At 44.3% G+C, this 230,707-nt stretch overlaps 9 protein-coding genes and 1 long non-coding RNA gene across 23 annotated transcripts; 6 read left to right on the forward strand and 4 right to left on the reverse strand.

Moving 5' to 3' along the window:
- The first annotated feature begins 12,294 nt into the window (after positions 1-12,294).
- PRKAR2A (protein kinase cAMP-dependent type II regulatory subunit alpha) lies at positions 12,295-80,756 on the forward strand. Its single transcript, XM_076346507.1, has 11 exons — positions 12,295-12,641; positions 37,706-37,741; positions 55,784-55,836; positions 57,451-57,534; positions 61,774-61,880; positions 67,124-67,277; positions 70,086-70,187; positions 72,028-72,102; positions 75,192-75,257; positions 75,943-76,081; positions 76,618-80,756. Exons 1-11 carry the CDS (start codon positions 12,389-12,391, stop codon positions 76,749-76,751), a joined length of 1,203 nt encoding a protein of 400 aa, XP_076202622.1. The 5' UTR covers positions 12,295-12,388; the 3' UTR covers positions 76,752-80,756.
- Positions 80,757-83,351: 2,595 nt separating this feature from the next.
- Positions 83,352-85,880, forward strand: RPP14 (ribonuclease P/MRP subunit p14). Its single transcript, XM_076346509.1, has 5 exons — positions 83,352-83,437; positions 83,556-83,640; positions 84,378-84,454; positions 85,065-85,143; positions 85,801-85,880. Exons 1-5 carry the CDS (start codon positions 83,352-83,354, stop codon positions 85,855-85,857), a joined length of 384 nt encoding a protein of 127 aa, XP_076202624.1. The 3' UTR covers positions 85,858-85,880.
- Positions 85,808-86,451, forward strand: HTD2 (hydroxyacyl-thioester dehydratase type 2). The gene has a single exon (XM_076346508.1). The coding sequence runs from the start codon at positions 85,901-85,903 to the stop codon at positions 86,405-86,407; it is 507 nt and encodes a 168-aa protein (XP_076202623.1). The 5' UTR covers positions 85,808-85,900; the 3' UTR covers positions 86,408-86,451.
- Positions 86,452-88,908: 2,457 nt separating this feature from the next.
- PXK (PX domain containing serine/threonine kinase like) lies at positions 88,909-126,185 on the forward strand. Of its 7 annotated transcripts, XM_076346512.1 has the most exons (21): positions 88,909-89,079; positions 99,620-99,670; positions 100,349-100,396; positions 105,046-105,232; positions 107,175-107,252; positions 107,422-107,495; positions 108,395-108,469; positions 109,720-109,824; positions 109,988-110,089; positions 110,733-110,894; positions 112,251-112,368; positions 112,817-112,895; positions 115,132-115,180; positions 115,940-116,017; positions 116,448-116,534; positions 117,155-117,224; positions 118,177-118,239; positions 121,050-121,125; positions 121,592-121,626; positions 121,898-121,980; positions 125,086-125,154. In XM_076346512.1, exons 1-20 carry the CDS (start codon positions 88,978-88,980, stop codon positions 121,951-121,953), a joined length of 1,695 nt encoding a protein of 564 aa, XP_076202627.1. In that variant the 5' UTR covers positions 88,909-88,977; the 3' UTR covers positions 121,954-121,980; positions 125,086-125,154. The 7 variants fall into 7 exon arrangements, with proteins under 7 accessions (XP_076202627.1, XP_076202629.1, XP_076202632.1 ...); XM_076346514.1 differs by lacking the exons at positions 121,050-121,125; positions 121,592-121,626; XM_076346517.1 differs by lacking the exons at positions 121,050-121,125; positions 125,086-125,154 and having other exon boundaries at positions 121,898-121,913.
- A 531-nt stretch (positions 126,186-126,716) lies between these two features.
- On the reverse strand, positions 126,717-131,188 carry PDHB (pyruvate dehydrogenase E1 subunit beta). The gene is made up of 9 exons (XM_076346518.1): positions 131,042-131,188; positions 130,699-130,806; positions 130,565-130,627; positions 130,445-130,480; positions 130,071-130,356; positions 129,253-129,363; positions 128,526-128,617; positions 127,933-128,074; positions 126,717-127,559 (listed from the first exon to the last, which is right to left on the reverse strand). Exons 1-9 carry the CDS (start codon positions 131,186-131,188, stop codon positions 127,414-127,416), a joined length of 1,131 nt encoding a protein of 376 aa, XP_076202633.1. The 3' UTR covers positions 126,717-127,413.
- A 254-nt stretch (positions 131,189-131,442) lies between these two features.
- Positions 131,443-139,822, forward strand: KCTD6 (potassium channel tetramerization domain containing 6). 4 transcript variants are annotated; one of them, XM_076346526.1, is made up of 3 exons: positions 131,443-131,610; positions 137,090-137,198; positions 138,425-139,822. In XM_076346526.1, exons 2-3 carry the CDS (start codon positions 137,172-137,174, stop codon positions 139,109-139,111), a joined length of 714 nt encoding a protein of 237 aa, XP_076202641.1. In that variant the 5' UTR covers positions 131,443-131,610; positions 137,090-137,171; the 3' UTR covers positions 139,112-139,822. The 4 variants fall into 4 exon arrangements, with proteins under 4 accessions (XP_076202641.1, XP_076202637.1, XP_076202638.1 ...); XM_076346522.1 differs by lacking the exon at positions 131,443-131,610 and adding an exon at positions 131,639-131,791 and having other exon boundaries at positions 135,748-137,198; XM_076346523.1 differs by lacking the exon at positions 131,443-131,610 and adding an exon at positions 131,639-131,791.
- Positions 139,823-140,852: 1,030 nt separating this feature from the next.
- ACOX2 (acyl-CoA oxidase 2) lies at positions 140,853-159,957 on the reverse strand. 3 transcript variants are annotated; one of them, XM_076346520.1, is made up of 16 exons: positions 159,876-159,892; positions 159,694-159,771; positions 158,618-158,790; positions 157,239-157,401; positions 154,809-154,960; positions 154,178-154,285; positions 153,306-153,425; positions 152,710-152,825; positions 152,131-152,303; positions 150,845-151,007; positions 149,951-150,141; positions 148,632-148,793; positions 147,515-147,620; positions 144,408-144,625; positions 142,532-142,664; positions 140,853-141,596 (listed from the first exon to the last, which is right to left on the reverse strand). In XM_076346520.1, exons 3-16 carry the CDS (start codon positions 158,775-158,777, stop codon positions 141,534-141,536), a joined length of 2,028 nt encoding a protein of 675 aa, XP_076202635.1. In that variant the 5' UTR covers positions 158,778-158,790; positions 159,694-159,771; positions 159,876-159,892; the 3' UTR covers positions 140,853-141,533. The 3 variants fall into 3 exon arrangements, with proteins under 3 accessions (XP_076202635.1, XP_076202636.1, XP_076202634.1); XM_076346521.1 differs by lacking the exon at positions 159,694-159,771 and having other exon boundaries at positions 158,618-158,795; positions 159,832-159,957; XM_076346519.1 differs by lacking the exon at positions 159,694-159,771 and having other exon boundaries at positions 159,832-159,899.
- Positions 159,958-167,084: 7,127 nt separating this feature from the next.
- LOC143164222 (uncharacterized) lies at positions 167,085-170,025 on the forward strand. Its single transcript, XR_012996035.1, has 3 exons — positions 167,085-167,170; positions 169,180-169,242; positions 169,698-170,025. It is a non-coding gene; the product is annotated as an uncharacterized LOC143164222 (long non-coding RNA).
- Positions 167,483-198,163, reverse strand: FAM107A (family with sequence similarity 107 member A). Of its 2 annotated transcripts, XM_076346527.1 has the most exons (5): positions 197,972-198,163; positions 184,801-184,864; positions 174,611-174,785; positions 170,664-170,820; positions 167,483-169,461 (listed from the first exon to the last, which is right to left on the reverse strand). In XM_076346527.1, exons 1-5 carry the CDS (start codon positions 197,993-197,995, stop codon positions 169,354-169,356), a joined length of 528 nt encoding a protein of 175 aa, XP_076202642.1. In that variant the 5' UTR covers positions 197,996-198,163; the 3' UTR covers positions 167,483-169,353. The 2 variants fall into 2 exon arrangements, with proteins under 2 accessions (XP_076202642.1, XP_076202643.1); XM_076346528.1 differs by lacking the exons at positions 184,801-184,864; positions 197,972-198,163 and adding an exon at positions 183,335-183,886.
- A 1,362-nt stretch (positions 198,164-199,525) lies between these two features.
- FAM3D (FAM3 metabolism regulating signaling molecule D) lies at positions 199,526-210,607 on the reverse strand. Of its 2 annotated transcripts, XM_076345871.1 has the most exons (12): positions 210,545-210,607; positions 206,645-206,702; positions 205,803-205,869; positions 204,936-205,043; positions 204,596-204,616; positions 203,800-203,923; positions 203,539-203,597; positions 203,112-203,162; positions 201,756-201,840; positions 201,494-201,620; positions 201,169-201,283; positions 199,526-199,766 (listed from the first exon to the last, which is right to left on the reverse strand). In XM_076345871.1, the coding sequence occupies exons 3-11, from the start codon at positions 205,813-205,815 to the stop codon at positions 201,194-201,196; spliced, it is 678 nt and encodes a 225-aa protein (XP_076201986.1). In that variant the 5' UTR covers positions 205,816-205,869; positions 206,645-206,702; positions 210,545-210,607; the 3' UTR covers positions 199,526-199,766; positions 201,169-201,193. The 2 variants fall into 2 exon arrangements, with proteins under 2 accessions (XP_076201986.1, XP_076201987.1); XM_076345872.1 differs by lacking the exon at positions 206,645-206,702 and having other exon boundaries at positions 210,545-210,599.
- Positions 210,608-230,707: the final 20,100 nt, after the last annotated feature.

Consider the following 230,707-nt stretch of genomic DNA (forward strand, 5'->3'; position numbering starts at 1 on the left):
TGAAAGAAGATTTACATCAGCATTCTTTCTGTAACAGATTTCTCTCCTTTTAAGCACTGCTTGGATTTCCACAGCGTTTCTTTTAAAGTTCAGCAGCAAGGTCTTGAGAAAATAGCAGTTTACTGCTTTTGAGATAAAGTCTTATCTTTTTTATAAGTTAATATCCCTGCCTCTAAGTGGAAAATTTCCCCATCAGTCTCTGTGCCTGTTACGTAGCCTAGGCAGCAGCAGTAACACTTACCCTGTCAGCTCTGGGACAGCTCAGATTAAACAACTTTGCAATTAAAGTGTTTACATATTACAGCCTTTTTCCTCCTTCCTCATTTTGGGCAATTTCATCAATCAATCAACTGTCTTCTCATTGACTGGTTTTTCTGTAGCCCTCCAGCAATGCCACACCGCTCAGGCTCGGGAGGTTTCTCCTTGGTCAGGTCAAACACCATCCCTCACCGTCAGCACCCGGAACTGCCTCCCACGACGCCACCCGAGCCCTCGTCCTGGGAGTCGGGTGGGTTGGCTCATCCTTCTTTGCCTCTTCCAGTCCTTTCTTGTCTTTGCTGTTACGGTTTCATTTCAGCCCGAGGCCAACTAAAATTGCAAGCTTGAAACACCCTTTTCAATAAGACGTTTTCAATTTTCAGAATTCTTTGGCAGCAAATCTTTCGTAACCCTGTGCTGAGCTTTAAAGGGGTTGATAGGTTTAGAGTGTCAATGAAGTGAGTTTACCTTGCGGTACAAAGCTAAACAGAAAATAAACAGCTAAAATAGCTAAATAAAAAAAAAAAAGGTCCATTTCTGAGCCAAGCCCCATTTTGATGCTGCATCCTCAAACGCAGTAACTGCATAAGGGTGTTTTCAGATACGGAGGAATCAGCCAGCTAGTGGGGGGAAAAGCGAAGCAAGCACCGTCTGACTGGGCTGTCAAACGTACAAAGAAAACCGAGAGGAAACACCGTGCTCCTGACTTTGATCAGGTTTCGGTACTTGCAGTGCTGTTTGTAAGGCCCGTGTTCCTTCAGGCAGGAGACGGCTCAGCGGGAAGCCGTTGTCAAATGGAAACTGCAGAATGACGGGGGCAGAATCGCTTCTGATCTGCTTCTGGGATGCACTCCGCTGTCGGAAAATGCTACGTTCCCACTTGCCTTTATCTCAAAGAGTTCAAATAGTCAGAGGCAGGGAGGAGATTGAGGGAGACAGGCCATAATTACATTCTTCTTTCTCGTATCATTAAATATGAACAAAGGAACAACTGCAATGCATATCCCCTGCACCGAGATCCTCCTGCAAACGCACAGAGCCGAGCTTCACCAGCAATCATCCCGTTTCATCGGCAAACCGATGTTCTGCACATTAAAGATTGCTCAGGATGACAAGAGAAATAAACTCCACAAAATCTGAAGAAGGACCTGACTGAGCTCAGCCAGACAGGGGGCTTGATTAATAATTCAAAACAACACTTTGAACACTAAATGGTCTTTTATGTTCTTCTAAGCCACGGTATAAATCTAGGCTGAATCTTTTTCAACAGCTTTGCGTTAGCTGTGGCTCAGAAAAACCAGTCACCTTTAAAGGGTGTGAGGAAAGAGAGGAAACAGTTTTTTTTCTGTATGGTGCCTCTAGTTTCTTGCTGACTGCAAACTAAACCTCAAGGAAGTGACATTGCTGCTGTGCGTTTGAAAGGGAACCTCCCCACACACGACTGCAGATAACGTGGAGCATCAGTGTGGGGACTAAGCGGCTTTGAGGTGACATTAGAGTCATAAATGTGTGGGTTTGGGATGCATTCCTGGCTGGTTTTTTTCGATTTCTCAGCGTGCTGAAGCAAACAAAAGACAAGCCCCTTCCCCGAGGCAGTCTGAATTTAAGAATAAGGTGAAACACGGCAGATGAATACCTCCAAAAGGAGGGAGCACGCGGTACCATGCTGGTCTCCATGCCCCAGCCCCCCTTGCAGATGTTTCTGGAGAGCACTGCCCAGCGGTGGTGGGGAGGTGTGGAAAACCACTGACACGCCTGTTTGAAATGGTGACAGGGGACAACGCCGGCAGAACGGCTGCTGACAGACTCAACTGAAGACGGCTTGTAAGGGTGTTGATGGAGAAGATAAGAAATGTGTCTGATGCAGGGGAGGAGAAGAAAGACTGAGAAGTTCATAGAAAAGTAGAGTGGTGGAAATCATGAGCCAGGACAGCGGCAGAGTTTATTCTGGACAAGAGCGAAACAAGATTGCATCCACAGAAGCCAGAAAAAGAGCTGGTGTGGTTGAGCCACAGCATAAAGGAGGGACTGGATATGTGATTCAGCTGGGAGAGGGTAAGGAAAGGTTGGATCTTTCCTAGATGTGAAAGGAAAATGTGACTCCCAAGGCTACTGATGCAATTACCAGCGTCATTGAGAAAAGCCAGCAAGAGGTCAGGGAAAGCAGCATCCTTTCAAGGCTAAATGATGCAAACCCGCACATTCTGAGAAACATTTCTCACAGTTCAGGAATCCTTTGTAAACACAATTAACCATAGGTTTGATTGCGAGAAGAAAGACAGCTAACGTCTTGCAGAAAATGCACAAAGAATGGCTCAGAGAGAGTAAGGCCAATAGCAGAAATACAAGGGTAAATCAAACAGTAGGGCTGTAGCTGTAAGTACAGGCAATGTTTACCTAAAACCAGATATGTTAACATCATTGAGACATAGCACTGCAGCATATGGTAACGTCTCCAGAGGCGAAAAGTAACACTAGACCCCCTGAAGCAGGCTCTGCTCTTCTGCAAGAATCAGTGTGAGGCTTAAAAAAAAGCAAAGCACTGCTAGCACACAAAAACAGGACACACAGGCTTGTGTTCAAGAGATGTTATTTATTCAAGGGCTAATTACAGTAGGCAAGAGCCTTCTTAATCCAACAGTGTAAAGGGAGAAAAGATTCCTACAAGAAGAACAGACAAATGGCAAGGAAATTACCTGTCGTCTTGTGTAAATTCTTCTGTCCTTTACCATCTTCCTGCTTCTCAAATTGCCTTTCAAGTGCTGTGGATAACTGGTGTCCATGCATCAAACTTTGAACCTCCCCATCTTACTAGCAGTTACGCAGATGGCTCTAGTGAAGTCCACAGAACGCGTTTAGTGCTGATCTCCGTGAACGCAGTTGTGACAAAGGGTCCACGGGCTCTTGAAAGCTTGTCAGCATTTTCCCATGGGTTGGGTCTGGTTGCCGGACCGCCTGCAGGCACACAAGTGGAGGCTCCGTGCTTCACAGCATTAACACTGGTATTTGCCTATGTAAATTGATCTTTAATCCTCTGCCTACACGATGCTGTGTACTGTGCGTGACACAGCATCATGCAGCACTGGACTACCCTAAAATGAACCTACAGGATTACCTCCATTCATAGACGCATCGTAGAACAAGAGACAATTATTTCTGATGTTGCAGTATGTTTGCAGGTCCCGATTATACAAACCAAAAACAGTGGCCTCAGCACTTGCTCCCTTCAGCTAATCCCCTCCTGCTGACATTGTCTCTCCTGCCATCTTATTTTAACACACCAAATGGTAAGCTGCTTTTGGCAGTAACCTTGTCTCACTACCTGCGAAGAACCACGCACACCGGTCACCCTCTCCTCATCCAGACCCAGGCTGCGAGCGCGTGGTCCTACACTCATCAGGTCATCTACCTCTGCGCATTCACGTCGCCTGAAGGCCAGGGCTGCCCCGTTTTTTGGGGGGCTGCTGCTTTGAGGCAATTTGATCTGCCGGAGTCTGCCCGCCCGATGTCGCCGAGGCAACACGGTCCCCGGGGAAGTGGGATGTGTTGCCGCAGCAACGCGATGCTCTCGGCTGCAGCCGCTGCCTCCTTCCATTGACACCAATGAAGGTGGTTGGGAGAAGCGCTGAGAAGCACTGGAAGCACCGAGTCCTACTGGGGATGAAAAGTTGGGGTGGCTGAAGGATCATGGCAAGGACGGATACAAACGTGTATTTGTAACTCTCACTGTAAAGCAGTTCCATGTTAAAGGCTTTGGCTGCTGCTGCAGCAGCTTTGCCAGTGCCCGCACTAGCGCGCTGCTCTGAATGAAATTAGTTATGTCACATTCCTTTATTGCTCATGATCACATGTTTTGCTTTATAGTTAAATTATGAATAATCTAAGCAGGAGACATTTTAATGATGCTTTCACTCCTGTTCTGGATGTATTGATTCAGCAGGTTCTTTCAATACAGATTCTCTGACAGTTGGGCTAATGTAACGAGTATTTTCAAAGAACAGAACAGTGAAAGGAGAAAGAGGGAAAATATTTGACCGTCCGTAGAAACTGATGACAGCTCCTTTTCCAGAAATTGTGGGACATATTGGATCACCCTCCTCTGACCTTCACAGAAAAAGCTCAAGGCTGTTCTAGCTCTTTTTCAGCAGAAGTTTCCTATTGCTCCAAGGCAAAGATTTACTATTTGCACATTAGTAGTTTCCATTAGCCAGCAAGGACAGGATCCCGCTATGTCAGGTATCACCAAACCAAGAGAGAGCTCTTCTGGAGCTTATGAGATACTGAGGAAAGGCTGGAAAGGGATGGATTAGAAAAGCACTGTCAAGAAACGATGGAGTCCACGAGCCCCTTGGAGCCGCAGAGTCAGTCCTGGACAGGAGCCGTGCCCAGTGTGCATCCTTGGACCTGTCCTACTCTTCTCCTGAGGCTGCAACACACAAGTATTAGGGCAACAAATCTTGTTAAGCTTTCATAACATAATTTATTTGCAATAATTGCCTTTGAAAACAGATTCTAACAATGGAAATGCTCAAAATATGAACCTACAGGGAGTTTTCAGAGTAGGGAAGGACTTTTCCACACCAGTCTAGGACCAAGCATGGCAGGGCTGTGGTTCTAGCGTAGCTCCTGTGTGCACTGCCCCAGCATAAGCACTTCAGGCTGACTGAAGGAGCAGGAGGAAGTACTGTAAAGGTGGAGCTGCTTACAGAGCAAAGTGTGTAGTAACAACATGATTAATTGCTCACTGCCACCGTTCAAGATTTTGCAAAAGCAAAATAGCAAATCCTTTTGTAAAAAATTGGAATTTCTACAATATAAATAAATCAGTATGAAAATAACTCTTGTCATCATTGTAAAAATAGATAAAGATTAAATAGCTTTATTGAATAGCTTTTAGTGATATAATGGAGTGTAATAAAGAGGTTTCTATCATTGAAAGAGATTCTTGCTTAATTAAAGAAAATTAGAATAATGCCCGACTACCGAGGTACAATACTTCATAAAATCTGTCTTGGATATTTATTGGTTCACAGTTTCTTGTATGCTCTGAGGAAAGAGATAGAGATTGAAAGTATTTTGCAGGTATTTACAGGATAACTTAAAAAAAGATAATATTTTTGAACTACGAGGCATTGAAAAGGTTTCTTGAGCCGTTCAGAACATAGACACCTACGGATGTCACTGATACCACAAAGTGTTATGTGTAGGGAGATTCCTGTGTTTTCACCATCAGTCTCACCTACTGGCTGACCTGGTATTATCAGTAAGAGGTCTTAATAACTACGCACGGAAAAAATCTTTAAAGATTTAGAGATAAATATTGCCAGCACGGCTGTGAGGAATCTAAAGATCTTTCTGTATGGACACTAGATGTCAATGGAGAGGCACTTCAAACCAGCTGCAACAAAAGGCTGTGCCACTGCATTCTCTAAAACCAGATTCTTCTTTCCTTCTTTTCCTGATACTACTCTTTTGGGCTGATAGACTCAGGAATTAAAGTCACAAAAAAAACCTCAGGAAAGGCACTGTACACGGAACACCCATCCAATTAGTTTCTGATACGGACATGATTTAAGTCGCAGTTGAAGGCAGCAAGTGTTTTTCAGCCTTACAAACCAATCGGGTTTTTTGCCGAGACTGACAATGAGGGATCTAACCATGGTGAAGTGGCCTTGTAATCCTCCGTCCTGGGGGCCCCCTTGTTTCCTTTAATGCAGACATCCAAGCTGCAGTCAAACACCAAATACTTTTATAGAACTTGAGAACCTAAACTAAGTTGGAAAAAATAGCCTAGAAGTAAGAAGTTTCATGTCCCCATTATCCTGCCCTGAGATATATAATCCTCTATCAACGTTTTTATAATGTATGCTAAAGCACAGTGTGTGAAGAATGACAGCAAAATACACTCGGAACTGCTTACTGATTTTCTCTGAAAACTGAAAACTGGTTAACTGAGCTGCATGCTGTGCTGTAAGTTTAATTAAAACAAGTGTTAACAGCTGTAATAGAGCTCATAAAAGGGTTTTCAGAGTAAAATATAAAATGTCGGGGATTTGGTGGATAAAGCTCATTTATTACTGTTGTAATTTACATTTAATACTGCAATTTTACTACTGGGAATTAGTCAACACACTGTGCTGAGCTGGAAGGACTGGTAAAAGGTATCCCTCGCATACCATCCATCGTAGTACTGCCCCGTGTTTGTGTACGGCAGTTCTGTGCCTGGGGTGGGTCTGTGGGCACCAAAGGGCAGGGGCAGGGACATAAACACCGGGAACAGTGAAATGTGTTAATGGCTTGCTTCTTGCAGCTACCATAAAACGAGGCCAAAGAGCAAAGACGCCGTGATGCCTGGCTCGGCTAGGGATCAAGCGCTGCAGGAGGAAGGAGGGAGACAGGCTCAGTCTGGAAGGAGGCTCAGAGTGCCCCACCGGGGGAGATAAGGGAGATGGGGCAAGGGATAGATTATGCATTTGGGGTAAACCTCAGGGGTGAAAGTTTTGGGAAGGGCAAAGGTTATTTGATGAAAAGCTAGTGAAGTTATATGATGAATGGGAAAATGCCAAGGTGTGAGAAATGGCTAATAACATTCAACGGACAAAGGTGACAACGGAAGATGTGAAAACGGGAGCTGTAGCAATAGTGATAGAGCAATACGTGTCTGAAGTGCTCCATGGGACGGGTAGTGGCAGGTCGGGACCGCACATGGAAATGCTGATAACCTGAACTACGTCAGGCCGCAATGTGAGAAGATAGGGAGGGAAGGGACAAGTATGTACATACGGTGAAAGAAAATTGCAGATTTGCAAGCAAAGGCTCAAGGAAGAAACGAATTTCAGGGCTCTTTGTGGGACACCCCCCTTAACTCCAGCAAACTTTTGTTTGAACAGGGTCTGCTGGAAAACGCGGATAGAAATTGATACTTCGGATTCAGATTAGTCTTTGAACAACACACAGGCAGGTTAATTTGCTGTCTTCTCTTGAAAGAAAACAATCTAAAAAAGCTTTTACCTTTATTTAGTAGCACTGCCCGTGTATTGTAACCCCGACACAGTCATTCCAGCAGGGTCAGGGCTATCCGGTGAGTGACTGGCTACCACGGGACATGCACAAAGGTCTATTCCCACCAGCTCCCTCTGCCCAGAATTCATACCAACCTCACTGGAGAAGTTCTTCATGTAATGTTTTCAGTGCTGGGGACAGAAACTAAAGTATAGACAAAGCGGGTATGGTTTTCACGTTGTAATCAAGAGAACTAAGTGATTAGCTAAGTTCTTATTTGAATAGCCACTGCTTACACATCAGAGTGCCGTTGCTTAGGGCTTCTCTGATGTGGAAACCATAAACTTTACATCTGCTACGTAGTGTTGCTCAGGGCAGTTTAAACAACATGGTCATCCCACGTCTTACGTAGCAGAGACTACTTTTATCTAGAGTCATACATGTGCCATTTTACGTCATAAGTATGACACGACTGATATTCAGAGATATCTTTACAGTTGAGAAGGTACAGAAAAGAGCATTTAACATGATCCTGGGGATGAAGCAGCTGCCTTTGGAGGAGAGACCGGTAAGACCGTGAGGCCTTAATTTGGAGAAAGCTGAAGCAAGGTAAGATCAAGGTTTATGAAATCACAAAGTATCAAATAAAACACATGCAGAGCCATCTGCACCAAATCCTGCAATACCAGGAGTAGCGGGCATTTGGTAAATCTGGGAAGAGTGTTTCAAAACTGAGGAAAGAGAAGTGCTGCTTTATCTAAGGGATTTGACTTCTGGAACTTGCTGCCGTAAGACACCGTGGAAGCGCACTGCACTTGTAGGTTCAAAACAAGATGAGTGAGTCATAAGCAGCAGTCCTCGAACTGGAAACGGAAAGAAATAGCCAGGGATGTACCCTCTGACATCCCTAACAGAACAAGCGGAGATGCCAGAGGACTACATGGGGACCAGGCTGCAGACAGTAGCCAGGCTTACGTGCCCCCCAAGCAGAATCTCCTCCTGTCCTGCCTGAGACGGGAGACGGGGACAAACCCTGGTCACTGGCTTCAGCACACAGGGGGATGCGGGAAACGTGATGTCCTGAGGTTTACAACATTTTGCATAAGACTATCAAACAGTTCTGTTTGTCCTCAACTCTATGGCTCCATGATGTTAGATGGAGGGGCTTTAAAAATCTGCAGTGAACTGAAGTAGTTACCAGGCAGGAAACACAGGAAAATGGCTAGAACTGACAAATAATTCAAAACTAAAGCAACCGTTGAATTTCAAAGCCACCACTGAATCTACTCCTCATCAGTCCATGCTTTTTGTGCCAGAAGCATCCCACCCCACTGAACTCCACAACTCAGCAGGGCAAGGGCGGGATTTTGCTTTGTTTGCAGAAGGCCCTGAACCTGGCTTGTAGGGAGGACCGCTTTGGGCCATGCCCGACTTGAGAGGGCTTGCTAGTGTGGCACCCGCAACAACATGCAAAAGCGATACTCGTGGTAATTAACCTAACTTCCCTTAAACAAGAGATTGTGTTTTCTAACACCAACCATCAGAATACTTAGAGTTTTCTTGCATTATCCTTGGACTGAATTACTTGCAGTGAATTTGAAGGCAAGTGTAATTAATGCAAGATGTACGTATGTTTATATAGTGTCTGAGCTCTGGCTGGTGCCGACAGGTTTACGAGAAGTAAATTATTACTTGTTATAAAAGGATTTATTTTACTTTTTAAAGAGCCAGTCTGGAGGTTTAACCTGATTCTTTTTCCCCAGTGCAAGACTACACAGACTATTTTACTTTTTTGCTTGGAACTTCACTGCTCCTGCTAGTAGGACAAGCATTGACGCTCCATCATAGTTTCACTAAGGGTGTATCCGAGTCACATGGCACTGGGTAGGACAGGCAGAGTGAAGGGAAGAGATCTCAACATTTGGGAGCACAGACACAGGATAAATATGGGAATAGCTTTTGGATACTAAGAAAGTATTAGGAGAAAATATGATTCTGAAAAATACGTATATTTTGATAGGAATACTGTGGGGATCAGCTTCATCAGTTACACTTACGCAAGTCTTATCTAATTCCATACTGGGTGCTGAATACGCCATGAAGCCAGAGGAAAGAAATGGCATTGGTCATGCTGCATGAATTAAAAATGTTATTATAAAGGGGATCAAATTAAGGCTGCAAGTGCATTTCCTAATTTATTTTCTACCATTCTTTTAACGTGGATGCTTGTTATAGCAATAATTTAAGAAGTTATGCAAATTCAGGGTGAAAGTAAGTGCATGATGAGCTATACATATGCACAGCAGGCAGTATTACAATTAACTTGACCACAGACAAGTCTCTTGCATATATGTGCCATCGGTTCTGATGCTCACAAAATAAAAAGGTATATAAAGAAATGGGATAAACTGTGGCGTAAACCAGCTTGAAAATGTGCTTCATGTGACCTTGGATGCTTTTTATTTTGTCCGTTGACCTTCAGAAAGAGGCTAGCCAGACCTCTGCTGTTTACTTTCCTCTGAAGCTGATTAGTTATGAGTGGACATATAAATATCAGAAGGCTAACACAACGTAGTTCTTCAGAGATTTAACAATATTTACGGGTAACACATTTTTTCATATAAATAACCAGATTTATATCCACAGGCACAAATGAGAGAAAATTGTCAACAAATGTTAAAAGCTAATGCAAGAGCTGACTAATGCCAAAAGCAGGCAATTGTGAGGTGGCTGGCTGTTGTGCAAGAGAGTGGGAAAGAAAAATAAGTGTGTTCCCTTGGAATTAGACTTTCCCTTTCTTCCTCTGACCCTACTTGCCAACGCTTTTTATTCTTTATTTTGTTTTTTCATTTTTACAGTGTTTTTTAAATTTCATTTTTACCTCTTCACCACCAGTAGTATCTTCAGCACCCAAGTGGCAAAGGAAAGATCTCATCAGAAATCTTACTTAATTTTGTGGGGGACTAACCAAGTATGGTTTTCTCATTGATCAAAACCATTTCCTTGTAGCAGTTCTATCAGTAGTTAAAGTACATACATTGAGCAGTGAAATATGCTCTTGTATTGTTTGGCCCATCAGAAACATAATAGGTAGGTAGGAGTGGTAAATGAAAAAGGACTATCAATTATCTTGCGAGAAAAGGGATACTGCAATTGTTGTGCCTGCTGTAAAAAAGAATAAAAATGAAGAGAAACGGCTTTATACGAAATCTCCAGGTAAACTGATGAGATGTGGCAAATCTACCTCCTGTGCTTGTTTTTAGTTTGTTCATTTCCTAAGGACACAAGATGTAACCCTACCCCGCATAAAAATATGGGTGCCATATTACAAAGAATCTCTTTTACCGGAGGGAGTGGGTGCTGTAGTAAATGCCACGAGATTTCCAACTGGCCTCCCTCACCGAGAATAAAGTCAGTAAAAGCGCTGAATGGGGTGTTCTGGGATCCGCAGTTGTGCCCTCCGTGCAATGGCGATGAACAGACTATCTTTGTACGGGAGCGTGGCGAGAACCATCTGGGTAAGCGATGGGACCCTTCGGCACACGAGCAAAGAAAAACAAAACACACAGTAAATTGCCTCAGTCAATTCCGGGCTTCTAAGTGAAATTTTGTATTTTGAGTACAAGTTGACTTCTGCCCTTTTATTGTTGAAACAAAAGAATTAAATAAAAATATTTACACTGACAACACGCAGCGGCCCCACTAAGCCAACACCCCTATTCCCCTTGACTCATGTCTGCACAGGCCCATCTTCTTCCAAGGCTAGCTTTCCAGCAATGCCAAACCTTAGGGGCCGAGGGCTCCACACCACGCAGCCGGTCGCCCACCCCGGGCATCCGCCAAGCCTCCCCGGTACATATAAACAGGTGACAGCACTACACGTGTAGGTCTCGTACAAGGAATGCAAACAAAAACCTGAATAAAACACGCTTTAACAACATACAAATAGGTATCTCCAGAGCTCACACGTATAAGCAATTAATGAGATGTTTCACTTTGCCGAAATTCTTCACCTTTAATGCTCTCAGGCATTCAGTATTAAGCAGGTCAAGGCTATTGCCACCATTTCACAGATGATGGCACTATGGCTTTACACGGCTTTTACCGAGAGGCGCGAAGCCCTGCACGCAGAAGCCTGTTGTGCTCACTAGTTTTAAGAATATTTATTTAATGACTTAATTCTGACAAGAAGCCAGAGGGGTTCCAGGGCCTAAATCTAATTCCAACCAAGAATTAGGTCAAGATTTAGGTTAGACCCAATCAAGATCAAAGACGACCTCCTTCTCCCACTGCTGGGGGAGCTCTGAAACACCCTCACGGACACCGCGAGGAAAGAGAAGAAATTAGCATACGGGGTCACTGATGTGAAATAAAATAAAAAAACCAAAGCAGCTGCGACGGCCTCCCGCCGGCTGCGCGCACCCACCGCTGACAGCCCCGCCGCTGGCCGACGAGAGGCCAGGCTGCGCGCCAGCGCCCGCGCTTGACCTTCACCCCGCCTCGCACCACCACGGTCCGCTTCGGTCCGCAGGTTCGCAAACGCCACGCCGGCCCGCTCCGAATCTCCGCCACCGGTGTTCCATGATGTCGCCCCGTTCCGCCCGGGCAGAAGCGCAGGCCCCGACCAGTCTTCCCACGAGCTCAACCATCTGCACAAGCACCTCCCCGCCCCGGCGGTTCCGCGGAGCCGGTCCCGGGATCCCGTCTCCTGCTGGGCCCCCTACGGCTTTGCCCCCGGCTTGCTGGGGGGCGCCCGGTGCCCCCGCCCGCCGCTGCCCCGTACCGCCGCGCGCGCGCGCCCCCCCCCCGCGCCGCCGCCGCCGCCGCCGCCGCCGCCGCCCTCGTGCCCGGCTCCCCCGCTCGCGCCGCGCCTCGCAGTGACGCACGCGCCTCCCCGCTCAGCGCGTGCGCGGGCATTGGCCCCGCGCCCGCTCCCGCGCCTGCGCAGCCGGGGCCGCTCCTGTCCGTCCGTCCGCCCGCCCCCCCTCCCCCCCCCGCGCCGGCGCGGCTCGCGTGACCGGAGCGGCGGGAGTCAGTCAGCGCCCGCGGAGGGAGGCCCCCGAGCCCGCCACCGCCACAGCCGGCTGCGGAGGGGGGGGAGGCGGCGGCCTCCTCGGTTCCCGCCACCATGAGCATCGAGATCCCGCCGGGCCTCACCGAGCTGCTGCAGGGCTACACGGTGGAGGTGCTGCGGCACCGGCCGCCTGACCTGCTGGGCTTCGCCGCCGACTACTTCGCCCGCCTGCGGGATGCCCGCGACCAGGAGGCGGCCGGCGGCGGCCGCAGGGTGGTCAGCTTCGACGGGGAGCCCATGCAGACCGAGTCCAACGGCGAAGAGGAGCCCGACCGCGGCGACGAGGACTCCGACTCCGACTTCGAGCGTAAGTGCAGGCGGCGAGGGGCGGCGGTGAGGGGCTGCCCGTGGCGGCGAGGGGAGGCGGTGAGGGGCTGCCCGTGGCGGCGAGGGGAGGCGGCGAGGGGCTGCCCGTGGCGGCGAGGGGAGGCGGTGAGGGGCTGCCCGTGGCGGTGAGGGGCGGCGGCGAGGGGCCGCCCGTGGCGGCGAGGAAGGGCCGGGAGCGGCGGGGTCCTGCCCCCGGGGGAGGAAGCAGCCTGGAAGGCCGGCCGGGCGCCTCCGCCACCCCGTGCTCGGTGCCGCTGCCCCGGCCGCTGCTGCTCGGGGCTGCACGGCGAGAGCGGGCGGGAGGGATTGAATGGGGGAGAGGCTCCGGCTGCGTCCTCTTGCAGCACCGCTGTAGCGTGGCGGGTGCTGCTGGGCGCCTGCAGCGGGATCCTTCCCTCCGTGGCTCTGTGCAGGGTGTCAGCCGTGCCGTGGGGAAGCTGTACGCTGGCAGGACTGTCCTCTCGGGGGGAACCCTTGCTCGCCCTAACATCAGGCCCGTAGACTCCAGTAAGAGACTCTGTCCCTGGGTGGGGTGTCAGAAAGCTGATGTACAGAGCTGCCGTATAACGGCCCAAACTGCGCCTGGGGTCTGACCGGAGTTACCACGGTGAATTGAGCGTACTGCCAAGCATGTGATACGAAAGATCATGTGTTATTGTGCAATCTCTTCTATACTTATCTTTACGTTTCTGTCTTTAAATCATTGTGGACAAGTGTGTTTTTCACTGAAGCTGAGGATGTTTATTGCCACCGTTGTGTGTTTAAAGTGGTTATTACAAAGCACTGCAGTAACTTTTTAATACGTTACTAAATGGCAAAAATGCAAACCCACCTGTATACTCCTGTTTATACTGTAGGTCTCTAAGATAGAAAAGATACTCACCTGATCTGGACAATGAAACGCCACTTGTGATACTTCCATTTTTATTCTGTCAAAACGTACTGTGTGTGTTGTGCAATGCGCAGTGTTTATAATTTGGACTGTAATTGAGCTGCAATGCAAAAAGTTATTTAAAATCTTTGTGAATGGTACTTCTTGGCACACCCAGGATTTTGGACCTGAAATTACTGAATACTCTCTCATTATTAGAAGGTAACTTAAGAGGAGAGAGGAAAGGCGAGAAAAGGCATGCTTCCCCTAAACTTTTGGTGCCCTCATTTGGAGGTCTTGTGCCCTTGACCTATAACATGAGTAAAGGTTTCTGACTTTTATTGATTGAGGATCCTTTTTGAGGTCAATTACTATATGTCACCTTGTGAATGCGGTGTGTTCTTACATCTGTGCTCTGGTTAACAGTTTTAAAGAAACAAGAAGAAATTAAACTGTGGAACAAATAGTTGTTTTTATTAAGGAAGCATTGAGAGACCAGCTATTGTTGCAGCCCTTTTAGACTGGGAACTTTACAAAGTAAAACACAGCTTCTGCTCTTGAAAATATACAACCTAACCAGGACATGCAAGTATGCGAGAGGACAAGAATAAAATGTACAGTCAGAATGAATTAAAAAGCAGTTTGCAATTACTGTCTAGATTTGAATGTTTATTTTCTCTAATGAGAGAGAGGTTCTGTTTAGAGCCTAAAGAAGAAAAGATGAAAGGTGAAGGGTAAAGAGGTGGACACTGGTAGTGACTGGATTGAAGTTAAGGGGATGTGCAAGCGTGAGCACAGCTTTATGACAATAATTACAAGTGACTTTGTCCTGCAGCCCAAGTCAGCAATATTTTCAAGCATCTCTAATTATACAAGACGCTATAGTTTCTTGTAAAATGTATTATCTTAAAATAAAGTTTTATATTGGAAAAATTGCAGTAAATAGTTGGATGTAATTTTTTAAACGTGCAATATCTCTGTATAGAGCGTTTTCTTTTTTTAAAAAACAAAAAACATAAAAAAACACCCCAATCCACCAGAGCTTTTAATGTCATTGAAAACAACTTTTCTATTTCTTGATCAGTTTATCGTGTTTTAGGGTTTGAAAAGCCTTTTCCAGGGAAGTAAGTCTAAAGTTTTCCTGGTGAATGTTGGCAATTACAGCTGAAAGGATCGTCTGAAGTTAAATGTTTTTGGATAAAAATCTAAAAACTTGATGGTGGCAAACAACTTTTCAAACACAGCTTTATGTGGTGAGGCTGTCCAAAGCAGAAAGGTGGTTCCTTTGCTTCAAGTGTCTGCTCATCATCTTTCTGTCTTAGTCAGAGAGAAAATTAATGTAATGAGGCTGGTCAGCGTCACTTGTGCTAGTCAGAGCCCTTTAGGCAAGTGGCACTGTCAGTAATGCTGTCTTGCTTCTTATCTCAAAACCCATGCTGTTCCCTCCTTACAGTTTCAAAGACCTGGAGGGGGAAGACTGCCATATGTTCAGCTTAACAGCAGGCGAGGGTCTCTATAGGGTCGGGGAAACTATTCTTTCTTATGTTGTTTAACATTGTGGGGGGCAATCAACCATGGCTATGTGTGTTTCAGATTTCCGTTGTAACTGTTGTCATAGAAGGCTTCATTAATGAGAAAATGTTAAGTTAGAGGTTCTGATATCTCTGTCTTCTGTGAATTTTATAGATAGGACAATACTTCTACCCTGTTGTGAGAGACCAGATCCTGTGTGCTTATAGACTGCTCAGCATTTAAAGGACATGTAAAGATAGAGAAAACACACAAAATGAAAAAGTCTCAGATAATCTCACTGGACAGGCCCTAGTACTGTTTACTAAGATTACATTTTTTCATCTTGGACGATTTAGGAAAGACTACAATTAATTTCGCTTTGTTTTCCTAGGTTAGCACTTGTTTACCTTCGAGTTGCAAAGACAGATCAAATGGATGTTTTAAAAATGTTTCCATGGCTGTTTTTAAATATAAAGATGAAATTGAGCAGTGGTAGTTTTGTAAAGTATTATGTACAGACAATTTAAAGCTAGTTTAAATAATTAACCTGGTTTTATATGTTAAGAGTATGAAAGATGTCTGCACAAATAATGTGCTTGTCTTCATATTTCTGCTTCTGGCACAGTATTAAATTTGTGTATCTCACTAGGCTGCATGTGCATGCTATGAGTTAGAGAACACTTCAGATAAGTTATCTGTTTTTTTTTGTATGCTTTGAGGGTATGGTAATAGAAGCGAGAAATAACTTAAAATCAGAATAAGCTCTTGGTCTTTGGTGTAAGCCATGTGGCAAATGTCTTCATGTAGTCATAGTGACACCAGTGGTTCCTTTTCTGCCATAATGGCACTCCATCAACGTGGTAAAAGTCACTGAAACTAACTAGACTACAAAAAAGACCTCTGTTTTCTTGTGACACTTAAACATAAACCTGGAAGTAATTTATTATTCTCTGAACCCCCTGGAGTTTCATCCCTGATTTTAATAATTTTTGTATATGTGATCAAAGGATGTCAGGATGTGGCTGTTCAGCAGAGAGTGGAGTGTAAGGAATGTGTGGAAAGAAAATGATGATAGTGGCGGGGGGGAACCTCCAGAAACATTTATCCAGTGGGCTGTGGCAGAGAATTTATACATGCAAAGCTTTCCTCAGAGCCTTTATTTGATTGGTATAACTGCAAAATTGACAAGTTGATATAGTTGGGGAAAGATGCAAAGGGACAACTTCAAAAATCAGGCTGAGGACGTAACCAAGGATGGATATGTATTCTTAAAATGTGACCTTGACCATGACACTTGTAATTTTAACAAGGAAGCTCTGAACGGATGTGCTGAGGCTGTGAAATTAAAGCCACAGAAATGGTCTGTCCACTGTTTGAGACTGAGTCATGGCTTTGGAAAACCTTCTGTTGTGAGTAGCACATCCAAAGGAAGGCAGGCAGCTTTCCTTCGCTGTCAGTTGAGGCAATTGCACAAAGGTGCAAGGTGCTGCACTGTTAACTTTCCATTTTATGTCTTCTTGTTTGTAATAGTAATCAGTTAATTAAAAAAGCACCCATGTTTATTCTTGGAGATATTTAATATAACTAACAGTGGAACTAAAATATCTTTGGGATTATATACTAACTTGAGCAACTCAGATGTTTTAACTAATGACAAGTATTTTAGTGCAAATCAAATTTTTCCTTCCCAGGGTTTCACCTTGATATTGAAGGAAAGATTGTGCACTTTTCAGCTATTCCCTGAGCAAAAGAGAACACTTCTTAATATATTGCTTTTGAAATAATCCTCTTCAGTATGCTCTATTCTTATGAAGGAAAATGGTGCATATGAATCTGGATGAACAGGTGAAAAGTTCCTGTTTAGTTCTGCACTGAGCTTCTCAATTAAAATTCAAGGATTTGCTAAATGTCATTAAAACATCAATAGGATATCTGAGCAGAAGGGGTGCAGAAGGGAGTAGGGAAATACACTTTTACATCATTGGATCTTGGATGTGATACAGAATAAGAGTTCAGTCCATCTTTGAAATCTTTATCTTTTTAATTGTTAACAGAAGTGCTTAATATTAAATTAAAACTGTTTCAGATTACTTCTTACTCTTAAGCATTATTTGCTTATGCTTTTTTATTCTGTATTTGGCTGATATGTCCTGTGGAATTCCTTGGGAATTACTGTGTTACATTAATCACAAAGCGTTTATGCTCTGCTTACATCAATTTACAGGTCAGGCATAACTCCTTGCTGTTTTCCTGAAATAATTCAAGGAAGTTTATTGAATGACAGAAGTCAGATGATGATAAGACTGATGATGTTAAAGGATAGAAAAAGGAGAGTAGTGGTCCTTTGGAAGAGTAGTGCTCAAGTTTTCAGATGTAATTCAGGTTCACGGGTTATTGCAAGTGTTTCTGTGAGATACTGTCACCTTTAAAATGAAAGTACTTTTAACTTTTTAGTAGTACTTTCACCTACCTACTTCCTCCATAATTGTTAATTTACTGGGAATAAAGCACAGTAGATTTCTCCTCACTCTGTTTTTTTTTTGTCCTTAACATTAAAAGAGCCTCTCTTTGCAGAACATCTTTTTTACAGTATTATTGCATTGTATGATGCAAATTCAGTCCAAAGAATAGCTACTCTATTTAAAATCCTGGTTGCACAGTGGGCACTTTCACAATCTGATAATTAATAGTGCTACATCTTTTTTTTTTCCTTTGAAATTTGTTTGCCTGGCTCACATGGCTTAATAGTAATTATAACAAAGGTGTTTTGTGCTCTGCTTAAGCAGTCTCTAGACTTTTAGGGAGGTGTGGGAAGAAGCTCTAGATTATGATCTAACTGTATTAAGTCTTTGAGTTTAGTATACAAAGAAAAAAATACACATGCTTGCTTTATAATATGTTTAAAAAGAGTGTATGTGTAAGCAAGCCTAGCAACCTGAAGGTGTAGAAGAAGCTTTAGTTTTATTTATTCTTTGTTCTCTGTCATGGTTTAACCTCAGCCAGCAACTAAGCCCCTCCCAGCTGCTCGCTCACTCCCCCCTGGTGGGATGGGGGAGAGAATCGGAAGAGTAAAAGTGAGAAAACTCATGGGTAGAGATAAGAACAGTTTAATAGGTAAAGCAAAAGCCACGCACCCAAGCAAAGCAGAACAAGGAATTCATTCGCTGCTTCCCATCGGCAGGCAGGTGTTCAGCCATCCCCAGGAAAGCAGGGCTCCATCACGCCTAACGGTAACTTGGGAAGACAAACGCCATAACCCTGAACATCCCCCCCTTCCTTCTTCCCCCAGCTTTATATGCTGAGCATGACGTCATATGGTGTGGAATATCCCTTTGGCCAGTTGGGGTCAGCTGTCCCGGCTGTGTCCCCTCCCAGCTCCTTGTGCCCCCCCCAGCCTGCTCGCTGGTGGGGTGGGGTGAGAGGCAGAAAAGGCCTTGACTCTGTGTCAGCACTGCTCAGCAGGAATGAAAACAAAACAGAGCCCCATACTAGCAACTGTGAAGAAAATTAACTCTATCCCAGCCAAAACCAGCACATTCTCCATCAATAACACGAAATCAATTATAAAGCAAACTATTAACAATGCATCCATGTTGATAATGTTTTAAGAGGAATATATTTCTATATTTAGTTTTCTGATTTTAGTAGGTCTTGGCAGCATAGTATCTTGAACGTGTTTAACATAAAAAATGCCAAGTGAAAAACTACCATTGTGCAGCTGCTATACTTGCGCATGTCTTTGCTTTTGCAGAGACAGTTCTCACTGACTTAAATCTGAAGGATTAAATAGAGTAACTGCTGTTAGTACTAATGGAACTTCACTCCCTATATTTATCTTGTTCACACAGGGGAACTTTGAAGATAGACTAAATGTTAAGGAAGACTGATTTCACTTCTTTTTAGATATTTTGTCCGAGTAACTAATGCTTTTTTCTGGAGGGCTTTTTGTTTCTGTGTTTGCTTATCACAAAAGACTTGCTTTTCAGCGTTTGTTCTTAAGATTGTACTTACTTTATTACAAGATTAGACTAGGACTTTTTTTAATTAAGTGATGTTGTTCTAAGGAAGTCACTATTTGTATCTCAATGGAGCCTGAAGGAAGATTTCATCAGTAATCTTCAATACAAATGAAAATTTAGTTAAAATACAGGTGTAATACATCATTCTTACCTGAGATAGTAAAAGAACTGAAAGTATGAAGTGAAGGGATAAAAGCTGCTGGCTGGCTGAGAAACAGAATTGTAGTTGAGTTGACTGAAATTTGCAAACATCACTGGATATTGCTAAATGTATATTGATTTATATCAGGGAGGAGGAACTTCTGTGTTAGTTTTAAAAGATAAGTTTCTTGCCGTTTTGACATAGTATACTTACAGTGTTATTTGTAACATCCTGTCATCAGCACTCTTGCTATTCCTATAGCATCTACTAGACAGTCCTTAAAATCTCTTGAGAAAGATATCCTCTGATTCCAGTTTGCTCTCAGTGGCTTGACATAATCATTCTGCTTTCCTTAAGTAATCTGTACATCCCAGAATGTGAGGAAGCAAGCAGTACTTTTTAAAATTTCTTTTAAATTCATATTTGTGATCTGTTGCATGCTCGTAACTTTTCACTTAACTGTTAAGCTTGATATTTCCCGAAAGAGCTTTAGATACTAGCTATAACTGAATAGATAAATTAAATTCTAGACTCAGTTTCTGCTCTTTTAGTATCCTGCTGTTACTTTGGGCAAATAGAAACTGCATTACTCTGCGTGCTAGCCTCTAAAAAGAGTGTAACTAACTATTAGTGGATAGCTAATAGTAGTGGAAGTGGATAACTAGCCTTTGTAAATTATTGCTGAATTCTTAAAAGCTTGTTTTTCCACGTTGAAAAAGTTTATTGTAAAAAAAATTGTATGAAACTTCTAAAATTGGATTCTTCTAGCTGGTTCTAATATTAAGCTAAAGGAAATTACGGTATTGCAATACTAGATATTGTGCTGAATACTAGCTCCTTTTTAACTATGCTATTTTTTTTCATTTAATAAACTAGTATTAAAGTGCTAAGACAATTCCCCTTTTGCTAATACTGAAGTTTAGTTGTACCCTCTTATCTAAAATAGAACAGTGGAGATCTCAGGGGAGAGGAGGAGACAACAGAGAACAAGATCACTTCAAATTATTCACCAGTCAGTCGTTAAAAAGCATTAATGTTTAACAAAGAGCAGTTGCTCGTTATTCAAATGAAGACTGGAAGTATAGCCAAGCCAAGATGAGCTGTGAATGTTTCTCACTGGCTTTAGTAACATTTTCAACTTCATGAATGATCATTCATATTTTTTTGTGAAAGAAGAGGGAGACAATGACAAATACAACTCTAACAAATGTACTGGTTCCTCTTTTAGAGGGATATTATTCTTGTCTCTGTAACATTCCTTTAGATATGCACTTGTGTCTTTGTGATCCATGTCTGACTTTACATCAGTACTTCTTTGGTATGTAACAATTGTTTGGTGTTTTTTGATACATCAAGTTTCTTTGATTCACATAGGTACAGGTTTTTTTCCTGAGGTGCCATTAGTTGCACGGCAAATGATGTGTACTCATCTGCACTCTGCATTTTTGGTATCTTTATGCATCACTGTAATACGAAACAGACAAGGTAAATCAAAAATCGTGAGAACATTGGTTAGAAAAGTAACTAGTGGGGAATTTGAGAAATCTGAGTGTGGACAAAACACTGATACATGAAAGACTCTTGCACCAAGATACTAATTGTACTAAGGGGTGTGTGCTTATGAGATCCTTTAATGCAAAAAGATGCTTTTCTTTTGAAAGTACAGGTCTGAAAAAGGGACTATCAGGAGGAAACTCCAGAAATCTGTTACACAGAACAAGCAGCTGCTTTGTGGTCATTTGTGTTTTGTCTGTGAGGTGGTGAAAATTGTGGTGATCACGGCAGTGTTCTCTGTGTGCTTTAATGGATAGGATACCTAGAAGAGAGAGGAGATCTAGAAGAAAGCAAGCCTGACTTACAGTTATTACACTGCTAGGATTTGGCCTCTGTTTCATAAATATACAGTAAGTTGTATCTAATAAAGCCCATCATTGTATTAGTAGCAGTTTTGCTACTAGCCCTTTCCATACTGGGGCATTTATTTTCTATGTAGAAGTTGCAAACGATGAGTAGTGGCAATTCTGCTCTGAGTATAGACTTGGAAATTCCCTTTAGGGGAGAAGACATCTCTAGGAACAGCCTGCCTTCAAGGCATGTGGGAGAGACTGCAGGTATTCCTTCTGTAGCACTGCTTTTATGATAATTTAAAAACAACAACAACAAAACCAAATAAACTTGTTTTTTATTTTTCTAAAAAATATTAAGCCACTCTGTTCCCTCCTTTTACTTCCTGTTAACTTTCTGAGGGTGGCTTGAAGAACAGCTTTGCTTCTTCTCAGAAATGGTATACAGCCTGCAGGAACTCAATTTCCAGCTGTCATGATGTCCGGTTTTGTTCCGAGGTCATCTTGCAAAAGTCTGGAACCCTGTACTCCTTTTTGGGTGTTGGTGAAGTCCAAACCAAGATGGTCAATGATCAAGGGCCTTACCAGCAAAATTGAGGAAGTTGTCACAAAATCTCTCTCTAAACTGTTGTGTGAAGAAGGATTAGGATTGCAAGTTGGAGATGAAGTCGTGGTTTTGGTAAAAAGATGTTCTTCCATTGGTAACTGTTTCTGTCCTCTCAATCTGAGTGGTATGCAGTGAAGGATTGCAAAGCTTTAAGTACTGCTTCTCTTGTTGCAGAGCATTCTAAAAACATGTATGGAGTCTGTGTGGGGAGTGAACTGTGTGTTTCTTAGATGAGGGTTCGGAAACTACTCTGTAGTTTTCCTATGTATTTTTGAATAAATTGTAGTGCCAAGTTCCTTGTTCTTGGTGATTGTATATTGACAGACTGTTATAAAGCAGGATGTCACAATGGCCCTTCATTTCCATTTTGCTTCTTCCTCCCTTGGGATAGCATATTGTTTTCTGCTTCCTATTGAGAAAACTGTATTCCATAGAAGAGATTTTAAGAAAAGAAAAATATAAATATTTGTGTGGTTTTTTTTTCCTGTTGGGGCTCCGATAAACACTGCCATTTCTGTGGCAACACTTGTGCTAATCCTGATCATTCAGGAAGAATCACTTCCTCAAGGACGTGCTGTAGTGTAAGGAGCTGGTCCATCTCGGGTTGTCATGGACATGGGGAGTATCTCTCTATGAAAGATAGACATGGACATGGACAGCCCTGGAATGAAAATTCAAAGGTGATGGAGTTTCCTCTCTTTTTTTTTTTTTTTTTTTTTTTTTGGAAAGTAATTGTTCTGAAACAGTTACGGTTTTTAACATGTAATGTTATCAATGTTTCTGATTATAATTCATAAGTATTTGTAAGACTCAAAGCTTTCTCAGGGGTAAGTTATGAAAGATGGCTCTTTAAAATAGATTAATTTTCAGTCCTCTGTCTTTGACACCTTTGGGGAAGGATGCGGGAAGATTCCACAAGTATTCTTGTTCTAAAATGGCTAAAACTTAATACTATTCAGAGTGGTGATGTTACTTTGAATACTCTAGTTTCTCAAGCGTATAGAAATTATACAAATTACATTCAGTGATGTTTAATGATTTTAATTCTAATCTTGAGGTTGTGTACCTTTATGATAAACAGCCATAAAACTGGGCTTCAGTTTCTCTTGTGTTCTGTATGAGCATCTCTTATGTCCCTGTGAAGTAATTTTAGTTTCTTGCTGCTGAAAACATTTAATTATTAAGTGTTGTGCCTTGTGTCATTTTTTCATAGCACTATGAAACAATATAACTTTGTATGATGTGTGCTGTTTTTGCTAGTGTATTTTTTTTTTTTAATTTTCATAGCTTTTACATGCAGACACTGTTAACTTTTCGTATCCAAAAGATTTGCAATGTGTACCATTTGTTTTGAAGTAGTATGTAACAGTGACTGTGGGGAGCTTTATACTAGAAGTTCTGCTACTGGGAATCAGTTCATCTGGAAACTGAACCATGTAGTACTTGCCAGCTGCTGCAGCTCATTTTGGTCAGGGGATTTGTTTTTATTGTTACTGGCATATTTATGTTAGGATAAATGCTAACTTGTGCCCTCTTGCAGGGTTTTCAAACATTCATGAGCATAAAAGAGGATTTTCCCTGGTCTGGGGGGAACACACTGATTTTTACTATTATCCCTTCTTAGGAAACAGGACAAATCTGTCTGTCTTCACCCTTCCTCTTTTCCCCAAAATCCTCTTCCTGTGAAAGTGCGCAGGATGCAATTACTGGAAGAGTGTGTGTGTGTGGGGCTGTCTGTCAAAATACTTTTTTTACATGGAGATTATTCTTTTTACAGCTGTATGTTTTTAAGTAAGCTTTGCTGAATGTTGACTTAATATTGTTAGAAGCGTCAATCTGAAGGAAGAAAAGCCGTAAATACATTATTTTGAGATGTGGTACAGGAGTTATTTTTGCTCAGAATTTGGTTGTATATCACAACCTGAAGATTGTCCAGTTTAGAAGTTTTAACTTTTTAAAATTTTAAAACATATATATTTAGAATCTACTCAAATTTATTTATACTTTGTTTACTAAAAGAAACTGTTACCAAATTATATCTGAATGGAACAAGATCCACTTGTGAATTATTGATGAATATAATTGCACTGGTAATGAAGTAGTATTTCATGTTGTGTATACATAGAATCACAGAGTTGCCAGAGATGTTGGTAATATTTATGTAGAGTCCATGATACTCTTCTGTACCTTCTATCTCATCACTTTGTGCCACCCCTCAGTCCGCTGGCTGTCATCCTCCCTCAGAGCTGAGGCTGTGCTACCTGCTGCGGTGGTGTGCAAGGGCTGGGTGTGATTCATGTCGTGTTGTCTCCCTAGTAAAGCACCAGACAAGAAAATTAACATGAATTGTAGAGTCAGTTGTGCTCATACAGGGGATCCTGCACCCTAGAGATGAGGGGAAGCAAGGCAGAAAACCCGGTGTCCAGCACTGTGATTCTGAAGCTACCACTACAGGATAAAATCCTGTAAATCCTGTGCACCTCTTCTGCCACTACTGTAGATAAATCTGTATATAGGACACAAGTTGTGGGTTGGTGTGGGGTTTTTTTTTTGTGTGTGTGTTTTGCCTTTTTTTTAAACTGGAAAACCAATAACTTCAGTTGCAAGTATATCTAGAACTTTTTATGAACAACTGACCAAGGTTTTCTGGCTTTGGTTATTAAAAAATGTGATACAATGCAAGCATGTGGATGCTTGTTGACTTTTATGTGGCATTAGTAGAATAAGAATTTGTTTAGTATGTTGCAGTAGGATCATCATTGAAAATTTTTTAAAATGCCCAAGAAAGTGCTCGATTTGTAAATATGGAGAATGTGCCTCTGGTAAGAAATTGTAGAAGCCCAGGCTTTTTCTCAGCCTCTGCTCTTCCCACCTTTCTTCCCTTCCCCCTTTAAAAAAACAGCCAAACAAATTAAACCCCAAAGCCCAAAACCTACAGTGGCTCTGTCAAAATTTATAGTTACCTGCCTGGAAAAAGGATGTCTGAAACTAGAGGGTCCCTTAATGCATCTATCTGCAAATGAAGTTCACTTCTGTTTGCCTTCTTGCCATTGGAATTTAAGTTGGAAGCAAAGTGTGAGTTTTAATGACCTGTTAAGAGTATCTTTACAGAATCAGAGAATGGTTGAGGTTGGAAGGGACCTCTGGAGGTTATCTTGTCCAATCCCCTGCTCAAGCAGGGCCACCTAGAGTGGATGGAGGCTCTAGAACTTCTCTGGGCAACCTGCACCAGTGCTTGGTCACCCTCACAGTAAAAAAGTGTTTCCTGATGTTCAGACAGTCCCTTCTGTGTTTCTGTTTGTGCCGATTGACTCTTGTCCTGTCACTGGACACAGCTGAGAAGAGCCTGGCTCCGTTGTCTTTGCAACCTCCCTTAAGGTATTTATGCACATTGATAAGAGCTCCCCTGAGCCTTATCTTCTCTAGGCTAAACAGTCCCAGCTCTTTTAGCTTGTCCTTGACTCTTTCCAGTATGTCCATGTCTCTCTTGTACTGGGGAGCCCGGATCTGGTCCCATTACTCCTCGAGCTGTGGCCTTACCAGGGCTGAGTAGAGGGGAAGGACTACCTCCCTCAACCTGCTGGCAACGCTGCTCCTAATGCAGCCCAGGATACCATTAACCAAGGGTGTCTGCCTGGCATATGCAAGTGTACTTATGCCCTGATTTAAATGATGTGTGAGATTAGGCTCTGAATCAGCTTGAAGTGACACTTGATGCTGGTGTTTCTAATTGAAAATCCTCTTACTCTTTTATACAGACCAAATCAGATAACAGCACAACCCATTCCAGCTTTGTCTTATGTAAAAAACATGCTATGTTTCATCATCCAAACCAGTAATGACAGTAGGAATTGCTAATGAAATTAAAGTGACCCAACCAAAGAACTATGGGCTTTTATGTGCCTCCTGTTTTAGCTGTAGGATGCTATTCTTAAATCCTACCTATGTTCCTATAATTATACAGCCTGAGCTCAGGTTGACCTGGCAAGTATAGCTGTGTAACATCCATGCTGGGCATCTAAAACAATATGCCCTGTCAGTGTTGCTGGTTGTTTCTGCTGAGCTTCAGATCTTCTCTTCTTCCATCTTTTTCTTCTAAATTGCTCTCTTTTGTAGAACTAGTTCAGTTTATAGTTGTTTCTTACTGTCTGTCACAGGAGATACAGTACCTGACTCTGACAGTGACTCCCATCTGTTTTATCTGAGACTGTAAATAGCTAAGAGGCAAAAGGAAAAGCTTCTTATACTGCATCTCATCCATAACTGCCCACGTTAATTCCTCTTTTCGGTTCTAGTACAGACTTGAGCAGACCAGCTGTGTATCACTGGTGAAAAAGCTAAGACCAACCCTTTTTTCTTTTGCATTGAAACAGATTGGAAGTGCTGTGACAATCGGTGATCATTGATCGGCTGGTTGTGTGCTCAGGTTTGGGACTGAAACCTTGCTCTGTCCTCTGATTTTTTTTCTTTGTTGCCCTTCCACCATAATGTGTTCTAAAATGGTGGATGTGTAAGTACAGGCTTGACACTGACCATGTATGTATGCCCTGAGTGCAAACAATTGCATCTTCCCCTTCTGTGTAATTCACTTATTGGTGTTGGAAGCCACAGTGAAGCTAAGCAGTATCCCTTAAGCCAATTAGTCTATCAGAGAAGGGCACTAGAGTTAGAACAGTTGGATTGTGATGACTTTCTGTTCTTACGTTGCCTCTACTTGTGTAGTTATTTTTGTGGCAACGTATCTATATCTTAACAAGCTATGGTCTTGAAGTTTTGTTAGATTTGTGAAAAAGTGTTTGTTATGATACTATGGCAAAGATAGTGGAAGACAAATTCCCCAAGAAAAATATGTATTTCATGAAAAGCAAGTGTTGCTGTTCTTAGAGTTCCTATGTCCCTTTTACCTACTGATAAGATTTAAATAACTTGCAACATGTATAAGATCAGTTTGATGGTGTAACAACTAGTTGCTTGTATTGGAGAGAGAACTTTAGTTTGTGTGTGTGTATATATATATAGATACATACATACACAGACTTTTCTCCATATAGGTTGCTGATCACAGCCCCATTTGTCAGAAACTTAGAGAAAAGTACAAGCTGAAAATACGTAGATGATTGGGAAAATGTAATTTTATATTACCATCGTTTGGCAAGGATTTGAAGCAAATGATGATGCTATTAACTTAGTGTTGTTTTAATCTTAAAAAATAGGTAACAATATTGTTCTTTCTAGAATAACTAGTCTGACATTGTAGAAAAGTGTCTTAAATCACTGAGCACACCTGTTAATTGAATTCTTTTATTCAGGTGCTCTTACATGCTTAGCAATGCTCGAGTTTTAGATTTTTATAAATGCTTCAAGCTTCACTACACAATTTCAGTTGCACTGAAGTTCAGTTTTCTTTGTCCTCTTTTGTGTACAAGTTAGATTTGCTTAAATATCATAATGAAGGACGTGAGTGTTCAGTTGTATCAATTTGTTGAGTCTTTTTGAAAATTATGGCTGAATATAAACAATATTTTGCTTATAAGTAGTTTAAGGTGCTAGTAAACTGTATTAGGTATGGATGACATTGTAAAACTGTTTCATGATAGCAAATATTTGATTTTTCAAGATACCTTTTTTGTCCTGATGCCGCATTATTTAAAGACATTATCGGTCTCAGTAGGACTTTATAATAAGCCTGCCAAGCAGCTGCCAAGTGCAGATAGCCAACATTTACATTCAGTGTTGTGTGATGGTAGCTGTGACATGATTCCAATTAAAAGCTTGGTCTGCACACTGCAGATGTCTTCTGAATATTAATGTGTACTACAGACAGAGCAGATGGAATCTCTTTAAAATACAATGCAGTGAATGTAAAATTAAGGTTGGGTTTCTGGTGGAAACCGAGAGGCAGTCAAAATTATTTTTTTTTTCTTTGTTTTTCAGTGCTAAAGCACAAGAATATCTGTGAATTGTCATCATCTTTCTTTACATAGGGGAGGAAATCAACTCTTTATTATGCATCCAAATAAAAATACAGCAGTATGCCTTATTGAAGTTGTCTTAAATGCCAAATGTACCTAGAAAAATATTGGGAATGCATGCGACATTTGCTGTGCCTTAAAATATGCCTCTGCCTAAAGGACAGATATGAGGCAATAGATAATAGTTGAAATGTAGGATGTCTATGAGTTATTTGAGGAGTTGTTCATTGACAAAGGCTGTGTAAAAGTATATATATAGGTGTGTGTATTTAATTGGGATTTGAAGATGTTATGTGAGGTGTATTAGGAAGAGTTCATCCTGGGTAGGAGAGGTAGCATAAAACCGGGAAATGAAGAGAGCAACAAGAACATCGGTGGTGCACTGCAAGGTAGCGTGTTGCAAACCCAAAGTTAGCTTTCAGAAAACAGCAGCAACCCAGCTGTGAAAGTGTGTGGATTAACTTAAGTATTTACCATGCTTCTATGGCAGTCCTTGAGATACGGAGTAAAGCCTTGGTAGTAGGAATGTATTAAAAGTCTTGCAAGTAACAGGCTAAGTGTGGTGTTGAAACAGAAAGTAGAAGGGTTTCTATGTGAGTGGGAACTGTAACTTTCCTCTTTGCTGCTGCAGTTGTCATATCCTCTCGGGCAGAATGCAGGCATGTGCGAAGGGAGTGAGCGATTTTGTACAGGGGGAAGAGGTTACAGAAGAGGCAGTGACAGGAGGTGTGAAATATGTAAATCCAGTACACTGTTTTAACTCGCTAGTGTTATTACCATAGCTGTGACATGCTGGTCTCTCAACCTTTTCATACTTAATTTTACAATAGCTTATACCTGAGGCTGTGTAAACACTAAAGCCAGTGCCATTTGCCACTTCATCCATATTTAATGAAGACTTTCCCCCAGATCTACATTTGCATTGTGTTTGGGTATTGCATTTATATTGCCTGGCTAATGTTTCTCTCAAAGTCACTGGCCTGTTATAAAAGAGGTTCCTGGCTTCAAGCGGTGGTTCCATACTTCAGCGGTGTATGCATACTTTCAGAGAAGTTGGCTGTGTGCTATTCCTGAGGATAATACTGATTTGATAAGAGTGTTTTTAAAATCTAGACCACAGTGAGACTTAGAATCTGACTTCCCTGTCAGGAGAGGCCTTCAGTGGGTTGTTGCTCTCATTACAGGTTTCATGATAATGTGTAATGCTTTCAGTTGCTCAGGATAATAGTGGGACTTTTAATTGGGTTTCTGAAAATGGAAAAATAAGTGATCTTGGCTGATTTCAGTAGCAGATCAGAAGTAGTGACTAAGGCTATGCTCTTTGGGGCAGTGACTTATGTACCTTAGTCTTAGCAGTGTCTCTGTGCTGTGATAGAATGTGAGTATTTAATGATAGTGAAATGTATACAAATTTGGCTCAGGCTTATATGTTTTGAGTTTTTGTTTGTTTGTTTTAGCTTTATTCACATTGCATTCACCTGTATGTGGTTCATTAATCTGTGGAAGGAGATTTATGAAAGAGGCACAGTTGGAAATAATCAAAATGGAGTAGCTTACTGAGTATAGTTAAATGACATTTTTGTGACTCATTTAGAAATTATCTCCAGGGTTTCCAAGTATGTTTGGTGAAACTCAGCTTTCCAAGTAAGCCAAAAGAGGTTTAAGTGTTGTTAATTTGTAATACAGAGCAATGACTTTGCACCTTATAACCAATCAAAGGATAAAAATCTGGTCAAAAGTCTTTAGGGTTTGACACTTTAAGAGATACAAAGAGGTGAAGTTAAGTCTTCTAAGTGTCTTAGAAATCAAAGGCATAGTAGAAAATCAGTTGAAATCTGAAAGTGTTGCTTTAAAAGAACTGTGCTTATCAGAGTCAAATGTTGCTTTAAACAGCACATCTGAAGTTTCTACCAAAAAGATGTCAGCCAAAATTTGTCTTCATTACATTTCAAAGATCTTAAATATCCTGAAGTATTAATCCTCCCGCATAATATATCCATAATTTCTCGTGGGGCAGGAGTCTGGTAAATAAAGAGGTGAAGTTTGAAAGCAGGACTGGTAAGATAGAAGGGAAGAGTCAAGAGACTTGGAAAAGGAAGAGGCTGTCCTTCCTTTGCCACTGCATGTAGACATGAGGGTGAGTTGCTCATGTTTCTTTCTGATTGGGAAATGCCTCATGGTTCCCTAGAGAAGATGCAACTATCTTTTCCTGTATGAAGCATTTATTTTAAGGAAAGTTGCAGTTATTTCTCCTTGATGTGATGTTTCTGTTACTCTGGTCTCAGTCATCTTTGACCCTTTCTGGCTTTTTCATTGCCAGAAATGTCACTTCCAGATATGTTCAGGATCTTTACTTTTTAATCATCTACTTAATGTTGCGTTTGTAAGTCTAATGTCATTCTGGCTCTTAAAACTTCTGTGATCCTACTAATGTGGCTCCTTTGCTTCCCTATCTCTGAAATGCCTTCCTCTTTAAGCTTGCTCCTAAAGCCCAAGCAAATTTCCCTTTTTCACTTATTGTGGCTTGCCTTGCTGTACCCTCCAGTGTCTTGCCTTTTCTGACAATACTTTGAAGATTTGTCTGTTACTTCTTAACTCTCCTAGTTCTTTGCAGCATCCTTCCTTTTCAGTGCAGTGTATAATTTTGTCTTTCTAATCCTTGAAAAAATTCCCAAGTCTTTCATTTCAGTCCCTGACAATCTCTGTTGTAGTATCAGCATGCGGTTATATCTTTAATCACTGTGGAATGTGTCCTTTCAGCTAGATTGTACCTTAGCACTGGGAATTTGTCCAATTTCATGTCTGTAAAGCAAATGCACGCTTTATTGCTGTCTATTTGATCTTCATAATATAGATTGCACTCATAAAAATCAATGCAAAAAAAAGTGCTGTGTTTGGCTCTGAGACATGTCAGCAAGAAATAGGAGAGGGCTGTGTGGGTCATGCCATTGCAATGTCAGATAATACGGAGTGCTGCTTGATAGGTATTCATTCTCCTGTACTTAGGCTTCAATCAGGCTGTATTAACTCCTGAATTCTGAGAGCGGGGTTCATTGCATAACAGGGTCATGGTCCTTTTTGGTATTGAATTAATATCTGCTGAGAAACATAATCGAAATAGTACCATGCACGACTGTTCAAATTCAGTCATGGAATGAGAATATTGAAATAGTGATACATTTTCCTAAAGTGTCTTTAATTTAAAACCAAACAAACAAAACTCAACATTTTAGTAAAGAAGTGCTATTATAACCAGAGGTTCCCCCAAATTTCTTTCAGAGAGTCAAGTAAGGATTTATCTTTCTTGACTTTATCAGCTGTTTAAAGTCCGTCCATTCCAGAGTGCATATTAATTTTTCTTCTGTCTTTAAAAAAAAAAAGAGCCAACCCAAAAGAGCACAACAGCTTTAATAATTTCGTAAAATATCTTTTTTTAACTGACATAGATGCCTTGCTTGTTGACTCAACTTTTTCCTTCAGAAGTAGTTATTACGTTCTATCAGAGGGGTTCTAAAATCTCTGAAGGCAAGGATCGGGGCTCCTTTAAGATGAGGCTTCCAGACAGTGTTCTTCCATTTTGTGTCAGTAATTTTAAAATCCAAATAAAAAAATCAATTAAATTGGAGACCAGGATGTGTTGCTACTTTGTTTTTATATTTTATTATCTCTTGCTACTGATGAGAGCTATTTTTAAATGCTGGGAATGAAAAGGTATCTATCTATACCTTTATTACTTCTCCTGTAGCAGAGAGGAAAACAGTGTTTAATATTCATGTAATTTTTGTTACTGTTTTCCAACTTAGTAGATGTAACTTAATAGATGTCTCTTACAGAAAAGTAAAGTGTGTGTGTGTGTGTACACAGACAATCCTGGACCACGGTTTCCAATTTTCTGCCTTTTTTTTTACGTTCTGCGCTCCCTCTGTTTGTCCTCTGAAAGAACTCGCTTCCTCCCTGGTGTTCCCTGACCTTTTGTCTTCCTCAGAATATCTGGCATGCTTCAGTTGACACCATCAGAATCTCTCCTGCCTGTGTAAGCAGGTTCTGAGTTTCCATCCTCTTCTGGGGGGGGGAATAGAAGTAAAAAAAAAAAAAAAAAAAAAAAAAAAATTGGTACCTGTAAAACTCTTGACCATTTCTGTTTGTTTTGCTTTTCTGAAAGAAATGTTGACATGTGGACCCTTAGGTTCCAGAACTGCCTCTGAAAAAATTGTAGTAGTTTGTAGCCCCACTCACACCCCCCACCTCATCAAGCAGAGATCTGGAAGGGTAAGTGGAATTTGCCACTGTCCAGCAGGGACATCCTGAGGGAAATCATGGATACGTAACTACTATGTTAGTAATAGTCACAGGGAACCCCATTATTTTACTTATTTGTTGAAAAACAAGTTCAGATTTGCATTTATTAAGATATGATTGCATATCTGGTGATGCAAGTCTTGTTTCTGCTAGTATTACTTTTTAATTACTAGAAATCCTAAAAAGTTGATACTTGAATCTTTAAATTTTCTCACAGTTGCAATGGCTCATATTCATGTAAGTCCGTTAACATCTTGGTGTGTAGAAAAATGGTTTGACAGCTGTAGTCTAGCACTTCCTTATCATAACTTGATATAACATTCCGTAGAGACAGTCATGCCTCAGATTTATACTCCACTCTGCTTCTGGTCTTTCAGCTTTAATAGTTTATAGCGTCAACTCACATGTTGTCTGGATAATCTTAATTGACTTGTTAAATAAGAACAGTTTACATTCTGTTTCTCGTTTTGTCTCTGTTCACATAGGATGACTTTGTGCCATGATTCGATGGGAAAGTACTCTGGAAATCACTGATTTCTGCTAATTTGTTTGAATAAAGCTGATATTTTATGCCTATGCTCTATGAACTCTGAGTACTATACTACTGAATTTATGCAACCTATTATAAATTTTGCTCCATCTTTCATCAGGAAACCTTCAAAAAATTGTTGAGTTGATTAGAGTGTTACACGGAAGAGCTGTATTAAATTTTTGTGTGCACAATAGCTTAACTTAGTCTGCTGCTAGAAATTGTAGCCAGTATTGGAAACAATCAGCATGTGGGGATTTTTTTCCCCCAATTGTAATTGGAAGTGTTCACAGGTCCTAGTAAAAAGCAAAGTGCTTGTGGAGGAAGAGAAATAAAGTTTTCAAGGTATCTAGTACAGAGTGGTAACATCTATACTCTAAGCTCATGCCTGGAATGCCAGTTCTTCATTTGCCCCTGAATTTTTTTCCTGTGACTCTGAACTGATCTTTTGAGTTTTTATTTATCCTTTCTGTAAGAATTTAATGGTCTTAGTATGTGTAAGAAGAGGATAGCAATAGCTGGGAGAATAATTGTATTAATTTTTCTGTTCATTTCAAGCTTTAGCATCTTCTGTAACTGCACAATGCTTATGAGTAGTATAGAGAAATAACTTATACTATTATGGTAGTAGTGCAACTTCTAAAAAGCTGGCTGGTGGTGTTTACCAGTCACTTTTCAGTACACTGACAAAGAAGGGATCCCACGCACTGTAGGAAAAGCATTCTTTTAGATCTGATTTGTAAAGTTGGAGAATGATTTTACTGTCACTTGTTTGGCTTAAATACTTTAATTGGTATTTAGTTGGTTTGGTTTTGAAAGCAGGGGAAAAAAGGTAATATCTGTGTCCTTTTTCTTTTATATACTTTTTCACCTATGGGGCTGAGTTTTAACATCTGCCTATAACCATAGTCAGAACTCTTGTAAGTTAAGTGTGGTGAGCCAAAACCCAGCATCAGATATTTCAAAGAAAATGTCAATGCCAAAGCAAACTGAAGAATATTGGAGAAATTCCTGTTTTTTTCGCTTTTGGAAAGTATTTAAAAAAAAAAAAAAAATCTATATTTGAGGTCAGTGGTTCCCAGCATTATCACATAGCAGTCTCTGTTTCTGAAATTTATATCCTTAATTTTTCAAGTGAGAAAATGAAATGGAATGGAGCCACTAACAAGTGTTCGGATGACTGCATGGCAGTAGTGCTGTTTGCTGTTTGCTATAAGGTACATTTGTGAATTTAACTAACAATGTATAGTATTGATTTACTTATGCAAATGATTCAAATAATTTTTATTAAATAAATGGAATGACATACCTTTACTTTGAGGAAGAAAGGTTGTGCAGTCTTTTATTAGCAAATATGTACGTGGCTAATTTTTGCAGTTAGCTGATTGACAGTAGTATAAAATGTTTTTGAAATTGGGAAGCTGAGCACCTTTATAGCATTGTTTCTTCTTTGAGTGTTTATGATATGTATGTGGCATTCATATAGATATGAATGAATGCCCACTATTTTGTTGTGTGGGTATTTTTTTCCTTTTCCCCAGTGCAGGAAAAGGAGAATGATGAGTGAGGTTAAGTGATACTGACATAAAGTTGATAACTACTTATTAAATAAGTATTTGATTTAACCTGGAGAACTGACTGGTTCTAGAAATTGCAATTGTAAATTAAAAAAAATCCTACAGCCAGAAACCTGTAATTTTTTTTCTTTCTGAAACAGCCCCTGTTAAGTGTTCCTGTCTAGTGCTTAATTCAGTCTGTGCCTCAGGACAGTATGGAAAATATGCACATGAAAATACACTGTCCTGAGTCAGTTCTGGCAAAACTGTGGAATGCACAACTTGATCTGCCTTTCCACTGCCGGTGTCCCTTGCCTTTGGCTGCCAGGGAGGAAACTGGGCTGTTTTGGTCTCTTCTGGTACAATGGTTTAATTTACCTCAGTTTCTGTTGTGTTTACCCAATTCCTGGCTCTTGGCTCTCATGAGCCAAGTGAAAGCAGGGACTGTGCCAAAGGCATGAGACATTTTGAACTTGCATATTGCTGCACCTGAGATTTTTACATAATGGAAAGTTTGCAATATAATCATCTCGCAGCAAAATCTTCTAATCTCATTATAATTTCTGCAATTAATGTGTAACTGACCTGAGACATGGCCCATTGGTGTGCAGGAGGGAAATTCTAAATGTGGGTACAAAAAAAAGAAATTGCTGCTTTGAAACAGGAAACAATTCATATGTATTGTTGAAGATACCAGCTCTCCTGAGTGGTACCAGGTTGGTGTGCTGGATTCACTGTGTTCTTGTTAAAGTGTAGGCAGAAGTGTGCTCTAAGGGCTGTGCTGGTGTAAGAGCACCAATAGTAGTGTATCTATCACTATTGCTTTAAATGAGACGCCCTTTAGTCTAGGAAATAGGCTGGGTTAACCGTAAATGTATTATTCCCTTCTGCCCCATCTAATTTTTTGGAATCTGTCCAAGGACTGATGTAGGTAATCTAGGTATGTGGGACCTTCATGAGCTGTTCTCTCAGTAGTCCTTGATGCCAGGCTTTTCTCTGTGTACTTCTAATGACAAAACAGAAGGATGCCATAGGAGTGGCTATACTGTCTGTGCAATACTGAAAATAGTCATAAACAAAGAGAGCTTTTCATTGGTAAGCCAGAACAAAAGATTTTATCTTTTTAGCATAAAAATAGTCATCTTCTGACAACGTATAAAAGCGAACCTGAGATTTTATACATGTTAAAACTCACTGGTGTAAGAAAAGCGAACTATCATTTTAATCTTAAAAGCTTTGTGGAGGCAGAATGATAATGCTCTCTTAACTGTCCTTAAAAGGTTAATGTGTTTTACTCGTTTTTAACACCGTGGAAAACTTGTTGCTGTTTTGATGATGCTGAACCCTGCTATGGGATAAAATAATCAAGATTCTAAAAGAAGCCATAGTCTTTGAAAACTGGATTTTTGTATGGTACCCAAAGTATGTCAGTTTTCTGTAGTATATTAGTTCTGTTCAAAGACGTTAAAACATTATTCTTAAACATGAGTAAGGAATGGGTGTAGTTGTCAAAAGTGGAGAAGAAAGACTGCACGTGCAAGACAGTGCCTGAAATAAAAGAATGTATTTACTTATGAACGGTGTTGATTAAAAGTATCCGAATCCGTATGAGACTAGTTAATCATTTAATTGAAACTGTTATGACCTAGATAAGGTGCTTTTACTGCAGACTTATCAAATTATGTTTCGAATTTAGTATTTATCTTGTAATAAATCGCTTTGTAGCAGAAACTGAACTAATTGGTTTTGGTCCTCGTGTTGTTCAGTGTCTTAGAACTGGTAGGCATTTGTCTGTGTCTCTAGGTAAGAAGTGAGTTTTCCTATTTCTTAAGGTCCAAATTTGCTTGCCAACTTTGAGCAGTTACTGAGTTAAACTAGCTCAATAAACTAGAGATAAGAATGAACGTACTGTTGCAGGGCGGATGAATGTCTAGAGCAGTGCTCTGTCACAACTGGTGGCCACAGGCAGGCCCATCTGGAAAAGTTAAGAACAGGGCAAAATGTATGAACATTTTCAGTTCAGGGAGTTACATGAGTTTGTTGTTTGTTTAATAAACCAGAATGGATCTCTGTTCCAAATGCTTGTCTCCCCTTAAGGTGATATAAACTTCTTGCATCCATGGTGTCCTTTGACAAGTGAAATATATGCTGCCCTTATTTGCAGGAGGGGTTGCTGCTGTCAAAAATTGCTTAAAGATTTGAAAATAAAGTTTCTTGAATTCCCAGGTTTATCATCCAGTGTCTTGAACCTCTTCAAGCTTGATGTATGAAACTCTGTGTCAATGTTATTTTTATAAGGATTATGCCATGTTATAGACGTTTAGGTCTTGACCTAAATTGTAAAATTCAAAATAATCTTGCTTTTAATCCTTAGCTTCTTGTTAAGCTGAGCATTTTCTCCTTGTTGATAGATTTGGCTGAAAACTCTATGGAGTTAGCCTGATTATTTCCCCCCCCCAACCTCTTCTTTCTTCTGATTTCCTTTATCAAAAGGAAAGAATACACAATAATGATTTTGATCTTTTTTTTTCTGGTATTATTCTCAGTTATGTGTTTTAATATAGACACAGGGTGGCTGTAATGCTCAAAAGAAGCTGAATTCTCATGTATTTGCTTAAGAAAGCATTGTTCTTCATATTCTGGTGGTGCTGAGATACTCAAAAGTTTCTAACTTCTAAGAAATGACGGGATCATTAAGATTTTGGTAGCATGTGTTTAAATCTGTCTCTGATGCACATGCTTTGATGTGATATAAAGGCTCATCTAATTCTTAAATGTTTAAAGAATGGAATAGAAAGGTCACTGGTTGTATCAGGAAAAATGCAATTATCAGTTGAGGGGAAGAGGAATGGGAAAGCACGGAGCATTCAGAATAAAATTACTTTGGTTGTTAGTGGTGAAGGGGAGCATGGTGTTTTGGTTTTGTTCTGGGTGAAGTTTTACAGGTTGATTGTTTTTTGTGTTGAGACTGATGCAACTCACAAAGTAACTTGGTTACAGTGAAAGGGGGGAAGCATACTGTTTAGTTACTAAAGATTGGCTTAATGTCGAAAAGTATGTGAATAGTGAAAGTCAGGAAGTTCATCCCAAATTAGAGATAAAGTTTAAATGCCTTGTATACCTAACAGCATGAACAAAGAAGCAATGAAACAATGGATCCTCCATCTCAGAATTTTTCAATTTAAATGTGTGCCTTTATGGAAGATAGGCTTGGCCAAGGATAGATGACGAATTAGTACAGGAGCACTGCCTGAACAGTTACAGGGCTTGTGTTGTGTTGGAGTAGAATGGTTTAGCTAATAAGTTCCATCAGCTTTTGATCTGTGTTAAGTAGGTATAGCTAACTTAAAGTACTTGAATGTTTTATAATAATGCTAAATAAAGTGGGCTGGGAATTGATGATAGGTTAAGAGTGGGTAACCTCTGTAGAGGTATATTTTTTCAGAATTGGGTAAAAAACCCCAAAACTGCTTACCTTCCATCTTAGCGTGTAACGGCCTTCTGGAATATCAAGTTTTAACTTTGAATAAACACTTATTGGCTGGCAAGTAAGCAGATGAAAGCTGCTTTTTTTTTTTTAGAGAGATTTGTATGGGATTTGTGTAGTAAAAATATATCATGATTATTCAAGATGATGACTTTGAATTTGTAATAATAAATAGCATTTGTAATTTTGATTTGTTTGTTTTGCAGCTCCAGTTGTTAACCGATACAACAGAAGAGTATCAGGTATGATTTCATTTTAAGAATTTAATGTTTCTGAAAAAGTTTTGAAATGTGTATTTGACTAAAGGAATTACATTAAAAATGATCTTACTCTTCATCACTGCCTTATTTCTCATACTTCTTGCAGTATTTTTATTTGAAATAATGAGAATTGTTTCTTAATTCACTGTAGAAACCAATGGGTGACACTGAGAGTAGTCTAGAAAACAGTTCTGTGGGTGATCACAGACTATTGAAGCAACTTCAGCAGTAGTAATGATTCTGTCCAGAAAAACTTCCCAGAACTTCTATGCAACATAATAATTATGGCAAAGGCTTGCTTTACAGTGAATTGAAAAAGTGGCAGCTTCTTTCTGCTGGAACACATCTCCTAATCTTCCATGTTGCTAAGAATTTTATCTCTGGTTAGAATGCAGAAATATGGGGGGTTGGGGAGTGTTCCCTCTTTGTGTTGTTTTAGCCCCTTCCTTGTGCAACTGATATTTAAAGTTGTTCGATTTGTGGCTGTTCACTTGTTCTGGAGAAGCAGATTATACTTTTTTGTTTGTTTGTTTTCTGTCTTAACCAATATTAAATGCTTTAATGAGTAGCTGTTATTACCAACAAATTCTTTTTAAAGTTGTTTTTGAACAGTATCACGTGAACAAAATGTTATGTGTCGATGAGAAAGTATTGTATTATATTTTCATTCGAGGTGCAGTGTGGATTGCTTTGCATATGTTACTTTTTTTTCTTCAAATACTTAATTGTAACATTTAGCTGGTCTAGAAAGTCGTTATGGTTCTGATTTGAAAAATGTCTTTATAAAAATGCCAACGTGTTCAGTGTTTTCTCTCTAGTTTTCAGTTCAAGTCTACACAGTTTGTAACTTGTGTATATGATCTGACACATTCTTTGGTGTGATAGTTATGGTGGGGCATTGTTGATAATATATATATGGTATATAAATATATATGAGATAAATACGTGTTTAATTTTATGTGCAAAATGTCCTTATACCCGTGCAGTTCAGTTGCTTTACTACTAGTTGCTTGGGTATGATTAAGGGTATGACTGTGTATTTATGCCACCAGATATAAGTAATTGTGAGTATAATGAGAACTCATAACTCTTAAAAATTGACAGTGCTGGTAGTTTTGGTATATTATTACATGAGGAGTTTAGGCAAGACAAAACTGTATCTTGAATGATGGAGTTTGATGCTCTGATAGTAAATATTGGAAGTCTTACATTGTAGAGTACCTTAATCTGGAGAGTCCCAAGACATTTTCATTTCTCTGCTAATTAAACGAATCCATCCTGGAACCTGCTGATGGGGTAAAATCTTGCAAATGAGAAGTGAATACATCTCAGATTTAAATTTAAATAAAGGCTGAATTATTCCCGAAGTTAAAAAGTTGAGCCTTAATCACAGGGTAGTTGTAATCTTTTTGAACCTTCAATACTGAAACATAATATTGGTGCTCTCATAGTACTGAGCTACTCTTAGTTAAAAAACAGGTCCCTTCATTGAAGGGGTCTAAAGGTTAATGCGAACAACTAAACAGCAACTGTAAAATTGAATTGCTAACTTATGCAATTAGATTAAGGAGGACTGTTTAGAAGCTTAATAGCACTGCTGCTCCAAGAAGAGCTAGAATAATTCAGAATTTATGGTACATGTTAGAATTCTCACGGAGACAAACATTAACAGAATATGTATATTTTACTACTGTGTGTTAAATACTTTTCACAATTAAAAAAATATTTTTTTCCTCCACTTTCTATATATACGCTGTACAGGCCATGATCAGTGTGGGATTTGTTAAAATGCAGAAGAGATGTAAATGGCATCCATGCACATACAAGGAGACCCCATTTTCCTTCTCTTCGCAGGAAAAGTACAGAAACCTACTGGTTTGGGGTGGGGGGGAGTTGTTTGGGGGGTTTTTTTGGTTTGTGGGTGTCCCCTTCCCCCCCTGCCCTCCATACCTGCTGCTTCTGTTAAGAAGTTACCCAAATAGGAACGAGACTGGCAGGGTTCTCCTACGTTATTGAACTCAGCCCCTTGTTATCATAGGCAACCACATTTTGTAATCCTTTGCATAAAATGAATGACTGATTTGTTGATTTTGGTGCTCTGAATTCGGTTTGATTTCCTTGTTAGATGTTTTAGGTTTTAAAAAACTTTTCGTTCTGCAATTTTTATAAGATTTTTTCTTCATAAACCAACAAATAACAACAAATAACAAACCAACACTGCATTATGGATTACTCAGCATAGTATCTAAATGTATCTGTTTTTAACTAATTAAGTAAAGCAGAACAAACCATGGAGAAGAAAAGCTGACACACAATTTTTTTGTAATTGCATTTAGTGTATTCTTTTCTGGTCTTCTATTCAGAAGAACTTTCTGCTAGTCCGTGTTGAACCTTGTCAGTCCTACCAGCTGTTGTCATGTTTCCAGTGCAGTGTCCATTTGTAAGGGGAGTAAAGAGCAGAGCTAAATTGTTTGCTGGTATCAAGATTTACATGCACAAAATTGTAGATTTACAGTACTCTGGAAGAACAAAATAGGAGAAGAATTTAAAAACTAACATTTTGAAGAAAAGACTTAAAATTCAAGCAAGAATTTTTCTTTTCTTTTAAGCATTTGGCTGTCCAGGGAATTATGGCATTGCTCTCATTGTTCAGTAGGTCAAGAATGAAAGTTAGAAAAAATATAATTCTAATTAAAGAAAAAGATGATAAAGTAATTGTCTACATTATACATACAGTTTAGGATAGGCTAATAATCGTACTGGTAAATGATTCAACTAGCTATATGTTCTTGGAGACTAACAATTGTGTGTGACCCTCTCCTACACATAGCAGTTACAGAATCTCTTTTAAACTGCTTTATTAACGTCCTCAATATTAAATTTGGAGCATTTACTCCTGCTTAGCTGGGATTAGCTGCCTAAAGATAACAGGATGGTCATGATTCCCTTGGTGCACTAACGCAAATTCTAAGGATACATAAACCCAAAGAAAAAACCTGTTGTAATGATTACTGAATTTTCATTTAGGTGTTTATTTTTAGTTATGAAACATCTAAACCAGGGGCTTTTGACTGTACTGGCAAATATTGCTTTAATGATTGTAAATATTTAGCGGTCATTCTTTAAGATTTACTCAAAATGTGAGTTTTCTGACACACGTCAAGAATTGGTCAGGAAGTTTATTTTTGCACTTTTTGAAAACTTTGAGCAAATCAGTTTACCTCTAGCTTATGTAATACCTCAGTAAAATACTTCAAGAAATCAGGATTTAAGGAAGCTGCTTGACAAATGGTAATCTATTAAAAAGGTCAAGCTGACCTTGCACATTAAAACATACCTTGTTTATATTCTTTTTGTCCAAAAGAAGAATGAATTTTATTTCTACGTTTCTCAAGTCATTGACCAAAAGTGATGATACTGCTTTCATATCCCGTAAGTGATAGTAGCACAGTCTCACATACTACTTCTTCTTTCTTACCCTGTAGTGCTGAGAACACGGGGATTCATTCTGCTCACTTATGCTTCCCATTTCTGCAACATTTGCTACTTATTCCTCTCCGAGGCTGATGTGTTCCCTGAGGGGGAGGGATAGTGTTGGCTTGCTTGGCATTAAACTCTTCCAAACAGTTCGACAGCTGTAAAGGCTCTGCAGGGAAGCCCATTTGCTGCTTGGCCAGAGAAACATGGCTTTGTGCGCTGGTCAGAGATTCAGCCAGCAAAGCAGGGGTCCATGGGTGCGATAGTGGGAAACTCCACAGGCTGTGCAGGAGGGTCATCCTGGAAAAGGGGGACTTATCTAATCATGTTCACAGAATTATTTATAGAAGTGCAGAGTGGTAAAGTAGTGTTCTCATGAAGAGAAACAGCCTTTTCCAGGAAACGCTAGGAGGGAGAAAGAGAAATGAGAGCTTGATGTTCCCCTAGAAATTTATCTAATGAATAGATTACTTGTGTATAGCATGTTTGGCCATGTAACATGTTGAAGTTCCATGGCGTGTGCACAAACCCCAAGCACTGTGTTGGTCAGTTCTAACTTGTATACAAGCTGGTGGCTGACTTGATTAAAATAATCCTCTGTTTGCAAAATCATAAGCTATCCCTACGTAGAAACTAAAAAGGAAAAAAAAACCCAAGCCACTAATTTTAAAATCTGCTAGCTATAGGATGCCATAGACTGGTGCCATGGGCAATTTCAGCGCTAATTACCCAGTAGAACAGTCGTCTTGCTGCTGCTCTAAGTGAATTAGCAATGTTTGAGCCTTCTGCTAGTGTGAGTAACTCATGTTACACGGCTTGCTGACTAACTCAGTCTGCCCAGGCTTGGTTTGGATGGCCTGAAAACCATACAGGTTCCTTCCTCCCAAGGGTTGGACTGTGTTGAAATTCATACTTGCTTGATTACGTTTCTTGATCTTCCTCCAAGCATAGGGGCTCCTGACAAGCTTTACTTTGTTAGTCACTTCCTTTTCTGTAGTGAAAGAGACTGCAGAGAATACCAGTGAGTATCTCAGCCCTTGGTTAGTGACTACAGGGTGCAGGGAGGTGGGAGAAATCAGTGATACCTCCTTTCTCAAGTAATAATATCAAAGCTATTTCAAAACTAGAGGGAAGAGAGCATTGGTATTTGTCCCACTATAACAACTGGTTTGTAACATTGAGGAGAATTTTGCTCCTGGCAGTATATGAATGAAAGCTAATTGTGATTTTGGAATGAAGAGTGTGACGCCTACTACAGTCTCACTTGGGCATAGTTTCTCCTCTTTTAGTTTTAGCATGTTTCAGAAAAGTAAAGTTTTTTGCTGATTTCTGTATTGCCCTTTCTAGACACCTTTGATTCATTCCACAGAACACCCACTCTCCAGCAGACTTGCTGACTTCTTCATGGGATAGAAAAAAATCTGACAAAGTATGACACCCATACCATACACATGTGACAGAAGGTTTTCATCTGTGTTCTCCAATTATTTCTGTTTATCTGAGTGACCTGGTATAATTTCTCTCTTGCATACGCCTGTACTCCCTCCTCAATCTTCTTCTGGCCTCTCTGGGATAGGAATGAGATTACAGTTTTCATGTTCAATAACTATATAAGTAGAATAATTGAATTCTATAATCTAGGGAAGCAATATATGATAGCTATTTCCCTAATATTTTTATACCAGCGAAGTAACATGACTGTCAGGATCTGTGACTATTTTCATGTTAATACAAAAAGTAATGAAATGAACAAGACTTCCTTCACTTAGTCCCTTTAGTAGGGCAGCTTTCAGCAGAGACTCAGTGAAGTGAGAAGGATCAAATCTGCTGTCCTTGGAATCAGGTGATAAGCCCTCTCCTAAGATATGATTGCTCAATAAATGTTTACATATGTAGAGGATAATTTTGTTTGAATGTTACTGAATCCTGTTTTCCTGTGTATAGCGAACATTAACATTGTTGGGGACACTGACATTTAACATTGTCAGTGTCCCCAAAAAATGTTGGGTTTGGAATCAGTATTTTTGACGTTTCTCTTCTCTCTAGCAATCTGATATGACAGTATGTTTTTGGTTCCCGCTCCCCCCCCGCCCCAATCTTCATGTAACATTTTAACATGCTATTTTTAGAGGGTGTAGGTATAAAACTTTGTATTTGAATAATGTGTAAATTGATGTTCCCTACCAGTTTCTGGCTTTTTCTTTCCTCATAAGATAAACTTCCATAGGAGGCCATTGGTTCTTCAAACTCACTGGTTCTTCTCCATTTTGACAATGGGGACTCTACCTTGAATTCTTCATTCTTCTGGCTCCTACCAAAGATGAGCAATCATCTCATAAAGTATATATGTTGTTAAAGTCTGATATCTCTCTGGGTTTTTTTAGTGAGATAGAGCATTTTCTTCACACCCTGGCAAGTTGAGATGTCAGGATATGATAATATTACACATAGTAAAATCTTTTTAGTAGCTTTTAGCCTTTTAAAATGACAGCTTTTAAAAAAATCATTTCCTAAGAAAGCTTTTATGTTAAATATTGCCATGCAGCATGTTAGTATTTGGTAAAGAATACCATTTTGGGATCCTGTTAAATTAGGACATCTAAATAGCAGCAATGAGGCAAGAGGCAACACTTCTTTTGGGAGGTTGTTTTGAGTATTTTCTCTTGCAGAATACTATCTACTACTTCAGTGATTAAATCTCATCACTCCAAATCATCAAGGGAGGAAGACTGAGTAACTAACTTTCTCTGTGCCATTCTCTTTGCTTTTTACTTACTAGACTAGGATTATCAGCAAATGACTTGAAAATCATGATCTGGTTTCTTCTCTTGCAGCTCTTTAATGAATTTCTATATTGATTATGCACTATTTTACAAAACTGATGGCATAATAACTTCTGCTGAAAGGTTTTCAGGTAGATGATAAATTGTAAGTGACTTTTGAGTTCAAAAATTCACATTTTTACAAATAGCACAAACAGCTTTCCTATTTCAACAACCTGATGCTTCTATCATTTTTTGCTAGCCCTAATGATAGCAAAACTGATATCATAACTAGAGTGAAAATAATTCATTTTGAAAAATGTTGATATGAGCAAAAGCCAAGTGTGTGGGATGACAGATGAAAGTGGTGATAAATTGTGTGGGTGCTCTCCTGTAAGAAAGTGCCTGAATCATTATTCATTAAAAAAAAAAAAGCTTGTTTTCTCTGTTTGCAGTATGGGGACTTATTTAAAAATTCTTGGCATGTAATTGGCATTCAGTGAATAATGAAAAGCTTATTTTTGGAAATTAACAGTCGTGACTTCACAATTACTTGGATTTCACACTGTTGTGAATAATTCTGCTTGTAATTGCTAGATTTTTTTATGACATAAAGAGAAATACAACACTCAATGAGCATCCTTATTTAAAACTTAAGTCAGTGCAATACCTGGTCAGATGAAATCTGATCCAATCTACTCAATGCAAATATAAGTGAATGTAAGTGCTACAGTGAAGTAGAATTCATTGAGGTTTCCTCTTTTTTTATTTATTCTTTCTAAATAATTGTTCATGCTTATAGTGTTACATAATGATTAGAAGTTGTTCATCTGAAGTCACATATTTTAACTCAAATTAGTCCTTATTAATCGGGAGAATAAGGTATAGCTATGCACATTTATTAAGCAATTAATGCAGTAAGGAACAGTTTTTCAAAAGTATTCAGGTGGCAGAAGGTGCAGGTGGTTAACTTTCAGTAAGACATTTATTGTAAAAGAATTAAAGAAGCCTACATAAATGCTAGTCCATATCTTTAGATACATAAATACTTTTGAAAATATCAGCCTTCAGCTGATTTTTTTTTAATAAAATTTCATTCTCTCACTTTTTGATGGGTTGGAATTTAATTTTCTTTTTTTGAGGTGAGATGGAAAAGAGGAGAATTGCCTTTTTTTTTCCTTTTGTTTTGAACCCAACCTGTTTTTTAACACGTAAATTAAAGCCCAAATGAAAATATTCCCACATGGTTTGTTGTGCACAAGAAACTGGAAGCAAACACACTGGAGGAAGGCTCAAAATGCATGTTATGATGCAGGCTAAAAAAGCAGTTTTATATGTAGTGCAAAGCATGGTGCTGTGATGTATATATCTGGAGTGACCTCGGGATTTAGGTGTGCTTTGCATTTTTCTTGTGAATAAATAAGGCAGCACTTTATCCCTTTTGTAATATAAAGTTTTAGACAAAGTCATAGATGTAATGCTCTTATACCAATTAATACACTCCTGGCAAGTTTAGGTTGCTGTAACTTCAGATTAAACGTGAAATGGATTGAATAGTCCATGTAGAGCAGAAAAGTTTAAACATACCTGATTTGAATATGAAAGGATATCCGCTGTGTTTTCAGAAACTTCACTCAGTCAATTTTAACACCAGAACACCTTGATGAGACTGTGCGTACTCCAAATAATGCAAAGCTTTAGTCAGCATGCTAAAAAACTAGCTACAGGGAGTATAATGGGTTTAAACCCATCTCAGTTAGAAATTGCTGTGAGCTCTTTTATAGTGCTCTCATTTAAAGAGAGCCTTAAATCAAGGCTTGACTTTGGGAGATGGCTTGTGCATGGGTTCTTGGCTGCCTGAAACACTCACCTGATTCAAATTAGCGTACCTGAATGTATGTTTTTCCCATGTCTCCAAAATTTGGGATAGGAAGGAGTGTAATCTTCTTAAACTCACTAATCTTCTGTAACAGAAAAACACAGAACTAAGAGGTTGTAAATAAAGCACGCTACTTCTAACTGATGAAGTTCTGCTTAATACTAGTCTTTTGCCAGACTACTTCAACTGTGTAGTTCCTGTAAATGAAATCCATTTGTTCAGTGAGACACTGAAGTCAGGAGTTGAAGTCAAATAGTTACGCCTTCCCCATTACTAGCAATCACCAGGGCATCTGAGTTGCTCAGCAGCTGCACAGAAATGGGGGTAGCTGGTGGGTTTTTCATCAAGGGATCGGACAGTAGGTTTCCACATTCCCTGCTTTGCCTGCCTGCCAGGACAGGAAGCGCTCGTTTCAAAGCACAGGGACCTGGGGGCTTCCACATCACCACTCTGCACACAGCCCTCTTGTGTCAAAGCCATCCTACTTTTATATTGTTCACTGTTGCTACAGGTAAATAGGCAATAGTTGTTCCATTAGGGGTAATGCGATTTTTTTAATCTATTTGGACATTCTCTGGAAATCTTTAAATATCATATCTAAGTTGCTGAACCATTAATTTCAGAAATGCCTTCTAACACTCTGACATCCTTCAATTCTCTGTCACGATAGATGTCAGAAAGATGTGGGTAATTTTCATTGCTAAGTATCTGCTCTGCTCTAACGCACAAGTGCTTTAGCATACTTTTCGCAAGATGCTGGTGGTTCTTTTAAAATATTATGTGCTTTATTGCAGGTTTAGCAATTCACATATCAGAATTGCAAGTATAAAACCAAAAAATGCCTTCGTCTGGAAACTGAAAGAGAATTTCTCATTTCTAGACTGGAAAAACACTTTTTCTGTTTTATTCCTCAGCTAGATTATCTTTTTTATCTACTGTTTTCAACTAAAAGCCTGTAAGATTCATGCCCTTTTGTTGGAAGGTATATATTTGAGCCATTTCTTGGAACTTGTGGTGTTTTGATGTGAACTGAATGTAAAATGAACATTCTCCATGCTGTTTTTAAACACAGTGATAACTTTATCTCAGTTATCAGGCACGTAAACATTTTTGGTGCTTAATTTCTGGTTTTATCTGCCTTGCTTACGTAACCATTTAGAAATGTGGTAAGATTTATGTGATGGGCTAAACCAGAAGATCAGTAAAGCAGAAGGCTTACTTCTACAATTGTGAATCTGGGTGCTCTGAAATAGTAGTAGCATCATGTTTTCCAGGAAACCTTTTTTTATGGATGACTATCTCATCGGTAAGGCTCTCTTAGAAGGCTTGAACAAGGTCAGCAGCATGTTTATCCATTTCAGTCTTCTGATTTCTGAACTTGCAATAATAAAGCTTGCTTCATTTGAATTTCTCAGGCTGCACCACACGGAATAATAATGTGTAACTCTAAAATACCCTGCTGCCATTTCAAGACTTTTGTTTAGACGTGGTAAAGGGAGTTGGAAACAGAAGTAGCAAATTTTAAACTACTGTTTAAGATCAAAGGGGCAATATTTTTGGGTTTGGTTGTTACCATGTCAGAGCTGTGAACTCCTTTGATACTGCCACGTGGAAAGCTTTCATATTTTTAATTAGTCCTCTACCACGACGGAAAGCTTTTTGTTATTTTTATTTTTCATGCAGACTCAACTCTTACTGCAAGGTCCAGAACACACCAGTGTCTGATGGGATACTGGGCTCTACTGTTATGAATAGAGATATGGAAGCCAAAAGTGCAGGAGCCCTAGCTGTGGCTTAGTTCGCAGATGATGTCTATGAAATCAGGTAGTCTTGTCCCTAGGCTTCTCCAGCTGTACAGGAGAGAGACTACTTGCAGAGTGCTACGTTTTATCTACAGAGTGCTTTCACGATAAGGCCTCTGTAAATTGTAGGCTTTCAAATTATCAAAAATTACAGTCTAGGAATTATGTAGAATTATTGGAATGTATGCACAAATGTGTATTTAGATGATCTAGAAGCATTTTATTCAGTTATTTTTGCCAGTGTTTTATTCTATGAAACAAAGTAGCCTCATGACTATTATTCTCCAGCACCTGGCTTCTGTGAGGTGGGGGGGTATGACCCTTTAACCACTTGTGAGCACGTAAATTGGAAGGATAAGCTAAAGCACTTTGCATAACTCATACATAAAGGCATTAAGTGAAAGTTGTGCCTCTATATAATTAAACAGGCAACTACTTAAAGCAAATACAATGATAAACAGCTGTTGGTTTAATTTAAAAAAAAAGAAAAAGTCAATTGTCATGTTTATCTGGTTATACCAAAGAGGTAGGAGAAGAGCCTGAGAGAATTCTATCCCCAGTCCTGCATTGGCACAAGTTTTTTAATTGCTCCTGAGTAGGAGGATTTAAATAAAGATACACAGGCTGAGGATTGTCTTCTGAAGTTTCCTTGCAGTTCAGTAGGATGCCTTACTCCCCCAGTTTGCCTCTTTGACAGGAAATGTCTTTCCGTAATAGATCCCAGGAGCAGGTTCTCAATAAGGAGCCTTTGGTCTATTATTGTCTAGTGCTGTATGCCCCTGTGATGAGTGGGATGGCCGTGGCAAAGCCAGGCCTGTCAGTTAACTTGGGGCGGTTTCCATGCTAGATACTGTATGTTGCAGAAGGAGTTAAGCAAAACAAAATAAAAAAAACAAACCCTGAACAAAGCCTACCTAGAAATAATAACTAAGTAGGAATGCATTGTGTTGTAAGTTAAAAGTGCTTTATGTTTGTCTTTAAAATCTAGTTGAAGCAGTATTGTCTGTATGTAATGCTTTCATTGTATGTATGTAAAGATATAAATCTAAAAGAGACTGTGATTATTTACTTTCCGTTTATTATTCTAGGTCTTTCATCATGAAAGTTCTTGTTTGGCCCTAGGGAGATGTAATTTTAAATACTTTGCCAAATCTTCCTGTAGTGGAAGAAAAAATTTAATTTGTGGCTGTAATTTAATTTGTGGCTGTATTATTTTAACGGCTGTTTTGCTGTAATGCATTGTCTAAATTGTTTTACTCTATATCTGATGATAAAGCCTTTTAAATAAACATTGTAAACCGGATTTTTATTAATCTATATCAATTTAGTAAAAATATTTGAAAAATGCATTCAGAATATATAAAACAAATGTATATATGGAAATAGTTGTCAACCAATTGTCATAATGTTAAAGGGCTTATTATATTGCCTGTACTTACACATCTTGGGGGAAAAGATGTCTGTGTGTGTAGAGTTGGATTTCCTACAAAGAAAAAAAATACATTATCATAAAAGGTGGCATTTATAATTGATTATGCAGTCTGTTCTGAACTCATGACTGAAATGCAGTATGAAGTAGGAGTGTGTGACACTGGCATTACAGTTTTGTCACAAGCCATTGTCACTGGCACTGTGGCATTTCTGTCTTGATGGAGAGAAAACAAGCTGGAGAAGTCTGATTTAGATAATACTACTGGAAAGTACATAATCTTACTGAGGGAACAGTTGTCAAAGGTTTCTAAAGGCAAGGATAGCAAGCACTGTAATACATCATCCAGTTCTCTTAAATGCCTCAACCTCCCTGGGGAAAAAACATCTATCCAGAATTGTGCCTTGGGGTAGCTTTGAACTGGAGTGCGTCCTTTCAAGCTCTGCCTGTGACCTCAGTTTTACGATTCTGTAACAAACTAGCGGGCCTTGAGAAATATCAATAACATCCACATCAGAGATGGGCATTTTCGAGTGGAATTAGGGGTAAGCCAGGTGAACATTGTCACCTGTTTCTGTGTATGTACAATAGTACAGAGAGGCAATGCTGGCTTTTCGCAGAGCTGGGTGAAACAGTGCAGGATTTTAGGGCCTTACAGGCTTATCAGTGTCTCATCGGCTAACAAAATGATCTGTGCAGCTTTCCAACCTGAGCAGGCTTTGGGACCACGTGCAGAGCTGCGCCTGAACCTGTAATCCTTGTTGGGCTGATCTGGTTTGGCACAGCCATGCTGAGTGACTTTGTATCTTAGTAATTAATCTGTAACGCAGAACAACTCTGCCTGTGAAGAACCGAGTTGATTTTATTTTAACTTCCTTTTAACTTTAAATGAAACTTGAAGCTGTTTCCAGAACTGAAAACCCATTCTTTTCCTTTACCACCTAAATTCATTGTTTCTAAATACTTCTCAACTGAAAAATCTTACACTTGATTTGACATATATGGTCATGCAAGTGGTTGTGTGTTTGAATATTCTGTGTTTGTATTTGATAAAGATTTGAGGGGGTGTTGTTTGCTCAAGTCCCAGTCATTGTAAGTCGTGTCTTAGTTATGCATCTTTGAGAATTAAGAATGAAGTCAGGAGGTGGTACTGCTGTGGGTACTCCTGCATCTGGGGATTTTCGTATGGCACGTAAACTGGAAGAGAAATACCAGTCTTGTAAGACCTGAGATCCGAGTTTTGGGCTGGTGCAATGACATTCTTTTTAACTAAAAATTTACACTTGATTTCAGTCAGTTCTCATTAGTGAATTGAAGGCTGAAACAGCTGATTTTCCTGCAGATGGCTTAACTGTTTCTCGGGTTTCAGTGTTGCTTTTCATTCTAACTGTCATAAATGTGAAAATTGTTCAGGTAGTGCAAATGGATGCAGGTTCTGTTTCCCACTTGCTGGATCGGGGTATGAATCTGTCATCTGCTTTGACACGGTGAGATCTTTAACTCGGGAAACAAAGTGCAATTTCTAAACCAGAAAGTTCTGAGCTATCCAGCAACAGAAGTGAGAGGAAACTTGAAGTTGTTTCCCAAGTGCAGAATATCATGTTGAGCTGTGTATAAGCTCTTTTTAAGCTTCCGAAGTTCATCTCGACTACATAGTTTTGGAAGTGCCTGCTTTAGCAACTCAGCTGTCAAAGAGGGAATGACAAGCCACTGGAAGTGGTCACCTTTCCAGCTGGCATAGTGCTCCCAGAAGAGGCTATGCATCTGTCCCTTGGGAGACAGACTTACAAAATGTTTGAAGCTTTGGCAAACTCAAATGCAAAGAACGTCGCCTTAAAAATGGTGCAAGATTACTGCTCTGAATAAATAACTGGCAAAGTTGTTCTGCATGTACTGCTCCGGGTGGATTTTCATTAATGGGTCTCATAGGATCAGTTGGAGGTAATGCATCCTCAGAAGTAAAGACGAGTGAATAGGATTTCACTCTGAAGCACAGAAGGTGCCATCCAAAATTGCAAAGAGAATATGACAGAGCATGTCTTTGCTACTTCTTCCAATAGCAGAAATATTAACAATGCATTCACCTTGCATAAAACGTAGAATTTTCATGTCCAATATGAAAATTTTTCCTCCTCTTGTGTGTGTCCGAAGGTCTTCAGGCCTCAGCCTCTTGGCTACTAATTTGAAAAAAAAGGAACAGTGATCTCTCAACTACCGGGATGGTATGCATTTCTCACAAAGGCTTTATTTGCTTATGGGAGCTAAATGCTGAGCTATTATGCAGATTTGCATAGAGTGCAAGGACTTTGATCTTGACAAAACACATATTTTGCAGGACAATATTATCTTGGGAGCAATTAAAACTTGCATAAACAAAGGTGGTGTTTGTACTAGCAAACTTTTCTTGCTACTTCTCATTCTCTCCCCACTCCGTGCTTCCCCCTCACCCATCCACTGCTGATGTCATTGCTGCAGCTAGAAAGATCTTTGTTGCTTTCAGATGCTGTCACCTGCATAACAAAGCAGCGCTCGAGTTGTATAATTTCTGAGCCTTCAGAAGTGTTAACAGATGTGCCTGTTCTTGAAAGCCAAAGGAGGTGCCATATGAGGAGAAAGCTAAACTAGCTGTAGAAGCTGCAGAAGCTAAGTGAGACTAAATGTAGATAGTAGGATAAAAGCCTGACTTTCTTTTTATCTTACAGCTTCTTAAAACTGAAAACTGTTTTTTATGTCCCAAAGCTATTTGAACTATGTGGATAGATCTGGAAGGAAGCTTGGTCTGCATGATATATGCTGATACAGCTGTAGTATTGGAAATACGTAATTGGGGTGTGTGTCACACTTGTATATAACTTTCACTGATGTATTCATGCTTAGCGTTTGCTCACGGGCAGAGTTGTGCTTAAAATCTCACATAGGAAACGTGTGATTTCAGAAGTCACTTCAAATTATATCATGATATTTGTGAGCTTTAGGTTGCACATTAAGAAAAACTTCTTCCCCAGGAGGGCAGTGGAGCAGGTTAGCCAGAGAGATGTGCACTCTTCGCTCAGAGAGGTTTCCAGGTCAGCCCCAATCTAGCATTGCAGATAGCTCCCCTTTAAGGGGTAGGTTGGACTGGATGACCTTCAGAGAGAGATCCCTTCCAACTGCTGTTTCAATGAGTCTGAAAAGATGCTACCAACACATCTCTTCGGGATAATCTTGTGGGAATAAGCTTGCCTTGGAGTACCTGTTTTATTGGGACACTGAAATAGTTAATATGTGAATTCAGTCATGTGTAAAATAGTGAGGCAGGTATGTTTTCACTCTGTCAAGATGAAAGATCAAATGGTTTTTCATTGGGACTGGCTGTACTGTAACCTGCAAATGACTAACCTTCAGGAGTCCTGAAATTAACTTCCATAGATTTCTGACAGGGGTTGGCAGAGTTTAGGGTACTTACGAGGGTTCTTTTCAGTCGGAAGAATAGAGAAGCAACACTGAGCACAGATAACATGAAACATTGAAGGTAAAACTGACACATAGATCTTGACAGGTAATATGTTCACTAGTGCAGACTTCCACAAGTTATTTACCAATTAAAAATAGTGGAAAGAAAAACTGGACGTATTGCGACATAAACCACAGGATGGTGTTGACGTAATGTTTGCCTTTTCCTTGCATTAGTCATGTTTTAAAATATTTGGAAAATGCTGTTGGTTGTTAGGTATTAATATGAGTAGGCTGAAGAGCTTTCTGTGGGCTTTCCAGCATATCGCAATATTAATTTAAGCTTGAGGTCAGAATTAATCATTTTTGTCTTTCTCCCCTTTTTTTTAACCATCCCACAACAGATATGTTACATTGTGTTACAGCTCTGCCTGCAAGTAAATAAAGTCCTGTCAATCAGAGCTGTCAGTTGAAGTCTAAAATGTCTGCCCTACCGCTTCTACATGAAAAAAGAAATCCCAGCAGGAGGTTGAAGAACGAAAAGTATAATGGGAAGGCTTTCTACGTGACAGCATGGGAAGAAGTAGTATTTTTGCCACATTTTTGTTGTGTTTCTGTGGTGCCCATTCATGGGCACTACAGAAGTGATTTCCATATGTAAGGGAAGGGCACTAAGTTCTAGTCTGTATCCTTAACGGGCTTTATGAAGCTATTTTTGCCCTTACTGGGTAAGATGAAATAGGGGAGACTTACATGCACAAATCCCAACCAAAGCTGTTTGATACTAAAGTTGCAGAGAACTCTGTTGTTTTGATCGCTGCGTGTTTTAAGATAAGGTTTTACTCTAATGTTGCAGTCTTAGCCGTGGTAATTAAACTTGTTTTCCCAAGGAAATCTCTCTTGCAGAGAATTTCCTCAGTTCCAAAGCATATTCTTAGCAATAGCTTCCCTGCAGTTGAGGTGGGAACAAAATCTAATTTGCAGCTTAATATTGAGAATTTAAATGATAGAATGATACAGTAAAGTACAGCGATCTCTGAATTCATAGATACACAGATTGAATGTGCTTATATGCCAGGTGTACTTTCAGAAACGTACGGAAGTGCATTTATAGTACGTACAATAGTGCATAATAAAGAATTGAACTCTAGTTACTGGTAAGATGTGCTGGTTGTAAAGAATAAAGATACTTTTTATCTCCAGTTTCACCATACTGTTTAAAGCAAGGAGCCTTTCTTCTAAGAAAATGTTCCTTATTAGAAAATCCAAAGCTTTCACAACAGACTTTGATCCTTACTGTAAAATGAAAGGAGGAGGAAAGCTTTCACACCAAAATGCTAATAATGTTCTCTTTGTCAGTGCCTTTGTATTGCATATTAAGTGGATCTTTGCCTATCAGTCCAAGTTCTGCAGCTTTGTAGGCATCTACCTTCCCATGATACAGCCATCTTTGGACTGTGTGGTGGACTATACTTTTTTTCAGCTGGGGAAGAATGCTGTTTATCCTTTGTAAAGTATCTGTTCTAAATGTGGATGGAACACTGTTAAACTAAAAGCATGTGTTTGTTGTAGGTGCACTGTTAATATACCTTTTCTATATTGTTAAATGGTGCAAACCAGAAGAGGCAGTGCAACACTGGGTTTATTGTATGAGCAATAACTACTCTTTAAACGCCTAATGATTAAATGATTCTATTGATAAATTGAATGCTTGTGTTGTATTCCAGTCTCTTCAACCTCTCCAGGAAAAAAAGGAATTAAAATCTAATTTGCTGGAAAAACCTTTTAGGCAGGGAAGAGAAAGGAAAAAAAAAAAGGCAAGTTTTTCCTAGCAAATTATGCTGGACTTGTGCATTTTTATAGTCCTTTTGAAGGCGTGATGACAAGGTCAATAGTCCTGTATGCATTTTCAAATTATTTGCAAGTTGCTGAGTGCTAGGCCTTCTAGGTTTTATTAATTTTTTTTTTTTAAATCTGCTTATTTTTATTTATACTTTCTAAGTCCGTTCAGTGGTTAGATGTCACTGCAGTGAGCTTCTGGGCATTCTGCCAAGTCAGTATTGTCAGGGTGCTGGATAAAGTACGAAGAAAAATACTTGTCTGTGTTTCCTTGCAAAATTTTACAAGTAGTGTATAGCCTCAGAAGTAAGACCACCCTTATTAAAGTAAGAGCAGAACTAGATGAAAACAGGACCGACTCTCACTTTCTCTGACTATCTGTACACCTAGATAGAATGTAGAGTTCACTTTGACATGTAAGAACTGCAAATGTCCACAAATTAATAAGAAAGAGCTAGAGCTGTAGGCTTTTGGCAGCCAAAGGTGTCTGTGTGTAATATTGTAAAATTGTGTAACAGCGTAACTGTTAAGATAAGTGAAGATAAGCCTTTTCTGAAGTATTAAAACTGAACAAAAATGGCTTGAAATTTTAGAAGCTCACCATTATCATTGCCTCTCTTACAATTGATCCTGTAGTTATGACGACACGTTTGGCACAGCCTTGTTCCTATGCACTACAGCATAGGGTTTCCACAAATGTTCTCATCCTGTTTAAATAATCACTTTGTGTATTTTTTAAAGTTGTTTTTATATCACAACTTGACATTCATTTGATTCAAATGTAGTAAGATATAGGAGCATATGGGGGAGGGGACTAAACATTTTTTTTATCGTAGAATATACTATGGTCAAGCTGATTGGTCATTTCCCAGGTTAATTTCTGTGTAAACGTGATTTTTCTGTATTGAAAAAAACCCCAAAATGTAGATACTCGCTTGCAAGTGGAGTGAGTGCCACATGCCTCCTTGTACTCTTTTTTTTTTTTTTTTTTTTTTTAGTGCGTTTTGCTATATACATTGCTTTGCTCTTTACAGTGCAATCTAGCTGCAGTGTTTCTCCCCCATGTTTTGGAGATGTTTGTAAATGAATCTGAATGGAGATTGTTATGCTTTGATAAAAATTGAAAGGAGATCTGTGTGCATGCTTTGGAGTACTCGCTAGGCAAGATTATTTTCTATTGTAAGTTACAGACTTTTTACATGAGAGTTTGAGAACAGCCATGCTGTGCCTGCTCAGAGAATAGATAGAATTTAAGCCTCTGACACTATAATGACATAAAAACAAAAGCGATTTTGTTTTTCCTGTAGGAAAACAAAATATAGAAGAAAGGAATTTAAACTTGATTTGTTTGATGTTCTCATGTAATCGCTTCTTTTTACTGATTCCTTCTCTTTTCCTTCCAAGTTTGTGCTGAGGCTTTCAATCCAGATGAAGAGGAAGAAGATACAGAACAAAGGGTAAGAATGAGTGAATTGCATCATGCGTGGTTCTCTGCAGCTTGACAGGCAGATGTCTGTATGTCACCTTTTCCTACCACTTGCGCATTTTGTTCTGAGAGGCTGTGTGGTATGCTGACATTGACAAAGTGACATTGCTCTGAAATTTAGGGCCACTTTCTCTCATGCACTTTTTTAGTCACTGTAGCTTTAATATAATTTTACTTCAAAGGACTCGAGAGCTGTGCTTAAGTCTACCATCTTTAAAATTTTGGATATTTTCCTTTCTTAATTATCTTAAAGGCTTGTTGAGGCAATTCCTAGAGCATCGATGCTGTTGTGAAGAATTAGTTAAGCTTTAACACAGCTGTTTCTTCATGGGTGCTTAAAATTCCTTACATGCTTTTTACTGCCTTTCTTGTCAAAGTAGTTCTGCCTGGGTAGGAGAAATACTTTGTGGAAATATTTTGAGACTGTGGCCACCTGTTGTTCTATTGTTTTTGAAAGTTGAGAATTTCTAGGAATTGCAAGTCCAGATACTGTAATTGTATTTCTTTAGAGATGCTTTTATGTGAGCAAATCCTATAGCCTGCTTGGTGAGGGTCAATGTTTTCTCTCTGGACTTCAGGTGTTCCTTTTCTAGATTCCATCTCAAGGATGCTTACACTCCTGCAATGAAAATCTAAGTCTAATTTAATTTCTCTTAAAAAAGATGATACTTCATAAATAAGATGCTATAAAAAGAAAAAAAGACCATGAGTGTGTCTGATCAGCCAAATGTTTGTAAACCTGGATACATTTATTTCATCAAAAGTCTTAATTTTCCTGACTGCTGATTCAATATTCAATTTTCTTTTAAAACAAGGATCTGAGATCTGCTCAACTTTGCATAATGAATTTTTAGAAATGCCTACTAATGTAACTGTTTTTTGGAATCCTTGTTATTCCAGAAATATAGTTAATGTGGTAAATGTGAGGTAATTAATATTTTTATATATGTTTTCATAATTAGCCCCCAGCAAGCACATATATAAAAATTTTTATGACACAGTGAGTGTTGGTTCCTTTAACCTGATGAGATGTTTATAATTGGAAAGACGTAACAAAAAAAAAATCTCTCAAACAGCAAAGCTTTTATTTAAGTAATTTGGGGGGGGACGGGACACACCAAACCCGCTTCTTGGACAACTTCTGTTATTAGATGGGCTGAGGTACATATGTATCATAAATCTTATAACCTACCTGTATACCAGCAATAAGTACATTGGGACTAATATAGCCAGAGTTTAGAAGGAAAGCTGTTCACTTCTTCCTCTGTTCCAAATGCTCAAGCCTTGACTGTATCTGTGGCTGGGTTAGAAGGGAAGGGGAAGGAAAAGGCATCCTCGTCTTTCTTGTCTCTCTTGACTGTTATTTTGCATGTGTTAATTGTCAGCATAATATTTCTTCTGTCTCTTTCTTTCATTCTGTCTTGAATTGTATGTTTAAATACTGTTTATGCAAACAACAGAAGAGAACTGTATACTTTGACACTCTTAAATTGCATTCTGCTTTTTCACTCTGAAGTGAAGGTTCAGTCTGTATTCATATTTCTTTGTTGTCATGATGACGGTTTTGTTTTACTTTGTTTTAAAGGTAGTTCATCCAAAAACTGATGAACAGCGATGCAGACTGCAGGAAGCATGTAAAGATATCCTGCTCTTCAAAAACCTAGATCAGGTAATATCATTTTAAGGAAATCTTAACTGGAGTTGATAGTTTGTAGGTACTGATAATAGCATGATCTAACAGTCCAGATGCTTGTTTGCCTTGTGATAGTCATGAATTATTAATTATATGCAGGCTGGATTGGGACGTGTTTGGAGATCAACAATCAATGAACAATATAAACAAACATGTCAAATTGTCAGTTACCATGATTGTCAGATCCCTCTCCCTACAAATTCAATTTTTTTTCTGTTAGAGAGAAGTTTGGGGTTTTTTTAATTCTTTTGCTTATTTTTCAATATTTGCTGTTGGGTACCATTGCACCTGATTTCCTTTTCCCTAGTGGTGTGGTTTAACCACAGTTGGCAACTAAGCACCACACAGCCGCTCGCTCACCCTCCCCCCTGCCCTGGTGGGATGGGGGAGAGAATTGGAAGAGTAAAAGTAAGAAAACTCGTGGGTTGAGATAAGAACAGTTTAATACTTGAAATTATAATGATGATAATGATATTAATATTACAACGGAAAGTAAAACAACAAGAGAGAGAAAAACAAAAAACCCAGGGAAAGGAGAGAAAAAAAAAAAAATGCAACCACTCACCACCTGCCGACTGACGCTCAGTCAGTCCCCGAGCAGCAGCCGCTGCCCCCCGGCCAACTCCCTCCAGCTTATATACTTAGCATGACGTCATATGGTATGGAATAGCCCTTTGGCCAGTTGGGGTCAGCTGTCCTGGCTGTGCTCCCTCCCAGCTTCTTGTGCACCTCCTCGCTGGCAGAGCATGGGAAGCTGAAAAGTCCTTCACTTAGTATAAACACTGCTTAGCAACAACTAAAACATCAGTGTGTTATCACATTATTCTCATGCTAAATCCAAAACACAGCACTGTACCAGCTACTAGGAAGAAAATTAACTCTATTCCAGCTGAAACCAGGACACCTAGGAAACAGCTCATAATTTTATGGGCAATTTAAAAAGGAAATTACTTACGCAATTGTGATATTGAACACTATCCACATTTGCATGATTTCAGATTGCTGCACGTTTTTCTTAAATGCCAATGTGTCAGTAAATTTTCTGTAAATGAATGTAAAGTAATGTTTTTAGATTGTTCCTATTCTTACTCGTCTTATTTTTATTGCTGAAGTTATTAATTACTCATTGCCTCAGCATTGAGTTTTAATGATGAGTGGTGTCTCCATTGCTTGTACTTAATCTTAATTGGTATGAGCTTTTTTTAATGAGGATCATAGGATAGTTCAGGAACAGACCTTTGGAGATCCTCTAATCCAGCCTCTGAGAGGCCATAGAATAAATGCATCTCATCTCTGATCTGGTGTTTCCAGGAAAATGGAACTGACATCTCTACTACAGCTTGGGGAAGAATGAAAGCTGTAACACCAGCGATGGTCCCTGCAGCTTCCTGGTTTGAATCATTGAGCTTTGCCTGATATATGAAAGGATGGATGTGATAGCTTACGGTTTCAGAAATGCTGCTCAGCTTTCCTTGAAAACCAGGAAGTTCTCCCAGTTCTTGATTGCTGTACAAACCCCAAGAGTCATTGAACTGCATTCTCAAAATAATTGTTGAAAACTTTTGATTGCAGCAGGCTTCAGGAATTGACATTCTGTCAGAAAGTTTCCTTGAAAGCTGTCCTTTCCAAGACTGGTCTTTCACTGTTCTGGGATTCCTGTTGTCATTAAGCCTATTTACTTAAGACGTTTTAAAGGTTCCTTTTGCAAGTAACCTGATTATGTACAGTAAAAAATGAAACATATTTAAGAACATTCAGCAGCTCAAGGGGTATGTACAAAACGTGATCACCATTCAATTGAGTAGGCCAATCTTTTAGCTTCCAGCAAAATCACCCAGAAGCAAAAATTAATAACCAGTTTATATTCAAAGATGACTTTGAAAAACAAATTTGAGCTGATAAAGTGGGCTTGGAAAAATACTGCTTCCTGGGAAAAGCTTTCTAAGCAGCTGAGGAGAGAAGGAATGGAAATGATCTTAACTGCAACTGTTAAAGACTCAGACTTTAAGATAGCACATGGCTGAAAAAGATGACTGCAGTCCATACATTGATTATAGTATGACAAAGGGCACTTAGCAGAGAGGGGAGAGCTTTCCTAGTAGTGGGTATAAAGGGAGTATGGAACTTGGATCCTTTCACCCCTCCTCCCAGTAACTTCTTTTTAACTCCCTCTGTATAACATGACTGGTTTGGAAGGTTGGGTGTAGAATACCCACTGAAAGGCAGAATGCATGGCTGCTACTTTTGCTCAGTGTATATTGTCCTTCAATAATTGTGAGGAACACTTTCAAATTAAGGCTAAAAATATGTTCTTTTGCTTCTTAACCTCTAAAGAGTGTCATGTAAAACTGTTAAATACAAACAAACAAACCCAACAACAACAAAACTGCATAAAACCCCTTTAGGAGTAAATACTACTGACTGTGACTCAAACGTCCTGGCCAAATTCATCCCTTTTCCACTGGTTGCATTTAGGTGAACTGTGCTGAATTTAGGCCCAGTGCCTCATCAGCCCTTTTAAATGTCTTTGCTTGCATGAATAGTTGCTGTAATACTTGGTATCAAACACAAGGGAGCCAGCATCCAGTGGATCACTTCTAGCAACATTCACATTGAACTTTGGACTAAAATCAATTCTGATTGTCATAGAGTTTAACGCTGAGATTTTGAGCATCCCCAATGATAAACCTGATTTATGTTTCAATATAAAGTTCTGGGGGAGTAGGTAACCTCGCCTGTTAAAAGCTCTGTATGATGTATCATCCGTAGGCTCCACAGTGTCTTATAAATGAGTTTGTAGAATCCTAGTTACAACTGATTTTTGTACTGGGTGAGAGCAATGACTGTTATCCTTACCAGCAAGGCCTCTGAGCATGCTCAGTACCCATATTTAAAACGAGGGTTTTTTACAGTTCAGAAATCTGACGAAGCTTGTCCTTTTATTGACAGAAGAGTTTAGTGTTTTATTTACTTAAAATAAGTCTTTGCCTGTCTGTCCTCCCAATAAAGCATTATTCAGTTACAGTATTTTTGAAAAGCTTTTTTAAATCTGCATTGCTTGTTTTCTGACAACTGTTACTTAAATGCATGCTGTGAAATATGTGGTTAAAATAAATGGCTTTCATGCAATGATTGTTTATTTAGTTTAAATATCAGGAGAATTTTTAAAGAAAAGAAAATAGGATTCTAGTGAAAAGATAGGCAGTATTTTCAATATATTGGTGCCTACAGATACTGCAATGATTATTCCCAACTTAAGGAGCACAGTAAATATTTCAAGTGTATCTAGCAGCATAAAGACTAGTTTGTGTGTACATGCAGTATATTTTTAGAAACTCAGCTGTGTTCTACATCTTCAACTTCAAATATCTGGTCATTGAAAATGGAATTAAAGTCTGCTGTTAATGGACTTTGGAATAGCAAAGATGGTAAAGCAGCTCAGCATTGAGGCAAGGCATTTATATGGCATCGTCTCTCTTGGCTTTCACAGCTTCCCTGGCTGCGCTGCCTACAAAAAAAGTTTAGTCACGGCTCATCAGAGAAACCTAGCTTGAGTCTGCTGTGCAGACCAGCATTATCGCATTTTCTGTATGTGCTCCCCAGCTGTACCTATCTGATCTCGTCTTGTGCTGGAATTGCAGGTTCTCTAAAGCACAGACTGTCTAGGGAAATAACTCTGTTTGTATAGAGTCTTGTTCAGTACAGTCCTGATCATCACTGGGGCTCTTGGATGATGACAGTACAAATAAGTTACTAATAAGTTGTGATGTCGTTTCTAGATGTATATACATATAATGAAATGTATGTACTGTTGACATAAATCAACATGTATCCATTGCAGTGAAGCTGTGTCAGATTATACCAAGTGAGAGCTTGCTGTACATGTGCGCTTTGACACTGAAATGGTATGCATAAGTTAAGCCATTTGGACATAAATTTGAGATAATAGCTCTTCTGTAATGGAAGTGTCTATGTTTGTCTGCATTATTGAACTTCCATTAATAAGCTGGAAACAAGTGAGGTACTAGTGGAAATCAACGTTTAATATCAGTATTATTTGTATTTGCATACAGTAAAAATAATGCAATGCATGTTGTACTCACTATCCAGATCAAGTCAAATGAACTTGCCCTTGTCCAGCAATAATGCTAAGGTGTATCTTCTGAGAGTTTGTGGTTTTTTAAATTTTTTTTTCTCCTATTATTCATTTTATAGGAGCAGCTGTCTCAGGTCCTTGATGCCATGTTTGAGAGGAAGGTGAAACCTCAGGAACATGTGATTGACCAAGGTGACGATGGAGACAACTTCTATGTCATCGAGCGGTAAGCATCTGTGCCTTTGAAATGTAGAGTATGTTTCTTTTCAGTTTCTTAGAAATGGCAGGGAATGCTTACTGCAGGACAGTTTCTGAAGGAAACTTACTTTTTGCAGTCATTGCCTCTTCCTTTGATCTTTCCATTTTCCCCTTTAGGCCCCCATTGACTTTTGGATCATTTGCCTAGGGGCAATCAAATTTGACAGAGATGGACATTTCAAACCTGCTGGGTTTTAACACATTCTGTGTGACTGTGTAAAAATGCAAATACCACTTTCTCTGAGGGAAGGGCTGCAGCATGAGCTTGCCTATGATTTGTTCAGTTTAGCTTTTGTGCCCATCAGCGTATGCATAGCTTAAAACCAGCCTTGTTACATGCTGTCTCTAGACCAGGATGTGTTTTTTTCTGAAGAAAGGAGGGGGAAAAGCAGCAAAAGAAACCATATGGTAAGGGAAGGGATAGGAGATTATTTTGGGGAAGGAGAATACAGGAAATAAAAATCCATGGTAGTGGCTTACCTGGAACAACCTGGACTTTGTCCAGTTAGTTTTGATCACTGACTTCAGAGAGGCTTGTGGTTACTTTGCTTCTGTTGGTCATGTGATTTGTATTTGCAGAGTTTAAGGTGCCATCTTGCAATTTCTTCCATCAAGCAAATTCACATGATAATTTTGTGGATCATATGTATGTGCAACAGGCATATAATAGATATGTGTGTGCATGCACGTTTTGAGTATCTTTTACCCTTTTGGAAGGAGTTCTGACTAATGTCACTTTTAATCACCATATTTGAAGAAGAATTAAGGACACAGATTTATTTCCTCCTGTATAGCTGTAATATTAAACAGAATATTACTGACCAATTTATAAATGTCTGTTGGAACGCGATCTTAGCAAACTACTTTTTTGACTCACTGTTACCTTCCTTATCACTGAAATAATGGCACCATTAATACTGCATTAAGTGCTTTCAAAGGAGTTCTTCAAAACAACGTGTTGCCTTTTGAATTGTCATTTATACTGCTTTTAGGGAATTTGCAAAAGAATTTCTAGGTTAGAAATTGTTCATTTTAAATGATTTAAAGGACATTTCCCTTTCTCATTAGTGGAATTACAGAACATAAAACTACCTCAAATATATTCTGACCATATATGCGTTCCCCTGTCCTCTACCATACCATCCCATTAGCCTAAACCAATGCTCCATTTCTACCTCAGTTATCTCCCTCAACCTCCCTGCCTCAGACCAGTCCCATGTCTTTGGCTAGACAGGACAAGTTCCTTCTCTTGCCATTTTCACTGAGGAGATCAGGCTGTCCCAGATATGAGAAAGGTACTGCAGATCAGAACTCATGGGAGCCAGAGCCACCAGCTCTGCAAAGATGAGATGTATGCAGAGCAGTGGTTCCTAATCTTGAGGAAACTTTAAACCCAGTTTGGGAGCCTCTCAAAAATGTTAGATACCATCAGCCTATTTTAATTGGGTTCTGTGTAAGGCTCTTAACCTGTTGGTTACTAAAAAGCTCTTCCTGCTATGAGTTTTAATATAAAATAAAGAAGTGAAATGGAACCTTATCTTTGATATTCATGTAAATGTTTTTATGGTCTCTGTTCTACAGATGTAATGCTATTCCACAATGTTTTTTTCTATCAAGAGATAGTTGGGTTGAAGGATTTCAGGTATAATACCCCAGTAATACAAATATGTTGCCAAAAGTATGTGGCAGAAAGGCTATACAGCGAGGGAAATTAAACTCGGTGTTGTCTAGCAATAGAGCATACCAGCTTTTGCTGTAAACACCAGCTCGGCTGCAACTCTTATGTCGGCTATTCAGTTATTAGAAGGAATTCTACAGTTATGAATTTTCTGTCCCCCTCTCTCCCTTTCCAGTCCTCCTCCACCTCCCACCCCTTATTTTTTCATGGAAAAGAATAGCAGGATACAGGTGCTTGTGGAAAGCTATAATATTTCCACTTGCCTGCAAGTGCAAATTCAGAGGACTCTGGCTCTTTCAAAACATCAGTAGGCATGTCTTGTTACTCTAAGATAAAGTCATTAGTGCCTAAACATCCCTGAGGATTAGTTTCTTCCTGTCTGAATGAACAGTGACTTTGTGTTGTAGGTGTAACTCTTCAGCTTCTTGTCTGCATAGAAGAATAGGCTTTCTGGCACAGGCCTTTTTTTTTTTTTTTCCCCCAAAGTCTTCTGGTTGTAATACTTCCTCACCAGATCACTTTTGTCTGAGTGTCTTTTACCATGTGCAGAGGGACAGCAGGCAGGACAGATGCAATTTGAGGATGCAGTAGCTATTTAGTGCTTACTGCATGGAAGGGAGAGCTAGGACGAATGTGTTGCATGGCTAAACATTAGTATGCTCATTACTGCTGAGGAGGCACCTGATGAGTCTCTGCTGATTGAGCAGTCATCAGTCAGGAGGGGCAGCATTGGCCTGTCTTGCCTCTTGGAACAGACTTATCCACAATCTTGCTGAGTTGCCCTCTTCTGCTTTTCTGCCTTTTTTTTTTTTTTTTTTCCCCTTGGGGTTTTATATTTTTTCATGTCAGTATTTTTCTTTTGAGTCCTTGAGCTCCTAATGATTACCATCTCAGCAATTACACTTTGGTCTGTGTTTTTATTCTTCTTATCTTGCAGGGCTTTAGCTCACGGACTGTCTCAGCTCAGCAACAGTTTTCTCAATAAAGCTGAGCCAAGGTCACCCAGTGGTGCCTCACCAATTTAGTCCTTGGGCCACAGACAGCTGAATGCTTGGCTGAAGGTTATGTGGCTATCGTTATTTGGAAATAAATGGCACTAGTAAGTGACTTTCAGGCTGAGGGATGGGAAGAAGTTGTTGTGTTTGCTTACTGTTAGCAAGCTATTGGTTTCTTTCTCTGTCTTCTAGGTGTGAGTAAGCAGTAGAGTGTAAAAAGTGTCTAGTAAGGATGTTATGCAGTCTTCATGTGCCTAGCTTCCTCCTTTAGCTTTCTGGGTGACAAAGAGAGACTAAATTTCTTGAATCTTCTGACATGTCTGAATCTAGCCCATCTACTATTGATCCAGTAGCCAAACTTTTCTCTGGGTCTGAAAAGCTTTAATACAGTAGACCCTCAAGTCATTGTGCAAAGCTTCCTCACTTTGATGTACTTTAATTTTTGTTTGCATGTAATGTCCACTTTGTGGAATCTCCTACAAATGAAGCTGGCATAAAGCTGTCCTGTAGTACTTTTTTTTTTTTTTTTTTTTTTTAAAGATGCAGCAGTGTTCAAAGATAGCTAACAAACCCAGGGCTGTCCATCAGCAATCCTGAAAGACCCTCTGCTGTTAAAACTAGGCAGGGCTCACCAATGAGTCTGTTCCCATACTTGTTTACCATGAGAAGTTTCACCTACTGCCATTTCTGGTGATTCTTTTTTTTTCTTACGTGCCTAATGATGTTCTGGGAGATAATACCATTCCTGCTGACAAAGATCTAAACTCCTGAGGAAAACTATATGCATGTTCACCTGCTTAAAGCCAGGAAAGTGTTCCCTACCTGCTTTTCTCCAGGGCATGATATATTTTGTAAAGACTCTTAGGCCAGTGGCTAGTCCCTGAATGATCTCTGGTGCCATAGCCAAGAATTAATCAAGCCTAGTCAAGCTATATTTTTAAATTAGTTTTTTAAAGCCCCGAGCATAAGACAGTCGTGAGGGTGTTACAAAGACTTGTTTGGCTTTTAAAGGGCTACCTTTCTGTGCACAGCCTGTTTCTTCATATGCAGTTGCTGTGGTGCAGTTTGATCCAGATTTGTGTCTTGAGCTTTGACTCGCTGGACTTGTACCTGCATCTTCATCAGAGTAGTCTTTTGATTCTTAGTAAATTCTGGGATACTGTTCCCAGTAAATTCTGGGATACTGTTCCCTTAACTTCATTATAATGTAGAAAGTGTGCCTCTTGGAGAACAAGGTGAGGAGGCCTTTCCAATTTAAATAGGTTACAGCTCCCTATGAACAAAGTGCAGGGAGGCTTCTGGTACTTGAACACATTCCTCTTGATCTGTTGAGAGATCCTGGCTAGATGTCAGCAGTTTTAGAGAGCTTTCCTATTTCTAGAAGTGAGCTATAACAAAAAAAAAAAAGGAATTAAAAACCTTTTAGCTTGGCCACTTTAATTTGAAGCCAGTGTGACTAGAGTGGAACCTGTAATGTTCTGCAAAACTTCTGGAAGTTACTTACCCCTGCTTCCTAAGCTTGTGCATCCTACAGTGTCACCTCAGCACACAGAGCTTTGTGAGAGTCAAACAGATGCTCTTCAAGTTCGAACACTGTATGCTGTAACCTGTGTTCTCCAGTAGCCACACCTCCATGAAAATGGTGATAAAATTGGTTGGTTCAACTGTCAGCGTGCTCAGAGTTGCAGCATGGTGTGCAGTTGAACTGAGTGATAAAAGTTTTGGTCATAAGGGAGCTATTAGACAAATACCAGGTGAGAAATGATTGCCTCTGGAGATCTCTGTGCTACAGTGTAAAGATGTGGCATGTATGACATTCCTGAACTAGCTTTAAATCCTCCAGCTTGAGGATCAGTATGTGCTGCTCATAAGACGACTGGTCAGTTTACACTGCAAAACTCAAATCAGTATCTCAGGTACGTAAAGAAAGGCCCTTTCTGTAATCTTTGTGCTTCTATGGCATCACTGCTGTCCATACAAGAGCTGGATAGTTTCAAACTAGCACGGGCACATGCAGATACAAGCTGCAGTTGCATCTTGGGGTTATGATATAGACATACCCTTAAGCTGGAGTTGAGGCAAAACCATACGAGCAGGTGAGCAGTTGGACTGAGCGTATCCCAAAGGTACTGCAGCAATGCTGTCACTGAGAAAACTGGTACAGATGGATCCAAGTCACTCTAAAGGGGCCTCACGGGATAACACACATGCTGTGAAAAGACAAATACTGTTAAAGACGATGAAACTACCTATTACACTGGCCAGAACACTTACAATAGCAATGTCAAAATATTACGCAGAGGAAACCAAGTAGATCCTGCCCAGATCTGTCAGGAGTGAAATGCTTTATTAAGAGAGAATTACTGTGAAAATAGCGTAGATAGAAGCAGCTTAGTATCAGGCAATTGGAAAGCTCAACAAAGCATGTTCCATCTCACCCAGCAATAAGAGGACTATTTGTGTAACAGCAAAAAGCTGTTTTTATGATTTGTACCAGAATGTTGTCTAATAAAAAGCATCTATTCCATTGTTTTCCAGGGGATTGTATGATATCGTTGTAGCAAAAGACAACCAGTCACGCTGTGTGGGCCGCTATGATAATCATGGCAGTTTTGGGGAACTGGCATTGATGTACAACACTCCTAGAGCTGCCACCATCGTTGCCACAACAGAAGGAGCCCTTTGGGGACTGGTAAGGAAAGGAGGTTGCTCTCATATGCATAATATTTTAAACACTAACTCACCATGTCCAGTGCTTCTCTTGGTATGGCTCCTTGTGCTAATAGCTATTTTATCATGGTCTGTTATCTCACCTCCTGCCTTAAGAGTTCCATTGTACAAATCTTTTTGGCCACCTTTCTAGAACGACTTGTCTGTAAAAACTATATCACTAGTTTTATCTGTCCCTTTATTATTTTGCATTTGCTGTAGTTGTGGCTTTTGTTAGGGGAAAAAACCCCTGGTTTTGTTTTCATCCTGCAGAGGACAGTGGAGGCATTAATGCATGTATTTTATGGGAGGGGGAAACAATATCTAAATGACATTCTTTATTTTCAACTCACCTTCCTACCATTTTGTCTGCTTTAAGGGGAATGGGATGGTGTTAAATATCTTCTTGAGGATGTCAGTAATTTGAAGAGCTAGGAAAACTGCCCAAAGCTTTGTTTTCCTTCAAAATAAACTGTCATGTTGTTTCTGGTCCCTTTGTGTTACCCTGGAAGAGGTTCTCAGGTCAGCATGACCTGTGAGATACCAAGCTAAATGATGGTGTTGCTTTGTGTCTAGCCCAGCAGTGTCGAATGTGAAGCTGTAGACATTAGTTTCCTTTTTTAGTTCTTTTCTCTGTACTATTTGGGTAGGGTTATTTTCACAGTGCTCTTTTACTCATCTGTGAGGGCTCACATAAGAAGCGAATTGTGCGATCAGCGAAGCCTTTGAAGCCAGAAGTGCTGGATGCTTTCTGTGCGCTGGGCTCCTCAGCAACTATCGCTGGGGGTTGACCACGTGTTGTGACCTTGATTATAGGACTGATAAGCTGCTACACGGCATGCTTATGCAATCTCAGTGCTTGCTGAGAGATCCGACTTCCCTTCTCTTTGTGAGCTGAAAGAAAAGATTTTGGTAAATCAACCAGGGAGTAATGTCAGAATCTAATTTCTTGAACAAGACAGAACAAAGCAGGTACCTACAAACTGAGCTCATTCATAAAAGAAAGAAAATGAGAAGATGATTCTTCATTCCAGTTTGCCTTTGAAAAGAACTGCACAAATTGGGTTAATTTTGGGTTTGTTTTTTCTGTGACTACATTAATTTAATTAGCAAGGTGTAGTTGAAGGGGGACCTCTTGCTAGTTATCTGTCCTGTGGATATTTTATTAACTAAGGCTGCATTTTCCTGCCTAAAACTTCGGTTATTTCTTCCAGTTATTCTGTCGTTGCCATGTTTTATTGTACTATTTTGTGCCTGATGTAATTTAAACATTATATTTTTATTATTCTGCAGAAGTCATTGCTAAAGCTCATGGGTTATCTGCTGTTTAGGAAATGTGGATTACTCCTGCTGCATTGCAGACTTAGGCCAACAAAAGCTTGGAAGGCTCAGGCATAAAGCAGTTAACAAATGTGGGTCTCTTCTGGAGCAGAGAAATGTCCTCAGTCTTTGCTACTGAACATGTCTGGGGAAAACCTCACGATCACACATGCTTCCTTCACTGCTCTGCCTTTTTTGTTCAAATACTGCTGCTTCTCCTTCCTCACTGATACTCTCAAACAAATGAATTCTGAATTTTTTATGCTTTTGCAATTCCCCTGACCGTTTCTGTACCTTTCTGCTTCTCCAAACACGTACGTTTGAAGAGACTTCTACCACTGAAGACTTTCTTTAAAAAAATAAAAATAAAGCAGTCCCTCTTGCTTTATCATGTCTTGTTCTCCTTTAGATAACAGTATTACCATTCTTCCCTTCATCTTTCACCTCCTTCAACTTTTATATTCCACTAGTGTCACCTCTATCAGTTATTGTTTCAAGTTACAAGTATTTGCAACCTGCATCCCATAAAACTGCTCTCGTACTTGAAAATACCTCTTCACCTCAGAATGTCTCTGCTAAGGCATCAGTTGATGTTTTCAGAAAATGAGATCCAGAGGAATGGCTCTCTGGACTTTGGAAGTTTCTGCTAATTGTGGTATATGTAAACTTAAAGGATTTTTTTGGGGGTACCATTTTCCTAACCAAGTTTCTACACCTTTCCTCTGACTTTTTGTTTTTGATTTTTACACTTATGGCCTCAAGTTGCGTGAGGTAAACTTTGCAGCTCTCGCTCTGTTCATAATTTAGTGCTGATCCTAACAGGGACTGTGGGCATTATTGTAATGCAAACACTTAACAAAAATACCTGGTGAGCAAGTGCCCTTCCCCTTAGCCTGGACGTGCTCTCTTGTGGCCTTTCTCATTGGTGTTTGCCAGTAGTTGAGCCCTGCCTTTTCTGTGTGGAAATAAAAAGCATTTCGTTAATATCTCTGACAATAAACTCTCAAATATGTCTGCCGTCGCAGGTACTGAGACAGGAGCTGTGGTTAGCTGGGCGAGCTTGCCTTCACTCGGGCACGTAGTGCCGCCCAGTGGCCACGGAGCCTGCACATCACTAGCTGCTGCCTGGGGAAAAGATCAGAGCAGGAGGGGTGGCAGGGGGTGGGTGGGAATCTTGCCCGATATTTGGGCTTCAAAACCAAACCAAACAATTTTGCCATCAGGAAGGTGCTTATGGTACACGTGGACAGCTGGCAGTTAGGAAGTAGTCCTTGCAAAAAGCCGCCTCTCGGATCCTAGAAGGTGGAAGAGCGAATCAAGCCTGCTGCTGTTTGACAGCAGATAAGATTTTAACAGCTGGCTTCTCAAACCCAGCCTTTGTTGCAAATACTAGTTCATGTTTGTCAGTTCTTTAAACAGGGAACGTTTTAGTCAAGGGGAATAATGTATTTCTCTCTGCTGTTTCTTGCAGGATCGAGTGACATTCAGAAGAATTATATTGAAAAACAACGCAAAGAAGAGGAAGACATATGAATTATTTATTGAGTCTGTGCCACTTCTTAAATCCTTGGAGGTAAAGCCTTTCAGAGACATCTGCATCAAATTCTTGCATTAGCATTAGCTCCGCAGTCAGTGTTTCTGTGACTCAGAAATCTGTGTCATTTTTGTTTAGAACAAAATTTTAAGAGCTGCTTTGGTATCACGTTTACTGTACAACTTAATTTGCATTGTTGAAGTCGTACACGTTTTGTTTTTTTTTTCCATACCCATTGTTCAGAGTAAGCGATTCGCTGATTTTTATCTCGGTCTGTGTAAAGATTTAAAAAAAAGCACAAACACCACAAAACAAAAAACATCTATCAATATGTCAGAGAACAGGTATTAAAGTGAAAATTGGAACTCAGGGCTGTGGTTCCCTTTGAGGGTGTGATATTGAAGTAATGATACAATTACTGGGATATTTGGCCTTTATCAGCCATGAATGATTTTAAATTTGAGACAAAGATGTGGGCTGTAGTAGGTCTTGCTTTAACCTTAACTGATATTCAGGAGGTAAACTAAGAATAGGCTAAAGGGAAGCACTGCTACCTGGGAACAAAATGACCAGGCAGAGCAGGCAGATGTCATGTTGATGTGTGTGGTGCATGACTTTAGGAACAATGTGTAAATTGTCACTTCTAAGCTATTGATTCAGCCTGTATCTTCAGAGGGCTTTTACCAAACTGCTTGGAAATTAGTATGTGTCTGTCTTTGCCTTACACCATAACTTAGCTTTTCTTTGTTTTCTCATCATAAGAATATTTTTCAGCATTAATCTTTAGTATTTGAGAAGAGCTTTTAATCCCTTTGAGAGAAGATCACAAAATTGTATCAGGTGTGAATAGCAATCTCTAATATATATTGGACATACGTTGGTAGCTGTGGAATGGGTAAATTGCACAGCACCTTCTCTCTCAGTGCCTGGCTTAAACTAGTTCCATCAATGTGACTTCCTTTGAGCACAAAAATGACTCATAAATATTTAAAGTTTTAGAAAAATAACTCATTAGCACTGGATGGCTTTTTGCATGACACACTGCAGTTGAATCATGTGTGGATCAGAATTAAGTTTCTCGAACACGGGCTAGATTGAGGTGCATTTGTGGAATGAATGGATTTCAACTGACTCATCTGTTGAGATATTAATTTTAATTGTAGGATTTTCTTCCTTCCTTAACATGTTTTTTTACACTGCTCTGAACCAATAAAATTGTTTTGTGGTGTTCTAGGTGGGCAGTGGGGCACACTGGAGATAAATTTAACTGTTCTTTCTCCCTTCCTGTTTATGAAGACTCAGGCATGTTTCACTGCATGTCAGATTAGTAGCTCTTGCCCTTGCTGCTGGGCATCCTGTTGCAGTGCCTGCTTACAATTTAGAGCCAGTATCCTTTTCATATCCCCTTCCTCTCTCCACTCTAGGAATGAGTTCTGGGACACAAGAAAACCCCACATATTCAAGTATATGGTGATTAAAATATTTTGAAAATGTGTTCTGGTGTTTCTCATTGGCGTTTGTTCTTTGCAAGTTTATGACATTTTTCTGAGTGTTTTCTTCAAATTTCCAACTGAATCTTAGAGGAGGTGATTTTGTTTTTTTTCCCTTTGGTCTAAACCAGCCAAATCAGTTATTTGTTATCTTTGGGGGTAAGAAAAGCGCATGAATGGGACACTAGACAATTTTATTTCCCTATTGATTATGGTAGTCTTGAAAGCTGCGGTGCAGTACGACAATGTCATTGTAGGGGCTGTATTTTTCAGTACCCAGATGCTGCGTGTTTGTGTGTCTAGTGAATGCCTCTTCATTTCAGGGCTACAAAGTTTACTGGAGGTTTACTATATTAGATGATTATGTTTATTTTTCCTCTTTGTTCCAGGCATCAGAGCGAATGAAGATAGTGGATGTTATAGGGGAGAAAGTGTATCAAGATGGGGAGCGTATCATTTCTCAGGTACTTGAAGTCTAAATTTCTCTTTATCATTCTTCTTTCTCTGCCTCTTTTCCCTGTTTGGAATTGACTTATAGAATCTTGTTACTTGGACCAACTTGGCATCACTTTTTCTTTCAATACTTCCAATTTATTTAGCCACTTCTTGAACGTTTGGGGAATGGCCAGTACGTCTTTTGCTACAAATTTATTCTACTACTTTAGCCTCTGGGTTTTTCTTCTTTCATCTCTTTGTTTTTTATAAATGGTCTCTGCAAGGATTCAAGAGGAGTATGCCTTAAGAAGCTGAAATTAAATGTCTGTCTGTGCAGTTTTCCATGAAAGCCCCCAGCTAGGCTTTTCATAGGCACCTATGACCAGATTAAACCAGGAGTCACAAGCATGTAGTAAAGGCATCTCTAATTCCTAGGTCTGACTAAACAACAAAAACAAACAATTCAACAGGAGTATGATGTGGATTAAACTAAATGAAGTCATTGGGAATATTTTACTAGTTGGACCTAACTCAGTTAACTATTCTAAGAAACTAACAGTGGTTAATTAAAACCACTGTTTTTCCCCAGTGCTCTTAAAAAGACTGTTTCAGTGGTGGAGTAGTCTAGCTTCAATTGACAGCCTTTGGTTGTTAGTATATGTTTTGTCTGCTGTAATAGATCAAGGCCAGAGTGGTGGAACATGAAGCTGGACAAACTCAAGCTAAAGCTGTGGGATTTTTTTGGCTGTGACACAAATAACTTTTTGGAACACTGTTACTGATGAAACACTGGAATTTTGCATCAAGTTTAGCTTGGGGTTGCTTGCTTTGTTGCAAAAGTGCTCTAGTTCAAGTAGAAGTTAATGCAAGAAAGTCCTTGGCTTACCTGAAGTTGCAGGCTTTTGATCATAACTGTCGTCTTGTTTTATAAACAGAATATGACTCTTTGATAATGTCTTGAATAATTAATCTTAATTGCCTTGAATGTCAGATAACTCTGAATGCAGGAAACCTTTAGTTTGCTGATAACCAAATACTGTCAAATTACTTCTCTCCAAAAATACCCTCAATTTTGTAAGTTAAATGTTGTTCCTTAAGACCCTGAGAAAACTGAACTCTCAGCAAAATCAAAGCTTATAAATTAGTCTCAAAACTGGGAACCCATGCAATCAGTGATCCAATTACACAGTTGATTTTAATCTTTTTGTAATAACTGAATTAAGGACAAGGATGCAATTACCCTTCAAAAGGAGGATTAATAGTCTGGGTAGGTCTGGGTAATGGTAATACACTGCTAAAGAAGTTGAAATTTTATGTTTGTAAAAGATGCGATAGCTCTGCCATTACAGCAGTTATATCAGTACCATGAACCCCTTTTCTCTCGTGGATAATTTTACATTTTAATGATCTTTCTGGAATTTGACTCTTCAGTTAAGGGCAGTATGCTTTAAAGCACTTGAAAATTGTTGGTACCTGCCGGTGTTATGAGGATGTCTCCCACTCAGTTTGTTTTCATTCTTTTAAAAAAATAAGTACTCTTTCAGTACTTACTCTTTCAGAAGTCTGAGTGTATGAGCTCATGTTGTGATAGCTGGCAACAGTGAATGAAAAGCTTTGTGCTGGGTGGTTTACGACCATCCTCAGGAAGCTTAGCTAAGGGCCTAATTTCTTGTGTAACTCCATGTTTAAATCTTGCATCATCTTCCCCCAGCCCATGCTTCATACTCAAGTTGTAATCATCTCTCCATCCTTCCCATCACATTCATAGTCTCCTTGCCCACTTGACTTAATGTCAGATTTATCTCTCTCCTCACATTTTCACAGTTTTTTTTTTTTTTTTTGCTGAGCTGCTCCCATTCCCTTATCAGTTCCTTATGCAGCCTCTGTCTCTGTGAAGCCTTTAGTCCCTTTGCTTCTGATTCATAGCAGGAGGCATGTGCTGGCTCTCCACTCTGACTTCCAGTCCTATACCAAGCCCACAGGGGTTGGTATAAAGAAGGAAAGTCCTCTCTGTCACAGCTAAAACTCTCAAAATATTAAGTCCTGGCGAAGCTCTCCGGAGCAGATGTAAACTACGATCTGTTGAAGGTCTGCAATCGGATGCGGTTTAGATAGATGTGAAAAAGGGTCTAGAAACTCTCACAGAATCAGAGAATGGTTGAGGTTGGAAGGGACCTCTGGAGGTCATCTTGTCCAATCCCCTGCTCAAGCAGGGCCACCTAGAGCCAGTTGCCCAGGACCACGTGCTTTTGAATATCCCAAAGGATGGAGACTTCAGAACCTCTCTGGGCAACCTGCACCAGTGCTTGGTCACCCTCACAGTGACTTTTTCATAGAAACAGCTGAATTTGACTAAAGCAAATTTTTTTATTTCACACTCAGTTATTCAATAACACCTTGTGGTATCTTTCTAGAACTTGATATAAAATGGCTATCAATTTTTATTTTCTCCCACTTGCCCTATGTGACTTATTTTCCTTTAATGGCATGATGCTATTGAGTGCTTTATTCCTTACCATTCTCACTACCTTTACACAGCCGTTGCATCATTCCTCATGTAGATGGTTTGCATTGTGGACTTGGTTTTCTGTAAACTATCCTCCTCTTACTTTCTAAGTTCATGCTCCTCAAATACAGCTATTCTGGGTTCTGCTGATCTCCCACTATTTTACCCTGGATTGACTGAGCTCATACTTGGTTTAATGGAACCTTCTTCCTACTGACATCTAGAAATGCGGTTGCTAAATCGGTGTTTTGTTGAAACTTGCTTCTGGAAATTCCAGGCCCTGCTTAGTTTCACGAACTATTGGATACTTCCATCAGGATCAGAAGATTTGCGCTTAAGCGATTTTGCTATATATCGTCAATCTCCTTTGCTTTTTCCTTTCCACCTGCCCTCTCACTGAATGATGTGTACTAATAGTTCCTTCTCCTGTGAGTTTGTCTAGGATATTACCTAACCAGTCATCTTTTAATGTTAAGAATTTGAATGTCAATTCTAGCAGATTTCTGCACAAGGCCTAGTTCAGAGTGAATGCTTTAATACCATTTATACATACTTTTATACACACTTTTACAGTAAACTAAAAAATAATTTTTTACCTTTTCCTCTTCACAGGGCGATAAAGCAGATTGTTTTTACATTGTAGAATCTGGTGAAGTAAAAATCTTGATTAAAAGCAAGGTGAGTTCAAATTGGTGACTAGGCTTTAGGTCAATCCCTGATTTGATTGATTAATACAAGTGGTGTGAAAAAGCCTACCCTGACTTATTTTAAGATATTATTTTATGATATTTATCATCATCACTCAAGTGATGTAGGTTGTAAATCCCTATACGTGTTCTGAAGTGGCCAGAAGTCACTTTATTAAAGTTGGAAAGTCTTTTGCTTGTATCTGCTCCTCTGCAAACTAACCTGATGTACTCTCTGTGGCCTTAAGAGTGGAGATGAAACTTTTCCTCTAGGATCATAGAAAACTGCAACTTACAAAACCTGGGGTCTGTTATCTCTAGTGACATACTAGACATTGGCATCTGAATGGATCTCTGTACAGTCTGAAGCAGCCTTAGGGAACAACGTGTTGTGCATGATAAAACTTGTTAGGCTAATGTAATAGCAGTTCCCAAAGCTGTAACAGTAAATATCTGCCAATCTCAAAACTTGTGGGCCGGCATACACTTTTCTTATCAAACTTCTAACTGAACATGCTGTTAAGGTCTTCTGCCAGTACAGAGCATGACTTGGGACTTGCTAGTTTACAAGCCCTAAACCAATGAGCTATTGCACATCTGTAGGATATCTGGGATTAACTGCAGCCTTGTACAAAGACACAACTGTGTGCAAATAATTAAAATGTACTGTTTAACAGACTATGACGAGTAAAGAAGCTAACCAAGAAGTGGAGATTGCCCGGTGTCACAGAGGGCAGTATTTTGGAGAGCTTGCACTTGTTACCAACAAACCCAGAGCAGCCTCTGCCTATGCTGTTGGGGAGGTCAAATGTTTAGGTAAGCAGATGTTCTGTGTTTCTAGTTACCCTTTTCTGGTCTTTGCTTGTTTTGTGGACCATGCCCGAGTGAGCAGCTATTCAAAACCTAGCAGCCTTTTGGTAACTGGCGGTCAGACACGAGAAGCTAGGAGCATGGGCTGGAGCGGATCTCCAGTTTGAGAAGCACTGCTGCTTCCTTCCAGCAGATTCTGTTTTTTCTGCTTGTGTGGCCTGTACTCTTTGAAGGGGTAAGTAGCATCAGCTTCTTGTCTATAGCTTGTTTGTCACACACAGCTTTCAGGTGATCTTTTAATGCCAGTGTGGTGTGTATTTGGCTTCTGTATTTATTCTTGAGGTCAGGTGTGTATTTCATTAATCTTGTTTCTCCAAATAACAGTACAAAGGGAAATAAGAAATATGATTTCTGTGGCTTCTATTGAAGCCTCAAACCCAAATGGGTTGGACTGGAGGTCTGTGTTCCGAGTTCAAAAAACAGGTTGGTGTGTGGTGTCCTTTTTGACAAATGATCTTGTTTTCACTTCTGTTCCTTTGCAGTCATGGATGTGCAAGCATTTGAGAGGTTGCTTGGACCCTGCATGGACATTATGAAGAGGAATATAACACATTACGAGGAGCAGCTGGTGGCAATGTTTGGCTCTAGCATGGACCTGTTGGATCCAGGGAATTAGGCACAGGGTACCTCAATGCCTTCTTAGTTCAAGACACAGAAAAGCCTCCTATCAGCAACACAATTCACAAGGAAAATGGACACTACGGAACAGTTACTGCTGCTGTCTTCTTGGGCATTTTAGAAACCATAAACAAGTCTCAGCACAGATGGATTGCTCACTCCCTGCCTCCACTTTGCTGCTGATACTTCATTATTAGACCTAGATTAAAGATGATTCTAACCCTATGTTCACTTACTTGGTTCAGAATGGCATCTGTCCAACAGCTCAAGTGCCTGATATGAAACCCAAAGTGTGCAAGATACAGAAGCCTCCTTCCTTCTGGTGTTACTGGTGGGATGAATCTTCAGATCAGTTTCTGGAGTGGGAGGTTGCCTGTTCTGCAGAGGCAACCTGTGGATTACGAGCCTTTTACAGGCTTATTACCTTCATCTGATGCTTTCCTTACACAATGTCAAATTTGCTTTTGATTGTAGCATCTGGGTTTGAAGTTAAAATATCAATGGAGCCAATTAATAAGGTGGCACTGAAGTTTTCGTCCACCTGCTGAAAGCAGCAGGTACTACAGCTCTTTAAACCAAGTAAACCGAGCTGGGGACATGGGAGAGTCTGCTTAGCAACGAAATGCAGAAAATGAATCATTACTATATTTTAAGTGTTTCTGAGCAGCAAAGAAAATTGTTTTTACTCTATGCTGCCCAAAAAAGTGCAGTGGTTCAGATCAAATGGCCTGAAGGTGTCATAATTGTCATCTCCCCAAATTTGCTCCTTGTTCCTGACACTGAGTACATTTTATTGTGGTGAGATCACAATATATGACCTTCTCTTGCTTACAGAGATCCTTTATACTGCTAGATTTCCCAGGGCACTGTTGTTGACTGGGTCAGTTTTAAAACTTTTTAAGGAGGTGAACTTTTTGTAATTTAAATGAAGACTACTTCTGTACTTGTTTACAGGAGCTCCCCCCAGTCCTAACATTTCACAGTATTCTAACTTCATTAGATACTTGGATGCTTCCAAATACCACGTTGATTTGCTAAACTTTCAAAAGTTGGCAACGTTTGACTTTGTAAAGCAAATGTCTTTGCTAACTACGCAGTTGGTGTGTTTGAGGAGTCTTTTTGGTTTAGGTGGTAACTACGCTAATGATGTTTATTTAAAATACCTGTTAAATTTGCAACATTTATTAGGTAGATTCTATTTCTATAGCTTTAATGACCTTAATTGGCATACTGCTGAGATTTTATCAGAGTATTATCTAAATAAGAATCAGACCATAAGAAGGACGTTTTTATGGTGTACAAACAGAATATTTATATTAAGACATTGAATTTGTAGGTAGTAAATCTAGTGACCCTTTGAATTTGCATTCTTCTGCAGCTCATGCAAAACTTACTGGTGTTTTATGGGGTTATAAAATTTTAATTGCGGATGCTAGTGTAACAGAACCTGCTCTTTTTATTCATGGCCACGTGAGCAAGAATAGAAGGATGCTAATGTTGAATTCCTGCTTCTAGTTATCACAGTGGACCTTTCTCTAAGGCACGAGATGCTTAGCTGCAACTCTAAGTTGATTTCTGGAGAATTTTTTCCCTAAATGGATGAGCTCCTCCCAGTTCCTGCAATATGAGTAAGATGGAAACTTTAAGTTTGAATGGCTGTTGTCCAGTTACTGTAATTGGAGTCATATTTTTATATAATGCAAATGATTTGTAATGGACAGCACTGAACTAGGTGTTTCCATATTATTAAAGTCCCGGTTGTGATGTCTAGTGACTGTTCTAACTGCATGTATTTTAGAACAGTGAATTTCCCTTGCTTTACTGGGCTGTTTTTTTGTTGTAAATTACAGCCAAAGAAGCAGCAGGTACTTCATTCATGCTTCCAAGGTTTAACACCAAAGACAAAATCATTCTTTTGATTACAGAATTAAAAAAAACAAAACCAAACCCCACCACAACAAAAAACCCAAACAAAACAAATCAACAAACAAAAACCAAGAAAAAATTAAAAACCACACTCATCAGGACCTTGCACTGAATACAGATAAAACTTTAAGATACTTGGGGCTCCAAGACAAGAGCCTTTTTGAAGCCAGCTCGTGACTGTCCTGCGAACCAGACATAAACTGGTCTCCAAAACAGTATGAGTTTCCGTGCTGCCTAAACTGTTATGTGAGCTAAAGAGAAGCTTGCTGTGAATAATCGTCAGCTGGCCTTTGTTGCTCCCAGGCAGAATATCCTCTCCTTTATCCAGAGGAGCCTGGCAGGTTGGGCTGCCTTACAGATGGATTCTGGTTCGTACAGCCTTTGTTTCTCTGCAGGACAGGATTGTATACCTCAGCATATGCAAACACTGGCAATTGTTCTGAAGCTTAACCAAAAAACCAGGCAAGGCTGATGTTAGATTCTTAAGGTAATTCTGCCTGGAAGGGAAGATCTGATGGCTTCTGGAAGTCAAAGGAAAGGATGAGAATGTAAAGTCAAAAGATTGGGATCCCATGCAAGCAAGAAGTTTTGAAGTTTTACCTTTCTCTAGACTCCCCGAAGCAAAGGCGTACTGGGCAATGCCATCCTGCATCCAGGATCCGTGTGACATCGCTCTGTGGTGTAAAGAGGCAACCTGACCTTGAGCTGAAAGAGAATGAGCCTGTAAGAAGGCTCGTCCATTTAAAAGCTATAATTTGCAATGTGCCTGATTAGTTTGGTCTGGTTTAACCAACCTGTTCTGTACAATTTTGGAGCATGAAGATAGTGAGAGAAGCTTGTAGTAAGATACTCAACGTTGCCAGGTATCTGGTTAGAGCACCAGCAGTGAGCAAAGTTGGAAAGCGTGTGAGTGGTGATACCAAGACCGGGGAGTGAAGCGAGGCGCCTGTTTGTGAAGATCTGCCTGCATCACTGTGTCTCAGCTCATTCCTTTTGACTATGACTGTTCATCGCAATTGTCGTGCAGAACGAGCCCAGGTTTTTTGTTGTTACTGCTCAGTGTTCAGTAAATCTTCCGTGGAGTCTGTGAAATTGGCAGTAGAGAGAGATCTAGTTTTTAATAAAAGAACTCAGCAGCAAAGTGGGCAAAGAGGGTAGTGTCTTTGAGACTTAGAGGGGAAAAAAGTCTCTTGTTTGTGATTCCCTGCTTGTGATTGTTGTGAAGTCAGTGAGAGGAGCTTTCAGTGGTCAAATATCCTGGCATATGGTATTTCGGTTTAATGTCACAGCACAGGTTTCACAATGTAAAAGAACAAAAAAGGGCAAAAGTGTGAGACTCAAAACTTTAAAAACAAAGTGCAATTTTGCACAGAGGGCAAAAAACGAAACCCCTTTGAATGTCACTTCCATTCTTTCTTTTCTGTTGGCTGAAAGCGGACTCTTGTTCTTGACATGTATTTGTAAACTAGTCTTGCCAAAATACAAACACTGTTTTTTTTTCACTCCAGGTAATTTTTGTTGTTACAGTTATTGCTGATTATTTTCACTTTTTTCAAACCATATATTTTATTTCATGAGGCCTTCCTTGTGGATTTCCTCCTGACGGTCTGTGGCACTACATTGCTATTTCGAGATGCAAGAGAAAGTCACTAACCTCATAGGAGACCACTCAACTCCGCTTAGCTGGCTGGAGCTAATAATGCGCTACTAATTTTCCTCTGCTCTGTGGGGCAGGAGGGGAATTAAATTCTGCATAAAGTTGCTACCTCAAGGCTCCAAGTGCTTTTAAAGGTCTTTCACTTGGGAGAATTTCATAAGACAGTTCTTAAAATTGGTCTGTTCTTTTGAGTTAAATGGGTTTTTTTTTTTTTAATTGATTCATTGAGGGACCCTTATTTTTAATGCATTTTACATTTAGTACTGGATTCTCAAAGGATGAACAGCTGTGAAGTTTGGTTCTTGCACTATAGTGTTGAACACAAAAGAAAAATACTTGCCATATAAACATATGGAACCACTCTGGGGTTCAGCTTCACTTTTGGTTAATAAAAAACTGACATGTTGTGTCCAGCCTTCCTGTACAATCCTGTGTGTGCTCTTTATTGACTTGCTGCAGCTGACATCCCCCCCCCCCCCATGCTTACATCAGGAGTGGACTTCACAGCAGCGAACTAGATGTCCTCGGGGTGCCTGAGTTACTGTTGCCTGTGCAATCGGAGCCTTACGAAGAACAGCACTCGCCCTGTTGCAATAACCAAAAGAGATTTATATGTTACCCGGCCACCACGTTTTGCTGTTTGGTGATAAAATTTTACTAATACCTTAAAAATAATACCAGTTTCTGTAGATATAACTGCTCCCAATAAAACTGGCTGCTCTGATACGTCTGCCAAATTATCGTAGAACTGATTTATTGTTTGAGCACTGTGCTATAACTGGTTCCTAGGAGAAACACAGTATTCCTGAAGGTCTCTTGCTGGCCTACACTTAACAGCTACTGCATTTTATGTGGCAAGCTGCCTTTTTTTTAACCTAACTAACACTTTGAAAAGAAAATTACTTTGGTACATGTGAAATTGCCTGTTCAAATACTCAATACTTGCTTTTGCTGAAGTTTTGTTTCTAAACACTTAGTATTTTATGTACAGTTTTTATATTAGTCTGGGAGAGTAGTTCAGAGGGATTGGGGTGCTGATCATGAGAAAGCCTCTGCCAGAATACAGTGCTTCAGCTCTGGGCACTTTAACTCAAGGAAGATGTTGACACCTGAAAGGGCCGGAGGGCAGCAGCATGATAAGCAAATATCTAGAAAATGTTACATTTTACAGAAGGATAAGGAAAAACTGTTTTTTTTTTTTTCTTTTTTTCTATGGAAAGAAGGACTGGGGGAAAGGGGGTAGGGAATATTCAACCATATGAGAGATTTCAACAAGGAGGAATGATCCCATAGAGATTAGGACAGGCCTATTAATATGGGGCATAAGCTGCAGCAGGGAAGCTGTTGATTAAGCATTTAAAAGATCTGTCTGGAAGACAGCTAGAATAGACCGCTTGGGGGAGCGTGAAATCTTTCAGCACTAATTTTTTTTTTTTTTTTTAACGGTTGTAAACTAGCTCTGCTGAATGCTTACCATATCTGTCTGAGCCAGGGGTGGATTAGATATCTCACAAAAGCCTCCCCAAGAGATTATGTTGCTCTTTTCTTATGAATACCTCTTTAGAATCACCAAGGGCTTTAGCCGACACAAATATGCTGTTTCCAGGCTTTGCGCCACATCAGCGGTAGGAAGATGAAAACAGATCAGTGCCTGTAAAAGACAGGGAGATGCGTCCTTTACAGCCCGACACGCAAGTAGGCTGTCGGTGTGCTAGGGCTCAAGTCCAAAGCTTGCCGGGCACCTGGGACAGAGGAGGCCGGGCTCCCCATGGGACAGAGAGGAAACCCCGAGGCCAAATAGAGAAAACATCTTGAACTCTGAAGTTCCTTTGCACAGAATGTGCGGCTTGATGGCAAACACCAACGGTGTCTTGTGAGTTGGGCCCTAACTCAAGTGCATCAGATGGATGCGCTAATACTGAAGTGTTACCCTGCTGGGGTGAATATTAATTCCTGGATAACCCTTTTTTTTTAAACAAGTAAGATTCTGTAAAGTTCTTATGCTGAGGATGATGTTTCGTCATTTTGGCAAAGATACTTCCATCCTTTCTGCTGTTTCTCTCCGAAGGATGTATTTCACACCAACCTTCAGATCCGCTACAAGGATTCATGCTGGTACTAAAACTGTGTTGTCTCCTCAAGTCGGTGTTGACCAGTGAGATACAAAGAGACGCTGCCAATCTGCTACTGTGTACTTTTCAAATCTGTTCCAGTTGTGTGTACTGCAAAATAGATGCTAGGATAACACAATGCCCTCAGTGTTGTGGTGCCAGACGACACACTCCACCAGAACTGCATCAGGACCAGCATAATTTGTTTTGAAGGGGAAGTGAAGGAGCATCTCCGCTAGCCCCTCTCCAACAGCATGTTTATTGTGGAGCGTTCAATATTTGTCTTTCTAAAGCTAAAAGCTAGCATGTAGCGCTCGGAAACACCATCTGTTCCCACAGCTTCCCAGAGATTAATTTCAGACCCGAAGACTGCTCGTTGCCTTCCTCAAGCTGAAAAGGCAAAGCTCGGGTTTCCCACACGGCGTGTTTCGGGGCTCGGGCGCCGGCCTTGCCTGGGCCTCGGCACGCAGGGAGGGCGCAGCGCCGGGAGGGCAAGCACCCCCCCGCAGCCCTGCCGACCGACCCTGCGGCTGCTCTCCTCGACGGCGTAACTGGCAGTTAACTGCCCGTGTCCCCTGCCCGGTGGAGAGCAGTTACCGAGCCCAGGCAACGCGCTCCTGCGCCTGGGGCCGGCGGCTCCCCCAGGCCGTCCCTCGGCCCCGGCTGAAGCAGTGGCGAGCGGCGGCCTTCCCCAGCAGCCGCCTCGGCGTAACGGAGAGGCCTCGGGGCGGGCCCGAGGCGACGCGCTCTCACCGGGCGCCTCCCGCCCGCGCACGTTCGCGCCGCCCGGTCGCCGTGGCGACGCCGAGGCGGGGCGCGGGGAGCTGACCCCGCGGGGCCGCCGTAGAAGGCCGGGCGGCTCCGCGCCGCCGTTGGCTCGGCGGGGGCGCGGCCTGCAGGGCGGATGGCGCGAGCGGAGCCGTCGGCCGCCGCCTTCGAGCGGCGGGTGCTGCGGAGCGCCGCGGAGCACCACTACCTGCGCGTCCGCCTGTGAGTGCGTGAGTGCGTGCGGGGGGGGCGTGCGAGAGACCCCCCCACCCCACCCCCGCGGCCGCCCCCCGCCGCCGGGGAGCCCCGCCAGCCTGCCCTCTGCTCTGCTTCCCCGCAGGGAGCTGCCGGACGGCGGGGCCCGGCCGAGCGTCGCGCAGTTCAAGCAGCTGGTGGTGTCGGCGCTGAGGGAGCTGCACGGAGAGGTGGGCCGGGGCCGGGGTCCTTCCCTCGGCTGGCGGCTTCAGGCTGGGCTCGGGAGGGCCGTGCGGGGGGGCGGCGGCGTGCCCCTGGCTTCCGCGGTCGGTTTTCTGTCGGCTCTGCCCCCCCCGAAACCGGCCCGTCTGGTGGGAGAAGGGTGAGCGCGGGGGGAGAGGGGTCGAGCTGACGGCGGGCTGGAGTCCTGGGCGTGCGGGGGCAGGATCAGCGTCTTCGGTTCGCTTCTCCGTTAGCCTGCTGCCCGCTCTCCAGCCCATGTCGTAACTCGCTCCTGATGAAGCTGGGGTTGTACGTTTTGTCTTGGCGCCCGTAGTCAGGCGGCTGCAGCGTATCTGGCTTTTAGAACTTGAGGCATCGATGCTTTCACTGTCGTGAGGTTTTAAAAGGAGAACTACGGGAAGGGAACAGCTTCTTGGCTGGGGAAGTCCACGGTACTGTTCCTGCTGCGTTTACGGCATTGCTGGGTGACTTTAAGCAGGTCACGTCACCGCCGGGTCCCTGTTTCTCCAGCTGTAATGTGGAACTAAAAGTGGCTTCTGTCTAAAGAGCTCTGAGAGGAAGGGTGCTGTATAGAATCTAGTGGTGGTGTAGCTGAAACACTCATGTGAGACTTGAGCGTAACTATAACACCTTTAATGATGTCACGTGCTGGCAGTGAATTCACTTGCTTATAAACCACTATAAGAGCATAGGATGGTACTTACTAGATAACACTTTTTCATAGGTTGGAGCAGCTTTGCCTGTTGATGTCTTAACGTATGAGGAAAAAACTCTGTCTGCCATATTAAGAGTTGTTAGCAGGTAAGGCACAGTAGGTACACACTTCAGATACTGCCATGAACGTATTTTTCATAAGAAAACAGAACTCTTAAGCTAAGAATGGTCTTTGAAGAGTTAAGCCTATCTTGCAGACATCTGCATACAGCATGCAGAAAATAAATAAAAATTCACTAAGATTCAGTAACCTATATGCATTAGTACATTATTCTTGCTCCAAAACAGAATGGTCTCACAGGAACTAAGCACCATTGAAATGTGTGGCGTTAAATCTCTTTCTGTAGTAAAGATGAGAATGGTTACCGGATTTAAATGGTGAAGACAGCTGCAGGTGATTTAGGGGAAGAAGGAGCTTAAACGCACAGAGAGAACAAGAACAGGGCCGGCAGAGTGAACTTGAAAAGGTTACAGTACGTATCCCTGTACGTCAAGGACGAGAGGCTGCAGTCATTGCAGCAACCCTTCAGGGCATCATAGCGTTGCTACTAGAACTCACTGATAAAATTACCTGCTGTTAAACTCAGTTAAGGTTTCGTTGCTCTTCATGTGACATATTTTTGTTTAAGATGTTTATGCCACAGGAAAACTGAGAAAAACAAATGTTATTAATATATTTCATTTTCTTTTTACTTAGTGGCCTCGTCAAGCTGTGGAGTGCTCTAACGCTGCTGGGCTTCTACCAGAACAGGAGGTGTGCCTTTCGAGTGCTGCAGGTAAAGCCCTGTGGGGCTGGATGGCTTCCCCCAAATGTCAGTTCTCGCTCTAAGGTTGTCTGGCTAGCTGAGCACACTGCCTCTTCATTGAAAGATGGCCTAGATGCGAAAACGTCTTGGTTTGGGAGTGAAATGCTTTTTAGTGCAGGTGTGTAGGCCTGTGTTTAAGCAATTCTCATCTTAAATGAATCTTGTAAAATGTGCCAGTAGTGGCTGTCTCATTACTTTATGGTTTCATTCCAGTGAGAAGTCCTGATCTCATTAATACATCTGCAAGAAAATAATTTCTGGAAGGTTTTGTTCTTGGCCCACACCTTGGTCCAATCTTTTATTTCCCCTACCCCATTTCTTCCCTTTCTAATAGTCACTGTCGACTGACCTCGTTTAAAAATGCTCACATAAACATGCACTTCCAGAGCTTATTTTTTTTCCAGAGGATGCTGCTTAATACAATGAGTTCCAAGAATTCTTTGTCTCCGAAGCCATGGCTAAACAAAAATCTGCTTGGGCATAGCTCAAAGTTTTTAATCTTTTATGTAAAAGGGAAATTTAAGTATTTTCAACTTTGAGTGCCTTCGATGGTGATTTTTTTTTTTTTTCTTAATGCTTTGGTTTGTTTCTTGCTTTGTTTTTTGTTTTTTCTTCCCCCCAAACTAGACATCTCCATTTCTTCTTGCGTTATCTGGCAACAGTAGAGAACTAGTCTTGGACTGAATGCAGTTGTTGGTTTGGTTGTACGAAACAGAAGTTGCTTGAGATGTTGCAGCTCTTCAGGCGTGGAATTTCTGGAGGGGATTTCCGACCAAGAGCCTTGACAAAGCTAACAGTTATCAACTCCCTGCTTGGACGTCCCTTCCTTCAGAGTTTACACATAAAAGTTGGAGACAAAGCCGAACTTACCAAAGCTTTTACACAGAATGATGTTGTTACTTTTTCTGATTTAACAGGTGACACAAATCCTTTGCATTTAAATGAAGATTTTGCAAAGAAATCCAGGTTTGGGAGAACTACTGTACATGGAGTTTTGATCAATGGACTTATTTCTGCAGTTCTGGGTACTAAAATGCCCGGTCAAGGTTGTGTATTTCTTTCTCAGGAGATCCGATTTCCAGCTCCTTTGTACACTGGTGAAGAAGTCATAGCTGCAGCAGAAGTTAAACGACTGAAGGGTTCTATTGCGCACATTTCAGTATCATGTAAAGTCAAAGGAAGTGGAAAGACTGTTATGGAAGGGATGGTGAAAGTCATGGTGTCAGACAGTTAGAGCTGTTGATCCTACGCTACTTTACTATAAAGGTCAGAAATGTACGTTTGGTTTTGACTCGTCTTTTTATGCGACATCACTTAATCCAGTAAATTTGCAACAAAACCCCTTCAAAATGTTTCAAAGAGAGTGCACAAACTTAACCTTGATAGAACTGCATTACACTTAGAGTTTTTCATTTTTCCCTCTGTACTGCCAAGATGAAACCAATGAAACTAGGCACTTACTGTGACAGAAGTGGCACGCTTAGATGAGTCTTTGCTCTGCTACAGTGGGAAGTCTGGAGTGGCAGGGCTTACACTGAGGCTGTTCTTTTTGGCAGAATCACAGTCCAGACTAGCTGTGTTCAGTTCAAACCTGTTCACTCGTTAGCAATATAACGACTTTGTAAAAAGCACCGGTGGGAGGGGACGATGCTGTGTGTTTAACAAGCAGAAGAGAAGTGGAGGTATTGATGCACGTGTACTGCAAGATCTGTTGTAATCTCCGTGGCAGCTCTAGCTGATGTTGGTGCAGTGTGCTCTTTTGCAATGTTCTAGCTAGTAAAGCCTTCCTTAGCTCTGCAAATAACTAGTAGTCAGCCTTCACATAAACAATGTACTCTGCCTGATGCAGCTGGAGATGTGGCTCTCGTAATACTTTCAAATTCTTGAGATACCTTACAAAACCTGATTATAAACAAACAAAAATTTACCTTTAATGATAAATGCCTCTGAAACTTGCCTCCCAGAAGCAGAATGAAGGAGGCTTTTAAAAAGCCGTATTGTCACCGCTCGTATTTATTCCCTCCTTATGCTCCTGTGGGCAAGACAAGCAGGGGCAATTTTGTTGAGTAGTAACTACATGGCTTCTGTCGGCTTATTTGACTGTGTGAACATGTATTCCCCTTTGCCTGCTGAGAGTACGTTGGTTGCTGGTAAAGTAGGCTTTTGGTAAATTCATTGGTAAATCATCCGGGTTAAATTATTTTAGTGCCAACATAAGATTACTATACACTAAGAAACTTTTTTTCAGGAATGATGGGGAATAAAAGTACAGGCTGTCTTCAGTTGGTGGCTCATACAATTTTCTGGCAAAACATCTGTTATCCCCCCATAACTTTTCTCGGTTGCAAATAACCTCAAAAGTTGTTTGCTATGAAAGGAGAGTTTGTCCTCAAGCTGTGATGAAAGCTACTGGTAAAACCGTTGCGCTGTCTGGGCGTGATGTCTTGTTCTTAAATGCAGCTGCGCTGTAACAACAAACCCAAGGTGTTAAGTCAAACTGGATCAGAGGGAGGGGTACCGTTTAAGCTGTTCGACTTCAGTATGCCCTCTATTTTCAAAGCACAGGGTTTGGCTTGTTCACAGCATGGAACGAGTAGTTAGTGAGAGCTTTCCTTATCTGTTGTGCGTAGGAGTCGCTTCACTTCCCGTTTCCTTTTCTTCTGCCTTGGGTCGCTGCCTGATCACTGGCTTTTGCCGTACAAAGCGCTGTTTTTCAAAGCGGGCATACTCCTTCCCTCATTCCCCATTCACCTGCCTCTCCAGATGGGAAGCTGTCACGTTAATGCCTGTTAACAAAACGAATCAAATCTGTATCTGACCTCCTGGGTCACCGTAGAAGGAATAGTTTGGAAAGATTGCTGTTCCGGACTGAAATTTAGCTGTTTAACCACAGCGCACGGCCCGTTTTCCCGTCAACGTGGAGCTGCGAGACAGAGACGAGGCTGTTGACGATAACTGTTTGAAGCGTACGACAAACTCAGGCTCTGCAGTCTGTCTTACAACATCGTAAGTGAGATTAATTCCTGCATACGGTGTGAAACGACAAAAGGAAACGCAGACGAGTGTTCACCGGGCAGCGGGTTCCCCGAGTGCTAAGTAGTATTGAAATGAAACGTTTTCCACACTGCTGCAATGAAAGTCAGGTTGCGGAACTCAATTTAACAACAACTTTAAACCTGTCTTTTGCAAAAATCCCTCAAAAACTAAAATCTACAACTGGAGTAGAAGATAGTGGATGCTACTTCATTTTTTTTATGATCTTTTAACTACAAAAAAACCTCCTAAAAGGTAAAGAGCAGCAAGCGCACCAGCCCTTTTAAGTTCCTCTCTCTGCGGGGGCCCCTCGGGGCTAATCCCCTTCCCGCAGCCCGCGCTGAAGCTACCGCGGCCGTTCGCGCCGCCGGAGCGGCACGGGGCGCCCGGCGCGGAAGACGTGGGCAGCGGGCCGAGCTACCGAGAGCCAAGCACCGGGCGGTGCTTTTCCCGCTTCGTCCCCCGTTACTAATCCCGGGGGACGGACCCCGCCGTGCCACCCCCCGTCTCTCCCCCGCCGCCGCCGCCCGCTCCTTCCCGGGGGCGGGAGCCGCCGCGCGAGGCCGGGCCCGCCCCGAGCGGCCGCGCGTGCGGGCGGCGGGCGCTGCGCGGCACGGCGCCCCCTGGCGGGCGGCGGCGGAAGGCGGTCGGTCGGCGGCGCTAAGGCCCGGCGGCGGCGTCGCGGCGCTGCCGTGTTGACAGCGGCGGCCGCGCCGGGAGGTGCCCCGGGAAGCAGGTTGGCGGCGCCGGGCTCCCGCTCCTCGCACCGGTATGGCCTTCATGGAGAAGCCGCCGGCCGGCAAGGTGCTGCTGGACGACACGGTGCCGCTGACAGCGCAGATCGAGGCGAGCCAGAGCCTGCACTCCCACACGGTGAGCGGCGCCGGCCGGCGGGCAGGCCGGGCCGCGGGGGGCGGCGGGAGCGGCCGGTGCCGGGGGGGCAGGGGGAGCGAGGTGAGGTAACGGGAGGGAGACGGGTAACGGGGGGCGCGGGGAGGGCGCCCGGGGCGGTACCCGGGGTACGCGGGGCCGGGCAGGGGCACGGGCGGTGCGGGGGGGAGCGGGGCTGGGCGGGGGCCTGCGGCTCAGCCCGGCAGGAGCGAGGCCGAGGGTAGCGGGAGGCGGGGAGGGCCGCTGGGGCAGGGCCCGGGGCAGTTGCGGGGGATGGGCCGGGGCTGTGCGGGGGTCTGGGCGACTGGTGTGGTGCTGGGCGGGGGGGTGAGGCGGTGGGGGAGGCAGCGGAGCGAGACCCCAGGAGCGCGGGTTTCACCTCCCGGGCGGCCTGGGGAGCCCCTCCGACGGGGATGTGGCGGTGCCGCCGTTGCCTGGTCTCCTGCAGCGAGCCGGGAGTTGTTCGGTTCCTTCCCCTCCTTTCTGTTAAGCGGGTTTTCCTTCCGCAGCCTGCCACAGCGCCCGGTGATGGCACCGTCTGGGCTTTGCGGGGTGCAGTCAGTGCGTGGGCTTCGGGTTGCCTCGGACTCGCGTCCGCTCTGAGGGAGGCCTTGTGCCTTCTGACTGAATAAGTTGTTGTAATCTCTGTTTTTCTTGGGGTCTGTTGCAGCGTTTGGAGCAGAGGTGGGTTCTGGTTGCCTCATTTTGGTAGCTGAGATGAAGTTACTTTTGAAGGGGCTACATTTGCCTCTGGGTCCTACTGTGCGACTGTAGTGAAGGCTGTAAAGCTGCAAGAGACGTAACTGAGGGTACAGCCCCACTTTCTTTGTTGTGGGGGGTGATGACACTCAGCAGAACGAGCCCTACCGTGACTTTTACGTCACAGATTAATTCTTCTGGGATGTCTAGTACACATGCACACCGCCTTCATAAGAACAGTGCTATCTTTGAGCATGCAGCAACAGTCCAAATTTCATAATCTCCTGTTTGCAGTTATTTTCCACTTTAAAAACTAGGTTTACTTATGGTATGACCAAGAAGTACTGTGAATCAGAGAGAGAACTGGCTGTCACTTCTGATTCCTGCTTTAGCTGAGAGCGGGGATGCTGGGCTAAAAAGGAGGCCAGAGGTACTTCAGCAGCAGGTACGCTAGCGGGAAGCGTGTTTTAAATGGAGACAGGGTGTTCCTTCTGCCCCTTAACACAGCTCTGATTCCAGCCTTGTTGATCTCTCTTCCTGGTTCCTTGCATCTGGTGAATACTCTCAACCTGAATGACAATAATTGTAGGTTTACCACAGGATATACAACTAATCTGTAGACTGTCTAATTAAATACTCCTTCTATAAGTAATCTGCACTTAAGTGTTTTTTGTGTGAGGAACTCGCATTAACTAGTGTTGCAGTCTTCCTCTGAACAGAAGTTACGTATGAGAAATTGTCCAGAAGATCTTGTGAATCTAGCAGGCTATGGCTCTCAGTTGTTGCAACTCCTCTTACAAATAAAACTAATGAGGTTTATTTTCTGGCAAGCCTGATACCTTTTACCTGTTTCAGTAGCTGAGGGGTGCATGTGTCAAGTGCTATGAGAAGTTGTATAACTTCTAATACTCCCCAGTTAGCAGTCCAGATTACAGTTTCATTAACTTGTTTCCATCATGCCTTATTACACTTTTTTGCTAGTGCAAATGACAATAGCTTTTTGTGTTCTTTCCTTTGGTGTGCATGATTCTGGTTAGCAAAAAAAAAAAAAAGTAATAACATTCTTTTGGAATGAGCACTTGGAAGTAGTTTTTCAGTCCAGACTCTGTGTGTGTTGTCTTGTCTGGGTGAGTGTGACAGCAAATGTTGCTTCCCCCCCCCCCCCCCCCCGTCTTTCATCTCTGTATTCTGTTACTAACGGATGTTCAGAAAAAATCCTCTGCTGATTTGTTCTGATCTTTTGTTAATAATAGAATGCTGGAGCACTGTGCCTTTTGATTTAGAATCTGTCTCTAAGATACATCTATTAGTAATTGTTTGTTTTACTGCAGAAGCCCTGTTGATAGTTGAAAGATGGCTTGAAGTGTGTGTAGCACAGATGGTTTATATAGAGACAGTGTGGGATAACAAAATACAGGAAGCCATAACACAGACTTGGTTTCTTATTTGATGTAAGTCAACTATTTTGTCGTTTTGGACACTTCATCTTATGTCCCTGGTATCTGAATAATTTGTTTATTGGTGGGTGACACTGTCCCTGATTTGAACTTTCCTGGTTTAAATAAGCCACACAAATAGATCCTTATGTTTGAAGACGTGTGTAAACGAAGCCCCTCTAAGAAATAAGGATTGAAGTGCTTTTGTGGGGCGTTAAGACTGTATTTTACTTTGTCATATTATAGTTGTAAGGAAGTAGGTTGTCATTAACTGAATGCTTTTTGGGTTTGTTCCTCATCCCACCTCAAAGCAGTATCTTCGAAAGATGTAGATCTATACAGTTCTTCATCCCAAAGTAATGTTTGGAGAACTAGGTCTTTGCATGCTAGACTTGTTCTAAAGCTGAAATACAAAGGCATCCATGAATAAATTTTCTATTCTTTTGTCAGCAGTATGTATTAAGATTTTATAATGCTGCTTAGTGTTGCAAGAATTGCTTTAAACTTGCATTTATAATTTTTTTCCTGTAGATCATTGCCTATAAAAGCACTCACATGAAGATGATTTAGGCCCAGGTTAGATGCAACTTTAACATGGCAACTGAACTAGTAATAATGTAAGCCTTCTATGGGTGCTGAAAATAGCCAGTCTTCTGAATAACCAGCTAAGGAAAAGGTGAAGAATTTCAGGAAAAGCTCTGTAGACATGGTGAAATACCACGCAGAAGACCAAAGCTTGTGTCAAATGAATAGTTTGCTTGTCTATTGTTCTAAGCAGCTTCTGTTAATTTAAATTTAATACAACAGACTGCGTAAGTGTAAACTTAATAGTGTTGAATCAAGGGCTGTACTTGGCAGAGGCTGAGTTTCTGTTTCCTGGGGATGAAGGTGAAACTAAAAAAGCAAAACTGGAAACAAAACCCGAAACTACTACATACTGACCTGAATTCTCCAGAAACCTAAGAAGGGACAAAGCTAGTATTTAAAATGTTCTTTTGAGGGTTTGCACTTTTTGCTTAGGAAGGGCATGTCAACCCCCTAGTAAATGTGGTTTTTAGATTGTTAGGAAATAAACTGCAAAATTTTCTGATATGCTCACAAGCTCTTTATGTTTCTTTCAAGTCAGAAGAGCTCAGAAGTTCTTACCTGAGTTAGTAAATCTCAGCTGGTACATAATCTCCATGCTTTTGTGTTGCAACAAAGAAATTGTCAGCTGAGGTTTTCTTTCTGCATATTTATTTCCAATGATAATTGAAGATGAAAATGATGCCTTTTCTTTTTTACAAAAATAGTTTCCCCGGTTAAGTGTGCTACAAGCAGTCTGAGTTTTGTTGGAATGTGCACTTACATACAAATAATTCTATAGTGCAGTGTTTGTGGGGTCCTTTTCATTTTGAAAGCCAAATAAATTTATATTGCAGGTGCATTCCAGGGGCACCTCACTTAATAGATCTGAAATCACATGAGCAAACCCTGTCAACTTCATTTTGTCTCCTGCTATATGCTTCAATCACTAGCACTGCATAAGAAGAGAGTAACTGTGTAACTTCCAGGAGTGTTGGGCAGCTTTTCATAGGCACGGTTCACGGCTCTTGGTAGGTACCTGTACCAACCATTTTGCAGAAAATGAAGTCGTTTTGTTGCCATTGGGTTCCTTGAATTCAGTAGGAGTGGAATTACATCCAATATGTTAAGCCATTTAAAAGCGTCTCCTCTTAATACCCAATGTTGTGTTCTGACAACAGAGGCATTTTCAGCACCAAAGCTTTAATAAATTTTGGCTATTGAACTGGCTTCATATTGCAATAGTTCATCTGTGTATTCACTATTTAAAAGTGGCTTTCTTTCTAAGCCTTAAAATAGGATGCTACTTTCTTCCACAATAATCTAGACGTATTCCTTAATAAGAATTGCACATCTGTACATACAAGTTTTAGAGCACTTTAAAGTACTAAACCCACTAGCAAGTTACACATGTATTTCTTCTGAACATTCCTTAATTCTTCTCTGAAGTGACTTTCCTTTTTCATGCATTTCATGTTGAAATTGAAATAGTGAAACAGCCGATTTTGCTACAGTACATTGTTGTCTTAAAGGCATTTGGAAATGAACAGCTGAAATAAATCCCTCTTGTAACATACTTTCAGAGTTTTTCATTTTTCTTAAGCAATGACGAATGTTGACACTCATAGCTTTTAGATTAGAAAAATGTTGAAAAAGCATTTCTATTTTTCCTATATTGTTCTGTGATACAAAAACGGAGCCATATGTTTCTAGAACTGTAGGATTTATTTTAAAAGCTTGTAAAGGACTTTGCACATCTGCTTTATAAGGAATTCAATCTCTGCAAGGTTGCCTTCACTTTGGGGGGGGGGGGGAAAGTTACTTTTAGAGGTGGCTTTAGACAGGGAACTATTAGAGTTCACTTGTTTGACGTTTTGGAAATGCAGTTCCTCCACTGGACTTAGTGAGTATGCTTGACCACCTCCCACCTCCCCCCCCAGCTTGAGCTCAAAAAAGATAGCTGTTTCATCACACCTAATTTTAGATATCCCAACCTTATGGTTTCCACTGGTGAACTTACTAAATTAGTATTGCATTTGTAGCTCCTGCAAAGATTGCAGTGAAAATATTAGTTGCCGTATCATACCTTAGTAAATCCATTGCCTTAGCGATCTTGCAGTGTAATTAGAATATCTTTATTAGCTACTGAGTATTTCCTGAAAAATACTGAGTATTTTGCTTTTCTGGTGAAGGCCATGGCGATGCAGGGTACTGAAAAGCTGTTATTTCTCTTGTCTCTCTCCAGAGTTTTCTTGCTCAGTACATTTCATTATATGTAAATGTATGTCCTATTTTTTTTCTGCAGTTGTCCTACTTCATAGCTTTCACTTGTTGAATGGCTTACTCATTACTACACCAGCAGTACAGTGTGTGTGGAACTGTATAATGTCCCTGGACAAACACGTGCATTGTTTAAAATGCAGGTAAACACTGCTGTTGCTGCTCATACCTCAGATGGGTTTAATGGCAGGTTGTGCAATAGCAAATAAGTACTATGCCTTGTAGCGAAGAGGTCCCTGAGTCTGAGCAGCTTTCCTGATTTTGTTGCTACTTTTCACATGGGAGATTTTCTAAATAAACATTTAAAAGAGCTTCTTACTAGAAATTGTTCCAATCCAGCCTACTTAAGCAGGGATTGAATTCATGCTTAATTAGGCTTTCCTCTCTTTAATGCTTATAAAATAAAGCCCTTTCAAACTTCTAGTTGATGTGACCTGAAGGTGACCTGGATCTTTATAATGGTTGGCTTTTCAAGCATGTTGGATTAAACAGATGTACAGCAGAAATCTGTGAAAAATAGACTGACTATCCTGAGCCAGAAATTTAGAGACTATTTTCTTGGGAAAACAGAATGTATTACCCAATATTGGCGAGACTCTCTACGTTTTATTATACGAATCTCTAAATTCACCACTTGTTCTTTCCTATTTTGTCTCTGCAAAAGCCCTTCTTTCCTGTTTGCTTTCTGTTTCAAAAACTAGGAAAGATGATAAACAGCAATTGTTAAACATTTGGACATGCTTTGCTGTGTAACGTTCACCTAGGAATGTTAACAAAATTATCTGAGCAGCTCTGAGCTGCTGATGCTGATGTTTTAACAAGTGCTGGCATACCAGGGAATAATCTTGGTGAATTTGGGGGGAAAAAACACCTAAATGTTGGCTCCGCATGAGAATGGGTAAGTTCAGGATAACGTTAATCCCAGGCAGTGATTGTGAAACTGTTACTGGCAAAGGATTGGAGAAACGCAGCATGGTTCTCACTGATCCATGTGGATGTTTGGAAAATACTCTTTTTCAGAAACTCTATCCAGCACTCTGTAGTGGTAGGAAGAAGATTTTAGGAAATGACAGTGTGCAACTGGGGTCATACAGCTTTCGTTACTCCCAGCCTCCTCCTCCCAGCACTGGTTTCCGCTTTCTTGGCTAATCGGAGCAGCCAGGAAATGATCCCATAGGTAACACTTTGCTTTGCTTGGCATCTTTAAAAATGTATATTGAACTGCTGCTGGGATATCAAGGTTGTGGCAGGAACTGGCTTGGCAGTATTGGTAGGAAGAGCAGCGGAGGTACAAACCTTACCTGTGTGGGAGTCTGGAGGTGCTCGGGGAGGTCGTCCTGGGGAATGGTTTTATGGCCTGTCTTGTTGGTGGCTCCTATGTAGTTGCTACCAGTGAGCTTGCTGCCTGCGGGCAAAATCAGTAGCGTGAGGTTGTCTCTCTTCTGCAAGCTGAGACCTTTCTTTGCCAACTAGCAGCTGTTAGGGCTCCTTTGAAGTTGTTTGGTAAACTGAGTCATAGGAAAGATTTTGAGCCATTCATGTAGGAATGAAAAATGCCATGGGAATTTCTGCATGAGCGTAGCTAACGTAGACCTCACTGAGCCTGGTTGTTGATCCCTAAAATTGTAGGCAGGAGTGAACTCTGGTAATTACTAGCTGTTTCTGAAGCCTTTCCATCATATTTTCCTGTGTTAGCTAAACAGAAATGATTCTGAGTGTGCCTGTCTGTTTTCCTTACACTTTAATTTATTTCCTATGGGCACAGTCTCAGTCCCACTATCAAATCAGGCTGTCTCAAGAAAATTGTCGTAATTCAGATTTTTTTCCTAAACAAACCAGAATTTGGCAGAGTAATAAAGGCTTTTGTGCATTTAGGCTTTTTCCTTGCAGAGTTGAAAGCTCTTCTTTGGTCCTATGGGAAGCATATATCAGTGGTGCTAATTATAATCCCAAGACAAGCTTGTTGCCGTGCGGAGGCAATAGGAAGTATCAACTTCTCACTGAAACTCGGCATACTGTAGTCTGCTGTTACGTGTAGCCATGGCAGATGCTGGGAATGATGTTGTATTTCTTAGCATGGCTTTTCTACTACAGCTGTTCTTTGACTTTCAATCTCGTTATCAACTTTAGGAAAAAAACCCAGAAGACCATCTAGGCTTTTTCATTAGTTTTATTGACAAGGTAGTGCTGAGGTGGCCAATTCTTCGTTACGGTCAGCGCTGATGGAGAGAGCGTGGTGGGGACTTACCTTTTCCATACAGACAGAACTAACGACCGTGTCTGGAGAGCAATGCTCTCTTGTTTCGGGTTGTGAACCCGTGAGGTAAAGAGGGGCTAGGTTAGTGCTTTAGGGTGCCAAAGCAGAAATGGATGGGAAAACGCTTGAGTCTGCGTGGAAAAAATAGTTGTGGCCCAAATCTAGTTTTGTAATATAATCTTACTGTGAGAATGAGCTCTGAGCACTGAGTTGTTTATCACTAGGCTCTCCAGAAGAGACGACTGTCGTATTGATCAGCGTGGTTGTATGCAGTAAGATGCTTTGACGGTTGTCTAATGAATTGTGTGTTCTGCCTGCCTGAGAGTGTTTTCCTGGGGTACAATAGAAAAGGTTAATCGCTGGGTAAAGAGTAAGTGCTACGAGGGATTGAGCAATAACTCTGCTTTTTTCAAAATCCTAGAAAAGATGAATGACTGAACATGGTGAATCATCACTGACGTGGTTTTTCAGAGAAACAGCCAACGTTCCTTTGAGACTTGCTGAATAAGCAGTTGCTGTAATTTTTTGGCTGTGTGTGAAGTAGCCTCTTCCTACTTCCCAAAATGCAGCAAGGATCACAAAACAGGAAAAGCCACGTTAGTGGTGAATCTGGGTTTCCAGGTGTCCCTTTAATAGGTTTGTCACACAGTTTCCAAACATAATTACACTGGTTGAATTGCAATCAGCTCTGTGGATTTTTGTTACTATTTATGAGGATTTGGGCTTCTTGTTTTGCAGGAAAATACCTTAATTATAATTTCAAATGGGTAAGAGAAGAGAATATGGAGAGAGCATGTCAGGCTGACTTTCTGAAAAGAGACACTTTAATTCCAGTATAATAGTTATGTGTTTTGGTTTATGACATTTGATTTCTGTCATTTCCAACTAAGCTGCTAGGACATGAAGTGTTTTAAATCACTTTGGTTTTCATGCTTACTAGTCTTGAATTTGTTCTCAAGTCTAGATGGTTCAAAATTGCTACAGATATTTGACAGCTGTTGATGATGAAGGATATTTTAAGTGAATTTTAGAAAATGGAATAGCATTTTTGCCTTAGCAGCATTGTGCTTTGGAAGTAAACTTCAGTAAATGAATTCTGGATTAGTTAAGGTTGAACACACAAGGTAATACCATCTGGTAAGTGTTGCCTTTGCCTCTTGTCTGGAATAGTCATAATTCTTGATTTACACTACTTAATTTTCATGGTGGTAAATGTTAAATGGGAATTTAATTCTACGCAGGGATTCTCCGATGTGCTCCACTTTGTTTGCATCCAGTAGTCTGTCTATGTTCTTCAGTGTACACGCTTTTAATTTAATTTCATTTGAAAGAGGAGAATTAGTTCTGTGTGGTTTTGAAGGCAACTTCCAAAACCAGAAGACGCTTCACAGTACCTGAAAGGAGTTGCTAATAAAAGCCTGTAGTGGATTTTTAACTGTGAAGCTGAATTTATAATACTTCATGGATCAAACACTCAATTAATTGAATTATCTAGTTGGTATGCAGGTACATGCCAGGTAGAGTTATTGTTACAGAATGGACAGATTTGGTATATAAAGTCAAGGTGCTGAAATGCCTTTGTTTATTTGTTGTCATTTCATTATTGTCTATTCATGGTAATTTGGAATGCAGCATTAATTTTAATATCTGAAAAAATTGTGCATAATGCTCTGATCTGTCCTTTTTGTTTGTGTAAGACTCCTATTGATGTAAGCAGTTCAGCAAAATTAGGTGGCATTTGAAATCGAAAAATTATTCAGCACTTTACATAAAATACATTTCAAAGTTTGTACCAGGGTGAATGAAGTCATCTGAGCTGAATAACAAATGATTTATCATGTGATGCTTGCTGCACTGCAGGCAATAACTGGGTGGGTACTCAGGCGTCGCTTGGCACAAATGCAAAGAGCTTTTTGCATGTTCTAGCTTAGAAATGCTGTGAGCCATGGCTTGAATTTGTATTTGTTTTAGAATTTCTAGTTCTCACTTTGAGTTTTGTAGCTGCAGGTGTGCAGTGCGACTGAGCGTGTTCAGTGGGGAAGCCTAAGTGAGGATTTAGTGGTACTTTGAGCACTGGTGGCGGGTCCTGCCGCCCATAGGTACCCATGTGGCTTCTTCCCCCTCTTCTGACTCTGGGTACTCTCCAGCTCTCTTCAGTGTTGAGACTTGCATTTTCTCAGGCAGCACTTTACTTTCTGGCTCTCCATTTCCGTGTTTTTCAATGTAAATTATGTGGCCATGGGATTATCTGTGTAATAAGACTTCAAAAAGAGCTGCATTTATAGAGCTTTGTGTATGCAAATGGTAAAGGAGGTATCTGTTACTACACTTAGTCCAGATTAATTTTATTTCCTTGCTAATTAAACAGTATCTAAAATGGAGATTATAGGCTTTCTAGGAAAAGGACTTGCCTCGTTTATGATCTTTGAAATGTCAAAAGTGTTTTTAGAGCTGTTTTTGAACTTAGAGTAGGGGTAAAGAAAATCATGGCTTCCTTGAAGTATGTCTGAGTACGTGTACAAAATACTTGGTATCTATTCCTGAGATAATTAGATAAATCTCAAATAATGATATTGCTGTATTGACCAGGTATTAGTCTACAAAAGGTACAGTGGAGCTTGAAATGAAGAGACTGAAAAGAATTGTGCTTTATGAATGTAATTGTGGTAGGAGAATTATTAATTCTTAAAATTTAAAAGTGGTTCACTGAGATTTAGATATATCTGCCTAGTTAATATATAAATAATTAAGCATGCATTATAAATTAAGAATTATCATCATGAGAAACCGATATGTTCTAGTTACTCAAGCACACCCCAAAGCTTTTGTGGTAACCTTTCTTGTACAAAAATAATTAGAGGTTGGGCAGCTGTAGGTATTTACTGGCATTTTATTCTGTTATGATGGCAGCAGTAATTCCTGAGGGCTACTTGTTAGATATTGGAGGTGAGGTGAGGAGAGGTTTCTTCAGCTGTTGTCAGTAGAGATGTGTGGTGAGTATGCTCTTACTATCTTTTTCCTTAACTAAATGAAACTGTTGAAGTGCTTCACAGGTCTGCAAGCTCTTGGACCTCTCTTTGTCTTCTACTCTGTGAAGCAGAGACAGCTGCTAGTGATGGGTTTGAGCAAACCCAGCTCAGACCTTCACCTAGGCACTTAAAATCTGGATCTGAATTTTCTGTTTCTGAATGTTTCCTAATTGGATAGTGGTCAGGTTTGGAGAAGTACCTAATAACTTTCTTCAGCTCGTGAGTTCTCATTTTTAATAACTTTTTCCTTTTATTAGGAATACATAATCCGTGTTCAGAGAGGAGTTTCAGCAGAAAACAGTTGGCAGGTAATTTATTAAACTGTGGTTCATGTAACCAGGATACCTTTTTAGGAAGAATTTGAAAATTGTCTCTTCCTAGCTTTTTAAATTTGAGCTGGAGAGGGAAATGTTGGTTTGGAATTGAGAACATGAAGTGCTTGAATACTTTTGGTCAAAAAGTAAGAGAAAAACAGTATTGCTGCCAGCTACAGAAGGCATGTTGTCTGCTGCTGTTGTGAATATTCCAGGAAAAACGCCTGTCATGTGTTACTACTGCATGTTGGTACGACCATAATTTTTAAATCTCAAATGCCAGTTTGCCTTCCTTAGTGCTAAAATCACAGCCTTGCTGGTAAATGACCAATGAAACCTGGAAGTAGTAATGAAGATGACTATGAAAAGTTGTTGCATCAAATATGGCAAAAATGCTTTGTGTGCAGACTTTGCTCACAAATATTTTTTTTTTAAGCTGTTTTAAGATAATGTTTAGAAATGCATTTTCGTTCTGGTCGAGATGTGATTAAAAACTCTTCTTTGCTCTCTGGCAATGTGACATAAATCCAGCAGTTACGCATTTGTACAAAAATGGTTAAAAGAAGGTGATGATTTTAAATGGGAATTACTTTTCTCTGATAGGATTTTGAAGAGTAAAATACTAATGGGAGAAGTAATATGTTTCCTGAACTTTGTCTTTATGTTTTGCAGATTGTGAGGCGATACAGCGACTTTGACTTGCTTAATAATAGCTTGCAGGTAACTTTCACCCTTGATATATAAATATAAAATGTCATTTAGATGGCTATATTTAAAATGGCTTGTGATATTTTATATATTACAGTGAAGAAAAAATACAAATTCACATAGCTGTAAAGAGAAACTGTGACTTCAACTGTAACTTGAATGTATACTTTTTTCACTTATGTTTTTCTCTTGTAAAATTTTAATTTTAGCATCAAGAGGACCAGTTTACGTAGAAATGGAGGAAATTGGCAGATACTGAATCTTTCCCTTCAGCACTGTGACTTGTTCCGGTTTTATGTGTTATTATTTGTTCCTCCTTTAATTCGAAGAAAGCCAAGGCACATGCCAACCTTATAAATTCAGCACTGAAGTGCTATGTGTCTCATTATTTATATTCGTCTAAAAGCACTACCAGATGCTGCTTATCATGTGATGGTTTTCTGTGTCACTGGAAAGTGTTCCCTAGTTAAACACTGGACTTCCTGTGTGTTTTCTTTTGCTTTTTAGGACAACTATTTCCTTTTAGTTTGTGTGGGAAAAAGCAGGGTATATGAGTGTGTTTGGGAAAAGGGGGGAAGCAGCAGTGACTAGCATCTACAGGAGTGAAACTTGTTACTCGAGATTTCCATAGTACTATGCAAGCAAGGTAAAAAGTGAATGCTGCTGCGATTTGAGGATAGATTTTTGTGACTTTGAAACTTTTTTCCCCGTTAAATGTTGTGTGAATTCAAGAGCTTAAAGCGCAAAAGCTTTGGCGGCAAACTTTTTAGCAGGGCCTGTTGCGACAGGACAAGGGGGAACGGCTTTAAACTAAAGGGGGGTAGATTTAGACTAGACATAAGGAAGAAATTTTTTATGCTGAGGGTGGTGAAACACTGGCACAGGTTGCCCAGAGAGGTGGTGGATGCCCCATCCCTGGAAACATTCAAGGTCAGGTTGGACGGGGCTCTGAGCAACTTGATCTAGTTGAAGATGTCCCTGCCCACGGCAGGGGGGGTTGGACTACGTGACCTTTAGAGGTCCCTTCCAACCCAAACTATTCTATGATTCTATAGTACTGCTTCCACTTCCTTTCTCTCCCCCTGCCACTCATCAAATCAGCGATCTGCTTGATGAACCTCAGTGAGCAAAAACATGTAAGGATGTTGAATTGTGCACTCTGATAGTCTGCTCTTAACTGATTCCTATGCTGGAAGGTGGGTGGGGAGCAAATTAGTCATAATTCAATAGATGCAACATGGTTGCGTTGTGTAATTATTTTATTGAATGTGCAGCAGCACGTAGGAACTTTTATCATGGCCTAGAAACCTCTTGTTACGATGTGCTGAATAAATGCAATACAAAGACGTCTCCTGCCTCCAAAGAAATCCAAGATTTAAGATTAGATAAGCACCCATGGGAACACAAGGAAATGAGATGATACTAGTCCATCACAGTACATAGTGGTCATTGTAGTCTTAACCATGGTCAAGTTTTGATAGCGATCACAGAGAGAGAATTTTGAGAAAGTTTTAAAAAGAAGGAAGAGTTCACTTTTGCAGCCATCTGTAACAAGCTCCTCTTAACCCTGGGGAATAGAATGTGTTAAGGCATGTAAAAGCTTTGTTGCCTTCTCATTTAACTTTCAAATGAGGCAGCTTTAGTAGAAAAGGCAGTGGACCTTTAAGTCTTAAAATTTAGAAATGGCAGGTACTGAAAGGTTAGGCCTAGGTGGAAAGTCTAGAAAGTGAAGGTAAACAGGTTATGTATGATGTAGTTCAGAAAGAAGAGGCCTTTGTATCCGAGACAGAGGTGAATGATAAAAGTGGAGCGTTCAGGAAATTATTTGACAGCAACTTGCAGAGTGGGACAAGGAGGAATTTGAAACGAGAGAGAGATTTTGCAGCTGTAAGATATGAAGATCTGGGACAAAAATGTCAGCTGCTTGGATGGCTAGAAAAGATCAAACAGAATCATCAAGACATACCTCTAACTTGGATAGGAGGGTATGCAGAGGGCGGCTAAATTAACAGGCCGTGTTCATTAGCACGTGGTCTCCTTCAATGAAAACTACAGCTCACCCCTTGATGTTCAAACTGTTTCTGCTTTCCACAGTCTGGAAAGGCAAAGATGTCTCTCTGCTTGGAGATAGCCTTTTCTGGCTAGTACAGAGAGCCGCCCTAAGGGGTGTAGTTGTTCATTATGTGCCCAGCAGCAGGGCAGGAAGAGAGTTTTAAGCCTTTATCAAAGATGCACAACTCTGCTTTTGACAAACACCACTGCTCCTCCAGCCTAGTTCTCTATGCCAGGGCTTGAGAGACAGCAGACAGTAGCTGGTGAGAAGCATGTTAAAATTGCTTTCTTCTCCCACAGTTTTGGAGTTTTTTATAAATTGCTCTTTGTGATGCTGGACTGAAGTTTTCTGATCCATTAAGACATTGCAACACTCCTCAGTTCTTTCCATCCAGAACTCTAAGCAACAGTATTTCATCACAATATTCAGGTCCCATGACTTGTTTTTAAACTCGTTAAACTCTCATTTTGTGTATATTGAAATTAGAGTAAACAAACAAACAAACACAACTCCAAGCAAAACAAAACAATCCCCCAAACAACAGTATAAAGCAATGAGCAATAAGAAAATACCAAAACCCAATCTCCTTCCTTCAAAACTAAAATGTTGCTGGAAAAACTGCTGGAGCTTCTTTTGGGTGTAAAGCCCCAAGTTCTTCCAGTTCTTGTGGCATACTTGACCTTTCTGTAGGTTTGGGTGGTTGTGTTTGAACACACAGCTGCAGTTGAGTTGGAATGCAACTTTTCTGCTATTAATCTGGTGCTACCTATGCAATAATAGTAAGGACTGAGAATTTCCAAACTGCCTAGGCTAGGGGGTGCAGTCCTACCAAACACCGTGGAAATGAGAGGTGTATACCTGTGACTGATCTGCATCAGAAAGTTTCAAGCCAGATTCTCTGAACTCTCAGCTGTGTACTGGATTGAAAAGCTCCTTCCAGACCATACTGTATTTCTTCCTCTTCGCTTATTTGACAGAGATGTGTAGAGATCATTGGCTGCTCTTCTGTTTTGTTAAGTGAACTACTGGTACAGTATTTGCAGCAAGATATCTGGCTTTTGTGAAGCATTTTGTTGCAGCTTTTGAACAGACATTCTTGAGCGGGCTGTGGTTTGAAGATAAGAATGTTAATTCCCAGGTTGTTCTGTGGCGAAGCCCATCCTGGCTCCAGTGCTGAGCTGGGGCCACTGAGAAGTACTGCTCGCGTTTGAAAGCACGCGAGGTCTTGGCAAGGTCAGGACCTCAGTGAGGTGTTCTTCTGTGGTAGACAGAAGAAGTTCTCACTGTGCTGTGTGTTTTGGCAGATAGCTACAAAAACTTGGGGGTGAATGTTACTTTCTGCTGAAAAAGAGCAGATGTGTGGTTGGTTGAAATAATTTTTAAAACAAATAATAGTGGTTTGAAAACATCTGAACTACAGTCCTTTTCTCTCTGATGGTAGCTAGCTGTCAGGTCAAGAAGGTAAAGGTGATTATGATTTGACATGCTTTTCAAGTGAGTAATACCAGAAATGGATTTAGTTTTTGTTTAGAAACTTGTTTTTGAATTGAAGTAAGAGTGGTCTGCCAAATGAAAAGTTTGTATGCCTCTGGTGTTACAGCCAGTAATTCACCAAATTAGTTTTAAGTGGTATACTGTTGCTTTTGGTTTTATTCCTGGATATATTTTTGCTTTAGAAATGAGGTTACTGCATCTGGTGTAACTGATTTCTGCAGTACACATTTCTTAAAGAAAACTCCCATGGAGATTCAGCATACCCAAGGCAGGTGCTTTCATCTGCAGGACAACAATGTGTTAACAACATGAAAAAATTATTCTGGCAATTCACATGACATAATTAAATGTAAACACTGCGTGCAACCTAGTTTTGTTTTCTAAAGATGATCTCTTTGATCTGACTTACGTAAGGCTTTGAATTCTGTACATTTTTTCATTGTCCTATTTCGAAGTATTTATCTGAAGTTTTGGATCACTTATGTCAACATAAAACAACTACTGCACATCCACTGATAGATTGCAGCTATTTCTGGGTTGAAAGATGTATAGCTGTTTAAAAACTGTAGAGCAACAAATTCAGAAGAGAAAATGGAAAAGTTCCACCATATTTGAAATTACAGATTTAAAATACTGACAGTAAGGACTTTCCTTTGCCTCTACTGCCTTTATAGGTAATTTAAAGTTACTAATCTGTACTTCATGAAATAAGAAAGCGTAAATCTTATCCGGAGAAAATGGTAAGGTGTGAATTGTTTTTGTGCTGTGGCAGAGGTATGTCATAGAAAGGATTTGGCTGAAAATTGTAGCCATGTAGTATCTGAAAGTTTTGTGTAATGATCTTAAATGCATGACTCGCTAGCAAAAATTTCTCTCCTCGCATTTTCAGTGTCGTTCCACTTACTAATCCCATCACAGTGGGATGTGAGCTGTCATCTGACTAGCTCACCCTGATAACAGTACTTAGAAAAAACATAAAAGCTTGTATATACACAGTACAAAAAGTTATCCAGTAGTTAGCTGGCTGATGAGAGTCTTTTACTTTCTGGGTTGCTATTTTATATCCCTGAGGCATTTTGAGAGCAAGGCTAGTAATTTTTCCTCTCTTTTTAAGATCTCAACTCTAAGTCTACCTCTTCCTCCAAAAAAATTGATTGGAAATATGGAGCGTGAATTCATAGCTGAAAGACAGAAGGGACTCCAGGCCTATCTCGATGTAATTACTACCCATCACATACTGTCTAACTGTGAACTGGTAAAAAAATTCTTGGACCCAAACAGCTATTCTGTAAACTACACTGGTAAGTGAGGAATTGCAAAACTGCATTACAGTTTCACTTTAGCATGTGTGTGTATCTTCCGTTAATGCTGGCAAGGATTTACACCAAAGCATGGGGGGCAGAGGGGAGAACAACCTTCAAAATTATCATACTGTGCACGTGCTCATTTATGATAATGTTTCTCCAGCTCTGTGCATGAATCATGCTGCGATTGTCAAATCTAAATATTTGAATTATTTTACAGAGGAGTGATGAGGGTCAAGATCTATATAAGCAGAACTTGGGGGAGGGGGGTTGGTGAGAGTGACATCTACTTTTTCATGGTTTGTGATAAATGGGGAGGGCTGGTGTTTGGAAATTATTTGTCTACCAGAGTGTAAGGTGGAGTTAAGTTTGTCAGCTCTGTGCTCTGTTAAAACAGACGGTCTTCTGAACACCGAATCTTGCATTCGTCATGGTTCTGAGGTTTTTCAAATCAACAGGAACAATTGTGGTCATCATGTCTAGCTCCCACTATCACTTTGGGTTGTGAGACTTCCTGGAACTAATTGTTTGAGCTAGGTTGAGTACTTTTTCAAGGCTTGAATAAATCACACACCCTCTCCCCCCAAATACTGGAAAATCACTGCATCCCTTAAAATGACATCCCAGTGATCAGTTCTCTTCATTATTAAATGCTTCTTCTTTGAATTTGTCTGACTTTGGCTTCAGCCATTGGAAATTGTTAAATATTTGTCTTATAGACTGAAAAAACCCTTCCTCTTAGTGATGAAACCCACTCCGCAGATTTAGTTCATGGGCAGACTGACTCCTTGCAAAATGCAAAGCTTGTTTTCATAAAAGCAGAGCCTACTGAAGCAGGAACTTACTGCTTCCTTCTCGCTTGTCTTTTTGCTCTCCCTTTATGTAACATTCTTGTGTCTTCAGCTTCAAAGTGCAAAGAACATTTCCTGGATGTTTATGATAAGCTGTGGAGGACTTGTAAATTATTAGTAACTCTTCAAGGATGCAGTTTGTCTGGCTAATGCTGAGGAGGCAATTTAAATCCTCAAGGAGACACTGTGACTTCTGTGTTAATTTTGGGTGCTTTCATCAAGATTGTTTTCTCAGCAAGTTGCTGGGAAGTTAGTAGCAATCAAATAATTGCCTATGGTCTTCGGAGACATCATCAGTTTGTCATCTCATAAATACTGGAGCAGTGAGCTGTTCTGTTCTCTCTCTTTTTCCTAGCCTGTTTTTGGAGAGAGAAGATACAGTGCAGAAAGATCAGTGCATCCTTACCTTTTTGCTGTGTTTCTATGCCAAGATAAGCCATGTTAGAGAAAACTCCTTGTTGGCATGATTCTCTTTCTCCCCCTGCTGTCACCACTTCTCACTGAGATTTCCCCTCATATTGCTTCATGAATAAACCAGTTGTGTTCCCAGCTGTGGGAGAATTCCATAACCAGAAGGGTGACCTCCTCAGCGCCCCCCAAAAAAATGTGTGTTAGATCATGATAGCTAGAAAAATACCTTTGCCTGCACAGAAAAGGACAGACTAACACACAGTGAAACAGAACTGATTAGTTTACATGTAGTAATGGCAATGTAGATGCACATTAAAGAGATGTAAAAGCACTTTTACAGGCATGGTAGAAACATTTTGTGATCTAATGTAGTGTGGGAAATCTTGGCTGTGAGCATTGGATTTGGACTTGGAAATGCAGATCTAACACAGATAAGAATGCAAACTCAGTAAGCTAAGTTTTTTGAAGGCAGTGCTTTCTCTGTTTTCTCTGGATTTGAGTTCTCAGGTTAAAAATGCAAATGCCCTTTAACTGTGGTTTTATCTGATTTCCTTTTAAAATGATTTTGCTGACTTTCAGTCTGAATTCCTGCAGGCTTCCTTCTGGCATTGAATCTTACCTAACATGTGGATAATCATCTTAAATAGTCTCTTAAAAAAATTTTTTTTTCTTTCCAGAAATTGCCTTACAGCATGTTTCAATGTTCTTCCGATCAGAGCCAAAGTGGGAAGTGGTAGAACCATTAAAAGATATAGGTAAGAAGAGCATGTATGCATGAAGACTTGTCTGATTTTTTTTTTTTCCCAACTATACGAGTTGTCCTAAGATTACAATACTATCTTTGCTTACAGACCTTGTCCTGCCTGTAAGCCATGTGATTTAGTAGTGTTTTAATTAAAGCTGTTGATGACTCTTCTTTTGTAGGTTGGCGAATACGTAAGAAATATTTCTTAATGAAGATTAAGAATCAACCAAAGGAACGGCTAATGTTAAGCTGGGTATATATACTTTCATCTCATGCTCAAGTCTTTCTTAAGGAACCTGGCTTATTTCATTTATATTGGCTACCATGCATGAGTGACAGAGAGGCAGACTTAAGAGCTCAGGCTTTGAAAGAGCCTTGAAAGCCCTTAGGTGGATGTGTGGTGTGGGAGCTTCTTATGTTTCTTTTCCTCTGGTGGCAAATCCAGTTTGCAAGTGTCCGTGAGTGGTCATTCGTTCCCATTCCTGCACCTCTTTCTTTAGTTGTAATGATGTAGCTGTTGATGACCATAGTATGAATTTGCTCACTGAAAATAACAAGGTGATCCTTTTTAAAGTGGTGGGTTTCCTTACTTGGATTTTTAGTTTTACTGACAAAATAATAGGTGAGAGAGGCATGAATTGCTCCTTTGAGGTAGACGTGTATAGTCACCAAATAGTTTGTTGTTACTAAACGCTTGTGTTCCTGTACTGAAATGTGCTGCCCTCTTAATTATATCAGCATAGCTGTTTGTGAGACTTCACTGGAGAGCGGATATCACTAAAGCCTGCAGTAGGGGGGGAAGTTTTTTTCTGCTGGAGAGGAAGAAGGTGGGGATTTAAGCCTTATCAGTTCACAATGCACACAGTCCCCAAGTTTGGGGTTGGCAGAGTTCATTCAGTGGTAGTAATGCACGTCAGATACAGGGGAGGAAGGAGGCAATAATACTTACTTACTGTCAGACACTTTGTATTATGAAACCATGGCCTTATTCAGCCTCTTCAAGTTTCATTCTGTATGTGTAATTTCCTTGCTTGCTCTTCAAAATACACCTTCAAGCAGCTGTCTTAATTTGTGGGAGCAGAATATAGATCACCTTTTCTTTATGGAATGCAACATCTATTATGATGCCATTCTTTTTCTATTTATTTCCAGGCTGATCTTGGCCCTGATAAATACTTGTCTGACAAAGACTTACAGTATGCTGTGAAACTTCTTTCTTCCTGTTCCGTGAGTATTACTTGAAGACTTTTAAATTGTGCCAGCACAAAAGTACTTGTCAAGGATGGATCTTGCAAAAGCACATGTAGCCTAGGAGCCATAGTTTGTAATTTTAGAGTTGCTTTCATTTAAAGAGGTGTGAACCTTTTAATTGCATTTCCCACACAATGTGAGGTAACATGTTCTCAGCACAAATAATAATCCAGGATTATGACAGGAGATTCAGAGTGGTGGTTAATTTTAGTTTTTTCTTCTTGCGCAGTAGTGTGAGATCACGAGCTTTTATTTCAGCTCCTCAACACTTAGGCTGTTAGGATAGTGCTGTCTAGGTGTAATTGCTAACCCATGTGCTGGGGATATTCTCAGGCAGCAGTGGATAAAGTGGTGCAACAAGTGTCGTTACTTTTTCAGTTCTTTGAACTTAAGACAGGAATATCTTGGTAGAGGTACAACGGAGGCTGTACAATTTAAGCTCCTGTGCAATGCCACATTATAAATCCAATAGGCATCTCTGAAAAACTGGCATTTGACTCCAAAAGGAGTTTCTCTTTAAGGATGTTAAGCATGTGAGAGACTGGCTGAAAAGGATGGTATTTAAACTGGTAAACCTCTGTGTGGTTTTGGAACTCCGCAGATGCACACAACACAAGAGGCTGAAAACTAGGCTTTTCAACCCCCAAACCAGACTGAAACTGATGTATTAAAATAGGACATGAACAAGGGGTCTTTTCCTAACTTGCAATTTCAATTAAAGTATGTGTTGCATGTGTAATTTATTTCCAACTGTGTTGTGTCATTTGGTTTCACAAAGTTGCAGGAAGTCGTTACAATAATTTCTGAAGACATAAAACTGTTATGACAGCTATTAATGCCAAGTTTCCTTATGTGCCATAGTTGTATAAAACCATGAATGAATTTATTAGCTTAGCGTGATTTAAACCTGCAGTAAAGCTGCTCATGTATAAGTATTAACGGGGCTGTATTCTTCATTTGACTTAACTGCCAGTCTGTTTTGTTAAAAAAAGATGGTGGATTTTTTTTGTTACTATTTATGTGGAAATTGAACAATGTCCTTGTGAAGTTTTCTTTGCATTTAGTCCAGTTTAAGACTGAATAGCTTGAGCAAATGTCACTGACAGAATCCAATTTATTACTTTAAATACACAATTCAGGCAGATCTTTTCTTACTTGTGAATTGAGCAAAAATGCACTACAGAAGCTATCCTCTAAAACTTACCTACAGTTTCTTCTTTTGGTAGCATCCCTATATTTACAAAATCACTTTTGCCACTGCCAATGAATCTTCAGTGCTGGTTATTAGACCATTCAGTGAAAAAGGGACACTAAAGGACCTTATTTATAAGGTAATGTCTCCCTCCTGCCACCCCCAACTCAAATGGTAGAATGTTTGCTGGAATGACTGTAGTGTGTCTTTTATAAAACTGTTTACCATCTATTGCTAATCAAACTTAAGACAATTACTGGCTTTTCTGGGCGTGATACTTGATATGTGTGTTTCTTTTAAAGGCAAAGCCAAAAGACCCGTTCCTGAAGAAGTATTGTAATCCTAAAAAAATTCAAGGTCTTGAACTTCAGCAAATAAAAACATATGGAAGGCAAATATTAGAGGTATTTTTTCTTTTTGCTTTATTTACCAGCCTTTATGATTTTTTTTTTTTTGAGGCCAACTGGTTTAACTAGAAAAAGTAGACAATTTGAGCACACAAGCTTTATTTCGGCAGCAGACTTCAAAGCTACATGTAAACTGAGATTAGCTGCTGGGAGTTGAATTTAGATATGTATGTGTGAGGCCATTTCTGACCAAAAAAAACCCCAAAAGGCAGTTGGTACGTGTGGAGCTGAAGTGGGAGAGAGGCAATAATGTAGTTTTTTCCTTGCAGGAAAAGGGACAGAAGTAGTTCATAGCCGGCAGAACATGTGCCATAAATTCATTGTCATTAATGTGGTTTTTAAATTTTTATTCAAACTATAATACCTAGTAGAATTGTGAATTGTAGTTTCTGGATCTCTCTGGGAGGTGTCTATAAGCCTGCTTTGAGGATCAGCATCAAATGTTTGGTTTGTGACAAATGTTACCAGTGAAATGGAAATGAATAGTCAGCCAAAGATGATGTAGATAGAAGATCAAGTTGAGCAAGCATTCCAAGTAGGGGCCTCATGTATTATGTATCTGCTTTAGTACTGGAGCATTTAAGATCTTGAGATCATCAGAGCATCTCGTGACAGTGCTCCTGTCTTGGATTATTTTCAGGTATTAAAATTCTTGCATGAGAAAGGATTTCCTTACGGCCATCTTCACTCTGCCAATGTGATGTTGGATGGGGACACCTGCAAGTTACTGGATCTAGAAAATTCCTTGTTGGGACTTCCATCATTTTATCGATCATACTTTTCACAGTTTCGCAAAATTAATGTAAGATTCAGACAATTAATTCAGCTGACTCTTAGGCATCCCTTTATCCTCAACTTCTGTTTGTGGAGAACTGACTAGAATGAAAAAAACCTCTCTCAACCCCCTTTCTTTAATCTGAGCTTTTCTCCATCGAATCCCTTTCCTGCTTCCTCCAAATCACTGTCTGGCTGCACAGAAGTTTTGTTGCAGCACACTGGAGTGAGGCTGAGGCCAAAGGTAAGCAGGTAGAAGGGGAGCGCACGTGGGTGTTTTCGTGACAGCACTGCTGGCACAAATAGAGGTAAACTGCAGTTGTTTTAAAATCTCTTTCCACCCTGGTCTTGTATTTCATAGGAATGTGCATGTTGTCTCCCACACGTTTTCACTTCTATGTCTGTACAATGAGTGCAGCTTATTACTTGGTCTTAGCTGGGAGTAGTAATCAGCCTTGTCTTTGGTGGATACTGTGAAAATTGTTTAGATGCTTGCAGACATTCAGCTATTAAAAGCTGTTTTTTATTTGTTTGAAGGTTGTCTCTTAACTGCAGGCTTGCAAAGCAAAATGTTATCTTCCTACAAAAATATGAAAACAAATTTGCCCTGTTGCAGCAATACAGTCTTTTAGCCAGCATCCTGCCCTGCCTTTAAGTGCTCGTTGTAATAAATTCCGTACAGCATCATGAAGACAGCTGCTTACTGACCTTGCTAAACAAGTTCTACTGTGTTGTCAAAGAAACGATCAAAAGTTCATGGTTAGTCCAAATCTGTTAGTGCCATCAAAGCTCTAAGCCTCTTCCAGTAAGAGGAGCCATTTCTGTTTAAACATGATTCAAAAATCTCGGAAATATGCTGTCTGGGAGCTTAGCATGTATGTACAGCTTGTACAAACTTAAGGAGGAGTGAAAGAGACTCTCCTAGGTTTGTTTGGTATGCATTTTTGCTCTCTTTTTATCTACCTCCCTGTAAAGTGACAGCTGGTCATATTATGAATCTCATTCTTTGCTGTTTCACTTAGCTAGGAAAATGTGCTTGGTTGTGATTCGTATCAACGTATGGCTCTCTAAACTGCTGTGTATGAAAAGGGTTTACTACTTTACGCTTTTTTACACAACATGACTATACTGCTATCCCATTTGTATCATCACGTACAGAAAGACAGCAGTAGCTTCTTTAGCTTGAGGTGTGAAGATTTCATTTGAGCTAAAGTTATGCAGGGAAATGGTTGTTGTTAGGAACTGTCTTAGTGGTTCCTCTTTTCTATCTTCAAATGCAAGACCACTCTTTTTCTTTAATGGGTTATTGCATGTTTTCAAACCAGTTGTGAAAAACTGATTAGTTCTAGCAAGTTGTGTTTTTATTTTTTTTGTTCCTCCACAGACTTTAGAAGGTATTGATGTACATTGCTTTGGACACTTACTGTATGAAATGACATACGGAAGACCCCCAGATACAATTCCAGTAGACAGCTTCCCTCCTGCACCATCAGTGTTTGTTGGTTAGTATACAATCGAGAAAATGCCAGTCTCAGCTTCCTGGGTACTCTTGCCTTTTATCTAAGCTGAAGTGCTGTGAAATAGCAGCCTAAGATCTTTGCAGCCTGTGATCAGAAAGAGTTAGTAATTTGTAAAAATAGAAAATGTGTTCTTCCTGAAATATATCTAGCATATAAATAAAACCTTTTTTTTTTTTTTTAACTGAGTGATAAAGCAGTGTGTAATATGTAATTAGATGTCTGGATTGTCTCGCCTCATGTCTAACATTCTTGAAAAGTTTGTATGTGTAATAGTAACATTATAATAAAAAACACATGCCACAGAGCTTCATCACTGCTTAGTTGATGCAATTCTTAGGGGAACATCACACAGCAGTGCCAGACGTTCATTCTAAATCATTTGCTATCCTGCCGTGCAAAAATGTGTTCATTCTTATTCTTTCTTTGGTAGTATCTGTGTTGGAATCCATTCTGACCTGTGAAGCTATGAAGAATGGCATGCCAACTGTTTCACGGCTCTTACAGATGCCGTAAGTCTTGTTTTACTTGTTTTATACTCACAGCAATGTTTTTAATTATATTAGGAGGAAGAACCTTTTTGCTCCTCTTCCTTTTTAGAAAGATTTGCTCCTCATTCTGAGGGATGTATAGTGTATCCCAAATGAAGCTTTAAAATTGATAGGCTTTACAGAACCCATCCCTTGTGAATATGATAGATGCTCATTTAACATTTCTTTGTCTCTTGGTGTGTTGGAGCTGTTATGAATGCATTTTATTTAGCATGGTGCTATGGTTTAAATTGATCCAGCTATTAAAGTAGTGCAAGCACGATTAAGATCGTGTACAGATTGTTTTAAAGCATTTAGAATAAGGAGTCTTTTTGCATGTCCCTTTCAGACCTACTTCAGTAGATTTTGCTACCAGTTTACTTATGACTAGCAAAACAGATCTCTTGCTTTGCTCTGCAGTGACATTTAGACTGGGTCTGGGTATGAAATGTGTAGAAGTTCTGGCTGGTTTCTTGCAGGGCTGGCTTAGGGATTTTCTGAAGCATACACAGAATAAATTTCCCTACAGGCTGTCCTCACAGTGATGCAGTGAAGTGGTAGGGGCAGGTATGGGGCAAGACTAGGATGCAGAAAGGGAGTAATGTCAGTGCATGACTGAGCTCGAGATCATACCTGTCTGCAGCGCCGCCCTTCCTCCAATTAGGAGACAATATTACCAGGGAAATTGTCTGCTGTCACTGTGCTGTGACATGTCACCAGCATGCTGAGTATGGAACACAGTTCCTGGTGGGAGGTTCTTTTACTTTTTCTTAATACGAGGTGCCAGAGTCACAAGCTTATAAAGGACTGATTGCCAATACCTAAATCTGGGTCTGATCTCACAGTATACAGATTGCAGAACTTTTCAAGCATGCTCCAAGATTCATATTTCCTGGTTGGGAAGAGACACTGCAGACTTGTCTCAGCCTTCAATCCCTTCTACTCCTCCCTTCCTCTGCTCTTAAAGGAGGTGGGAGGTAGAGAGAAGAGTGTAAGCAGGGGAGAAATACTATAAGAAAACTCTGTGAATACAGGAATGTACAGGTGTTAAAAGACGTTGAACAGACAATCCATGCCCAGCTGCATCTGATAGGTAGGATATTATACTACATTCGCTTCATACCAATACTTTTCACAGCTGTTCTATGTAGAAGTGCAATGCAATTAATGTAATTTAAATATTTATTAAGCTTTATTATTTATTATAACCGTATAAACCATGAGTTTGCTTAATTTTGCAAGGACATGTAATCAGAAAGGGTCAGAAAAACGCCCTGTAAACAAGAGTGAACATTCATGGGTTTTTTAAAAGTCTTTTAAAACTTGATTTATATCTGAATTTTTCATGGAATACTATTCTTACAAGCTTGATTCTAGACTTGAATTTGTTTTCTCTAGTATAGGCCTGTGATAATTTTCCATAGTGAACAGCCACAAAAAGTGTCTGAAATTTTATCTCGGAGCCAGGCTTGAGATCTCTTTCTGGGACAGTTTTCTAGTATGTTCTCCAGAACAGAGTATCTTGAAATGGACCAACCAGTTTATTTTCGGACTACCATTGCCCTCTAGTGTCTTTGTTTTGGATGGAAAAGGATTAATCATTTATGCTGTTGCTGGTGATACCATAGAGGGGAGAGCAAAAATCTTAGAATATTTGCTTTAGTTGCCTTTGCCAGAGTACAGACAAGAATGCAGATATTTTCATATGTTAAGTTCACTCATTGATCTTTCACATGGTTCTTATTAATGCTAAAACAACAGTTACGCTAAGAGAGTTTTCTTAAAAACAGCAATGATTTTGTTTAGGTGAAATTTAAAGTAAATCCCTGGTAATCTTTTGTCATTAAAGAATCCATATACTTTTAAGGAAGAGGCATTCTTGTTCTGGGGAAACCCTTCTCTGCCTTTGATAATTGTACCTGTTCTATCAGCTTTCAAAATACTTCACACAGTCTTGCTAACTCTGCCATCAGCAGTGGCTACATTCTGAGGGTTGGATGCTGCTAATTCTATGGCAATGCTTGGAAAATGAAAAGCAGTACATAAAAACCTGTGGAAAAAAAACAAGCAGTGGCCTAGGGATGAGGACGGAGAAAGAAAAGGAGAAAGAGGGAATTAAGCGAACAGTACCAGTAGTATTCTCGCTGTGGTTCTGCCTATTTCTTGGGACTAATATTCCTTTTTTTTTCTTTTTTCCCTTTTTTTTGTCCGCTCACAGATTATTCAGTGACGTCCTGCTAACAAACTCCGAGAAACCACAGTTTAAGGTAGAGTTGAACATTGATTTGCTGATGTTTGTGGAAGTGCCAGGCTGTGGGTAAGCTGTGCATTATTTGACCAATAGGGTAGAGGAGAGCTGGCTTTACTTGGCTTTACGGTGATTGCCGTCAGTATTTGGCTTCCTTTGGTGAATTGTACCCAAGAACGTTATATCACCCCTTAGAAGGGGGGCACAGCATGACCCATAAGTGTTCAAGTGTAATTCCTGTGCTGGAGCCAATTTGTGTGACTGATGGTGGCGCTCTGTCTGGGTGGAGGCTCCTAAGTGATGTGGGTCCCTTGCAGTGAGAGGAAACGAATTGCTAAGACCTGTGGAAACTGATTTTGCTGGGTGACACCATCAGCACATTGTTGCCAGCTGCAGTGCTGGGACTTTTGGGGAGGCACAACTGCTCCCATTGGGGAGCTGCCCCAGAGCACTTCTCCTGGAGGGCTTCTGTTGTCAGCCTCATGGCAGTTTGGGGATGTGACCGGAGTATCAAAACCGTTAGCTGTCCCTGCCATTAGAGTACCCCTTCCATTATTCAGTGTTTCTTTGTCCGTGCTGTTAGATCTGTAGCTAGGTTTGGAGTGGAAAACATGCTTCTAGAGTCTTCTTTTCTCCTTCACTAAGGGAATAGTGTCAGAAGTTGGGGCTTTAGGTGGGCAACATGATCAGATGAATGGTGAGTTTTGAGCAGTGAAGTTATGTTTTCCTTTATTGTGTTTTGTGCTATGATTTTTTTTTTCCCCCCATTCTGTATTAGATTCCTACTAAGCTAAAAGAGGCATTGAAAACCTCCAAGGAATGCATAGAAAAACGATTAATGGAAGAACAGAAATTGGTAACGTCTGCATTTCTTTACTGTATTTCCTACAGCCATTCCATTTCCTCTTATCATTTTTACATGGGGAAAGTGAGTTTTTACTCACTCAAAGTGATTTTGAGTAATAAAGGCTTTCATCAACAGATTTGCTTTCCCAAAAATGCAGTATGAGGAGTTGTAGAACCAGCTATTGACTGTATGGCATTTCACTGTTTTAAGTGGTGCAGCTTCACAGGTAGTGGCTCCTAAGTTAAAGGATCATTTTAACTGCAGTATGAGGCTTCATCGGCTACCAACAACAGTAAAGATAAAAACTAAGAATGAAAAAAGAAAACTAAACATGTAAAGTGACTACAGTGTGTTTTCTTGCACCCCAAACATATGCCTTGTCTGAGAACATTTAAGATCTTAACATGGTCTTTTTCTGTTTTTTCCCTTCATTTTGAAGATTCACCAGCACAGAAGGCTGACAAGAGCTCAATCTCATCATGGCTCTGAAGAAGAAAAAAAGAAAAGGAAGATCTTAGCACGAAAAGTAAGCAATCTTTAAATAGGTTTCTCACACAGAAAAAGACTGGTATCTTTTTTTGAACATTTAGCATGCACAACCACAGGTACGCTGGTCTATTCTGTCCTGTGTTTTTCTGTAAGACTTCCTGATTGTTTTCACTTCTGGAGCTAAGCAATACACTTCCTAAGAAGCTGAAGTTACAATGGTAGCTGACTTGCATATTGGTTTAACCTCGTTGAGGTTGCTGTATGAAAACAGGCTTAGTTAACACCTCATACACAGATGACAGCCTGTGCTGCTTCCTGCTGCCCGGTGAGGGTACTGGAGCCTTTTTTTTAGTCTGCTCCTGCTGCACGCTGTCTGTGTTTCTTTTCCTTTTCGTGGGTCACTTTTCTGCCTTACCCTTGTGGTCAGAGGGCACTGGAGTTGCCCTGCTTGCTTGCCTGGAGATATTTGAGCGCAGAACAGCCTTGCTGCTGTCGTCATCATGGCAGCACATGTGTGTGGGGAGAGGGATGTTGGGCATTGATAAACCTTGTGTGATACGGTGGATGGCTGTTTCAGATCTGTGTGTCAGTTCAATCCTTATCATGGAAAGTGATTATTCATTCCCATCTTCTGTTTCTTCTGCTCTTTTTTTAAAGAAGTCAAAACGCTCTGCCTATGAAAGTGGGGAAGAACACTCAGCAAAATACAGCAACTCAAATAACTCAGGTAACTACAGAGAGAAGAGCTTGCTTCTACACAGCTCTGTCAATGTTTCTGTTGTTGCTGTCATTTTCTGGCTTAAAAGATCCAGGGTCACCATCAGTTTACACATTAATATTGGACTACCAGAGTCTGTTACCACTGTTTTGAGTATTTAATAATAGGTATATCAAGGGCTGAAAAATACTGTCAGTGTTAGATTTTCAGCTGCCTAATATAAAGCAATGTGTCCTCTCTTCTGTGCCCCATTCCTCCAAAAAAAATCAGTCTCTTCATTCTGTTTGACATTTGAGTCGAATAATAATAACATCCATTATTTGGGCCATTTTGTAATGCAACCTTCAGGGAGAAGCTCTGTATTCTGAAGTAAGGTGTTAAGATGAATGAGAAAATTATCTGTTTAATTGCTGCTTCAGTCCCAAATTCTAAAACAACAGAGCCTTTGATAGGTCTTCATTTAGTTAAAAGGAATGGTTGGTGCTACTGATCAGTTTAAAACAGAGTTGACTTGCTTGGCTAAAATGTGTCCAAAGGCAGCCCATTGTGGAATAGTCAGGTATCAGAGTAACTTGTGGAGTGCAGCAACTGACTGAAAATCATCTCTTAGAAGGAGAAATGGGGTACCATCCATGCAGTGGCAGAACTCTTAAGGAGAACAGAATTTGGACGCTGAAATCCAACAGCCTAAGCAACAGAAGTGTTTCCCATTGAGGAATACTGTTGAGTGCACTTCTTACGTGTTTGGACCTCCTCTGATAGTGTGTACCGTTAAGTCTCTCTGTTGAGATTGGGTCTGAGTGACACTGTTCGTATGAATGGGAATCTTTCCCAAGATTTCAGTGGAAGCAGGATTGGATCTTCAGTCAATAAAGTTGGCCTGTTTCCAACAATCTGTCTTGTCTGACTGTATTGAATTTTAATATCACAGCTTTAGTTACTAGACTGTTGTTTTATTTAGCAGGCTCTGGGGCGAGTTCCCCATTAACGTCTCCATCATCCCCTACTCCGCCCTCTACAGCAGGTAAGTTCAAGAGTCATTACAGTGTTTGTCTTTTTCTTTGTTTTTTATTCCCCCACCCCCGCAACTGTGGCTGTTACTCCCAAGGATGGTTAAGGGATGGTGGTTTTCAAGGATGGAACACAGAGATTAACATTTATCTTGTGTCAGCCCAAGTGTGGGCATTTGCTCTCTTTTTGAGGGCCATAGAGAACCTTTTAATACTGTTCTTTTTCATTTAATAATCTTTCTTGAGATATACACCATATGATTTAACCATAGGGTATAAGTGCTTTCTTGAAAGTCTCTATTACTCCAGTCCTACCGACATTGCTACTTTCCAGACATTTTCTGGCCCTCATGATGCAGTATGCATTTGTTCTGATGTTAATGATCTGTTGACTCTGAAGTACTGTTTGTTGATCCCTTGTTTTTGTGTATCGTGTCTTTACGCCTGTACTGCTGTGATGTAGTTTCAGGAGTTTTGGGTGTGACAAATTCAGTGGCTTAGGCTGCCTAAATCTCCCCTGTTTTGCTACAGCCCATTGATAACACCAGTAGAACTGGTAGGAACAAGTCAGAAACTGATTTGGGTTAAAAATAGTATCTTTATTATTTTTGGCTGGTTCCCTCTTCCAATTTGCTGGGTAGCTGTGCAAACAGTTTTGCTAATGTTTAGGACAGGTGGTGGGAAGTGGTGAAGAATCTGCTTGAGTGGGCAATAGAAATGCTCATGAAAGTTTGATTGCAAATCTGAATATTGAGCAATAGCAGATGTGCTTCAGTCTGAAAGGCTAGAAGAGGAGCACTGGCAAACATCAACAGTAAAAGGTGTTAATAGAATACATTTCTAGAAGGAAAGCAGTCCATAGCATTGCCGTTTGTTATGATGACACATGCTATATGATTCCTAGTCCCAGGAACTTTCTACACAGCACAACTTGTTCACTGAAGCGATGCAGTCAAATTCATGTTTGCTGTGGATGGTCTTTCAAAGGACACTGCAGTCTGTGTGATGTAATTGAAATCAGCCATGCTGAAATTCAAATTGGTCATTTCTCCTTCAACTTGAGGGTATGTTGAAGTGTATATTTTATGAACTAACTTCTCCCAGTTAGTCTAAACAAGATAATTACTGTTACTGTGTTGCACAATAACAGTGCTGTTCTCTGGATGTACTGATTCTTAGCTGGAGGGTTTATTTCAAGTTACGTACGCTTTAAAAAGGAAGTAGCTGAAAATGGAAAAGAAAACCTTATGCCTCCAAAATGGACAGATGGCTAGAAAACATTTTTTTTTTCTGGAATAAAACTACCTTTTACTTACATTTTAACTTTAACGTGTTGGAACGTGATTGAAAGCTTTTTGAAGTTCTGAGCATGTGAGGCAGGTTTATGTGTAGACGTGGCTCAAATGGCTAAGAATGGCTCAAGTTTGGGCTCAAAACTTGGCTGTTGCTCAAATCACATTGTCACAGTGTGTCAGTCATCCTGCTGCCAATGTGCTCATGATGACTCGTGGTGATCAGCCCTGGTTGACACAGTGCACGTTGCCCTACTGCATTGAAATTGGAAAGTCCTTTAGCGTGCTGGTGGCATTGATGCATTTGGTCGGGTATAAAGGCAAGTGTCACCATTTCAGGAATGCTTTTGTGAGTAGAATTCATAGAAGAAACTTCAGATATTAGCTCTAAGAGAAAGCTAGCGTGCTTGAATTTTTTCACCAGCAATGTTGTAGTTTTAGCTATTCTAAGCAAGTATGCTATTAATGACTTGGTGAAAGACTCACTGACCTCATGGTAGGACTTTTGTTGTGACAACTGATGGATCTATAGCTTGTATCTCTCTCCTCCAGTTTCCTTGTACTTACTAAGGGTATTTACCTCTAAGCCAAAAATGCTTGTGGGTATCAGTGTGGTGAGATGACTGTCAGAAAGGGAATGAGGCTTTTAGTCTGTCTTTCTGTTTTGGTCGTGGTTGTGTTAGAATCATGGCATGTCAAAGCATCTTGCTGATACGATGCCATGGCAAAATGAAGGCTGACATGGAAAAGTGTACCCAACCAAAGCTCTTGCCCTTGTCCTGGCCTGTAACCAACCAAATCAATGTAGTATGTGGATATGTGCAGAGCCAGAGGCACTGACCAGAGGGGAATGGGCTCCAGGCTGACATGCCCTGGGGAAGTAACCTTGTTCAGGGGGTTTCTCACACGTTGAGACGTGCTTTGTCTCTGAACAGAGGCCTTATGAGACTTAGCTTACGGTAGAGTGCTTGGTATAGTCAATGCAAAACATACTAAGAAAGAAAATGATTGCTGGTTTCAGCTGTCTTCATAATGATAGCTGCAACTGTAGGATCGAATGCGTGACCTGCTTTGAGGGGAAAGGTGTCTACTAGAAATGTAGGCTCTCATGGGCTTTTCTCATTGACTAAAATGTTTTGGGCTGGTTTTGTTGCAGACGCTTGGCTAAATATCATCTTCGAAATACATTGTTTTGATCGTGGCAAGTGATTCTAATGTAACTTCCCATGTTTCTGACATTCTCCCTTGAATGTTTGATTCTTTTTTTTCCACTTGCACAAGTCTTTGCTGTCTTGAAAATCTGTTATTTTTCTTTGCGGCTATGAGCTGTGGCTAGGATCAGAAGGGATGCAGAACACTGTGGTATGGGTTATTTAAAACCTCACTGCATCTTCTCTAAATCCAGTAAGCCCATAAAATACCAGCGAGCTCTCTTACAATAGAGAGAAGTTTTGAGGGCGCCGTTTTTGCTTCTGTGCGGGAATACAAGTGAGAGAGTTGTACTTAACTTTAGCTATCATTTTCTGTGCCAGTTATTCTGAATCCTTCAGTACGACATACGTTTCAGAGACACCCATATGGTGCATCTTTTCTGCTCTTCACCTCTCTGTAAGACAATTTGAATGCTTTAGCAAGTGCTGTTCTTGAGTGTCTCTGATCCATGGAGCATAAGTGTAAATACAGGTATTAACACAACAGGAAGTGTTCCTTGAACTGAATGGATTTCATCTCCTATGGCTAATCTTCCTGCAGGTTTCTTGCTAAATCTCTCTAAATGCACTTTAATCCCGTAAAGCTTGAATTATGGCATGTGCAACTGAAAGCATGTGTGTTGTATTTGTTCATCAAGTATAATAATGCTTATAGCATGGAAAATTGTGGTTCATTATTCAGAATCAAAGTATTGTATATGTAATATGAAATAGTCAATCTGCTATCCTCATATTTGTCAGTGAATAAGAATGTATTGATTACTGTACTAACTTTTCAGCTAACAGTATCTGTTTTTCTTACTTTGACACGAGAACCGGATGATTAACTTGTGTCCTCTCTCTTTCTCTGCTGTCTTCAATAGAGCATGCATCATTTTGAACGTGAATTTTCGGAAAAGTAAGCTAATGCTGATTTATCTCTTTAAAGATGCTCTGTTTCTGTATGGGAAAGTTGAATGCAAAACTTGAACTTGCTTAGTATTGGGAGGGAATAGAAGAAAAAGATCTGAACATTCTTATGGATTATTTTAATGAAATACAGCATCTTTAAAAACTCTATCACTAAAATGATTTTCTTTGTTTGCATCCCATTCTCAGCCAAGTTTTTAATGCTGTTTGCACAATTACTGTCACTTTAAATTCATAATTAAGTTTTTGTTTCAATTCAGGCATCAAGTTTACAGCATCTGATTTACTTCCTATTCCTTTTAACACACTCTCTTAACAAAAATGTCCCTGTAAAAAACCCTTGGTAAGTTCTTGTTTGAGTGTTTTATTCTTACAACTGCATGAATGAGTAGAACGTGTGTTTGCAGGCAACTTCTTCCAACGTATGTTTTGGAAAGGTTATAACTGAGCACTTGTCTCAAATGCTTTTTCTAGTAAATACAGGAAAATATTTCACTGTTGGACAGAACAATCTAATCTGTAGATGTAACTGCATATGAGTACATCAGCGTGAACTAAGATTTCCTTTGCACCACTCATGTCAAGAAGGGAAGGACAGCTTGGTTTTGATTGACTAATTGAAATGAATTGATTTGAAGATTTTCAGAACCATGCTCTAATTAATGGGTGCAATATGTAATGCTCATAGCTCGTCAGATACTATCCTAAAAACTGTGTGTATTTATGTTTTAAGGCAGAGCTCAGGTGTAAGAGTATCATTGTCTGTAATCATCAGTCTCCCGAGAGTTTAACTGTATCATGTTGTCAGCAGCTCAATTTCAGTAATAGTTAGTCCTGAGGAATTTTAACAAATTTCCTGGAAGGAAGGTGGCCTCTCCCCCTACTTCCCTGTCTTTTCTGTCCCTGTTGTAAAATAATGAGACCAAAATTTGAAGATAACACATGGAATCTTGACCTAATAATACTTAGTGATCCAAGCACTTTGTGGCTTTTTTGCCCCTCTCCCTGTCAAATGTGTACCTTCTTTCACTGCGTAAGTTACCATTGTATTTGTATTCCAGACAGAGTCCTGGCCACCGTTTTCATGGTCATTCTCTATTGCATCTTGTACAACTACTTGCATAGCATCTTCAACCTCACCTTGCAGTTCCAGCCAAAAATCTTGTCTTTGTTCTCTGCAGTTCTTGGATCTCTTTCAAGCCATTTCATTTATGATTAGCTGGTCTTGGCTTTTACAGCAGTTGATTTGATCAGTTTGGTGATAGCGTTGGTACGCCAGTCCTACAGCGTTCTCTGACCCCTTTAACCACAGAAGTGGTTACTTTAACTGCTCTTGGTCTTGTTCTTCCTTTGGCAAAGTGTCAAGATTTGCTTGGCTGGCAGTCTGTACACACATGAGAAACAGAAGGACTGTAACCTACCGGATGGTTTTCCAGTATTTCTAATAAGAAATTGACTTACATCTTTGGCTAGCGTAAAAAATAGATTTGGATAAGTTAGATGGCCCCAAAGCATCAATATGCAATTTATTTCAGTTTGTGCTAACATCATGTAACGTTTTGATTGCTTAAGAGAGCAGTTGATCCACATGCAACAGGCATGTTAAATTGCTTCAGTTGATCTCTGATATTTCTACTAGGACTTGAGTATTTCCTCTGGAAGGGAGGAGAATGAAGATGAGCCCAGTATGTACTTCCATGTTTTGTTGTCATGGAAGGTGGTTTTCATGCCAATGAGAATTTCTCCTGAAGAGTTGGAAATGCTACAATCACAGCATGTATTAACATACACTAGCAAAATTGAATGCTTTGTGTGAATACTCTGCATTTTGAGCTTGCTCCCATATGGGAAAAATCTCTCTTCAAAGACTGGTACAAATAGAAAATGAGGGAGCTTTGAGTTATGACTTTCATCTAGTGTAACTGCTTTTTTTAATTACAGTAGTTCCTTTTTTACTATTACTTGTTAGTCTGAGAGCAAGTGTTAGTGAGGAATTGAGAGAGAAGTGGAGCACAGAGAACTTTGCTTTTTATTTTCTGTAGTTGAACTTTATCCTTCCTCAAATACCTCTTGAGTCTGAGTGGCCTAATGTCCTTTAACTGCTTGATATTTGCTTATTTCATAGCAAGCAGTTCTACTTCAGTAACCATAGCCTCTTGGTTGACCTCATGTTTTTTTGCGTTGTATCATAGTTCTTGCCACTCACCAGTATATTCCTCTTTGCAGGTTAGAGCTACCAAAAGCAAGTGTTATACTATAGGTGCCATCTGTCTCTCTAGTCTTACTATGGAATAACTTATGATCTAGACAATTGTAAGTTAAAATTCACTGTTGAATAGTTCTGAGATATTAATCATTATGCCCCATGCTCATTCCAGAATATATGAGACAAGAAAAGTCCGTCATTCCCCATATAGCTGGTGATGCGCTGCAAATGCCACCTTCACGTGGATGTCTTGTGGAACGGCAAGCGGTCACCTCTGAAGCCCTTTGCTCTTACTGCTGCCTGGATCTTTGATTATACTTGTGTAGAAATGATGATGCAGCGTGCAGCAGCAGGGTTGCACAAGATCAGGGTGTTGGGGAGAGCTGCTTGGGGCAAATACGGCCACCTGCCTGGATCTGAGCTTCCAGGAAGCACCTCCACGCAGGCCCTCACGGCTGAGCTAGCTGCCTGCATGCACCGCGGTGGGCTCTGGCTTCCCAGGGAGTCAGGACGTGGAGGCTGAGGCATGATGAGAAGTGTGAGATGGATGTGACTGGGGTAGAAAGCAACAGCCAGAGTGCAAAGGTGACTGGTGGGAACACGAGAGGCAGGCAAGCGGTGTGAGTGGCAGATTGTTGTGATTCATTCAGCCTGTGAAACAAGCATTTGTTACAACACGTTTGGAGGAAGTCTGACAGTACTGTGGAAGTGTAAAACACTTCCAGAAAGCTCTATCTGCAGTTAGTACTGTAAAAATGGAGTATAATCTGACCAAGCAGTCATCACAAATACTACAGTGATGTGGTCCTTCGTAAGAATGTGAAGTTAGTCATGAAAGTAAGAACAGGTAGTAAGATTTGCTTCCAGTCTTTGTTACTGTTCATGACCCAAAGAGCAAACTGCTTCACTGGGGACAAACAAGAGAAGCTGAAGCTGGGAAGTCCTGTTAAGTGATCTCCGTTTCCCTCAGTGCAAGATCACATTTGAGTCATGTTTGCATCCCCAAGTACTGAGGCACTTCAGGCTTCGTTTCAGAGGTGTCTCAGATGACACGACTCACCTGCAGATAGAGGGATTTGATCACTTTGGCATTTTGTCTGTTCTGTTCTTCACACTGCACTGGCATTCAAGGAATGATGTGGCTAGTGCAGGGCTGACCAAGTCCAGCTAAGCAGCCGCAGTCCTTTGCGGCAGCACCTCCTTGGCATAATCCAACTACATCTTCTCTCCTCAACCCAACAGGAGCATCGTCGATACCCCCAGCACCGCCACCGCCGCCCCTGCCACCAGCAGCTCCTCCTCTGAGTACAGAGGTGCCAACACAGCCAAGCCCGCAGCCCGATGTCAGTGCAAGCCGAGGAGCCTTACTCAGCTCCATTCAAAACTTTCAGAAAGGAACTCTGAAGAAAACACAGACCTGCGACTACAGTGCTCCCAGGATCAGCTGAGGCCACTGGTCACCAGGATTGAATTCCCTCTCCCCCTCCTGTGCTGTTTAGGAACAAGACCCTCCTGACCGGTGACCGATCCACCAGCACAGAGCGGCTAATCATGCTGTAGCTCCGTTTACCCCTATTTCAGCTTTTCTTGAGTAGCAGCACCACCCTGTCTGAATTGCGTTGCCATGCTGTGATGAGTATTCCATTCTTTACTTCGTTCCAAGAACTCTGTTCTCTGGCTGCAGTTTCAGGGGTACGGCAACTTCTATATAGCTGAATAAAAATCTGGAAATAGGAATGACCATGATCATGGTGAATTACTGCATTTTTTTCTAGCTCTATTCCACCCCTTTTTTCAAATTACAGGAATGTAGTTTTAGTCTGCTCAGTTTTTCAACACTTTTCATGCACTTGTAACTCATCTTAATTTTTCCTGCATTGAATCAGCAAGTTTTGTTTCAGATAATCCAATCTCCCCCAACCCTTAAAGAATACTGCACAGGTGAGGGAACTGGAGAATTAAATCTTACTCCCACCATATTTGCTGGTGGAGTAAAAATGCTGTCTCATTGAACTTGTTTAAATGGACATCCTACCTGTAACTCTAAGGGAAAGTGTTTTTAAATGACGGAACAGTTGGAATGAGAGTTAATAGGGCACTGAGATGTTTTCATGATTTAGTTAAATGCAAAGTTACTTCCAAGTTAATTCTACAGCTTAAACTTTATTGAAAGATCCTTTTTGATTTAAAACCTTAAACAAATTGCACTTTAAAGGATTATAGATAATCCATTTTTTAAATTCAAGTACATCAGTGTTTGTTACTATGCAGAGAACGTCTGTACAAAGTTTCATGTAACCTGTGATATTCAGTCATTTTTATTAAAATGTTAATGGAATTCCTTCAGCAGCGTGGTGGTGGGTATATTCAGCTAGGATTTCACCTGCAAGTCAGAGTTCCCAAGAACCTAATAGCACTTCTGCTAAAGGAAATACCCTGAAAGGTGTTCCTGGCCCTTAACTGAAATAGGACCCGAGCTCTTCTGCCTACTTACAGAGGTAAGTATCTCCTCTCCAACAGTTCATTAGAAAGCCACCCTACCCGGGGTACAGAGCAAGCCACACTGCACAGACTCCCAAAGGCAGCCATCACTCTGTACCAGAAGCTGCTCAACAAAGCCTAGCAGAGCTCTCCTGGCCTGTCGGGAGTGGCCCCTTAGCTAAACCCTGGTGTGTAGTGATCTGTCCGAAGGCTGCCGTGTCTGTGTCCCAGCTCTTCAAACACAATCTACACAACTGCTGCTTCAGACCCAGGCTTGGTGCGTCTGAATAAAATAACTTATTTTGCACTGTAAGGAACTATAGTTTGAGCATGCCATTAGCCCACGTGATGAGTTAAAAAAACCCCAAAAAACAAAACATAAAAGCAAAGCATCTGGGCAAGTATTTTTTTAATCCCTGTATGTGGCAGCTAGTAAAGAGAAGTTAGGTAGTGGTTCCCATCACATACTGAAGAGGATCAAGATCTTTAGTTAAGCTCTTGTGCAGAAGCTTTCCTGCATGAGTGGAGTGCTCTTCAAACTAAATGCGTTAGCCATCTCCTAACCCATACCGCAGGCTTCCAAAGCCACTTTGTGCAGATAGTTGCACTTAACTGTTGAACTGAAAAGCAAGGCTTCACTCACTCCAGTTTGATCATTCACCTTTAATAAGCCTTGCGACCATGGGCTCCTAGAGAGCTGTACAGCATTCCAGGGCTGGGCTCGGGGCCCCCTCTTGCTCACTGCAGTTCTTCACTCAACCACCACGACAGCCAGTTTAACACAGCTGGTCTGGCAATTACAAGCCAAGGAGAAACAGAGGATTTTTTTCCTCGCTCTGAATTTAGAATAGGATTTCTCCACATACAATAGTACTAACTCACCTGTACTGTTGAACAAACAAGCATTACCACATTGTTGCTTATACCAAGTGTGGCTAGAGGGTAACCCCATATAAATATTCTGAGAGGTCACTATACTTTCCCCACTGTACAAAAGTTCATGTAGCTATACAACAAAAGTTATGCATACAACTTGCCCTGCACCATTGATACTTTGTAAGGCAGGACTTTAAAACATGTATTTACAACTTAGATATTCAAAGCTTTCTTCACTGCAAATATTATATCTTTCACTTGAGGTAAGCAGTTATCTTCTAAAATTTTTGCGTAAGGCATAGGAACATCTGCACCGGTAACACGCACAGCTGGAGCATCCAAGTAGTTAAAGGCAGATCCTGAAACAGAAGAGAGTTGTCAGGTTGCCATGCACTATGGTTTTCTTGCAATTCAATTTCTGAATCTTAATCTATTTAAACAATTTTGTTCCTGTAGCTCTAACATTCTAGATACCTGTTCCTGCTCGTTTATCTTCATGCACTACAGTTTAGACAAAAAGTGACCATCCTACTTCTCACACAGTCAGGTTCCTGGGATAAGAATTACTTGCAATGGAAGACCAGCTGGATCCACCCTGTGAAAATCTCTAGAGTAAGACAGCTAGGCTCAAGCTCCTCAGATATAAACCCCCGACTTTGTCTTCATCTGGCTTTATCAAGAAGGATTTCGACTAGGGAATGAGATCAACATGTATATTGCAAAACTTAGTACCTTCCATGATCCTGGCACAGATTTCAGCTCCTACTCCAAATTGCGGCCAACCTCCTTCTACAGTTACAAGATGGTTTGTCTTTACAACACTGGCTTCCACCGTTTCAATATCCATTGGTCGAATGGTACGCAGATTTATAACCTGGGGGGGAAAAAAGGGACTCTCTGAGTTTTGTCCTTTAGCACTTTCGTCTGCTCTGACTTTTGAGACAAGACTTAGAGTTAATAAAATTTCTAACTTTTTATCCTGGCAGAGACTGTGCAGAACAGTTTCTGGTGGCTCCTGGAAAATCCCAGATAGGTGAGTCTTGCTGTACTGAGATACAACCATACTAATACATGCTGTCATTGTTCTGCTTACCATGCAGCTAGGCCAATCTGAAAACTGTTAGCAGTTCTGCCTTCATTTTGTGATGAAAAAGTCAAATGCAGGAACATGAAATATACGTGCTTAGCTCACTGACTGTTAGGGCGTTTACAAATACAAGCAGCTTGTTGTTATTATACTGAAGTTTTACAGAGCCTGAAGGAGAAGACCCTCTGCTTTTTTCCCCACTCCAGGGAAAGAGAAAAGCAACAGAAACCCCACCCACCTCACACTCCACACCTTCTTTGGCAAGTACCGCAGCTGCTTCCAAACAGTGTCCGACAGGTCTTGAGTGTGACACTAATGTAACATGAGTTCCTAGAACACAAACAAGTGTTAAAAAAGAAAAAAAACCCTTAAGATTTAAAGGTTTTTTCCTAGACCTCAGGCTCCTTTCAAGGTAACGCGAGGATTCTCTTGTAAATTTAAGCTCCTTACATTTATTTGAAGTGCTAAGTATTCTATGCCCATACATAGCATGAAGAGTAGTAGCAGAAGGACTATGTTAAAACACAAACTTTCTCTCTTCAGTTCCCTGAATTAAAGGGTATTTAATATAGTTTTCAGATTATCCTTTTCAAACATTCATATAATTCAGTGGTAAGTTATGAACAAATGGGCCGAAATACTACAGTGATCTCTTTTGCATTTTTTGACAAAAGTTACATACTAAGGTGGGGGAAAAAAGTTTTTCAGACATCATCTACTCCATCTCTATACTAAAGAACAAATCTTTTAGAAAGATATACTTTTAGATTATATATAGAGAATCAAGCGATCTTTCTTTATATGGGCAACAGAACAATAAAGTATACTACTAGATAAAATAACATTTGAACATTTAACATTTGAAATACTTCTCTGTGCCCCATGACAGCCGTATTCTGAATAGCTAAGAGGTTAAAAAAGTCCCCAAGCAGTTAATAAGGACACAAACTGTATTCGCAGCTTACCTTGCCTTTCTATTTTAGCTTTTCCAATTGGAACAACGAAATCCTTTGACTGTGCTTGTTCAGACATTTCAAAGGGAACACCATACAGCAATTCGTTTTCCAGCATCACAACTAGAAGAAAACATACTTGGATTAACGTGTACGTCTGCAGGCAGAGGACTGTACTGATGATGATTAACAGTACTGCAGCAGACTAGCTCAAGATACTAAGCCCAACCAGGTAACAAGGACTTGAGTATGTTTGCAGAAGCAATTAAAAAAAAAAAAAAAAAAAATCAGTCTTTACTTCAGTACTGAATTATTTTTAAAATTGTCTAAGTTAGTCTTAAACAAGATCAGGTATTTAGCTTTTGGTACATGACAGTAGAATTGCTACTTTTAGAAAGGTCTTAGATTTTGTATGCATGTTTGTGAGAAATAAAGACAAAGGTGGCCCTGCTTTTAATTAATAGCATTCCAAATTTATCGTCTGAATTTAACGATCTGTAAAAATGAGTTACATAGTCAGACGCCGTATATGCAAGAACGCCTGACTCATCTTTATCCTTTTTAATTCCTTTACGATAGACTCATAAATGCTTCTGTTTCATGATTGGTAAAACTAGTGTTAAGGATGTAGCTGGCAACAGCACAACATTAGAGTCTACTGCTAGCGAGCCAAGTGCCTGTTAGGAAAAAGTTAAGTATCTGAATCAAAACAACCTTAAGTGTTTTACGGTTTAACAATCATTTTTTTGTTTTAAAGGGGGCAGGAGGGGAAAACAGACATTCTTTTCTGGATCAAGTGCTAGGTATTGCTGTGATCTGCCTGCGTTCACCTGGATTATCGTCCCGGATTGATGCTTTCAGCAGACCTTTGGCATCTTCTGAGCTCCAAGGACTAACAACTTTCAGTCCCGGGCAGTGCCCGTACCAAGCCGCAAAGCACTGCGAGTGCTGAGCGGCGACTCCAGCTGATGCCCCGTTGGGGCCCCGGAAGACAATGGGAACAGCGATTGATCCTGCAGACATGTAACAGGTCTTGGCAGCGGAGTTTATAACCTGATCAATTGCTTGCATGGAGAAGTTGAACGTCATGAATTCACACACTGGTCTCAACCCTGCCTATTAAATATATTAAAATATGTATTAGTAGGTTTTTACATAAAAATAGTTTAAATGTTTAATTCAGAAAGAATGCAAATTTACAAACCATAGCAGCACCGACAGCAATTCCTGTGAAGCCCATCTGAAAGAGAAGGAAACCAAGGGTAAGCACCGGGGGAGCGGCTGATGAAGGGATCGCCAGGGTAGGAGACGGGGGCAGCCATACCTCTGATATCGGGGTGTCGATCACCCTCTTGTCCCCGTACTTCTTCCAGAGACCCCTGGAGATCTGTAGGGCAGGAGAGAGGCGTCAGGGCCCGCCTGAGGCCCTTTCCCGGCCTGGTAACGGCATCCACGCACCTTGTAAGCGCCATCGTACTGGGCCACCTCCTCGCCCAGCAGGAAGACGCGCTCGTCCCGCTCCAGCTCCTCATCCAGCGCCTGGTTCAGCGCGTCCCGCACCGTCACCTGCGAGACACCAGCAGCCGGGCAGGGCGGGGGCACGGCCCGCAGCCGCCGGGCTCCCCACACGCCAGGGACGGGGGGGAAGTCACCGCACCTCACCTCAGCGCACCGCACTTCACCGCCCACCCGCCCCGGGGCGGCCTCGCGCCCCCGGGGCCGGACGCCTCCCTTGACGGGGACGAACCCCTTTCCCCCAACCCCCCTTTCGGGGAGGCCCTCCCCGCGGCGGCCCCGCTACCTGTATAGGGGCGGGCGCGGAGAGGCGGATCCCCCTGCGCTGCTGCTGCTGCAGCAGCCGCCCGGCGGCGCGGCCCTGCGGCGGGAGGCGGGCGAGGCGGGCGCCCAGCGGCGCCAGGTGCCGCAGTGCCGCCGCAGACGCCGCCATCTTGGCCGTGTCCTCTAGCGGGGAGGGAGCGGGCGGGGCGCCGCGCGCCGCCCGTTACGACGAGGCCCCGCCCCCGCGCGCCCTGCCAGAGGCCTCGCTCCGCCCTCCCCGCGCTCTCGCGAGAACCTGCGAGCGCGACGGCGGGAGGCGGTCGGCGCGGCCCTTGCACGCCACTTCCGGTCCCCGGCGGCGGCGGCGGCGGCGGCGGCAGCTGGGCCCGCTGGGGACGACCGTGACGCCCGCCCTGCGTTGACGGGGAGGCGTATGGCTCGGGCTCGAGCGCCCCGCCCGCGGCCACGGCTTCGCCTTTCGGCGACGGGGCTGCCCGGGCCGGGCCCCTCCCAACCCCCTCGGTGACGCTGCGGCCGGCCTCGGGGCCGAGGCGGGCGCCGAGACGCGGCCACCCGGCGGGCTGCCCCGAGGTGAACGGGGGCGGCGCCCGCCCCTCCCCGACATCGACCGGAGGGGGCGTGGTCTGGGGGCGTGGCCTGATTAGGACACACCCTCGTCCCGCCCGCGCCGGCGGCTCAACTCGGGGCTCGCGCTCAGTCGTCCCCGCCGCTGCCGCCGCCGGGCTCTCCCTCAGCGCCGGGAGCTGCGCCCGTGAGTGCCGGGCCGGGCCGCCTCGGGGCTGGGGGGCGCGGGGCCGAGCGCCCGGCGTCTGCCCTGGCTCGGGGGAGCGGAGAGGGGCCGGGCGCCCGGGGCCCGTGTGGGGCGGGGTGCCCGCACCCTCTGTGGGGGAGCGCGTTAAGGCGGGACGGCCGCGTCTCGGGTGAGGGGCGGGGCGCGGGGCTGGGCTCCCGGGGCCTTTTCGGTGCCGGGGGAGGGCTGCGGGGCAGGGTGCCGGGTCCCCGGCGTTAGGGTGGGGGTGGGACAGCTGGTGCCTGGGTCCTGTTCTCGGTTGGGCTGGGGGAAGGAGCAGGGCGGATGCCGGGGTGGGAGCCGGGGTGCCCGGCAGTGATCTCTGGCAGGGAGGGTCTGGGATATGTGGATCCTGCCCCGCGCTGGGAGGGCAGTGGGTCCTCCTGCCCCACCGGGAGAGGAGGCAGAGCTGGGACGCTGGTTTGGGGTGGGGGTGAGCGTGTGGGCTCTTGGGTCACTTGCGGGGGGGGGAGGCAAAATGTCTGGGTTCATTTCCAGCATCTTTGCTGAATCATTGTGATCCTGGGCAGAGTTCTTCCACTATCAGCTCTGTGGCTCCTCTGTGATGGAAACGGGCACTTCCCAGCTCCTGCTGCAGGCCCGGGCTCGCAGGAAGGATTTCTGCCCCCGTCTTGCTGTTGTTCCTTGGTCCGTGCACATGCTGAGCCCTGTTGGTGTGTGCAGGGAGGCTCAGTGGTTCTGACACCTGCCTTCCTCCAAAACTGTTTGGAGATGTGTTTCCGCACACAGACAACTACCAGTTAGTTTCACAGAAGCAACATACGTGGGCAAAACCCAATCGTTGTCGTGGGTGCTGAAAGCCTGGGTGCCCGGGCTTCCTTCAGCAGCACAGGGCCAGCAGGACTAGGCTAGATACAAGTGTCTTTCGGCTCTCGTGAGAGGAGGGCCAAAGTAATATCGTGATGTGGGCATTTCAAACAAGTGGCAGTTAAAATAAAAGTTTGGAACCGGGACTTAAACCAGGATGTCGTAGAGCTCCTCAGGGGAAGGAAGGAAACTTCAGGAGCTTGGAATTTATAGTGAAGCAATTAGACATAAAGGAGTGAAAATGCTGAGTGGCTAGCGTGAGCGTTTTTCCCTCCTGCCTGAGGTGAAGACTAAGTATTAGTAAAAAGCAACTAAAGAAAAGCAAGAACTAAGTTAATTTTTAATAAACTGTATTAGTCATTATAAACGTGACATGTGTAGAAGGTGATGGATGCTGATCTGAATTACCAGAAGATTCGGTAACCGGTTGTTTTAAGAGCTTGCCTCCTCCTTGTTCCCTTGGTTAGGGTAACACGGTGCTGGATCCTCATGGATTTGCTCTGCAGACTATCATCTCGCTGTACAATTTGGTAGCGTACAGTCATCACTGGTGCTAGCTTAGTTTTTGTCAATTCAGGTGAGTCACCGATAATGATTTACAATAAAAACGTGCCTTTCAAATGTTATGACTGGCTGGGCAATAGAGAGGTTGTCCATGTACAGCATAGCTGTGCTGAGGGCAGGAGTTTCTTCTCATCTTTGGAGATCTAAATGTGAGAGGCAGGGAGCTCACTCAGTGAGTGACTGGCTTGAAATACAAAGTATATTTATCTGCATAAGTAGAGTCCTAGCTTTGCTCTTTTTAATTTTTAAGTTGCCATTTGTAGAATTCCTGTCAACTGTATATTGACCTAGAAATCTAAGGTAACTATTGAGGTTAAACAGTTTGTGTGGAGGTTAAACAGCTTCTGTTGTAATATTGATACCAAACTGTCCATTAAAGACTGGTGCTACAAGTAAATCCTTTAATTCCTTTATTGGGAAAACCAGATGAAAAACATTCAGAGCAAATCAGTGGTGTGTGCCTCTTGACTTTTAACTGTTAGGTGTATTTCTGCTCCTCCTTCAAATAACTGCATATGACAGCAGAGCAGTGGTTTTCTCCAGGTGCAGTGTGTAGCCTGTGGCCTTGACCAAATGTGGTGCACGGGGTCCCAGCAGTGCAAACGCTTGGCAGTGCTGCTGGCATCCCCTGGCCTGTCCTAAGCCCACGTGTGTGTGTGTGTTCACAGATGCAGGTGTTCAGCTGACTCTCATTTGCTTTCTCTGAATTTCAGCTTGCAAAATGGTTGCACGTTAGCAGCTCTGTTCTGGGAGAAGCCCTGCTAAACTTAATGGGACTACCTGTTGCAGTAGCGTTGCTGGTAAATAGCCTTGTAATCCTCTGCGTCGTAATATATGAAATAAGAGTGAGCATTTTATAGATGCAGGTATCCAATTTGGTGTATTAAGTATAAAATGATGACTTGAGTGAGTGCTTTTCTTCAAAGGTACTTCGCTTCTCATTGTGCCTTTCTAGTTTTGGATGTGCTTGGTGCTGGGCTATGGCAGCAGCTGTGATGACCGTGTTAATGCTGTATGTCTTCTCCCTGTGTGCAGAAGCAGCTTAGTGAAAGCAGGACTGTGGTTTGACACAATCTGTGCACTTCTGCTCTCACCAAAGAATGACATCCTGTTTGGCTTAAATGGTGTCAGCAGTTTGTCTGGCTGAATTTCACCTTAAATGAGTATTTCTTACGGTTATTAAAGGCAAGCTGTCTTGGGATACGGCTGCATGTCGTCTGTTATCTGCTGTCTGGACACGAGTAGCCACATTAGTGAGGCTGTCCCCGAGTGCGGTATGTTGTTGTGTGACACAGGGACAAGAGGCAGCTTGAGGCTGCCCAGCCCGGGGTATGGATGGAGTCAGCGTCTGCCCACCCCCACCGATGCATCACTGTATTTCATTCAGGAAGAATTTAAATCATCGTTGAAAGGGTATACGTCATGAAGAGCGTATGTCCCCACCCTCATTGTGATGTGGTTTGCTAGTCCTTATCTCTGGTTGTACCTGAACAGAGCTATTTTTGCCTGTGAAGTTGTCTAGAAATTCAGAGCTCCCAGGCTGATGAGGGAAGCAGCGGGTAGCTGTGATCACACTTGGGCATTGTAGGATGGCCTCCCGATATCATCCCTTCGCGTTGTGCATCTCGCTCCAGCACTGGCTTTGCCAGGGAGGTTTGTGTGTGCCTAGTGATTCTGGGTCCTTACACAACGGTCAGTGAGACTTCTGGATGCCACTTATAAGTTGAGGGCTGGGTTTGCTTCAGCTAATTGCTCTCGTAAATTATTCACTCCGGTGTTAAATAGCAGTGCTGTGATCAAAGATTAGTTCGTGCCCTTGTACAGACAGGCAGTGTCATCTGTTTCTTTCCCTGATAAAGAAAGTCTTGATTCGTCTGTAGTGTGGACTTAGATGCTGACCAAAATAACATAGTATCTGTCCACCAGTTTAAATAACTCTGGACATCTGTCTGTCTTTGAAATACTCTGAATGTATAATTCCAGTTAATTTTATTAAGGCTGCAGATCTCTTCTATTGTGATTACCAGTGAAGTTTCTGTCTGGCTGCATCATTTCACTTTCAAGTGAATGTTTTCCTTGGATATCAGAAACCTGTACCAGTCTCTCCTATGGCTTTAATGCATCTGCATGTTATACTGGTGTTGTACTTGAACAGAATAACGCCTATAAGTGCTGGAATTTAAAACGTCTGTGCTGTTAATAAAAGTTAATGAGCTGTACTTGAATGACAATTCCAAATAAAGAAAACCTGAATGAATTCACTTCTTGATTTGTGAGCAGTTAAAAAAAAGAATTACAGAGGTTGGCAAAAGAGCTGGCATTCCAGGTTTATCTGCTGTCGGGGTGTGTGTGTGTGTGTGCTTTAATGTACTTTCTTGAGGCATGCTCCGTCTCTAATTTGTAAAAATAGGATCCTGGTATGACTAGTTCTGTATCTTAGTATTCCTTAATCTTCTGTTGTCTGACCTCACAATTTTCATATACTGGTTTTGTTTTTTCTACTCTTTAATACATCTGAGATGCAGCTGAGGCTGTGCTGGTGCTGCAGGCCCCCGAAGGTCTGAGCTGCTGGATGCTGTTGTGCCCAGGCTGTGGTTTGGGCAGGATAGCAGAGTTAGAGAGGTGGGATGTGCTGCCTTGTTCTGTGGTGAATGAGACCGACCTCGTTTGCTAGGAATGAGAAAGGCAAGTAATCTTTTTGGTTGGGAATTAACTGTGAACCTTCAGTTGTTTTGGAATGTAGGGCTCTGGCTCGGCTAAATCTTCATGCTACTTTTAGCTGTGACTGTGTGTTGAAGTTTGCTAGTAAAGAGGATGGGAGCAGAAGTCTTGGTAACTGTGTGGTCTTTAAGATGTAAAAATAAACAAAGCTGAGAAGCTGTACCCTACTTAAAACAGACTGACCTAAATTTTCAGCAATTCGAGCAGAGAGGCGGGCTCTGGGTAGGGATAAAGGCTTACTGACAACTGGCTTCCCTGTCCATGCATTGCTTGACATGGTTGACAGGCCACCTTTGGAAAATCTCCACTGGTGCTTGGGGCCATTCCTTTCCCACGCCTTGAGTTGCACAAGCCGGGCTGTGGATTTCCCTTGCTGCACTCGTGTGGAGAGAGTCCCCTTGTTTGCAAGTCAGCAGTTCATTATCTTCTGGGAAGCTACGGCATCAACCACTTCTCAAATTGCTTTTGTTGGAGCATTGTTGAAAACGTTTGATGTCCTCCGGCTTGTCCCTAAAGAGATTTCTTTCGAGAGTGTGTATGTGTCTGTAAAGTCCATTCGTACTCTTTGTCTGTAGATTAATGTTCTTGCTATCAATTGCAGTTCTCCACTACTGAATTATTAATTCCGCAGTGAGATTTTTTTCTTTTCTTCTTACTGTTCATTGACTTTCATGCTTGATTTATTCTTCTGCGCAGTTTGAAACTGGAGCATGGGAATTTTGACTAATATTAACGGATCACATGTATGACCTCAGTGGTGGCTAAATAAATTTTTTTTTAATTGGGAAAAGGACATCTGTCTTTCAAAGTACTCACAGTTTCCCAGGTGAAGGGTAGTCTGGTTGTGAATGTACGTTATTCTCAGAGGCACATTGCTTGTTACTTAACAGAACTGGGATGGTCAGACAGCTGGTGGAGTGGTTACCCATGTGCTCCAGAGGCAGTCCTGTGGGTAGTGTGAAGGGAGAAGGAGGGAAAAGTTCGTTTGTAGATTCTTCTGCTAATGTGGCTTTGTAGCTGAATGCTCTCCTGGCAGAGAGCCTGCCTTTGATTAGAAAGCATTCCCCTCGGTTGTTCTTGTAGGTACTGATGGTCTGCCATGTTTTGTTCTTTGTTTTGTGTTTTTGTGTGTGCTTTTCCCTGCAGGGAGATAATAAGAGGTGAATTGCGTATCCTTTCAGCAGCCTTCTGTTAAACTTGGAATACCACAGTTCAAGCAATTGAACAGATGGATAATGGAGACTGGGGATATATGGTAAGTGAGCCTGTGTAAGTGTGCGCTGTGCGGTACAACTGGGCTTTCAAGATCCTGCGGTAAGAATCCTTCCAGATCTGTCTTGTGTAGATCCAAAGCTTCAGCTTTCTGAGGAGAAAAACTGCATGTTACGACAGCTTGCTTACATTCTCTGGAGTGCTTCACCTCGCATGCTACTTGTGGGGAGAGCTCAGATTCCTATTTCCTAGGTACAATCAGTGAGTATGTAACTGACACCTTAGGCTCACTGTTACAGTTTTCCTGGCACACAAAGGCTGAAAGTAGTTTGTGCTTCCTGCGTATAAAATTTTAAGGACTTTGTCATTTTATTTATAAAGAAAAACATTTTTCCTTGTAAACCCTGTTTCAAACTAGACAAACACATCTTATTTTTCTCCTCTTCTCTTTCTCTAAACGTTCTGCTGCCATGCATATGTCTCTCTTCTCTGGCTGGCCTCAGTCCTGGTTGTTAGGGTTGGTGGCCAGATGGGATTTATGTTCCTTTCTCTCTTGCTTCCTCATGTGCTATCTGGAAGCTGATGCAGACTGGTTTGTGCTCTGCCCCCTTCTTCCATGCAGCATGCTAACTTGCTAATAAGTATTTCTTTTTAGAGTTAAAAGCTGGAAGTTCTTTTTTTGTTTGCTTGTTTTAATGATGCCTCTTAACCAGTGCATGGATTATTTTGATTGTGAGCTTTTCGTCCTGTGTCTAAACTTGCACTGTCATCCTCTTTTAAGGGGGAGAGAGAGAGACTTCAGACTTGTTCAGCTGATTTTTTTCTTCTTTCTTTTTTTTTTTTTTTTTTGTTCTAGAATGAGAAACAGATTGTGAAAGTAAGGAGCACTGATGGGCCTCATTCAGACTAACTTGTTCTTCAGGAAATCTCTCTGTTCTCACTTCCCCATCTGTAGAATAGGAAAAACTCTTGTTGCCCAAATGCAAAACTTACTTCTGTGACAGTAGCTCAGTTGTTAAGATTTCTAAAGCATTCTGGAAATGCGCGTTCTGAATGTTAAGTATCATCCTGTCTAGTTGCCAGTTGTGCCTTGTTGCTAGGTGGCTTGGATTTGTTCAGGTTTAAACACCACTTAAAGGCTTCAAATGGGAGAAGCGTGATTCTCTCCCAAGCCTGCAGTTTTCAAACAGTATTTGCCATGTGTGTCAGTGAGGTGATTGAATCTTCTTGTGGTGGCTTGATTAAACTCTGCAATTTCTCTCTTTCTAGATGACTGATCCAGTCACGCTAAATGTGGGTGGACACATGTATACGACATCCCTTACAACTCTGACGAGATATCCTGACTCAATGCTTGGGGCCATGTTCAGGGGAGACTTCCCCACTGCCAGGGACTCTCAGGGTAATTACTTTATTGACAGAGATGGACCACTTTTCCGTTATGTTCTTAACTTTTTAAGGACCTCAGAGCTCACTTTGCCACTGGACTTCAAGGAGTTCGACCTACTTCGGAAGGAAGCAGACTTCTATCAGATCGAACCACTAATTCAGTGTCTTAATGACCCCAAGCCGCTGTATCCCGTGGATACCTTTGAGGAGGTGGTGGAGCTGTCCAGCACCCGGAAGCTTTCCAAATACTCCAACCCGGTGGCTGTAATCATCACGCAGCTCACTATCACGACGAAAGTCCATTCGTTACTGGAAGGCATTTCAAACCACTTCACAAAGTGGAATAAGCATATGATGGACACCAGGGACTGCCAGGTTTCCTTCACTTTTGGGCCGTGCGATTACCACCAGGAAGTGTCGCTCAGAGTCCATCTGATGGAGTACATCACAAAGCAAGGCTTCACGATCAGGAATACCAGAGTTCATCATATGAGCGAGCGTGCCAATGAAAACACAGTGGAGCATAACTGGACTTTCTGTAGACTGGCACGGAAAACAGATGACTGATACCGATCCCACAGGAGCCACTTCAGTGATTAGCAACTTAATTGGACAGTAAACCCGAGAGAGTCTGGATTTTGACTAAAGCAACAATGTGGGCTTTTTTTTATACGACTATTTATTGTTTATCAGTAAGGACTGGAGGAGTTTTGTTCTCTAGCAGCTCTGTCCTTTTGTCCTGTTCAGAAAAAAAAAATGCATGTGCCTGTTCAGTCAAGACACCTTTTTGTTTGAAAGAGGGAGTCCGAAGAATTAGTACAATGGGGTATTTCGTGTCATTAACACAATTCTCTGACGCAACTTAAAGTGCTAAAATTACCTCCATTTAAATGGTTTCTAATCCATCTAATGCTACGATACTGGGAGCAAGAAACAAACAGAATTTAAGATGCAGTTGGGGAAAAGCTGCTATCATGTAGACTAATTTAGTTTCTAAATCAATAAACAGTATTGTAATATTCTAGGAAAACAAATCCCACCCTTTAAAAGTACTTGATAAGTACAGTTTCTTACAGTTATGACAACTGTTTCTTTCTATGCATATAAATCAAGCAACCAAATATCTGTAGCCATGGAAATATGATTAGAAATATTTATATTGGATTCTAAATAAAAAATGTCCCTGTGGTAGAATTCATATTTTTAATGCCTGGTGCAATATTATTCCCAAGTGTAATGCCTGCCAGCAAGAAGCTAATAAAAATGTGAAATACAGAATGCTATTTTGTATTTTTTTTGTCTTCTAGAACTCTAATACTTAAAAAAAAACAACCCAAACAAAAAAACCCCACCCCAAACCTGTTCTTCCGTTCTGCAGAGTAGTTCAGATGCTCTGGTAGGGCTCCATTCTCCTCCATTACTGATGTATTTTGTTCCTTTTTGTCTCAATCAGTTGATTCAACTGTCCTCATTATAGAAAAAGCTTGTGTTTTGAAAACTGCATTATGACTAACAAAAGGATGGCAAGTATTTGTATCGGCTAAAGGGATAGGGATGGAGGGAACACAGAGCCTAAATACTTGTAGCTGGTAAGTAGCATTGTCTGGTTTGTCAGCAGTTTAGCTAGTGACTTTATATAATTTTAACTGTAGAGTGCTGTTTCTGATGATGTTCAAGTCGAGGCACTCAAGTTCTGTGATTTCACTCAATTTTGATTAGCCATTTCTGCTTATCTTGGGCACTTTGTCATAGTTACTAATAGAATTTCTGGTTATGCTCTAACTTGAATGGAGTAAGAGAGTTGATATCCGTTTTGATGGATGGATCACGTTCTCCCGTGAAGTTCTTGTCACAAGTGTTCCTTACCACAACTGCTTTGCTTTCTGGGCTGTGCGGACCACAGCTCTTTGGGGATGCAAGAGGGGGTCTGGATTCTGTGGTAGCTGCTGGTTCTTGAAGGCAGAAGCTTTCCATCCCATCTCTCACGCAGAAGGCCTGTCTCAGGGGTGTATTTGTCATATGTCATCGCCCCCTCTTCATACATTGTAGGGGTTTTGACTTTTGTATTAAGAGGCAGTAAGAGCTTTATTGTTCCTATAAGGGGGGAAAGAAAAGCTGAACTGATGAAGCTCAGGAAAAGTGGTTGTTTCCTTCCTGCAACACGTGTAAGAAATATCTGTGTTAACTGGCATTGAATTACAATCACAAGATGTTCTTTGCAACGCTTAATTTACTAGCAAATTAATGACTGGCCTGGATCAGCCTGTCCTTTCCGTAATTATGAAGTATAATAATTAGAGAAGCAGTATTCCAAATAACACACTTTATTGGAGCCCAAGATTTATAGAAAGACAGTATGAGCGGCTCTACTAATGGGAAAGTAAATGCTGCAGACTGGAGTTGGCATCAGCTTTGTCTGAATCTTCATCAGCCAGGAATACTCCACTGCTGAGCAAGTTAAGAGCTATTTTAATTGTCCAAACATGTACTTTCTAATATACTTCTTGACCTAATAGAGCAAGTTGTTCCTAGAAACCAAGGACCATAATTTTACCTTCCTTGGGCTTTTCAGTAAAGTGTTTTGTTTTGTTTTGTTTTTTTTCCCTGAAGGCACTGTACAGTTATAACACACTGAGGGGGAGCTCATAATGTGGGTTTTTTTCCTTAATCGTCAGGTAGTGGATTTAGAAAAAGAATAAGAAAGCCAAATGGCATAGTTTTAATGCTATCAGGACACTTCAGGTTAGAAAACAGCAAATCCTAGGTTATTTCTGACTAGATTGCCTCATAGCAGTGGGTACCACTCAGCATTGTTTGGCTTCTGTCTGATTAAATGCAAATGGCTGGCTAAGAATCTTGTTTCATACTTGTTGCAAATGCAAGTAAGCAACTGATTATTAATTCTGATTAGTCATTACTGATGCTTCATAAATGTACTGCTGCGCCAAGAACAGGAGGGGATGTGTGGCCTTCACTCAGATCATGGTCTTCATAATTTCGATAGCGTGTTGTGAAGAAGTGGCTTCAAATACCTCTCATAGGCTGGGCTCATCTGTTCAGAAAGAGAATGTGGAAGGGGATTAATGGTAATTAAGAAGAAGGAAAAGGCTATAATTTTTTTCTTAAGAATGACCTCTGAAATATAGAAAGCTAGACTATTTAAAAAACCCCAAACAGCCAGCTACTTCAGCTATGCAAGATCTCTTTCCCTGTAGTATGTGCTGTCTTCAGCAGCATGTACTTCATAACCATACAGCATACTATTTAATGTCACAAAATGTGCTTGAACTTGAATGTTTGCTGAAGGCAAATTTTGTGTTCAGCTGTAGAATTTCAAAGGGTTGCTGATTACCACAGTAAAAATCTCACTTAAGGCAAATGAGTTTTCAAACAGAGCAATAGCTATTTGCATTGTGCAGAATTTTACATTACTCCACAATATGGATGAATTAAGAAGTAAAAGTAAAGTACTAAAGACCCTGAAGGATGAAATTGCCTTGTTTAACATTTATACTCGTTCTGGTTAAACATATTAAACATATTATTAAAAAAAAATTAAGTATTGCACTAGTAAAAGTACCAGTGAATGGAAAATACCCTGCAATTAGTGGCTCTTGCAGCCATCCAGTGTTGTTCCATAATATGTAAACTATGTAAACAGACTTTTGTTTTAGCTTATTCTCTACAATGTTACCTCAGTGATAGAAGTTTAAAAACCAAAACCACATTGGTGGCACACAACAGTTCTGCTCCGGGGTACAAGCTCTAGTACTCTGGGGCTGTAATTCATCGTTAGGTTAAATGTCTGAGCTAAGACTGTCGGTGGCATAACTGGAGTATCACAGGTCATTGTTCAGAGTAAAATACTAAGAATTAAAGGCTCTTATTCGACTTACTTTTATCTGTATTGCTTTTATTAAAAGAAAAGCAAACAATTTCTGCTCTGGCTAATGCAGAAGTTGCCTGGCTGTAGTCCAGCATCCATACCTGCTTGTTGGTCGGTGACTTCTGAGCCCACTCGTAAAGCCGTTGGTAAACCTGTCCGTCGTAACTGCCAAGCGCAGAATTCAAGCTCTTATCTGTGAAGTCAAAAGCGTCCACTAGTGGCACAGCATCCTTCCTAAGGAGTAGGTGAATGAGATTCAAATTACTGAAGCGGGTATTACTTTGTAAGGGAGGAAAATAAGTCAAAGGTAAACTTGAAAGTCAGTTGTCCGGGTTCCTCAGCCTAAAAAGCTCGTGCCAGTTTTCCCCCTTGCCTACACTGTGGGGAAAATCCTGCTGCTTTCGATCCCTCAGAGGCGTGTTCTACTAACGCCCTGAGTTGTCTGTACTGTTGAATGGGTATTTGCAGGGTCTTGTAATCACCTGGGGTCTGTCCCTAATTTAGGACTCAATCGCATGTCAAGATGTTTTCTCAGTGGACTCCGCCAGTTCTTGGTTTTGGTTTTTGTTGGGTTTGTTTTGTTTTTCTTATGCTGCCTGTGTTTGTCTTACAAAATGGAATAAGGTTGCTACTAGATTATGTGAAGTGCTTTGCTGATCTCCAACCTTCATCTACTCTTAAGTATTTCTATTACCTCATCACGGGGTGTCAAGGTCTTCTACTCTCTTTGTGTGTGTAAGAACAAAGCAACCCTCAACCGCAGCAAGGGCCCATCTAGCCCAGGGGCCAATCTGACAGCAGTCAGCAACAGATAGCTAGAGCATAAGGACAAGTGTGTAATGACAGCATCTTCTCCTAAGCAGGAGATGGTTTCTTTTTCCTCGTCTTCCTGTCGTCCTGGGTGTAGGAAGTCGTGCTGGCTGTACCCACACCTGAGGTACAGGGATGCAAAGCGGTTTGCTCAAATGTTGGCATTTGCATCTACCAGTCCCTTTTGGGGAAGGGCTGTTTGGGGGTTTGGGAAAGGCTGGGTTTTTGCTACAGACTGGGAAGTGTGTGTATCCTTTCTACTAATTGTAAATAACTGACTCTAATTACCCGGGTAAATACCCGCTCCATTCTTGAATCCTGTTAACAAGGCATGGGCTAACACAGAGAACTTGCAATGAATTCCAGAGACGACAATGTGTTAGGCTTTCGAAAACGTTATGTTAAGCTTATCGCTTAACTTGAATTCTGTGATCTGTTCTGAAAATGCTTGCTGTTTGGCTCTGTCCTGTTCAGCTCTTGGTTATGGTGTATTCTTGTTGCTCTCCAGGTGGCTTAAGTAGAATTTTACATACAGTAGCAACTCACTTCTCTGCACTGTAAGTTAATCTGTTCTTAACAAACAGCACTGAGTAGTGAAAGATGAATCCTTTGTCAAAAAGCCTTTGCGAGTGTTGTGGTAAGTTAAAGCCTTAGCATATCTCAGAATTCACATAGTTAGTAATAAATGGTGTTGAGCAGATGCATCTGAACTAGCTGTAGGCAGGATTGTTTGGGTACCAGTTGCAACTCAGCCATGGCAACAGAGTAGGCTGTATTAGCTGCGGCTTAAGCAGATTTTGCAGTGTATGATCAGTTGCTGCGGCTGCCTCCTGCCAGTGCTGCTCTGACTACATATTTTCCTGCTTTCGCTCTACTGCAAATGGTAGAAAGTGTTCAGGATTTCTTGACATAATTTAAGATTTCATGTTACAGAACTTTAATTTAGAGATTGCAGAGGAGCTGGATACTTAGGTCTGTTTTGCTGTGAAAACGAGCTCTGTGTAGATGTTTCAATCAATTTCTAGTGCTGCCAGGCAATGAAAATAAAAACCAAATGAGGTGAATTGACTTTGGAGATGTTGCCATAGGTACAGCAGCACCATTTTATATCTATCACAGGGACAAACTGAATAGCTGTGTATCTCCTCTCATGCTAGAGCAGCTCACCGAATGACAGCCAGGAGGTCCAGGTATGATGCTGTGACCATGTCCATTTGAGCTCCAGATACATATCCGTCATGCAGGAAGACTCCTCCATTCGAGAAGATCCCGTGTAATGCAAAGAGGTCACAAAGATGTTTCATAATCTTCTGGATGCCAGCCTTGGTCTCGAGTTTCTCCACAGTTTCTGCAAAGTTTTTCACTGTGATGTAGTGGCAGTGAGCCTGGAAAACAAATACAATCAACAGTGAATGCACCTCAAAACACTTTTAGTAGGCCAAGTGACTCAAATGTTCTCGCAAAGAATATAAAACCTTTTCATTTCCCTGGCACTTTTCCAGTCTGTATTCTTTGTTTGCTGGTTGACCAGGCCTTTTGCATTCATGTCTTACAGCGACAGTAGAGGAGAGAATTGGGGGTGCAAACAGTCAACGCTGTGGTATTTGTAAACTCCAGAAAACCGTTTCAGAAATCATGGTAGTACTTATTCTAAATATTTCTGACGAATACCCCAAAGAGTTTGTGTGATCGAAACACATTGGAATGTGCTTGTGTTGACCCCTAGCAAGTGAATTTTGGTTATACATCAACAGGAGAAAACTCTTTTGTTGAAGGCCTTGGGCTCATGGTACACTGGGCTCAGTGTCTATAGGGCTTCAGCTCTGAAAACATCTGTTGTCAGAAAACAACCACCAAACTTACCTCTCGCTTTTGTGGTCTTAAGTAAACCGATAATTTCTGGGTCAGACATCAGTAGAGTGTCTAACTGCCAAGTTACAGAAATACTAGCTGAGGTCCAGAGCAAATGGAGCAGGCTGACTCCACCTGTTTGTGGGGGTGACTCTTGTTACGCTGACATTACTGCGGGCGGTTGGTGGTGTTGGTATCTGCGTGGGTTCACTCCCCCACTGCACAGTTCTCCTCCCAGCTGTGGGTGTAAGCACGGCACATCTGCACTGCAGCTCTTCCTGCCTGCATGGTCAAGCAGCGTGGAGGCCAGCGTGGACTGCAGAACCTGCCTGAGAAGCTGAGTGTCTACTCAAGCAATTAACCCGCGCGGAGTCTGCAACAAAGCCGTACCCAGTGTCTGAGCCACTCAGCTGAGAGCTGGCAGGCATCAGTTCATATAGCTGCCGTGCCAGTCGTGTGGGTGAGTCTCCAGGGAAGGTGTGGAATAAGAAGTAAATACAGAAGTGCCCCAGGAAGGCAGCAGGCTATCAAGGTTTTAAAGTTACGGGGGAAACTCAAGGGTTTTGGGTGACTCTTCCTCTCCCTGAAGTATCTAAGAAACTTTGGGGGCCCAGATCCCATTTTCTGAAGAGTCTACCAGCACAATCGCCACAGACAATACCACAGCCAGCCCTCTGCAGGGCTCTTCAGAAATAGTTTATTTCTGATTAGTCCCGTGTCTAGGTTCTCCTCCTCACTTCTCAGAGGGAGCTGAATTCCAGCTCCTCCTCTGACACGTGGTCTCCCTGCTCTTCAGTCCAGAGACCTTGGCCACCCATTTGAGTGGGTGCAGGAGGGAACGGCTTGTTCAGGTTTGCGTGCGGGGAGTGCTGGTCAGAGCCTTTTCTAGAGGTAATCTCAAATAGGAACATTTTGCTTCAGTTTCATTCCACTAAAAATATATTTACATTTAAACAATTATTGGGAAAGTAATTTTAAAAAGTCACTTTGGTTATAGGAGGTCTCCTTTATTTTTGAGGCAATTACACATTTTTTTCTGCTCTTTTGCAAGCTTACAGCATTGAATACTTGCTTCCACTGAGTCTGTGTAGTTGAAAATGGGGGGTGACGCATGGCAGATAGGTGACCACAAAAAATGCTGCTGCTGAGATCAAGTCTTTGCTCCCTTACTCAGTGAGTTTCTGTTTTGAAGGATTATAACCATGCTTACTGGTATGAACGGATCAATGCTGCCAATGGTTTTGAAAGGATCTCATCTGCTGCTGAGAAAGCGTTTGACTCATCAAGGACTTAATCTCATTGACTGACTACAAGGGGGCTGTTCCCTACTATGAAATCACCAAGACGGTATCACCACAGTTAGGTATGTGTGGGGTTCCTTTTTCCCCTGTCAGGGGCTTCTTGCTAAGTCCATTTCAGTTTGGGTTGGCTCTGGCTGAACGGCAGATTACAGCAAGATGTTTTTCATTAAAAATTGAATGAAGTTAAAATAAGCTGTGGATCTGTTTCAAAATCTTCCTTTCCTCAGCGAAGGAAGGAAGGAAGGAAGGAAGGCCGGCCTTCACCATAATCGTAGAGGAATTGCACTTAATGGCATATTAAAAAAAGAATTTTCTTTTTTGGAGATACTGAAGTATCGGTGGTTTTGGTTTTCATTTAAATTTAGGGCTTTTCTCCTCTCTTGCTTTCTTTTCTGCTTAGTTCTGTACTAACTAACCCCTGTTTCGGGGAACAAATGTTGCTGTCCTGACCCTACTTCAGCTGAAGGCATGCTGGTTGCCTGTCTAATCCATGTGAACTGGGAGTTGGTTTTGAATCTCTCATTAATTTGACTTTGATTTTATTTTTCTTTCAGTAGTAATTAACATTGGAGTTATCGCTGCTTTTCGTTGTTTTCCCTGCAGTTATCTTTCCTTGTGAGAGTGGTAGATGTAAGAAATACCAGGCATGTTTCACCCTTGCTGTGATTCCACCAGTTTTCAGTGGGGTGGCTTTGGGGAGGCTTTCCTCTGGGAGCCAGAATCGCTGGATTCTTATAAAAAGGTGAGCGTTAGCTGGAGTTGGTGGGTTCTTGTTGCAGGATATGGGAGGTCTGATTCTGCTAGTAGTGGCAGCATAACCGTGAATGGTTTTTGTTTTTTTGTTTTTTTTTTTTTTTCCCCCCCCTCCCTCCCTTTCATTTCTACTCCCTCTAGTCTTTTTCTACCTGGCCTATTCAGATGGCAAATTCTTCAGATCAGGAATTGCTTCTTACTATGATTTTTCCACCATGCAGACCACAGTGGTGCCCTGGTCTTTATGGTGTCCCTTAGATCCTAACAGAAAACAATAAACAGCGCTGAGACTTCAAGCTAATCGTGCTGTTTCTGTTGCATATTGTATCCTAAAGACAAATGTCAAATAAGCAGATAAATTTTGCTAACCTTCGCAGCCTGCACCAGCTGCACTGTGCACTGGTTCCACGCGTCGGTCTTTTTGACTCCAGACTGAATCAAGTCCTGTAGTTTAGCTGCTGTGCTGCTTATGAGTCTGGAAAATTGAAAAAGCATATTGTATATGAATATAGCAGCCCACATGCACTCACTTCATACTCAGACTTGTGTGTGATCGTTTGGCAAAATGGCATTTCTGACATTTGAAGTTATCTACACTCAGTATGAGCGAACTTAGATTATGCAAGATCTAAGTACAAATTGCGAGAAGCAGCCGGACCACCCCGGTACTGAAGGATTTCTGCCTTCTCGGCTTCCCGGGTAGTTTACCGGGGGGTCTGCTGGGTTTTTCTTGGGTTGTGTGTGTTGTAAGGTGAGTTTGCAAAACAAAATAAAGTGGTGGTAATACTGGACTGATGTTACATTATGTTTCTACTTTTCTACACAGGGATCCAAATCCCGCTCCCATTGACACTGAAGCTTTCGGAAGAATGGCTCTGTTTTTACACTGATTTGAATGACAGCAGGGTTGTCTATCTGTTTACCTGGTTTTCAGAGACGATGCATATGTGGCCCATAACTGTGCACATAATACTAATGAGACAACTCATGATACCATTTTTATTTGTGTCGAGTAGCTGAATGTGTAGTTGAAAGCCTACAGACAGAACGAGAGGCTCTGTGTTTGCTGTGGTGTTCATTGAAAACAAACATCAGTTTCACAGGTATGTGAAATTTTAACTGTCTGTGTAGAATTGCACAGCGTCCAGTTGCCTAAAGGTTTTACTGGATGGCAACTCAGTGATGTGGTCTGGGATTTACTTAAATAGTGCCATCAGCTCGGTATAGAATCACCTCTGGAATACAGTCGTTAGGTAGCACGTGGCTTAAAAACTTCTGATGTTCTGAATGTGAAAGCTTCATACTGAACATTTGACATGGCTGTTCATCCTGTGTGAGTCTCCCTTTTCTCTTTCAGGAGCAGATGGTGTCAATTCTTGTGTAACTTATGTTATTTTACCTCCCTTTAAAGCAAGGAAGAAGCTGAGCTCTTAACACATTTCTGATGTCAAAGAGAGAAACCCTGTCTCCTGTCCTCCGTACTGACCTGGCTGCCATGTGTTGATAGGCTTCAGCGTAAACATCTGGACTGAGAAAATCCAACTTGTTCTTGGCTGGACACTTCCCGGGTTTCACTGCAGCCAGATAAGTGACAGATGGCGGAACAGGCTGGCCAGCGCCGGCTGCCATGAAGCACTTAATCAGGAACCTGGGAAGAGGGTAACAGTCAGAGCAGGGTATGGTTGTGATCCCCGTGCAGCAAATGGTCACGCAAAAAGTAAAGTGGGCTCAAGTGAGGAGCAGCAAGGTGTGACGCATCCCATCAGTGGTCCAGAACGGGCTTGAACAAGTAATGACCTTTTGTTTTGCACGTTATTTGCAGTAACCTGATCTGTGATGGGTCTCAGGGGTAGCCTGTCTACCGTATTTAATGCTACAGCAATCTGTAGTGATGAATTTTTAGGAAGAAACTTGCTGTGGCTATTAGCAGTCTCAGGAGCATGGTGATTAGATACATTATCAACTTTGCAGCCTGAGTCTTAATGCTCTGGGAGCCTTAATGGTGGTTTGGTCTTACCCTCTGTGATCCCCAACACACAGTCACATTATGTTAACAAACATGAGACCCTTTCTTGGAGCTAAACATGTGTCCAAGGAGCATTCCCCGCCCCCTTATTTTTTTGGCACCTCTGCTATGACCTAGACTGACCAGGTCTGGAAGTAAAAGGTTACAGCATTTCTATTGACCTTGCTATTGATCTTGCAAGAAGAGGCAGTAATGAGTACAGAGGTGTCTGCATGCAAGCACAGAGCTACGTGGTAGCACTTCTGTCCCCGGGAAGTGTACTGATTTTCTCCTTCTAGTAAAAACACACGTTATTAAAAGTTCAAGCAGCTGTGGTTTCTTTCTCCTGTATTTCATCTACTCTGGATAATCATCAGTCTGCGTGTTCGGAGGAAAGCGGTGTTCTTGGAGCATGACTCATCCGCTTTCAGTATTCAACAACTTCACCTTTTCTGGCTCAACCTCACTTTACCAATATCGTGTTACATCAGTTGCTTAAAAAAATAAAACGCAAACTTGTATAGCAATGCTTTTGCTGTGCTGCTAGACAAAGATGGAAAATGAGGTTATGCAGAACAGCACCTGCATACATCCCCAAACCAAAAATAGAAGATATAATCTGATTCCCACACACCTCCATGCCTGTTAGACAGAAGACATGAATAGTTTATGTCCTGAGTTGTATTTTTAGAAGGTGCTGTGAGAAAGGAGTAGCTGGTTTTACTGGTTTTGGAGAAGAAGTGGTAGAGGTTGAATGAATGAGGGGGCAGGCTTTTAGATGAACCAGTTTGAATTGTTACCTGGCAGTTTGCAGGAGCAAAATGGTGTTTTCCCCTTCATAAATACAAGAGGCAACTATTTTAGTATACAAGGAAGGGAGTCCACTCAGCAAGGAGTAACCATGTCCCCCGCATGCCTGGAGGCAGATCGCCACTGCTGAAGTGCAGTACTGAGTAACCATGGCTTTAAAGCCCGATGAAAATGCATGGAGCTGTTAAAAAAAAAAAAAAAAAAAAAAAAGGCAGAGTGTTAATGGTGAAAGTGTTCTAAAGCAATGCTCAGGATAAGTTTCCTTTTTTAATTTTGTGCAATTTCTGGGCATGAAATCCCTGTCAGATCCTCCTTTGCAATGTGGTGTAGCACCCAGCTTCCTGAACCTGGCCTTTGGTTTCTGCCTGGGATGCTGCACACCCTCGTGCTGGGCATGCTGTGGTCAGTTTATGCATTTTTGGGTTTCTCTCAACCAGCAGTGGCTTTGGCAGCCCTTGTTCAGAGTGTGGTTTCATTTCAGGCTTCCAGTTGCGAAATCTTACATTCTATCTAAAAAGTAACATTTTTGGTTTTGGCTCAGAAGTGAGTATTTGCATGTGCATTTGTAGATGGAGTTGTGAAATAAAGCTTTGCACCACCAGCTACTTGGAACAAGGTATTTATCGAACGGGTGTGCTTTTCAAGGACTTTTCACTCTGCAATAGTTCCCAAAGCCAAAAATTTGGGGTGGTGAAGCGAATGTTGTTGCTGACTGGTTGTGGACCTAGGACAAGCCATTTGATCTCTTAGTGCTTTCTCTCTCTGTAGTTATCTAGTGGTGAGAGGAATGTTTGTCCGGTTTGCTAAAATACTTTGATACTCAGAGATGAGAAGTGCAGCCTAAGTGCAAACCAGCTGTACGAGTGAATCCTGCTGCAGCTCACCTCCGGCAGCGTGTCGAACTTCTTCCCCTGGATCTCTCTGTACACCTTGTCAAATAGCTCCTGCAGGTAGTTGTTGATGAAATGAAAGGCATAGGCTGCTGCCAACTGTGGCAGCAATTTCTCTTGCTGAGTCTGGTAGTCAAGGATTTTTGCTTCTTGTTCCCTGTTGGAAGACAGCTGATGAAGTAGGGAAAGCATGGACATGGGCGTAGCTACTGTTAGTTTACCTATTGCATAATGAAAAACGGCATTTTGCATTACCAAGAAGCAGTATGTGAACAGGACTGAGCCGATCTCATGGCAGCAAATCTGCCCAGCTTGCTAAGCTGTTAGAGAAACAAGCCTGACCAGGAAAAAAAGTGATTTTTCTGCTGTGTTGGTGAACCAGCCTAACAGAATAGAAAAGGCTGCAACGTGTGATCGGTCGGTACGGAGGGGGAACAGGGACTGCGGGAGAGGATGAGGATGAAGCCTTCAAGGACAGCAAGTTGTTAGGTGTCATAGGGGAGGCGGTGGCACTGCACCCTGAAAAACTTTTGCTTTTCAAACTGGATCTTGTGGCCCTGGGTGTAGATAGGTTTCTCTGAAAATATTTGAGTCTAAATGATTTTAAGCTTTCTGGGCTTTTTTTGGATGTTCTTTACCACTTTTGCTGTAGTTAGTACACTTAGGGCTTCAAATGATGGAATTGATTATTACAATAGTTCAGCATGCTGTACTCTTGTGTTTGGTTTGTGTTTGAACCAAACCATGTTCTTATTAGGATCTTCTTGCTTTTGAAAGGAGATTTAAGTGGAAATTTTGGGAATCCATTCAAATGAAAATATCTATTTAAAAATTACAGGGATTCTTACCAGACTAATAAATTTCAGTGTTGTAAAGTGTGGATATTGGAACTGTGGATGTTGGAAGGTATTTTAATGTCGCGCCTACTAGTAGGATGCTATGGAATAAGAATTCAGCAACTTGTCCGCTTTGTCTGGATGATGCTGAGTTATGGGATTACATGGGAAGGCCAGTTATAAGAAAAATAAGTTGCCTGTGTGAACCGCTGAGCTATTCAAACTATGAAACTTATCTTAGAAAGAACTGTAAACATTCTCTTGTACTTTGACTGAAGCTCGTTAATGTAAATAATGGGGAAGCATGTTTGTAATACCCTATCTGGGCCAGGAAATAAGCCAGTGATGTGCTGAAAGATAAGATGAAAAGTAGAAATACAGACTGGTGCGGGGGAACATGGTGTATGGTCCCCTTCCCACCGCTGCGGACTTGCGTGGCATTACCCAGGCTTTAACTTGGACTGCCGGCGAACCACAGAGTATCGGATGGCAATGGTGCAAGCTTTCATTAGAGGTATTATAACTTCGTCTGAAATGAGGGAAATGCGCACTGTCGTCATTGTGAAATAATTAATCTTCTGTGACCCCCATCTTGCATAGGTGCCATCTGGTTGAACCTAGAGTAGAGAGAAGATGTTAGATGCCACCTTCTTCAATACTTGGATGGTTGTGTAATGTCTATGCGTAGAATAAAATGGACATCGAAATCCTTCACTGAACGCAAAACTAAATATTTTTGTGTATGACGGATGAAAGATATCCTTTTGAAGAGACAAACTCTTACTGCTTCTGGCTCAGATAGATAGGTTCTGCCTGCCCTGTGATTCCCAACCTCTGAACGTGGAATTCCTGACACCGAGTTTCATTTAGGATTCAGGTAACTTCTGCCCTTGATAAAACTGCAGAGACTTGCAGACACCTCAAAGGAAGATTTTTGTCCTAAATTTAGGCAGGTCCCTGTCGTCTCTCTCGCCGTGCGATGAGAGTCTGACAGGCGAGTCTGTGATGTGAGTCCGTGCATACCTCGCAAAACTTGTTCAGCATGTTCTCCCTGGGGACGCGCACGTTCTGCAGCATGAGGTAGCCGTTGTCAACATGCTCAAAATTCATTTTGGGACCAATGTCTCCTGCAGTTATGCCTGCAGCGGGAGGAAACATAGCCTGCTTATTCCCACTTGAACTTTTTTCTCCCCATTTTGTGTCAGGCTGGGGATCTCAAAGGAAGGGCACATTCAGCTCTGCTTCTTCCCCAGCATGGGTGATCTTGTCTGAGGGGTGAAACAGGCATTCAAATGCCATGTGGTAGTTTGTTTCCATGATCCATCTGTTACTCGTGTTGGCTGGGGTCAGAACTGAGGTGTTAATGCAGAGGTGGTCAGAGCAGCCCAGGCTTCTGGTTAAGAAGGAGGCTTGTTCTGGATATGCCTGAAGATACATTAAATCTTCCTTTAGATAAAAAGGTTGGGGTTAATGATAACTATGCCTTGGGTATTTGTCTTGGTTGGTTTGGTTTTGGCAATTTATAACTCTCTCTCCCCGGGCCCAATGTTTTAGAAAACATTTAAGGGCAAAACAGGCAGAGCACCTGCACAAGTGCTGTGATGTCTGGGGTCATTTACCTGGGCAGAGTGAATGGTCCTGAAGGCTGCGTATCTGCACGATGAAGGGATGCACGCCGTAGCACTTCCCGTGGATGTACAGCTGAGCAAAGACCACTGTGTGGGTTGCTGACCTTCCCACTGCGAGAAGAAAAACAGCCCCATTCCCTTAAGACAAGGTACAGCACAAACACTCCCACAGTTAACAGCGGTCAGTGCTAATTATGTGTTAGGTCTTGCTAACATATGGGTCAGGGTAGCTGTGATCCACAGATGCTGGAAGCTGGAGGTTGCCTAAATCTGCGTTCTGAGCCTGCTCTTGGAAGTTGCATCACCCTTCTGCCTCTGTCGTGGCCCATGAGGCTTGGATGAACAGTTTGCATCAGCAGATGAGAAAAAATAAGTAGTTAAAGTTCATGCAGTGCTGAGAGAGTGGGAAGTGCTGTGGCTGTTAGAGTAACTCCAGCTATTTTCTGTGAAATACCTTCCTGAAGGGAGCCATGAATTTCACACTTGAATCCTTTATGCTGAGACTGGCTGATGACTTGAATCCTTTATGCTGATCCTTTATGCTGATGACCTCCCTGCAGTTTTTGGTCATCTGAGTATTATTTACAAAGAAGATAAGATTGATTCCTGCAGACGCAGGAGTTTCCCTGAGTGAAATTCTCCAGCCCTGCCACCCAAGGGCTTTTGATAGATGATGGTGGCTCCCTCCTGGCCTTTGAACTTGTACAAAACCCTTTGGTCTCTTACTTGCCTCTCGATGTGTGCATCTCTTACTGAAGTCCTCTGCTAGCACCTGGGTCCTCAAACATGGAGCTTGAGCAGGGCAGACCGAGTAACTGAAGGAGGCAAATGAGGAAAACCAAAATACTGTGTCTGGTACTTACTGTCTCCAGGCCACCACTTCATGGCAGAGATCTTTGGTGTGTTCAGTATAAACTCCTGCGTAGTGATATCAAAGACTGCTGTTGTTTCCAAACCCTGAAGATAAGTACCTTTTTAAAAACAAACAAACAAACAAAATATCTCCTGGTGTATCACAAGGATGGAGAGAGTGGAGGATCCCTGGAGGCTAGTGTGGGTATTACCAGGGTTTTGTGGTTTACCCTCCTAATGAGAACTGTGGGACGATGCTCCCAGCGACCCCACACCGTCTCCTGCAAAGATCTCTTGAGCCAATGATACTCAGGCAAGCTGCCTGCTTCATGGTGACAACCATCAACTTGGTCAAGCTGCCTGGCTGATCCCCTCCACCGATGGTGACTGCCTGGTATCTAACCATGAGCTTTCACCCTCGCTTTTGTTATTTTTTCCACATTGGCAAAACCAAAGCCAGCGCATCTCCAGCTTGCAGAGGAACGCTGAGGACATCAACCTCTAACACGCAGGTGGCATTTCCCACACCCCCAGCCACCCCTGCCTCAGTGAAGCACAGACAGCTTGAACTCAAATTCCCCCGAGAATCTGGGCCAGAGCCTCTTGTCCTACGGAAACGCTGTGTTTTCTTTGCAGCCTTACCGTGCCCCAGTTCGGTCTGGGCGTAGCTTCCAATGAGCTGATACTGGGTGGCGAGAGGAATCCATTTGGCAATCTGTTTGTCAGAGCCCAGCACCGAAATACTTCTCATGAAGATGCGGTGAAGGAGAAACGCGATGTCTCCTGACAGTGCCCTGCAGAGAAGGCACGAGGGGTATTTTTACACAGATGCAGCTCCAGGGATGTGATGAATGAGGCAGTGACACTGTGGCGGTCAGCAGACAGTACCACCTGCTGCCTTTTGATTTCTGCATTGTCATACCTCACCCAACATCCAGTACCAACACAGTATTGCAGGAAAAGTGCTCTTCCAAGCTGCTTTTGTTCCTTCTTTCGTAACATAGTTTGCTTAAGTGTTGCTAGCTCATTATTTCACTTGCTCTTGGAAGAATTATCTGTTCTGAGTAGCAGATGCTGAGCTCCTAAAAACACAGCGCAGCTCCAAAGCTCCTGTGGCTCCGATAGCTTGTGAGCCCTTCGTATCTTGATTTTACTTCATAGGATTTTTTTTCTCATTATTTAAGTCACATTTTAAGGCTGAGCTAAAAAAAACCCCACCACCCTACCGTAAAACCCCTAAACCCTGGCAATTCACTGTGGGGCACATTGGACTGAATTACTTATGTAGGAACCTGAAACCTGGATTTCCTGAACCTTCCCATTCCCATTCTGGGGAAATACTCTGGTATGTTGGGTTTGTTGCTGTGCTATTCCCTGGGTGTTTGCTGTCAGTCACTGTCAGTGAACAATACTGGGGTTCATGGAGATTTGGCCTGACTTGAGATGTTTTTTTTCTTGTGGAAAAATTCAAATACATCCTTGTAACACCTGGTTTATTGTCTGGTCAGGTCCTTCGCCATTGCCAGCTGATAGTGCTTTTTAGGACGTATGCAGCTCTACTCCAGCAGCTGTGTATGGGAACTTGGGTACAGTAATTTCCATGGTGCAAATCAGAAACTCATTTGTTTTTTTATTTTGTGTGCGAGAAATCCTAAGAAAATATGAGGAATATAGTCCCTCTTCCTGGGGTTCCTCAGAATATGGTTGAATCACCTCACAGATATAAGTACGTGTCCTCTCAAACCCAAAAATGAGTGGCTCTGCTGTTCTCGGTAGCATTGTATGGCTGTTAGCACGTTGCTTTACTGCAGTGCTCTAGAGAGCATCTCCTTCTAAATAGATACCTTTTATTGTTAACAAATGACTGCACCCTTTCTTTTATACTGGCCCTGAGAGAGAATCGGTCATGCTGGAAAAGCGGGGGGAAAAATATGAACAAAGAAGTTAAAGGGAAATTGCTTTGATTGGCAGACAAAGACTTAATGAACCCTTGGCAGCCCATCCAGAAATAATGTTACTTTAACTGTGATTTAAAAAAGCTGGCTTTTAAATGTGCGCAAGTGATTCACTGTGTCTGGCACCAGCAGGCACCAGGACTTTGTCAGTAAGAGCTTGGTGCTCACCTGGTGTTTCACCAGAAAAGAGCTGTCCTGCGAGACAGGCTGTGCTCTTAATCCAGCAAAACGTGGTAGCAGAGGGCTGGCCCTGCCGAAGCCCTTGGCGTCAGGGGCCTGATAACAGCAGACCTAGGTGGGAGAGGCGGTTGAGTTTTGTCAGGTTTTTAAAATCTGCTGGGATTTTTCTTTTCTTCTGAGGGAGGAGCAGAGAGCTGCTTTTTATTGGGAATATAATGATCGGGTCCAAGAGCTCTTGATGGAAGATTTCCCCCTTTATCAGTCCTACTCGCTGTAGGTGGCAAAGAGCTTAGTGTAAAAAAATTATAATCTTTCATATGATGAAATATTGGGAAATGACTTTGAGTGTCAGCGGTGATTTGTGAGGTGCAGGCATTGCCCTTTTGAATGGCGCTTTTGAACTTGCACCTTCTTACTGAGTATGTAACCCCACCAAACTAAGAGTGTGCATCGGGCAACGGCAAACTGGTACTTTGATTTAGCAAAGGGGGGAAGGAGGGGCAAGCAATTAAAATTAAAATGTGGGGCTCAACTCCATGCAAAGTGTTAAGACAATTTTTTTAAGGAAAGGATTGTGAAAAATATTTTATTCCATTTGCCTACAAACTAAGTGGTTTTTTTCTTTTTTTTTTAATACAATATGGGTTTTCAGCATAAGTAAGGAGCTTGCTGAAGTGGAAATATCACACTGGGGATGTGAACTGCTGTGATCTATCACGCTGTACCCATGTGCTGCTCTTTGAGAAGTTCCCTGCCGTGTATCATCATTTTCCCTTTTCCTGAGCGTGCTGCTAAAGTAAAAACCTGCAGCACGTTTGTATCAAAACCTTATCTGTCAATTCTTGGCCTCTCCCAGCCTTTGCTAAAGCCGATTCTTGTTGGCATACAAAACTTTTAACAAAAAATTAGTTGTACATTAAAAAAAAAAAATAATCACCTGTAAATGTACTTAAATTCCGGTCCGTCCTCAGTCCATCCCATCTCGTGCATCTTTTTCTGGAGATGGACAGCCTTTCTGACTGCTGCTTCATACCTCTCATTCTGGCTCTGGAAATACTGATTTTCTCTGCTAAATACAGGGTCACATTCGATAGCTTCAACTGCAAAGCAACACAGAAGAGTTGGTTCTCCTGGGGCTGGGGAGGTGCAGGCAGTGCCTCGAGCCCTGTTCGGGAGGAGCGGGCAGGGCTGGGGGTCATGGATACTGATGCTGTGACTTTTTAGGGTGACTGCAGGCAGGTTTTATTTTGCCAGTGCTGGCTCTGATGGCTCTCATGCCTAACGCTGAAAAGCGGTGGGTTTGGGGAAGGAGGGGGGGAGGGGAAGCGAGTGGGCCTGAGAGGGGGGTCTGTTGAGTGGAATAGTGACCCTGCAGGGTAAGGCACCGTCCCTGGTCAGGGCGTCTGAGGTGACTTTGTGCCTCAGACAGAAAATGCCATGGACCTCTCTGTCTAATTGCTGTTCCCATGCTGTGACAGGAGCAAGAGCTGCGGTTAGCTGGTTTTGCCCGGAGGGCAGCTAATGGCCGGAGCTGCTGGGTGTCCCACTCAGCACCAGCGCTTCAGCTCGGGACTTTACCAGCCCTTCACAGCACTGCAAAGCGACTCTTGAGTTTGCTCTTTCTGTGTCAGCCTGAATGCTCCGGCTGCTCCCTTTTTGCCTTGAAATCTTTGAGTCCATTCACATTTAAGGTTTTACTGAACTCCAGTTGCACAGTGAAGCGTGAGATCCCAGTGGCCTGTGCCATTTTCATTTGATAAGGGTATCATATGGGGGTAGTTAAAGAGACAAAAGAGCTTGCTTTGTTTTTTTTTTTCCTCTGTTTCTTCTGAGCACCCAGTCATTTTTCAGCACACCCATCATGAGTGAGAGCAGCTCAGCCTGGCCAAGCCAACCCACACAAGGAACTCCCACCTGGATGAGCCTGATGTGCCGAGAGTGTTGTTGGCTGTGGTTCACGCATGGCGTGCATCGCTGCGCAGCAGTGCTAGTCCCTGCGCACATCCCTCTTGCACAAAGATGCCTGCCCGTGTGACCCTCGGTCCTTGTATTCCAGTTTAGCCAGTCTTGCCAGAGATACTGGGGATGGGAGCAGGCAAGGGGAAAAGCTTCAGACAGCGGGAGTGGCTGCGGAGGAGTCGTGTTGATTTACACTAGCAGGGACTCCAACTCCACGCTCCCACTTTTTTAAGAGATGGGCGATAAGCAAATACCTGGGAGCACAAAACCCATCATGCAAAGGAGAAGCAGAAACAGCGGGGATGTAGGCATGTTCTGTACCAGCCCGCAGCCAGAGGCCTCGTAAGGCTCACTCACCCACTGCCCTCCGTATCCGAGTGTGCTCCGCACCACCATCCAGCTGGGCCGTGAGCTTTTCCACGCTGAAGGAGGCCGTCTGCCTCTCGCTGGCGAGGTCGGGATTCATGCCGCCGAGGACTGAGCCCTGCGAGTACTTGCTGGTCTCTAGCAGAGCCATCCTGGAGGCTGAGCTGCTCTGGGAAGGGGTGTAGCTCATTAGGTGCTGGCACCCTTTCAGTGCATGGCTGATGAAGGTGTTGGGCGCAGCGAGGAGCAACTTCAGTAGGTTGGCCAGGATGCTGTACCTGCTCAGGCAACCTGGGGCATGGCTCCCTGCGCTGCGGGCACAGCTATCGCAGGGCACTGTGCTCAGCAAAATAGGTGTAGGAATGTACTTTGTACATAAACAGGCACATTTCCATGTTAGTTTAAAAAAAACCAAACAAATGGGTTGCATGAATATTTAGGCGCTGTCTTGTCCTCATTGCAATGATACGGGCAATTAAAATTTAGGGCACTGTTGAGAGCTCAAATTGCAGGTTTTATGATGGTTTTTTTTAAACATAAAATCTTTTTCTCTCACCAGCCTGTCCCCAATATTTTATGAGAAGTTACTGCTGGAATATCCCACAGCTATGTGTTAATGTTTAAGGGAGTTTCTGGCCCTGGCCCGTTCCCCCCCCCACGCTGGGTGCTGCCGCTGCTGCCTAGCCCACGGGTGCCTGCTAAGAGGCTCCCGGAGCTGCGCTGGCAGCTCTGCCCATGCTGCCTCGGTCCTGCTTCCCACAGGGCTCAGCTTCACATTAACTCTTAACCTTGTAATTCCCATGTTAGCAGGATTTGTGACAGGATACTAATAAAAAAAAGTGTGGTGTGTGGAAAATAAAGCAGATTTTTCCTTTGAAGAGGCTGCCTGCCTTCCTGAACTATTTTTAATACTAAAAGAAATTTAAACGCTGGAAACTCTTGCAAATATGTTCTTAATTCCTGCTTTTCTGATATTTAGACCTTTAATGCAATGTGTCTTATTGTCCGGCAGGGGAGAAAAGCCTCAAAGCGGCATGCTAAGTGCACAAGATTGGAGTAACCCAGACCTGTCCTTGAGCAGGAAGCACCGCACTCGGCATGGGAGCACCGGGACGGCTCAGCCGCCAGCTCCCTCTTCCATAAGGCTGCGTAAGAAAAAAATCTGTGTGTCTGTCTGCTATGTGCAAACGCAAAACCCCACGTACCTTGTCCCACGCGTCCTTCAGGAAGCTGTCTGGCTGCTGCCTACCTGCCTGGGCCACGCTCCCCGTGTCCCCACTGCAGGGACCTTGGTCCCGGGGCCAATGGAGCTCGACCAGGCCCGTGGGTGTTTCTGCGTGTGCGCAGCGGCGTGCCAGAGCTGACCTCTGCCGGCAGCGGCATCTGCGCCTGCTAAGCATAAAATCCCACAGCTCCCAGTGCCGAAAGGGCTGGAGCCTCTGCATGTAAAAAAAATGCAATTTTTCTGATCTCACTTCAGGCTATTTGTGTGTTGGAGGCTGCACGTCCAGCTCTGTCACCAAAGTGGCACCCTGCCCCTGCCCTTGTATTTTTAATTTTTTTTTTTTGTAGTCTGCTCAGGATGGAGGAGAGCCCCCCCTTGGGCTCTCACTGCTCCTTGCCTGTGGATTTGACTTGCTCAAGGTTTTTCCAGCTCGTTTACGGCACTGCCTCAGCCCTTCCTGCAGTTTGGGGTGCAAGTCAGGAGACCAGGGATGTGCCTCGCCGGCTGGGTTGTGCCAGGGGGCGGAGGGAGGTTGCCACGGGGTGCATGCTGCTTTCATCTCCGGCGATCCTGAATCTGTCCCCGCTGCAGTCTGTCCTGGTGTCTAGTGGGCAGCTAGACACTGGCAACTCACACCCCCCTGGCTACATCATTATGAGCCGGACGGGAGAGGAGTCCCTCCTGCCCACAGTTCATCGATGAGCCTGTGCTGCTGCTTCAGACCTGCTTGTCTCTCACTAGAAACTGCTTTGTCAGGGAAGGAGGTGAAACAGGTGGGGTTCACCGTACCGTAGAGTTGCTTTAACACGGGAAGTTAAACAAAGGATGGGAAATCAAATGTAGTTTTGCATAACTATAATTTTAAGCTTAAGCCTGAGTGAACCAGTGCCATCAGTGGAATTTTGGCTTTTTTGATCATGGGGAGGTTTACACGGCACCGGGCCTGCTGGTGACAGATGGAATTCAGCTGTCTCACAGGGGGAAAAGGATTCTCGCTCATGAATTGGCGGGGCTTTAAACTAGGTCCGAAGGAGGAAGGGGATAAAACCAGGCTCACTAGAGATGAGCCTAGCGGTGGCATGCTAATGCCGGGGGCGAAATCGATAGGCCAGCTCAAGTGCATCTACACCAATGCACGCAGCATGGGTGGCAAACAGGAGGAGCTGGAGGCCGTTGTGCAGCGGGATAGCTATGACTTAGTCGCCATCACAGAAACATGGTGGGATGACTCCCACGATTGGAGTGCTGGAATGGATGGCTATAAACTCTTCAGAAGGAACAGGCGAGGAAGGAGAGGCGGTGGGGTGGCCCTGTATGTTAGGGAGTGTTTCGATTGCCTAGAGCTCAACGATTGTGATGATGATACGGTCGAGTGTTTATGGGTAAGGATGAGGGGGAAGGCCAACGAGGCAGATATCCTGCTGGGGGTCTGTTATAGACCACCCAACCAGGATGAAGGGGCGGATGAAGCGTTCTACAAGTGGCTGGCAGAAGTCTCTCAATCGCTAGCCCTTGTTCTCATGGGGGACTTCAACTTCATGGACGTCTGCTGGAAATACAACACGGCAGAGAGGAAGCAGTCTAGGACGTTCCTGGAGTGTGTGGAAGACAACTTCCTGACACAGCTGGTAAGGGAGCCTACCAGGGGAGGTGCCTCGCTCGACCTGCTGTTTACTAACAGAGAAGGACTGGTGGGAGATGTGGTGGTCGGAGGCCGTCTTGGGCTTAGCGACCATGAAATGATAGAATTCTCCATTCTTGGTGAAGTAAGGAGGGGGGGCAGCAAAACCGCAACCATGGACTTCCGGAGGGCAGACTTTGGCCTGTTCAGGACGCTGGTTGAGAGAGTCCCTTGGGAGACGGTCCTGAAGGGCAAAGGGGTCCAGGAAGGCTGGACGTTCTTCAAGAAGGAAGTCTTAAAGGCGCAGGAGCAGGCTGTCCCCGTATGCCGTAAGAAGAATGGGCAGGGAAGACGACCGGCCTGGCTGAACGGGGAGCTCTTGCTGGGACTCAGGAAAAAAAGGAGAGTTTACCGCTTGTGGAAGAAGGGGCAGGCGACTCAAGAAGAGTACAGGGACCTCGTTAGGTCGTGCAGAGAGGAAATGAGAAAGGCAAAAGCCCAGCTAGAATGCAATCTGGCCGCTGTCGTTAAAGACAACAAAAAATGTTTTTACAAATGTATTAATGACAAAAAGAGAGCCAAGGAGAATCTCCATCCTTTATTGGATGCGGGGGGGGAACATTGTCACTGAGGATGAGGAAAAGGCTGAGGTACTTAATGCCTTCTTTGCCTCAGTCTTTAATTGGCAGACCCGTTATCCTCAGGGTATTCAGCCCCCTGAGCTGGAAGACAGGGATGGGGAGCAGGATAAACCCCCCATAATCCAAGAGGAAGCAGTCAATGACCTGCTACGCCACCTGGACGCTCACAAGTCTATGGGGCCGGATGGGATCCACCCGAGAGTGCTGAGGGAGCTGGCGGAGGAGCTCACCAAGCCACTCTTCATCATTTATCAGCAGTCCTGGTTAACGAGGGAGGTCCCGGACGACTGGAGGCTTGCCAATGTGACGCCCATCCACAAGAAGGGCTGGAAGGAGGATCCGGGGAACTACAGGCCTGTCAGCCTGACCTCGGTGCCGGGGAAGATTATGGAGCGGTTCATCTTGAGGGCGCTCACAAGGCATGAGCGGGACAACCAGGGGATCAGGCCCAGCCAGCACGGATTCATGAAGGGCAGGTCCTGCTTGACCAACCTGATCTCCTTCTATGACCAGGTGACCCGCCTAGTGGATGAGGGAGAGGCTGTGGATGTGGTCTACCTGGACTTCAGTAAGGCCTTTGACACCATCTCCCACAGCATTCTCCTGGAGAAGCTGGCAGCTCACGGCTTAGACAGGTGTACTCTGCGCTGGGTCAAAAACTGGCTGGACAGCTGGGCCCAAAGAGTTGTGGTGAATGGAGTCAAATCCAGTTGGCGGCCGGTCACGAGCGGTGTTCCCCAGGGCTCAGTACTGGGGCCGGTCTTGTTCAATATCTATCAATGATCTGGATGAGGGGATTGAGTGCACCCTCAGTAAGTTTGCAGACGACACCAAGTTGGGCGGGAGTGTTGAACTGCTCGAGGGTAGGAAGGCTCTGCAGAGGGACCTGGACAGGCTGGATCGATGGGCCGAGGCCAACTGTATGAGATTCAACAAGGCCAAGTGCCGGGTCCTGCACTTCGGCCACAACAACCCCATGCAGCGCTACAGGCTTGGGGAAGAGTGGCTGGAAAGCTGCCTGTCGGAAAAGGACCTGGGGGTGCTGGTCGACAGCCGGCTGAACATGAGCCGGCAGTGTGCCCAGGTGGCCAAGAAGGCCAATGGCATCCTGGCCTGTATCAGCAATAGTGTGGCCAGCAGGAGTAGGGAAGTGATCGTGCCCCTGTACTCGGCCCTGGTGAGGCCGCACCTCGAATACTGTGTTCAGTTTTGGGCCCCTCACTACAAGAAGGACGTCGAGGTGCTGGAGCGTGTCCAGAGAAGGGCAACGAAGCTGGTGAGGGGTCTGGAGAACAAGTCTTCTGAGGAGCGGCTGAGGGAACTGGGGTTGTTTAGCCTGGAGAAAAGGAGGCTGAGGGGAGACCTCATCGCTCTCTACAACTACCTGAAAGGAGGTTGTAGCGAGGTGGGTGTTGGTCTCTTCTCCCAAGTAACAAGCGATAGGATGAGAGGAAACAGATGCAAGTTGTGCCAGGGGAGGTTTAGATTGGACATGAGGAAAAATGTCTTTACTGGAAGAGTGGTTAAACCTTGGAACAGGCTGCCCAGGGAAGTGGTTGAGTCACCATCCCTGGAAGTATTTAAAAGACGTGTAGATGAGGCGCTTAGGGACATGGTTTAGTGGGCATGGTGGTGTTGGGTTGACAGTCGGACTCGATGATCTTAGAGGTCTTTTCCAACCCTAATGATTCTATGAACCAAGCCCAGCAGCCATGAGGAGCAAAAATAAATCCGAACAGCTGACTGTAATGTAATGAGTGTGCTCACGGGCAGTGGATGGTGCGTTAGGGATGAGTCTGGTAGATTAGAGATGCTGTGTGGCTCTGTCGCCCTGCCAGAGCAATAGGGTGTCCTATGGATGTGCTGTTTGGTATTCCAGTCCGTACTGCGCAGCATTACATCCTACGGTGACTCGGGGTTGCCAGCGCTTGGGAGGCAGTAGCATGTTTCTGAAGTTATCCATGGGCTTTCTCTATTTGCTCTGCTATTTTCTTCTGCTGGAGTCAGAAGCGCTCGGCCTTGTGCCTTTTGAGTGCTGTTTGCAATTAAGCTAGCGGGTCTGGGTCTCCCGAAGGAAGGGCGAGGGATGACAGGTTGGAAGAAGCCTGTCCCTGAACCTGTTTGCAACCTGACATTCATGCAGGCTTATATTTGGGCAGGCTCGGGTGCTGCCTGGGTAGGTCATTGCCAGTCTGCGTTAGTGAAGTCTGAGCTGGAGTGTCACCGGAGCTGCACACCCGGCAGCGTTCTCATGTGCCTTGGCTCCACGTGCCCGCGGGGTGCCCAGAGATCTCACGGGCTGTGGTGGGAACCAACAAAATCCACAAGAGCACCTGGTCACGGTGTGTTGGAACACACCACAATTATTATGTTGCTGATAATTTTGCATTTTTCCCCATTTCCATAAGCCTGCATATCCCTGGTATCATGTCCGACTCACAGGTTTCGTATGATGCTTTTATCAACACAAAACAGGTCAGTCTGTGGCAGTTTTAGATAATTTTGGGACATGATCTAAATATAGAGAAATACCTAGGATAGGCAGAGGAGAGTTCCTGAGAAGGGGTGTTTAGCCAGGGCCAGTCTGAGGATACTGAGGGCCACTACTTAGAGGAAGAAAACCAGAATTTGCCATTTCTGAGGCAGTAGCGAGAAGTAAATTAGGCAGTAAAATATAAGAGTTCCCTGACAGGAAATTCCACTGCAGCAGCCTATCTAGGAGCACTTCAGGAGTGAGTGCATAGGAAAAGAGATCTCAGCGTGACGTGGATAAATTGCGAAGCTGGTATTGAAAACTCTGACAGTAAGAAAAACCCAGGCAATGGAGCAGTTTGTGCATAGCTAAAAGGCAGTGTATCTTTAAAGAACAGAAATGATTGTTTCTTACTCTCTTCTGTAGAAGAGGAGCTGTCACGATATAAACGACTGTCTTTGGCATCCGCACGTGAAAGGCGGTGTGTGATTGGGGCATGGCCCATCGAAACCTCGCCGGCTGGGGCTGTGAAAGGTTGATAAAGCATTTTACAAAGTCCTGCCTGAGTCCCCTGGTCTTGTGTCTCACCGAAGGCCACGCTCTCCAGCGAAGACGTTTCCCTTTGTGTGGTTTGTGTCAGGAAATGAAGTACGCAACCTGCCATGGTAGGATAACAAGCGAGCTATTATTATAAGCGGCAACAAGGTGAGAAGATGTTTTGGAAACCTGACCCAAAGGATAGGTTTAGTCAATGAGCCCTCATCCCTAATGATGAGCTGACTGCCCACACCAGTGCCACAGGGTGCGGAGGGTCGGGAATGCCATGTATCTCCCAGTGTGGCAACCCCAGCGGATACCTGGTGTCAGAGAAATGCATGCAAGCACTATCTCTGCCTTGTTCTGAGCGGGAAGTTGGTGTCTCTGCCATTAAGGATATCACTAATGAGACAGAGAAGTCCTTTTCATTTGCTTTGCTGCATTCAGTTTTAGTCCTGGCTCTCAGGGAGCATGGTGTGTGTGACCTGCACATGTGAAGCATCCTCTCTTTTTCTTATCTATTTAATCTGTGGTCTTTGGTTGCTGCTAAAACACTTTTAAAATGTTTAAAAGTAATGACCTGAGCTCACTAGTGTGAAGATTACCTTTCAGTTCAAAACTGAATTTTTAAATTAAATCAAAGGGCAATGTGTTTCCTTGGCTTTGTGGGTCTTACCCTGCCAGGCAGGTGGGCATCCATGGCCAGTTAGAAATCAAACGTAAGGGAAGTTTCAGTGCACAAAGCCTAATTCCACAATTTTTGTGCCCTTAGACTTTCAGTAAATTGAGATGAAGTCTGGGGATAAGGAATGGATGCAGCATTGGGTGCGGATGATGAAAACAGCTCCTTGATGAGTACACAGTGCTAACAAAGGAGTTGCTGTCGGACTTCACTGATTTTTATGTTCTTCAGTTTATTTGGCTGTTGTCTGCTTGCATCCTCAGAGCTTTTTCAGTTCCTTGTGGAAAAGAGCAAAACATACAATCATTGTTTAGTTTATTTCTTCAAAAGTGTCCACATTAAACAGTGTGAGTTAATTAAGTAGAGTTGCATGACATACATTTTTATATAAGTGTATAAACACCAACACAGAATATAGACTATATACCACATAGGCAACATACACAGTGCAAAAAATTGTCCTCCATCAGCACTCTGATCATCTGTATCTTCTGGATACACCACATTTACTCAGGAATGTGTTTTAGGGGCATAGGGAGTAATTCATTTAAAAGAAAAAGAGACACAAAGATACCCCAAAATCTTCCTGGTGACGCCTACACTGATGTTTTTTCGGGTGCCACCTCCATGCTGCCACACCGTGAAGCACAAGAGCATTGGTGAAGGTTGTACAGGCTCTGGGTCTGAGCCCAGCTGGGGAGGCGGTTACTGGTTCACAGGGGTGACAAGAGCTGTGTTGGAAAACGCTGTGATTTTTTTTAAACCAATGCTTGAACAGTAAAAACATCATTTCCCACGTGCCGTCACGGAGGGCTGGAGCCTGCAGCTCTTGCTGGCGATGAAGTGCCGTGTGTCCTGCTGTGTGCCATGGGGCTCCTACAGCCCATCCCGGCCCCGCGGGAGCTGCCAGTGCTGGCTGCTTGTGGCCGGTTTGGTGGGTCGGTGTGTGGACGTGTGTCTGGGTCCTGGCTCACAGCCCACGGAGTCCCAGTGGGCAGCCGGGTCAGGGCTTTCTGCTGTCTCTCCACCGCTGGAAGGGTTTCTTGTGTCTCTGTTAGCTCAGCCTGAGTTAGGACAGTATGACCTGGCCCTCCCTTTCCATTCTGGACACCCACTGAAAATGACCCAGACACCCCTTAGCAATCCCCAACTGCATTCGTGTGCAGCCCCACTCTGTGCTTGGTGGACACCACATCAAAGGGAGACAACTTGATTTTTTTTTTTCCAGATAAGATTTGCACAATCAAGAAGACCGCAGCAAAGTATTTTCAACCTTTTCATGCTGATCTGAGCACTCAGCTTACCCAGACCTTACCGGATGGCTCCCACTCAAGGACTTGCATCAATGCCCCCATCCCAGCCTGGGTAAGCTGATAGCACTGATTTCACTGGTGCATATGGAGCGACAGATTGCCTCTCCTGGAGTGCATTTCCATCTGTGGCAAAATTACAAATTAATTTGCTGATTTTTTTTGAGCTCTTTGATCAAGGTTACTTAATCTGTGCCATAACCCCTCACAAAACCCCAGCACAGTAATTCTGGCTTGTTATTTACACCAATGTTATCTATGGAGTATCATACAGCGTTCTTTACAGCTGTGTACAAGCATGCTTAGCAACACCTTTTTTTTCTTGCAGAAATTTGGCTTTTTTTCCCCCTGAAAAAATGGTCAATGCTGCTTCTTCCTCATGGTTTTAATCATAACCTATATGAAAAGCTTCACAGTTGGCAAGGACGTAACAGATCCTTTCAGATCTTGTTTGACCCATAGTGACTATATGCACTGGATTTCTGAAATAAAAGCTTGTTTAGTATAAGCATGATGAGCAAGGGGCTAAAAACTACCGTGGAGACAGTGCCGCGAGATGGGGCTCTCAGGGACTGAAACTAAGTTAAGAGCTTTTATAGTCCAAGACTCTGGCAAAAGCCCCATACCTGTATCACTGCTTTTGACACGTGATGTGGCTCAGATGCCGGGTCGAGCAACAGTCCTCTGAAATGAAACACCCCGCTGGATCAGGGAGACTAGGGAATGGATTAGTAACTTTTTAATAAATATGTGATGAATGCCCAGTTTCGCTTAATTTACATATGGATCCACTGAAGCTGTGGATAGTAGATATTGTTTAACCAGGTATTACCTTCCCAGCTGACTAGGTCCTTCGAGGCTTGTCATTCAAAAGCCAGTGTTCAAAGGCAGTTGGTGAGTTATGCTGTTTAGGCTTTGTATCAGGGCTGATGTGAGAAGCCAGAAGCTGAGATCTTCCTGAAGGAGCAATTTTAGCTCTAGATGTGGACACCTCAGGGCACGGATGCTCCATCAATGTGGTAGGCTCTGTCCATACACAGTGCAAAGGCACCATCTATCTCAGCTTTGCTATACCAGCAGCAAGAAGATTTTTAGCTTTGCAAGGTGGCAACTGAAATGAGGTAGCTCTGACCTCTGGAAAAGGGGATGAGAAGCACTGACAAATAGTTTTGCATCAGCATCTGTGTGCCCCATAGCCCCTGGTGCCTACAGATGTCAGCTGTGTGCAGGGTGAACAGGACAGCAGCCTGGCACCGGTATGACATTACCACATTACCACCTCTCAACCACAGGACATTTCTGTGGGTCCCTGTGGTAGCACATGTCCAGCTGCTGGGTGAGGGGCTGAAGCTCAGTAGTCCAGGGGCAAGAAGAAGTTTGTCTGTCTGCTACATCCACAGGGATCTGCTGCCCGGTCGCTGCACGCTTCCATGAACACCCACGCTGAAAACACCCAGCCTTTGCTTTCTGCACAGAACATTCACCTCCCACTAGGGGTGCTGATGGTGTAGTCCAATGTATTTTCTACCTGAGCATAGAACTGCCTAAATAGCTGTTTTCAAACAGGTTTGAAATGCAGTTTAAAGGTGCTCGTGAAGAACGGTTGCACCTGCCTGTGCTGCGTTGGTATGGGCACACAGAGGTTGATTTTTCTATTCGTATGGGTGTGCTGCTGGGACACACAGCCTCAGCCAGGCTTGACTCACACACTGGTGCAATACCAGTGACCCTTGGGAAAGCCATTATGGTCACCTGGGCTGTTCTCAGTAATACTCAGATTGTCGCTTTTAGCTACCATGCCAAGTTTCCAGGAGGTTCTCCAGAGTTGCAGCCGCTCTCCTGTCACCCTGTGCCTGGCGAGCCTGCCTCCAAGAAGAAGCAGGGGTCCCCCAAGCCATCCCTCCACAGACTTTCCTGGCTTAAATGGTCACTGTGTCTCAAGGGTTAACCAAGAGTTAGCTGGAGGTTAGCGTGCACCCACAATCTGGGGGGAGAATAACATAATTTCTCTCTGCATCTCCTTGTGTGAGTACTTCTTCAGTGAACACTGCGCCTTTTCCACAGTGATACCTTCCTGGGCTGGGAAAACCTTTTTTGTGCCTTCTACTGGAGCAAGTGTTAATAACCGTAAGTAGCCCCAATGATGCGGCTTTGAATGTCCACCATGTACAGAGATGTCGTCAGCATGTATGTGTTAGCGCCGGCCTTGGTAGGTTCCCCATTGAGATTTGGCAGAAGCTATGCTGCTTTCTCGTCCCCCGTCACTGTCGACGTTCTTCTCAGGTTTTCCTTGACTTTAATGAATTCTGGTGCATGGTCTTCCTGCTTCTCCTGCTCTTTCTCTAACTGTAAGAAAGAAGAGTCACCGTTAGCTGTGCATGCTAAAGGACAAAAGTGCATTAGCTACATGAAAATGGTGGGCTTCATTATTGCTGGGTGTCCACGTATTATTGCCCAAAGCTGAACAAGTGTGTAGTGCACGTGTCGGTGCTCTCTTTTTCCAAACCATTACACCAGAGCCATGTTCACCCCAAGTCTCTTTTTCTGTCCAACTGAAACATTATTATTTTTTTTTCCTCCAGGGAGGAACATCTCCAGCAGAAAAGCAGGAGACTGCTTTACTTCAGACCTGGCATGGAGGAGGGAGGAGGAGGTTTGAATCCTTCCCAGCAAAGGAGGCCTGTGAGCCTGGGAAAAGCTCTCAGCATTAGGTTATCATCTAAGGGGGGATAAGGTGTTGTACTGCCTCACTTTTATATGTGAAGTCTTTATGGATCTGTCCCTAAATCACCTTGTTTCATATTCCTGGTTCTTCTCTGAGAGTGCTGGGCTTTGATTTTTCAAGTGATCTTGGCTTGGCTGCTATTATTGCAAGGGAGCTGTTGTGTCATTAATTAAATAAACTAGTTTCATCCATTTGCAGTGCAAATACTGGCAAGTAGGACAGGGAATGACTTTCTTTTCAGCGGCAACAAGCTGACTTGCTGCTTGCACTGGTTTGGGTAAAGGGCATGTGCAGAGAACACCCGGGGCATGGCTGTGCTGCTGACAAGCACCCGTGCTGAATATTGCTCTCCCCAGGCCTATTTTTGGCCAGAGTACATGCCAGGAACTGCTCCCAAAGGCAGCTTGGGTGTGATTGCAGCAGGGTTTGCACCTTCCAGCACTTCTGCAGCCTCTCACCCCGCACCCCAAGGTCCTGAGCACCCCTGTGGTGGGTGCTGCAACAGCCCCCATGTTATCTGGGGTGCTTTGAACTGGAAAGCACACCCCCAGGACACCACGTGGGACCCAGAGAAGACCCAGGGCCAGTGGTACTTGGCAGGGGTCCTGGGCGAGGTGGTATGAATGAAGTGAATCCCACTGTGAGGATGAGGGTGCTGCAGCTGCATGGGGCAGCAGTGAAGGATGTACTGTGGCTCCCATTTTATGGAGGGGTAGCAACGCTATACCTTGGGTTGAGCTTCAGCCCATCCATCTCCCCTGTGGTCTGTGCCTCGTGCAGGGTGGTTAGGACAACCTGGGGATGACTGAAAACTCAGTTCTACCTGATCCAGCCTCTGGTGCCTCTTTAATAGCTCTTTTTCAAAAGGAGACTGCAATTTCTTTGCCTCTTCCTCTTCCTTCTTCTGTCTGATGAGCTGATTTCGCCGTCGGTGCTCAAGTACCCGCTGCAGCTCTGGCTTGCTCTCCACGCCCAAGCCTCTGTGGATAAAAAGCAGATAAATCAGGGCTGGCGCACCTACACCCTGGGGTGTAACCACTGCCAGCCTGGCAACCCCAAAACTCTTCTTGGTCCTAAATGGAAACATGGGAGACCTGGTCCACAAACCAGTCCTGGTCCACAAATCCATCCACAAGGCTTTGAGGGTGCTACCGGGAGCACCTTACTGCAGGATGGTGCCTTGGGCTGCCTGCCTCGGGTGGGCATGGCATTTGCTGTCCGTGTCCGGGGCTTGTGGCGCTGGAAGTTTTGCTAATCCCATTACACTGAGGTGCTACAGCTTTCTGGGTCAAGTATGGAAATGAGACCTTCTGTTGGCTCCTGCTGTTACTAGTTTTAATTATGTCAGTGATGGCTTCAGCAGCATTGAGGGCCTTTTAAATAATGACAGTGTTTTTTCCACCAGCAGGGGTAGTCATTGATCTGCAATAATTGTCCTGGCAGTTCCTTTCCTCGCTTTTGCATCCCAGCTTTGCTTCAGAGCTGAGGGCTAGCGATCCCCCTGTTGACATGGAGAGTTCGGGTCAAGAGGCCAAAATGAAACGTCCTTTTCTCCTGGAAGCCAGAGCATTTGCCGATGGCACAGGTGCCTGGCTCCCCTTCAGCTGCCTGAAGCATCTCAGATGAAGTGGGGCTGCTCCAAGCCCTGTTCTATGAGGGGTGGGATCACGGGAAAGGAGACATGGCAAGGACACGCAGGCAAGGCATAAATATGTGGTAAAGAGATGAAAGAATTTCTCCAAACAAATTTCAGAAATCTAACACTTTGAATATTGCCATGCCTCAATTCAGACACTAAGATTTGCCTCCTGCAGCTGACCCTGGCCACCTTCCCACCAGCTTCTGTCCCCCTAGAAGCATGGGAGTAGTTATGGATGTGTAGGGCTATGGGTGAATGTGGAACAAGTCCAGATGTGCTCCTGCATGGTTGTGGGATGGTTCCTGCCCTTCCAGGATAGTGGTTTGACCAACTCATCTCCTCCATGCCAAAAGGAATCTGCTTTCATAAAATCCATCAGCTTCCTGGTTAAATCACTAAAAGTGGTGACTCTCTTCCCTGCTGAGTCCTTGTCAGAGGGAGGCAAAAACCTGAAGCTGCTGGGAAGTTGAACATTTGCTGAATTTTGGGAGACTTTATTGCAACTGCAGAGTTTCGTGTCGCTGAAGAACAGATTATTAAGAAGTGGTCGAGGCCGGATTTATGCAGGCTATCTTCTGCAATAGCAGCTGGAATGTAAGTAATCTTGCAAGAAAAAACGGAACTAGAAGTTGTTTACTGAAGTTGTATTTTTGAGGAGAAGGAGTTGAAGACCCTGTAGTTGTCACACATAGGGAAGGAGTGGGGCCTGACCACTTTTGTGGGCTGGGTTTAACACTCGTTTAAATCAATGGGCTGAGAGTATTTACAAGTCTCATTGTAAAATGTGGGGTGTTTGGTGTTCCTGTGGGTGAAGGTCTGTTTTGAAGCGAGGAGGGGACCTCCCCGTGTCTGTGTTAAAGGCTTGCCCAGAGCATGGCAGGTCGGCGTGCACTATTAATGCAATGCTCATCCTCAGTACTGGGAGGTTTTTGTTGACCGAAGGCTGGTTGGCTTCTGCTAAGGTCGTTTGAAAGCAAAGACATCAAACCCTGTGGACTACCAAGCTTCCTTGGCAGGGTGGTGGACACCGAGGTGGTATCTCACATCATGAGAAACTGAACTGGCAGGCAGGAGAGGGAAACACTCTCCAGATGCAGCAAACCTCAGTGCTATCACAACATGGCTGGGAACCAGTGCTTGCATCCTTCCAGTGCCACGTTTAACAATGCTTCCTGTTGTCATTTCTGTTTTTTGCTTTATGGTGGGACAAAGTTCATGGCAACACCAGTGAAGGTAGCAGTAGCATTGGCCCCAGAGCTTTCATGATGTTTTCTCAAGTCAGGAAGAACTCAGACTTTGCAGAGAGGCTTGAGAGAGAGAAAACCTGCCTTGGCTTGCTGGAGACACAGCTTGCAATGTTGCCTATGGATTTGTTACTACTCTTTGATTTAACCAGCCTGTGTTGTTAGTACCCAGAGGTGTTGACTAAGATAAGGGTTTTGTTGCACAAGCTGCTGATTTGAGTTGCTTCTCCCTGCTGCTTAAGGGGACAAACCAACAGCAAAGCAGAAAAGGAGCAAGTCATAGATCCTTCTCTCATCCCTTCTCCCCTTTCTCACCCTATAGTAACATGTAGCAGGAGGCAAAACTGGTGGATTCGAGAGTGACGTGAAACCAGCAACGATGGATTGTTGTTTGCAGTAGGGTTTGTTTCACATATTTGCCGAAAAATATTTGGGAGGCCAGAGCCAAAGCAGGTTTAAATTGATGCCTGAGATGTATAGGACTAAAATAAGAGGGGTCAGGAGATGCAGGATGGCTGCGATGGGGCTGCCTCCTGCCAGCATCTGATGGCACATGTGGATATATCATGGTGGCAGGCATAGGACTCGAATACGAAGTGATGATGCACTTTGTATTTGCCAGTTTGAAGTTCAGCTCAGCCTGGTGCTGTGGGATCTGTACCCTGTCTGCCACTGTTCGTCTCTGCTACCTCCGTTGCAGGAATTTCTTGATGCTTTGGTCCATTGTGGTTAGACTGGAAATAACATTCTGCAAGATCAAAGCCAATGTTGGTGGGTGAGCCTTTAAACTGAGCAGTGTCACTAGGCAGGTTATGGTCACTCTCAAACCAGAGAGTTTTAAAAATATCTAGCTGGTATAGTTACCTCTGCCTCGATGCTGGAGAATGGCCTGGGCATGGTCCCTGTAATTCTTCTGATCTGTGAGTATCAAATCAAACTCAAGCCCAGCCAGTGCCAGTATTGATTAATGCACCCTGCTGGCAGGCTTGATTGTTTGCTGAATTAATATATGTGTCTGGTTCTCGTAATGACCGTAGTCCGTTTGAACAGAGGCTGTGCTCCTTTTAATTAGATGGTCAAAGTGCTATCGTGTCAGAATATTTCAGGGTGTTCAGAAAATGTCAATATAAAGCCAGCAGATTTCTTGCTGTGCTAAAAAGTCTCTGAACTGAATATGCTTTTATTGCACTGATGTTCAGACAGTTGCCGCAAAGGAATGATGTGGTTGTAGATTCTCAGTCCCTGGTGTCATTATCCTGATGTTGTATCTGTACCCCCAAACGGTTAAACTGGGTTGATGGGGTAAGAATCAGGAATGTGAATTCTAGCCTATCTTTACTCATTTGATTTTTAGGGAGACAGCGGTTAGCATTTTCCTTGTACAGAAGATCTCACGCTGATGCTATCCCAGCTTTCAATGGCTCCATCTAGCCTGGAGCTCTAACTGCCTCTGGATTGGCCTTCAAGCACACAGGAAGGCTGTACATTGCTGGAGACTCGGCAAGTCAGTGATGGAGAAAAACCAGGACCAGGGAGAAAATATGCATGGGACACCGAGAAGGGGGCTGTAGGGATGCCTCGCATCTTCCAGTGCTTGTGGCTTGAGGTGGGTGGAAATAGTGAGCAGCTCCAAAAAGTGCTAGCCAGTGCTTCAGGATGGCAGAGCAAGGGGCTTTTCGTTCTGCTTTCGTTTTAAGAGAAACCATCACGTCAGAGAAAAGAGGAAAGGACTACAGCAAGTTTACATAGTGTTCATTTGCAAGTGAAGGGATTTATTGTGCCCTTCCAACTCGCAGGCAGTCGCTGGCACTTGTGCCTCGGCTGCTGAGCTCCGATGGCTCAGCACCTCTCGGACCACTCCAGCGGCAGGCTGCGACCTCCTCTTACCTTTTGTGGTTCATCAGCAGCTCTCTGTGCAGCTCTTGGTGGCTCTTCGAGGCTTTTACAGGATTTAGGAGCTTTTTAGGTTTGATGAGGTCTGGGTTTCCATCTATGTAGTCTGGGTGAGTCAGGATATTCCCACTCTCTGGTCGCTCCCGCTGTATTTCAGTGTACATCGATGCTGGAAGAAAAGAGAGGTGTTTGCATGAGAAGTGTCACCCCGCTGTGGTGTGGGAACCCACTGGAGCTCTCCTCCCCTGGGCAAGACAGAGGAGAAGAGATGGTGCCTGCCCTGGCTGCTTGACACCCGTGTCAGTGTCTGCATGCGTGTGTCTCCATGTGCTGGTGCAGGTGTTTTAGAGGTTTTAAAAAATATTCCCTTTGCGTTGTTGATGAGACACATATTAATTAGATCACTTAAATTACTTGCCAGCCGCTCGCTTCAGTGGCTGCAGCCAAGGATTAATTAATGCAAGACAGGTCTAACTAAAACTGGAAACACACATGGATGTGGACTGTACTGAGCTGCTGCCTTGGTCTTCCTGGCTGAGGCTGTCGGTCCCTTAGCACAAGGGGATGCTGTGGGATTTGAGGGGCTTCCGAAACACGGGCCTGAGGAAGTGCTGCTGTATCTGAGACCTCTTGTCAAGGAAAGATTTTGCTGATATTCTGCTGGCCTAATAATCAGGATCGAGCCCAATGCCAAGAAAAGCATAATTCGCCCATGCAGTATGTGATCGTGCTGTAATAATTTGTATGTTCTGGATGTAAGAACAAGAGCCTACTGTTTGGAAGTGATGGCAGCTTGGATTTCAGGCACACCGCAGGGCATGTTCACTGTTGGTATTTTCCAAGTGCTCTACATTTCTCCTTTACAAAAAACCCTATACAAAGTGAGTGCAAAGCACAAGTTATAAGACAAACTGCATGTGGTGGGCTGTGTCTTTAAATGCGGAGCACAGTGGGGCTGCCTACAATTATTCAGTGTATGGTCTAATCAGGGGCTCAGAAAGAGCAATTTATTCCTGACTATTCACTTGAACAATTTGGAAGTTTACCAGGAAGAATAAAAAGTCCCAGGAAAAGGGTGTAGGCAGTTCCATGTCTGTAAGTGTCTCTTTATTACAGTATTTTTGGGGGCCTAGTGTGAAGTTATATGGGTTGGTGGAGCAGCAAGGAAAACAGTTGTTCAGTAATGTCTCCTCTCTCTCTTATTGCAATCTCATGTATAAAAGGAATAAAACCCTTTTAAAAGAGAAATCAATAAAAAAAGGCAAGAGAAAGCAGACTAGGTCATTCTTTCACAGTCAGTAAGTACTTACCAAATGTAAAGTGGATCGCAATCAAACAGAATTGTGTAAGGAATAATACTGCTGAAGAAATGATTCAAGATCAAGCAACTTCTCATTGAATGTTAATGTGGCCAGTGCCCTACTGCTTTGGGAACAAAGAAAAACAAATCAGAGCCCATTACATGAGTGTAATTGGGGTGAATAGTTTGGTACGTATCTAAAGGGTGCTTGGAAGCTGGACCCAGTGATTTCTTGTATCAAATTATTTTCCTCTAGGATCATACATCACTGCTGGCAGAAAGGAAGGTGGCGTAGTTTGATGTTTGATGGCAAGTGCCAGGCTGACTCAAACCCCTGCGGGGCTGAACTCCACAGGCTGAAACTGGGGGCTCAGAGTTGCCTTCCAGAGAGATGCAGGGACTGAAGAACAGCCAAGGGTTAAGGCAGCACAATTTCACGGCTAACTTTTATTAGGTGAAAGTCAGGTTTTGAAGAATGAGAAAACATGTCAGATTTTCACTTGGGTAAAATTGCTTTGTTTTTTTTCTTCTTCTACTTCTTCCCTTTTTTGGTCTTCTTTTCACAGAAGAGGCAGACAAAAGACAAGGAAGGAAGGTACAAAAGCAAAGGGGTTTTTTTGCATGAATGAAATGGATGAGCTCCCATTTCAAATGGCAAAGCAATGTCTTCATTCTTCAAACAAATATGTCTCTCCATGGAGTAACTTAAATAAAATGCCAGGTGTTTTTAATGGAAACACCGGTTTTGGACAGCTAACAGACTAGCCTCAGTGTCACTGTGTCGTCCTGTTGCCCTTTTCCCACTGTTCCTGTGCCGTCGTTTAGACCAGAGCTGCTTCCAGTGACAGAGATGCCCGCACTTGCTTGTGTGCTGGGTACCAAATCCTGCTGCACGGCAGGAGAAGGGCTGGGGCATATCGATCTTGGATTTGTCCATCTTAAATCCACCTGTTGTGCTCTGCTAGGGGATAATGCAGCGAGCAGTGAAGTTGGAAGGATTACATGGCCAACCAAGCCTGAAGGACCAACCTGGATGCTGTACATGGCTGTAACGCCAGTGACTTTGGTGGGTTTTTTTTCTGTACCAAGTAGCTCTCGGGCCCTGCCGCTAAGCTGTACTAGCTCTTGGGGCACTGGTGCAGCGCTGTTACTTATAAAGTACTGTTTTCTGCCTGCTTCGGTGATGTATGGATTTCCTTTTGCAACTCAGGAGTGGGAGTCCCTTCTTCCCTACCTCCAAGACCCAAATCCTGGGAGATTCGCTTGGGGCAGGCTGTCCCCACATCCACATAGGGCTAACGCCCAGCAGCGTACAACGCTGTTGCATGATGTCACGGGCCTTTTATTTTGGTCTCGTGGTGTTTCCACCCCCCAGACACCCAGGATGATCAGGGAAGGACTCCCCCCCCCCCCCGCCCCCCACTTTGGGGGACCCTCTGCTTATGTAGCATTTTGGGGGAGCACTGCAGCGAGCCTGGATGTTTTGAGTGGGCTAATGTGGTTATTTCCAGACTGCAGCAATCTAACGCTGCATGGCTGAGGCTTGCAAAGAAGCAGCAATTTATCAACCTATTTACTGACAGCAGATGGGGAACTTTTCCCTGAAACTAGTAGAAATGAAGAAAATACTGGGAAGGAAGGAGGGGGAGAACTGAAACTGACTGGAAGCATTTCTGGCCAGGTGGCTGTTAAATCAGCTTGCAAAAATCCTCACAATGAGTGCAATTTGCCTGAACAATACTGCAGGGGCCAGGACACAGCAGGTAGCTCTGAGCTTGGTTTTCACTGTGACGGGGAGTGTGCAGACACCGACCTGGAGGGTTTGGCTTCCAGTGGGTGTCTGTACTGCTGCCCTGGGGACAAAGTCAAAGCCCTGACCTTGTCCCTGACCAGGACTGGAAGGAGCCTTGAACCTCACTACAAGAATAGCACTTTAAACCTTCAGAAGACCTTAGTCTGGAACAATTCAAGGAATGTCTTCATTTGCATTGAGCAGAAAAAGAAAAATGAGAATATAAAAACATTGGTGTGCCTGAAACACAGCTTGGGGTTATGCTGGGAGTAAGGACAGGGCATCCTTTCTCCTGCAGGTTGGCAGATAGAGACCCAGTGCAAAATGTTTCTCGTGGAATAGATCTATCATCTTCAAGACCTGATGTAATTCATGTCTGTGTAAGGGGAGACAGACTGCTATCAGGCTGCTTTTTGTCATTATTTATAGTGCTGGAGGTATAAATCAAGCCAGGTCTCTGCAGTGGATTTACAGCAGGATGTCTGTTTTTGCATGATTCAGCTGTAGATCAATGAACAAGGCTCTGCTCTGGCACCTCCTTGGCCACCATCATAAATCAGCAAAAGGTGTTAGACATTTTTATATTGTTCTTGGCAAGATAGAAACAAAAAAATCCATGTGCATTTTAATACCCTCTGCTGTACTCAGAAAGACAGTGTGACCTTTTAAATAGATCTGCTTTGGAGTGTTGCTTATAAAAAGTAGCTGTGTTGGCTTCGACATACTCAGTCTTTTGCTTGCTTTTAAATATTTTCCCTTTCCTCATTTCTAGAAGACTGAGGCTTTCTAGGAAAGGTACATTTCCAAGTGACTTTTCTGTAAGTAAAAAGCAAGACTTCTTGGATGAGGAGGCCAGGGCCACTTGGCAGATACTTGGACGTCACGCGTGGCGTTATCTCCGCTCCAAACTGTGAAACAAGGTCCCAGTCTTGCTTAGTTTTCTAGGAGACCCCACAGGCAATATTCAGCATCTTTGAGATGGCCCAGAGACCAAACACCCTCCTGCCCCAGGGTGTGGGACTGGCTGGAGGAGAAAAATGACATTTTAATATCTTGGTCTGTTCTGACCTAGACCAAAGCCCAAATTTCTGCTCAGACCGCTGGGAAATGCTTATAAATTCCCCAATTCCTGGGAGACTTGTGATAAAATCATCAGCCTGCAATCCTGGGGCAAATTGTTTCCACTTCTGATTATGCTCAGCCCTAGTCTTTTGGGGAACAGGATATCAGGCAGTTTTGGTGCAACATTAAATGCCTTTGAAAACCTGAATGTTGCAAATAATACATTAAATGTACCCTACTAGGAATGTAAAACGCAGTGTGCTGCTTGGAGTGCTGAGTGGCTTTTGTGCAGCCCAGGGCAAGGAGAAAGGTTTTAGCCTGCTCCTGAAGAGGAGGAGGAGGAGGAGGAGGAGGAGGACTGGCTCATGCCCAGGGACAAGCATCAGACAAGGGGGCTCGGCTGCGGCCAGAGCTGAGCTACACTTCCCTTTGCTGCTGTTGCTGCTTTTTAGTTTTCCCTCACTCAGAGGAGATGCCCTTCACAGAGCATTTATTTAGGATTAAGCGATTTGTCTTTCTGTGGTGGGTTGCCCTGTGAGCCCCTCTGCGTCGGGACCGCGTGCCATGTCCTGCTTCCTGCGCTGCCGCTGGCAGCCTGCTTCACCGTCCTGTCGGGATGGAAATAATCCCCAGGAATGTTAAGGGGATTAACGGCCCTGGAAAGGGCAGGTAACCCGAGGGGTGCAGCTCTGTTTACAGCTACCTGCATGGCTCCAGCCATTCTTCACAAGGGGGAAAACAAAAGAGTTTGAAAAGAAAATTAGTCTATAGCTGTTGGGTTTAGAAAGCTGTAGGGTGGAGGTCTGGGCTCCTACCCAGCACCTCTTGACTTGCGACTGTGTAGGAGAATGGAAGGTGCAGCAGGACACCAGCGTTCACCTGCTTTTTGCAGGTTTTCATGTGAAATGCCTCCTCCCCCTTGACTTTTGTTTTGCCAAGCTCTCCTCGATGTACTGCCCCTCTGCCTATGCATCCCTCGGCCCTTTTCCATGCCACCTGCAAACCGAGTTTCTCTTCCTTCAGTGCCATAGGCAGCCCCGCTCTGCAGCGTGCCCTGCCCCATGCAGTGCTGCCCTGTTGGTTCTCAGCATCCTTAACTTGCAATGCTTTCTTCTGCCGCACAGGTCAGTATTTGGCTTTAGCTGAAATCTATAAAGCAAACATAGATTGCAGTCTTTTATTTCTGCTGTCTGTGTCATTTGAGAACTGATTTTCCAACTAGAGCATCTCAGGAGAGGTTTGTCAACAGGGGCAGATGATGACCAAACTGCTCTTGTTAAAAATATTGTATGGGCATCCCTTTCTGGGCAAAGAATAGGCCTCTGTGAAATGCCATCCACGTAAAAACAGGCAAAAGGCATTATTCTGGGAATGGGATCCAAGCTCAGAGGATATTGCTATTTGTAATTCTGTGAAACCCTGTTACTTGGTAGAAGGGATGAGACTGGGCAAAAACCTCAGGACGCCCAGAGTCAGAGCCCTGGATCTGGGTTTGTAAAACCACTGACCCAAGGGACCGTTTCCTGGGCCGACATGATCACTTAAAACTGTGGCTACAGAGAAGAACCTCTGGTTTTCTGGATGCGTGGGATTTATTCATGAATGCGTCTTTTTTAAAGAACCAACAGATTAACGAAGGGCTGCTGAAAGAAGCTGGTCATACACATCCCGCAAGTAAGGAGACTGCAAAACCAACGCACTCAATATGGGTCAGCAGAGCTAGTTTAAAGCTATTTACACAAGTAACCTGAGCCTGGGAAATAATGTGAATGTCTGACACATTTAACTGCAATCATGGGGGGAACCTTCCCTTTTCTGGGCTACGTCCCCCGATGGCATCCAGTCTCTGGGGAGCCCTCCTTTCCCCAAGATGAGGGTACCATCCCTCACACATCTCCTCCTCAGGAAGGCTGAGAAGAGTAAACCTGTCCTCACACCCTGGAAGGGTTTGCACGTGCTGGTGGAGGTGCATGGGATCTTTAAACTAGCCTCAGTTCCTTTTAAGCACTGGTACACGCACACTTCTACCTGTTAACCAGAAGTTAACTTTTTTTTCATTTTAGAGTATGAACTTTCAGCCAATGCATTTCCACTGTCTGAAGTGGAGCTGGAGTTTGGCCCTACAGCTTTTCCCATGAGAGTGTAATGGCAGAAGAGGTCATGCTGTATGTTAAGTCCTACAAAGAATTAAGCTGAAAGTTTGTCTTTTGTTTTGGATTCTTGAAGTCATGGCATTTTCTAATTTGCATGATTTTCCTAACATTAATTAATTGTATTTTAGAAACGCAGAATAGCTGGGGTTGGCATCATGGGCAGGGAAACAACTGCATGTTGGTCTCCATGAGCCCCAAAGCTTTGCATGGTGAGAGCAGTTTTCAGGCGTGTGATTGAGTTGGGGAGGATCTGCTGCCAGGAGGACGAGCAAAGCTAGGCACTTGCTTTTGAAAGCCACTTTTTGCGTGGTCGGTATGTTCAGGGCAGAGCAAGGCACCCAGGTGCTGGCTTTAGTGGGTGAGATGCGAGTGCTGCCCCATGCGGAGGTGAGGCTTTGGGCTCTCAGTGACTGGAAGCCCATTGGCAAGGAAGTATCTGCAGCTGAACCCACAAAATGCACCTTAACACCCCAACTAATCTGCATGTGGCTGTTATGCAGCCGAGCCTGGAACAAAAAACCTGTTGTTTCTTCACATTAGCTTAATGACTGTTGTGGCTTACTGCCCTGGTGATGGATGATGACGATGTTAATGATGATGATGATGATGATAATAATAATAATGATAATAATTATAATGGTAATAATATGGCGAGCCCAAAGATTGGCAGATGCTAAGTGTTACCCTCCCTGGGCAAGATGGTACCAGCTCCCATCCTCACTGTGATTTTCCTCTCCTCTGGTTCCTGCCGTGCCAGCAGCTCGGGAGCATCTCATACCGATGGACCTGGCATGCTCCCCCTTGCTTGTCACCAGGTGACCACATCACTGATAAATGATACGCGTGCTCCGGAAAGGAGGCAAAGAGCCTTTGTCTGCTTTTAATCTATAGTTTTAAATAATTAAGCAAGGCTAATTCTGGTATTCATAATGCAATAGGGTGAATGTAACTCGATGTGGCCGCCGTGGGAAGCGGTTCCCAGCTATCAGGTGGCTGTCTTGGGGCAGCAGGCACGCACGCCCCGGGTCCTCTCGCCTTCGCTCAGCCCTGACGTTCAGGAATAAACCCCACGAGGTTGCGGGGTCGGAAAGGGAAAGAAAACTCTAATGGAAATGTAAACAGGGCAGGGGGGCATGGCTCTGTGGCTCCCGGCCCTGCTGCCACACATCACTGTTCCTGCCTCTGCCTCTCCGCTGGGCACATGCTGGGGATGGGACTGCGTACCAGTACAGCCTGAGCTCCCCACCAGAATAGCCAGTGCTCCTCACAAGTACAGCCAGTGCTCTCTCCTCTAGTACAGCCAGTGCTCCCCACCAGTACTGCCAGTGTTCTCCCACCAGCATAGCCAGCTTCCCCAGTTCAGCCAGTGCCCCCAGTCCTGCCTACCCTTGCTGAGTGCTGTGCCAGCACTGCAGCCCGTGGGGTTGGGGTCCCCCATTTACACCAGCACTGCACCCACATAAGGGGGGCACAGAGCAGGCACTGGGCACAGCCCGGGCTGCTCACACGCCACCAGCTGCAATCACCCCCAAATGTAAAGGACCCCCGATGTCACCCCTGTCACCCTCTGAGCTTTGCACTCATGCGCGTGTATTTGGAAGAGAGAAATCCCAGCAGGTTTGGGGCTAGCTGAGCTGTCTGGTGTGTAGGTTACCGGTACCCTGTTTTGTGTTGGCTAATGACAGAAATGCTTGTACAGTCAGGCAGCAGCAAGCTCCCCTCTGCCTGCAGGCAGGCAGGATTGGGTGTGCTGGTTAGTAATTTCATTTAATTACCTTGGACTGTGATAAGCAAAGATAACAAGGCTGGGATCCCACTCTGTTAGCAATCACCAAGGGATGTCAGCCCCGTGCCTTTTGCAAGTGGCATGTGGAGTGGCTTGTTTAGTTTTGTTAAGCAGTGACAGATGCTTAGCAGTCTTTCTTGATAATCGCAAACTTACTTTTAATATCTCATCAAATATTTGCTCTGTGCATTTGCCTGCCTATGATAGAGAAACACATCAATCATTAATGAATGTTTTAAGGTAGCTCAAAGGCATTTTGTTGAATACAGGGAAAATCCTCCCACGTTGATTTGTAGGGGTTGTATGAGCAAGTGCCCCCTGTCCAGCCCAATGCCTCTCCAAGAAGGTTTGAATTGCAAGCATGGGTTTGCTTGGGGAATTTCTTGTGGGATACGGGTCCATTTTGAAAGGCAGAAGCAGAAGGGCAGCTTCTCAACCAGCTACTGAAGTATTAAAGTAACATGATATCTCAAATAAAATTTAAAACAGGGTCCAAAGTCACCTGTGCATAAATACGTATGCAGTGCAGACTAATCCCACAGGGGCTCAGCAGCCCGTCCCTGCAGAGGGGAGCTGGCAGAGACACGGGGACCCCCAGGGGCGGCTCGGGGGGCCCTGGGCTTACCTGATTTCCGCAGTGTGGCCCTGGGGAGACCGGGAGGCAGGTGCTGCCCTGTGGCCCACGACATGGGGCTGCGGGGGCTGAGGCTGCTGCTTCTGCCCGGCTGTGCTCACGCCTGTCTGACTTTTTGGCCGTGTCCGACGAAGCTGCCTGGCTCCTGCCAGGTCTCTCCAGCGGGAGCAGGGACGGAGGGTCACGTGGAGGTGGCCGCTGCACTGGTGCTCCCTCCCTGCTGCTCTCGCCACCCCACGGGGACCTCACCGAGGGCTGGAGCTCAGCTGGCAGCAGCCGGTGGCCTTGCCTGCTCCTCGGTGCCGGTTCCTGAAAACTTGCTCCCTTTGCTCTTCGTTGCTGGATGATGTTTTCCCAGGATGGAGGAATGAGCTAATTGTTTTTTCCCCCCCCAGAGCAAACAGCTCTGTGCGTGCCCAGGCACCCGAGCAGCCCACTCAGCACAGCCGCTGCTGCCGGCGGAGAGGTCGTGTCCCTGCTCCACAGAGGACGATTTCTCCTAAGCGTGCCTTAACCACGCTCCCGGAGAAATCAGATCGCCCCAGAGGAAGCCGCACGCCCACGCTCTTTAGCAACCACTGCAACAGCCAAGCCCGGCACCAGGGCAACCGCTCGAGTTATCGTGATTATTCCCCGACGTTGCAACACCCTGTTATCTACTAACTGCTGCACGGTCCAGGAGGAGCAGCTGCTGCACCCTGTGGGTAAGGGCTGCGGGAGGGAGAAGCAGCCCCTGCATGGGGACCATGGGCATCCTGGTGGCACCAGGGCTGTGTGATGCCACTGCATCGCTGCCCCAGGCTCCCGCTGCCCTGGGTCTCATCCTGCTGAGATGCAGCCCCTGCCTGGATTGGGCCCCTTGTCCCCATCCTTGCTGTGGCTGGAGGTACTATGTCAGCCATCCCTGAATTGCCACAGCCTGGGAAACCAGAGGCTGCAAAGCTGAAGGAGGAGAAGGAGTTAAACCACTCCAGCAACTCCTTTGGCTCTTAGATGGGCGCTGTGGTCTGACTCTGCCTGGGTCACCCCATGGGAGCCTGCAGATGCTCAGCATTTCAGTCCCAGGAGGTGGGCAGGGATGGGGTGAAACTGTTTCCTCCCAGAGGAAGGAGATAAGGGAAGCCCGGGGGCACCACCAAGGTGCAGGTACAAGCCGCATTCCCACACCCCTGCACCCATGGATGCATGCACCGGCACGGCCACCTCCTGGCCTGATGCTCCTGGCTCTGTGAAGGACTAGAGAAAGGGGCCAGGCTGCTGTGGGCACGGGGGTGCTTATTCACTTATTTTCACTTCTCCACATTTCGATCTTCTCCATGTCCCAGCATTTTTGCCCCCATCCCAGCCATGCTTTCCAACCAAGGGCTCAGCAGCGCTGGGTGTGAACAGAAGCCCCAGCCTCTCCCAGTTCACCTCGCAAAGCCCTCCGTGGGGCAGCATGGGCTGCTGGCACTCACCAGAGCTGCCACTCCCAGGCTTCCCGCTTCCACTCGGACACTTGGGCTGAAGGGAATATTCTTTCTGGAAGAAAAGACAAGAGAGAAATGGGAAAGGACTGTACAGGTATTGCTCTGTTACAGGAGATGAAACGTAGGAGGAGTTGCCAGTCATTTGCTACTAGAGACTTAAAAAAATTATTATTTTTTTTAACCTCCTGACCAGGAGCTGTTAAATTTAATTGACGTGGAGGATCAGATGCAGGAGACGAGAGGCAGGCTAGTCTGCATTCCCCTGTATGTGGTGTGCAGTATGTGCGTACGTGTGCTTGCATGAGCATGGTCAGCCCATCCCAACAAGCCGTGGGTTAGACACAGGCAGGGTTTTGAAGATCCCACACAGCTTTTGCCCCTAGACCAAGGCTGTGGCGGAGGAGAGGGCTTTAAATGGGGAGGTTGTGCAGTTTGTCTGCTCAAACTGCAACCTGCCTTGCAGCCCACATGTGCCCCATGAGGTTTTTGTGGCCGTGCAGGTTCCCCTCACATCGCCCATTGCCCCGTAGCCTGGCTGCTCATTGCACACTCCAAAAACTATTTGGCTCAATTTCGAAATGAAAAAGGGATGGATGCACATCTGCACTACACCCCTTGGGTCGCCTTTGAACAGGCTAAAGCTCAACACCTGGTGTTGAGCTTTGGGTCTGTGAGTTCACTGGGGATGCGTCAAAGGGGGAAAAGAGCATCAATTTAAACCTGCTTTGAGCTCCCAAGTAAGTGTGGTTATGGCTGGTAGATGCGGGAATGGAAAAGGGTTGTGATCCATCAACACCTGCTTTCGACTGAGTAAAACAAATTGGAAAAAGGCAAGCTAAATTTTCTGGACATACTTCTGTCTGGTACGCCCTAGTGCCTGACCAGCTGCACATCTGGGCGCCTCTCTGCAGGGAAGTGGGTTTGTGGGGTGCTTAGGACCTCCTGTCCTGAACCAAAGAACTTTTCATGGAAAAGCTGTTTTTCTAGGACCTCCTTGCACAACAGTTCTCTTTGCTATCTAAATTAGTAAGCAATCTCACCCTGTGCTCCTGAGTCTTTGGGATTAACAAAAAGCCTTTGTATCCCCCCTGTAGCTCCCTGAAGGTTACTGTGTGAAGGCGGTTGATTGCTGGCTGATATTTTTCTGGAGTGGCTCCTGCAGACAAGGAGTTGCGTCATTCACCAACTGCCCCCGTGTTTGTTATGAAGTGGCTTCGTGTCCCAGGAGAAGGTGACATGGGGACCTCATCCCAGCATCACTCGCTGTGGTTCCTGTGCCCCTCATGGCCCCGTGTTGCTGTGAATGCTGTGGGGGTTTTGCAGGCGGGGGTCTTGTTTGGAGGTGTCACCCTCAGAGGAGCGAGCCCAGGGGAGTCCTCATGCCAGGAGCTGGCAGAAGAGCCGGGCGGCTCTGGCACGGTTCCGGCACGGCTCCAGCACAGCTCTCCGGCATGTGTGGCCACAGAGGGCTCATTTCTTGGGACTTGGTCTCTGCCGTGCTGAGGAAGTGACGTGGTTTTTTCATTCAACGTGCACGTAAAGAGAAAATAATGCTGTGCTGAATGTGCACCCGGAGTGTCACTGATGGGTGGCTGTACGGTTAATTAATGAATGCTGGGAAGAGGAAGATGCTCTGGGGGAGCCCACAGCCGTATCCTCATTACTGGAGCTGTATATTAGATTAACTTTTAGCTGCTGAGTAACTTTGCTAGTGATGCTGGCTGTCATTTGTCTAGGCAATTGCTGCGGCACCAGGAGCTTTCTTGTGTGGACACGTCTCCTGTGTATTAAAAAACCCCAGACATGCCACGTGAGTACCCAACACAAATACTGGCTTTTCCATGGTTGTGTAATGCAGCCAGCCCGACATGAATGCAATGACAGTGAGATAACGCCACTGCCGAGAGAGGCTTGCTGTCTGCCTGGCTGCAGCGCCGAGGAGCCTTGATGCAAGCTGTGAATTACAGAGCAGACAGCTCCGCCTGGCCCTGCCTGCCTGTATCTTTATTAAATCTCCACTCTCAGCACAGGGTTGGGAGTGCAGCATCGTTGCCAGTCGTGCCCGGGCTCCCGATCTGCAGACAAAAGTCTGGCCCCGCTGAAGTCACCCGTGGCTGGGACTTGAAGGCAGACAGTGTTTCACCTCCTGTTGCAGGGAGGTCTTGGAGGCTGGTTAAACATTTCCTCCACTGGGTTAATGCTAGGCGTTGGCTGAGGTGCTGCCTGCAATGGCGGGGACCGGCTGAGCAGCCCAGCCCTCCCTCCTGCTCTGTGTGCCCCGGCTGCAGCACAAACTTCATGCAATCCCGCTACAACCTAAGAAGTCGTGCTGGTTGCACCATGGCGGTGACCTTGGCGGTGGCAAAGCCAAGGACAGGGGATGTGTAGGCTGGTCAGAGCTCTGCCTGTTCCCTGATACCCCGTCACCTCCATGGCATGGGGTGGCTGGAAACACACTCCTGCTAATCTCCACTCGAGCCATTAGTGTGTTTGCAGAGCAGGACGGCTTCTCACACCTGCCCAGCTCACAGGAGGGAGTTAATGATTGCCCAGATGGTAGAGACTTTTGCCTGCTCCCCATGGGACAAAGCAGGGACGGGACTCTGTCCCCGACCCAGCTGGGCATGGGGACAGGTGCTCCAGGAGTCAGAGGGCTTTGTTTGTCACAGTGAGGGCACGGACGGGGAGGGTGTATTGCAGTAAATGTGTGGAAAATGCCTGCTATTTCCCAAAACCTCCTATTTCCATGTGAAAATCACTTCTGTGATTTGTGCAGTGTGACTGCATCTTGCCAGGAGTAAGAAGAAGTAGTAATAAAATCTGGCATCGGACGATAACACTATGCCCCTCTGCAGGTGAGCAGGACAGATGCAAGTGGGGCAGGCGGATGAAGGAGGAGCTGCCCCAAGCCCGGCAGGTGCTTCCATTGGCAGCAGCAGCAACCAGCCCGCAGCGGCCCTGGCCAGGGAATTTCTCCAGCAAGAGAAGGAGGATCCTGGAAACACTGCTGATGGGAGCAGGTACCACTTCCAACCCACAGGCCAGCTCCTGCCTGGGATCCCCAGCCTGCTTCGACCATGTCAGTGAGGACACCTACTACGTGAGCTGGAATTAGCCTGGCTATTAAGTGAGGTTAAATGCAACAAAGCAATATAAAGTATAAATAGTAAGTAGTCTCACATTGTACTTTTACTGTTCTATGTTACTCCCAAACATCCTAATATCCTAAACATCATAATATCCCAGCAGGACCGTTCCTGGCCCTGACTCCGATGCACAGCAAAGAGCTCCTGCAGCAAATGTCTGGAGGTGTGGGCTGCTTTGAACCACTGGCTCTAAGCAAGCATCCTCCTTCATGGCTCACTGCTCGGGGAGTGCAATGCTCCTACCGCAGCTTAAAGCCAGCCTCCCTGTATAAACCATTAATCAGTGTTACTTATCCTACATGTGGGTACTCTAATATTTACTTGCAGCAAAATTGATAGCTGGTAATTTTGGACCATGTTTGTGCTTTGATGAAAGCAGTTAGGGACATGAGCTGTCAGCGTGGTCAGAGCGTGAGCCATGGAAAGGGCGGGGAGGACGGCTTCAGGCAGGTTCAGATCAATACAGGTGCTGTTAAGGTGCAGTATCATAGCATCTATATTGCACTATAGCCAAAGCCTGAGCTAATAAATTAGGCAAGAAATTACTGCAATCAGACCACGGTGATAAAGAGGTATTAAAGTGGGCAAAATGCCACCCAGGCTGAGAACTGATGTGAATCTCCCGCAGACCTGGTTTTGGGAGGAAGGCACCATTAGCAGGGTTGGAAGTTACCCAACCTATTTGGGATTAGATGGGCTCAGAGGAAGGTACTTCGTCCATAAGTTGCTGTAGCAGCTGCTGACATTGGTGTTTGGTGAATGAACACATCCATTGATTAAAATAGTCTTATTGCTTAACCCAGAGGCTTTGAAAGGAGTTGTCATGACCTGGAACAAGGCATTAATGGTTGGCAGATCGAAGCCAGCATTTCTATGTGTGGTGAAGTCACAAAACATGTGATTTAGAGGTTAGCCAAATTGTACTCTGCCACTGCTTTCAATTAGCCCCAAATACCCTCTTGCTGCTCCCGGTGCTCTGTACGAAAACGTATCTTACATGCTCCTGGATGCTGAGATACCAAGTTGTTGCCTAAATCTCCTGTGATATTGCTGAATTCTGGTCTATCTGTGCTCATTTGCAGCAGCTGGGACTGATCCAGAGACCTCAGTGAAATCATCCACTGGAAGAAACTTTTGAGGATTAGTAAGACTTTTTCCCATCTGTGATGTCAATGCACAAAAATCTGTCAGCTCAATTGTTCTGCTGCGAAATCTTGCCATGTGAAGTGTTGAGGCTTATTTGATTCAGCAAGCTGGTGCACATGTTTGCTGAGATGACACCATTTTTTTTGTTAAGGAGAAACACCGAGAAAATCAGCAACATGCCCCAACGCCTAATATCGCTGCTAATTCCCCGCTGGCCTTGGCCAGAGGAAGTGCTGCAGTTTGGATGAATTTCCAAAGTTTCTTGAGGGCTAGGAAAGGCAGTATAACAACACTCTCCCTCCAGAACTGGCAGACTGGGCTGCTGCCTTCCCAGCAGCTGTCACGACATAGCTGCTATCAGGGCTGTTGTGAGAAACTGCGGGTTCCTCTCTTTTGCAGGGGCAGAGCGATGCTGGGCTCGGGAGGGTTACTCCCCAGCAGGGAGCTTGACCGTGCACATTCCTCTGCTCCCAGCTCATTATGGGACACTGTTATTTTGGCAGGTTTTGCAATCGGGACTGGCAGGCACCCAGGAGTCGGTGTCCAGGCACATCCCAGCGCTCCTGAGCCAGCAGCTATGAAATCTGCTGCCGCGACGCTGCCCTTGTCATGAGAAGGGGTCTCAGCAGGGTCTCTGAGCCACCACGGCATCCAGTGCGTGCTCCAGCCCAGTGCCCAACCCCATCACTCCCCATCCCGGGCTGCCCGTGCTCTGCTGCCCTTGTCCAGCCCTCCATACACACCTGCCCGGGTGTTTTTCAAGCGAAGCTGTGAGCTTGTATTACTCCTGGTCCCTGGCCACAACCATAGCTAATTTCACTATTGTATTGCAAAGGACTCTAAGAAATATCAAGTTATTGGTGTAACATTTCATTACCAGTCTTTTGACCTCTACAAGTTTGCAGCATTTCTTGGGCTAAAGTGGAACTGAGGGTGGATGCTTGTGGCCACTCACACGAGGGCAACCAGCATCCTCGGGGATTTTTTTGACAACAACAATTTGTAAATTTAGGCTTGCAGAAGGAGGCTGGGCTCTTGGTCTGGATATGGGGCCAGGCTCACGTTACTGCCGCTCCCGCGCCGCTCTCGGGGAGCACCAGCCAGGTGGCCACTTTGCTGCCTAGTCGAGTGGAAAATTGCAAATGCTTCAAATAATGCTTGGTGTTATTTTATTCATAAAGAAAACACAATTTGACACAGATGAGTGCTGCACTGACCTCTGCCTGTCTTTGTCACCAATGCCACTCCCCTCCCAAATCCTCATGGCAGGGCTGGCCCCAGAAGGCAAGCACAACCCTCCTGCGGCCATGAAAGCTGGCAAATCGAGTCCAATTTCACAGACTGCCCAGAAAAAAGTGCAAAAAAAGCTAAAGCAGGGAAGCAGCAGCATGGGAAGGGGAGGTTGCTGGAGCTGCCAGCCCTGGGGCAGGGACCCCTGCCGAACTCTGTGCTGAAGCTGAGCAAATGCTGCTCGCTGGCTGCATGGGGCCCTGCAGCTGGGGGGATGGAATGCGATGCGCCAGACCTCAGCTGAAAATTTCCTGCAGATTAATGAGAGTGATCAGTGACAGGGCTCAGCCCTGCGGCAGCCGGTGCGCAAGACTCATTTGTCAGCATTCAAGCTGACTGTGAAGCCCGACATCCCGCTGTGAAGGGCATGGGGAGGCTCTCAGCAGCTCCCCAGCAGAAACCGGAGCAGCGCATGCATTCATTGGTGTGGTGCCAATGGACCTACTGTTCTCCCTTGATCTTAAGGAAATCCTCGCCTGCAGTTCAGTGCTTTTTAATCTGGTCCCTTGCAATGTGCAGGACACATAACGCCGCTGCATGCCACGACAAAGCCAAATTCTCGCCCTGCTATCTGTTGGCAATACCTGCATCGCCCACCTCAATGTTGTTAGCAGCAGTTAAGCTGTTGCTATGGATAAATCATTTTTTACCTGTCTCAGGAGCTTATTTTTGCCCTGTGCTGGAGGTGTGGTACCACCGATGATGTGAAAGACTGCTCCACTATTTCTGGGGATGCTGCTGACTGCACTGGAAGAGCATCAGTCACTGGCACAAAAGGGCTCCAGCAGTTTCGGAGTGAATTGCTGTCATGCTGCAGAGAGACCATTAAGACACTCTGAAGTGCCTTGAAGAATGGCATTTTGCAAAAAACAGAGGCTTATGCCACATGAATAATAGGGACAATATTTATTTCTGGCACTGTGCCATGCTGTCCTAGAGCCACCAGGCTGCAGTGGCATTATTACTCCATTTCACAACTAGGGACTATATGTTAGGGGACAAGGGTAGTGCTGCCATCAGAAATCCGCTCTTCTGACACCACCTTGTTGTGCTCTTTACCTCACTAGGGTCACTAGAATTGGTCCTTAGCTTGGAAAAAGGTGGTTTGTGAAAAATAAGGGCAGAAATGCCCCGGCGGCCCCAGGCTCTGCTGGTAGCAGGCTGGCAAGGCAGAGCAGGGTGGTCTATTCCCTGCGGGCAGCGTGTGCCAGCAGCAGCTGGCTGGGTCCTGTGCAGGGGGGACCCCAAAGCGAAGGGGTCAAAAGGGAGGAGGTTTGGCTGTCATCAGGAATGAGATGCCACCCGTCAGGCTGCCCGCCACCACAGGCTGCAAATGGAGGAGGCAGCGGAGGAAGAGGTGAAGCGTCCCTGTTATCGCAGGGTTCATGAGGAGGCAGCAGGCGCCACTCGAACAAGCTCCCCAGGAGCAGAGCGAAGCAGTGAAGCAGTGAAGCCTTTAATTGCTTTAATCCATTTTTATTTGAGCACCGCTGAGCCATCCCAGACCTGGCAGCTGCTTTATTTCCCATGCAGTGGGACCAGACTCCTGGTCTCCCCATGAGTGAATCATGTACCTGCCTTCAGTCTGAGCCCTCTTCCATGGCTCCCTTGCAGCCCCGGATGCTGCAGGCAGCATTCGCCAGTGCCGGCCAGCCTCTGCCCTTCCTCCGGAGGGGCTGGCAGCATGCTCCTCTGCGTCCTGCCCAGCACCTTCAACCACGGGTCAAACCCTTGTATCACAGCTTCTCATGCACGGACTGGTGAGACATGCTTAGTCGCCTTACAGGCACGGGGGCTGCATGTCCTGTGTTTATGTGTGCACCCCTATGCTGCTTCAGTGCAAAGTCAGCTGTCTAGGGAGCCGGTACGGGTGTCATGGGAGCTGGTTTTGCACTGTGATGAAGGGTGCAGCACATAGTTGCACATAGCTGCAGAAGCAGCAGTGCAGGCTGGGAAAGGCAGAGCCTTAAACTGAGACAGCCGGGTGCAAATTAGTTGCCTGCCTGCACTGAGCCCATATAAGCCATCTCAGGACCAAAATGTCAGCCTCTCTGGAGGCAGGGAGGGGGTTATGGTAGGTGTTGGAGCTGGTTTACCTGTGCTGTCTGCGTACTTGGGATGAAGAGGTAAGAAATAAAGCTGTGATCTCTTTCCAGGAGCTGGAGCAACCCACTGTAATGAGCTTGGCTTCTGAGGGTTGGGATGCTACAGCATTTTATTTTACTTTCTTTTAAACCTACAAAAGCTGGAGCAGTGTCTCTGTTTAATCAGAGTCCCCAGATATCACCACCTGTGAGACTTTAAAGGGCTGAAGAAGAAGAAGGGAAGAAGAGGCAGGATAAAATCACCTTAGAGGGCTTCTGTGGATGTTTTGGCCCAGCTCTGGCCCAGCTCTCCCACTCTGGGCTGTGCTATGTCAGACAGAAGAGAGGACTTACAGGTGTTTGCCGTCTCATGAGCCTGAGCTGTTATTTTCTCTCTGTGTGTTAATTGTGCCCAGAAATGGGCTTTTCATCAATGATCTCCCCACTCTCATGAGGCGCTGAGGGACTTTCCTGGTGTGCAAAGTCACCAGCTCTCGTTCCCGTCCCTCTGAACCAAGGTTTGTTGCAGGCAGCCCACGGCAAGCCCTTCTCCCCAAGCAGCGCAATGCTCCAGGACACTGAAATGTTGTGGTTCCCAGTTGCCATCTGATTTTTGGATTTGCTCCCGGGGCCAGTGCCACCAAACAACTGGTGGCATTCAGTGACTGCCAGTGGGACTTGTTCTGCTCATGGGCCTTGGCACCCACAGCTCCTCTTGTTGAAAGCAGAGCGGCAGCCCTGGCTGGTGAGGGGGGATGGCCACTGCTCCAGCGGCAGAGCAGGCAGGGTCCCTCAGAGGGCTCTTGTGCTGCCCGGGCACAGGGATGCTTTGAAAGAGCTGGCAGGGACGCTAGCTGTCGGCTTTCTGAAATAGCTGTCAGGGAGAGCCAGGAAAATCCTGCTGTGCTTGCTGGTCTGCAGAGGACGATGGGGCAGCGGTGTCCCAGCCCACTGCCTCAGATGGCTGCGTCACTATGATGTCCCCGCTCATGTGAGAGGGGCTTCTGGACCACGGAGCCTCTCCTGGGTGTCACAAGCTGCTGCATTTCATGCCTCTTTGTCTTTCTGTGGTTGAGCTCTTCCATCCCTTCTGGGAGCAATTTGGGCCTTATTCCTCATCTTGTTTCTGAAGCGGTTTCAATTCCAGCTGCTGCCCATGCCGGTAGCTAAAGGGAAGATGCTGGTGATGACAGGTCCTGGGGCTGCCTCCTTTGGCCTTGTGCAATTGGTGTCCCTGTACCAGGACAGCCACTGTGCTGGTCCTTTCGTGGCGGTTTCTTCCCTGTGCTCTGCTGCACTGGCATGAAACAGCCCTTTTCTTTCTCATTATAAACCTCTCCTCTGCCAGCCACAGACACAGCTCCTCTTGTTCGCCTTACTTGCTCCTGTGCTTTCCAAAACAAGGGCCCAGGATTTTTGTAGTCGGGGTAAGAGTTTCTAAGCTCTTGAATGGTGAGAACCAGCTTTTTGGTCAATCTGGATCTTTCATTTAATAATATAGACTTTTAAAAATTTCCCTTTAAACGTTGCCTTGGCATTTTGGAGCTCTGCTCCCCGTTGGACCATGGTTTTTGCAGCTGGCGCTAGTCAAGAAAAGTGACAGTGCTGAGTGTGGTGGATGCTGCTGTAGCTGGAGTTACCCTGCATGCGTGGACCTGGTGCTGGGGTGATGCCAAGCAGGATATGTGCATGCGGAGCTGAACTGTCAGGGTTAGTCCCACGGGAGGGATGTCTGCTTTCGGGTCTGGGGGGTCTGGGGAAGGGAGTCCCTTGCTCAGCATTAAGTGATGCTGGGAAAATACGACTGCTGCTTCCTGCCGCCTTCAGGATGGGTGGAAAACCCTGAAAATCACAACTTTTATCTCTTATTCTCTCCCTGCCCTGTGACAGCAGCAGACGGATGCCTTTTTAAGACTGAGACCATTCTCCTGACAGACAAGATGACTGAATTCTACACAGATGCTTAGTAGGAACATGACCCCACTATTACCCACAGCAGAGCTGCTGGAAGGGCAGTGGCACTTATTTACCTGTTTGAGAGCCTCCTCCTGCTAATGAAGGTCAGAGCAAGAGAATTATTCCCCCTCCCACCCTTTTGCAGAGGAAATTTTTTAGGACTTGCTTTTTATTCTGGAGCTGAAGTGTTGATTTTTGTAACCTTCACCTCCCTTATTGTGTGAATAACGTGTGTGATCGCTGGTCAGAAAACTCCAGGAAGTGCAGTTAAACATGTTCGTGGAGCAGCTTGGCAGAAGCCAAAGTTGGTCTGAAATAAGGCTCTGCTCTGGGCCAGCCGTGCTGGGGCGGCTGGGGGACTTGGTGTGTGTTCCAGGCAACCTCCCTTGTGCCCTGAAGAGAAGGGTGGATGAAAGACGGGAGAGTATGTCCCATATGTCTACACCTGCACCCCAGCCAGCACAGAGCTCCCTTCTCCGGCCAGGCCATGGGGATACTCTTACTGGTGCGGTGAGTTGTGTTCATAGGAAAATCCCTTGGGTGGATTAAATGTCTTGTGATTAGCTGTGTCAGGGATGGGCAACATCAGCAGGTGTTAGGGAAAAAGCTCTGAGTGATGCGGGGGGAGAGCAGCAGCTGGTGACAAATGTGCAAGGGCAGTGCTGGGGAGATGTGGCTACATTTTCGGTTTTGATGGGATTTTCATGTAGGTGGATGACAACATGGGGGGCTGGGAGAGAGCATGGTCTTCCCAGTTCAGTCACTGCACCTGCAGCCCCCAGAAATGCTGGTCCTGTCCCTCTGCAACGCTCAGATGGAGGAGTTTTAAAGTATGCTCTCAAAGCCCCAGTTTTCAGCATGGGCAGCCAGGTACTGCGGTCCGCCTGAACAAGCGGAGCCTCTCTCCCTGGCGCTGGCATGCTGCCTCTTGTTGTTTTAAACCAGCCGCAGAGCAAAGCTCCCCACTCAGCGGCAAGGCTAATCTCAGCTCATCTGACATTAGTGTAAACTGACACTCTTGGGAATTTGGGGACAGAAAACTTTCCCTGGGGAAATGGCCCCTATGCAAACCCTGCCTTGAGAAACCGGGGAGAAAAGCAGCAGAGAGGTGCAGATGTCTGGAAACAACCGCCTCCACTGCCTGGGGGTCTGGGAGCATCTGGCCCGGCACCCTGGGGCTGCAGGGATTGCAGCACTGTGCTTGCAGTATTATTTGAAGGTGGATTGCTGTGGTTAGAAGCATGTTAGCTGCATTCCTGTGCCCAGCAGGGCTGGTGCTCTGCAGAGCAGAGGAATAGGCAGGGAATCGGCCCTGGCTCTTCAGCACCCCTGAACCAGCCCCTGTTGAAGTCCTTGCCTTGCAGCGAAGGGTACCTCGGCAGGGGACTGTGTCCTGCTGGAGCCCTGCTGTCGGCTTGTACCCACGGGACAGTGGTGATACCAGAACAGGTTTTTTGGGAGCAGCTGCAGCCTTTGAAAGTAGAAATGTCCTTGGAGCCATGCTGGCAGCCTTTCCGGTCCCTTTTGTTGTGGAGCTGGGGATTGCCTTGCACTCCACAATCCGCTACTGTAATCCCCTTGGAGTGCTGCTCTGGTCTAAGCTTAAAAGGGGTGCAGCTGAGACTGCTAATGCAGGCAGTGCTGGCCAGGGGTGCCGAGCCTTCCTTCTGCTCCGTGCTCCTGTGCGGGTGCCCTCTGGGATGTAGCTGGTGGATGGGGTCATGCCTGGCAGAGCCCCTGACCTGCCCCATGCCCTGAGCTGGGCTGGTTCTACAAGGGCTGGGGGAAGAAGAGCTTTCCTGCCCATCACCTGGACCCAACCTGGTCCTTGGGGAGGGCTGGAGCCTGCTGTTCATGCCCACCCTGGAAATGCAGCAGAAGGAGCTGTCTTTTTTCCATCCCCCATCAGCTTCAGCCTAAGTGTAAAGCACTGACCCAGGAGCTGCCACAGGTGTCCCTTGCTTGGTGCTAGCCATGAGGTGGCACAGGCTTTTGTCAACCTGGGCAATGTTTGGGGGGCTGAAACGGGAGTGAAATCTCTGACCTTTTGGTGCCCATGAAAGTAAAACTGCCTCAGAGCTTTTTGGGGCTGCCAGCGAGCTGAGGGTGAGCTGGCGTGACGGGAGAGCCCGAGCTCCTGGGAGCGTTTCAAAGCCAGGCCGTTCAGTGCTGGACTGTGGAGGGATTGTGGTGTTTTGGAAAGCCGTCCAAAAGCCATCCAGTCTGGGGGTCGGGAGGCCGGCATAGATCACTTTGAGTGCAGCAGGGCTGAACTGGGTGGCGCTGAGCCAAGCCTGACCTAACCAGCTTATTTCCCTGCTTTCAGTAATGCCCGTACAAATACGCCGAGGCCTGAAGGTCACGGCCATGTGAGCAAAGGTCTGGGGATTAGCTGTAGGCAGAGCGCAGCTCCTCCCGGGTGTGCCGTTGTAGCCCTGAGCCCTGGGAACGACTGTGGCTCTCCTGTGTGCTGGAGCCAGCGCAGCATTGGCACCTCAGATGGGTGCCGGAGAAACAGAGGGCTGGCTGGGAGCAGCACCTCCTGTACCTGGCACTTCTCTGAGGTCCAGGAAAATAGATAAATGTTTCCTTGTCCCACATCAGCACTGATTTTCCTTCCGGGTGTTGGTAATGCTGGTCCGTGGGTTGCTTTTACGCATGTTTCCCCTGCAACAGTGTCTAGCTCTGGTTTTGGAAGAAAGCCCAGCAGGTTTGCAAACTTCTGCAGGGCACTTGGTTTGGATGTGCCCACACCTCTGAAGGCCACAGACCATGCTCAGCTGAGCATGCAGGGTCCCTCCTGGGTCAAAGGGTCACTGCTGTCCCCGTTGCAGTAGAAGTTACTGACCTAGTGTGGTGCACAAGTGCATTTCTTAGAGCTGGGAGACAAGCTCCAGAAGTCTAATACCGGATCAAGGCATCACAACTGAATAGTGATGATGCATCTGTAGGCACTAATGTCATCAGACATGAAAGCAAAATGACATCTAACAGCATCCTCAGCACAACCATCTCTCTGTGCCTCTGCATGGCTCTGACTCCGTAAAGCCCTGTTTCCTTTCGGAGCTGTTTGAGTGCTCTCCCGGGGGGATTTGGAGGAAAGGGAGATGTGTGTGGGTGCTGTGGGACCTGGCCTGGGTCCTCCCTGTCCTGGGAGGGAGCTGGCAGCAATTCACAGCCCAAGAAATACTTGGGGCTCACTCTGCACCGCCCACAGGCTGCTGGATGCGCTTGGAGCAAGCCTGATGTTTCTTCCCAGAAAGCCAAACTTTGCCTGTCGTAATGCAATGCTCTGATCCCCTCCTTGCTGTCCTGAAAGCCCCGGCAGGCCTCCATGCTGGGCCCATCAGGTGGAATTACTTAATCCAGCCCTGACAAGTGACACCCGCGCTGGGAATGTGTCTGTTCCCTCTAATCCCTTGCTGCCATCAGCTGCCTTAGCACGCGCGGGGCAAAACAAGCAACATGTGAGCAGATGGTGCCTTCTCCATCATCCCGCCACCGCTTTAGTAGCCCCAAATAAAACCGCCCCGTTACCTTTTTCCCGTGAGCCGCCCCCATGGTCCGATGTGCCGGCTGTGCCCTGCTCACCGAGGGTGTGGGACTGGCCGGTTCCCTGCGGTCACTGGCCCCGTTACTCTCGGGGGGATGCGCGGCCGTGCAGCTCCCGGCCCCTCGGCGGCCACTGCGGGGAGACACGGGTGAAATCCAGCCCGTCTGCAGCGGGGCCGAGTGGTAAAGCTTGCTTTTCCTCCCTTCTCCCAGCACGTGGAGAACTCATTTTCTTCATGCACCTAACGGCTGGCTCGCGCCCAGGCTCTGCCTGGGCACAAAGGCAGCTTTCATGCTGCGGATGCCCGGTTTCTAAGCTGGGATCCGTATTTTGAGAGGCTGTGGAAGATTACAGTAATTGCACTTGACAGGGCAAGATGTCACAGGATGTGGATTCGCCTGGCTGTGGGGCCCCGGCACCCGTTGGTCCTCGCCTGTGGCATCCTTCCTAGCTGCTGCTTTGGTGCTTTGCCGAAATAAATCCATACCCTCAAAATACGACAGGATTATCCCTCTGCTACCTGCCTGCATCCTGGCTCTTGGCTCCTACCCAACACTGGATTTTGCAAACTCTGCTCCTGCGAACGCCCCAGGCCCCATGGTGAGCCCAGGTTACCCGGAGCTGCGTCCTGGGAGGCCGGGCAGGTCAGGGCTTGTGTTTGCTGAAGTCTCTGGGGGATGCAGCATGGTGAAAACCAGCCAGGTAGGTGCCTGTCTTTGCAGTAATACAGCTTTCAAAATGCCAAGGCACTAAAAAACTCCATTTAGGGATCGCTGTCCCTGCACTCAGTAGCCTTTTCAGACCTTTTTAAAAGACGAGCAAGTTAAATTTGACTTCTGAAGCCATATTTATACCCCTGCCTCCCAGATTCTGGACTTTTGAAAAACTCAGATTTATTTATTGGGACATGGTGACTTTGGCAGGAATGGCTCCTCAAAACACTGGCTGATGATTAAGGTCCCTGCACAGGACTTGCACTTCCAGCTCTCCCTATTTATTGAAAATAGTGGTGTAACTTAGTAATTGCTCAGCAATAGATTTGGAGCTAGTTTTAACTGTTGGTAGTGTGCTGAAAAAGAAATTTCCTTTATTTTGTCTTTAAACCAGATTTCTAATGTGCATTGCACAGGGCTAGGAAGAGCTTCCCGTGGCTGAAAGGGGCTGGTTGTTTTCTGGGCTGTAGCTGATGCTGTGTGCCGGTTTACCCCATACAGCCACCTTTACAGCTCTTAGGCCGTTTTCAGTTTGGCTTACGAGCGAATCTAGATCCTTTGAGGGGGCTTAAAATAGTTGGCATATTTATGCTGGCAGTGTGGCAGGGCTGTGTGATGTGAGGGCTGTTGTGTCTGTTGCGTTGTGTTATTTCTCGCTGCTGCCATGGGTAGGGATGATTCAGCGCTTGGGATTAACCGCTGCTGTTGCAGCAGATTTAGGGATCGATTTATGGTGGAGGCTTCCCTTGGTGCGATCAGGTGCACGTTAAGAGCGCAGGAGGATAAGCTGGGGTAAAATACTACAGCTATTGGGGAATTCCTCTGTGATGGCTGTTTGGCAGTTTTATTTCAGTTTTGAATTTGGAAATTCTTGTAGGTGTTACACAATTTATTTTGGGATTTTTCCTTGGTTAGGGAAAACCGGTTGCCTCACTAGTTTTGGATGGTGGTGCTGGGTTTTGGATCCAGGGTTTCATCCCCAACGTGGCCGGTGTAGGACAGGCTGTGTCTCTTCCTGGCCTTATCCTACCAACGCTCCTCACTTCTTCTGCTCACCTGGGGTGACCTGTGGGCTCAGAAAACAAATGTGAACTGCCTGTAGAAGCTGTGCTGGGGCAAACCCTGCTGTTAGAGGCAGAAAAGGCTGTCCAGGATTGCCTTGTGTTACCCTGCACAGCTCCAAGCGCTCCAGCAGAAATGCTCCACCCTCATGTTCTGCAAAACTGCTGGTCTGCTTTAAAGAATGGGGAAAAAACCGATACAATCATAGGAAATTAAAATCTGTATATGACGCAAATTTATCCGTGTCCATGATGACAGATAAGCCCAGGCCATCACTCATGCAGCTTATCTGATCTCAGCACTGCTTGCTCTCAGGGAGGTTTTGGGTACAGACGGTGCTTGGGTGAATGCACCCGGACACGAGTCGGGGGCAGATGCTCCCCTAGGACCTCCTCGATGTTGGGCAGCAGCATGGGAACCACCCTGGAAGGAGGTCTGTGGGGCTTTGCTGGCCTGTGTTTGGGCAGGGGTGTCTCCTTTCCCAGTGGTGTCGGCTGGCCCTGGGTTGGGGTGCAGCTCCTGGAGCAAAGCGGGTGCATGGGTGCCAGCCCGGGTGTGTTGTATAGCTCCAGACTGATGCTGGCTCCGGCTCTCCTGGTAAAAGGCTCCCACCTATTGGTTATGCTGCACAACTTCAGCTGGCTTGAGAAACTTGCGCATCCATCCCTGCCTCTTTGCCGAGCAAAGTCAGGTTGGCACCTCGCTGGCATTATCCTGACCTTTGATGGGGATGTACCACAGAGGATTTAGCTTGGATTTAACCCAGGAAAGATGCAACCAGGTGGGGGAAACACTTTGGTCTACAAATATTAACCTATATTGCTGCAAGCCATCCCTGTGGCCATCTGGCCTTACTGTGGCCATAGGAGACAGCGGGGGGTTGGCAGGAGCTCCCGGGGGGGAACCACCAAGGCCTGAGCATCCCCAGGAACGTCTTTGCCCTGTGCCGTGGCGGAGGGGAAGCACCTGTGTGCAGTGCCGTGGGATGGGTGATGGTGATGCCCAGCTGGTGGCAGAGGACATGGCAATGCTGTGCCTGCAGGGAAAAGCCTGGATTATGCTTGAAAATGAAGTGAGAAGGTAGTGTTTTATAATCAGATATCTTGTTTAAGATCTGAAAAACCTTCTACAAAGTTTTTGGTTTAAAGACAGAAAAATAAAATACCCCAAATTGACCCATAGACAAGGACAGCTTGGCTGAAACCTGGCTGGGTGTTTGCTCAGGCTCTGCAGGCACTTGCACAGCTCTTCTCCAAGCCCTGCACAGCCCCTGCTGTGGAACAGCTGGTCCCTGGGATCAGGCAGCTGCTGCTGGGCTGTGTGACCGGGTTGGGGGGGGCTGGGGTCAGCGTGATGGGGCTGGGGTCCCTGCGATGGGGCTGGTGTCCTGGCGAGACTGGTCTCACCTCTGTGGCAGGCTGGGGCTTGATGCTAATCCATCTTCATGGGGACACAGCCCTGCATCTCCAGCAGCTCAGGCCAGCCGTTGTATTTATTTGTCTCCTTAGCATTTTTGATGTGCTGGAGTAAAAAAAAGAGAGCGAGAAAATGAATGAGGACGTTGGTGACATAGTGCAAGTTTGCAACGTGACAAAACTTGCAGCTTGGCTCGACATGGGGGATAACACCACTGGCCCACGTCTTCCACAGACAGGTAGGTGAGATGGAGCTCAGGAGGTGCTATGAAGAAGAAGGAGCCTCCAAAGCTGGTGGCAGGGGAGGGCCACATACCTCTTCAAAGGGGCTCTTGTTCATCAGCCCTTTCGCTCCCAAGAAGACCCAGTTGTCCCGGAAGCCCAGCTGGCTCACGTGGCTGCTGCCCAGCTCCACAAAATGTGCCCGTACTTGGTCGTTCATCCTGAAAGAAGGTGTTAGTGTGGTGCCAGGTGGGTGTTCCCTCCTGTCCCCTCTCTGTTCCTGGCAGCACCACCTCCAGCTCCCCCCAGCTGCTGTTTTTTGGGGAGCCAGGCATCACTCCCAGGGCCAAACTCACTTTGTGGCAGCATCATCGTAGCTGGCCAATAGCACGATGGTGCCGTGCTTGATCTCTCGGAGGAAGGTATCCAGTTTGTTAATGTCTGGGAGAGAAGAGAATTAGGGAAAGAAAAAGGGATTTAGCAGCTGCGTGGCAGCTGGGGGAACCTCCTCTGGGTCGGTGGGAAGTATCCTGGCTGTGCTGGTGCTAGCTAGGATTCGGGGTCATGGGCTTGGGGAAGGACTGGCTCCCAGATGCTGCATTTCCCATCTTGTGTTCCCACCTGGGCTCTCCTGCAGTGCCGGGGGCTGGCGCTTTCCTCCTGCCAGCACGACAACTGCAGGGGGGGAATTTGCGTCTAAAGTTTGCTCACTAACTGTGAAATCTGGTTACTTCCAAGCACCAGAAACGAGCCTGCTCAGCTGCAGAACTGCCTGCCCTGCAATCCTGCCTTCAGCTGTGTTGCAGGAAAAATTCCTCATCCCGCATCCATGGGATGCTCGAGTCCAATGCCCCATCTAGTGGCACAGGAGCCGACTGCTGTCTCCTTCCCGGTGCCTCTCCCACCGCGCGTCTTGCTCGCAAACTTAGACAGAAATCTTATAATATTGATGTTTCTCCTTAAAACTACAGAGTTACCAAGAATAAGTTGCAAAACCAAAAAGCAGAAAGGGGTGACTGATCCCTGGAGAAGGGTCAAAGAGCAAAGGGTGTAAATCAAAAGCACTATAGACATGGTTTTAGCACGTGATTTCGAGGACTCCTGCCAAAACTCTGGAAATTCTGGTAACAGCTTTGCAACAACGGTGAGATTTACAGCATCCTGCAAGTCAGTGCCGGATGGGCTGTGAGAGGGTGCTGCCCCGGCTCAGGGCATCTTCTTGCTGTTAGGAAGATTGTTTGAAGCCAGCAGGCACAGGGTCATGGTCTTTGCTGCCACCAGGCTCCACTCCCCATGCCCTGAGCTCCTCATTTACCCTCCTGCAAGAGGCAGGGGAACAAGCTGGGGCTCAGCCACCACCAGCATTCAAAAACTGAGTTGAAAGCTGCAAAATCTCAGGATTAGTGTAACTACCTGATCTCAGAAAGTAGCCTTTCTCAGGTCTCGAGTGCCCTGGTTTATTCAGTTTAGTGGAATTATGTTTTTCAGGCTATTACGTGCACCTAAGAGAAGTGAGAAACCAATCTGGATGCGGATGCATTCCGAGGACTCCAGGCTCAATGGCCTCAGGGAAAGCTGAGCTTTTACTGCCTGAGCTGGCAATCCTGGGCAAAGTCCACTAGACTTTATCATTAAATACACGACAGAGGAGCCAGCAGTGCCGGTGTGAGCCCTGGTTGGGAACCACCAGGCAGCAAAGCAACCGCGCTTACCTCCGGAGTACATGTCGAATGTGTCTGCTTTCAGGAGCTGCCCGCTTGTTCCTGGAAGGTTAAAATTCAAAACAGAAAACAGTGAGTTTGCACTGGGGTGGCTCGAGGCTTTGCCTGGCCACCAGCTTGGGGTTCCTGCTGCTGCAAAACGCTTTGCTCTTCCCTCAGTGTGTCATATTTGCTGTGATGGCGAATGTGGTGCTCAGTGGAGTTCATGGAGCCATCGTGCATGACCCAGGTGGGTTTGTTTCTAACTCCCTGGCAGTGCTTGCAACCATAATTGTGGCTGTGCACCCCATGCAACACTGGACTGATGCGCTTTCGGGTCAGCTGTGGTGCCTGGGATGGGGTCCCCGGTGGCCTGTGTCCTCCCAGGGGAGAAAGGGACCCCAGCCATGGGGAGGTGGTTAATGCCCACCCAACTCACCGTTCACCAGTGCGATGTTCAGGCCCCTGCCAACATTGTTTTTCACGCTGCTCATGAGGCTGGAAAGGAAAGCAGAGAGCACCAGTCAGTGCAGAGATGCCCTGGAGAGGCTGGGGCCAGTGAAAGAGTGTGATGGGGCAACATGTGGCTGCAGATAGCAAAATGCCCCCAGAAGCAGTAGCAAAGAAAACTATTTCCAAACTCGCCCTATTCAAGCCCAGGCCAGCCGTGGCTGCCCCGTCCACACCATGTGTTGCTTACACTGTGCCATCAAAGCAGATGGAGGGTCCCACCACGTTTGCAGCACCACTGACGATCTTGAAGGCGAAATAGTTCTGGGAGCAGCTCTTCTGGTTCCCACACTTGTGCCGGGGCAGCTGCTTGCCTGCGAGGGAGGAACGGAGCTGCAAGCCATGGCGTTTGCCCTGTGGGGGGACACTGGCTGTGTCCCCGAGGGGCTGAGCAGGGCTGGCACTGAGGCACAGTGGCCCACTAAGGGGGCAACGCCTGGACCAGCTTCTTGCATGAAGGAGGCTTGTCCTGGGACTAGGACCAGCTTCTTTTCTGAGGTTTATGGTGTCAAAGCTTGGGGTGGGACAAGCTGGCCGGGGCGCTGGGTGCTGCTCTGGGTATGAGCAGCAGGACGGCACAGCTGGTGCCATGGGAATTGTAGAGGGGCGTGTGCCGGGGAGCATTCGGAGCTGGTGTTCATTCAAGGCCAGCCCCTTGTGGCTTTTCTGCCCAGAGCTTCCGCATTCTCAGCCAGGGTAGGGACCTGTGCCACGCCGCCCGGATGGGGCCCGCAACCTGCTTCCTGCTGTAGCCTGTGGCCTGGGGGTGTTTCTGCTGGGCAGGGAGAACATGTGAAGGTTCATGTGCTTGCACACCCCGCCAGAGACATTGCTGCTGTGTGCAATGACAAAATTCCCCTGCGTTTGGGAGGGTGGGATTTTGCCTTGGGAAGGGAGCTCTCGAGGGTAGCTATCATGCTTCCACCGTCACCCTCAGCCCCGGAGCGGTGTTGCGTGATGGAGATGAAGTCAAGAGCGGTACTCACTTCTGGGCTTGTCTGTGACACCTGTGGGTACCAAGCAGGAGGGTTAGACACCCTGGAGAGCTGCTGGCTCTTCCCCAAGCCAGGAGCAGCTGTTCAGGCACTGTCTCTCCAAAACTGCTCCCTGTGGCTGCAAGCACCCCTGGAGCCACCTGCCCCAGTGCAGCTTCCACCTACGCTGTCCCCTCCCTGCCCTGATGATCAGAGCTGGTGGCTATAGCCTTGGCCAGGTACTGCAAGTGCAAATGTTCATGGCAACTATGTGTAGCTCTGGGGTCTGGCTCGCAATGGGGCTGCCCGCACCCTCCCTCCAGACCTGGTTGGAGCCCTGCTGGTGCCTCACCGAGCCAGCTCCGCAGGCTGATAGCTTTCCATCTGTGATCAAAGTACGTCTGCATGATGAACCAGATGCCCAGCAGCGTGATGAGCAGTGCTATGTACCGGATCATGCCTGCGAGGGGTGGGAGAGGAGCCAGGTGAGAGCAGCAGCAGCACGGGTTGGGGACCAGAGCATCCTTCTGGCTTCTTGGGGACTTGGTCCATGTGTGCAGGACCAAGGCACAGGGTGACAGCCAGTGCTTATGTGGTGTGGGAAGGCAGCTAACACTCCTTCCTTCATCCTCTAAAAAGACTCTGATCTCTTAATTAATATCTCTAGAGCGTGTGGTGATGCTCAGATAGGCATTACCCTTCTACTGGGAGGCACTATTCATATTTCTCTCTGCATTAAAGTAAATCTGATAATTAGTCAGAAAGCTATGTAAATCCAAATATTTCTTATGTTCCCAGTACTGGGAAGGCTGCTATCCCCCAATTAGTCACTAGCTACAGCCGAGCAGCTGCTAATACAAATGTGATTGGCATTTGGCTTTAAAGCAGCGCTCACCAGAGCAAAACGTTCCAGTCCTGCATGGAAAGAGAGTAGAAAAATATACTTATATTGCAGCTGAATGGCTCTTATGGAACCAGGAACGTCTCAATAGCCATCTCTTCCCAGCTGCGGAGGGTTTCACTGGGAAAAATACAACAGGCTGAAATCTACACAAATCTTTTAAAAACCTGATGCTTATACAAAGGCCCTTTCCCATGGCCCTGGCAGGGGAAAAGGTCAGGGTAGCTGGACTTGGAAGGGGACATGTAAATGAGAAGGAGGCATAAAGAACTGTAGAAAAATGGACAGAGAAAAGTAAATCTCTGTCTCCCTCCTTACCTGTCGCCCGCATGGTGGCGGGGAGAGATAGCACAACTGAGGAGGTGGTCAGTGGTCACGAGTCACCCTGAGGAAAAAGGAGGAAATGCCATAAAGCATACCTGTAACTCACCGAATCCAGGAAGATGTTAGATGAAAAAATAATTGCTATGTTTAGGCATATTTGCAATGACTAAGAGGTCACCGAAGATGTATAAATTCCTATCATCAGGCACATGTGCTTGGTCCTACCCTGATGTTGAAGTCCTGGCTCCCATACGTTGGAGCAGGCTGCACTGATTGAGCTTGCTTCATTTTTAAGCCTCTGAACTCTTCACTGTGACTGTCTGCTGCCCTGTGTGCTCCTGTTTCATGTCCTTTTCTCAGTAACAGACCATGCTTTTCTATTGTGATGAGCTCAAGGAGCACATTTTCACTCATGGCTTTCTGCAGTTCCTTCTGATTTCCTTCTGGGATTATGCGAAGCAGGTTTCAAATATTAGGGGCTGCAAAATGCCATCTGACAAGCTGTGATTTGGCCTTGCCCAGTCAGAGGAATCTGCGGGAACAAGCTTGTCCTCCTTAAAACCAGAAAGGGAAGGGAATAAGTGCAGCGCTGCTGAGCTGGGCAGAGCAGCAAGGCTTGGGGACATCTGACTTAAGGACAGACATGTTTCCACTTGTCCAAATCCTGCAGCGTCTTCACCCACGCGAATGGGGAGTGGTTGTAATTTAGAGTGTAAACTTTTTCCTACCCAAGCAAGTCCATCTGCCCCCCTCCCTCCCGCTGCCAGCCCCCACGATGGGACGGGCACCTGCCACCTCACGCACCAGGCTCCCGGGGGCTGGGGACCCACTCCTACCTTTGAAATTCAGGGATGCAGTCTGGTGAATGTCTGTCCTGGAAACCACACCGGAGTCCTAAGGCAAATTATCGCCTGTGAGACGTGCTCAGAGTTAAAAAGAGCCTAATGTTAACTAAAGCAGCCCTTTAGCGAGGCTTGACATAGAAAATTTGTAGAAGAGCTATGCTGAGAGCTGCTTTTCCTGTTTGAAGGGTAAATAAGGAGCAATGGGTTGTAGCAGGGCTGGGCTATAATGTGATTTCAGGCTGCTGCGTCAGGAGGGAGGAGAGAAGAGCTTTGCCCCCTGCCCAGCCCCGCACTGGGTTCCCTCCCAGGGCTTGGCTTCAGGGAAAGTGCCCATGGCCATGTGATTGGCCATGGTGCAGCATCCCCCCTTGGCCCGTGGGTGGGATGCACCCGGCATCCCACCTTGGCATCCCAGTGGGATGCACCTGGCATCCCACCTCAGCACCCCAGTGGGATGCTTCCCCTTGGCTTCCCCTTGGCTTCCCCTGCACCCTGGGGTAGGTTGCAGCATCACCGTATGGGGCTTTTAGGTAGCCTTAGAAACAAGGAGGAAACTCATCTGCACTGCAGGAGGAAAGCTGCTGCTTTCCTGCTTGGCCTGAGACCCTGGAGGGAGTTTGCAGTGGGCCAGGGTGGCCCGTGCCTGGCCGGAGCGGCAGCCCCGCAGTGACGTTTCAGCTGTCCGAAGCTGCAGCCCAGCACCGCTCCCCACGAGGTCCCTCCACTGCGCCCGTGTCTGCCATGAGGCTGCGGCAAGGAGGAGCTGCCGAAGCCGTTCAGGTGGGAGTTGGCAGCTTCCCATGGGAGAGTGGCCTCTCAGCTTATCTGCATTTTAAAGGAGGCCTTGTAAGGTATATGTGTACCCTCGGTACCGCGGCAGCGTGTCTTTGATAAGGTATCGGCTAAGCGCACTTGCTTCCTAGCAGCATCTCACTTCTTTCTGCAACTATTCCTCCCAGAGGAAGGTCACCATGAGTGGGAATCTGTCTACGCAGGAGGTGGCACGGGGGTCTGCAGCGCCCGCAGCCCTTCCCCATGCCACCTGGTCCTGGCCCATCCCAGCCCCCCCCCCGGCATGGTATCCCTGAAACGGGTTTTAAACTTGTGTCGGAGTTGGCATGAACAAGCTCGTTTCACTGAGCTGGTGGAAGAGCCACAGACCTGAAAATAGACAGTTTAAAGGGTTTGGAGGACAAATGCTACTCGTGGCTGGATCTGGCAGGACAGCACCGGGCTCTTGCCTTTTGCTCCTTCCAGCATGAAGTTTTGCTTTTTAAACATAGGAAGCCTCTCCCACACCTGGCTCCCCAGCCCGGTGCCTGATAAGGGGACGGATGTGATGGGAGCAGAAGAGCAGTCCTTAAATCCCCCTTGGCAAGTCGCAAAGTCTTTGAAATTTGTATTGATTTGCTTTGGAGCCTGTTGAGTTCCCCTCCAAACGCCATGAGCAGAGCCTGGAGCTGGTGAGGATTTGGACCTGGGCCGTGATTCGGACACAGCGAGCGGAGCAAAACTCCCCTGGGTTTGCAAAACCATCCCCATTCAGTCCCCACTGCTGCAGGGGACACCAGCCTCACTGGGGCCCATTGCACAGTGCTCTCCTTTGCCAGATTTGGTTTTTTTCTATTGATTTTGTTGCAGAGGAAGAGAAATGGAAAAATAAACCGATAAACACTACCACTTTAGGGAAGTCATGTATTTATTTGGGCTATTTATCTTCACCTTAATCTCAGGTAAAATTTATTTGGTGAAGTCCCTGGGTGCTGAAATTCCTGGGACCTGATTGCATTACAAGAGGGTAGCCCTGTCCTGGGATTTCTATTGTATTCTCTTTTAATTGTTTGGATTTTTAATTTTTTCTCCTAAGGCTGTGCCGGAAAAAAAACCCTGTAACTTATTTGCTTAAAAACCATTCCAGGAACAAAAAAGTTCTTGGACAAATATTGATAAAGAGCGAGTTCTGTGGCCTTGTAAGGCAAAGGCTCCACCCCAAGCCTGCTCAGGACCGAAGTGCCCTGTGGCAGCACCGAGTTATTGCTGCCAAGAAGAAACTGGGGCAGATCCCTGCCCTCGCAGGGAGGTTTTCCAGGATGCGGCGGGTGAATGTTCCCATTTTCTCCCAGCACCGGAGGAAAATGTCACTTCTTGTCCCCAGAAACTTATGGCGTTGTTGGTTTTGGGTTTTTTTTTGCTGCTTTTGAGCCCCATACGTCCCTCTCTCTCCCAGCAGGTCCCTGACCATGAACAAGACATCATTTTGGTGCGGGGTGGGGATGCGGATCCAAAGAGGGTGGCTTCCAGACATCACCCGTGCCCACACCCAGTGAGTCACCCCTCCAAAAGTCAGGGTTTCCTTGTGAAACTAAATGCAGGGGAGGGGCCTGGTTCAGGGTGGGTGAACATCCACTGTGTATCCAGGGTTGGTCCCACCACAGGAGAATGGAGGATGCTACAATGCCATTTTTAGTCTCAGAAGGAGTCAATCCGACTGAGCTTTGCTGAGTTACTCAACAGGAGAGCGCTGTTTGCCAGAGGACTTATAAATTCCTCAGCTCATAGAAATGCTTGGCCAGCTGCTGCACCTGCCAAATGGCTGGAGAGGCCATCTTATGGCGAAACTGCCCCCAGCACAAGTCAACGGTTAACCGGGGTAAGGCCCTGATCCTGAAACAGAAGCCGAACAGGATGCACGCGGTGGTGGGCAGGGGTGCGGGGCTGGGGCTAGCTGCAGTGGCCGAGCCCCATCTGGGAGCAGGGCTGCAGCCAAGGTGGGACATGACACCTGGAGGTGCTGCCGGGAAAGCCGGGCTGTGGGGCTGGTGCAAAGGGCACAGGTGGACTTTGGTGCCTGCTGCAGTTGCATTCCTGCCCGCTGCATGCTATGGGGCAGGCACGGCCCCATCCTGCACTTGGCTGCCTGCGGCTGCCAGAGGAGCGTCACCCATCTGTGGCAGCTACTGATTCGGTCCCTTGTTCTTTTATTTGTCATTGGCGGCCACTTGTCCAGGTCTCTGTACATGTCGCTAAGCCCAAAGCTAAATCACTATAAGCTCGCCTCTCCGGTGAGGTTTCCCTAGGCAGTGAATCAAGAGCTGTGGCAGTGGTGAGAGATGGAGGGGAACGATCGCATCCCCTCCGGCGCGACAGTGCTGGCCGGCAGCTCGGCAGGCATCCCTGTGCTGTGGATCGCAGACTGTACAAAAGCGTCCCGTGCCAAAACCCCAGGGAAAAAGGAGGGACACAAGCATTAGTGCTCAGGGCTGGCAGCAAGCTCTCTTTGCTGGGAAGAGGCGCTTCTTGGGGCTGAAAGCACAGGGTAAGTGTGGGCTATGAGGCAGTCCCTCCACTGGGCAGCCACGGCAAAGTGCTCTGGTTTTTAGTAATTGCACGTACGGGAGGACCTGAAATGCATTTTTGGCAGCTAGCAAAGCCCTGGGTGCCAGCACCCCGAGGGCTCCCTGTCGGCACCTGGGAGTTGTCCTGGCAGTTAGGGCTGTGCACTGGCGCGTTGCATAGTGAACAACCTGCAAATTCATCCAAAGCCATGATGGATAAAGGGGTTTGACCTGGACCAGACATCACACAGCTGATTCTACCACATATCCTGTAATGGGTGGAAATGCAGATTTGACCCTTGCAGTTAACACAGGTAATTCATTAATTCTGTCTATGAAGCTGGCACAGCTGCACCCTGCAGAAAGGATGCCAGTGTGTGGGGTTTGCCCTTCACCTCCATGCTATGAGAAGGAGGAACAACTAAAACCTTCCCTGTGCAACCCTCTAAACCTGCCAGCAAGTCAAAAGAAAAGTGCTGCAGAAAGGCATTATTTCAGCCATGCTCTAGAAACCCCATTTCCACAAGGTGGTCAGGGAGGGGGCAAGCCTACATACCGCTCAGTGTCCCGGGCATGCCGTCCCTCTCCGCAGGCAGCGTGGGTGCCGGGGCATCGCGGGGAGCTGGGGCACCATCTGCTCGGCAGTGTGGTGGTACGGCTGCCCAGCCCAGCCCTGCCCTCTGTGACTCACGGCACCTCCCTGAGCCTTATCTCACTGCCTGGCATGGGGCTGGGCGCCCCGGCGTGCCACCCCACAGGGCACAGTGGCCAGCAGCAGCTGGGAGCAGCTGTCCTGTGAGAGGGGAAAAAAAAGTCATTCCTGCAGCCACGAGCTCATGCGTTTCCTTTGGAGGTTTTCTCCACTTTGGCACTTGCTTTTTTGCCACATCAGAAGAGGAAAACCTCTCCCAGGGTGGGCACCAGCCTGACCCTCTGCTCTTGCACCAAACCAGCACATCGGGCAGTGTGGCTGGCGGAGGGTGCTGCAATGGGAGCGGGTGGGCACGAAGCCAGGACTAATGTCCCCCTGCATGGGATAAATCTGGAATAACCCGATCTGGAGGGTTTTCCCCCCAGCTGCACTACACATGTGTGAGCTGGCCCCTAGCGCCGCTTCGCTGCCTCTCATTTGCAGAAGGTTGGAGGTTCCTTTTTCAAATAAGCATTTATTTATCCAGTAACAGTCCTGAACTCCAAAGGAGTCCTGAGTTAACTGTAGATACAGATTTAGGCCTTTTTCTTTTTAATCATTTATTGTTATTATTATGCTTCTGAAGGAAGAAATCACTCCTTGGAGACTCCAGCTCCGCAGTTAGCACTAGAGGCCCTATACATTTTCCAAAGCTGAACCTCATTTACCTGGCAGCTGAGAACAAAAGCGTTCCCATTCCTTTTTCCTTTTTCTTTTCCATTCCCATCACTTAGGAGAACCTAATGGCTTCTCTTGGAGCTTTTAAAACAATTTTCATCCAAGAGCCAGCAGAGGAGACACAGGGCCGGCAGTGGCAGTGCTGCCTTTGGGACTGCAGCTTGCAGTGCTGGGCAAGGGGTGCAGGATACGGCCTGGGAGCAGGGGGTGCTGGGCTGTGCACTGGAGGAAATCACAGCCACTACACCGAAACCTTCCAGACAGGGAGCAGAAAAGCAAACACAGGCCTGGGCCTTGCATTGGGATAATTACTGCCCTCGGAAGGAAATTTTAGCTGCAGTGAGAGTCTGGGCTTAAACAGCGCAGTCTAAATCAGAAACCTCCTCCCTCTCCGGGGAAATATCCTTCCTATTAGTTTGTTTAGCTGCTGGCAATAACTGGCTTGGCTCAATAACGAAGTGCCCCAAGCCCCGGCGTGCTGCAGCATGTGTCTCTGCTCCGCCCCCTGCTTCCCACCCGCCCAGGAGCTGGCCCACGGTGCGGGGCTTGTAGCACCCTGGGGGATGCCTGTTTCGTGATGAATTTGTCCTCCTTCTTCAAGGTACCTGAGGCCTCCTGGGTCCTCTATGGAGATGGAGATGTTGCTGCTACTTGCAAGAGGAAACAAGCAAAAAACATCAGCGGGGCCAGGGGCCTTGTCATCCCAACGAAGAAACCTTGCATGAAAGGCTTCTGCTCTCTGCAACTGCACATTTCATCCAAGATGTTTCCCTGAAACCACAGGAAAGGATGGGGAGCTGTGTGCTTTTCTTGTGGGACATGTCTGCGGCACAGCCCAAGAGGTGGTGCTGGCACGGGGAGCCCTCGTGTCCTGTCCCCGTGCCCTGCAGTAGCCCAGGTTTTGCCCATCCACTATGGCACACGGCAGAAAGGTGCTTTTAAATCACACATAACATTAGTGAATACATCAAGCGCTGGGAACAGGGCACCAGCTTGGTCTCGACTCAGCAAATAATTAACTTGTGCAGTGCAATGGAATTACATCAGTCTCATTTGCAGGCTCCCCCCCCCCCGGGAGGCTTCTGCATGATATGGTGAAAGAGAAATTAAGAAAAAAATAATAGATGTGATATCAAAAAGCTGCCAGGCTGGGGAAGGAATAATCTGTGGTGCACAGTCACAGCACTGCGATGAGCACCATGGTAGGATCGGCAGTAGCAAGCCCGCGGACGAGGAGCTGCTCTCCTCCTCCCTCCTTGTGCCAGTGCTGGCTGCATGAGCCCCGTGTGGGACCTCAGTGGGTGGTAGGGAGCATTGGGGCGCTGGTGGCTCCTGCCAAAAAATCCCAGTGGCTGCAGGACTGTCCCTCTGAGGAGCTGTTTCCTACGAGAGCTCAGCACTGGGGGGGAGGCTCCCCCTTGAAGATCCCTTGTCTGCAGGGCTCCGCAGTGCCTGCAGGGACACACTGCTTTGCAAGGTGCTTGCTGGGCTAAATTAATCACAAATTCTGCTGCTCTTAGGAAAGGTTTGGCCACTGCCGCTTTGCAAACTTTGTCCTGAAAAGTTCTGTGGCTGTATAGTTTCAGATTGCTCGTGCCGGGCTAAGCCATGTACCGCAGATGTTAAATATAGCACCTTTAAAAGGAAACAGTCTTTTACATCTCTCTTTATCTAGTGTTAAACACCACCTGCATTGTCTGCACGCCATGTGCAAGAGGGCGAGGGTTGCCCCTGCAGTCCGCACCCCCCCCACCTGCGCCGCCACACGGAACTATTCACCCACCAATAAACCATCCTGCTGCGGTACTCGCCTCTCCTCTCCCCCTTTTGCATAGGTTAGTAAACAGCAGTATTTCATTGACTGAAGAGTGAATCATGCCAGCAAACTGATGATCCGTCCCATAGGTGTCACCGGCATCCTGGTGACCGAGCACAGCCCGAGCATCCGGGTGAAACACCGGCAGGGTTACCTTGTGCCGGATGGGCTGGAAGAAGAAATGTGTGAGGACAAAGTTTGGTAGGAGGGATGATACCACAATATTGGATAAAAAGGTGAAAATACTGTTTCACAAGAGGAGAAGGGTGGCGTTTGGTTGGCAAGGGGGTTTGGTGTGCCGTCTCTCGCCCGGCAGCACGGCGGTGCTGGCTATTGGGGGTGCTGTTGTGTAGCGCATCCGCTGCGCCCGCGGCAGCCCTGGCAGCAGAGCCCACCGACGCCGGCTTTGCCGCTAGGAGAGAAAAATAAATAAGGGAAATCATAACTGCTTTTACCATTAAAAGAGAAATTAGCTCGTGCAGTGCTAAGCCCCCAGTCTTCAGGCCCAGTGCAGCCAATCTGTTTTTATTGTTTTGCAGGACTCCTCTGCAACCGAACGATAACACATACCAGGAATTAGCAGAGTGTAATTACTCCAGATTAGCTGAATTCACAGTATAGACACAGATCATAAACAGCCATTGATTATTCCTAATTTCACATTTTTAGCATTCTGAATTGCAGTAATTATGTCTGTCTGAGGGAATTAGCTTCTCTTTCAACCCCTCACGTCCCCAGTCACTGCCCTTCCTTTAAGATACTTTTTTACTGCTGCAAAAGAGGACATTTAACACAAATCCTTCCCTACTTCTACAACAAAATGCCCCCCCGTCTCCCCTCCCCTGCCCCCCACAGTGCCAAAATCCCTCTGGCTCTGCAGCCCAAAGGCTGCTCTTTTTGCTGCCAGCTGCCTCAAAATGCAGATATGTGCCCAGTGTGATCTGTAACCACTGGGCCACAGCTTCATTTCACCCAGGTTCGTTGCAGAGGCAATTAGCAGCCCCGGCTCTCGGTGTGGGTGTTGTGGGGATGCCCACGGGAAGGGGTCTGGGCAGCACCAAAGCTCACCATCCACCTCCTGTTGCTGGTTGGTGCCATGCAAACAGCACTCATGTTTTAAGAATCGTCTCTTTTTCAAAACATGGTCGCAGGCCAGGACATGATTTCCAAATGCTAGTTTGTGCCTCCAGTGAAATCGTGCTGGGGGCCTCTGTCTCCAGCCCAGTAACAACTGTGCCCTCCCCAGACAAGATCAGTGAGAGAAGCTGGTAGACCTCAGTATTTTCTTGTTACAGAGCACAAGCAGTATTAAAAAATGAAAGTAGATATAAATTATTAATCTTTGCATGGGAAATTTCTAACCCTATTAGTATCATATTATTAAATTTGTTTCTTAAGCACAGGCAGTGATTTAATTGCAAAGCGTAGCGGAGCATAATGCCAGCTCTGCAGCACGGATTTGGTCAATGAATGACGAGAGCGGGAAAGATCCTGTTGTTTAGCGATGGCAGAGCCTTTGGGGCTTTCATTTTGTTTTGCCCCTAGTAAATACCAAGGGATGGTGGGTGACTACCACCGGCCACGTGCTGCGCTCGCAGATGCTCTGGGGCATTAGGATGTGTGCCCCACGGCCGTGGGAGAGGAGGAGGAGGAGAGGATGGGCTCGCTGGCTCCCTGCCACAGGCCACAGTATCCTGAGTTATTGCAGACACTTTGGTCTGACCCACACAGCAATTCTGGCATTTTTATCTATTTTGACATGATTTGCCCACCCTGGGCTGAGGCAGTGCAAAGAGACGAGGGTCCAAGAAGCCTGTGGTCCAAAGCACTTCATGCTGCCAGCATAGGGCAGGGAGTTATTTATTCCAGGCAGAGGCTGCAGCCACCGAGCAGCAGCAGCAGCAGAAGTTTTTTATTGCGCCCATTCCTAGGACACTGAAGAAGGATTATGCATGCTTCCACCACGCCAGCTTTTTATTAGATTGCAGGCAGGGGTTAAACTGATCCTTGTCAGCACAAATATAATGCCCAGGGTGATGGGAACAGCATAAATTGAGGACAAGAGGTGGCTGCTTTTACCACTGCTCTCAAGAATGCTCTGCTGTTTTACTGCATCGTTCGCTTTTTAATTGGGACATTTCCCTCTGGCCAGGGGAAGTCTTTCCTTTTTTGCCAATGAGGTGCAATAAATAAATGGGCTAAGACACAGACTCTGAGGGGAGGTGGAGTGCAGAGGGCAGATTAGCGGCTGCAACAAAGCCCTTTGAATCTCCCTGGTTTGCCACAATGGCACCGATTTTGGTACAGCTGCCCCAAGCTGGGAACACAGGGGCTGTCCTGCAGTGGCAAGGGGTCCGCAGTAGTACAAATCACACAGGTGCTTTCATCTATTTGTCACTGCCATTTTTTCCAGAGTACTCACGTGCTAGCAGGAGGCAGCGGTCCTCAGCGCTGGATCGGGGGGGGCAGGTTTATTTGTGACTGGTTCTGATATGTCTGTGTCATTGAAAAGCAATATTTGAAGGAGCACATGGTAATCCTGCACGCCAGGCTGGCCAGATTTGCTTATCGGTTATGGCAGAGCAGGACTATGGGGATGCATCATCTGAATGCTCCAAAACTGCTGCTATTTGCTGTAATTCGGCAGAATGAGCCATTATGGGCTGCCCCACATGGGGAACAGCAGTGGGAAGCACGGTGACATTGAGCGTGTGAGCCCGCAGGTGGAGACGTGGTTCGGGGGGGGCCGGGCACTGTCCGAGCCCTTGGCTGCTCTCCTGGCCCCACAGGAAACCTCACTGGGGGTACGTGGAGGACCCCAGCACGCTGACCGGCTGTTGGAGGGGGATTTGGGGGGAGTCATTTGCTCCTTTATGCCTCCCCCAGGAACAGCTCACGCAGGCGACGTCTGGTGTTTGTGACGGGGCTGCGTGGGGGCTGCTAGCACCTGGTGCTGGCAGCGGTGGCAGCAAATTGCAGTAAAATATATCCCAGTTATTGACAGATGTATCTTTCCTGATTTAGTGGCTGATGTAGAGAGAATCCCTTAGAGCCAACCTATCGTCCTCGCAGGGGCTCCTCTTTGGGGGTGAACCCTGCATCCTCATGAGTTTTGCGTAAGCAGCCCTCACTGGTCTGAACACCCTCCCTTGCTGCAAAGGTTAGCTGGGGGATCCGGTTTCCAGCTGCAATACCATTAAAAAGACAACATGTACACACTTCTTGCAGATGCTCACTTCATATAAATAGGCTTTTGAGGGACTGAAAGAAAATGAAGAAAGCCTTCCAGATGCAGCTCCCAGGTGCAGGAATAGCTCTTTGAGACCACGGTGCCAATAGATGATCTATAGCCACCTTGCTCAGATGAGTAAAAAGGGGAGGGTAAGCAGGTAAACCCACTGGCCATAGGTGGAAGGTAGCTTGAAGCAATATACCAGCCCTCTCACCTTCGGGAGCTGTTGCACAGGCTTCAGATTTGCAGCCAGAGCCAAAGTGCGTTGATTCTGGTCTCTCTGAATCTGGTTTATGCTAAAGCGCAGCCTTAAAGCCTGTGGCTGCCAGTCTGGGCCATGTTCAGCCCCAAAATCCCTGCATGCAGTAGGGGTCTGGCACATGGCCACCCCGGCTTGGGACTGCAAGGCAGCTGGGGGGTAAATAAGGTACTCATTCAGCTGTCCTGTTGTTTTTATTTGCCTACGGTAGTAGCTGATTAATTAGATATCTTCCAGCCCCACTCCCCCAACCTCCCTGTGCTTGCAGCAGATGAAATCCTGCCTTTGTGCTGCTAACGGACCTCACTGATCCAGTAAACCATTACGGTGCAGGCAAAATGTCTCTTTAAAAAGTGCAATAGAAATTAAAACTCTCCACTGAGAACAAAGCCAGTGGGCTTTTTGCATCTACTGTTTTTATTGTATTCTGTAACATTTGTAAAGTAGATCACTTTTATCGAGAGAGCCTATCTTTTCTCCCAAGCTGTACTTCCTAGGCTTCTTAAAGAAGATTTCTGCTCACAAAGGAAATAAAAGATAGAAGTATGATGCTCTCCGACATTTGAACGTGCTACTGAGAATCTGAATTAAAAGGAACAAACTCAGAAAGTATCATTTATACAGCAATCAACTTTAAAAAGTCACCATCTGCTAAGAGTTACCAGCCGGTGTAACTGTGTCTTTATTGCTAGACAGAGAATAGGAAATAACTCGGGGAACTCTCCTGCACCTGCTGGGTTTTTCTTGGTGGTGTGCACACACTGAACTGCGGTGGCCGTCGTGCTGCGGGGTGCCTATTGCAACTCTCCTTTTACTCCACTCACTACAGAATATAAATCTGAATACAGGTGCCATTAAAAGGAGTGATTTGGGGTTGTTAAAGTTATAGCATAGTGTCAGCTTCTTGAAAAGTCTAAAGGGCAAAAGAAATGACCGGAGCTGGAATCAGGGACCTGGCTCGGGTTTATATATAGAAACCTGATTTTTCTTGCTTGCTGCTCACCTCCTTGCTGCCCTCCCCCCACATGACATTTTCTGGCCTCTCAGAGTCCTTTCTAGTTTTGTCTTGCCTATTTTACCATAATTGATCATAATATTACCAAATTCCTTGCCCCGTGCCACTTGACTAGCACTCACCTTGCAGGTTTTTGCCTCATTTTGGTCTTTCACTGCTCATGGTCTCCTAGAAAGTTTGTGAACTGTTTGATATAAAAATTTCCCATCAAATTTTATGTCTTCCACCAAGTCCACTCTGTGTTCAGGTGATCCTTAGCATAATTTAACCCTTTCTGCTGCTACTGCCCAGTGTTGCTCTCTCTTGGCAATCATGATGGTTTCCCTCCTACCTCTCCAGGCACAAGACTCAATTACAGCAATGCAATTGCATGCACCATGTCTTTGGTTTCTTGGGGTGAACTGGGAACTGAGCTACATTCACGAGGCGTATCAGCCAAAAAAGCATGGAAAGACCTGTGCAAGTTATTTCTGCGTTGTATGCCTTAAATTTTATACAACAGCACCAGATGCTGGGAAGCTGCAATGGCTTTTTCCCAACACGTTTCCCATCATTGTGCAACATTTTTCATGTTGGTAGAGTCTGCTTGGATCAGAAGCAAGGCTGGGCCTGAGATGCAAACAAATAAACATGATAGGAAAAGCAAACTGATGCCTAGTGGTTTGAAATGAATAAAGGAAAAAACCTGTGTACTTGCAGCAAACATCAGCGAGTTCCCTTGTGCCCATCCCATCACCGAGCCCCATTGCTGTCAGTGCTGCTGAGGGGTGTCCTCGTGTTTTGAGCTGCTGCACCAACACAGACCATGGCAGACAATCATATTCGTCTCCCCTTTTAGGACATTTAAGCCTCTCATCCCCATTCCTCAGGAGGCCGCTGCATCTTGTCTCCTTTCCAAGGTGTCCCCTTTCATGTCGCCCAGCTGCAGTGGCTGAGCCAGGGGTGGTAGAAAGTCTTTGGTGCCGTGTTGCTTTGTGCCTGGTGGGGAAACACGTCTTTTGCTATCACCCTCAGTTACCTGTTCCTGTGTGTGTTTGCAGCATTGTGCTGGGCTTTGGCAATGAGAGTGTCTGCAGTCCTTGTTGACTTGCTTTAAACGTTTTAATTGCATTTAATCACAATGGTCTAATTAAAGTTTGGAGGCTTTATTTGAAGGCATTTCATAGATAAATTAGTTACATTAATTGTGGTTTGTTGTGTACAGACATACCCTTGGTTTGGCAGAAGTGCAGCTGAAAAATGCTCTGATGACAAATATTTCCAGCCTGACCCGTGGGTCTGCAGTGCCCAAACTCCTGGGGCTTGATGGCCGGTGTTGCAAGATGTGGACCCACGAGTGTCTTCTGCTGGCTTTCATCATCATCACTCATATAATCTCATTTATTGCAAAATGAAATAACTCTTTAAAAGCTGAATGGGAATCTGGTGTGAAGCACATAACCAACTTGCACAGGGGCAATTGCCAAGTGCCAAAGTGGTCTGTTCAAGTTAAGTTTTACATTTTTAGGGTTAAGTAGAGGATAAACCGCAGGAAGTTTCAGAAAGCAGGGTGACACTGCCTCGAAGGACACCAAATAACATCTCTGGTTTTCCCTGTAAATCAGCTGCCTTGGGAACGCACATTACCATTTCATTGGTAACCTGCTTTGGATTTATCACCAGGAAAAATCGACATGCACTGAATTCTCTATAATCCTTCCTCAGATGGAGGGGGTTGAACGAGCTGGGATCTTGTTTCTTTGTTGAGATGAAATGTAATTACTTTATGGCGTTTGCATGGTGTGTTAAATTCTGCCAGTATTAAAGTGTGATACAAGTTATAAAACTGTGCCGGTTGCTGGAGATTTATGGAATAAAAGGTATAATTTCACACTTCACTGCATTTTATTTTGAAGTTGGATGTTGATGTGCTTTTCAGTTGTTTAGATGTGTTTATTTAGCCCTTACTCTTGTTAAGACAAGTACACTGAGGGATTTGATGAGTGAGAGGCTGGAGTTGCCTTCCTCCTTTTCCAAAGGAGGTGCCCGAGAGAGCGTGAAGATCCGTGCTGGAGCCTGGCCCCAGCGTCCCTTACAGTGAAAACGCACCAACAGCTCCAGCATTACTGTCTTAGAGGTTGAAAAGTCTTTCTTCTGTCTGCTGTATTTCAATAGTTTATGTTTTCCCAGTAGGTTTGCTGTACACAAGAGGATGTTAATCAACGATGCAGTTCAAAGCCATCACAGCAGCAGTTTGGTTCCAGAGGGAATGGCTGATGCTACTAAAGGAAATGGTAAAATTTGCAAAGGTGCAAATTCCTTCAGAGGTTTTCAGGCCAGACTGGCCAAACGTGAGGGGCATTTGTGAAACATGTTAAAGAAATTCCCTCACGACTGAGGCAGTGCAAGATGCTGTTCTCCCATCAATAAATGGCACTTCTAGAACATCCAAAAGCTCACCGCTGGGCTCTCCTTACCGCTGGTCTCCCGTGTTTGACTGGAGAACCGGTGCCAAAGCTAATGGCTGTCCTTAATGAGAGAGACAGACAGACAGACACAGACACACACACACACTCTGACTGTATAGCTGCACCAAGCAGGTTGCAAACTTCCTGCACTTCTGTCTGCATTTCTTTGAAAACTGTGTGGCTTTAATATCCATTAAGTTCTATGTAGGGCAGCACCGTGACCAGCTCATGTTTAGGAATGATTCCACATGCCATCTAGTACCGCTGGCTAATTGCCTGAGAAACCTTATAAAGAATTTTTTTCATGCAGCTCCACAAGAAAAATCTGGCTTTTTTTCCCCCTTTTCTTCCCACCTCCAACAGTCACTGAGTGTCCATCCAGGAGCTGCATGGAGAAGTGGTGCAGCTCCTGAGGCAAACTGTCCCTGCCAGGCAAGAGTCAAGGCCTTCGGGCTGCCAGGGGTCCCTCACCACAGCTCCGTCATCCTCGGGAGGGGAAAGTGCTAATCTGGACTAAAGACACTCATATTTCTTCGGCTCGTGAAATCCGCGCACCTTACGTCACATGCATTGTGGTGAGCTGCTATTCTTTCCCAAATAACATAACTTTTAAGACACTGTCAAACTGCCGGTGAATAACTGATGTCCCAGCACATTAATGATGTGTGTTGGGGAGCAGCGCTGTTTGCACCGACGCTGCCGGCTGTGGCTGTACGGCTGCATCAACAGGCAGCGCACCGGGTTCAGACCAAACTGTTTCCATGAAGCTCAGCTGCATCTTTGTCCTTCGAGTGACCCTCCCAGAATCCGGCTTTAAACCACTCTTCCAGGAGGAACACCTGCTATTTCAAGAAAGTCTCTGCTTTTGGACAGGGTTGACTAAAAAAAGCCCACATCCAAGCAGTAGTTGGTGAGCTTCCAGCATGCCTCAGCCGTAAAGTTCAAATGCGAGGAGACTGTTCCTGGAAGAGCCATCTCACGATGCAGCACTGGAGGAGAGTTACAGGAAAGGGCCACCCTGTTCCTGGCTCTGTGTCCGCAGGAGGACAGCAGGTTTAGGTGACAGCAAGCAGCTCCCTGGCCCTGTGACAGCCTTGAATACGCATTTGTACAGCGTTGTGGGGTTTTCTGCTGCTGTGGGGCCATCAGCGCTGCCACCCGGCCACCAACACCTCTCTCCGGTGCGGCACATGTAGCCGAGCAGCTCCCCCAGAACATCCTGGGGCTCTCCCGCCTGGCCCACCGGCACTCACACACACCTAGCTGTGTAAGTATCTATATAGACACAAATCTATAGATACTCTCTGCTGGCAGTAACTGCTGGGCCTGCCTCGGAAGAGAAGTCCCTGGGCAAATCCAGCACTGAGTTAAGCTGAACTGAAGCTGCTTTAAAATAAGGGGAAGGGCTTCTGCAAAACAGGTGCCATGGCCATGGGTGAGCACTGTGCCTCTGTACTCGCTCATTAGGGTGTTTGGTGCCTCATTACAGGTAATAAACAACTATTATTAATATAATTTTCATTTCCCCCCACTAATTCCCTGAACTCATCAGCCTTTTCTGGTAATAGGATTCCTCCCTTGTGCCCTGTTTCGCTTGATTTAATATTACTTCATGGGGTTTGTTGTCTCCTAGAAGACCTTAAACTTGGAAGGCATTGCAACGCACTGGGAAAAAGTGGGGTAGAGCTCTATGGGATATGTACACACACAGCCCACAGACATGCTTCTGCCAGAGGGATCCCTCCAAGCCAACCCACGCATGATGTGCTGATGCTGTGCTTCACAGCAGCATCTTGATTTTAACTATTTAATGAGGGTTTACAACTGGTTTTTTAGAGAGTCTGTGTCTATAATTATTTTCTTCACGAAGCAATTTTGGTTTCACAGGTAAACACCAATCTCAGCAATTTCCACTTTTAATATACAATTTGATTTAGCACTAAACATCCTCTGCCTGCTAAATAGGTATTTATTACAACCAAGCCTGCCTGACACCCTTCCTCACCACACAGTTTTTTTCCCCCCTATATAATAATCATTGTTCGGGGGAAAAAAAAGTTACACCACATGCCTGAGGGGGGGCTGAGCACTTTAACAAGGTTTAATTACAACATTAGCAATGTGTATGAGGCATCCAAGTAAACAAGCCATAAATCAGCCCATGAAATGAGCAAAATAAACCCCTTCCACCCACACTGACTGCAGATTGCACTGAACAAATGGTGTCCTGGGTGTTGTTACATGCTGATTTGGGACACCCAGGAGGTTTGCAGACACAGGTGCTGTTGGGCTGGTTACAGCCACAAATGTCCCCAAGTTCTGGGTGTCACCTCCTGTCTCCCCAGGACCTGACCCTCCTGCTCACGGGGATGGGGCGCTCCCGCTCCTTCGCACCACACGAGACCGAAGCTTTTCCCACGAGCTTGTGGGGTGCCAGCGGGACTAAGGGGCTTCTGTCTGCTTGGCTGCAGGCTATTCCATTCATCAACCCACTGCAAACGGTGTGGCCTCTCTGGCTTGGTTTTCCTACGGAAGCAGTGAAGATCTGCATCAAACAGATTGGTTTTTCAAGAGGAACTTTGGGAATTTCCATGGAGACGTGGTAGCAGGTGGCATGCTGCCCATGGGAGCGAACTGGCACCACACGCTCATCCAGAACCACTGTGGTCAATAAACCGTGAATTAAGAAGGATTTACATGATAGTCTGTGAGAGCTGCTTAAGAGTTGTTACAGTATGCTCAGTAATCCAGTTACAAAAATATGCCAATACATGTGCTTGATAAAAGACTGCAACTGCTTTAAAATATAGTTATGGGCTATTGCACAAAGGAGAAACAGTAACTTAACTATTCACAGGCATTGAATGTGCTTGACTTTATCATGTGTTACAGTGATTTATACAAGACATAAAAAACAATTGTCAAAAATGTAGGAGAAAAATTCAAAGCCAAAAGCACAGCCATTCGTTTTGAATCGTAACACGTTAATGCAGGGGAAAAGAAATATCAGCGCTGCAAATGGAAAGGGACCGTTCAGCAAACTAAACTCTTAACTGGGAAGAAAATTCCACAGAATAATAATTATCTATTAGCTTTAAAATAACCTCCAAATTAATAGCTGTTTTCCTAGCATCACAATGTCACACATTTTTCCAAAGAAGACAAATCTATCACTAAGTGCATTTGTATCTCTTATGCTTTTTATGTTCATGATTGGGTCAAAATAAAACCTTGTTGCAGATAGAAAAAAAGATGCCTTAAAAGAATAAAAGGTTATAATTCAGTCAAGGTTTCCTAATGGCACTGCATACCCACTGCAATGGAAAGAGAGCCCTGAGATTGAATTAGTGCCTGAAGATTTTGTGCAAAATCCTTCATTGTTAAGGGGCCTTGCCAGTTGATATTTATGTGGTTTATAAGGCGTCACACAGTTGTACATTTTAATCTCATGGCATTGAGTTTACAGCTGGAGGTATCAGAGGACTGGCAAGGGAAAGCAATTCGTAACTTAGCACCGTTATCCTTATTTCACTGGGCTGCTCCGGGTGCACTGGGGCCGTTTGTGCAGGAACCTGAAAACACCCGTGGCTGAGGCTTTCTGGGCTGTGGGTGCCCCGGGGTGCGCATGGATGGCGTCCGGGCCAGCGGAGCCCGAGGAGGGGTACAGCGTGTCCCAGGGAGCGAGGCCAGGGCAGCAGCTCCCCTGGGCCGCCAGCCTTGCCAGGGCTGAGCGCGGCTTCCCTGCCACAAGCAGTGGCAACACTGCCATGGCTCAGCACCGCCAGCAATGTGCCTGGGGTTCAGTGTTACAACTCCAGCTATAAATTTGGCTATAAATGTCTCTTTCCCACTTAAACAATGTGTCATTAACTTGTAACAGTGGCAGAGTGTTCCCACGATTACATTCAACATGATCAGTGCACAAAGTAATACCAAGCCCCATGTTTCACTTGGAGGAAGGTATAAATACCTTCTGTCTGTGTGCGTGTGGATTGCAGGTGGCTCTGGAGGGGAAGTCGCAGCAGGAGACAGAGTGATGGATCGATGCGAGCTGACATGCTCCTCTCAGGTATCTCAGCACCTGGTGTGTGTTGGCTTTGCTCATGAGCTGGAAGTTAACAGAAGGCATCAGTAAAAGATGTGTCCTTTGAGCACCTTACAGACCGATCAGACATTTCCTTCTATTGGCACATGAGGATTTACAGATCATATTAAATAAGGTGTAATGCACTGCAAGAGATCAGGGCACTGTAATGTATCACGGCACAATAGCTGCCAGGCGCTCACCTCCAGCTCCGCTGCTGCAGCAGACACCCACGGGCACGATAAAGCTGTTTCAGCGCAGAGATGGAGGAGTCTCAGTGTTTTGCATGGGGTCGAGTGTAAAGAGTCCCAGCCTTACTGTAAGTGTGCACAGAGCAGGGGAAGGGTCTGTTGCTGTAAGAGACTGCCTTATGAAATACGTCACTCTTAATAATATATGACATTGCTGCTCAGGACATGATGCCCTGGGCTCGTGTCTGGGAGCCTCACAGCAATGCAAACGTTTAGCTCTGGCCCCTTTGGTATCACCCCAGAGAAGGCAGATCTGGGGCTGGGTACCCCGGGACCCTTGATGCAGTGCCAACTATGTGGCACTGCAGGGGACCAGCAACTCGCTGGGGATGGCGGGAACCCTTCATGGGTGTCCAGGCTCTCCCACATGGCCCCTGTCCATCCCTGTTTTCCTCTGCCCAGTCCCAGCAGCATGGCGTGCCGGGGATGGACAGCCCTGTGCAGGGACGTGCATGCACACAGATGGCATGCCCGTATTTTACCACACTAACACTTCGGAGCAGGAACCTGCCCTCTTGGTTCACCCTCCATCGTTCACCATTGAGTATTGCAAATTAATTGCAAAAGTGTAAGCAGCAGTAGCAGTTTGGCCCTGGTGGCATTAAGCATCTTCGGACACTGACAGCATAGGGAGGAGAGGCCCTGGGGTGCAGGGTGCGAGCCAGGCACGGGGCGGCTCTCCCTGCTCCCAGGGATTTAGTTACAAGCAGGAGAACAGGGCTGAAAACTGAGCTGGGATGGAGCAAATGGCTGGATGGTACCTGGAAAAGTAACGCTGTATTTCTGAGCGGGCAAGCGGTGCCAAACCTCTTTCGCTGCTATGCCGTGATCTGCATGGCTCTGAACACAAGGCACTTACCTCAGCACTGAGGGTGATTTTTATCATAGCCATTGGTCTGCTCCTGGCTCGGTCCCAGAGACATGGGGATATGTTTGGATAAAGATGCTTGGGCCACAAAGGGACCACATGCGCCGTGGAGGCTCTGCAGTTACTAGACAGGACAATGAGGAAACCCAAAAGCTGGATCATCTTCTGGTATTCTTGTGGATGTCATGCAGCTCGCCCAGGCATTAATGCTACTTTGGAACTGGCTGTTTCTGAAAAGCTACTTGCTTTTTTTTTCTTGGGAAAACAGCAGCTATTTTAATTTGAGATTCACATGGATACATGGGAAATGCCATATACGTATCTGCCAGGCCCTCCAGCCAGAATCTGTCTTACCGAGGTTGGAATGACAAAACGCAGTGCCACCAAGCCATGTGTTCAGCATAACAAACCTATCGACATGATGGGATTCCTCCTCAGAGGCCCCTCTCAAGCCCCGGTGAGAAAACAGCAGCCTAATGTAAAGGAAACTCTTGCATGGGACATTTCCCGAGCTTTATGAATTCATTAAAAAATTACTCAGGAGAATAATAAATCCATCCAGAGCTTTGATATTTTGCACATCAGGTGGTAAAACAATGGCTGTGAATAGATTGCCTGCATGAAGATTTTTGCCTTGAGCGCTGCAGTAGCAGATGGCCTAACAAATATGCAGTGCTCTAAAACGACGTCTGTAATTTGCGTGACCTAAGGTTTTTGGTCTCCCACACAGATAAAAAGCACAATCATCCAATAATGAACTTTTTAATAGATAAAAACCCTAAGCAGTGTAATGTAAACATCATCTGAAGTACACTAGCAGTACCAGTGTAGTAACAGTTGTACTAAGAGCCTCTCTGGTTTTCTTTATGAAAAGTATTTTACCGTGGCCGTACCTGGTCAGCGCAGAGGACCTGCTGTCGGCATAGCCCCTGTCTTTTCTCCGGCAGTGGCCAGGGGAGGATATCTGTGAGGAGTGGGATGAGGGCACGCTGTCAGTCTCCAGAAGCACTCCAGCCACACTGCAAAAATAGAATTGCTTTTTATTTAATGGCTCTTGATAACATTTTTCCTCTGTTGTTTTGCAACCACATACCTTTCAAACCTGTCTGCTCTTCAAAACTCTAGGCAAAAGAACATGATAACAAAGGAAAAAGCCTGAGATCTGCTGAAGAGGCCACAGCTGCAGGGATGGATCACCAAATGCTCTGGCTTCAGCAAATATTCAGCCCCTCTGCAGACACGCCGGACCGTTGTGCCTGATGGCCGGGAGCTAACACCAGCTGTTCAGGTGTCGACATCTCCTTTTCTCTTCCAGTGATGAGGGTACTTCTGTGCAGAGAGGTTTAAGGGCACCAGCACAGGGTCTGCATGAGCAGAGGGATGTATCTGGGCCACATGTTGACAAAATTAGAAAAACAACCTTTATCACAAGCATGATTTTGGTGCCCTTAGAGCAAAAAAAGAGGTGGAACTGCTGGGGAGCCGTGCGCAGCTGGGGCACCTGGTGTTTGCATTGGCCATGAACTCACCTCCAAAAATGTCTCTCAGCAGTGCATTGTGCATCCCTGGCTCTCCAGCATCCCCAGCCTGGGTTCGGTCTCATCTGCCATGCAGACTGGGTGTCACACACTTGGAAAGGGATTAAAAGCATCACAAGGTCGTTGATTCACCACTGATTTACCACAGGAACCTTCATAATAATTCTTACTATATAGTTTAACGTCCACAGATTATTTTTCCTCTTGAAAACTGTCAAGCTTGGAAACAGAACTGCTTTTAGAGTGGCATGATAAGAGCAAAATCCTGCTCAGGTCTTCGCATCGTGGGCTGCCACGTGTGACCCTTTGGGAGCTCATGGCTGTTTCTGGAGTTTCATCCAGGGCATTCGCATTTGCGCTGGTTGTAACGCCTGCAGCAGGGTCCCAAAACATCACAGTTAGAACTGCCTGTACAGCTGCTAACAAGCAAGTTAAACACCGAGTAAGAAAAAATGACAAGTATTGTTGTTACACTAACATACTCCCATGGGTATCGTGAAGCCAAGCTTTCAGTTTATCAGGGGACTGAATTCAAATAGTTTTTTTCAAGGTGCCAAAAAAGGTGGCAGATAAGGATGCCAAGTTACTATAGTAACCATGAGAAAAGTGGTGATTATCGGCAATACCACATAGAAAAGACAGACTGGATTGTCTTTTCATTTTACATATAGCCCATTGCTTAAAAAATAAGCCCTTTTCTAAAATAAAGGAATACCATGGAAAAATAACTTGAATATGAAACGCATTATGCAAAATTATTTTCAAGGGTTTTTCAGCCTATGCAACCTTGCCATTTGACCCAAAGTTTAGAGGATGTGCCCCTCAATAGAATGCTTTATGGCTGAAGGGTATGTGAATAATAAAGCATGACTTTTCATGTTTTCTTACCTAGTAACCATGGCAGCAGAGGGGAAAATTCAATATTGATGTCCTACTGTAAGCTCCTTAGGACAGAGTGTGTTCTTTGTTTGGCACAATGAGGCTCACACGTACACACGGCACTTGGGTACAAGTGACAGTACTGCAAGATCAAAGATTACAAAGTCCTAGGAGCCGCTCGGAGGAGTCCATGGCGGTGCTCAGATGTACCAGGTTGTCTGTGAACTGCAACTCAATGCTGCTGCAGCCCACAGAGATCTAAAGGCTGCAACTTGGTTATTTGGTCGGGCTTTGGAGAAAACCTCGGTAGATGGACCTAAGGCAAAAAGAATGAGAGAAACGGGGAGAATCATTGCAGTGACATAGAAACACACTGCTCTGGGCTGTGGCTAAAAAGCATTTTAAAGATTTCTTCTTCCTCCGCAACTATCTGAAAGCTGGTTGACTCCGCTTTTTAGGAACTGGAAACAAAGCAGAGATGTCTGTCACACCTCACGTGTGTAAGGAACATAGAAAGGCCTGAGAGACCAATTGATTGACTTGTGATCTGCTGACTCCAGCAGCTCTACCAAGCTACCTTGAATTTCTCTATTTTCAATGCACATATAAGAAACTTTAATGAAGTCTTACTAAAATTTACTGCATTTCAAAATGTTCTCAAAAATCCTAACTGATGCTGGGTCTGTAGAAATAAATCCCTGCAGACAGTTTCATTAACCTGAAACTTTATGCCTAGACACAGGTCTTTTTACCTGTTGGAAAGCACACTCTAGTGAGAACTATGTGATTCTCATGGACTAAAACATTGCACATGTCTGCTAGGAGCAAACCTCTCTGTTCTTCATCAGTTGCCATAAACGCTGGCTTTGACAAATTGGCTAAACAAAAAGCATGCTGCGTGCCAGCAGTGCTTTAGTTCTAGGTTCACGGGATGATGCTTAAGAAAAACATTGTGAGCAAAACTCACAGTCCTTGTACCTAAGCCTTTCATGCCGCTCAACTCACAGGTGTTGTTCACAGCATTACGGCAATCAATCCTCACGGATGTTGAGGACATAAAGCTGCTAACTAGAACACAAAGGGCAAGGATCCCAAACTGCTGATTTTGAAAAGCAGGACCTACCTATAAAATACTACTGCGCTAATGACAGGAAAACAGAGTGTATCTGGACTTGCCTATGAACCTGTCTGGAACAGCAGACTCACCCTGAACCTAGTGTCGCTACCCGCCTGCCTCCTTATCCCATTAAAGCTGGGGGTAAGAGTATGGAGTCTCCAAGGGCTCCCTTGGAGACTGTCCAAGCTTTGGACGTCCGTTGGTACACTTTTATGTGTGACACATTAGTGATTGCCTGCTGTGAAGCCAGAACAAGCATATCTACCCAGACAGGCACTGGCAGACAACTCGCTGGACCTTTGCAGGCCTCTGACTCGTAAATAGCACACACCAGTTTGCAGCCAGTTGTTTTTTTTTTTTTTTTTTTTTTTTTTTTTCAGAGAGTGTTTACCTCTGTAGCATCAGTGGCCCAGTCTGGATTCACAGTGGTGCCTTAGGACATCCAACCGCTCCTGTGAGACATGGGGCTATGAAAGGAAAATTAACAATACATTTTAAATAGCCCTCGCCACAGATACAGGGAGCACGGTGCTGATCACTAAATGATGCTAAAAGGAAAGTGGTTAAACATGCACAAGCATGTACAACATAGCATCTGATTTTTGAAGGTCAAAATTATGATTTCGTTGAACTTTTAAACTGATTATGGCATTAGCAAGAACAGGTACAAATCATTCTGGGAGAAACAGGCTATGGCAGGGTAAGTAAATTATCTCAACACAGTATCTGTCTTCCTGTGGATTTCAGTGCTACTCTTACTTGAATCAATTTGTGATGATATGTTTGTACCTGCCACAGAAGCCAAATACACAATCTGATCTTATGCCAAGCCACTATTAACAACTGCATTTTCAATTGATTCTAGGATATTAATTAACTGGGATCCATAATTACAAATAATTTACAGACATATCATTTTAAATCACTTGCCAGTGAGCTTACTAAGCTCACTTTATGACATTCAAATACATTATTCTTAAAATTCACTGAGTAATCAGCTTGCAAATAATTACAGTGGAATAGCACTGGATCTAATAAAGTGGAAGCTTAGAACAAGAATCATCAGAAATGTCTATAGATCACTTCTGCCATGTGATTTTGACATTCCCTTCAACTGTCCCCAGAAAACCGTTATGTACTGAACTGGTGGACTCCAAAGCTGCTCCGCTAACCCAACTCCATTACAACACAACTCCTTGGACTTCTTGTTTCATGGGCAACCCCTGCCCCATACCTTTTCTTCAATACCAGGCAGCTGATTTTTTAAATGATTTATTTACCCTTTGAGCAAGTGTCCTGTTGGTTGGGGGCACCATTAGTGGTGAGCAGCACTGCACAGCGTTGCAGAATCTCCCTTGCTCTGGGGCTGGAAATGCCGGGCGCTGCTTGGAGCCAAGTAGCAGCTGTGGCAATGCAGAAACATCAGGATCAGATTAACTGTTTTTTAGAGCAGACAAAGCTTGATATGTCTCCATGCACAGTATTTTACTCATTCCATATAATGATTTCATTTTCAATGGCTACGTACGATCTGGTTTATATCTACAATCTTTCTCCATGGTCAATAGGGATATTTTATGTACCATAGAAAAAAAAAATTGCACAGTAATGCAGGCAGTTTAAATCTCTAAGTTGGAACTTTAGGACCCTCACTGAAAACTGCACTGAAACCCAATACAGATGGGTTAAATAAGTTACATTCTTCTATTGCAAGGTGTAACGGAAAAACTAATACAAACATGTAAGACCTGGACTCTGAGCACAGCTTCCCATATGAATCATATACACACCTTCTTGCCTTACATGAAACAAGGCTTCAATTTTTGAGTGTTGAAGCAATCACT

Source organism: Aptenodytes patagonicus, chromosome 8 (assembly GCF_965638725.1).
Source record: "Aptenodytes patagonicus chromosome 8, bAptPat1.pri.cur, whole genome shotgun sequence".
In the NCBI taxonomy this organism is placed as follows: Eukaryota; Metazoa; Chordata; class Aves; order Sphenisciformes; family Spheniscidae; genus Aptenodytes; species Aptenodytes patagonicus.

Coding starts and splice junctions, on each gene's coding strand:
- PRKAR2A (XM_076346507.1), top strand. CDS start 12,389: ATGAGCATCGAGATCCCGCCGGGCCTCACCGAGCTGCTGCAGGGCTAC. Junction 67,278..70,085: donor AAGGAGCCCTTTGGGGACTG/GTAAGGAAAGGA, acceptor TGTTTCTTGCAG/GATCGAGTGACATTCAGAAG. Junction 76,082..76,617: donor TGGGGAGGTCAAATGTTTAG/GTAAGCAGATGT, acceptor GTTCCTTTGCAG/TCATGGATGTGCAAGCATTT.
- RPP14 (XM_076346509.1), top strand. CDS start 83,352: ATGGCGCGAGCGGAGCCGTCGGCCGCCGCCTTCGAGCGGCGGGTGCTG. Junction 83,641..84,377: donor TGAGGGAGCTGCACGGAGAG/GTGGGCCGGGGC, acceptor ACTTTTTCATAG/GTTGGAGCAGCTTTGCCTGT. Junction 84,455..85,064: donor ATATTAAGAGTTGTTAGCAG/GTAAGGCACAGT, acceptor CTTTTTACTTAG/TGGCCTCGTCAAGCTGTGGA.
- HTD2 (XM_076346508.1), top strand. CDS start 85,901: ATGTTGCAGCTCTTCAGGCGTGGAATTTCTGGAGGGGATTTCCGACCA.
- PXK (XM_076346510.1), top strand. CDS start 88,978: ATGGCCTTCATGGAGAAGCCGCCGGCCGGCAAGGTGCTGCTGGACGAC. Junction 107,253..107,421: donor AGAACCATTAAAAGATATAG/GTAAGAAGAGCA, acceptor CTTCTTTTGTAG/GTTGGCGAATACGTAAGAAA. Junction 107,496..108,394: donor AACGGCTAATGTTAAGCTGG/GTATATATACTT, acceptor ATTTATTTCCAG/GCTGATCTTGGCCCTGATAA.
- PDHB (XM_076346518.1), bottom strand. CDS start 131,188: ATGGCGGCGTCTGCGGCGGCACTGCGGCACCTGGCGCCGCTGGGCGCC. Junction 130,628..130,698: donor AGTACGATGGCGCTTACAAG/GTGCGTGGATGC, acceptor CCTGCCCTACAG/ATCTCCAGGGGTCTCTGGAA. Junction 129,364..130,070: donor AATCCGGGACGATAATCCAG/GTGAACGCAGGC, acceptor GTTTTCTTCTAG/TTGTGATGCTGGAAAACGAA.
- KCTD6 (XM_076346526.1), top strand. CDS start 137,172: ATGGATAATGGAGACTGGGGATATATG. Junction 137,199..138,424: donor ATGGAGACTGGGGATATATG/GTAAGTGAGCCT, acceptor CTCTCTTTCTAG/ATGACTGATCCAGTCACGCT.
- ACOX2 (XM_076346521.1), bottom strand. CDS start 158,777: ATGGCTCTGCTAGAGACCAGCAAGTACTCGCAGGGCTCAGTCCTCGGC. Junction 148,794..149,950: donor TTGCTCCTGCAAACTGCCAG/GTAACAATTCAA, acceptor CCCTCTTCCCAG/GTTCCTGATTAAGTGCTTCA. Junction 141,597..142,531: donor AGTCACCGACCAACAAGCAG/GTATGGATGCTG, acceptor CTTTCTGAACAG/ATGAGCCCAGCCTATGAGAG.
- FAM107A (XM_076346527.1), bottom strand. CDS start 197,995: ATGGGGGCGGCTCACGGGAAAAAG. Junction 184,865..197,971: donor GGGCGGCTCACGGGAAAAAG/GTAACGGGGCGG, acceptor CTTTTCTTCCAG/AAAGAATATTCCCTTCAGCC. Junction 170,821..174,610: donor CTGCTGATGAACCACAAAAG/GTAAGAGGAGGT, acceptor TTTTATCCACAG/AGGCTTGGGCGTGGAGAGCA.
- FAM3D (XM_076345871.1), bottom strand. Junction 203,924..204,595: donor TGTCACAGACAAGCCCAGAA/GTGAGTACCGCT, acceptor CCTCCCTCGCAG/GCAAGCAGCTGCCCCGGCAC. Junction 203,598..203,799: donor ATCTGCTTTGATGGCACAGT/GTAAGCAACACA, acceptor TTTCCTTTCCAG/CCTCATGAGCAGCGTGAAAA.